The sequence below is a fragment of the Sinohyriopsis cumingii genome, chromosome 1 (genome assembly GCF_028554795.1).
Source record: "Sinohyriopsis cumingii isolate HCF-2022 chromosome 1, ASM2855479v2, whole genome shotgun sequence".
Taxonomy (NCBI): Eukaryota; Metazoa; Mollusca; class Bivalvia; order Unionida; family Unionidae; genus Sinohyriopsis; species Sinohyriopsis cumingii.
The window spans coordinates 29,476,316-29,735,840 of record NC_142961.1 but is presented as its reverse complement, the minus strand read 5'-3'; the positions used below and the strand labels follow the sequence as shown (position 1 = coordinate 29,735,840).

Sequence of the window (259,525 nt, the reverse complement as noted above, 5' to 3'; positions counted from 1 at the left end):
TTTTAAAAATTTTTTTAAAAAAAAGGGGTAGGCAATTCAAAGACTATCTCTTTTCGAGAAATATGGCTGGCCCTGAAAAGGGCCTTTGGGTTTTCTTCTAATTTCTTCTTTTCCTCCACCAAGTTCTTATTTTATCTCCTACACTCTTCTTCTCTTTCTTTTTTTTCTTCTCCTCTTCTTTCTTCTCTTCCTCTTCTTTCTTCTTCTTTTCATTTTCTTCTTCTTTTTCAATTTTTTCGTTCCAATTACGTATTCTTATTCTTTCCTCTTCATCCTCCTTCTCCTCCTTAATCTCTTTCATGACACCACTAATTTTGTCCTTTGCTTTCCTTAAGTTATTAATTTCCATCTTCACACGATGGGGACTATAGGAATAATGGTCTTCAACCAGTCTTAATAGCATCTGCTCCATTATTCCTAAGTTGTCTAAAACGTCTTGCAAGGTTTGTAATTTGTCCATTTGGTTTGACGCCATCTTTTTTGTATTCTTTGCAGAATGGTTTGAACAACGAATACTGTGGGTTCTTATACGAAAAGCGCGAACGTGAAGGAAAACATCCCCCTAAAACATAAAATGGATCTTACCTAGATCATGACTAACATCGCGCGGACGTGAAGGAAAACATCCCCACTTTTCTCATTTCATATAATATAACCCAAACTATACTCTCCACATACGCTAAGAAACAATAAAGAAACCCATAATCTACTATTCACACAAACTTACTTTATTAGTTACTAACACAAACACAAACACATACACTTCCACTATTAATAAAGAGTTAGTGTTTATATTCACACTACTCTACCTACACACATTGGCAAATCGATCGTTATTTCTTTTCTAGAGTATTGGGTAGCCCTGAAAAGGGCTGTTTTGTTTGGAACTTCATGGACACCTGGTTAATGGTGGCACCTTCCAGGCCTGGCGCCACATACACATCTTATCCCCCAGTTACTTTTTACCTTTTGGGGGGAGAGAGCAGAGGCAGGATATGTCGCTTCAGAATCCCAATTTTCGCTCTCTGGGATTTTGAAATTTCTTCTCTCCTTTTCCTCCTCCTCTTCTTTGTTTCTTCTTTCCTCTTTATATCTTCTTTCTTCTTCTTCTTTATATCTTCTCTCCTCCTCTTCTTTGTTTCTTCTTTCCTCCTCTCTTATTCTTCCCTCCTCGACAATGGCTTCCGCGGCCAGTTCATTTAATATGCGCCTGGCATATTCCAGATGCACATGAAGCTCCAACAGTTTCTCAAGTCTCGTGTTCATTTTTTGGTGTTGATCAATCAACAAGGGTAGCTGGACTGCCGAACGAGTTTCAATTTATACTGAAAGCGCGGACGTGAAGGAAAACATCCCCCTAATAACATAAAATTCATCTTACCTAGATCATGACCAAAAAAAAACAACAACAACGCGCGGACCTAAAAGAAACACTCGCTCACTTTTTTATGCTACCCATCACTTCAATAGACTATCCACATACTCAAAGCAATCCAATCTAACCCCAAATATACACCTCAAGCAGCCCAAAAAAAACAAACAAACATCATTTTAATCTACTATCCACACCAACCTACTTTATCACTTACAAACACAAACACACCAACACATACCCTCAAAATTTTTAAGAAAGAGTTAGTGTTTATTTTCACACTACTCTACCTACACACATTGGCAAATGGATCATTACTTCTTTTCTAGAGTATTGGGGTAGCCCTGAAAAGGGCTGTTTTTTTTGTTTGCTATGGCATTCTTTTTTAGTTTCTAAGAATGCGATGTCCTCTGAGGATAGACTTTCTGGCGATAGGTCTGCTTCTTCGGAAAGAGAAGAAGAACTCTTTGGTGTCGATACGACAATCGACAAAGCCTCTGTCAGCTTCAGGTTGCTGCTGTTGCTGCTGCTGTTCTTGTTGCTGCTGTTGCTGCTGTCTCTGAAGTCTGTACTTCTCCGTCCATTCTTCTTTTTCCCTGTTCACTTCTTCTCTGAAGAGCTCTTCTATCAGGTCTTCAGTGATTTTTAACATTCTCACATTCTCTATTTCTTCTGGCTTCGGTATCAGACTGTGTCTGACCCTATGCAAATTCACGTAGGCTTCGTTGAGCTTAGCTAGTTTGGAGCACATCTTCTTAGGAGGATGAGTCGACAATGGATGGCTAGACTGGAAACAACCCCGGTTATTATAGTGAAAGCGCGGACGTGAAGGAAAACATCCCCGCACGATTTTCGATTCGCAACGTTCAGTGATTGTCATGAGAGGGATAGTAAGAAATGAAAGAGCATCAATTCAACATTCTTATAGCTAAACAAAAGACAAAGGCATTTTTTCAAAACACAACATTTTTTATTCAAAAATCACTTAACACTCAACAACAACTCTAACATTTTTAACAATAATCCAACACTATAACATCAAATAATTTTTTCAAATCCCATACTTTTTTCTCAATGTACAATCTACTTTAAACAGGGCTGACAACGTTGTGAATGAAATTGTGATTTCCACTGTTGGAAATCATTAGGCCATTGATGGACACTACGTTTCCTAGCTTGAGACAAAAGATAAGCATAATGGTCACAAAACCATCGATCTACTTTCACATCGTTTCTAGCAGAAGAACGAGGATCAAAATGAGTCACTAAATGTTCTAAGGAATAGCCCAGGCTGCGATGATGCAGAAAATACACACAGTACTGTCCACACACCAAGGAATCTGTGCCTTGTAATTTCACGTTATTGAATCGGGTGGTTTGAGCATTTCTTCTCATAAAGTCGATGATATCGTCTTCCAAAGGGGGCAATCCGTACGAATCGAAATATTCCACACATCCTTCTTGAGGAAAGTAGACGGCTACCCAGTGGGTTCCTGGGAGATGACTGTCGTCCGTGTTGATCACGTAAGCTTGATGGTCTTTAGGTTTGCGATGAGGGAGTTCATCTTTAGCACAGACGACAGGATTCCAAGAAGACGTATACGAACTGTGGTTCAAAAGGTAATAAAGTTCCCAGGTATCCATTGTTTTGTGTTTGTTTTCTTCTTCACAGGTAATAATACGTCGTCAATTCGATCCTGACTTTTTGCTTGAAAATGTCTGACGAATAAACGGTTATTCGTTCTGTTTCCTCACTCTGATTCAGGAGAGCTTCGATACGATGGATCTCTTGAGTGGTTAATGGTGGACAAGAATGTTCACGCAAGTCTTTATACCACTGGTGCAACACGTCTTCGTTCGAGATGAGACTCCAAGCTTCGTCCAGATACTCGTCCAATTTTTCTTCTTCACTCAACATCAGGCATTTATCGTGTTGAATTTGACTGGGATGATCGTTTTGACATCCATAGCAATTTTTCTTGATCAATTCCGTCATTTTGTCGACCAAGTGTTTGGCAAAACAGGAGACTAAATGGGCTTCTTGTTCTGGCCATCTCGACTTCATCATGACAACTTCTTCGTCTTGAGATTCTTCTCCTTCCACGGTCTCCTCACATTCCATCTCCAAAGTTTCTCCACTTTGTAAAGAGGGATAACAGTCTTCCATGGCTTTCTAATAATCTAGAATGACTTCTCTCAAACTGTTGATTTCTATGGTATTGTCGAATTCTGCATACAGGATGACGTTCACTGTCTGTTTCAGCGGTTCTGCAAACTGAAGTTCCACACGAATCTGGCCTGATTTTATAGGGTGGAAATGTCCCTCGTCGCTGCCTTGGTCTGGAGTGAAATCGAAAGCCCACAAAGCATAGCCTCCTGCATAATCGTCATACTCAATGCCGTGACTGGTGTTGGTTCCTAACTGACCGGTGGCTTCGTACAGGGACAAGTACGATCTCAAGTAATTCTTGCTTTTGGGATCAAAGTCAGGTTCGAAAGGTCGGGTACACAAGGTCTTGCCATCACGACTGACTTCGACTTTCTTCACAAAAAAGTGTTGAAAGTTGAAAGGATTTTGATTGAAGGTTCCGTTGAAGGCTGAATTCCAGACCATACCAAGGATTAAACGTTTGGGTAACTGTCCTTGGAACAGATGATCTTCGGTTATGGATTGCAGTCCAGCTGAAATGGTGAACGTTTTCACTTCCACACGTCGGATGGGATACTTGGCAGTCGTTCTGCTCAACGTTTGACTGATGTCGTTTGCCACTTTAGGTAACACTTCTACGCGTCGTACGTAGAGTTTGGCCTCCTGGATTATGCTTTTAGGAGCCTTAGCAGAATCAGCAGCCATCAAATGGAAAGCGGCACTGCTGCGATTCAGTCTCAAGCGGACATTCACCCCGTTCAGCAAATATTTCTCTTGCAACCACATGTCCAAATGCAAACGATCCATCAGTTCTAAACTTTTCTTGTTTATGATTTTGTCTGCTCTTGCCTCAAAGCTGGAATTGGATGTATCTGTTTTTTCTAACTTGCCCGCTTCGTCAGCTACCCACAGCACGCAGGCATTGAGATGACTATCCTTGGCATCTATTCCGTACGTCAAGAGATTTTCCAAGTAGGCACGGTAAGGGTAAGTATCCATGCTGCTGCTGACTAGTTTGTTATTCAAGTACAAATCCACTGAACTGAACAAGGAATGCATGAAATTGTTGACGGGACCTATTTCGTCATCGTCTTTTACTTCATTACCATCCTTATCTAGAACTTGGATTTTCAAGTACAAGTAACTGCTATTCAGATCGATGTAATCTTCGGGCTGTCCTTTGATTTCAAACTCGATGGGAGCGGAATCGGTCAGTGAGGAGACGGGATGAAATTCCACCCATTGGGATTCTTGCATGGTCATCATGGTGGGGGGCATGGCAAACAGATCCAGTTCCGTCTTGGAACAAGCGCAAGACTCTCGGTGCATCATTTTGTTCTGTGTTTCAATAATCGAAAACGTCTAAGTCTCGAACGGTTCTTCTTTTCTTGGCCTTTCTCGCTTGAAGTCTGGTGAAAGGGTGTTTTCTTCTTCGTCGTCTCTTTCTGCCTTGTCCTTGCTGAATGCTTGACTCGGTAGCGTGCAGGGCATTTATAGGTGTGTCTCGTCGGCCCAAAATGTCTTTGCCCGTTTGCAGCAAGACATTTTTGCCAGCCCTCATGAAGGCTTCTTTAGGGTTTTGTTTGTCAATGATGACATTTTGGAGAAATTCTTTGCCTTGTGTCAGTGCCGCATCTTTCAAGGCGTGCAATCCGCGTGTCACCATCGGTTTCAACACCGGGGCCACCGAACGAAAGGCCGATTTTAACATGTCTCCTAAACCGTGTCCTCGCTGTCGAGCCACCCCTTGGTACACTGGATACATGACTTACTTACGAATCGTGAGAGAACCGTTTTCGAAAATGGAGTTTCACCGTGACTTTTCCTTTGGTGAATGGAATATTTTGTCCCAAATCTCCTTTTATAGTAATGTTGACCGTGTCCAAATACGACTTGCTGACCGGCAAATAGTGAGGATGGACAAATTCGCGGTGGACGTGGTAAGTGTTTCCACCTTCCTCGTCAGCGTTCGTGGCAGAATCCACTTTGAAAGGAATGACACGCAGTAACGGTACGGAGGTGTGTCCCACCACGTTGTATTCCACTACATCGGAGTACACAAAGATCAAATTCAGTCCTTGGTTCAGTTCTACCGGGGTACGAAAATACTGGCCAAAAGTCACGTTGTCGTAAATGATTGGTAATTCGTTTTTTTCTTCTTTTAATTTCTTCCTCATCTCCATGTCACCGCCCAACATGTCAAACAATTCGGGACAAAATTCAATGGAGACGATTTTACTTCGCTCAAATTTCATCAAGAAGCGACGAGCTACTTTGTGGTACTCCATGGTGACACTTTTGTTCTTGAAATTGTCCTTCTTAAAAACTTCCCCAAACACGCCATTAAACTTGGAGGCTATGGCGCTGACCAAATGATGACCACTGAAATAATAGCCTGGGAGAATCACAAAGTTGTAGGTCCACGTTTTAGTTTTCTCATTATAGGTGTTATTGCTATATGTGTCAATCTTATCCAACTCCTCTTGCAATGGTTTGTCATGAACTTCTACCTTAAAAGTATTTTGATTGTTAATGACATTGAGGACTTGGGTCGGGTGAATCATTTCCACTAAAGCCACTTCCCAATGGGCTTCGTGATCTAACGCGATGGCTTGAGGTAATTTGGCTGTGTAACAGCACAACGTGTTGTTGGGAAACACCTCCATGGAACTGTCACTGGGTAAGGTTAAGTAAAATTGGTTTTGGTGACTCATAATTCCAGAGTTCTGTGGCTGTCCGAGGGGTTAGTGGATGTCAGAGGCGTGTCTCCGCCCAAAATGGGGTTTTGGTTGTGGTTGGAGTGGTGACTGGCACTGACACTGGCACTGGACACAACGTTCCCGTTCGAGGAGAATTTCAGGGAGGGATTGGGAAGTAGGTAACCGATGCAACTGCTCAATAAAATGGTCCACAATTGTTTGTCTCCTTGTTGCAAACTCAAATTGGCGATGGCTGCCCCGATGACACAATACACCACGAAGATTTGGCAGAAAAAGACGATTTGCGTTTTAGGCACACGTTCTCCACACCACACCCACAAGGGTTGTTTTTGTAAATCTTGCACAGAAGAACTAGGGGAAGAAGGACTGGTCGACGTAGCTGCGTCTGCTGCTGTGTGAAAGGGCATGATGGTCACTTCTTCTTTTTATAGTCAATGACTTGCGAAGCGTCGATCCAAGAATCGAAACTGGGTGGATATCCTTTCCAACGTACTTTGACTTCTTTGACACGTCGTTTGCCCACTTTACGGGTTCTGCGTTCGAGAATGCTTTCGATGTCGTACACGTCGTCTTCTTTTTTGGTGACACGTTGTAACTCGGGCAAATAAAACGTTCCTTTGAGTACTTCTCCGTTCATGTCTTCCAATTTATAGACGGCAGGATGACGGCCATGCACTCGTCCAGTGACGCGAAACAGTTCGGTCGTCCAGTTAGGTAAGTAACCTTTGTCGAAAGTGCGTTTGGTTTTGCCAATGCGCACCCAATCTCCTACGGTCAACTCTCCACTTTTCTTGGGGACAGCCCTCGTCGGGGACGTACCAAACAGGCGCTCGAACACCAGCACTTCGTTGTCGGGAGTCACGTCTTGCGGGGCACGTCCGATGCTTCGATGGTAAGATTGGTTGTACGCTTGCACCAGGTGCGGTAAGATGTCGATGTACTTCAGAGTGTGGTGATGCGTAAAATATTTCCACATGCGTTCTTTCAAAGTGCGTTGAAAACGTTCCACGATGCTGGCTTTGGTTTCGGGATTCTCGGTGGTAAAAAAATGAATGTCACGTTTCTTTAATTCTTTTTGGAAAGCTTGGTTCAGAAATTCGGTGCCTTTGTCCGTTTGCCATCGAAGAGGGCGACGACCACTTTGTTTCAACACCCGTTGCAGGGCTCGCACTAACTCGCTGCTGGATTTGGAAGTCAAGGGTACGACCCAGGCAAATTTGGAAAAGACGTCGATGACACAAAACAAATATTTGTAACCACGATTGTAGCTGGCCAAATGAGAGACATCGGCTAAATCGGCTTGCCATTGATGATCGATGCCTTCCACTTGGGTGCGACTTCTGGCAAACTTGCGTCGAATGGGTTTGTGCAAAGTGTAGGTAGCTTGTTCTTGTAACCATCGTTGCACTTGAGGTAAACGGAGACTTTTCAGTCGCGTTTTGGCAGCACGATACAATTTTTGAACTCCTGCGTAACCTGCAGGATGCGAGGGATCGTAGTAAATGCTGGCTAAGACTTTTTCCATTTTTTTGTGTTAATAAGGCACCCACTCTTGGAAGAGGCTACTCTTTTTCTCTTGGGGTATTTTCTTGGATTGCAAGGCTTTGCGTGTGCGACCGGCAATAGGTGTCGAAGAGGAGGATGTTTGAGCAGGGGATATCGGTTCTTGTTTCACTTCTGTCTTCACTTTCTTTTTCTCTTGTGATGAAGAAGGGGTGGCCATCATCTTTTTAATCCATCCAATTCTGGAGGTAGGTGGTGTTGTTAACTTGCGTACTTTTTCTGGTGGAGTTTGAAACCCTTCTTCTTCTTCTTCTTCTTTTCCTTTTTCTTTCTTGACCACTGGTACCGGTACTGGTACTGGTACTGGTGATGGTGCTGGACTTTTCATCAAGGTCTTAAAATCTTTCAAAGTGGGTAGAGCTGTTTCGTCTAAAGCTTTCTGGTGAAAGAGTTGCAGTCGTTGCAAGAGTTGACCGTACTTTTGCGATTTGTCTGTTTCGGACAAATCTTGGCGATCCATCAAGGACTGCAATTCGTGTTGTAACTGGGACATCTCGCTCAAATTGGGATTGGGAGGTAAATGCGGAGTGTGTTGTTCTTGCCAACGATGGTATTCCATCCATCCTTTGTAAGGCACTAAAGCTAGTTTTCGTCCTTCCATGGGGTTGTCAGGGGTCGATTCTGAGATCTTGGGACTTTCGAAGGCCTTTTTATCTTGCTCCCATCAGTCCTCCCAACATGGTTCCCAAGACTCCTTTCAGTATGGGGCCTAACAAGAGAGGCAAAATGCCTCCACGTTGAACCAACATCTTCTTTTTTTGACGAATGGGAATTTTCTTTTGAACCATTTGGCGAAGAACGTGACGATGTTTGCCTAAGCATTGTTTCTGGTGTTTGGACAAAGGGATCGTGCCTTTCAAAACGTTCAAACAACATTCGCAGACGGTATCGATGACCTCTTTGGAGGCCGTTTGAATGAGTTTTTTTCGTAGGGGCGAAGAAGCTTTGGACAGGACAGATAACAGGTCCCCATGTTTAGCTAAACGTGGTGGCAGTCCTTTCCTTTTCTTTCCTTGGGGTTTTCTGGAGGGTGACATTTTTGCTTGTGGGTTCCGGGACATTCACCGAACAGACACTAACGTCGATGACTTAACGCACACCCTTTTATCTTTTTTTTTGGGACTATCGCTTTGTCATAAAGGTGACAATGTTTTTCCCAAAATCGCCAAGGAATCCTCCCTTTTGTTGACGCCTCTTTTTCTTGGAACGACTGTGTCTTTTCTTAGGGTAATGTCGATGCTTGGCTAAGCGCTTTGTCGGATGACGCGTCTGCCTTTGTCTCTTTCTTTTGTGGCTTCTTGGAGGTGACATCTTTTACAAGTTCACTGATACCCCGACTTGGTCACAGGCTCTTTTTATACTGGAACGCGTCGCCACTGATTGTCTTTACGTTTTATCAGTTTGAGGACAGGCATGACACGTCGTGCAGGGGTACGCAACGGACTAAATCGAGCCAGTTCTTGCTTGGACAAATCCAGTAAACTTTGTAACATGCCCGATCTTTCTTGGACTTTGATTTTGGGAGAAGGTACTTTGTGAGCAGCAGCCACTGCCACTAAATTGGAGGGTCCTGCCACTGGGGAAGTTCTTTTGGGGGTCATCAACGGAGATGTTCTTGGTGTGATCAACGTCTCCAAGTACTCTTCAGTTCTGGGTGTCATCAACGGAGAAGTGGATGAACGTGAGGATGCCGGAGACGCAGTCACTGCTGTGGCAGGTCGTGGTTTGCGAGTGTAAGGTTGCGTCCTGGCCGAAGTGCCTCTCTTGCGACTAGTTTTCTTCTGTGGACTTTTCTTTTTCTGGGGACTTTTTCTCTGTTTCTTTTTCTGGGGGCTTCTTTTCTTTTTCCGGGGTGGTGGTGTCTGGTAAGAGGAGGGTCCTGCCACTGGAGAAGTTATTCTTCTTGGGGACCTGGTCTTTTTCTTTTTCTTCTTGGGGCTTCGTTGGACTTTTGTCTTGGGGATAACTTTGGGGGCATTAGGATCCCATCTTAAGAGTGAGCGAATGATGACCCCTCCTAGAGTACCGCTCCCTCCAGGTTTCAAAATGATTTGTTTTTTGGTTTGAGTGTCGATGCGGGGATCGGCCAGTTGGACCAAAGCGACTTTGTTTCGATCGAAAAAGCGTTGGGTTTGATGAGGAATCTGAATGATTCCTTGGAGTAATTGACGTGCCGTCACCGTGAACCATCGTAAGACTTCTTTGAGACTAGCTTCTAAGACACGGGCTCGTGTTTGTGGATCTTTTTCTCGACTGATGCCATACAAGGCACGAATCAATTTGACGGGAAGATGCGACTGAAGGGACGTCATGTTCACAATGTGTGAGACAGACGAAAAAGGGTCTGAGGTTTTTATAGATTTTTTGATGGGGAGTGAAATGAAGTCGAGGACGGAGACGTGTACAGGACAGGCCCTCCGTCTTGGCACCAGTGGTGAAACAAGTGGGTACGAAATCGCAAATCCTCGGGGGTCGTAGGTTTCAAATCGACGAGTAAATAGGCGTGTGGCGTTTGAGTGGCATCGTCGTACGCCTGAGTCAGCCAAGGCGTTCCTAACTGTTTGGCTAAGACTTGCACTTGCGATTTATCTCGAGGGCTTTTAAACAAGACCACGTAATGCGCATTGAGACTGATGGTGCGATGGGCTTTACTTTGTTGAAACAAATTTTGGGTGATGTAAATGACACTGGCATTACGGTGATGCCCTTTGCGCGTGAACCACAATTTAATTTCTTCTTCGTCTTCTCCTAACATGTCGTCAAAAATGACCAAATGGGTTAGACGGGAGTCAGAGACGATGCCGTCGTCTTCTTTAGGAATGCCTTCCACAAACACGATGGAATCGCCTTGACTTTCTCGCAAAAGGCTGTACGCCGATTGCCACTCTTTGTAACACCACACGATCCGTTGAGGGGGCCGATCGATCAAATGATGTTTATGTTCGATCAAACGTTTGACGAATTCGGTTTTGCCTGAACCGCTAGGTCCAGCAATGAGCATGTTAAAGGGATGGCGAAGATACAAAGCCTCCCAACTGGCACGATCTAAGTGTTCGTCGATGACTTTGACAGTAGAGGAAGAGGGAGCAGAGACAGCAGAGGTAGCCATGGTATGAGAAATGTCACTTGTGACACGAAAACAAACAAGACAAGAGTTTATATACTTTTTCAGAACACGTTTATTGAATGTTTCAAATATGAACACGAAAGACAAAAATACATACAACCCAAATAGTGATGTACAGGAATATAAAACACAGCAAAGCGATCAAAGTGGAATATAAACAAGTGTCTGTACAACATGTTTTGGGTAACCAAGATGTCCTAGGGACAGTGTGTAATGTTCTTATTGTCTCTACATGAGGTATTGTCACACAAGTGTCCTCTCGGAATGACCTTTCAGGAATGTCCATGACAGTCCTGTCCTGAAGCGAGTGGTTGTTCTCGGTGACGGGTTCTTCTGGCACCGTCACTAACACAGGTTGAAAAGTAACTTTTTTCCTTGAACAACTCTTGTGCATACTGGGCCACTTCTTGGGTCCAAGCCTCAAAACCCCCCTTTTTCCAATCACGAACATCTGTCCAATGAGGGTGTAAGTCACAAGCTACACACACATCGTCATACACGTCTTGGGTCGCTAAAAGTTGACGAATCTTTTTTTCCTGTTGAGGTCGAGAAGTATCCAGATGAAAACGCAAGGCTTTGAACAAAAGGAGTTTTTCGTGACCATTTAAGGCCATGGAGGTGGTAAGTACTGATCGTAAAGAGTCCACAAAGAATCGGCTGGTAAACGAAATCCCAGAAAACAAGTCACTAAGACACACACCACTTGTCGTCCAAAATTGAAAGGATACAGTTCTTGTAATAATTGATGGTAATGATCCACGGTTTGAATATGGTCATTGAGTTCCTTCCACGGAATCTGTTGGATGACATGTGACATAAACCGTGGCATGACAGCCTGTTTTTATAGTCTCTTTTTTTCGGATGCAATAGACGTACTTTCTAGCCAGAGATCTTCGTTCTCCAGTAGGGAATCTAAATCTTGCATACTGTAACCGAAACGTCAGAGTTCGTTTAGGTGTTTCCTCTTCCTCTAAGTAGATTCCACGTAAAATATGTTGGTAATCCTTTAACTTGTCTTCCTCAATGTATTGCTGTAGGTGAATCTCGAAGTAACCATAATCATGAACATGTCGATCATTAGCGGCCTCAAAGTTTTGAACAAGGTCTGACCATTGAAAGAATTTCTGACGAATCAGTTCTCTTATACCATTCAGGTACCAGTGGTTAAAGATCTGGTGACGTATCGGATGCAATTGTTCTTTACGTTTCACTTGTATTTTCACCAGCTCTCGGTAAATGCGTTCTCTCAACTCCACAGGCAAAGCACGAATGTTCTCTTGTAAAGTATCCATGAATAGGTCATACTAAATCCTCTTTGGTCTGACACAAGAAATGTACTCTTTGCACAAACATGGTTTCACTTCAGTGTCGAATTTAAATCGTTGAGTCACTAATCTACACATTACAATTCGTTCAGAAGTTTCCTCTTTCACCAAGTTGACATTGTGTTCAAGATGTTGGTAATTCGTTAACTCTTCCTCTGGAATTCGATGCAGTACGTTTACAATGTAGTAGATAAAATCGTCCATACCAAACCATTCCTTTTTATAACCAGGAGGTCGTTGATCAATGTCTGTCCAATGGAACACTTTCAATTGAATCAGTCCTTGTATAGCCTTCAGGTACCAGTGGTTCAAACACCGGTGACGTATCGGATGCAATTGTTCTTTACGTTTCACTTGTATTTTGACCAGTTCTCGATAAATGCGTTCTCTCAACTCCACAGGCAAAGCACGAATGTTCTCTTGTAAAGTATCCATGAACAGATTATTATGGTAAAAAAGTTACTTCAATGTCTCGGTCCCACTAAAGGTAAGTAATGACAATTCGGTGACCATCGAGCATGTTCTACGTAGGCCGAATCTTGCGGTTCCCAGTGGTGAAGTGACACACTGCAACTGAAGCACTTGACTTTATCTCCTTCGCCCAAGTAGAAAAATCCGGCTCTGGCTAATTCTTCGGGGGTCGGTCCTCCCAGATACTTAGGCCATTTTCCTTTGAACGATTGAAGACGATTTTCAAAGTCGCAGTATTCCGACAAACGCACAGGAAACGAATATTCGTTTTTCACAGGTTCGTTTCGATGAGGGTTGAGTGAAATGGGCAGGAGTTTGCTCAGGGCTGGATGACATCCGTAGGGAGGTAAACGTGAAGGTCGACATTCCCCTTTAAAACGAAACCCAGTAAAATGTCCAAGAGGACGAGCAGCATCGCTTTCGCATCCCTCAGGTTTGACACGCACAGCATCACTTTCCATGACAGGGGTAGTGAGAACAAAGTTCCCATGATGCTTTACGGCATCGCTCAGGTCACAACGTACAGCATCGGTCCCATCGCAAGGCTCACAATCGCACTCGTCTGCAAACTCCGTTACGCAATTACAATGGTAACCACATGGACAATCGCAGTTTCCTTCCGGACATTTTCCGTCGCAATGCATGGGTCTTATCCATCCAGTATTAGTCACACTAGAGGAAGATACAGCTTTTTTACAATCCCCAAACTGGAACGATGTCTTTTTCAAAGTATTCATCTTGTTCGCTCGGTCTTGGTAGTCCCAATGAACTATCGATCTTGCCTAGGGTTCCTTTTTTATATACAGACCAATACCGATGTGACCGTACGGTAAGGTGAAATGATTGGGAAGTCGAACTCGCTTCTGGTACACAATTTGATAGACTTTTTCCAGGGGTCGACTGACGATGTGGTGAGTGGGTAAACGTACAATCTTGTTCGGTTGGTAAGTGGTCACTTTAAAGTTTCCATCCTCTCCCGATTGCAAGGCTCCTTTCAATACCCCAAAATTGACCACTCGACTGGTACGATAATTCAGAGTCAGTCCTTTCACTTTGCACGTCGTGTGCACTTCTCCTTGTTTGTCCCGGTATTCGTAGCCGTAATTTTTGGGACCGCCACTGACAAAACTTAGAATCTTGTCGTCGGGATGCTCGTCTGTCCAGGCTCCTAAACGGTCTCCTTCGATGTTAGGGTGATGTTGAATCGGGTGATGGATGTAAATGCAACTGTCCGTGTCAAAGTACAGGACGCGTTCTTCTAACAGTTCTAAAGCTTCGTACAATTTTAAGCGAGCATGGGCTGTCACGTAAGCCGCAATGATGACATTTCCAAAAGGGTCGTCTTGCACAAAGTCCAGATCTTCTTCGTAATTGACCAAGATCAAATTCTCTCGAACGACGTCCACGTGTTTCATGTATTTGGTTTTGTCGTGAATCATCTGGAAGTAGCGGGAAGGTTCTGTCAAATATTCCGTCTTGGGTAAACACGGTCGTTGTGCCATTTTACCCCACAAGCAATTTAACATCACTTTGGCAAACGATCGCCTGCCTTCGTTTTTCTCGATGTGGTCTAAATTGATGCCTTCTTGTTCGTAGTATTTCTCTTTGAATTGTATTTGGTCTTCGGGAGTGTGACACCAGGAAGGATAGCCGCTGGCTTCTTGCTTCAGTTTCAAAAAGGCATCCACGTAGTCTGCGAAAATGCCTTTCTGACTGGGATCACCCTTGCAATACTGTTGTGTCTTGGGAAAGTGGCAAATTTCGTACACTTCTAACAGTTGGTATCCCATGTCCAAAGCTTTGAACAATTCTACGCTGACCCAGGTTCCCGTCAAGGCCCGTTCTTCCTGACTGTGCTGACAAGGTTGATCTTGGTTGCACGTTTCGGCACAAGTACGGCACAAGGGAAACATCAATTTGCCTTGACAATGGTGAGGTAAGACGGGATGGTATAGGTTCGTGGGAGGCAAAACTTTACACTTGATCAAGCCTTCGTATTGTCGAATGTTTTTCAGGTCGATGTGTTCCGTTAACAATTGCGGGTGCCCTACAGGAAAGCGACAATATTTGCACACGTAGGGATACAGCGAACACACGTCCAAGTATTTGATTTCTTCTCCTATCTCTTCGTCGGCTTGGTACAGCAAACAGGTGGCATTGGTCCTTCCTCCGTACAAACTATCCCTCGGGTTCAGCGGGTCCATGAACTGGTAACTTTCCACGAGGCGTTTAAACTCGGGATCGGTTTTCATACGGTGATCGTACTCGTGTTCCCACATTTCCACCACTTGGTATCCTTGCTGTTCTAACTTTAGGCATCGCTGACAAGTGTCCTGGTACAAGTCTTCCATGGTTAGTTGCAAAAACTGATTTTTAGTGTCACGGTCAGGGTAGCAGACGGGACATCCGTGAAATAAGCAACCGTTAAACTCGTACACGATCTTGGGGTTTTCTAAGTCCCAACCATCGACCGAATACGTTCCGATGGTCTTTTCGCCCCCTCCGTTGCGGGCATGCTGAATCCACTTGTCTTCCTTGTCGCACAAGTAATGTAACCAACGTAGGGCTTTGACCGAGTATTGACGTTTGACAAAGTGGGTCGTTTGAGGGCTGATGACAGCCACGGTGTTTTCAGGCATGAATCGTTGTCGATACACTAAGGAACACGCTTTGGCAATGGTGCAAGCTTCTTTCAAAGGATCGACCCCTCCGTGTTCCATGAACAGTTCTCGAAATTTTCCACAGCAACGCCGTAAAATGTCCACGTCGGAACGACAATACTTTAGCATTTCTTCCTGACAGTCGAAAGGGTCCGAGGCGTGAATCTGGTACCAAGCGTAGAAAGCTTCTCGTTGTTCGGTACGCATGTTGTCGGGGTCGTAATAGTGAGCCTCAGGTAAATGGGGTAGAACGGCGTGTTGATTGGCTTCCGTATTGAAAAAGTGTGGAAAGTACCCTTTAGCCATTTCTGTCATTCCAAACGTTTTAGGCATTCGACTCAAAGGCATGGCCAAATAGCTCATCGAATCTTTAAACTGCACTTGTCCCACTTGCATGAAAATGATTTTGGCTCCGTTCAAAGTCACTTTAGGACGCTCGGTGCCTTGTTCCGTATAGTATCTGAGAAGAAACTGTCCATCGTATCCGGAAAAATTGTGAGCCATCACCGTGGCATGACGATGACAATCTCCGTAACGTTCGATGTCCTCTTGGCTCCACGTCTTGTCGACGGGGTCTAAGACCCATTGGGCAAAATCGGCTAACGTGTTCGGTCGTCGAAAGATTTTTTCACGTCCTCCAGGAATCTTGCTGCAGTGAGGGCAATGACTGAAGATAGGTTCTTGAATGCACTTCTCGCACGCTCGATGAGCCACGCAGAAATTAGGGATGTGAATGCCAGTCTCTTGCATGCATTCGAAATCGAAAAAGATGAAATTGCCTTTCTTCTTGTGACCGTCCTCTTTCTCTGGTGGGGGTTGGTATTTTTGCACGTAACATTGGTGTTCCAAGTCCACGATGTGGTGACAAATGTGACATTTTTTCTTTCCTCGACATACGTGTGCCTTGGCATTGTTGGTAAGTATGCCTTGTCCACACGTAGAGCACAATCTCAGGAGTTGACAAGCACATTTCTTCTGTGAACCTTGTGTTTTCAAATGTTGTTGGTAACAGGTAGGGCTGACAAACGTGCGCAGACAAGTGGAACAAGGCACTGGTTCTTCGCTCAGACAGGGTGGAGAGGCCAAACATCGTGAGCATTTCCATCCACAATGTTTGTGTTGCTCTCGATTATTATAACCATAGTCACATTTCTCACAGTAATAACCGTATCCCAGGAATCCGGTGATACTGGTAATGGTATCGAAATGGTCATCGTGATGATAAACATGAATGTATTTTCCGTCCTTAAAATCTTGGCCTCGAAACAATAGAGGCCCGCGCATTTCTTGAGGGTGCACTTTCAAGGTGTAGCGTGGAGCTAGGGCATCTTGCAATTTTTGCATCTCAGGAATGCCACAGGGTGTGTCTTTGGGCAGTCCGGCTTGTTGTAACAGGAGTTCTGCTTCGTTTCGTTGTTTGGCTCGGTCGGAACGTTGAATAGTGTCCCAGGTTCTTTTCCATTCTACCGTGTCGTTCTTGTTGGCATAGGTTCGTCCCACCACGATGGCACGGGCTAAACACATCTGGTCTTGAGGGTTGTTAATTCGGACGAGACTCTTTTTGGTGTTGCGAAGGTCGTCCACCAATAACATCTTCTTGCGTCCTGTCCCTTGAGGAGGAGAGACGTGGGTCATGTCCAGTGTGGCTTTACCATCGGTGATGTCAAACTGATCATTAGATTGTTGTACGTGTTGAATCTTGTCCATGACTTTGGAAGCAGTCAATTCTGCAGGGGTGCTAAATTCGATCCAAACAGGGGATTTCAAACCGTCGTGTTGTATGGAAAGTCTCAAGCGATCGTCTTCTTTGGGTTGACATTGTCGCTTGAGTGCAGTGAGCAAAGAATCCCACACCTCGGTGATGAACACTTCTGCTTTCTCTAACGGCACTTCAGCCTTGAAATCTTTAAACTTCACCGTGTATTTGTAAGCCGTAGTTCTAAATTTTCTAGAGGAGCGCTTTTCCGTCTCTCGAATGGAATAATACTTTTCAGGGTTGACTAAGGGTGATGAACTTGGTTTAGAGGGTTCGGATTCTGGTTCACTCATGTCCTCTTCAAAATCACTGGCATGAATTTGTGCCAAGATTTCAGCCCTGGTACGAGGCGATAGATCACGTTTCTGCCTCTTACTTTCTTCTTCTTCTTTCTTCTCGAATGAATGGGATCGTTTCATCTTGAAAGCAAAAAGTCAAATGACTCAAGTTCAAACACCATAAACTACTTTATAGTCATAGCAGACCAGCGTATATAAAAGGGTGTGTGTCTTGTCCTTTCACTATTCATTTCACTCTCAAGCCGAGCACAACGATGGAAGAGACTAACCAGATGGAACGTTTCGTCAGAGCTTTGCGAGGGGTCATTAGAAAATTCTCTTCAGACCAGCCTACGGACTACTCTCCTTCCTTTAGAGATAAAAGTCAAGATACTTGCTATATCTGTCAGAAGAAAGGGCATTGGTCTTCAGAGTGTCCAGACCGTCAAAAAAGAAAAAAAACAGGGGATAAAAAAGACAAAAGTCAAGATACCTGTTATTATTGTAAAGAAAAAGGACATTGGTCTCCAGATTGCCCCAAAAAGAAACAAGAGGAGTCAGAAGAAAAGAGGAATTCTTCAGAAGAAGAGAGGGATTCTTCAGAGGAAGAAGAGGAAGAAAAAAGACAATTCTATTTAAATGAGGCAAAGAAACACGAGAAGAAAAGAAGAAGGGAAGAAAGCGAGGAGAAAGAAGAAGAGGAAAAGAGTGTGACAGTGAAGAAATTCAAAAAACAGAGAGACTAAAGAAGGAGAAATCAATGAACTTTTTATTAAAGTGTTGTGTTGTGAATTGTGAATTGGATTGTAAAAAAATGGAGAAAAGAATAAATGAATGATATAAGGTAAGAGTCTTTGAGTTCTGATTTTAAAATAAGAAGCTACACTCACGCACTCATACACAGACACGTACTATAAGGGTAACATGGGTGAGTTTTTTTTTTTTGAGTTATTGGCAAATTGAAATTGTATTTCTTTTCGAGAAATGTGGGTGGCCCTGAAAAGGGCCTTTTTTCTTTATGGTGCAGGGGTGAGTTTAAGCAATCAATTTTAACTGCCTTAAGCCTTTGCCACGGCCAAGGCCTACTTCTGGACTGCGTAATGATGATAATGATTGAGTTGAAATCACTAAGGGTGGTACGGTAGGCTTAGTCACAGGGTTGACATGTTTGGCTCGGGAAGGTCGTATTCTCTTCGGTCGTGATAAAGAAGTCTGATACATTTGTTTCAGACTTCTTAACTCCGCTAAAATGTCCAACAGTACCGTGACCGTTTGATTTTCACCCTCTTGTTTCTTTGCTGCTACTTCTTCTTGCTGTTGTTTTTTTCTTACCTCTTCTTCTTGCTGTTGCTGTTGCTGTAGGAGAAAAGCCTGTTCCGCTTCCTTTTGTCGTTGTATAAATTTCTCCAATTCTTCTTTCTGTCTCTGTCTAAAATTCTCCACTTGCGGTAATGAAGAAGGTAACGAAGGTTCCGGAACAAATTCTTGCGAGGAGAGAAAATCCACAAAATCCCAATTCACCTCTTCTGAAAGTAAGTCAGGGTTCCCTTGGGCGGTCTCCCCTGCTGGTGCACCCCACTGGATCGTTTTCTGAGTTTCCGTCATGTTGAATCACTATCGCATAGATTGACTGCACACAAGCGCTAGCGAATCTATATTGACTACGTGACGTCACAGACTGCTCTCTTCGGATTGGATGCGGGCTGACTGAATTCTGTAACGCGTGTTCGGATTGGTGAATGAACTCAATCCGTTTCAATCCTTTCTGTCCCTATAAATAAGCGCCGTTCACTGCATTGATTCACCTATTCTCGGAGCCTCAACATGTGGACCGACGTTGAATCTTCAACCCTTGTGTCAACGATGATGTTCAGGACGGACATGCTCATGTATGTCCGATCCAAGTGGACCGTTGTCCACAGGACCAACAGCAGCCTGTGGATAAGAAGAGTCTATATAGAGAGACAAGGTTGCCTCAAGAGGACTCTGATGTATGGCCCTGCTGTAAGACGAAGTTTGAGGACAAGAAGATGTCGCAAATGCCCTTTATGTTAAGGGCATATTAACATAAACCAAAGGCCCTTTTCAGGGCCAGCCATATTTCTCGAAAAGAGATAGTCTTTGAATTGCCTACCCCTTTTTTTAAAAAAAATTTAAAAAAAAAATCCCATGTTAAATTCCCCTTGTCCGTAGAGTGTCCCACGATTTATTCCCATGTTAAATTCCCCTTGTCCGTAAAGTGTCCCACGATTTATTCCCATGTTAATTCCCCTTGTCCGTATATGTTCCCACGATTTTTCGCCATGTTAAATTTCCATTGTCCGTAAAGTGTCCCAGGGGTGTTTTGACTGGAATTTCCATTGTCCGTAAAGTATCCCACCTTACTACTGGTGTCCAATATGGTTATTATGGCAGCCATCTTGGAAACTTTTTTGTTGCTATTGCTCCTGGATGGAAAATCATATTGACACGAGGTCTTCACCAAAAGTCATGGGATATCTAGTTGGTCCTAAGTCAGGATGGTGATTGTGTTATATTTACTTAATCAATGGTCAGATCAAATTTAGGTCTTTGCTAAAAGGCTTCTTAAGATGTCTAGTTGATCCTAAAATGGTGTTGATGTGACATCCAATATGGCAAAAACAGCAGCCATCTTGAAAATCTTAATATTGCCAAACCACCTGAATCGATCACTTTATCAACATGGAGTTTTCACTAAAGACTTGTTCTGTCTAGTTGGTCCAAAATAAAATGCTGATCTGATGTCCAAGGAGGAATCATAATGATATGAAGTCATAGACCAGAAGAGCTTATGGGATGGTCTGTTGTCTGTCATCCTTCTGTCCATTAGATTGTTTCAGAGGTAGATTTTGGTGTGTTGGGGTTGGTTTTACAGATAATGTTTTTGGCACAATGGTAGGTGAGGTGTTTTTCGTTCATTAAGTCCACTATTTGTTTCTCTTTTATTGCCAATCTGCATTCTGCCGATATAGGATAATGGTTTTCTTTACAGTTAGCACATTTTTGTTTAGTTGTATGGCATTCTCCTTTGTGTGGACCTCCGCAGTACTTACATCTTGGTTTGAATCTACATCTGAGGGCATAGTGTCCCCAGTGCAGGCATTTGGTGCAAAATCTTGGCCTATTTATGTAGTTTTCCAGCTTATGGTACACTCCTGACTGTCCTAGTTTTATTACTGAGGGTATTGGCTCGGTAGCCTTTATAACTGCTTTGTTTGTTTCTTGTCCCTTGTGATTTTATAAGACGATAGACTTTGGTGGTCTGTGTTCCATTTGCTGTGAGTTTATGAAGTAGGAGTTCATTGCTTATGTCCTTGTTGTATCCTTTTAGTGCTATTACTTTTTTTAAAGATAGTGGTTTTAGTGGGTTCAGCCAGATTAGTTGTGGTTTCACTGTGTTTGGAGTTCGAAGTGACTCGTGTTTTCCTTTGAGTGCTATGGTGTCTCTCTACTTTGATCTTTATTGGGCCTATAGTTTCAATTTGGATGAATTTTTCCACCTGTTAAATTGTGCTGCATTGGACAATCAGGTAGTTTCGCCTTGGTTTTATCAGTTTGAATTGTCCAGTGTGAATTTTGGCCAGTGCTGTCATAATACTATTGGTACTTAGACTAGTAATTCTGTTGCACCTGCTGCTTATGTATATGGTGTGTTCGATAGAATGATAATTGTGAATTTTGTTTTGGGGGTTCTGTTGTTGTTTTATTCCTGTTTTGAGTTAACCTTACTTGTGTGTGGGGGGGGGTTGGGGTTGGTTGGTTGTTTTTGGGGTTTAGCGGGCCCTTGCCTTTACCTAGGCATGTGTTTTGGGTTGTTTGGGATCTTTGGGTTGCCTTATTAGTGATGCTGCTGGGTAGTTTTGTAGTGTGTAATTTATTGGATTTGTTCCCATAGGTTGGTGGTTCCCTTGGTGTTATTATTCCAGATGGTCCAGGAGTTTGGCTTGAGAGTATAGTTTCTTTCCGAATGTTTTGATTTTTTTTTTTTATTTTGTTTTGGATTTCCTGTTTTTTGGTTTGTTTGCATGTTTCTAGGATTGGTTATTTCATTTTTGGTGAATTTTGGGGTGCTGGTTATGGTTATTTGGTCTAATTGCGGGGAGTTTAAGGTAAGTAGGTTACTGTCAAATTCATTTGTTAGGTTTGGAATAGTAGTGTCTGTATCTTCGTTTGTGTGTGGTTTTTTCGTTTCCTTGAAGAGGATTGGCGATAGTATTGGCATCGTATTTATATTGTTCCCTGGAGTGTAGTTTTGTATTTCTAGTAGTCTCTGTTGGTGGGGTGGGGGTGTTAGTTATGTCTGCTGGTTTGTGGTTTGTTTGGTCTGTGTTTGTGACCAGAATTTGGGGTCCCAGTGTGATGTTGGTTGAATTGGAGTTTGCTGTGGTTGGTACGACTTGCGTTAATCTTGCTTGTTTTACATGCTTTATTGGTGCTGTTTGGAGTTGTGATACATCCATTAATTTTACTGATTTATTGATAGGGTTGCTTGGTGGCTTGTGTGCGGGTTTGGATTGAATACAGCCATTTGTTTGGACCTAGTTTGCATTCTTCTACTTAAATTTCGTCTATCATTGAATGATGACTTATCTTTTGTTTTTGTCCTAACGCCCAGTCTGCTCCTCCGCTCCAAGTCTCTCATTTGTTCCTTTGTTTTCTGTTACGTGTTCCTATCGTTCCTTTGTTCTGTGCACTTCCTTTGTTCACGGCTTGGCGGGTTGCTAATCGTTTCCTCTTCTTAGTATTGTTTCTTTGCTCTTGTTTTCCTGTTCCTTTCTTCTATGTTAATTGGTGATGGTGGTGGCCGCACTCAGTAGAACTTTTAAAATTATACACCAAGCTGGATTTACACAGTAAACAAATCAAGCAAATTGAGAGATGACAATTTATCAAGTTTACAGTATTTTCTATGTGTTCGTGCTGTGTTAAATGGCTGCAAAAACAATATTTAAACATCTTTTTACTATGAGCTAGACATTTGTGCTGCATATACAAAATACAGGTATACCCTAAACGTCGGGGATGCATGCATCAAAAAGTTCGACGTATAGTAACAATACGTATAGTGAAGCAATTATTCTCTTAGTAATTAATCTATTAATGGGGACGCTAGCACGTGCAAAACAAATATCAACAACGTTTAACAAAAACATAACGTTTTATATGTTTAATTGCAGTTGAAAACATATAGTAATAAGCAAAAAGTGCCCGGTTCATAACATTTTAAGTCACATGAATGGTATGACAATATTTTTAAGACCTTTTATAGATGTAGCACATACAGTACTATACAAAACGACACCTAAATTACTGAAAAGTGTCACTATAAATACAAATACCATTAAGATATCGAGTGAAACTGAAACATAATTATGATTTCGAAGCATTTAAGTACTTTGCCTCAGCTCTGATAAAAAAACAAAACGATGTTATCTTCCTTTTCCAACTGTTCTACAGTGACAACAGTTAGCAAATTAGACAAAAGTTATATATAATGGACACACGTTAAGTGATGTTGAACTCTGGTGCTTGTTAAGGGCAGAAAGTCCACTCGAATTCTCAAGGCGTGAATCTGCAGCTATTTGGCCTAGTGACAAGTATTTGGCAAAGTTTTACTCATCCCAGTCAACTTTCACCCAGTAGACCAAGTAGTTTTCGAAGCCTTGAGTATATAGTAACATAAGAGTGCCAAGCAAAGAACACAGACTTTGATGTGTCATTGCACAATGTTCTGACATATCATGGTCTATGTTGTTCCAGTACAAGAATATCCCCCCTGGCAGTAAGTGACACGGGAACTCACACTTCCAATTAATTGATAAATTTATACACCTTTGCTAAGGCCACTGTTTAGCACAAATATTTGACGATTGATTAAAGTATAAACAATTTTCAATTTGCAATTTACATTCAAGAACCGAATCATATTGTGGAAATCATCACCCGTACTATAATGCGATGATGTCCCATTTTCACATTAAATTGTTGAAAATTCATTCAGTCGGAAAACTAGTATAATTATCTTTTAACTTCCAGCATAGAGTATATGGATTCTCTTAAAATTCTTTCTGCTGTCCATTTCATTGCTTTTGCCTGTTTCATTCAAACACAAGCTAGCATCATACTTACAAACCATATTTGTTAATGCTTATATGTGAATCAAATGACATTCAATGTACATGTATGGCTTGGCTAAAACAAAGTTTTACACCAAGCATGTATGTATAAATGAATATATATAAATACATATCTAAATGCAAGACAGTTAAATCTTACCTATACTGTGCCCATTAGAGGGCCTAAAAAATTTAATAGGTAAAAACTGCAAAATACTATGGTCAAATCAACTTTTCCAAATAAATGTAATTATGTAGCCTTACATGAGAAAAGAGAGAATGTTTTAAAAGGAATAAAAAATAAACAATATAGTAAAACTATTTACACAATCCTTAGAAAAAGGTCCAAATTTTTACAGAAATCACATTGCTTTGTTTTTTAAAAACAGTCAAAAGATTTTACTTGGTTCTACAGCATTATAAGGTTTCCTAACAGAGTTTACATAAAAAACTGTCATGGAGTGAAAGTCAATACACTTGTAAAGAATGTGTCCTACAGTCAGTGGATATGGAAAATGTGTGCAGTTTGGTTCACCATTCTCTTATACATGAATAGATCCAATATATATAAAGAATGGTAATCTCAAATGATGGTTTTGATGTTCCAATGCTTGCTTATATAATTCTCATTCCATTTGTTGTTGTTGTGGGGTTAACGCCATTTTTCAGCACACGATAGGCTATGCATGGCGGCCAGTATTAATGGTGGAAGAAGAACCCAGGAAAACCCAGAGAAGAACCACCCACCCACGAAAAGCTACTGGCAGTCTTTCTCACGTACCCACATTGGCAGAATCCTAGACTCGAACCCACCCAGACAGAGGTGAGATGGCAGTGATCCGTAATAGAGAGCGCTTTAGACCACTCGGCGCCCCCTCATTCCATTTACTGTGTATATAGAACAATGTTTGACGTCATTATAGGGACAGATTTATGCAATGTTTGATGTCATAGGGGCAGATTTATGCAATGCTTGATGTCTTTATAGGGACAGATCTATACAATGTTTGATATCATTATAGGGACAGATTTATGCAATGTTTGATGTCATTAAATCAAACCCGTCTCTCATTAAAAAACATAAAATATCTTATGTCATCTTTCTTTCACAAACAAGTGATTGCAGTGAAGGTTTTGCTGCTTTATCTGCCTTTTTATTGCTTTTATACCACTCTGATTAGTCAGCAACTGGCAACAGTATTGAAGAAACTTTCGGATTTTACAAACAAATATTGTTCCTGTACTAATTGGGATATCATAAATGGGTTGTCAAAGCTTTTATAAAGATCACTTATGTATTTTGAGGTTTGAATAGGGTTCAGTGATGCGAGTATGGCAGTAATTTTGTCGTATAAATGGGGGCTTTATCCAGTTACCAGCTCAAGATGATGCCGTGGGTTTTGCAACAACAGACACAATCCTGCATGCATCTTTTGAACTGTCTATACAGGGGCATCTGGCGAAAATAGAAAGCTTGGTTTTCAATAAATTTACTATGAAAAACAAGCTGACTGGTTGAGGACTTTTTGAACAAAGATCAAATATTACAGTTATGCACTGTACTAACCAGTATCATTTGGAGACACAAGTTTTCAAACCTTTGCAAGACTGACTTTTACTGGAGATAAGCACAAATTTTAATGCCAAATGACGAATGAAATCTAATTTAGGCAGATAATTTTTTAAGGTTTGGAATCTGGGTCCAATGATGGCATTATATGAGAGAGATGATATGGATCACAGTATAGCAGATATGCAAGACAGTAACCATTAACGTTTTGTGACAATAACCACTGTTATCACGCCTGCTATTACTAAAATAACAAGCACAATACAGCCAATCAGGAATAGTTTTTTCCTGAACCGTTTCCTTTTATACTCAATGGCATTGTTAATCTGACGATTACCATCCTCCACATTATAGGCAGCCTCTTTTACATGTTTTTCTGTTGTATTAATTGTTTCTCCTTGGAGAAGAATCATAGCATTGACTGCCTTAAATAAATTATTAACTTCAACCACACCAGTCTCAAGTTTTTTTATTTCCTCATTTCGAGCCTCGATTTCTTGTAGATCTAGAAGTGACTGCTGTTGTTCCAGAAGCAAATTCCCTGTGAACATGGTCTGAATGTCTTGTAAATCGGTTGTTCCTCCTGATTCATCCTCCTTATTCATAATTTCCATTTGTTTTTTATGCATCTTTTTGGTTCGATCAATATGTTCTACCTATACCTCCCCAAAGTAATTCATAAGTCTTGTAATATCCGATGAAAGTCTGTCTAGATGAGTCAACATTAAGCGTCCATTTGTGGATGATGAATCTATGTCTACCTCTGTTCTGAGATCTTTAATGTCTCGGTTTTTTATTTGCACTGCAGCTGTTAAGACCTGGTCTGACAATGCATCTAGATTCTTCACCTGCTTGCTGTCTATCGATGGGGGAAGCATACAAGTCCCGCTGAATTTTCCTCATTTCATCAACACTGTCTTTTAAACCAGATATCTTACCTTCAATCTGACTGACTTTATTCAGAAAAACTGGCAAAGTGTGATCCATTTTGGTAACTTTTCCTTTTTTAATCATTGTCTCGTCTTGACTTGCTGCCTCGGATTTGGCCTGAAATTCAGCTGATCTATCTCTCACCATGTCTTCCTGGAGAAGAATGAAACTTATGATCACAGAATGGAGAGCAACAAGACTGTTACACACTGTTGACAATAGATGATCCCGTCTTCTTCCCGTTTCTCACCCGAGATTATAAATGTCTTTGGTTTCAATAGACACACACAAGAAAATGCTGAACAAGCCGTAGGAAAACCTGTTTTAGTTGGGCATCAGGTAACACTATGAAAATCTCGATTTGCTTAGGATAGCTGAACTATAATCCACATATCGAACACTACAGTCATACCTGCTGGTTTGTCTGCGTTTAGCCAGTCATGCCAGGTGACTCATAGTACTAATATTAGTACCCTTACTCCTACCCCTCGTGGACAGGGTACTAACATGAGCATATACGTGTCAATGGAGCAAGCCGGGTGTGATTCACACCCGACGCTCATTTAGCCCAATAATAACAATTTGAACATATTCCTTGAATATAATCCAATAAATTAGTAGTCCTCTTATTTAAAACCGGAAATATGGAAAATCATTGTAGAAATAGTTGTAAAATCTCGTTAACCTTTCTTATCCGATATTTTCGTTTAAATCGTCCGCCATATTAGTTCAAATAATGATTACTTCCGTTCTCAGCCTCTTTTGTTTGTGTGCCATATAAGGACATTGAGGCCTTAATTGGAAACGTAAACAAATCATAGTAAAAATTTGGCGCGGTTTGAGTAAGAAATTCTGCACATTAAAAGTAAATACGGTTTGTCGGCAACTTTGAAATTCCACCAAGAAGCGATTATTCGCCACTTGATTGATAATAACATAGCGTAGAATATCCAAATATGGTCTGGCAAGCCTCACGTAGAAAAAGGGTCACATTGAGAGTCTCGCGTTATCTGTCATGGCGAACACGGTGAGGTTAGTGTAACCATGCCGATTTATTTTGTCGCGTAAGGGCTTAATAAATTCAAAATAAGCCAAACTTCTTTCCCAGCATGATTATACTTATGTAGTAGATTTCTACACTGTTTGTTTTTCTGACTTTAGTGATGATTTTTTTTTGGTTCCATTACATGATATGGGATCATTTCGTAGCCTCAACCACAACAAATCAAGTTGAGGCTATGACATCGTAGCTAGGTGACTCATTGTTTAAAGATGGATGATGAGTGACTTAGGGCAGTTAATTTTAGCTGTCGTAATTTATCGAATCAAGAAAATCTTTGTCAAACAAAGAGATTTTTTTTACTGATTCTAAAAGGGCCTTTACTTCAGACAAATTAATAGTTTTACCTCAGGAAAAATGGCTATGTACTGCTACAACACTCTACAGGGTAGTTCAGTCCGGTCACTAGATTAACCAGAATAAAAGTGGTCACCGGAACAAATACCGGAATAGCTATTTGCTGGCATAAAAACGTGAATAAAAGTAACAACCGGAATAATCGTGTAATACAAAAATGAAACGAGGATTTAACAGTTAAATTTTTTGCATCTAAAAGCGAAATTGTGGGTTGTGCTTGCAACTGAAACATTTGCAGTAAATGGTGACAAGATATTACAATTAAAGTGCATACTGATTACAGTATGTACAGTCCCCAAATATCCCCAAGTACCCCCTCCCACCGACATTTTAGCAAATTGGACGGGAAACATGAATTCTGCGGCAAAGTTACATCCTACAATTAGAAGATATGAAAATTAAAACTAAACCAGAATTGTTCACAAAAGCGTGGTCATATAATATTTATGTGTATTTTTGAGTTTAATTTCATTGGCTTCCAATTGTGTTTACACCTTCGCGTTTAGTAGTGCCGATCGATGTCACCTACAGAAGCGACGTCTTTCACTGAGTACCATTTTGGTAAGTAAAGACGCAGAAACTCTTTAAGCTCTAGGTTGTTTTTCTTCTTTCTTCACAGCTCAAATTCATCTGATACAGACGACAGTAGAAAAATTTACTATATTTTACCACAAAAGTTACGCTATAAAAGGAAAACAGCTGATTATATTTATTGTGAATCAAGTTAAATCACAATTATGCAATAAACATATATGTATAATATAAAAAGAAAATAAAGGCAAGTATTATTGACTTTATAGGAAGGGAATGGACAAATAAAAATACATACAATATATAGAAAAATATTGTTATGTATATCAATATTTTTCAAAAACTTTTGTACATGATTGCATAGGATCTATAAATAGGAATGTATGACCATTAACGATATTTATAATAAACCTGTTTACAGTTTACGGTTTTTTCCATTGGATGGGTAGGTCATGTGGGTTGTTTTTGAACGTCGGATATTGTGAAACATCACGCAGCGAGTAGGAGAAGACCGCGATTTGGGCCCTATGCATGTACAAAATACCAGGTCGTCGAGTTGTGCAGGCGTACTTTGTGTGCGCTCTGAGGCAAACTTGGAATACCAACTGATGATAACTCTCATACAGAAAGGTATTACACTTTTTATCTAGAGCAATTGCACTAGATCCAGCATTCCTTTTCATTTGTTTTTGTTTCTTTTTGTCCCAATTGGGAACCTTAATTTGTTCCAATTTTTAAAATTTCAATGCATGTTCATTAATGTTTACCTAGTCCCGTTGGATTGTGAACTTATTTTTGTATTTGAGGTGTGTGCAGATCCAATTGCACAAAATCTAGAATAGTGCTCACCGCATTTGTGAGTAATTAGTTAGTGAATTAGTAGCTACTATTTGATAGGAGAAATTATCTCATGCAAATGGAGTTAGAAACAGAAATCTTGCCTAACCTTGTGCAGTCGGGGAACCAAGCTAAGTACCTACTTTAAGACTAAAGTACAGGATAGAGTGCTCATGGCATTCCACCCTCCGGGGTGTCAAACGATAGATTTTGGAAATGTAGCCAGCGCGCCTTGGCAAGCTGAAGTTCTGACTGCCCTTAAGGTAATGGGGATTGATATAGACAAAGTAGATGGCCTGCAGAATGCAGGCTATAACAAGTACGTCATTTATCCTAAGGACTTCGACACCCCCTTGATAGAGGCGGCCGAAATTGAAATACAGGGAAATAAGGCAAATATATACAAAACTGAACCTCTAACCAGAGAGACAGAGGCCAAGACAATAGATGTCTCCATATCAGGCCTCCCTCTGGAAGTCGAGACCATATAAGTTATAAACAAAGCTGAGTGGAAACTAAAAACCAAAGTTAAGAAAGCAAAAATGGCCACAGTATGAGGATTTGGGAATGTTAAGACAGGTGTACGAATCCTCGCTGTGGCAGAAGATACCCCCAGAATTCCGACATTCTTTTATGTAATGGGATTTAGACTGAAAAGTTGGTTCCGGGGGTGCGAGAACTATAGGAAGTGCCCTAAATATCAGCAGACAGGGCATAATCACAAGGAGTGCACAAACCAGCAGGCACAAACAACAACAGCTTACGCTAGCAAAGTGGCTAGCAATCAACCAATACCCAACAGTGACTTTAACACACAACTAAATAGATTAATACAGGAAAGAAACGGGGGGGGGGGGGGAGAGACAAAACTGATATATCAGTAAACAACGAATTCGTGAACTTACCAGAAATAGACGTAACAGAAATAGAATGGGAGAAAAGTCCCAATAAAACAGGGAAACTAAAAACTCCCTACAAGGCAAACCCAATTACACTAATAGGTTTTCTCACCTACAAGAGGAGGAAAACTCCCTGGGAGTCGAAAAGGGAAAAACGAAAGGTGAGGAGTCAGAAGTGAACATGAATCACCTGACCTCTACTCCGTTATCAAAACTGAGACTGAAAAAAAGGAAAGCCCTCTCTAGGTCGGGTTCATCGCAAGAGAGAGGCAATAGTGACACAGAACGAGAAAGTCCGCAGTCAGTTTATGAAATCAAGGACGATAAGATCTGGGGGAAGAAAAAATTGAGACAGGAACAAGAAAGTGACAGTGAAGACCAGAGCGAAATAGACAGTGACAGAGATAAAGAATAAACTGACTCAAAACTGACGGAACACGAAATGAAACGGAAATGTACACAGAAAATACCACAGATCAAACGAGTATAGACAGGACAGAAGAGAATACAACGGAGGAAGTTACTCCAGCATAGATTAATACTGGGGGGGGGGGGGTCCAGTGCCCCCTCAAACAAAATCAGATAAATTATCAAATTAATTAACATACATACTATACATTCTTAACTATATTTTAAATAATAATCACTATAACCGAAATGCGGCAACCTGGAAGAAAAATGAAAAATGGAAGGAAAAAACTTCCGTGTTTCATCTATAAATGTAAATGGGATTAATAGGGATAAATTAAATTATGTAATGAAACCAATAACGACATTCTGTTTATACAAGAAACACATAATGGATTCATTAAAGAGTTACTGGCGTTATGTGAGGAAAAAATGAATGGTATACTGATTTTAAATGATTTTAAGGGGAAAGACGTAAGAGGAGGGGTAGCAACATTTATTAAAAATAAAAGGGGAGTAAACTGGAAAAGGGAAAATGAAGGGGATTTTTTTAAAGGGAGAATGATTCACATTATAATAGATGTCCACCTTTTAAATGTATACATGCCGGCTAATAAATACCACAAACAACAATTTTTAGAAAACTTATCAAAATACAAGGAAAAATATACCATGGAAAATTTAGTTTTAGGGGGAGATTTTAACTGGGTGGGAGAAAATATAGAGTAGGGGAATTAACTACAAATGACGTAAGCTTTAAACCAGAGATGGAATTTTTCCTAAACAAACACAAAATGGTAGACGTATATAGGAAATTAAATTTACTTCGGAGGGATTACACATACGAGTCAAAAATATACTAAGGGAGTAGATTAGATAAATTCTATTGTACCTACTATGAAAAAAGATATATAAAGAAGCAGGCATTACGGATTTTAAAGTCTCGGATCACAAGTTAGTATATTTAGAAATAGAATTGAAAATAAACTTAAATGGGGTAAAGGGAACTGGAAAATGAATAACAAGATTTTGGATGAGAAAGATTTTATCGTAGAAATTAAAGTAGAAAAAATAAATTATATATAAGGGAAACGTAGATATTTTAAATGAATGGGATAAATTAATAACTTTATTTTTAAAAAACGCTATTATTCAAAAATAAGGAAGGAAAAAGAAAAAATGAAAAAAGACGCGATTATAAGACAGCTAGAAAAAATGAATACAAATGAGAGAGAAAGCATACTTAAAGGGAAATTAAATCAGATATTAGATGAAGAAAACAAAGGGAGAGAGATAAGGGCTGGAAAATTTACCACAATATATAAAAAAGCGGAGGGCCTATATAAAAGAGAGGAGTTAAAGGTGGGTCGGTGGGGTGAAAAATATATTGAAACTTTAAAAATTAATGAAGGAAATGATTCCAACAGAAAGAAAATTTTAAAACATATTGAAGAATTTTAAAGTAAGTTGTATACATCACAACATATTAATAATAAAACAATAGAGGAATACCTACAAGGAATAGATTGCGAAATGATATCATCAGAACACAAAACCCCAGGTAGAGATGGACTCACCGCGGATTTTTAGATGGAATTCCGTGACGAGTTATATTGTATAACCATTTTAGAATGGTTATACAACAATATTCATTTGAGAAATGATACTATGGCAGAAAGCATGAGGGAAGGGATTATAACACTAATATACAAAGGGAAGGGGGATAGGGAAGATCTAAAAAGTTGGAGGCCCATCTCCCTCCTAAATACGGAATACAAATTATTAAGTACAATTTTAGCAGAAAGAATTAAAAAGGGAATGAATAAAATCATAAACATAAATCAAACATGTGGGGCCAAGGGGAGGGACATTCATAATAACATTGTAAGTATTAAAACAATTATAGATTATATACAGGAATGTGGGCTAAAAGGTGCTATGGTACTTTTTGACCAGGAAAAAGCATTTGACAGATTAGAACACAACTATATGCAAAATGTCTTAGAAAAATTTGGATTTGGAAATAACTTTCAAAAGTGGACTAAAATCCTGTACAACAAAATAACCTCAAGAGTACAGGCCAATGGAGCGAACACGGGAAAATTCGACATACAAAGATCAGTGAGGCAAGGATGCCCACTATCTATGCTATTATATGTAATAGCAATTGTTACTCCTAAGTATAAGAATAAGACTGAACAGTAAAATTGAAGGTATTAAAGTTCCAAATATAAAGGATGAAATTAAGATGCTACAACATGCAGATGATTGTACTAACTTTATAAAAGACCCAAATCCCTTCAAACACCTTGAAAATGAATTTGAAAAATTTGGTAAGGCTTCAGGGTCTAAAATCAACCATGAAATAACATAAATATTAAAGATAGGGAACTGGTGGGGCAATCACCCCGGACTCCCACCCCGTCTAATCAAGGACCGAGTTAAGGCATTGGGAGTCTACTTTGGGAGAAGAGATGAACAGGAAAACTGTAAAAACATAAAAAAAGAAAATAAAAGAAAATGTGAATATCTGGGCACTAACGCCACTTTGTATAATGGAACGGGCCCAGGTGGCCTCAACATATATGTACTCTAACATAAACTATATTTTAAAATCTACAGAAATAGAAAATGCCACTTTAAAAAATAGATAATTATATTATTAATTATATATGGGACTATAAAACCCACTACATAAATAAAGAAACGTTATATAGAGCGAGAGAAACGGGGTGGGGTTGGGTTAGCATTACCTAATCCCATTTTAATTAAATATGCCAACATTTTAAATAGATTTAAAAGATTAAAATCTGAACCCAACCTACCGTGGGAAAGGATATATATATATATATATATATATATATATATATATATATATATATATATATATATATATATACTGGTACGGTTTTACGATGAGGAATAGGAGGGAAATGTATCAAAATAATAAATTAATAAAAAAAATTGAAATACCTAGAAAGTTCAGGCATATTAAAGAATTACTAATTAAATATCGTGGTAAAACAGACTTATGGGAAAAGGATGAAAAAGATACATATCAATGGATAAGAGAAGATACAACAAAAAAAGTAGGAGTAAAGTAGAACAAGAAAATTTAGGTGTAAATTGGGAAAGAGCCTGGGGGCACTGGAACAAATTAGGATCACTTAAAATTCAAAGCCTCTGCTTCAAATACATGCACAACGCATGGTTGACAGGAGAGATGGCAGTGAGACGGCACATGATCAGAGTATCGCCAAAATGTCCACTGTGTAAAAACGCCCCTTTCAGTAAATACCATACCATGACGCAATGTGAATAAAGAAAAGAAGAAAGACTAAAGATAATAGGGGAATATGCAAAAAGGACAATTACAAAAGAGAAAACATTTTATTTATAGATGGGAAATTTGACAAAAATACATTTTATAAAATTACAGATTACATTGTTGGAACAATGAGGGCCTGTGGGAAAATAAGTGATAGGTAGATAACTATGAAATAACTTGTTAAGGAATTGGTATTTGGGGAGAGGAAGGAACATAAAGGGGAGGGGAATGGGAGGGAGAGCTTTGGTTGGCTACCCATTAGGGGTGTGATACTGTCAGTGCGCAGGCCAGAGCCTCCAACTCTTTCCCCGGCCCAGACATGAACCCCACCAAACAACAGGACCCAATTTCAAGTCTTAAAAATTCAATTTTTTTGTTTTGTTTTGTACTAAAACTCGTATACATAATTTGAAAATCTACTAAATCTAAAAATACGAAACTACAGGGAATCCACAGGGAATCTATATGGGGAAAGTACAAGGGGATGACATCATGGGGCTACGTCACATGGCGCTACGCGAAGTGGACAGGCCTATGAAAGTGACTTGGAAAAACACCCCATATAGAACATAAACAGACAAAACAAAAACACAAATACAAATAGACAAATACAAACAGAGAATACTACATAGTAAATACCCCACTGACCCGTTCTTTATCTCAAACCATGCAGCTCCCGTACTGTATGGTTGACAAATCTACAATCTTGTAGTTATACAAACAATTTCGAATTTTTTTAAAGAAATAATTTAATAAAATAGTAAAGAGAAGCCTAACTCGATCCAGGAGAAATACAATGAGAATAAAGAAGTGTGGATCTTGAATCGAGCACAGCCTATCTGTTTCTAATTCTAGCTCTTTTTGCAAGGAACGACACAGATTAACACTCGAATAAAACAATAGAATTTTTTTCATAACCTAATATATTGCACCGTTCCAATCGCCAATATTCTAAATTGAAATTAAATTAACGGAAAATAACATAAAATATATTAAAATGGATTATAAATCCAAAGAATTAAAATAAGACAACTGGGAAAATGCTTGATTTATACTTGCTGTCTCAAACACACAGAAAATATACCATACACACAATATAGCACTAAAACACATAGCAAGCACTGAGACTTAGGCGACCTCTAGCAAAGGTCACAACATTTTCAACGGAAGGGACTTCGAGCAAGGTGAATAAAACCAGGCTCGGACGAACGACCCTATAGATAACACTAGGGAAAAATAAATAACCCATAAAAAATTTAAATTTAAACTTTTGATACAAAATTCTGTTTAAATAGAACATACAACATATCTGAGGGGGAAACACACAAACATAAAATACTTTTTAAATACTTTTTTGGAAATGGGGGGGGGGGGATCTGTTTGGCCCCCTACCTCCAAAGTATGCATGTACATCAGGAGAGAACTGAGGAATTAATTCGTCATATCTTGGATGCTTTTTTCATACGTTCCTATGTTAATATCAGTCAACATATGACTAAAATATTATTCTGCGACTACTATGAATTTATTCAAACGAATTTTGGACAATGCCCTTGTGATATATAAAGACTGTTGGCAGACCAGGATATCTGAGGATATGAAATTCATCTAGAACATTCGAATCTTTTGGACCTGTGTAGAACTTTCAAAGATTATTTTGGATTTAATTCATGATACTGCATGTGCTTCTTAAATTTTCATTTCAAAACGTACCACGCACCGCTAGCGTCAGTGAAATCGCTTCAGCATTTGTTTGGCTTTTTTTTTTGTTTTTGCTGCACGGTGTAGAAAACGTTTTCCGAACGACCATTAGGAGCTTTGTCAAGTGAGGTTTTGAAAGAATGAAGCATACGAAGAGCGACGATTTTTTATTTTTTTATTTTTACAAAATCTCCGTTTAAGTAACCGATCGCTGTATTGTTGGCTGTATTGGTGTGATAATTTGATTCATCGGGAGAGTCTACTTAAGTTTTAGCGGGCAGTCCATTTTAAAGACATGTTTGCCAGCATCTTCGAAGGACTGGGAAGTTGCTGTGCTGTTCAGGGAGCATTAGGGTGAAACACCAGGTTCGACATCATCGTCGTCGTCATAAGACGTCTGCGTCCACGCGATTGTTATACTTTGCGCTATTTCCTTTTTACTTTCCTACCCACCACATTCCTGCTGAAAGCGTCCAGATGACATTTCTGCATAAAACTGGTGGATAGTGAGACCTAAGTGGCTGGTTAAAACAAGCATAAAGCGCGCAAAAATGAATCATCTCTGCATGCAGACACATGACGAGTGTGTCACCTACTTGTTCATTACATTTAGTCACCATAAAGCCAATGTCCTTAATCAGATCAATATTTCCTTTCATGTCTAAATCGACATATCGTCAATTTCATATTATGTATATGGCTGTATGCAGCCTAAGTTGACTATGCTTGTTCTCCTGACAGTACATTTCTCGAGGCCAGGCACTGTATAAACAGTTACTAATATTAGATATGTATTATGTCGTTTACAAAATACATGTCACTGGTCAGGTACACCAAGAGTTTGATTTTGGACTAAGATAAAGTACAAATGAAAAATTTACATATATAATCATGAAGAATAAGACAACAAACAAAACAAATTATATATATAACAATATTCTGAAAGAAAGTTCTTGCAAAATTTACCAATATCGTAGCCACAATAATTCCATTAAAGTTTGAGGTGAGAATTGTTTAAATATTTTAAAGATCCAATCCAAGAAAGCATCAGTTAACGGTGTGAAAGGATAAAACACATAGTGCGCAATCCCGCTCATCAGTTTTGATGTTTTCTCAGCTATCACCAACTTTGTGTACAAACAACAGTAAACTGATACATTTGTATCGGATTACCAGCACCCTTGCATAACTCGTCAATTCCTGAAGTAAATAACTTTTGATTGCGATGAGCTAAAAGTATATCTAATCCTGGTATTTTCTTAGTTTTCTAAAAACTATAGATTCATTCTTGGTGAGATTATTTAAATACATATAGCAGAGAATAGCTCGCACTTAGATATAGGAACACTTTGAATCTAGTATCGAATTGTTTAAATTATTTCCATGAAGAAAGTGCTTATAGGGCATTAAATAATATAGCATTAAACACTGCACACAGCTAATGTAATTAACAGCCTTTTTTATGACGTTCCGAATGCACCTTTTTATAAATTAAAGCATACTCAGAAATAAAAATTATACTAAAAAATCCAAAATCTATAATAAAAAGGCAAAAGTCTGTTATGTACATTAAAAAGGTCAGAATTAACCATGCATCTAAACAATGAATTATTCCATAAATTCAAACCTTGGATAAGTGTCTCATCAAAGGCACGGCGCAAATGCATCCCAAAGAAAGCTCTTCCTTTATAATGCTCTATCAGGCATCAAAACTTCTCCATCAAACGCACAACATTTGCATTAGAACCGTAAACCATTTGTAGAACATTCCGTCATTAAATGTACTGTAAGACTTGTACATTTGCAGCGAACATTTCTTATACCATTGTGACAATACATTGCATTGTTAATGCACTGTTTAGCACAGACGGAGCAAGGAAAATCACTCATTTTGAACATGATAGAGAGAAAACAATCCCCGTATGGCACAACTGCATTCAAATACATAAATAAATACATAAATACCTATCCCACAATGGGGCGTTCGACAGTAGTGACAGGTCCCACAAAAGCTCATTGTACATGGAGAAACAACCGCTGGTTCACGAATATAGTTGAGTCTCAACTGAATGTTTGAATCCTTTATTTGTTCAAATTTATATAAGGTATATGTAAAATAATTCAAATGTGGATAGATCACAGCCCTATATCTGTCTTAATGCAATTTAAGTTAAATATTGATGTACCCTTTACTGCAAATGTTTGAACTGCAAACAAAACACCAATTTCGCTTACAAATGTATACAATTTAAATCGTCTGTACGTTTTTATTATTGTAACGGAATTGTGTGTACTCACTGTCAATGATTGATATACTAGAGAAAATGTACTCGTGTTCCGCTGCTGAATAGATCATTACCCTATGGGGTTTATTTACGTCTTTAGCTATCTCGAAATACGGAGATAGTTTACCGGATGCTGCAAGAGCAAAGTGCTTGCAATAAGAAAACCAACCAGGTTCTGATTGTGTGTTGAAAAATACATACGAAGTACCAACAACCTTTACTGACCGCTTCCTGAACAACAAAAGCCTGTAAGGCAAAATATCTTACAGCGCGCTCTGCCGAACCAAAGAGGCATTGGTTTTGTGTTGGAAAAGACATACACCATTAACCTTTATGGAAGCAATCTTCAGATGTGGAAGTATTGCAGTCTTTGTTCGCTATCATTATTAAGTTATATAACTGTTTTATATATTGGACATTCAAGTATTTATTTTAAATTTTACAGATAGTCAGACCTTTGTCGTATAACGCCATATTATTAGATAAGTTATGGTGTGTTTCAGTTAGTCGGTTTATAACTGAACAAATGAAATGAATTCTTTTATACGTTGCATGTATAAAAGGATGACAATATGTTAGGGTTCTTATAATTCGATGAGATTATTCTTCGCGGATAAGGATTCATGCACAATCCTGATCAGTGCAATAATAATCTCGTACAGCAGCAGTTCGGATAAAATGATTTAATATGTAATTAAGCTAATTCATGTGCGCGTATGCTTAACATATATCACTGCATTCACACTTAACAATGTCTAGTGTACTACACGGTTCTAGTCATTACATTTTTAGCTCACTTTGTATCGGGTGTTATGGAACTCTCAGGGGTTTTGCATAACTCGTACACTGCTGTCGATTGCGACGTGTGATTAGAGAACGGTACTGACTTTCTAGTGGTAAAGGACAAAAACTCCGGGACCGATGGGTCTGCAGGGAATACAGAGGCTCTTGAGGGATCCTTCGGCAGACTTGGTGGGGCGTGCCATGTGTACTGGCTCCTTGACCATTCAACTAGTGATGTGGAACAGGAAATACTTCGTGGTTGTCAACTGGACGCAACGAGCTACACAAAGGAATAAATAAGAAGGCACTCAGCAGATACCGTTTATGTCGCCATGGTGGCAGATGTGATGCATTTGTACTGGCGAAATGATCCTGGAAAACATGGAATGACTGGCATAAGGTGGCGTAGTTAAAATAGTTCCATGCTTTAGGGGATAGTTGTATAGTTTATACGACGTGAACTGCTGACGGTACGGAAACCTCACGAAGATAAACCATGCATATGTGTGGTTGATATATATTTGGCAGGTTGTGAGATCTGTGCTCTTGCATTTATGTATAGAACAGATTTGTCGGGCTTTTACAACTGCAGTTGTATGGAAGTCTTTGGAAATTTGGGATAAACTTATGTCTTCTAGCGTGAATCGCGCCAGGGTTTGACACCGCTTGGTCAAGTAAAGACCATGGGCTTGTAACAATACAGATATCCAACTTGTGGATGAAAGATTTTTTCATATCTGTACAAATTCAATACTTTGATCACTCTTGGTGATAAAACCATACCAAATTCATAATTGTTTAAATCGTATAGTTTCACAACTATGGTGATAGAAAAAACATTGCTCATATTTGTGTTTCAATTCTAAATACTGACTATCCATGGTATCAGACCCGTATATCAATCATGGATGTTTATAAAACCCATACGTTGATTCTTGTTTAATTTCTAATTCAAGTTAGATCTTCTGATTAGTTCCAGTTAGGAACAATACCATTTCCTTATATAAGTTGTTTAACCAGGTGCGCATCATTCTGTTCAATCCACTGTGTAACTTCATGAGCATGAATTTGGTGTCGGGTTCATTCATTGTTCAATCACACTGTAAATAAGTGTCTCATTTACGAAAAATTGCGTATTGGACAAAATCTAATCCCAACGCGGTTTCATCCCGTTACAACTGATGAAGTGTGACTACTGCCGGATGGTATCCATATGGACCGCTTTGTCTGGCAAAACAAATGGCCCGAAAGAAAATGTACCTTTAATCGGTGAGACAACGAGAGAAGGAAGAAGGAAGAGAAGGTCGCGTGAGATCGCCAAAATGCGGCTTTAATCACATATTCCAGAGACGAATGAGCTAAATACATTAATGGCCTTAAATCCACACGAATCAACACCAGTCACGAGCGATTAATTAGCTCTCTTGATAGTTATGAAAATCCACCATGAAATGGTAGAAGCCGAGACCTTAAAGGGGACGACAGTCCACTTCTTAACCTTTTTTTTCCATCAGAAGCTGCCATAAAAAAGAAAAACCCTGTTATACATATCTGTATTGTGTGTTCTACTTTTTGTCCGGGATTGTAGATTGGTTTTTTATTTTATTAAAGAGCTATAAATAGGTGTTTACTACATGTAAACAAGGCATTGATAATGAACATGTTTTGCTGAATTTTCTGATTCGATGGTTGAGTATTGCGGCATGGATCAGGTGGGTTGTATTTCGACATCAGTCAGGTATTCTAAAATAAGTCACATATATCAATTGCGACACTGAGTCACGGAGATTATTAATTATTCTTGTTCCTACTTTCTATTATTGTTGTGTTAATATCATTCTGCAGATGTGTTGTTGTCTTAAGATTTAATTTGATAGAATTCATTTATTTAAATCATTTAATTGAGTTACAAAGTGCTCATATGACGATATGGGCTAAAGCAATATTTTTGAAGTATTGTGAATTCATTTAAAGACGTTCTGGACAATGCCATTGCCATCCACCAAGAGTACTGGAAGATGAGCATATTCTAGACATGGAATTCATTGGAAACACCTTTCTTTTGTACTTGTGACGGAATGTTTTTTAATATTTTGGATTTAGTTCACAATACTGCAAGATCTTCTTAACGTATTTAAGTTTTACAACACTTGCTGGGTTCTTGGTTCTATTGCTTAGTTTAACATCACAGAATCATAACAGATATCGGGAAGCTGTTCCGAGATACGAATTTCTGAAAAACAATTTTTGAGACAAATAAAAATTCCTTTTGAAATTTAAAACACTGTGTTCCATAATTGTCTCAGTCCCTGGAAGTTGAGTTTCGCATATTTGAGAAATCTTGAGTGAAACCAACAAGCTTTCTTAATGTCATCTCAAGCGGAGTACTGTTTCTAATCCGACATTAAGGAAAGTGATATTCATAAAGTGTACAAAAATATCCGAAATTTAGACTCTAAATGCAGATAAAAATGTGATTTCTAAATGGCAACGTGAAGACCCACTCCATGGCCTTCTTGAACCTGTAACCCAGAAAATTTGATTTACTATGCATCTTTTAGAATTATACAAATAAATATAGTATATAAAAGATGGAAATGTGTACCTCAAAACAAAACTATTTTGATCCAAGTTTCCAATTTTGCAAGAAGTTGTCCCACACGTAAAAATTCGTCTGCTACCCAACATGTCTACTTGGCGCTAGAACATAAATTCTCAACAAATTCCACGATGTATAGTCTGTTTCTAAATTCTGTAGTAATTTTTCCCCATCAACAAGACGTTGTAAACACATCACATCTTATTCATTGTTGTTTCTCTTCCACGTTATAGCTTATTTTTCATAAAATGTTGAACTATACTAATTTTTTTACAAGATCGGTTTATTTTGCTTAATATATCTTGCCATTAATAGGCATTTTTATGTTGAATTTGGTAAAACTAGCTATAAACCTGATCTAATTACTCGACTGATGTGCAGACAGAAACAGTCCAAAGTAATATATTTAATTTCTATAGCCCGATGGATAAACATTACATCTTTTCAAAGCAATGCGCAGAATAGGCCGACATATCGCGAGTCAGGAAAACATCGGGGTGGTATCCCCTGTGTCCAAAATTAATATTATTTTGAACAGAATATTCTGGTGACAAATACATCTTTTCAGATGGTAAGCATTGCCGTATTTAATTTTGTCAATCGCTCGAATTCGGTATGCGTTTTGCTTCAATATTGGAAACGAAAACCTTAGGTGTGCAGAAATGCCCGACAGCATTGTATATATGCCTAAATGAAACACACATAATTGTGTGGTTCGCTGTGTATTTTGTTTCTTTGAGCATGTTTCTATGTTTCTAGTAACCACTACTGGTAGGTTGAATTTTAATTAATTGGGTATTTTACTCCCAAGTTTGGAGCAAATTTAGGCTTTCAGAATTTATATTTTGTGAACACTGCATAGCATAAACTTGAGATATAAGACAGTAAGACCTAGTCATTGAGTGTAATATGTCTACCATGACAATGATGTTCTTTTGATTAACCCAATTCAACCCAGACAACATAAATATTAGGGTAGATGTCTTACATAGTACGATTAAGTGAGACAGGGTGTTTCAGTTACCCAACATTGCCCAGACAAATTGGAGAAAATAAAATTTGATGAATTCATGAAGGCCAGAAGAGAAGATGATTTCGCCAACAATATGATCATTAACAGGGATGAAATTTTAGTGTACTTTGATCTCATTCAAAGATGGACTGTCAATAAGATGGGAGTTTAGAAGTGTGAGAATTAGAATGAGTGGTGCAGATTTAAGAAAAACAACCCCAAACATTTGTCTTTAGTCCTTGCATTTTCTGCTTCAGGAGATTCGTTTCCTCCAATGATAATTTTTCATGGCAAATATTCATGCATCAAAAGGATGGATCATACACGTGCAGGAGAAGTGTTGGGTTGATGAGATGACGCTGCAGTGGATTTAAGAATTTTATCTCAAGTATACAAGTTTTTCTTTTTATAGAAAATAAAATTGAAGTTGCAGTGCATTTTCCAACATGTAATTTTCGAATGATTTAAAAGATGTCCCACAGCATACGACTTGAAAGGAGCAATGTGTCTCAGAACATACAGTGCACAAAAAATTACTTTAAAAATTAATTGATGGCATCCCAACAAATATGTTGTCTCAACATATAAGGTAAATACGGTAGGCAGTGTTGTACAGTATGACTCCTGTACTGAAACTAGAAAAGTAGTAAATGGGGATAGATTAGCGTCAATGGGAATTAGCATTACAGAGACCCCTGGGACAGATTAGCGTCAAGGGAAATTTAACATGGAGAAAAATCGTGGGTCAGATTAGCGTCAAGGGAAATTAACATGGAGAAAAATCGTGGGTCAGATTAGCGTCAAGGGAAATTAACATGGAGAAAAATCGTGGGACGGTTTAGCGTCAAAGGAATTTAAACAGGGTGGGACTTTATAGCGTCAAGGGAAATTGAACATGGGATTTTTTTTTTTTTAAATTTTTTTAAAAAAGGGGTAGGCAATGGAAAGGCTATCTCTTTTCGAGAAATATGGCTGGCCCTGAAAAGGGCCTTTGGGTTTTTTTCTTCTTCTTCTTCTTTTAACTTCTTAACTTTTTCCACCATCCTCTTATTTTGTCCATCATTCCTTTCTTCTTCTTTTCTGTTTCCGGCAGCCAGTCCGGGTGGCCCATGGTCCGGAACTTCTCTTGGATTTTCATCCAGTTTGTGTTCAGTTTTTCTAGTTCATCCTTTTTTTTCTATTTTCTTCTTCTTTTCTTTCCTTTGACCACTTTTCTTTGATCTTCTTGACCTCTTCGGTCAGCACATTCCTCATTACTTCTTCCGTTTTTGTCAGCTGGTCCAACCCCCATTTTACATATCGCCACTCCGTCCAATTCAATATCTTTTCTAAGAAGCACCTGACTTCGATGACATTTTCAAGTGCTTCCTTTAAACTTCCAACTCTTACATAAGGCGGGTCAATCAATCCTCTCAGTCTCTTTTCCTCTTCTTCCATCATTCCTGTTATTATCTCCTTTGCTTCCTTCAAATTATTAAAATAGTCGAGACACTTTTCTAATTTGAATTCTTTCTCTATCTTCTCCATGACAAACGTAACATCTACTATCCAATAATAAATGCCTATCACATGATTCAGTAACGCTGTTGCTACCACCATTTTCTTTGTCTTTATTCCTTGGAATGGGTTCTAATGGCTAAACTGTTAGCTTTATAGTTAAAGCGCGGACGTGATGGAAAACATCCCCTAAAAACATAAAATTGATCTTACCTAGATCATGACCGAACAACCCGCGGACGTGAAGGAAAACATCCCCCACTTTTCTCATTTCATATAATCAAACCCAAACTATACTCTCCACATACGCTAAGAAACAATAAATTAACCCATAATCTACTATTCACACAAACATACCAGAGCTCTTACAAACACAAACACACAAACACATACCCTCACACAATTTAAAAAAAGAGTTAGTGTTTATATTCACACTACTCTACATACACACATTGGCAAATCGATAGTTATTTCTTTTCTAGAGTATTGGGTAGCCCTGAAAAGGGCTGTTTTTTTGGAACTTCATGGACACCTGGTTAATGGTGGCACCTTCCAGGCCTGGCGCCGCATACACATCTTGTCCCCCAGTTACTTTTTACCTTTTTGGGGGAGAGAGCAGAGGCAGGATATGTGGCTTCAGAATCCCAATTTTCGGTTTCTGGGATTCTGAAATTTTTTCTTCTCTCCTTTTCCTCCTCCTCCTCTTCTTTGTTTCTTCTCTCCTCCATTTTGTATCTTCTTTCTTCTTCTTCTTCTTTATATCTTCTCTCCTCCTCTTCTTTGTTTCTTCTTTCCTCCTCCTCTCTTATCCTTCCCTCCTCCACAATGGCTTCCGCGGCCAGTTCATTTAATATGCGCCTGGCATATTCCAGATGCACATGAAGTTCCAACAGTTTCGTCAGTCTCGTGTTCATTTTTGGTGTTGATCAATCAACAAGGGTAGTTGGACTGCCGAACGAGTTTCAATTTATAGTGAAAGCGCGGACGTGAAGGAAAACATCCCCCTAAAAACATAAAATTGATCTTACCTACATCATGACCAAAAACAACAACGCGCGGACCTAAAAGAAACACTCACTCACCTTTTTATGCTACCCATCACTATTTTAAAATTTTTTATAAATCACTTCAATAGACTATTTACATACGCAAAGCAATCCAATCTAACTCCTAATTTACACCTCAAACACCAAAAAAAAGACATCATTTTAATCTACTATCCATACCAACTTACTTAACCACTTACAAACACAAACACACAAACACATACCCTCACATTTTTTTAAAAAAGAGTTAGTGTTTATTTTCACACTACTCTACCTACACACATTGGCAAATCGATCGTTATTTCTTTTCTAGAGTGTTGGGGTAGCCCTGAAAAGGGCTGTTTTTTTTGTTTGCTATGGCATTTTTTTAGTTTCTAAGAATGCGATGTCCTCTGAGGTTAGACTTTCTGGCGATAAGTCTGCTTCTTCGGAAAGAGAAGAAGAACTCTTTGGTGTCGATACGACAATCGACAAAGCCTCTGTCAGCTTCAGGTTGCTGCTGCTGCTGTTGTTGTTGTTGTTGCTGCTGTTGCTGCTGTCTCTGAAGTCTGTACTTCTCTGTCCATTCTTCTTTTTCCCTGTTCATTTCTTCTCTGAAGAGCTCTTCTATCAGGTCTTCAGTGATTTTTAACATTCTCACATTCTCTATTTCTTCTGGCTTCGGTATCAGACTGTGTCTGACCCTATGCAAATTCACGTAGGCTTCGTTGAGCTTAGCTAGTTTGGAGCACATCTTCGTAGGAGGATGAGTCGACAATGGATGGTTAGACTGGAAACAACCCGGTTCTTAAAGTCAAAGCGCGGACGTGAAGGAAAACATCCCCCACACGGTTTTTGAGTCGCAACGTTTAGTGAGTGTCATGAGAGGGATAGTAAGAAATGAAAGAGCATCAATCCAACATTCTTATAGCTAAACAAAAGACAAAGGCATTTTTTTCAAAACACAACATTTTTTATTCAAAAATCACTTAACACTAAACAACAGCTCTAACATTTTTAACAATAATCCAACAATATAACATTAAAGAATTTTTTCAAAACACAACATTTTTTATTCAAAAATCACTTAACACTAAACAACAACAACTCTAACATTTTTTAACAATAATCCAACACTAAAAGTTTCTCCACTAGGTAAAGAGGGATAACAGTCTTCCATGGTTTCTAGTAATCTAGGATGACTTCTCTCAAACTGTTGATTTCTATGGTATTATCGAATTCTGCATACAGGATGACGTTCACCGTTTCATCAGGGTCTCGGTCTTTAAACTGAATTTCCACACGAATCTGGCCGGATTTTATAGGGTGGAAATGTCCCTCGTCGCTGCCTTGGTCTGGAGTGAAATCGAAAGCCCACAAAGCGTAGCCTCCTGCATAATCCTCGTACGTAATACCGTGACTGGTATTGGTTCCTAACTGTCCGGTGGCTTCGTACAAGGACAAGTACGATCTCAAGTAATTCTTCTTGGCAAAGTCAGGTTCGAAAGGTCGGGTACACAAGGTTTTGCCATCGCGACTGACTTCGATTTTGGACACGCCAAAGTGTTGAAAGTAGAAAGGATTTTTTTCGGCAGCTCTGTTGAAGGCTGTATTCTCGACGATACCAACGATCAAACGTTTGGGTAACTGTCCTTGGAACAGATGATCTTCGATCATGGATCGCTGTCCCTTGGGAATGGTGAAGGTTTTCACTTCCACGCGTCGTATGGGATACTTGGCGGTCGTTCTGCTCAACGTCTGACTGATGTCGTTTCCCACTTTAGGTAACACTTCCACACGGCGTACGTAGAGTCTGGCTTCTTGGATTTTGGTTTTGTAACCGTCACTATCAGCCATCAAATGGAAAGCGGCACTGCTACGATTCAGTCTCAGGCGGACATCCACCCCGTTCAGCAAATACTTTTCTTGCAACCACATGTCCAAATGCAAACGATCCATCAGTTCTAAACTTGTGTCGGCTCCCGTGATTCTCTTTCTTCGTTCTACAAATCCATCATTGTTGTCTTTCTTTTCATCAGTTTCCAATATTTCAAACTTGGTAGGTTCGTCAGCTTCCCATACCACACAGGCATTGAGATGAGTGTTCTTGGCATCTATTCCGTACGTCAAGAGATTTTCCAGGTAGGCACGATAAGGGTAAGTATCCATGCTGCTACTGACCAGTTTGTTATTCAAGTACAAGTCCACTCCACTGAACAAGGAATGCATGAAATTGTTGACGGGAGCTACTGCTTTATCGTCTATAGCACCTCCAGTCTTATCTAGAATTTTGACTTTCAGGTACAAGTAACTGCTATTCAGATCGATGTAATCTTCGGGCTGTCCTTTGATTTCAAACTCGATGGGAGCGGAATCGGTCAGTGAGGAGACGGGGTGAAATTCCACCCATTGGGATTCTTGCATCGTCATCATGGTCGGGGGCATGGCAAACAGATCCAGTTCCGTCTTGGAACAAGCGCAAGATTCTCGGTGCATCATTTTTTTTGTCTCTTTTCTCAGTAATCGAAAACGTCTAAGTCTCGAACGGTTCTTCTTTTCTTGGCCTTTCTCGCTTGAAGTCTGGTGAAAGGGTGTTTTCTTCGTCGTCTCTTTCTGCCTTGTCCTTGCTGAATGCCTGACTCGGTAGCGTGCAGGGCATTTATAGGTGTTTCTCGTTGGCTTAAAATGTCTTTGCCCGTTTGCAGCAAGACATTTTTGCCTGCCCTCATGAAGGCTTCTTTAGGGTTTTGTTTGTCGATGATGACATTTTGGAGAAATTCTTTGCCTTGCGTCAGTGCCGCATCTTTCAAGGCGTGCAATCCGCGTGTCACCATCGGTTTCAACACTGGGGCCACCGAACGAAAGGCCGATTTTAACATGTCTCCTAAGCCGTGTCCTCGCTGTCGAGCAACCCCTCGGTACACTGGATACATAACTTACTTACGAGTCGTGAGAGAACCGTTTTCGAAAATGGAGTTTCACCGTGACTTTTCCTTTGGTGAATGGAATATTTTGTCCCAGATCTCCTTTTATAGCAATGTTGACCGTGTCCAAATACGACTTGCTGACAGGCAAATAGTGAGGATGGACAAATTCGCGGTGGACGTGGTAAGTGTTTCCACCTTCCTCGTCAGCGTTCGTGACAGAATCTACTTTGAAAGGAATGACACGCAGTAACGGTACGGAGGTGTGTCCCACCACGTTGTACTCCACCACATCGGAACACACGAACATCAAATTCAGTCCTTGGTTCAGTTCTACCGGGGCACGAAATAACTTGCTCAAAGACTCGTTGTCGTAAACGATGGGTAATTCGTTTTTCTTGAGCATGGCCTTTCTCATGTCCATGTCTCCGCCCAACATGTCAAACAATTCAGGACAAAATAAAATGGACACGATTTTACTCCGTTCAAATTTCATCAAGAAGCGACGAGCTGTTTTGTGGTACTCCATGGTGACACTTTTGTTAACATGCTCCAAAGCTTTCAGAAACACGACATTAAACCTGGAGGCTATGGTGCTGACCAAATGTTGACCACTAAAATAATAGCCTGGGGGAATGAACAAGTGATAGGTGGTGTACTTTTGTGTACGGGTTTTCTTGTCATATTTGGCATTGCTATCCATCCACTGTTGCAATTGTTCGTCATGAACTTCCACATCAAAAAAATTTTGATTGGGAAAGACATTGAGGACTTGGGTCGGGTGAATCATTTCTACTAAAGCCACTTCCCAATGGGCTTCGTGATCTAAGGGGATGGCTTGAGGTAATTTGGCCGTGTAACAGCACAACGTGTTCTTGGGAAACACCTCCATGGAACTGTCACTGGGTAAAGTTAAGTAAAATTGGTTTTGGTGACTCATAATTCCAGAGTTCTGTGGCTGTCCGAGGGGATATTACTGGACGTCAGAGGCGTGTCTCCGTCTAAAATGGGGTTCTGATTGTGGTTGAAGTGGTGACTGGCACTGGCACTGGACACAAGGTTCCCGGGGTTCCCGTTCGAGGAGAATTTCAGGGAGGGATTAGGAAGCAGGTAAGCGATGCAACTGCTCAATAAAATGGTCCACAATTGTTTGTCTCCTTGTTGCAAACTCAAATTGGCAATGGCTGCCCCGATGACACAATACACCACGAAGATTTGGCAGAAAAAGACGATTTGCGTTTTAGGCACACGTTCTCCACACCACACCCACAAGGGTTGTTTTTGTAAATCTTGCACAGAAGAACTAGGTGAAGAAGGAGTGGTCGACGTAGCTGCGTCTGCTGTGTGAAAGGGCATGATGGTCACTTCTTTTTATAGTCGATGACTTGCGAAGCGTCGATCCAAGAATCAAAACTGGGTGGATATCCTTTCCAACGTACTTTGACTTCTTTGACATGTCGTTTGCCCACTTTACGGGTTCTGCGTTCGAGAATGCTTTCGATGTCGTACACGTCGTCTTCTTTTTTGGTCACACGTTGTAACTCGGGCGAATAAAGCGTTCCTTTGAGCACTTCTCCGTTCATGTCTTCCAATTTATAGACGGCAGGATGACGGCCATGCACTCGTCCAGTGACGCGAAACAATTCGGTCGTCCAGTTAGGTAAGTAACCTTTGTCGAAAGTACGTTTGGTTTTGCCAATGCGCACCCAATCTCCTACGGCCAACATTCCACTTTTCTCGGGGACAGCCCTCGTCGGGGACGTACCAAACAGACGCTCAAACACCAACACTTCGTTGTCGGGAGTCACGTCTTGCGGGGCACGTCCGATGCTTCGATGGTAAGATTGGTTGTACGCTTGCACCAGGTGCGGTAAGATGTCGATGTACTTCAGAGTGTGGTGATGCGTAAAATATTTCCACATGCGTTCTTTCAAAGTGCGTTGAAAACGTTCCACGATGCTGGCTTTGGTTTCGGGATTCTCGGTGGTAAAAAAATGAATGTCACGTTTCTTTAATTCTTTTTGGAAAGCTTGGTTCAGAAATTCGGTGCCTTTGTCCGTTTGCCATCGAAGAGGGTGACGGCCACTTTGTTTCAACACCCGTTGCAGGGCTCGCACTAACTCGCTGCTCGATTTGGAAGTCAAGGGCACGACCCAGGCAAATTTGGAAAAGACGTCGATGACACAAAGCAAATATTTGTAGCCACGATTGTAGCTGGCCAAATGAGAGACATCGGCTAAATCGGCTTGCCATTGATGATCGATGCCTTCCACTCGGGTGCGACTTCTGGCAAACTTGCGTCGAATGGGTTTGTGTAAAGTGTAGGTAGCTTGTTCTTGTAACCATCGTTGCACTTGAGGTAAACGGAGACTTTTCAGTCGCGTTTTGGCAGCACGATACAATTTTTGAACTCCTGCGTAACCTGCAGGATGGGAGGGATCGTAGTAAATGCTGGCTAAGACTTTTTCCATTTTTTTGTGTTGGTTGGTGTGTTAATAAGACACCCACTCTTGGAGGATGCTACTCTTTTTCTCTTGGGGTATTTTCTTGGATTGCAATGCTTTGCGTGTGCGGCCAGCAATAGGTGTCGAAGAGGAGAAGGATGTCTGAGCGGGGGATATCGGTTCTTGTTTCACTTCTGTCTTCACTTCTGTCTTCACTTTCTTTTTCTCTTGTGAGGAAGAAGGGGTGGCCATCATCTTTTTAATCCATCCAATTCTGGAGGTAGGTGGTGTTGTTAACTTGCGTACTTTTTCTGGTGGAGTTTGAAACCCTTCCTCTTCTTCTCCTTTTTCTGTCTTGGTCACGGGTACTGGTGGTACTGGTACTGGTACTGGTGATGGTGCTGGACTTTTCATCAAGGTCTTAAAATCTTTCAGAGTGGGTAGAGCTGTTTCGTCTAAAGCTTTCTGGTGAATGAGTTGCAGACGTTGCAAGAGTTGACCGTACTTTTGCGATTTTTCTGTTTCGGACAAATCTTGGCGATCCATCAAGGACTGCAATTCGTGTTGTAACTGGGACATCTCGCTCAAATTGGGATTGGGAGGTAAATGCGGAGTGTGTTGTTCTTGCCACCGATGGTATTCCATCCATCGTTTGTAAGGCACTAAAGCTAGTTTTCGTCCTTCCATGGGGTTGTCAGGGGTCGATTCTGAGATCTTGGAACTTCCGAGGCTATTTTATCTTGCACCCACCAGTCCTCCCAACATGGTTCCCAAGACTCCTTTCAGTATGGGGCCTAACAAGAGAGGTAAATTACCTCCACGTTGCACTAACATCTTTTTTTGACGAATGGGAATTTTCTTTTGAACCATTTGGCGAAGAACGTGACGATGTTTGCCTAAGCATTGTTTCTGGTGTTTGGACAAAGGGATCGTGCCTTTCAAAACGTTCAAACAACATTCGCACACGGTATCGATGACCTCTTTGGAGGCTGTTTGAATGAGTTTTTTTCGTAGGGGTGGAGAAGCTTTGGACAGGACAGATAACATGTCCCCATGTTTGGCTAAACGTGGTGGCAGTCCTTTCCTTTTCTTTCCTTGGGGTTTTCTGGAGGGTGACATCTTTGAGTCTTCAGGAGCACCAAAAAAACACTGATACCCGACTTGGTCACAGGCCTTTTTTATACTGGAACGCGTCGCCACTGATTGTCTTTACGTCGTATTAGTTTGAGGACAGGCATGACACGTCGTGCAGGGGTACGTAACGGACTAAATCGAGCCAGTTCTTGCTTGGACAAATCCAGCAAACTTTGTAACATGCCCGATCTTTCTTGAACTTTGATTTTGGGAGAAGGTACTTTGTGAGCAGCAGCCACTGCCACTAAATTGGAAGGTCCTGCCACTGGGGAAGTTCTTTTGGGGGTCATCAACGGAGAAGTTCTTGGTGTGATCAACGTCTCCAGGTACTCTTCAGTTCTGGGTGTCATTAACGGAGAAGTGGACAAACGTGAAGCTGCCGGAGACGCAGTCACCGCCGTGGCAGGTCGTGGTTTGCGAGTGTAAGGTTGCGTCCTGGCCGAAGTGCCTCTCTTGCGACTAGTTTTCTGTGGACTTTTCTTTTTTGGGGGGCTTCTTTTCTTTTTGCGGGGTGGTGGTGGTGTCTGGTCAGAGGAGGGTCCTGCCACTGGAGAAGTTCTCCTTGGGGACCTGGTCTTTTTCTTCGTGGGGCTTCGTTGGACTTTTGTCTTGGGGATAACTTTGGGGGGCATTAGGATCCCATCTTAAGAGTGAGCGAATGATGACCCCTCCTAGAGTACCGCTCCCTCCAGGTTTCAAAATGATTTGTTTTTTGGTTTGAGTGTCGATGCGGGGATCGGCCAGTTGGACCAAAGCGACTTTGTTTCGATCGAAAAGCGTTTGGTTTGATGAGGAATCTGAATGATTCCTTGGAGTAATTGACGTGCTGTCACCGTGAACCATCGTAAGACTTCTTTTTTGAGACTAGCTTCTAAGACACGAGCTCGTGTTTGTGGATCTTTTTCTCGACTGATGCCATACAAGGCACGAATCAATTTGACGGGAAGATGCGACTGAAGGGACGTCATGTTCGCACTGAGAGTGAGACAGACGAAAAAGGGTCTGAGGTTTTTATAGATTTTTTTATGGGGAGTGAAATGAAGTCGAGGACGGAGACGTGTACAGGACAGGCCCTCCGTCTTGGCACCAGTGGTGAAACAAGTGGGTACGAAATCGCAAATCCTCGGGAGTCGTAGGTTTCAAATCGACGAGTAAATAGGCGTGTGGAGTTTGAGTGGCATCGTCGTACGCCTGAGTCAACCAAGGCGTTCCTAACTGTTTGGCTAAGACTTGCACTTGCGATTTATCTCGAGGGCTTTTAAACAAGACCACGTAATGCGCATTGAGACTGATGGTGCGATGGGCTTTACTTTGTTGAAACAAATTTTGGGTGATGTAAACGACACTGGCATTACGGTGATGCCCTTTGCGCGTGAACCACAGTTTAATTTCTTCTTCGTCTTCTCCTAACATGTCGTCGAAAATGACCAAATGGGTTAGACGGGAGTCAGAGACGATGCCATCGTCTTCTTTAGGAATGCCTTCCACAAATACGATGGAATCGCCTTGACTTTCTCGCAAGAGGCTGTACGCCGATTGCCACTCTTTGTAACACCACACGATTCGTTGAGGGGGTCGATCGATCAAATGATGTTTATGTTCGATCAAACGTTTGACGAATTCGGTTTTGCCTGAACCGCTAGGTCCAGCAATGAGCATGTTAAAGGGATGGCGAAGATACAAAGCCTCCCAACTGGCACGATCTAAGTGTTCGTCGATGACTTTGACAGTAGAGGAAGAGGGAGCAGAGACAGCAGAGGTAGCCATGGTGTGAGAAATGTCACTTGTGACACGAAAAACAAACAAGACAAGAGTTTATATACTTTTTCAGAACACGTTTATTGAAAGTTTTTTTCAAACATGAATACGAAAGACAAAATATACATAAAAGCCGAAGGCTTAAGTACAAGAATAAAAGGCACATGATAACCATGAACGTGGAATAAACACAAGTGTCTGTACAACATGTTTTGGGTAAAGTTCTAACCAGTTCTATAGTAGGGGTAAGGTCACACAAGTGTCCTCCCGAAAGGGTCTTTCAGGGATGTCCACGACAGTCCTGTCCTTGGTGACGGGTTCTTCTGGCACCGTCACTAACACAGGTTGAAAAGTAACTTTTTTCCTTGAATAACTCTCGTGCATACTAGGCCACCTCTTGTGTCCAAGCCTCAAAACCCTGGTCTCGGTGATGTCCAACATTTGACTCCTAACCAATCTGGTTTCTTCATTGTCAACGACATGGTAAGTTACTTCAATGAACAATGAACTATCGATCTTGCCTAGGGTTCCTTTTCATATATAGACCAATACCGACGTGACCGTACGGTAAGGTGAAGTGATTGGGAAGTCGCACTCGCTTCTGGTATACAATTTGATAGACTTTTTCCAAGGGTCGACTGACGATGTGGTGAGTGGGTAAACGTACAATCTTGTTCGGTTGATAGGTGGTCACTTTAAAGTTTCCATCCTCTCCCGATTGCAAGGCTTCTTTCAATACCCCAAAGTCGACCACTCGACTGGTACGATGATTCAGAGTCAGTCCTTTCACTTTGCACGTCGTGTGCACTTCTCCTTGTTTGTCCCGGTATTCGTAGCCGTAATTTTTGGGACCACCACTGACGAAACTTAGAATCTTGTCGTCGGGGTGCTCGTCTGTCCAGGCTCCTAAACGGTCTCCTTCGATGTCAGGGTGCTGTTGACTCGGGTGATGGATGTAAATGCAACTGTCCGTGTCAAAGTACAGGACGCGTTCTTCTAACAGTTCTAAAGCTTCGTACAATTTTAAGCGAGCATGAGCTGTCACGTAAGCCGCAATGATGACATTTACAAAAGGGTCGTCTTATACAAAGTCCAGATCTTCTTCGTAATTGACCAAGATCAAATCCTCTCGAACGACGTCCACGTGTTTTATGTATTTGGTTTTGTCGTGAATCATCTGGAAGTAGCGGAAAGGTTCTGTCAAATATTCCGTCTTGGGTAAACACGGTCGTTGTGCCATTTTACCCCACAAGCAATTTAACATCACTTTGGCAAACGATCGCCTGCCTTCGTTTTTTTCGATGTGGTCTAAAGAGATGCCTTCTTGTTCGTAGTATTTCTCTTTGAATTGTATTTGGTCTTCGGGAGTGTGACACCAGGAAGGATAGCCGCTGACTTCTTGTTTCAGTTTCAAAAAGGCATCCACGTAGTCGGCGGAAATGCCTTTCTGAGTAGGGTCACCCTTGTGGTACTGTTGTGTCTTGGGAAAGTGGCAAATTTCGTACACTTCTAACAGTTGGTATCCCATGTCCAGAGCTTTGAACAATTCCACGCTGACCCAGGTTCCCGTCAAGGCACGTTCTTCCTGGCTGTGATGGCAAGGTTGGTCCTGGTTGCACGTTTCGGCACAAGTACGGCACAATGGAAACATCAGTTTGCCTTGACAATGGTGAGGTAAGACGGGATGGTATAGGTTCGTGGGAGGCAAAACTTTACACTTGATCAAGCCTTCGTATTGTCGAATGTTTTTCAGGTCGATGTGTTCCGTCAACAATTGCGGGTGCCCTACAGGAAAGCGACAATATTTGCACACGTAGGGATACAGCGAACACACGTCCAAGTATTTGATTTCTTCTCCTTTCTCTTCGTCGGCTTGGTACAGCAAACAGGTGGCATTGGTCCTTCCTCCGTACAAACTATCCCTCGGGTTCAACGGGTCCATGAACTGGCAACTTTCCACGAGGCGTTTAAACTCGGGATCGGTTTTCATACGGTGATCGTACTCGTGTTCCCACATTTCCACCACTTGGTATCCTTGCTGTTCTAACTTTAGGCGTCGCTGACAAGTGTCCTGGTACAAGTCTTCCATGGTTCGTTGCAAAAACTGATTTTTAGTGTCACGGTCAGTGTAACAGACGGGACATCCGTGAAATAAGCAACCGTTAAACTCGTACACGATCTTTGGGTTTTCTAAGTCCCAGCCATCGACCGAATACGTTCCGATGGTCTTTTCGCCTCCTCCGTTGCGGGCATGCTGAATCCATTTGTCTTCCTTGTCGCGCAAGTAATGTAACCAACGTAGGGCTTTGACCGAGTATTGACGCTTGACATAGTGGGTCGTTTGAGGACTGATGACAGCCACGGTGTTTTCAGGCATGAATCGTTGGCGGTACACTAAGGAACACGCTTTGGCAATGGTGCAAGCTTCTTTCAAAGGATCGACCCCTCCGTATTCCATGAACAGTTCTCGAAATTTTCCACAGCAACGTCGTAAAATGTCCACGTCGGAACGACAATACTTTAACATTTCTTCCTGAAAGTCGAAGGGTTCAGAGGCATGAGCCTGGTACCAAGCGTAGAAAGCTTCTCGTTGTTCGGTACGCATGTTGTCGGGGTCGTAATAGTGAGCCTCAGGTAAATGGGGTAGAACGGCATGTTGATTGGCTTCCGTATTGAAAAAGTGTGGAAAGTACCATTTAGCCATTTCTGTCATTCCAAACGTTTTAGGCATTCGACTCAAAGGCATGGCCAAGTAATTCATCGAATCTTTAAACTGCACTTGTCCCACTTGCATGAAAATGATTTTGGCTCCGTTCAAAGTGACTTTAGGACGCTCGGTGCCTTGTTCCGTATAGTATCTGAGAAGAAACTGTCCATCGTATCCGGAGAGATTGTGAGCCATCACTGTGGCATGACGATGACAATCTCCGTAACGTTCGATGTCCTCTTGGCTCCACGTCTTGTCGATGGGGTCTAAGACCCACTGGGAAAAATCGGCTAACGTGTTTGGTCCCCGAAAGATTTTTTCACGCCCTCCGGGAATCTTGCTGCAGTGAGGGCAATGACTGAAGATAGGTTCTTGAATGCACTTCTCGCACGCTCGATGAGCCACGCAGAAATTAGGAATGTGAATGCCGGTCTCTTGCATGCATTCGAAATCGAAAAAGATGAAATTGCCTTTCTTCTTGTGACCGTCCTCTTTCTCTGGTGGGGGTTGGTATTTTTGCACGTAGCATTGGTGTTCCAAGTCCACGATGCGGTGACAAATGTGACATTTTTTTTTCCTGAACATACGTGTGCCTTGGTACTATTGGTACGTATGCCTTGTCTACACGTAGGGCACAATCTCAAGAGTTGACAAGCACATTTCTGCTGTGAACCTTGCGTCTTCAGATGTTGTTGGTAACAGGTAGGACTGACAAACGTGCGCAAACAAGTCGAACAAGGCACTGGTTCTTCGCTCAGACAGGGTGGAGAGGCCAAACATCCTGGGCATTTCATTCCACAATGCTTGTGTTGCTCTCGATTGTTATAACCATAGTCACATTTCTCACAATAATAACCGTATCCAAGGAATCCAGTGATACTGGTAATGGTATCGAAATGGTCATCGTGATGATAGACATGAATGTATTTTCCGTCCTTAAAATCTTGGCCTCGAAACAACAGAGTTCCACGCATTTCTTGAGGGTGCACTTTCAAGGTGTAGCGTGGAGCTAGGGCATCTTGCAATTTTTGCATCTCAGGAATGCCACAGGGTGTGTCTTTGGACAGGCCAGCTTGTTGTAACAGGAGTTCTGCTTCATTTCGTTGTTTGGCTCGGTCGGATTGTTGAATAGTTTTCCAGGTTCTTTTCCATTCTACCGTGTCGTTCTTGTTGGCATAGGTTCGTCCCACCACGATGGTACGGGCTAAACACATCTGGTCTTGAGGGTTGTTAATTCGGACGAGACTCTTTTTGGTGTTGCGAAGGTCGTCCACCAATAACATCTTTTTGCATCCAGTTCCTTGAGGAGGAGAGACGTGGGCCATTTTCAGTGTGGCTTTACCATCGGTGATGTCAAACTGGTCATTAGATTGTTGCACCTGTTGTATCTTGTCCATGACTTTGGAAGGGGTCAGTTCTGCGGGTCTGCTAAACTCGATCCAAACAGGGGATTTCAAACCGTCGTGATCTATGGATAGTGTCAAGCGATCGTCTTCTTTGGCTTGACATTGTCGCTTGAGTGCGGTGAGCAAAGAATCCCACATCTCGGTGATAAACCCTTCTGCTTTCTCCAAGGGTACGTCGGCCTTGAAATCTTTAAACTTCACTGTGTAGGTGTAAGCCGTGGTTCTAAATTTTCTAGAGGAGCGCTTTTCCGTCTCTCGAATGGAATAGTACTTTTCAGGGTTGACTAAGGGTGGTGAACTTGGTTTAGAGGGTTCGGATTCTGGTTCACTCATGTCCTCTTCAAAGTCACTGGCATGAATTTGTGCCAAGATTTCAGCCCTGGTACGAGGCGATAGATCACGTTTCTGCCTCTTACTTTCTTCTTCTTCTTCTTTCTTCTCGAATGAATGGGATCGTTTCATCTTGAGTGCAAAACGTCAAATGACTCAAGTTTAAACACTATAGACTAATTTATAGTCATGGCAAACCAGCGTATATAAAAATGGTGTGTGTCTTGTCCTTTCACTATTCATTTCACTCTCAAGCCGAGCACAACGATGGAAGAGACTACCCAGATGGAACGTTTCGTCAGAGCTTTGCGAGGGGTCATTAGAAAATTCTCTTCAGACCAGCCGACGGACTACTCTCCTTCCTTTCGAGATAAAAGTCAAGATACTTGCTATATCTGTCAGAAGAAAGGGCATTGGTCTTCAGAGTGTCCAGACCGTCAAAAAAGAAAAGAACAGGGGGTAAAAAAGACAAAAGTCAAGATACCTGTTATTATTGTAAAGAAAAAGGACATTGGTCTCCAGATTGCCCAAAAAAGAAACAAGAGGAGTCAGAAGAAAAGAATGATTCTTCAGAAGAAGAGAGGGATTCTTCGGAAGAAGAGAGGGATTCTTCGAAAGAAGAGAGGGATTCTTCAGAGGAAGAAGAGGAAGAAAGAAGACAATTCTATTTAAAAGAGGCAAAGAAACAGGAGAAGAAAAGAAGAAGGGAAGAAAATGAGGAAAAAACGGTGAAGAAATTAAAAAAACAGAGAGACTAAATAATGAGAAAGAAGAAGTGTACGAACTTTTTAAAGTGTTCTGTGGTGAATTGTGAATTGGATTGTAAAAAATGGATAAAAGAATACATGAATGATATAAGGTAAGTGTCTTTGAGTTTTGATTTTAAAATAAGAAGCTACACTCACGCACTCATACACAGACACGTACTATAAGGGTAAAATGGGTGGGGTTTATTTTTGAGTTATTGGCAAATTGAAATTGTATTTCTTTTCGAGAAATGTGGGTGGCCCTGAAAAGGGCCTTTTTTCTTTATGGTGTAGGAGTGAGTTTAACCAATCAACTTTAACTGCCTTAAGCCTTTGCCACGGCCAAGGCCTACTTCTGATGATTGGGTTGAAATCAATAAGGGTGGTACGACAGGCTTAGTCACAGGGTTGGCGTGTTTAGCTCGGGAAGGTCGTATTCTCTTCGGTCGTGATAAAGAAGTCTGATACATTTGTTTCAGACTTCTTAACTCCGCTAAAATGTCCAACAGTACCGTAGCCGTTTGATTTTCACCCTCTTGTTTCTTTGCTGCTACTTCTTCTTGCTGTTGTTGCTGTTGTTTTTTTCTTACCTCTTCTTGTTGCTGTTGCTGTTGCTGTAGGAGAAAAGCTTGTTCCGCTTCCTTTTGTCGTTGCATAAATTTCTCCAATTCTTCTTTCTGTCTCTGTCTAAAATTCTCCACTTGCGGTAATGAAGAAGGTAACGAAGGTTCCGGAACAAATTTTTGCGAGGTAAGAAAATCCACAAAATCGCAATGTACCTCTTCTGAAAGTAAGTCCGGGTTCCCTTGGGCAGTCTCCCCTGCTGGTGCACCCCAATGGATCGTTTTCTGAGTTTCCGTCATGTTGAATCACTGTCGCATAGATTGACTGCACACAAGCGCTAACGAATCTATATAGACCACGTGACGTCACAGACTGCTCTCTTCGGATTGGATGCGAGCTGACTGAATTTTGTAACGCGTGTTCGGATTGGTGAATGAATTCAATCCGTTTCAATCCTTCCTGTACCAATAAATAAGCGCAGTTCACTGCATTGATTCACCTATTCTCGTCGCTTCAAGATGTGGACCACAGTTGAGTCATCCACCCTTGTGTCTTCCATGATGTTTAGGACGGACATGCTCATGTATGTCAGGTCCAAGTGGACTGTTGTTGATAGGACAGATACTAGTCAATGGATGAGGAGAGTTTACATAGAAAGACAAGGATGTCTCAAGAGGGTACTTGTGTATGGACCGGCAGTTAGAAGGTGTTTAAGAAGAAGAAGAAGAAGATGTGACAGATGCCATCTATGTTAATATTAATATTAACATAAACCCAAAGGCCCTTTTCAGGGCCAGCCATATTTCTCGAAAAGAGATAGCCTTTCCATTGCCTACCCCTTTTTTAAAAAAATTTTATAAAAAAAAATCCCATGTTCAATTTCCCTTGACGCTATAAAGTCCCACCCTGTTTAAATTCCTTTGACGCTAAACCGTCCCACGATTTTTCTCCATTTTAATTTCCCTTGACGCTAATCTGACCCACGATTTTTCTCCATGTTAAATTTCCCTTGACGCTAATCTGTCCCAGGGGTCTCTGTAATGCTAATTCCCATTGACGCTAATCTATCCCCATTTACTACTTAGAAAGTACTTTTAAAGTACTTCTCGTGTGTTTTTCTCTATTTTTGCCTTAGGTGGCACATAAGGCTTTGTTGAGATTTAGCCAGTGCTGACATCCTGCAGCCCAGCATGTCAGGCAGCATTCCTTCGTTTCATTCACTATAGTCCGTCTCCAAGATTCTTTGGGGTAACCCCTTTTTTTGTCTCCTGCTCCGGGTCTAGCAAAGTCTGTAATGGGCGGTGCATCCAGTGAAATTCAGCATACATGCCTCATCTGTCACCATCATCTTTTCTTCACAATGAGGACAAAAGATGATGATTCTCTCCTTTGATGCAGGTCTTAATTTTTTTTCCTGTTTGCCGAGAACATGCAAAATCTTCATCAGACCCTTGTTTTGGAAGATGTACAGCTTTTGAACTATACTTGATGTTAGCTTCCAGCATTCAAAGCTGTGCTGTAGAACTCCGATGACATTGCTTTGTTAAATCCTCAGCTTAGTATATAATCCAAGTGGTATGAAGTGTTGTATCTGTTTCAGCATAGTGAAGGTTTGATTTGCTTGGCGAATTTTGGGTGCTGCTTCTCTCCCGGTTTCTGTCAGTGGACACTTTGCTTCCAATGTATCTGAACTTCTCTACCTTCATTGGCACATGATTCACAGTGATAAGGTCATTTGTTTTATTGTTTTTACTCACTGATTTGGTTTTCTTGGTGTTTATTTTCTGTCCTGTCTTTATGTCCATCTCACTGAGTTTATCTTCATTTTGTTGCATATCTAAATGCTGACTTGAAAACAGTCCAATGTCATCAGCATAGTCCAGGTTTTTGAGGGATGAAGTGAGGTGTGTATGCTGAACTTGTTTGTTTTAGTGTAAAGTTGAACTATTGCCAGGCATTTTGATATTAAAGTTTGGCATTGGTGAAATGTTATTTTATTTTTTATTTTCACCCAATTTGGTCTTTCTCAGTTTAAGGTGTTATGTATATTTAATTTGTATTGCTTGGTGGCTTTCTTCAAGATTTTATGTTATGTACATCAGTATTTTGTACTTAGCCTTGTCCAAAATCAAGCTATTGGTGTACCTGACAGTGACATTTATTTTATAAACAGCATAATACATAGCTAATATTTCTCAGAGAATAGATTAAATATTCAGAACATTATTAAAGGTAGGCATTTTTGTCTTGAATCAGAGTATAGGACATTTAAGTTTTTTACTTTGAAATTCCTAAACTTGCTGAGAACTTTGAATGTTTTATTAAGGAGACCGGCCTATATTCTGTCTCAGTTATTGTGTTTTAGCTCTTTATATGATGTTGTTTTCTTGACAGATTATTCATTTTTGACTTAACATCTGAAGCAGAGTCAGTCTTATTGCTGTGTTCAGTTTTTACTTTGGTTTGGATCTATTTATTGAAAATATTCACTGGAATTAACTTGCTCAATAATATTCTTAGAAATATTAATTTGGAATTTTAGCAAATTCTGACAAGAACATTTTGGATTATGTTATTGTGATGCATCAAAAGACTTAGCATATCAATACACTTCAGGCCATTGGCACATTAGCACATTCGAGACTATGCACTTGAACACATTCAATATTGGAATCTATTTGCAATACGACTGGGATTCAATTGGAACTTCATACATTTGGACTTGTGATAGAACTTTTAGTACTGTTTGTGATTTAGTTCACAATACTGTAAGTTCTATCTATAATTTTCACTTTGTACTATAGAGAAATTGAAATATTTGCTGAATTTTACAAAACTTGTTGATTTTTCTCAGTTCTGTTTCTTAAATTAAGACCATTGAGAAGTAACAAAGGGTCATCTTGGCTATCAGCAGACTGTGATCACTGCCTATCAGAATGTCTCGACTTGTACATCTTGCAGGGATTGTTTTCACTTTCTGTTGATCAGCACATTGTCTGTCTGGCTTTCTCTCTTGCCATTTGCAGACTTGTATATGATCTTGTGACTTTGCTTATACTGGAGAAGTCCTTCCTTTAACAAGTTGGCTGTCTTCAAAGAGATAACAAAGTCTTTCACCACATATAATTTATTGACCTTATTCTATGTTTACCTGTGAACTGTTTTTTGTTTTCTGAGTTGTCTGAGCCTGCACATTAAAATTGCCAACAGTGAGTAGAAAGTCATTGCCATGGTGTTGCTTCAACGGCTGAGTGCAAGCTATCATACAAAAGGACTTTCTCCACATAGCATCTTCTGTAGGGGCATAGCATGTGATGAATTGGTGAATTTTCAGTTGAATCTGGCATACATCATTCATTCATAGGTGGGTTTTCATTGTAGAAGTGTGTTGTTGTTTCTTTATGACCATGGCTATGCCTTCTGCTGTGGCCAGTGTTGTTTTTCCTGCTCCTATCAATCTGGTTAATGTGATGCATAGAAGACTTAACTTGTACTGGTGCATTTCCTGGAGAACCTGTTCTAGTTTCCTAGTCTACTAAAAATTCCTCACATTCTAGCACCCAATGTGGATAGTAGTTTTGGATGTCAGATCTACAAGTGGGATAGAGGCTTCCTTGCAGGCTTGGACTCTCCACCATAGTGTAAGTTTCCTGGTCGTCTTTACTCCTTTCTCCTGTTGCAGTGTTTTCTTTTGTTTTAGTTCCATAGCTATGCTGCTTTTTCACTTGTTTTGGGAACTAACCTAAAGCTCACAAAAAATGTATACATGCTTGATGGAAATATTTCTGAAGATTATTTGAATTTTTATCATGGGTAAATATGCACCTGGAATTGTAGTTGTTAATTTTTATAAAAGAACTTTTGCACATAATACTAGCTTCTAAACTTAAGTAGACCATATTTGTTCTGGCCAGCCACACCTGATAATTTGTCAGTGAGAAATGTTTGTAAGGGTTTTGCCTTAAAATCCATCTTTTTCTCTTGAAGAAAATTGCTTTTCATAACAAAGGATAATTTCTTTTGAAGAACCTACATTTTTGTGGAGGATGTCAAGAATGTTTTGAAAATCATGCAGTAGTTTGAGAAAAATCATTTTAGTTTTTAGCTCTAGTGGTCATGGACCAGAACATCTTATGGAATGGTCTGTTATCCATCAGTCTGTCCATCTATTTGTTAGCACAAGTTTGTTATACCCACCTGCTAATATGCATGGAGGATTGCCATGAAACTTCATACACACATTCATTGTATGATATGCTTGGTCCTAAATGAAATGGTGCTGCTTGGACATTCAATATGGAGGCTATATCAAATATCTTGTTAATGCCACTCCAGAATGGATGGTCATATGAGCTTGAGTTCTTGTGATGTCTGGTTGGTTCTAAGTGAAAATGGTGCTGACCTTGCATCTAATATGTCCACCATAGCAGCCATCCTGAAAATATTATTACTCCACCTGAACAAAAAGTCATATTGACATGGGACATTTCACTAGAAGACTCCTTATGATGTCCAGTTGATCTTAACACATTAACCCCTTGAGCTTTTTGCCATTTTTGCCTGAAAGCTATTTCTGAACAGACTCGAAAACACCAAATCCCTGGTCATCTTTCAATAACATACTGCCTAGGTGTGTTAGAAACATCATTTTTCGTTGGCTAGTTGACTCGCGCATGAGCAGAAGGGTAAAAGTTGGACTTCTTTTTCTTCTTTTTTTTTTTGTGCTAAACGGAGCCATTATTTTTGTATGGAGACCACTCTTTATTTCAAATGCCCATCTTATCCTACTTTTTGCAAAGGCTCATCTGTCTGTTTGCAGTTCATACCGGTTTGCCTTAGATCTGAGACCAAAAAGACTAAAATCCAGACACAAAATGTGATTCCGACCACGGAGAATTTTGCATTAAAAAAAGTTGGGTCCAAAAAATGAGGTTTTTCTATCTGTATTTTGTAGTGCAAACTAGATATTCCAGATTATTTGGTATCATTGTAGAGCTACATCCGTCTACCTTTCTATAATACCACCCACTTTAATGTATCATGCATGACCATGACGCTACAGAGCTCGGCAGTAGGCAACTACCTCCTGCCCCGTAAAGTTGTCGTTAGGGGTTAAATGTGTTAAATGAAAATTGTGCTGATCTGCTGTGTAACAGAGGCCAGCTTGACAATTTTTGTCATCACAAATTCGGCATGAAAGCTCATATCAGCATGGGGTGTTCACTAAAAGACCTGATAATGTATTGTTGATCCTAACTTAAAATGGTTCTGATCTGACATGCAATATATGGCCATCTTGAAAATCTTGGTTTTGGTAATGGAAAGTCATTTTGACATGACATTTTCATTAGAAGAGTTGTTATGGTGTCTGGTAGGTCCTAAATAAAAATGACTAACCCTCAATTTGGCCTTCATGGTGGCAATCTTGAAAATATTATCTCCACTCCACCTAAATCGATGGCTATATAATCATTTTTTTTTTACCAATAGACTTATTATAGAGCAAACACCATTTTTCTAATCTCCCTGACTAGATGATTAATAAAGAAGTTAATTTAAAAATATTATTATTCTTAAAGAATATTAAGAGATGGTATCAGCACTTCGCAGTTAAAGAAAGAAATGGACTTATCTTGAATTCCTGTAGTAAGTCAGCCCCTTTGATGGTATTTTTTTATTATTTTGTTTTATTTTAAAAGATAATTATATAAACCATTGTACTCTCTGTGAATATTATTTTTCCAATGCATGTCACTTAACAGATAAATTGTTTTTATTGATTATAATGACTTAGAATGTAGTATGTTAAAATTTTCTTGGCATGTTTTACTGAAATGATGATGAAAGCAGTATTCATGGCATCTTTCCTTGATGACATACAGTTCATTATCTTAATCGTGTGATTTTCTTTTCTTTATGAGAAGACATATAGTTAATTATATTAACGGTCAGTTATTGTTTTTTCTTTTTATGAATGACTTGAGAGGATAATCGTTTACCTTGGTTCATTTAAAGTAAACAACTGAAATTTAATTATACTTAATTTTTAGCTATAATGGTCATAGATCAGAAGAGCTGAATTGATGGTCTTTTGGTATTTTAGATTGTTGTCCCTCTCCTAAACTGCTTGAAAGATTTCCCAAAAACTTGACAGATATTCATCCCATGGTCTAGTTTGTCCTATATTGAAATGGTGCTGCTCTGATGTAAAATATGGCCTCCACAGTGGCCATCTTAAAACGTGTGTTATTGCTCCTCCACCAGAAAGTATGGTTGTATCAGCACGGGGTATTCACCAAAAGACTTCATAGTCCTATAATGAAAATGGAGCCTAGATGATGCCCAATATGGCTGGTCATTATGAAATGGGGGTTTCACGAAAAGACTTCTGATGATGTCTGTTTTGTCCAAAATGACAATGATGCTGAACTGTCATCCAGTATATGCATCACAGCAACTAATTTGAAAATCATCTTATCATTGAAGAATAGCGGAGATGGTTTCAACATTGAGCAGTTGAAAAGAACAAATGGTCTGGTCTTGATTTTTATGGAAATTTTTGTTTTCAGCCAGTAGAGCATCAGTCCCTTTTAGATCTCTTGTTTAAAGTGACAAAATAAATCTATCATTTTGAACATATAGTTTCAAGTTATAAACATCATTTTCTCTTAAACTCCTTACATAGTTGTACTCTTATTTGTTATTAAGCTGATTTATTAGAAGAAAACTTTATTTCTTTCATATGAAACATTTATTCTTTCATTTGTTCATTCATTTTGCTCATTTACTGAGTGGGATTCACTGAAACAGAAACATGGCTCCTTCAAATGCCATTACAACATTTTCAAGCCTTCTGTGAAAAGTAGGGTCAGGGAGTTAGCAGTGGGAAAGTCCTATTATATTCAGAAAACACGATCATAAAACTTCCTGATAGTTGGTCATTTTGACATTCATCATTATTTGAAAAGTTATGCACACCTATCCTTTTTAATTTGTTAACAGTCTTACTGTTTTATACCTTTCACAGCATATTTTTCAACAATTACATGTACTATTTTCTTTGAACTTGTACATAGTGGAAAAGTAGATAAAATTATATAAACCTTTTGATCAGCACAATAGTTAGTGCCAGTCTAAATGTGTTTAATATTCCTTCTTTCTATAGCACTTTGAAATTGTAATGAATTAAAAATAATTTGGACCTACTTAATCATTCGAAATAGAAATTGCTTCTGTCAGAAAGTCTGGAGGACACAAGATGAAGTTTCTAGATAAGTATGGATCATGTTTTCTTATAAAAGGGATGTGTTTCTTTTGGAAATGTGTAGTTTTATCCAGGGGAAAATTAGAAGAAGGCTTAACCCCATCCCCAAAATGGGGATCAAAAGTTACTTTTCTTCAGTACTGGTAGCATTTTGTCAGTTATTATATTTTCAGTCAGAAAATATCACAATATTTTCGGTGACCACTGGCATGATTTATATTTTTTAAAATAAAAATTTACAAAATGTCACTGGCAAGGAACATCAAATTTTTATTTTTTATTTTTAGTTGACAATATCAGAATTGTAAGTTGCAAAGTGCTAGCTTGATTTAGAGTCCTGCTTTCACAACCATTATGGTTTAGGGTTGAAAGTCAATTGGATGAAATTATGCTTGGTCCACTCCTGTAGTACTGAGTCCCAGTATTTCAGAGATCACACCAAACGTGTAATACAATGGATATTATTCTGTGCACTACTTTGTTATAATGGTAAATATATTTTCCTGATAGATCAGTTTCATGACTCATTTCAGTCTCTATTTTTATGCACATGGTTCATCTTTCCTGTTATGATTCATTTGTCATCCAGATCGGGGGGGTGGGGGTGGGGGTAAAAAATAGCTAGTCCAAAAGCAAAAATATGGTTTTTGGACTTTTGGTTGATGGGATTTTCAGCCTCTCCTTGTTAATTAATTAAATTAATAAAGATGGTAAAAACACATTTTTCCAAGAATTTTATAAACAAGCATTCTTGTAAATCATAAATGACATTTTAATTACGAGTTTTATATATGATGGACCTCGTGAATAAATTTAATATTGACATTAATATTATTTATGTATATGATTTAATCAGTACAATACCTAGACAGTAGAAAGACATTATAAGAAACTCCATAAAACTGAGATATTATAAGAAACTCCATAAAACTGAACAAAGCCTGTAATATAAATGACATGTTACAGTAATTGCCATGAAAAGTGAGGCAATCAGTTGCATCAAACCTTGTCTGTTGAAGGCGCAGTTGTAAGTAGTAATAAATAATATTTACTCAATTGTAAATTTTCCATATTAATGACTGTATGTATTATTTGTGATAGGTTACCTATATTAGGTTAACTGTGCATGTGATGGTACATATGAATTGGATGAGGGGACTGCATGTTTTTATGTGAGGTCTTGACAGTAGTGGCTATTCAAGGTAATTACTAAAACATGAACAATGCTGCTAATACTGGCTGCCACTGGGACATTACTTAAAACCTGTGAATTTCATCTCACAAAAATCCGACTTTAGTGGGTGAACAGTATTACAACTTCTGAGCAGATTTTTAAGAACATAATAAGGGACGGCTCAGGCGTGGTTAAATGTTAATTCCTCACTGTAGTATTTTTTGTTTCTTTAGGTATTGATATCAAGATAAAGACGGTTGAGCTTGGAGAGAAGAAGATTAAGCTCCAGATATGGTGTGTATTTTCATTGTTTTGTTTTCATTACATTTCTTTTTTTAAGCCTTTTGCATTGAAAGCAGAATAATCTGTATCCTGTCTGAGTTATAGATTCATTAATTACAGAATGAACTAAATAACCATGTTATGTATATTTAATTTGCATTGTTTATTTTTTTTTTAATTTATTGCATGCTATGGATAATTGTATTCTGGACTTGACCTTGTCCAAAATCAAGTTCATTTGCTACCTGACCTGAATCACTGATTTTGGCTTTGTAAACATGTTTAACTCAATTTGAGTCCAGAACATTGGAGATTCCTCATGAAATGCCAGGTATTGTTTACCACATTTTATATTCTGATTGTAGTAACAGACCTTCTAATCATAACTAAGATTTTATCTTGTAAAATATTTGGAACCTTCCAGAATCAAATTTTCCATTAAGTAATAGTTTATTTTAGAAAATGCTAATTGTAAGCAAAGGTCAACTAGAGGACTATATTATTTTTTTTTTATCTAGAAATTATTCATTCTTGCTGTCAGATCGGAGCAGAATCAGTTGAGTTGTTGTTTCCAGTTTTTCGTTTGGGCTGGAATTTATTTATTCAGATTAATTAATTGAAGTTATTATTTTCTGGAAATGCAAAGTGCTAAAAAAACGTTCTTGGAAATCGAGACTTGGTTTTATAGTGAAATTCAAATAAGGATATATTATTGGATTGTATTATTGTGATTCAAAAAAAGACTGTTGGCACATTGCTGTGATACAGGCCATCACAGACACATCAGCACTTCCAGCATTGAATTTATTTTGGAATATCACTGAAGCTTATTCAGAACGTTAATTATTAGGACCTGCATTAGAAATTCTAGGATAATTTGAATTTAATTCACAATACAGGGATTTAATTTGCGATAGGGTAAGTTCAGTTTACATTTTTCACTTTGTATTCTGGAAAAATAAATTATTTTACTTAGTTTAATTCATTAGCCCCTGGCACCTTCTTTACGCATCAGGAGGTATTAGCCAACTTCTGAGCTCTGTAGTGTCAAGGTCATTTAAGATACACTAAAATGGGTGGTATTATAGAAAGGTAGACAGAGGTAGCTCTACAATTATACCAAATAATCTGGAGTTTCTAGTTGCACTACAAAATATAAAGGGAAAAATTCGCCCGTGGTCGGAATCCGATTTTGTGTCCTGATTTTAGACTTTTTGGCCTCAGATCTTAGGCAGACCTGTCTGAACTGCATACAGACTGACAAACCTGCGCAAAAGGTAGGATAAGATGGGCATTTGGAATAAAAAGTGGTCTGGAAACGAAAATAATGGGTCTATTAAGGAAAAACAAAACCCCAAAACACCAAAAAGAACTCGAACTTTTACTCTTTTCCTCAGGCGTGAGCGAAATAGCCACTGGAAACTGTTTCTAATACAGCTAGGCATGAAGTTAACCGGAAAACTCTTGGAAGTCTCTGTATTAGTTTGTATTCAGAAATAGCCCCCAAATATGTTTCCTACTCGCATTTCAGGCAAAAACGACTAAAACCTCCAGGGGTTAATGAGTTAAGATCATTGAGTCATAATATATGTGAATATTCTTTCGAAAGTGTATTTTTTTAAGAGAACATGTCTTTCTCCAGGGTGTGTGCATTTCTTTCCAAGAAAGGTTATAATGAATTCGATACTGAGAGAAGCAAAACTATTTTATCAAAAGACTAGTTTCATTTGTTTTCATTTGATTGCTACTTGTTCAAAAGTAGGAAAAACAATACTGTACAAGGTGTAAGTACATTAGCTGTATTTCCTGTAATATTTTTTACTGATTTTGTAGGAAAGCCACATTTACATAATAAATTTTGAGTTTCAGTTGTCAGTACATATTTCCCTTTTACTTTATACTCTGTATGGCAACCATCCTTTTGGAATCAGTCATATATGTTGGACATGTCTGACAGAACTGACCCTTTTACCAACTGTTAAATTCCCAAATTTGACATTGTATACTTCTGCTAAGACACTTGTGTTAGACCTGAGAAATAATTGCATTATGAAACTTGTAGGTGAGGCAAAAGTAAATTCACCCCATACATGCTGCTGCATTATAAAAAATGAACTAGCCTGATTAATTATATGGGGAAAGACCACAGTTATTATGCAAATAAAACTTTAGAAAATTGCTTCCCCAAATATTGTTTCATAGCAGTGGACTGTTAACTTTTGGGGGCAAGTAAATGACATTTACAGTAAATGTGTACAGATATAGTTTATATAGTACCGCATGCTGGGTGATACAAGTAAATATGTACAGATATAGTTTATATAGTACCACATGATGGGTGATACAAGCAAATATGTACAGATATAGTTTATATAGTACCACATGATGGGTGATACAAGTAAATATGTACAGATATAGTTTATATAGTACCACATGATGGGTGATACAAGTAAATATGTACAGCTATAGTTTATATAGTACCACATGATGGGTGATACAAGTTAATATATACAGATATAGTTTATATAGTACCTAATGCTAGGTGATACAAGTAAATATGTACAGATGTAGTTTATATAGTACCACATGATGGGTGATACAAGCAAATATGTACAGATATAGTGTGGTACAAGTTAATATATACAGATATAGTTTATATAGTACCACATGATGGGTGATACAAGTAAATGGCATTTACAGTAAATGTGTAGAGATATAGTTTATATAGTACCACATGATGGGTGATACAAGTGCCCCAATTAAGGAATGACATGTGATGAAAAGTCTGATAGAGCCCTTTAAAACCATGGTGGGTACCGTATTTACTGCATATGTTGGGACGCGAATGTTTTTTCGTGTCCCAGAACAAATGGTGATTTGTTAAAAACATACATCATGTGTCCCAAGACTTAGGAAATGAAATAAATTGTATTCAGTTTGCACCCCTCATCCCCACTGCAACCGGCCATGTCGCATGTTACAGTAAAATAGATAAATAAAATGCTTATTTGATAATAAAAGGAAAGAAACTAACCTTCTACTGTTATCATTTATTCACTTTTTTGGTCGACATTAGCATTTTATTAAAGGAAAAATATATCCACAAACTGTGTATAAGTAGCGCATGCATCCATTGTGTTATCGCTTTTCGTCAGACAACACAATATATTGGTCGTTGATGTGAATATTGAGAAACGAATCATGTTTGGTTCACAGGTGCTCGACGCGAGCTTGATGTTAAGAAAGAAAAAACCCACAATAATCTCAAGAAAAAAATCATACAGAGTGACAAAAATACCTTAGATTACCCCGATGACCCGTTCTGACATAGGACCCTCTGTATCATAATATATAAGAGAGAAGGTACGGAACTTCCAAATACTTTGCTCCACCCATGACCCTCGATTTCCTTCTGCTATTTCCGTCTTTAAATGTACGCGACCATACTATATGGCTTGTTTTACTTCTGAGATATTTTTCTATCTATCAAGCCATCATTGACTTTTCTGTGTTGTACCAAACTTATATATTATGATAGAGAGGGTTCTATGTCAGAACGGGTAATGGGGGTAATCTAAGGTATTTTTGTCACTCTGTATGATTTTTTTCCTTGAGATTATTGTTTTTTTCCTTCTTAACATCAAGCTCGCGTCGAGCACATGTGGTTTGGTTGTCCTCAAAGGTTTGAATGTCATGAGAATGAAAACTAGATCTTGCAAAATCACATATGAGAGAGAGAGAGAGAGAATTATCAACCCTATTGCTCGAAAGCACTTGCTATTCATGCGTGACACGGTGTAAAGTACAAAATAACCAAGAGTGTATTATATCCAGGATAACAATATGGTAATATCTCGCAAACTAAAATCATTAGAAATACATTCACTGAGTACAAATGACAATCTTTTTGATTCCATGGGTTACAAAAAGTATTATTAAAGCAAGTTTATGCTGTGTATACTATTTACAATGAAGAACTTGAAACCCGTTTGTGTCAATTATGACTACAGATGGCATATAAATGAAAGCCCAGGTGTTGAATAAACACACCTTGTATCAGCCATAAGCTCATTGTTTGAACTTACCAGTAGGATATCAAATACAAAGGTTAATTTATTACAAAGCAAGCCGACCCCGGAAGCAGATTTTGGATTCCTTTTAGCGTGGGGATTTGTTTTTAACTATACCTATGTATACAAGTCGGCCGACATGGGGAAGCCAACTTGGATTTCTTTCTACCGGTTTTCACTGGGATTTTGAAAATAAAAAGAAACAATGGAACAATTTGAAACAATAACTTCTCACACAAAAGATGTTCGGTTTCGGAATTAGTATGTTTATCAATCACTCTGTACCGTCACCATCTACCGGTATCTCTCTTTCTCTTTCTGAATATATTTTTACGTAATTACAGTGAATTGTTTATACTGTGCTCATCAATAGTCATTTTTGCATAATAAGTTGTGTAACAAGCACGAACTGCAAATAAACATTGATATTTAATTTTAAAAAAACTTAGAACAGAAAATGTTGAACTATTTCTCGTATACACAGACGATTCATTCTTACCTGAGCTCCTGTTGTTAGCAAATTTGCATCTAGGAAGAAAAGGTGTAAACAAACAACACTCACAGCGTTTTTTTTTAAAAAAATGTTTCTTTAATAATATTTACCTTTAAGTGCATTTTTTGACATGTAGTTTTCAAATGAGTTAAAAGCTGTCCCACAACTTACGACTAAAAAACAACCCAATGTCTCCCAGAACATACAGTGCACAAAAAAATTACTTTTAAAATAAATGTATGGTGTCCTAACAAATACAGTGTCCCAACATATACGGAAAATACGGTATGTATGTTTGATGACAGTGCCCAAATAATGGTAGATTACTACAGACTTGATATACGAAAATGTACAAAGATGTTTATATACAAAAAAATAAACTAGTAGTGGGACCCATGGGTCATAATTTATGTATTACCAAAATTTGCAGTTTATATACTACATAGTAAGACAATGTTACTGTTCAAATGGCAGCTTATTTAATATGTAGGAACCTTTATTCAGATATTTCTTTTTAAGTGTAAAAATAAAAACACGAGTAAACAAACTTATAAATCTCACACATTCAAAATTCAACTGTAATATGTAATATATTTACTTACGTCTTCTGATTCGTTTTGTAGATACCAGAAGAGGCAATAGAGCAACCCTTGTTTGTGATGCTGGGACCCAAATTACCTAATATGGCAGTGATGTGGTTGCTAATAAAACTATAAAGGAAACAATGATTCCAAAACGGTGGAAACTTCCTTAAAAAAAGGCAAAAGTTGCATCACCAGTAGATTTTATTTTGATATTCTATCTAAAAGTAAAATGATTCACGAATATTTCAGGATCGCATGTTATTTACTAAATTATAAACATTTCTACATTATCATCAGTTTTAAAACTTCTTTTGTGTACAAGTGTTATCACTAAAAGAATATACAACTTTATTATTACAAAATGATACATGTAGATTAACTCTTAAAAATGTTCTAACAACATGATTTAAAACTGTCTTCAATATAGACTAATTCAAAACAGAGAATCATGTCAATTACTTCGTTATATTATTAGCCGCTGTCGTTGTTTGTCCTACATTTTCACTTTTGTGTATCACGTGATACGCATAACACATTTACATGACGCGTCGCCGATCTCTGCTATAATGTTTCGAGTAAACATCATCAACTATACGTTTCATTTTATCTAGATGTCTTGCACTATGCGAAAGGCTTCGAAACTTCAAACCAAAGAAACAATATTTGTTCTAGCGGCAGTTGATTTAATATGTTTATCGACTGTACTGTAGTAGTTACCATAATGTCGCGCGATGCATCAGTTAGAACTAATTTATAGTGTTCTGCGCTCATTCAAAGTAATATTACCCAATTACTCGTGTATTGACCCCAACGAAACGTAGACAATACGAGCTTTCTCGTCAAAATCCTGGTCATCGATCCACTTACACATTGAAATATACGACAAAACACACACGGTTCCTATTCTGTGACGAAGGGGAAGGATTAATCCTTCTAAAGGTCTTAGCAGACGATACACACGTATACCGACATTTTATGTAGAGTGGTTGCCAGCATTTTTGGCCTTATATTCAGTCAAGGTCAAAATGTGTGTATGAAGGAGATAAAGACCGAGATCATTTCGCTAAAGACAAACAGTCGGGAATGCGTATTGTTGCTACTCATCATTCACGTGGATATCCAGGCAAGAACGGAGTCATGTGAAGACCTGGAGTATTTAAACGACATATTCATGTGATATTGAGGGTCATAATGTATTGACAGTTCATTACTGAAGAAAGGAGTTTATTTATTTTTCATTTCCTACAAATGTTTGTTCTAAGAGACGTTAAATTTGCTGAAGGGAGAAGAGGCGCTCCAGCGGAAAGTTTGGATTTAGATTTGTACATTCCACGAAAAGTCAGAAACTCCGATAGTGCAGTAAAGGACACGAAAGAAGTAAATGAAATTGATTGGCATGAGAAATACGGTGAAAATTCTGGCGAAAAATTAGAGAAATCTGGTACATTTTATGACGTTACATCGGATATGGTCTCCACCAGTTATTCAGCTCGAGAACACGAGTTGGCCGGTACAAATTTACGGGCTGCGAGGAAGGTACCATGTGTATTGTTCATTCACGGCGGCGGATGGCGACGTGGGGGAAAGGAAGCTTGGCGTCACTATGTCTACTGGGACGTCAACCTCTTCGTAGCCACGTTTCTCCGCTTCTTCAACGTATTCAACAACGTGGGCGAGTCGTTCGCTAGTAACGGCATCGCGTGTGCAGTTATCAATTACCCTCTAACAGAGTTAGGATTTCCACTAATTTTAGTAGAAATACTGATGTCGTACCTGTGCTCATGTTTACTGGTATTTATGCTTCTCATAACTGGAGTGAGTTTTATTGTTGTGTATTGCAGCATATTATACCCTTACAATGTGATGTTGGTATCTGAATATCCCAGTCTAATAAACGTAATTTTGACGATCTTCCAAGCTTCCGGTTTGGTTACTAATATCTGTATACTGCTGCTTTTTACCGTCAAGCGAAAGAATTACGATTTTAGTACATTATATGCTTTAACATTATGGGGAATTGTACTTATTTTCACTTTTATCCCAGTGATAAATGGCGTACATTCCTTGTTATTGATGACTGTAGTAACATCTATCGTGACACAAGGTTCCATATTAAGGAGGCGACTCCATCGTCGTGACGTTAGTTACGTCGATCAGGCCGGTGTTGTGGCAGAGGCAGTGAGATGGGTGAGAAGTTTTGGAGTAACAACAGGTCAGTTGGACCCTGACCAGCTGTTTTTGGCAGGTCACTCTGCTGGCGGTCATCTGGCTGCACTGGTCACTCTTGACCCCGGCTACCTTAGAAAGGTTGGCCTCGGTACTGGACATTTGAGAGTAAGTAATGCATTTGGTCAATTATTTACTTTGTAGTAGCAGTAGTTTGCTACTTGATAGGTAGCTGGTTTGCATTGTCCATCCAAATATCATGTGTTTGAAACAATAACAAACATTTTCTTTTCTCGCCCATGCTTCTGAGAAATCGAGCTGTTTTGCTAACCTTACTTTTCATATCTCTGTCTAGTCATCTCAGAACAGTCACACATCATGATCAATTTTATCCTATATGCAGGCCTAGCTCAGTACAATTTCAGGTCTGTAGCTTAAGCTATGTAACTAGTTTTAAGTACTTTGTGTGAAACAAATTATATATTGTTAGTTTTATTTAATGATGCTGACCTGAATAATGACTGGTACATATAGGATAAAATTCTCAGTGTGTGAAATGAACTATGACAGAAAACACAGATCCATACACATAGACCATATAGACCTATACACTTCATAGCCTCCCTAGGAGGTCTCTAAACAACTACAGAAAACTTAGTAACAGCCAGAAATGTGTTATGTCAAACATGCTTTCTTCTAATTTTGTTAAGCATCTCCATTGTGCCCCAGTTGAATCAAAACTATACCTATAATATTTAATGACAAATCATGCACTTACCAGCCAGAAGGAATCATTATCCGTCAACACATTAATCCATAAGCAAATTTCATGGTAGTACTTGCCATATTTCCAAAACAAAAATAGATTTTAAAAGAAGCTGTGAACTTTAATGTTTAACACGCGGTTATCCACTTGGGTCCATATTTGAAGGGTTTTTTTATACACAAGTTATTTTACAATCAATATTAAGGACAACACAAGTATATCACAAACAGTTTGACATCCTCCAAAGAAAAGGAGAGTTATATACAATAGTGACACAGATTACTAATTACCCATGAATAACCCCAAGCATGGACACTCATGCTACATGTAACTTTTCATTATAAAAATAGCCTATACACTACAACAGAGGTGTGGACCCAGTATCCTTTTATTATTTACAGTATAATTTTCAAAATTGGAACTGATGAAAATGAAACATTTTCTTGTAATTATATTGACTATTTATTGTTAATTTCATACAACATCGATATATTAAATATGATAATACCTCAAAACTATGCAACATTTTATGTTCTTATTTTTTTAGGCTTACGCATAAAAACTGTGTACTTCTGATGACATGGTCACGTCACAGTCCTCATTAACATATTTGTATTAATGCACCACATGTAAACATTGGTGCATGAACTATATTGCACAACTGAGTTCTTTTTATACTTTAAAGGCAATTATTGCATGAGAAAAAGAATCTACATTGGGGTTTGGACCAAGACAAGGAAATCCCAGTCAGGGTTACATTATATGTCTCCCCTTTTGGCAAGCCTTGATTGGGATTTCCTTGTCTCGGTCCAAACCCCAACATAGATTCTATGTGTGTAACATGAATGTGTTAAGTTCTTAAACTAAGAAATACAGATACATAAAACTTATTAAAAATAAGAATTTATATAAATTACAAGCCAGTGATTAAAGTCACTTTTCTATTTGTTTTTTTAAAGCATATGGTTCATGATCATCACGAAATACTGCATTTTCACTTATCTTGTGTACAAAATTGCTCTCTCTTAGAATATCAGTATGGTTTAATTCAGGACTGAAATTAAAATCTTTAGATCAATACTTATAATCTGTAAAGAGCACTGTTGAGTATAATTACCTTGAAGAGATACTTTCTTTAAATAGTAATGAATCATTTTATTTTTCTTAAGTTGTATGAAGCATTTTATTAATTGATAACAAATTAATTTTTTTTGTCCTTTCTCAAGGGTGTGATCTCTATATCTGGGGTGTATGACCTTCACTGCCTAAATATCCCCATCCTGCGTCCACTTTACCTCCACCCCACATTTGGCAAGGATAAAGATTCTTGGGATGATGCCTCACCCCAGCATCATTTGCAGCAATTTCACCGATCACATCACTATGACCTACTGGCATCACATCAGTACAGTATAGTTGACCATGTAGACATGCATCTCTTTTGCCATGAACAAACCCAGTCACCAATTGAAGATATTCATCAAATCACCAGCTTTAGGATGCATGGAGTAAATTCAAACTGTGAATCATGTGAAGGGATACAAGTCAAGCAAAGCTTTCCAAAATTTCTCATACTCTCTGCTCAGACTGATATTCACCTGAAGAATCAGGCAGACAGGTTTGTCAGCACACTGTTTGACAAGGGGATTTTATGCTCCAATCATACAGTTATCAAGGGAACCAATCATTTCTCCATTGTAGCGTACTTTGACAGGATTTTTGGGAATGAGTCAGTACTTGGACATTGTATTAAATTTATTGTTGATGATAGCTGACAGGACATTAATTCAATATTTTTAAGTTGGATTATTTTTACTCTCTGCAAAAATACTTTTGCATTACAAGACCTCTCTCCCACAGTGCTATTTTTACCATCTACTCATATTAAGTTATCATTTGTATAAAAACATTCTTTTATGCAAGACTTTGGTATAAATAAATTTCAATGATAAGACAACAGCCGAAAGCTTAAGGTAGGAAAAAGGTTAACAAACAATTTCACATTGCCAAAGTCTTGGTATGTAGTTTTTTTTCTTTCTCTTTAAAAAAGAAAATAATGTATCTTTATCTCTACTTCTGAACTAATCATAACTTTTTCCATTTATTGATTTGCCAATTGATTCACAGTATAGTGGATGATAAACAGATTACAAGTTAAAAACATAAAATAAAATTAAAATTGACAAAGATCCTTTTCAAATATATCTTGTTCTCATAGTTCTTCTATGGCAGGAATACATCATAGGTCAAAATATCAACAGCACTAAGTACTGGTTCATTGATTTTAATGTGTTTTTCTGGATAATAAATGATATCAAACAGTTGTATATTTTTTTATTTATATCACAAAATGGTATAAGAAAAACTTTTTTCAAAGAATGCATATGTTTTTAAATCATATACTACAGCCAGTTTGAATGTCTAAATTCATTGGTACAATGTTGTTGTTGTTGTATGGTTTAACGCCATTTTTCAGCACATGATAGGCTATAAATGGCGGCCAGTATTAATGGTGGAGGAAGAACCTGAGAAAACCCCGGAAAGAACCACCGACCCATGAGAAGCTACTGGCAAGCTTTCTCACATACCCACATCAGCCGAATCCGAGACTCAAACCCAAGCAGAGGTGAGATGGCAGTGATCCGTAATGGAGAGTGCTTTAGACCACTCGAGGCCCCGGTACATAGTCAGCAGCATGTTCAGGATATTGACTGAGCCTGTACTGATTTGAAGCAGTTGTACAAGTGACTAGGTGACCTATATAAATTAGCACTATAATCAGGTCAACTTTAAATAGATCTGATGTGTCTTGGGTTGATAACAAGAGTTGTGATGTGGTGCTGGAACTATCTGTACCTTCTTATTTCTTATCTGAATTTCAAAAAGTTTTTTATTTATTACTTTATATCAGAGCAATAATATTTTTTCCAAGCTATCTGTGACCTCCCAGGTAAAAATTAAATAGTCAGACCCTAATATGAGTTTTGCATCTAAAATAACATGCTTTTTTCAGATTCACACAAATTAAACAGCATATGACATGCAATGCAAAATTTAAAAAGCATCAGAATTAATGAGCCCAACATTTTTTTAATGTTTGCTATTTCAACATTTATACAATTCAAGACAGAAAATACCAGTCTGTCAGTTTTGTCTTGTATTCATATGTTCCTTTCAACTTGAAATTCATGCTGTTAATTCATTTCCGAAATTCAGTTTCTAATAATGCAAGGTGCGTTTGTTATTGGATGAATACAGGTTGTTGTGAAAAAAATGTGAGAAACATACACCAAACATTTTTTTAAACATAAATACAACTAATTTTGGAATACAGTGTTTCAAATATGGTTCCAAATGTAAACTGGTTGTGAAAACTCTGGTTTAAAAAAAACAACAACCCAATATAATGTCCTAATATTGTGCTTGTTACTTTATTTCAGTTGTCATATATTTAAGGAAGAATAATTTCAAGATTATTCTCTTGTAGTAGGCCTCATTTTATAACAGATTTGCACCATTTGTCTATGCTAGGATGTTTTTTCAAATTGTTTAATTATATTAGTTGGAAAATAAAGGACTTAAAAGGTTTCTCTAGTTTTAGTAATGGCCACCATACCTGATAGCAGACTAAGACAATTGGTACACATCTTAAGGCCATATGCTTTCTGTCACATTTTGTTAAATTCTTTTGAGTGGTTTTTGAGAAGCTGTCTACATCTTTTTATATTTTTCGCAATGGTGGCCATAACTGATGATGGATCTGCATTATTTGTACCAACATGAAAGCACTTCATTCAAGTATGTATTATTTTATATATTCCATTTTCTTGTGAGCGGTTTTTGAGAGGTCATTTAAAGGTTTTTATATTTTCAGTAATGGCAGCCATATTTGATGGTGGGTTGGCATTGTTTATATAAATCTTAAAACCCTTTATGCCTGATGTTCTCTGTCAAGTGCTTTTGAAAAGTCATTTTATGATTTTTCTGTTAATAGTAGTGGTGGCCATATTTGGTAGAGACTGGCATTATTTGTACAAATTTGAAAGTCCTTTTATGTTTGGATGCATTTCTGGGGAGCTACTTCCTCTCCCACCACAGAGATGTAATAGTTTATCAAGCCTAAGAGAAGCCATAGATGAGAAGGGATTCCCCCCCCCCCCATATCTAAACATTTTGTTTAAAAAAGTTTTATTATTATTATTTTTAGCAAAGGCCTCCAAACTGCATGATGGACCACTATGAATTGTATAATCTGAATGATTGATGCGAGAATGTTCGCTGTAAAACTGCACACTATTTGGTCATGTGATGTGTGAAAAGTTATCAACAGCAACTGTGAATGGTGTTGCATGAAAAAGCATACCATAATGTCACATGGCCTTACAGTTAGGTGACCTAAAACTTTCATTCTGTTTTAAACATGTTCTATGCTATTGTTTGATCAAGAAAAAGAGTCAGCTTGAAAGAATATAATTTTTCAAAGTTAAAAAAATTATCCAGGTTAAGAGACTGATAGTAAACAAGTGACAAGGACATGTTTGCACATATCTGTATCACCAAAAATAGGATTTTAATGTTTTACATCTGTAACTGAATAAATGAACAGAACAGACCATTTTATTTTTCTTAAGATAATCCCCCAGAAGTGTAAAATTGAAATTCTTTTTGCAGGAAATACCATATTTCTTGGCATCATCCAAAGATAAAATATCAAGAAAATCCCATAATGCATGAAATTAAAAGCTTATAAGAGCATGTCTTATATTTTGTGCAAATAGTACAGGATAGTAACAAAGTAAGATAGTTTCTTTTCAAGGGAGTCAAATTATTTTCAGCAAGTATAAATAATTTTATTCAAGTAATGTAACTAAAAATCTCATTATAAAGTGAGGTCAGAGATGAATAATACAAACCAATAACATACAAAGTTTCTTTAAAAGATATATCATTTGTACACTGTACTTTGTAATAAAAACTGGTAAATTATTAACTTAAATCATTTTAAGTGTTTCTTGTAAAAAAAAAAAAAAAACATGTAGGAGATGACAACCTTTTTCTTGGAAAAAACAAACTAGATATACAGTGGGCAAGTAAATACACGCACATGTCTCCTGCATCCCATGCCAACTCCATGATAGAGACGAATCTACATTAAAAAAAGGCTGAACTCTTTTGATAATAGTGCAAGTACAATGATTGGTCAACATGCATATCTGATGATGATGACCAGAATATATACAAAGTTTCATTGCATTCCACTGGGCCCCGATTGGCAGAGTGGTCTAAAGCACTCTCCATTACAGATCACTGCCATCTCACTTCTGTCTGTGTGGGTTAGAGTCTCTGATTCGGCCAATGTGCGTATGTGAGAAAGCTTGCCAGTAGCTTCTCATGGGTCAGTGGTTCTTTCTGGGATTTTCCCGGGTTCTTCCTCCACCATTAATACTGGCCGCCATGTATAGCCTATTGTGTGCTGAAAAATGGCGTTAAACCCTAAAACAACAACAACAACTGCATTCCATTAAAACCTGCAAGAGTAGTTGCTCTCACAAAATTCTATCATGCATTCCATTTGTAAGTTAGAAAGGACAACTCTTATAAAATCAAACCAGCACACAAAATTTGTTAATATTTGGATCTTTAGATGATAAAGTTGCATAGCAATCAATAAAAAATTCACATGCTGGTTATGTTCATAAGATTTTGTATTAACTGTAATATGACCAGAAAGAGCAGTGATTGGTCAATATGTGCATCATCATCAGATGGTCTTAGCTATCACAAAATTTCATCATGACCCACCAAAATTGGAGATAAGTTATATTCACAATATTCTGCTGTACCATCCAGGTCCAAGTCAAAAACAGCAATAACCTTAGCAAAATCTAATGGTAAAGATAATGCGTACCAAGTTTTACAGAGATTCATGAAAAACTAGGGGACTAGCTGCATTCACATGATTCTGATGCACAGTGCATTTAGGTGCATGACACGCACATTTAAAATGATCAAAGCATGTATGAAGTTTCATAGCAATCCACTGAAAACTGATACCAGTTATGGTATCATAGTACGAATTGTTTTTCCATATACCTCAATGCTAATGTTTTGCGAAATAAATTTACTTTTTATCCTACCTCAGCATGCATGTCATATACTGTCATAGAGAACAATGCTAAATTGTCAATTTGACAAGGACAAAACCAGGTACTCCATTGCATTTAAGAGAGATAACTCTGCTGGAACTAGACGGGTAAGAGTTATCTACTCACAACAGACACAGTTTCAGCCATGTGTACCACATTTTTAAAAAATCACAAAAAAATTACAAAATATGGTCCAGATTGGAATTAAAATAATCTCACATGTTGCCAAGAGGCTTAACTTTTTTTAAGCCTAACAGAAAGTACAACTCTTACATAATGCACTAATCACAGCTAGTGTTGTTCTTTATTTCTGAATGCAGTCTTCCCTACACCTTAAGCTCCGCCCACCTGGACTTGCGCAGTTGGTACCGTTATACCTTATGTTTACAAGATTCTAATTACAAAAGGGCTTCAAGAAGAAAAACGGCAATAACTCTAATAAAACCTGCAGTAGTTCAGTGACTTATTCATGTATCTAAAGATAAACATTTCCTAAGTTACATGGTCATCCAATGAAACCTGTAAGACTATCTGCATTCACATGATTCAGCTAAGTCAAAACTTGCAATAATGTTACAAAAATTGCGTGAGCAAAGTGACTTGTCAACAGATCATGACCAAAACATTTAAAAACTTTCTAAGCAATTAATAATAAACAGATAAGAAATGACATGCATTGCATATTGAATCTGCTGTAAAGTTGCCCACATATAACGGTCACACGTTTTGACCAGAAAAGATTGTCGCACATTTCATCCTCAGATTCAGACAAATCTGAAATGTCAGTTGTCAAAACAGGACTTGTACTAATGTCAGATCCTTTGTCTTTAATCAGATCATTAAAGGCAATGTCGTTTGCAATGTCATCAATTTCAAATTCTTCAAAACTTTCATTGGAGTTGTCATCAGATTACATGACTGTAGTCATTTTGTTTCACTTTGACAACTGACCTCATTTTCAAAAGAAATTCCTGCTTTATAAGCTGTAAAACTACTAATAGAACACTTTCTTCATTTTATGTAAGGACTATTATCATTGGCTAAATATTGTTAACTAGACTGGATGTTTGTGATTTCATCCAATGTAAAGCTTTAATACAAAATGTTTATATGCATCTCTGGGGTTTCCCAACCCTTGGCCAGAAATATATGTATGAGCCAACTGGGACAGAGAGAGTATTATTAGCAGCTTGAATATGCATCTCTGGGGTTACAAGGCTATTTTTATTGTTGCATATACGCATTAGCAGAAGGTAAAGAGTTAATTTTAAATATCGATACATGGCATACTGCCATCAGTCACAACTGTCATGTAGGGCATACTGTCATCAATCATGCAGTGCATACTGCCATCAGTCACAACTGTCATGCATGGCAAACTGCCATCAATCAAAATCTTATGCATGGCATACTGCCATCAGTCAAAACTGTCATGCGGTGCATACTGCCATCAGTCACAACTGTCATGTAGGGCATACTGCCATCAGTCAAAACTGTCATGCAGGGCATACTGCCATCAGTTAGAACTGTCATGTAGTGCATGCTGCCTTCATTTTAAAAATCCATGCATGGTACACTGCCATCTGTCAAAATGAAATGTGCATGCTGTCATCAAATGAAAGCCAATTGATAATGGCAAATATTTACCCACTGTATTTGCAAGTGCAAATTCTTTTTACGATATCCTGATTTTGCTTAGAAAACAAACTTTATCTGAAAACATCGCTAATACAATACAGCATTTTCTTGCAACAGCAAAAAGTCTTGGGTTTACAAGAATATTTTGTTACAGTGAGGTGTTCCTCATGACTAGGTACTAAGCATCTACATTTTATACATGCTGTACAAATTTTTTTATTTTGTGCTTGTTACCAGCCAGAACCCATTACCTGATAGAGTGTATGGCTTTGTAGCCAATTGATAAACATGTACCAAAGTCACACAGTGGTTGTGTAATACAAATAGAATACCTATTACCTATTGGACTCCATGTGCATAGACCTGCCTGTTAACTGTTACAGTAGTGTAATATGTTACATGACAGTGGTTGTGTAATACAAATAGAATACCTATTACTTACTGGACTCCATGTGCATAGACCTGCCTGTTAACTGTTACGGTAGTGTAATATGTTACATGCAACAGTAATTTTAACCCTTTTACATTTTTAGTACACATTATGTAAAGAAAGATTTACAAGTAAAATCTGTTCATTATAGTTGTATAATTATCTTTAACAGAAGATATTTTTTTTAATGTGCTTTAAAATCTTGAGAGAACTCGTTCATTGTCAAGCCAGTGAAGCCATGTGACCAACCATTGCTGCCATTTCTCATACTTGAAATTTACCATTTCTTTGTCTACATCACTAAATCATCTTACTTTGATAAATTATCAAAACTCAATGTTGCCAACATCAATATATGAGTCTTTACCTAAGTTACTGAAGCTTTCGTAGTAATGATTCTGATTGTTCAAACCCCAGAAAGTACTGAACGAAATCCGTGGCCTCCATTTTGGAGTCAAGAGAATCCGACCAAAGTAACTTAAAATAGCAGATTACAACTAGCTGTTAAACAGTAACAATGTGATCTGACAAAATGGTCATTTAATCAATGAATGTAGAATCTAATAGAGGGTTTTCCCGGAAGGTGACACTATCAAAAAAATCTCTGATTGGCAGATATCTAAAAGCACTTCTGTGAGAATGGTGTAGTGTCCAAACTTGCTTTCATGTGAATCGGGTAGATGCGTCCAAAGGTACTTCTATGAGAATGGGGTAGAGGCATCCAAAGGCACCTATATGAGGTAATGGGTTAAACTTCCGATTCAATAGTTACCTGTGAAAAATAACTAGAAATGTGTCTTGGAATATAAAATGCTCAATCACAGTGTATGAGAAACTAATTTAAACACAAAACTCTCAATCAGGATCTCAGAAACTGACCAAAACACAAAACTGTCATTGTCTGATAACTGACCTAAACAACATGATCAATCACTGTGTCTGAGATACTGACCTAAACACAAACTGCTCAACCACCATGTCTGAGATACTGACCTAAACACAAACTGCTCAACCAGCATGTTTGAGATACTGACTTAAACACAAACTACTCAACCAGCATGTTTGAGATACTGACCTAAACACAAACTACTCAGCCAGCATGTTTGAGATACTGACCTAAACACAAACTGCTCAAGGTATCACAGTACCAATTGTTTTTCCATATACCTCAATGCTAATGTTTTGTGAAATAAATATACTTTCTGTCCTACTTGGGCATGCATGTCACACACTGTCATATAGAACAATGCTAGATTGTCAATTTGACAATGACATAACCAGGTACTCCATTGCATTTAAGAGAGATAACTCTACTGGAACTAGACAGGGGTAAAAGTTATCTAGTCACAACAAGCACATTTTCAACCATGTGTACCATATTTTAAAAAAATCATAAAAAATACAAAATATGATCTAGATAGAAATTAACACAAACTCACATGTTGCCAAGAGGCTCAATATTTTTTTAAGCCAAACAGAAAGTACAACTCTTACATAATGCACCAATCACAGCTAGTGTTGTTCTTTAATTCTGAATACAATGTTCCATACACCTTAAGCTCCGCCCACCTGGACTTGCGCAATTGGTACCGTTATACCTATAGCAAACCTTAATTTTTCCAATAATCTGTGAAATAGTTCGGGACTGTATAAGTAACAAATATACTTAGTCTCACTTGTGAAAAACAATTTGATGAGGTACTAGCCTATGTCTTATATGAATATGTATAAAAATGTCATTGAGCTGTTTGAACTATTGTTTTCACACTTTTGCTTCACCATCAAAATCATCTTTTGAAATAAAATTAATTCTTTCAACTATGAGTTGTATCTTATTCATATCAGCACTTACTGATCTTCACATAGGTGATATGGGATATATCACATTATGTCATATTATGTAATAACTAGGTCAAAGGTCAATGTACCAAATAGTATGTACCTGTCCTACTTCAAAATGTACAATTCACCTAAAAGAAAGGAATTTATATTTGTTTGGTAGGTGCAGAACTTAACATCAGAGACCGGTGGACATGACCCAATCTTATTATAAAGTATAAGCTTTGACCACTTTACACTATCTGCAGATACAAGAGGTCACTAACCACCAGTCCTCACACAAAGGTCCACCTACCCATCCTCTTTGTAACACAAATAATAAGCTTTCCTCCTTTGTAATGTGAATAAAATTGTTTCAATAAGCCAATCACTCACCAAATATAGTAAATCACAGCTTATAAGTGGTTATGTTGGATTGGGGGGTGAAATTAGGGGAATAAAATACAGAAAAATGCCAAATATAAACACTAAGTATAGCACATCAAATGGAGTTAAAAACAGGAGGAAAGTGTTTATCTAAAAGGGAGAGGTAGCTTATGATAAAGGAATTAAAGGAGGCAAAATCAGCAATGCGAGAAATGAGAAGTGAAAGTTTGATGACCTTACCTTGGACAAATATATGGGGCAGGGCCCAACAGGTCCAAGGACAGCCCAAAGGCAACTGTGCTATAACATCCCTTACAGATACCCAAATTTCAAGTGAAGTTGTGTTCATTTCCATCTAATATAAAAGGGTGAATAATTTAGATAATATAGATACATATAAAGTATATTTCTTCTACATGAGAATTTAATAATAATTGGCATAAGATAGAGAGAAACTTATCTCAGATCCAAGCAGAGCATACCTTATCAGTTTTTAAACTTGTAAACTTTACTGTGAGAAATTATTAAATTGCTTCTACTTACATTTGCATCAAGATTGAGAGCTAATATAATACTTCACAAATCTTCTCTTTATTTTCATAACCAGTCACTGAAAATGTCAGATTTTATTTCCTTGAAATGTTATGACTGGTGTAAGGGAGATAACTGAATGATATACATAAGGTCTGGTAACCTCTAATACAGTATCCATGTAATATAGATGAGTTCATCAACAACCTGTATTAACTTCATTGCAATTAAATTATCTCAAAATACATTACTGATAAAGTGAGAACCTAACATTTAGACTCCTATATTTAGTGGAGACCTCAACAGTCATGTAATTTTAATTTCTAAGATGACGCAGCTCTTTCATATCACATAGTTCATATTTTCTACAATGCCGGCATGTAGAGTGCAGCCTTCCATAACCATGCAGATATCATCTCATGCCAATTTGGATTCTTGCGATGGGATGCAAAGTTTCAAGAACAGTGTGGATTTGAATGGAATGAATACGCACTGTGTGACTAAAATGGTTATCATTCTGTAATGTTGGACCAAACATGGAAATTCCACAAGAGCAGCTTGACAGAAAGAAATAGGATTAATTGAAAGTCAATAGTAGATTATAATTGGGCTTATACAAGTGCCAATGGGAAATACTGACTTAAGGAAACTGTTCTTGTTTGTTGGTATTCACTGCTACTTCAACAAAAGGGAATGCAAGAGAACTGAACTAACTACATGAACAATTTCAAAGCTGGAAAGTGTAAAAAAAAAAAAGGACAATTAGAGCAGGACAATTCAAATCAAAGTGGGAAGGAATACCATATCCTTAATAAATTACCTAAAAATTACTCATGCCAGAACATCCCACATGGTACAAGTGATCTCTCTACAAGTGTACTTAGTGTTCTCTATCCTGGTTTATGGCATGCCTTACAAGAACAAGATAGCTGTTTTTGTACATATGATTTTTCATCTTTTGCAGGTAAAATAGCCAATATTTGGCCAAAATCAACTATGTTTCCATAACTTATTTTGTTGCATGCATTCCAATCTAGGAGGTAACAGCACATACATAAAGGCATCAGGTAACACAAGTCTATATCTATCATAGCTATAGTTATCGAAAGTCCCCATCCAAAGCCAACTTGTGCTATTTTCTAAAGATTTCATACATTTTATTCTTAAAGACCTTTCAATATTTGACCAAAACTGTTCAGCACACATTTGTTTTCCTACATCAAACTAGTATAGTTCATAAATGCCGCCCACATGTATGCGTTTCTATGGATACACTGTGAGGCTATTCTTTCCTTTAGGTATCACGGTACCAATTGTTTTTCCATATACCTCAATGCTAATGTTTTGTGAAATAAATATACTTTCTGTCCTACTTGGGCATGCATGTCACACACTGTCATATAGAACAATGCTAGATTGTCAATTTGACAATGACATAACCAGGTACTCCATTGCATTTAAGAGAGATAACTCTACTGGAACTAGACAGGGGTAAAAGTTATCTAGTCACAACAAGCACATTTTCAACCATGTGTACCATATTTTAAAAAAATCATAAAAAATACAAAATATGATCTAGATAGAAATTAACACAAACTCACATGTTGCCAAGAGGCTCAATATTTTTTTAAGCCAAACAGAAAGTACAACTCTTACATAATGCACCAATCACAGCTAGTGTTGTTCTTTAATTCTGAATACAATGTTCCATACACCTTAAGCTCCGCCCACCTGGACTTGCGCAATTGGTACCGTTATACCTATAGCAAACCTTAATTTTTCCAATAATCTGTGAAATAGTTCGGGACTGTATAAGTAACAAATATACTTAGTCTCACTTGTGAAAAACAATTTGATGAGGTACTAGCCTATGTCTTATATGAATATGTATAAAAATGTCATTGAGCTGTTTGAACTATTGTTTTCACACTTTTGCTTCACCATCAAAATCATCTTTTGAAATAAAATTAATTCTTTCAACTATGAGTTGTATCTTATTCATATCAGCACTTACTGATCTTCACATAGGTGATATGGGATATATCACATTATGTCATATTATGTAATAACTAGGTCAAAGGTCAATGTACCAAATAGTATGTACCTGTCCTACTTCAAAATGTACAATTCACCTAAAAGAAAGGAATTTATATTTGTTTGGTAGGTGCAGAACTTAACATCAGAGACCGGTGGACATGACCCAATCTTATTATAAAGTATAAGCTTTGACCACTTTACACTATCTGCAGATACAAGAGGTCACTAACCACCAGTCCTCACACAAAGGTCCACCTACCCATCCTCTTTGTAACACAAATAATAAGCTTTCCTCCTTTGTAATGTGAATAAAATTGTTTCAATAAGCCAATCACTCACCAAATATAGTAAATCACAGCTTATAAGTGGTTATGTTGGATTGGGGGGTGAAATTAGGGGAATAAAATACAGAAAAATGCCAAATATAAACACTAAGTATAGCACATCAAATGGAGTTAAAAACAGGAGGAAAGTGTTTATCTAAAAGGGAGAGGTAGCTTATGATAAAGGAATTAAAGGAGGCAAAATCAGCAATGCGAGAAATGAGAAGTGAAAGTTTGATGACCTTACCTTGGACAAATATATGGGGCAGGGCCCAACAGGTCCAAGGACAGCCCAAAGGCAACTGTGCTATAACATCCCTTACAGATACCCAAATTTCAAGTGAAGTTGTGTTCATTTCCATCTAATATAAAAGGGTGAATAATTTAGATAATATAGATACATATAAAGTATATTTCTTCTACATGAGAATTTAATAATAATTGGCATAAGATAGAGAGAAACTTATCTCAGATCCAAGCAGAGCATACCTTATCAGTTTTTAAACTTGTAAACTTTACTGTGAGAAATTATTAAATTGCTTCTACTTACATTTGCATCAAGATTGAGAGCTAATATAATACTTCACAAATCTTCTCTTTATTTTCATAACCAGTCACTGAAAATGTCAGATTTTATTTCCTTGAAATGTTATGACTGGTGTAAGGGAGATAACTGAATGATATACATAAGGTCTGGTAACCTCTAATACAGTATCCATGTAATATAGATGAGTTCATCAACAACCTGTATTAACTTCATTGCAATTAAATTATCTCAAAATACATTACTGATAAAGTGAGAACCTAACATTTAGACTCCTATATTTAGTGGAGACCTCAACAGTCATGTAATTTTAATTTCTAAGATGACGCAGCTCTTTCATATCACATAGTTCATATTTTCTACAATGCCGGCATGTAGAGTGCAGCCTTCCATAACCATGCAGATATCATCTCATGCCAATTTGGATTCTTGCGATGGGATGCAAAGTTTCAAGAACAGTGTGGATTTGAATGGAATGAATACGCACTGTGTGACTAAAATGGTTATCATTCTGTAATGTTGGACCAAACATGGAAATTCCACAAGAGCAGCTTGACAGAAAGAAATAGGATTAATTGAAAGTCAATAGTAGATTATAATTGGGCTTATACAAGTGCCAATGGGAAATACTGACTTAAGGAAACTGTTCTTGTTTGTTGGTATTCACTGCTACTTCAACAAAAGGGAATGCAAGAGAACTGAACTAACTACATGAACAATTTCAAAGCTGGAAAGTGTAAAAAAAAAAAAGGACAATTAGAGCAGGACAATTCAAATCAAAGTGGGAAGGAATACCATATCCTTAATAAATTACCTAAAAATTACTCATGCCAGAACATCCCACATGGTACAAGTGATCTCTCTACAAGTGTACTTAGTGTTCTCTATCCTGGTTTATGGCATGCCTTACAAGAACAAGATAGCTGTTTTTGTACATATGATTTTTCATCTTTTGCAGGTAAAATAGCCAATATTTGGCCAAAATCAACTATGTTTCCATAACTTATTTTGTTGCATGCATTCCAATCTAGGAGGTAACAGCACATACATAAAGGCATCAGGTAACACAAGTCTATATCTATCATAGCTATAGTTATCGAAAGTCCCCATCCAAAGCCAACTTGTGCTATTTTCTAAAGATTTCATACATTTTATTCTTAAAGACCTTTCAATATTTGACCAAAACTGTTCAGCACACATTTGTTTTCCTACATCAAACTAGTATAGTTCATAAATGCCGCCCACATGTATGCGTTTCTATGGATACACTGTGAGGCTATTCTTTCCTTTAGGTATCACGGTACCAATTGTTTTTCCATATACCTCAATGCTAATGTTTTGTGAAATAAATATACTTTCTGTCCTACTTGGGCATGCATGTCACACACTGTCATATAGAACAATGCTAGATTGTCAATTTGACAATGACATAACCAGGTACTCCATTGCATTTAAGAGAGATAACTCTACTGGAACTAGACAGGGGTAAGAGTTATCTAGTCACAACAAGCACATTTTCAACCATGTGTACCACATTTTAAAAAAATCATAAAAAATACAAAATATGATCTAGATAGAAATTAACACAAACTCACATGTTGCCAAGAGGCTCAACATTTTTTTAAGCCAAACAGAAAGTACAACTCTTACATAATGCACCAATCACAGCTAGTGTTGTTCTTTAATTCTGAATACAATGTTCCATACACCTTAAGTTCCGCCCACCTGGACTTGCGCAATTGGTACCGTTATACCTCAACCAGCATGTTTGAGATGCTGACTTAAACACAAACTACTCAACCACCATGTTTGAGATACTGACCTAAACACAAACTCTCAACCACCACGTTTGAGATACTGACCTAATATACACAAAATACTCTGCCATCATGTTTGAGATACTGACCTAAACATAAACTGCTCAATCTGTGTCTGAGAAAGACAAAATGATGAACCAGTGTCTGAAAAAACTGACCTAATTCAAAATGGCCCAAAGACAAAATGCTCAATCACTGTCTGAGAAACTGACTTGAAGACAAAATGCTCAATCACTGTCTGAGAAACTGACTTGAAGACAAAATGCTCAAACCTGTATCTCAAACATTGACATAAAGACAAAACTGGAAAGACATGTACTAATGCTTGTGCCTTTACCACATTTGTGGTGAAATGTAGAAAAGTGGATGTAATAAATGATACAAAGCTTACTTCTAGTAAGCTTTAGTAATCTCCAGTAGCCACTGTAAATATTAGTTAACATGCAAAAAATTAAATTCAGACTAAAGTGACCTAGACAATAAAAGTTTTGTTGTCATTACAGTTTCAGAGCTTAACTTTTATCGAGCACTATGTATCTAGTACTGTGCTCACATATTCAACCACATGCATGCATACCAACCTACCTGCCTATCTACATACATACATACTGTGACAAGGAATAAAAATTCAATAAAAAGAAATAATTTTTAATATCAAAGTACTGGTACTAGAATGGGTTGTTAAATACTAGAGATTCATTTTGGTTTTCTTTTCAAGAAAAACATAGTTACTTGCAAAATCTGCTTTTGAACCTTTATCATTTCAAAGCATAAAAGCCTGATTTAACTAGCTGAAAAGCAACATGCTTTGAGTAACCCTGCAGTGACAACCAGTATTATAAACATAGTTTATGCATCAGTAATGCCTTGATTAGCCACTACAGGTGAGGTCACATAAAATGCAGTCTACTTGTTTGATTCCTACACTCATTCATATGCATATTATACAGTTGTTACCTGTGCCATTCATTAATAAACAAGCCTAAATCTGACAGGGCAGGTGCTTGATTTGGGAATCAACTGCTGTAATCAAGAACCTACTAAGTGACTTTTTGCAGCTCATCAAAGAGATATTTTTATTTTGTCTAGTTATTCAAAGCATTTTGTCAACAACGCTCATTGAGGCTGTACAATATCAAACCAGCAGTTTTCAGTATTCTGTGGTAAACTCACTCCTGTTACATGCAGTTCTAATGCACACAATGCACTGTCATTGTTATAGCACCTAATGTAGTGCCGTTGTTATAATACATAATACAGTGACATTGCTAAAGTGCATAATTGCTGCTGTGTCAATAATGAAGATAAACAGCTGCAAGTTTCATCTTTATTGATTAAAAGTTATTTATCATACATTTGTTGAAACATACTAAATAAGTGGGTAAATTTATATATACTGTTCATATATTATGTAACTGCCCTACCCACTTCTATTAAAGTTGAAAATGCCCACTTCTGAAAAATGCTAGAGGGGGAATTCCCCATCCGCGTGAACATCCTGGAAAAATCACCTTTTCTAATATAGATGCATACAATAATTTAGTTTTAGCATTCAATCATTGAACAGCTGGGTAAGCTGTCTTGGTGTGTACTTGGGCAAGGCATTTTATTCAAACTGCCTCGGCACTAACAATAACATTCTTGTGTTACTGTGCTGTAAAGCACCAAACCAAACCAAGCATGAACAGTGAAAACACATATTTAATCAAAAGTGAAGCATAAAACATGGGTCACAATGACCTACTTTTGTGATACGGTAACTGAAGTAGAATATTTATACTTTTCTTCAATGTGATGAACTAACATGGATCAATTACCGATCAGAACACACAGACTTGTATTTACTTGAAAAACTGTCTGCAAATGTGCAAAACAATTAACATTATTTTATTCATGTTCAATTTGTACAGTGAAGTTTAAGTCGTCATTATAATGAGTGATCAATATGTAAACCCACAGTATTTTATCATTATACTTGTGGGAGGTTTAATTAAATGTACATGGTGGTAAAAGTCTTCATTATAACAAGTGACTGATCTGTATGTAATCTTCAAAGATAAATCAGAATGTTTGGTGACTGCAGTAATCTCCCTTTTCATCCATCTACATTTACTTGTCCCATTGGTTTCAAGTTTGGTGCAACCTTTAAAGAAAGGTAAATACTAATAATTATTAATGAATATATTGTCAAAAGAACACAATTAAATATGAAAATGTATTGCAAACAAAGACACAGTTTACAGAAGTACTAAGCCATTCATTTTTTAAGAGTACACCATACAAAGTGAGAGGCATACTTCACTAATAGTAATAATAATACTAATTTGGCATGGATTATGAAATAATAACAAATGAATTATAAGCCTAAATATTACCCAAGGAAAGAACAGGTTTTACCAATGTATAAAATGTGGCCAACTGTGGATACCAAAAGAGCCAGATTTGCAGGAGCAATAAGTTACATTGGGTCCAAGTCTAGTCCTGCTACCAGTTTTCTTGTGCTAGCTTTCTGCATTGTTTATTGTAAATGATGTTTACTACTGACTCAAGGTGGCAGGGTTAATGTTAACTTTCAAAATGCTACAGAGACTCTCCAAAATATGGCAGATATTGCCAACAATGGATAAAAATAATAACTTGTCTTTGATGACTTGTTATATAATGACAGACGTTGCACACACTAAATCAAGATAACTTGTCTTTGGTGACTTGTGAAATAATGACAGATGTTTCACATACTGAATCAAAATAAAATAACTTCTCTTTGATAAATTATGGAAAATTAGAACCGACTTAAAGTTATGCACAAGAAATTTACATTTTGACAAAGAAAAACTGTCTGTCTGATAAAGTTGTTTTGTCTCATTCATTTGTCCCACTATTGTAATGATAATGAATTTATTTTCATGGGTATGTTATGTATATTTGATTTAATTTATATCTGATTTAATTGTTTGTAGGTTTTAAAATCTTTCCATTTTTTAATTTCATTATATGTCAAAATAATGTAGTTCTGTTAAATAGGAGCTTGAACTTTTTCCAGAAAATAGTTTGACCTTGACTGTTCATTTCTGTAAACACATAAGGCTGACCTGGTTCCTGACCTTAATTCAAACTGAGTAACAGTCATCTCAACAAGATTTTTTAAAATTTATTTTTATTGTGGGAATAATAAGGTTGAGATCGAGGCTGTTTTGGATACCTGACCCTCGACTTGTAAACAGTTTTTAGTGAAGTAAACAGCTTTTATTCTTGGAGTAACATGATTGGTTCTTATCAAGGACATATAGGGGCTACGTAATCATGTGACCCTTATCTATTTTGCATAAAATTAAAGTTTTAAACCATCATTTTAGAGAAATAATATTATTGGGGCTTCTAAACACTGAGAAGTAAAGGTCTTTCTTTTGTTGTGTCATTTTTGGAATTACATTTTAATGTTTATTCAAATTATTTGGATTCAAAAGGATTAATTCATTTCTCTGGAAATATTTTGAGTGCTCATACAGAATTCTTGGACAAAAATATTTATTTAAATTTTATTCTGAAATTCAAACACCTGAAATATTATTGACTGTTGAATAACAAAGGACTGCACACATCAGCTCTCTACTGACTACACTATACATCATCGCATTCCATTTAGGAATTTTCATCAGGACTCAAACTTGAATTCATTAGAACATTTCATTATTAGGACTTTTAACATTTAATTCATGGATTATTTTTGGATTTTTTTTTTGGATTTGATTCTTAAAACTAAGTTCTTATTTTTCTTCATCTTTACAGTATTTTTCCAGGGAAATAAATAATTTGTTAAATTTGTCAAAGCTTGCTGTTTTCGCTCTTTCTTGTGTTGCTGTTTATTCAAGCCTAAAGACATAACAGGTATCAGTCTTTATTATGTTGCAAATGATGAGGAATGGGGTTATTTCATCTTCATATATCCACTGTAGTAGCTTGGTAGTTAGCATACAAGAAATGTGACCGAAAGGATACTGGTTACACTACCATCAGATAAGCCTGGGTTGCGTGTTGTGGCATGTCTTTGGGCAAGGCACTTTGCTTAAGTTGCCTCTCCACCAAATAACCTATCTGTGTTACTGTGACATAAAACACCAAACACCACCACAACTTCAAAAGTTGATTAATGTTCTTTGGGTTTTTAATTGATGGTTTTTAGCTACTACATAAAACTGTCACCCATGGATAAATGTGGATTCAATGTAAATCAGAATTTTGACTTGACAGATTAGAATTTTCAAAGAATTGTGCTGAATTATTCAGTTTATGAAAGAAACAGGTAAATAAAAAGGTTTGCCTAAACAAAATTAACTTTCCATATCGTCTAGAACAAGTAAGCCAAACAAGATTTGCTTGTTGCATTGTATGTAACCAAGTTTTTATATCCTCTAATTTTCATATACTTTCAATTCATATAAGTTATCATTATTTTTGTCTGGTAATTTTGTGTACAGAGAAGTTACTTCTTATCAAATACTTGTAAATTGTAGGTAATTGTGTGTACAGAGAAATTATTTCTTATCAAATACTTGTAAATTGTAGGTAATTGTGTGTACAGAGAAATTATTTCTTATCAAATACTTGTAAATTGTAGGTAATTGTGTGTACAGAGAAGTTACTTCTTATCAAATACTTGTAAATTGTAGGTAATTTTGTGTACAGAGAAGTTACTTCTTATCAAATACTTGTAAATTGTAGGTAATTTTGTGTACAGAGAAGTTACTTCTTGTCAAATACTTGTAAATTGTAGGTAATTTTGTGTACAGAGAAGTTACTTATTATCAAATACTTGTAAGTTGTAGGGAATTGTGTTTACAGAAGTTATTTCTTATCAAATACTTGTAAACTGTAGGTAGTTTTTTGTACAGAGAAGTTATTTTTTATCAAATACTTGTAAATTGTAGGCAATTAATATTAAAATTTATATGCTGACCAATAATAAACAGTAAAAAAATTGCAAAATACAGTATAATGGAACACTGAAATGTGGTACTGACCACAAATTCACAGCCAGTATTTGCCACGACATCCTCAACAGTTGTACCCTCTGCCAGCTCTGTCAGAGTCAGCCCATTCTCATGGTCAACACTGAACACACACTGAAAAAAGAAATCACTCAAACCTGTTAAAGACTGCAGCTGTATAGAGAGAATCTTAGAGTAATAATCAGTTTATTCATTTTACATTAACAAAAAATTAACTATTAATAAATACATGATATAACCCTCAACACATGCTGCTGATATATAAAAGGGCAGAACTTTATGCTCTGAACCCATGACCTTAACCATGATCCAAGGGCAGGAATGCTATGGAAGGTAATGGAAGTATATACGATATTATTCTTCAATCTAAATGTGTAAACTTAATGAACAAAATACCAAACAATAACCATGAAGGTGATCAGGGCCCTCATGTCATGCCCATGATTGAAACATTGTTGTAGAATGTGACCTTGACCTCAATGTCAAAAGGCTAAGCAAGTATGTTGCAGAATGAATTGTCAGTATCATAATGGATTCATCCTATGTATGAACAAAATCCATCAAAGGGTTTATGAAATAAAAGCAAATGAACAAAACCTTAAGCATTAATGCAAATATTCTGAACGGCCTTGACCACAAAGGTCCATGGGACAAACAAGTTTATTACTGAATGAATTTTCTCAGATTCATAATTAAATTCATCCAATGTATGAACAAGATCCACCATCTGAAGCAAATGAAATGAGAGTACATTGAATGGCACATTATATTGTTATGTACATTTGATTTAATTCATATTTAATTTAATTGTTTGTTAGTTTTAATTTTTTAATTCCATTACATGCAATTGTAATGTAATTTTATTTACTGGATTTGACATTTTCCAGAAATTCAGTTCAATTTTTCGTAAACACTAAAAATAGAAAGTTTGTATCTAATTCTGACCTAGCTCCTGACCTTGATTCAGAAATCAGTAAGAGCTGAAGTAAACAACTTTTAATTTTTTTTCTCAAACATTCTTTCTTAGAGTAAATTCATAAAGTGAAATCAAGGTTATACTTGGAATACGTGACAAAAAACATGTATCAATTAGGTATTTCCGGAAGATTGACATGCATCCGGGCATCTTCCACCATAATCAGATTTAATATTGGTGTTCTGAGAAAGAATAATTATTCTTGCCTTAACATTTGAGAAGTCAAAGTGTTTTATATTGTGACCAGTTTGAGCTAAAGTTTTAATTTTTTTTCAAATTATTTGGATTCTATGAGATTATTTTTCTCTGGAAATACTTGTGCTCTAAATTAATTCTTGGACAAGGACAGTTATCAAATTTTACACAGAATTCAAACACTGGAATATTATTTTCTGTGATTCAACAAAGAACTGTTGACACATCAGAACGATGCTGACCAAAGCATATGTCATTGCCTTCCATTTTGGATTTCATCAGGATTCGAACTCAGTTTCATTAGGACTTTTTATTACTAGGACTTCTATTTTTTAATTCTTGGATGATATTTGGAGTTGATTCATTTTTATCTTGTTTATCAAGGGAAATAAATTATTTGTTAAATTTGATAAAGCTTGTTGTCTTCACTTTTTTCTTGTTGCACTTTGTAAGAGCTTAAACGTAACAATATGTCCACCCCTAGTTTATTGGTCCCCTTTGTATTCACTAGTAAGGCATGGTTTACCCAAAAGATTATTGACCAATTGGTCTCAATGACCTAGACCTTTGGTCAAGGTATGTGGTCTTGAACTAACATAATGTGCATAAACCATTATTTTCTTATCAAACCCCAGAATCTATGGGTTTCTTTACTACCCAAACTGCATGCCATCCATAAAGTTTGATCAAAGAACTATAGAACAAAAGTTACTTTACAAAACCAATTTTTCTTTAAGTCACAATCACCCTGACCTTAGGCTTTTTGACGAAATCAATAAGCTTCTTCTATACCTTAAATGCAAAAACCTCTACAAATTTGGGCAAAATTACGTGGCCAATAGCTAAAGTAATTAAGCAAAAACTATGTTATGGGGTCATGGTGACCTTGATCTTTGACCACAACATCAACTGATTTCTTTCTTATGCAACATGTTAATCAACAACTGAAACCATTTTTATTGTCACAGTGACCTTGACCATTAACCCCAAAACTGATGACTTTCTTCTAATCAAAATTTGTAAGCTATTCGCAAAGTCTGCTCCAGGTCTGTGATCTAGAACTAATTTTATTGTGCAGAAACCATTAGTCTTCATCCAGATACAACAGCCCCGACCAATGACCATTTGACCCCAAAATCAATAGGCTTTTATCCTACCCCAAGTACAAACCATGCACAAAGTTTGATTCAAGTTTGTGATGCAGAACTAATGCATGGTAACCATTTTTTTTCTGCTTTAATCAGCAAACTTGACCTTCAATCTTCTGACCCCAAAATAGGGCTTTATTCTCATCCCAAGTGCAAGCCAATCATACTGTGAACTTTAGCCTTGACCTTTTGAATCCCAAATTGATAAGGTTCTTCCTTATCCTAGAAGAAGGTCATCAAAATGTTTGGTAACTATGAATCATGGAGATTTCAAATTATTGTGCATAAATGATACTAGTAACAGACAAATGGATGGAGAGATGAACATTCATAATAACATTAGATGCTCCACCTTATGGCAGGTATAAAAAAAATTGTACTGAAACCACACCATAACATTTGTATGACTGACCCTAACCCCAAGGTCAAAGGGGCAAGTGAACAGACTTCCTTTCAAGTATGAACATAATCCATCAAGGGATTTAGGAAATATGGGCATATGAAAATTCTTTAATCAAAACCTACACAGACATTTTCAGATTGAATCAGGCATGTCATGGAATGAATTGTCCTAGTTCCGTAATGATTTATCATAAATATGATGAAAATCTATCACGGGATTTAGGGAATATATGCAAATTTAAGAAACACTCTGATGATGATGATGTTGGAAATGTGACTGTTATGTCATGCTTTCCAACAAATGTTTATTAGTAGTATCAATATCATTCTAGCTGGTAAGAAGACTACGATAGGAAACGTTTATTTTGAGTGTGTGTGTGTGATCTCGATTTTTAACATAGCTTTAACAATTTTTCAGTCATATCACTACGATGTCTGCAGTGTGGCAGTTTATGGTAATGTTTTGCACTGTCCTGCTGACATTTAACACGATGTCTCACCCAGTCAAATTATCCTGACACCAGGTTGACCAGTCCTAACACTAATCTCTTAATGCTGAGTGCCAAAGAAGGTAGCTATTGGTACCATTTTCATAAGTCTTTGGTATGACTTAGCTGGGGTTCGAACCTGTGACCTCCCACATCCAAGGTGGACAATCTAACCACTAGGGCACCAGAGTGGTGGAAATGTTTATTAGTAGTATCAATATCATTGTAGCTTGTATGAAGACAATCACAGAAAATGTGTTCCTGAAGTTTGGTCAGTAGCATATGATTTTAATATTTATGTTATGATAAACAACTGGCAAATAACCATTTACTCTTTCAAGATACGCTGGTAGGTATAATATATGTATGTACATATTTCTTAACATGGACAATAAAAACATCCCCTTTGAGGTTTCATTGAGGGAAAAAGCTGTCTTTATTTAAAACTGAGCACTCAAATTATATAACAACAACATCTCATTAAGTGACATTGCTCCAGCTATATACACCTCTCCCTTGATAACTCATGCACAGCAGGGTCCAAAAACAGACAACACTATAAGCAAAGGTGTGAGTTACAGAGGAACCTCAGAAAATATAAGTGATGTCATCCCTGCATGACAAGCAAACTGCTTGGGGGAGGACATCTGGGCTATTTAATGGCTAAATACTTGTTTTATAATCATGTTAGTAGTAACTGTCAATAAAGTGCTTTAACTAATAAAGTTGTTTGGTTTTCTTTACAAATTACCTTTATTTTAAGATGACCAACATATGAAAGATTGCTAACATTATTTCAGCTAACTTCAATATTAAATCTGAGCTTATAATTGTTGTCAATTCACAACCAAATAAGATTTCTTTTCTCAAAACCTTGGATATTTATTTCAACAAACAACTGTCCACATTGAAACTTGATTTTTAAAAATGTTCTGTTAGTAAAATATTGATGCTGTGCTTTCATTGCAATTAATAGTGAAACTTCCCATCCTTGAGGAAATCTTAAGATAACTAAAATGACTCTGAAATTCATTTCTCCACAATGAACTGTATCCTGTGATTAAACCTAATGCTTTACTTTCAATCTGGATTCATTTTTCCAGCTGCACAAGAGATGGTTGAGGATGAAAAAATTCTAATTTTTTAGTGCTGTGCATCTTAATTGGGTGTCAATATGCAGTAAATGGCCCGGCATAATAAAAAAAAGTACCAATGCACAATACATGATTAATGAAAAGGTGTTCAACATATTTAGCCCATGTATTTGACCCAAGGGTAGGAGTTATAAAATCCAAGAGGTCATTGTGCGATTATGTTATATTAAAAACTGTAATTCTTCACCCCAGGGTCACATCCAGAGGGTAGGATAATGAGAAAGGTTTTTTTGTTATGATATTGCATTCCAAACATGAAGTACCATACAGGGTTACAGAATTGTAAATTGTGACAAATATCTGACCGCAATATTATCAATGTTGACCCCATGGCCCCACCCAGGGGCAAAAGTGGTACTGAACGAAGGAGAGTATGCAATAATATTATATTCCTGAAACAAACTGAATTGGAAAAGGGTTTTTAACCCACAGCCCCCCTCCCCCCAAAAAACCCCATTGTGCTAGGTGCTGTAACCTTAGGGACTTTAAAAAATGCATGAAGGTAAGATTGTATGTATTACATAACAGTGTACTTCAATTATATTAAATAGATCACAGTAATATAAAACAAATTGTCTTAAGATGTGTCTAGAGTAGTGCTTAATCTATTATAGGATTAAATGATCATGGTTGGGTATTTATCTATGTGTAAATTTTAACTAATCACTCACAAAGTAAATTCAGTCCAAAGGACTTTACATTAACTTTGTGAGTGATTAGGTAACAATTCACACTTTGATACATACCCAACCATAATAACTTAATCTTTATAATTCCAATTTTCTTCCTTTATGTAATCATATCAACAGATGTCATCAACAAAGCATTTACTTTCAGGTAGCTAAAATGTTTCATTCATTAGTGTCTTCTCTGTACCAGAATACACAGCGCCATCTTTGCTAGCCAAAAGTCAACTCTTCATATAGTATTATAAAGTAGAGTGTACAAGTGGCCATGCCAGTTCAATGGAAGTTGGTATGGTCATTTTTAAACTTGTTTCTGGTTGTTGTTGTTTAGATAAGGCTATTTCTTTTTTTCAATACTACACTTATATATGGCATGTATTGTTTTCGATATGTTCTTCTTACTTTCTATGCATTAAAATTTTTCAAATGCAAATTTGTGTCCATCCCTTCCTCATCATATGACTCCGACCTTTAATATGAGCTTGTGGAAAATATTGTTTTTGCGAAAAGCAATAGTTTCTGAAGATTGGCTTGTAAAGCCTGATATGCTTTCATTTGGCAAAAGGGGTGGGTGTTGGAGTGCAGTAAGGTCTGTGCAGTACATTGTTTTAACTTAAAATGGGCAATTTTAATCTTGGGATTGTGAATTTTCATTGAAAATCATTGAGGTGAGTGGATGGGGGCTTGTTAATACTATAGTGCAAAGCATTGGTATAAAGGTTCACATAAAGTGACTTAGAAACAGGGAACCAAAAGTAGTCCAAAGAATTTACGCATGTGTACAAAATTCCAGATCAGTATCATGTGACCATTTATATCCAAAATGTCTCTGAGTTGTACCTAATCCTACTATGACATAACTCAGTCATAGAATTCTCCTGCCATTTCAAAACAATATGAATTTCTGATAATTGTAACATGTCCGATTCTCCTGCCATTTGAAAACAATATGAATTTCTGATATGTTTAACTTGTCTGATTCTCCTGCCATTTCAAAACAATAATAATTTCTGATATGTTTAACATGTCTGATTCTCATTCCATTTCAAAACAATATGAATTTCTGATATGTATAACATGTCTGATTCTCCTGCCATTTCAAAACAATATGAATTTCTGATATGTATAACATGTCCGATTTTCATGCCATTTCAAAACAATATGAATTTCTGATATGTATAACATGTCTGATTCTCATACTATTTCAAATCTTTGTCAAAAAGAGGGCAATAAATCATTGATAATGTAAATAATACAAACTTTAGAGCTACTGTGCTAAATGGACAATCTGATACCAAGCACGGAACAATCAGGTTTCTTGTCTTTGAATCAATTTTCATTCTTGTTATTGCGAACTTGACCTTTTATTTCTCTGACCCATAGCTATTACCAGGCAAACTAGTTAACACCTGTATTAAGACCTGCTATACTGTCAATTTCTAAAATAAAAGTCAGCATGTTCCATGCTCAGCAAAATAACAGAATCTTCTCTGGGTGTAAAAAGTGAGGATTACCTTTTCTGTGATAATCATGTCCACACATTTTGGACCTGTCAAAGGCAATGTACAGCTGTCCATAATCTTGGGCTTGCCTCCCTGTGAATGAGATTTTAATATACAATTAGAAAACACAAGTTTTAATGACATGTAACATCTGATTATGGAGTTAAATGCAGTACACATATTCTTTGAAATCCTGATCATTTATTGCTCTTTAAAATAGGCATGAAAATATGTTGGTACTTTTTAATCTATTTCCAAAATACCTGCAAATATCTGTTCATCACTTCCAGATATAAAATTTTCTTTGATGGTTTTTATTTGTTGACTGGTTGCCCATCTACATTATTTAATATGGCATCAATTGGCACATGGCCTGAATATAGAAATAGTTGGGGTTAGGTAATGAATGACTCTGACCTATACTATTTTCTATCGTCTTTCAGTTTAACACTGTCTAGATAAAAAAAAGCCCATGAATCAATGTGTAACATTTCTTATCTCACTTGTATTCACTGTACTTCAAACACATTGTCAACGTAACTCAAAAGTGTCATAATGTCATATTCAAAAGTGAATTGACTTTTTTATGAGACAGCATGTCAAACCAACACATTAGCTGGATGGTGGGAAATGTAATCATATACTCACATTAGAAATGAAAGTTACCTTTCGTTACTGTGTGAAAGGTATCTGAAATCTTTAATTTTTATTTATCTGTTGAAAAAAGTTAATCTAAGAAGAGAGATAGAAATTCATCCCACTTCATTAGGCTTGGGTGTTATTAACATAGCAACTTGTCTTTCGAAACTTAAAACATCAATATGTAAATACCAATATGTATTTAATGAGCATACTTGGTGAAAGCATTCTTTAAAATATTTTTTGTGAAACTTTTCACTGCTGTGCTTCTTTTATATTTTTCGTATTAAAAGCCTGAAGCCACAAGTGAATTGGTTAACCGGCAGATAGGTAATAACTGCAGACGTCATCATATCTAAGCAGAACCTCTTCATTAGATTTGCCATATTCATAAATTTCTTGGGCATATACATCAAGGATGACAATGAATTTAAAAGAAACATAATATAAACCTTCTGTTATTGAAAATTTAGCTATTTAAAAAAATGACGGTCCTAAATATATTGGAAAATGTGAAGTTGGAGAATCCAATGTGCTATATAAGGTCAAGGCTGTTTTCTTATATCACTTAGTTTGTGATAATGTGTGTGTGATTTGGATTTTTAATGTAGTTTTAACAATTTTTCAGTCATATCGCTACAATGTCTGCAGTGTGGCAGTTTATAGTGATGTCTAGCGCTGAGGCATCATGCCGCAGACATGTAGCATGATGTCCCACCCAGTCACATTATCCTGACACCAGGCCAACCAGCCCTAACACTAACTTCTTAATGCTGAGCCCCAAGCGAGGCAGCTATTAGTACCATTTTTTATAAGTCTTTGGTATGACTCAGCCGGGGATTGAACCCAAAACCTCCTGCGTCTGAGGCGAACACTCTAACAACTAGGCCACCGGAGCGGTCTTAGTATGTGATAAAGCAAATCATATCTAATCATATAAGCAGCACTATTACAAGTACAAACTAATTATTAAAACCTATAATTTGCAATCATTTTTTGCAACGAAATTAAAAATCTGTTTCTAAAAATAGATGCACCCACATGGCATGCATGGTGCCATTTCACTCTTGGTCGTAGTGTGATTCATTAGAAATGGGGATTTATTTCATTCAAGGATGGAGAAAAGAGATGAACAGAAACCAAATTTGGCTGTCAATGTTTTAGGGTTATTTGGAGCCTGAAAATATTCGTACCTTAGGTGTTACTAATTATAGATTTTTCATGTGCAATTAAATCGCTTTGACAAAAACATATTTTCTCAAGTTGTTCATTCACTTGGCCTGTTTTCCATACTTGGGCATATTAAAGGTTATTAAAAACATTTATAAAGTGTTCTTGTTATTTGTCATTAATTATGTGGTTACAGATAGGTCAATCTATCTAGTCATATATATGTATGTAAGAAGAAAAATGCCTAATGATGTTTCATTTCATAGAAGAGCTGATCTGGAATATAAATATCAACTATTTAGGAAATCTCTTGTGTTAAGACTTTCGTGTTGAGGAAAAATACCCAAACATGACAATAACAAAAACTTTCTACGATTCTATTGGAGCACATCGTAGTTACTCCTCCACAATGAACATGCTTTGATGAAACTGGCTGTGACATTCTAAGCTGCAGGGATGAAAGCTGCAAATGACAGCCAAATTTGGTTTCTATTCATCTCTTTTCTCCATGCTTGGTGCAGTATTTGAAAGACTGCCATGCCTAGAACATCTCAGGAAAACTGGTGTCTTTCCAGTTTGGATCACTGGTTTCATGATCCACCTGGTTTCATGTTGTTCAGCTGCAGATTGATTTCAGTTACGATCTTTAAAAAAATTCAAATTGGAAAATATAAATGGAAATGGTATAGTTCCAGAACTGTTTCAAGTAAATTATGTGATGGTCCTGACTGCTGAGTAATGGACTTGTGTCAACATCAGCAAACCAATTTGGCTGATCATCATCAGTGTCACTAAGAGTCTTAAATTGCATCATTATTTATAAAATCTGGTATTCCATTGGAACTGAATCCAGAAAAATTGTTTTCACTTCCAGACAAATCACTGTAATCAACAGACGAGGATGAAAGCGCTATGATTAAATCAGGGAATTCCCTTTGTAAATACAAAATTTCACTTATGGTATCATATTTGATATGATTTGTTTGAAAATTTGCATATTAAAATGAATGGAAGAAATTGACAACACATTCTTATTTTTGTATTTTTATTTTATATGCCCCACAATTATGACTGATTGCATGTTTTAAACACCTTAAAGCTGTTATAAATAACAATGTATGGAAGATGACTTCCCATATTTGCCGCACAATCTAAAAATGTGATTTTTAACATAAAGAACATAATAGCATTATGAACTGATATTATTAATGTGTGTGTGTGTGTGTGTGATTTGGATTTTTAACATAGCTTTAACAATTTTTCAGTCATATCGCTACGATGTCTGCAATGTGGCAGTTTATAGTGATGTCTAGCACTGGGGCATCATGCCGCAGACATGTAGCATGATGTCCCACCCAGTCACATTATCCTGACACCAAGCCGACCAGTCCTAACACTAACCTCTTAACGCTGAGCACCAAGCAAGGCAGCTGTTAGTACCATTTTTGTAAGTCTTTTGTATGACTCGGCCAGGGATTGAACCCATGACCTCCTGCATCTGAGGCGGACACTCTAGCCAGTAGGCCACCAGAGCGGTCGATATTATTAATGTAAACTTCAGCATCATATTTGGAAAACCTTACACTTATAAGTAACTTACATATGTGAAAAAACCATAATAGTTCCATCAATTTAAGGTATTACCATTGGTTAATATTGCCATTTTGAATGTGGCCTTGGAAAACCCCTCCAAGTATAATTTGTTGGTTAAATTTAAATTCATATGGTCTAATAGACATCGTTAAAACCAGATGTTAGTACAGATGATTTATTAGTTTTGACTTGCATTTGGTTACGATGTGGTGAATCAACATTTAACTGGAAGATATTACCTCTTCATAGTATACACTGTGTAAAGTGTAGAAATGCATAGATGGGGGGGAAGGTAAAAGCGTAGTTATGCATAGATGGGAGCAAAGGTAAAGGCATAGAAATGTGTACCTGGGGAGTAAAGGGCTAATACTAATGATTCTGGTATTTGGTGCATTGTATTTGTTCAAAAATCATGTCTGAAAGGTGAACTTGCATATAGAAGTCACTTGTGCACAAAGGCCAGTTTGGCTTTTCCCAAAGGTGGCTGCAGGTGACAGGTTTGACTGCAGTTTATTTATACCTAATCAATGAATGTGTACTGCTTAAGTAAATACAGTACACCCTGTAAATGAAATACCTGCCATCTTATTCCTTTCCTTATACTTACTTGATTAAATGCCATACAATAGTTATAAAATAATGTTACTATACACTTGTTTATTATTTTAAAATAAACAGTGGCATACATCAAGTAATTCATAAACTTTTACTTCCTTTACCTCTCAGTTTGTAGCTAACTTCAATGACAGCTTTGGAAGCTAGGCATGTTCTGAAAGATTATTTTTCATTAGGGTTGGAATTACTAACTGGGTATGTTCTGAACGATTATTTTTTATGAAGGTAGGATTCAGTAACTGGGTAAGTTCTGATAGATAATTTTTATGAGGGTAGGTTTCAGTAGCTGGGTATGTTCCGAAAGATTATTTTTCATGAGGGTATGTTTCAGTAACTGGGTATGTCCTGAAAGATTATTTCGTATTAGAGGGGGTTTTAATAGCTGATTATGTTCTGAAAGATTACTTTTTTTATTAGTGTAGGTTTCAGTAACTGGGTATGTCCCAAAAGATTATTTTTTATTAGGGTAGGTTTCAGTAGCTGGGTATGTTCTAAAAGAAACGTTTTCATGAGGGTAGCTTTCAATAGCTGGTTATGGTTTGAAAGATAATAGGGTAGTATTCAGCAGCTGGGTATGGTCTGAAAGATTATAGGGTAGTTTTCAATAGCTGATTATGGTTTGAAAGATAATAGGGTAGTTTTCATGAGGGTAGCTTTCAATAGCTGGTTATGGTTTGAACGATAATAGGGTAGTTTTCAATAGCTGGTAATGGTTTGAAAGATAACAGGATAGTTTTCAATAGCTGGTCATGGTTTGAAAGACAATAGGGTAGTTTTCCTGAAGGTAGCTTTCAATAGCTGGTTATGGTTTGCAAGATAATAGGGTAGTTTTCAATAGCTGGTTATGGTTTGAAAGATAACAGGGTAGTTTTCAATAGCTGGTTATGGTTTGAAAGATAATAGGATAGTTTTTAATAGCTGGTTATGGTCTGAAAGATAATAGGGTAATTTTCATCAACTGGGGTTCCAAATTCTTGTATGTTCTTAAGTAGCATAGAAACATAATTTTTCTCACTTGATGAGTGATGTGCAATAATGGCATTGATATTTTAGCCATGTCTGGGACAATTTTTGCTATATTTTGTTTGAGTAACTGGTTGGGTATTTTGTGTAAATTGTATCTGGAGGGGAGATTTTGTGGGATGGGGTGACATATGTTTTGGCTAGATATATACAATAGATATACTACTGTTTCTAGTGCTATATTGATACCAATGATACAGCAACTTTCTTTATCTAATGCTACATGAATTTCCATGTGAGAAATGAGAGAAAACTAATTTATCATACATGTTGATGTGGTACTGGGAAATCTGACACCGGTGCATATGGATTCTGCCTTTTTTCTACAAGTAATATGCCTATCTTTCTCTACCTATCTCTCAGGCAGGAAGGTATGTACCTGTTATTTGGTGTGCATATGTGAAAGCAATGCCTTTGCCCAATCTGACTAAGATCAGATCTCAACGGTCATACGTACCTTAGCTGTATGTTCCATGGTTATGATAACCTTTGCTTTGTGGCTAGAAACAAGGTCCATAGCGCCACCCATTCCCTTTACCATTTTACCCTGAAAACATTCAGGTTTTAAAGCATTGTTACAACATTTTACATCTTGAATTCACACAGTCAAATAAGGACTTAAAACAGTTGAAATTGTTGATGCAATGATATTGTGAAGTCATAAAATGTATCTAACTCTTTGTGTCTTATTTTCCAGTTACTTTCTTTCAGCTACCTACTAGTATTGTTTCTGTAGTAAAACATATTAGATTTTTAAATGCAAAGTTATGAATGGATCTAATACACACTACATTGTACAAATTAGAAGATCTCATTTTTTGAAATATTTAAAATAAAGTGACATATGCTGGGAATGAATGTCTCAGTTTTCAGACTCATATATTTGTTGACTGCAGCCAATAAAACAGCCCTTGTAAAATAGGCAAAATGCTTTAAAATTTCAATCAAGTATTTATATTCTAATAATAATTGAAAACAACTATTTTCTCATCAGATGGAATAAGCATGCAGTTGATACCAACTCACTGGAATCATGTAGTTTGCCAGATCTCCAAATTTAGACACCTGCATTGCACCAAGGATTGTGATGTCAATATGACCACTGCAAGAAAAAAGCGCTGTCTTATACATGCCTAGACAGATGAAAAGTAATTGCACAAAAGCTGAGAAAAGGTTACAAGAGCATTAATTTTATTCAATTCAATTACAGCTAGCATGGCGTATAACTTTTGCTGAAGGTAAGCATGGTAGCCAATAGTAACAAGAGATTGACTGGCTGGAAAGAATTGACTGAAATCCACAATAAGACTTTTCCTTCACGTAACCGCTGAATGCTGAAATCATCTTTATATTCTTGTGGAATAACAATACAAGATTTTGAAAACAGTCTGCATGGTGGCCATAGTGGATGTAAGATTAGCTCCATTTTCATATATGACCAACTAGGTATTATAAGAAGTCATTTGGTGAAAATCCATGTTGAAATGACAATCCTTTCAGGTAGAGAAGTGATAACAAGATTTTTTAAGCTGCCCATCATGGCTGCCATACTAGATGCAAGATCTCTGCACCACTTTCATTTAGGACCAGCTAGATATAATAAGAAGTCTTTTGGTAGCCACCACCCCCCATGACAATATGACCACCAATACAGGACTAGTTATAAGATTTTTAAGATTGCTTCTACAGTGAAGATACTGGTTCTCAGATTTATGTCATTTTCTTTCAGACAAACTAGCTACTGTAAGAATTCTGGTGAAACCCCATTTTGATATGACCTTCTGTTCAGGAATAGCAATAATAATATGTATAAGATGACTGCCATGGCAGCTATACTGGATGTCATATTGTCACCATTTTCATTTAAGACCAACACAACATCATAATAATTCTTCTGGCAAAGTCATGCAAACATGACACTTCATTCACAAGAAGCAGTGATACCAAGCTGACCATCATGATGGCTACATTGGACTGCAAGACTGGTCCCACTTATTTTTAAAATCAGCTAGACATCATGACATGACCTGGGGAAACCCCATGCTGGAAAATAACAATCAATTCTGGAAAAAAAGTGAGAAGGAAATTTTCAAGCTGGCCATCATGGACAGCCATTCAGGATAAATAGGAATAACAAGATTTTGAAGATTCCTTCTGTAGTGGCCATACTGGATGTCAGAATGACATCATTTTCATTTAGGATCAAATATATACTTTGAGAAGTCTTAGTGTGAAAAATAAATCTTGATATAACTTTCTGTGCAGGAGGAGTTACAATAACAAGATTTTTAAGATGGCTGCATAGTACCCACATAGGATGTCAAATTTATATCATTTTCATTTAGAACCAAGATGACACCATACAAATTTAGGCCCAAACTCCATCTTGATAAGACATAAGACGTTCTGTTTCTTCAGAGTAGTGATAATATTTTCAAGATGACTACCATAGCAGCTTTACTGGATGCCATATAAGCACCATTTTCATTTAGGATCAACTAGCCATCATAATTAGTATTGGGTGAAAACCACATGTTGATATGATCACCCATGCAGAAGAACTTGCAATAATAAGATTCTCAAGATGTCTGCCATGGTGGCCATATTAGAGATCAGACCAGCATCACATTCATTTAGGACAGTGGTTCCCAACTCCAGGTTACGACCCAAATCAGCCTCAAAAGGGCATTCTGGAGGGTCATCAGGTTATTTTTTAGGGTGGCAAAACTTATCACAATTTGGAAATGGGGGTTGTGAAGATAAGAAAAAATATTTTTTTGAGCCAAAAAAAGGTTGGGACCATGACTGTAAGTCAAACAAGACATTATAAAACATCTTTTGATCAAAATCCAATGTCAATATGTTTCTCTACTCAGGAGTAGCAATAACAAGATTTTCAAAATATACTGGATGTCAGATTGGTAATATTTCCATTTAGGACCAACTCCACACTACGAGAGGTATTTTAGTTTTAAAACAAAGCCAATATGCCATTCACTTGTATGAAATAGCGAGAACAAGATTTCCAAGAATACCATTGTACTCAATATCCAAGTGGCATCATGTTTTAGGACCAACTAGACCTTCGGATGAATATATGCAGTGCAAATAAAATTACCCAGTTAGTTTAGGAGGGAATACAAATAACAAACTTTTACTAATGGCAGATGACAGACAATGGACAACCAGCCATCCCAAGCAGTTTGTATGCATGAATTGTTATTTTTAAATTTGTCATTACCTATAAAACACAGACTTACAGAATGATACATATTTATGTAGGTCCTGTAAAGGTGACTCCATCTAGATGGAGTAAGAACTACTTTTAAAATATTTTATGTTTATTCATATTCCTTTGAAAAATGTACACAAAGTTTTGAACATGGATAGTTAAAATAGTATAGCATATTGTCAGGGATTTGCTTATATGGCACAGATGTGAAATAAAAGGATTTGAACTTTAATGTTTGGTACTTTGGAAAGATGGAATAACAAGAAAACAAATGGTTTCTTCAAGAATCTCAGACACTCCACTAAAACGTATATCCAGATGCATAATGACAAATGTCTGTGGGCACATGTTTAAAAAAAATATAGAAATCTATGTTCCAAACTATTCTGGAAAATGTCAAGGCTACTAGAATCTAGTTTCCTTTGAGAAAAATGTGTTGCACCATCATAGAATATATATTTTATTACCTTTCAGACTATATATTAATTATACTTTGAAGTGAAAGAGAAAAGTTGAGATATTTACAGAACAAAAATGATTTTAACCTCAAGTCAACCATCCATTTTATTCTAAGTTTTACAAATCTTAAGTACTATGAAAGTATTATTTCCAATGAATTGTGTCAACTTTGAATACTTTGTCTGTAGACTTTAACACTTTAAAAAATATTCTGAATTAAGTGTAGCATTTCGGAATGCAGTGATTGTGTTTGACAATGTGAAATTAACAACTCCAGGTAACCACTGCCAAACAATAGTCAGAGAAAGCAGGATTCTTAAATAACACAAATAAACTAATCACAGCAAGTGATGCATATGCATACAGACTCACTGCTGTAACTAAAATGAGCAGATCCCATCATGTAATGCATACGCATATTCACTTCTGTGACTGAAATGAGCAGATCCCATTATGTAATGCATATGCATAGACTCATTGTTGTGACTGAAATGAGCAGATCACATCATGTAAATCAGTAATGCATATGTAGACTCACTGTTGTGAATGAAATGAGCAGATCACTTGTAATGCATATGCATAGACTCACTGCTGTAACTAAAATGAGCAGATCACATCAAGTAATGCATGTGCATCAAGAATCACTGCTGTGACTAAAATGAGCAGATTACATCATGTGATGCATATGCATACAGACTCACTGCTGTGACTGAAATGAGCAGATCACATCATGTAAAGCATTTGCATCAAGAATCACTGCTGTGACTAAAATGAGCAGATAACATCATGTAATGCATATGCATACAGACTCACTGCTGTGACTGAAATGAGCAGATTACATCATGTGATGTATACGCATACAGACTCACTGCTGTGACTAAAATGAGCAGATAACATCATGTAATGCATATGCATACAGACTGCTGTGACTAAAATGAGCAGATTACATCATGTGATGCATATGCATACAGACTCACTGCTATGACTGAAATGAACAGATCACATCATGTAATGCACGTGCATCAAGAATCACTGCTGTGACTAAAATGAGCTGATAACATCATGTAATGCATATGCATAGAGACTCACTGCTGTGACTAAAATGAGCAGATTACATCATGTGATGTATATGCATACAGACTCACTGCTGTGACTAAAATGAGCAGATCAGATCATGTAATGCAAATGCATACAGACTCACTGCTGTGACTGAAATGAGCAGATTACATCATGTGATGCATATGCATACAGACTCACTGCTGTAACTGAAATGAGCAGATCACATGTGATGCATATGCATACAGACTCACTGCTGTGACTGAAATGAGCAGATCACATCATGTGATGCATATGCATACAGACTCACTGCTGTGACTGAAATGAGCAGATCACATCATGTGATGCATATGCAGACAGACTCATTGCTGTGACTGAAATGAGCAGATTACATCATGTGATGCATATGCATAGACTCATTGCTGTGACTGAAATAAGCAGATTACATCATGTGATGCATATGCATACAGACTCATTGCTGTGACTGAAATGAGCAGATCACATCATGTGATGCATATGCATACAGACTCATTGCTGTGACTGAAATGAGCAGATTACATCATGTGATGCATATGCATAGACTCATTGCTGTGACTGAAATAAGCAGATTACATCATGTGATGCATATGCATACAGACTCATTGCTGTGACTGAAATGAGCAGATCACATTATGTGATGCATATACATACACTCACTGCTGTGACTGAAATGAGCAGATTACATCATGTGATGCATATGCATACAGACTCACTGCTGTAACTAAAATGAGCAGATCACATCATGTGATGCATATGCATACAGACTCACTGCTGTGACTGAAATGAGCAGATCAAATCTTGTGATGCATATGCATACAGACTCACTGCTGTGACTAAAATGAGCAGATTACATCATGTGATGTATATACATACAGACTCACTGCTGTGACTAAAATGAGCAGATCAGACCATGTAATGCAAATGCATACAGACTCATTGCTGTGACTGAAATGAGCAGATTACATCATGTGATGCATATGCATACAGACTCACTGCTGTAACTGAAATGAACAGATCACATCATATGATGCATATGCATACAGACTCACTGCTGTGACTGAAATGAGCAGATCACATCATGTGATGCATATGCATACAGACTCACTGCTGTGACTGAAATGAGCAGATCACATCATGTGATGCATATGCATACAGACTCACTGCTGTAACTGAAATGAGCAGATCACATCATGTGATGCATATGCATACAGACTCACTGCTGTGACTGAAATGAGCAGATCACAGCATGTGATGCATATGCAGACAGACTCATTGCTGTGACTGAAATGAGCAGATCACAGCATGTGATGCATATGCATACAGACTCATTGCTGTGATTGAAATGAGCAGATTACATCATGTGATGCATATGCATAGACTCATTGCTGTGACTGAAATAAGCAGATTACATCATCTGATGCATATGCATACAGACTCATTGCTGTGACTGAAATGAGCTGATCACATTATGTGATGCATATACATACACTCATTGCTGTGACTGAAATGAGCAGATTACATCATGTGATGCATATGCATACAGACTCACTGCTGTAACTAAAATGAGCAGATCACATCATGTGATGCATATGCATACAGACTCACTGCTGTGACTGAAATGAGCAGATCACATCATGTGATGCATATGCATACAGACTCACTGCTGTGACTGAAATGAGCAGATCACATCATGTGATGCATATGCATACAGACTCACTGCTGTGACTGAAATGAGCAGGAATGGTACAATGAGTGTCTCTGCAGCAAGAGGCAAATCTTAATATAGTTTGCTCTTTTCTAGCAAATTTTGGAAATAAAGTTTATCATATGAGTGAACTGTTACTGCTGTACTGTTATTAGTCAGCAAAGACAAACTTAATGATTAGTACACCTCTGCCATGATAACTTGAGCATAACAGGGTCCAGAAAATACTGTGACATAAATAAGAGTGTGAGTTGCCAAGTGACCTCTATAAAATTATTAATGGGACTGACATTGCTGGGTGGTAGGAGTGGGCAGGTTAAGTGGTGGAATACATTTATAATAAAAGTGTTGGAATTACATGTGTAGAAATAGCTTATTCTAATGAAGTTCTCCACTTTTCTGCATAAATTACCCTTACAATCTCTGAAAGATCGTTTAAATTATTACTCAAAGTGGTTTCAACACAAATCATTATGTACCCATGATAACATTAGCATTTGCATGTGAATGTGGATACATCCAGTGTTAATGTAGAAACAAGATTCTTTATTTTAAAAATAATGACATTTATTTAGAGAAATAATAATGTCTACATTTATTATTGTTATGTTAGTAAAATACCAATTGTGTGATATCTTTGCAAATTATAAAAAAATCAGCTTATCCTTGAGCAAAACCCCAAATGCCAAGTTTGGAAGTTTAAGTTCATATTCAAACTTTGGAACTTGTTTCTCCAAAATGAATCCCATCTGTGAAACTAAACTTCTCATGCACCTGGTTATGTCTTTCACTTGGTTCCTTCGCTATTGTTAATCACCTCTGCAAATGATTTTGATGAATTAGTGTTTAATGTTCGATTCTTTAATTATGTTATAGTGTTCTCACTGTTCACTTAGTCAAATGAAATGAACTGACTAACACATCACCATTACTGCTAGTTCCTGCAGGTATGATTTGCATGCCTTTTAACTTTCTTAATTTTACTATTCTATCCCTCTTTACTTTGAACTGATACAAAAGTCTAATTAATATAATACAATGCAGGTCAACTTTTAACTGATTGCAACAATGCAACCACCTCTTCTGCAAGTTGGAGATCAAAGCACGGGACCTAATCAGCTTGTCATAGAAATCTTCTCAGTTATCACTGTGACAGTTGATGTACACATTTCGTGTTTGAATACAATTATTTAAACTGAAATTAAATTAAAAGATTAAGCTGAAACAAGAATTTTACTTGACAAACCACTATTTCTTAAGGTGTTGCAGGAAATTCCTAACATTTTAACTGATAAAAATTTCATTTTATATTAAAATTTATAGTCTATTGACAACTTTTTCAACAAAATATATAATTTCTTACTTTAAATTGTGAATTTCATGATGCTGATTCAAAATTCTGGGCAAAACAGCCTTTATCGACCATAAAACAAATGATATATCACAATTTCACTTTTTAATTTTTGATGTGATTTATGCACAATCAACAATTTAGGGCCTACAATTTTGCATTTTCTATCAGAAACAATGGGATCTACATATGCTTCAATGGTGTAAGCGGATTTGTGAGTTATCCAGGTGTGTTGTGGTGAGGGAGTAGTGAACATGGAATCTGTTCCACCATAAATCGCCTAGGCTACATGGTAGCATGAAGCTTTAATTAAGCAGTACTAAATGTTAATGTTATTGTTCCATTTTTCAGTAAGTACATAATCACATTTTCATTATTTTGAAGCAAGAATTCTTTGTGCCAAACATAAATGAGATTTGTACTATTTTCCCCCCATGAAGAAAATACATGGCTTTTCATGCAAACAGTCATGATGTACTGTGAGTCACCCTGTAATTTAAAATGGACAGTTTAGCCTGCGCTCAACTAAACTGACCTTGTGGCCTTGACCTTTGACATTTTATTCATGTATCAATTGGATCTTTCTTTTTTTTATTTCCCAATGAACCCATATACCAACTCTGGTAAAAATCCACAGATTTGAAAATTTCAACAGAAAAAAGAACAAAATGGTTATTTACTTCTTTATGCAAATTTGTCTACAGTCTAGCTGCAAGAATTCCATTCCATGGTCCTGAATTCAAAAAGTCAAAAGAACAAGAAAATAGGCCATTGTGACCTTCTTTAAGTCTGAATACTAGTACTCAAAATGTATGCACTTATTACGTCTGGTGACAGTGCAATATTATGCATCATCAGAAAAATGGAATTAAAGTTAAACATTTATAATGATCACTGTGACCTATTTTTCCTAGCTGAGTGGTTCCCTTAAAGATGAATGCAATAAGTAATCTTTATGATTATATATACAACAGTGTAAGACAAATTAAGTTAAATGAAAAAGCTTGACAATGATGAGAAACAACATCACCAACTCCATGGAAAAGTGATACCTATGTTACACCAAAATTTATATTTGACACTAACAGGAAAAACACCACCACCAATGCCACTGGATAAGTGAGACTTAAGTTATTCCAAAGCTCAGCAGGTTAGACAAATATTAAACATTATCACACATCTTTCCAAGACAATCCCATACCTAATTTACTTACCCTCTAATCATGGCAAAGGATTCATCACTTGCAAAGAATGCTCCCCCACGCTTCAGGGTCACTGTTTCCTTGCCAGCATTAATAAGATCTGGGTCTTCCTCTCCTTTATGTGGGTATGGTCCCTACACATGTAACCAGCATGATAACTCATTTATGTGGGTATGGTCCCTACACATGTAACCAGCATGATAATTGACATTAATTACGGCCTATCCGCTTTCATACCATAACAAATACGATATGATGTTAACTTGCAAAAAATCAGCATAAAGAGTATTGTAAGCCTCCAGTACATTTTATCAAGGGACTATAAGAGAAATACTCTTAGATAACATGAAAACTGCATCTCTTTAAAAAAAACACAACAGCAAATATTCAAAAATATATTCACCACATTAGCAAATAAAGGTTCTGCATTAAAAATAAATTTATCCAGTCTCAAGACCCTTAACCAAAGTTAACTTAAAAACCACCAAAAGCTATTGTTCAAGAACAACTTTTTCCACTTTACTGAATAGCAAGACACCAGCGTGGGACAGATATCAATCACATGTCTCATGTTACTGCAATGGACAGCACAATAAAGCACCCTTTTTGTGTCCTCAGCAAATATCCCTAACATAACTCAGCTTATAACCATATATCTAACTAATATAAACCATAAATTATAAATTTAACTAATATATACCAATCTTCTACTTTTGATCAAAATAGAAAAAGGCTTGGCATGCATGCAACAGGATGGTACTGAGCTTCTGTCAAAAGCAGTAAAAAGACAACTGAAAATTACATCACTTGCAGAATTCTACTCTGTTCAATCCTTATTGATTTAAACTCTTTAAAAAACCATTTTCATAAAACCCCTCTAATGATAATACATTATTCACAGTGAAAACAAACTCAGTCACTGATGTGCCAGATCAATTCAGTGATATGTGCCAATATCACTCATCACTAAATAAAGAGGTCCTTTGTTACAAAGTCCCTCAGAATAACGAATTAACCTCTTGAACACCGGTATGGACCCTGTTAAATTCAAAAACATTTATTTTAACCCTTTACCTCATGCAAGCGCCCTTGAACGCCTTTACTCCAGTCACATGGAAGTGCCTTTTGACGCCTGCTGTAAACATTAGCCATTTTAAGCCGGTTTTCGTAGTGCCACCTTCGGGGAAAACCCCCTATTAGATACTACATTCATTTCTGCGAATGATAATTACATCAGATCACGTGGTCACTTTTTATGCTCTGGTTGATATCTGCCATTTAAAGTATCTTGGTCATAATCTCCACTCTCCAAAATGGAGGTAGCGGATTTCATTCAGTACTTATGAAGTTTTCACACTTAGAATCACAACTATGAAAGATTCAATAACTTAGGTAAAGGCTCTGATATTTATGTAGGCAGCAATTAGTTTTATAAATTATCAAATTCAGATGACTTAGTGATGCAGATGCAGACAAAAAACTTGTAAATTTTGAGTATGAGAAATGGTAGCTACAGTTGGTCATGCGGCCTCACTGACTAGATGGTGAATGACTTCTCTCAAGATTTTAAAGCACATAAAAAATTCTTCTGTGAAAAATAATTACACAGCTATAACAATCGGACTTTACTCTTAAATAATTTTTCCACACATAATAGATGTGTACCAAAAATGTAAAATGGTTAAAATTGCTGTTAAACTCTATGCATATGGAGTTGAATAGGTAACAGGTATTCTATTTATAGTGTGCTGCACGTTGTAACTATGCTCTATGAGGTAAAGGGTTAATCACTGATACTTAATTTCACTTCCTCAAAAGAAGCAGTAATGTTGTAATTTCACATATTAAAACAAAGCATATTTGGTTAAATCAAGTGAATAATGGATATATTTCATTATTTGCATGAAAAGTTCAGTAATTATCAACATTAGTTCTCTTGGAAATTCCATTAATTCATGAACTAACCTAAAATATAACAGAGGACATTTGTTTGTATGCACTTAGTTTGATAGGTAGCAAAATGTATCATGCATGCACTTAGTTTGTAAGCACTTAGCTTGATATGCACTTATGGACAGTAAAATGTATCATGTATGCACTTAGTTTGTATGCACTTAGTTTGATATGCACTTATGGGCAGTAAAATGTATCATGTATGCACTTGGTTTGTATGCACTTAATTTGATATGCACTTATGGACAGTAAAATGTATCACGTATGCACTTAGTCTGTAAGTACTTAATTTGATATGTACTTATGGGCAGTAAAATGTATCATATATGCATTTAGTCTGTAAGTACTTAGTTTGATATGCACTTATGGACAGTAAAATGTATCATGCATGCACTTAGTTTGTATGCACTTAATTTGATATACACTTATGGACAGTAAAATGTATCATGTATGCACTTAGTTGTATGCACTTAATTTGATATGCACTTATGGACAGTAAAATGTATTATGTATGCACTTAATTTGATATGCACTTTTGGACAGTAAAATTTATCATGATACAGCTGTTGGTAAAAATGGATACTCATGCTCACTAAACAGTTTTAACATTGCATGCAAATGATTAATAATGGACAGTATGAAGGTAAGGACTGACTCATATGGTCCCACTGATCACTAGTCTTAGGCATGAAGTCCCACTAATCACTCTGGAAAGCTGATAAGGTCAATAGATATACAGTACCACTAATCACTAGTTTTAGGTATATAGTCCCACTAATCACTATCTGATTCAAAACTTGTCAGAAATCTTGATGATATAAGCTTACATTTAACTTATCAAATCTTTTAACAATACAGCCTATGAGGCAGTAATAAATTTAGCCAATCAGACATTAAATCACATACTTGATCTGCTAAAATGGCACTCATAATCAATTTTGTTTTCTCCCACTCTAAGATGATACAAGGTTAGAAACCAAGTTAAATCAAAATCCTCAATGATGATATTAAGCAATCTTTGACAGACACAACAGACATGAAGAATACCTAACAAGGGACAAAGAACAATATCAAATACACAATTGACCAAAAGCTAGGTGAGCTACAAAAACTGTTGATTGTTGTTTTTGAGAATGATTAGCAGAAGAAGAAAAAATGTATTACAATCTTCTTATAAATTTTCTCACCCACAAGACAACTTGGAAATAGACTAGTATACAAAAATCTGACTACCTGAACCTTACAATGGAACAGTCACCAGTGCTAAGTTATTATGCCAATAATTGGGTTTTAGCTGTTAACATTACCAATCCCAAGATGCCATTCTCGCTCTGTAGATGAACTGTGATACCTTTAGGCAGGAAATTGGCTGCAAGCATTGGCATCCCTATGCCCAGGTTAGCTTTAGCTAGTCAAGGAATTATGCATTGCTTCTACTAGTATCTCTACAATGTTTATATCAGTTTTACATATCTGCATAAACAAAACAACCTGCATCAAGAAATGAAAGTCAGTTTACATATTTCCACTGGCTTCTTCTAGACTTTCTAAGAGCTTACATGTTCATTTGATTTTAAGGTTATGACAGAAATCTGAATCTAAATGCTGTAAGTAACTTATAGAGAGGAGTATATTGTATCATATACCACATGTAGCTTGAAAAGAGGGTGCTGATGCTACAGAGAGGAGCAAAGTGTACCATATACCACATATAACTTATAGAGAAGAGTATACTGTATCATTTATCACATGTAGCTTGAAAAGAGGGTGCTGATGCTACAGAGAGGAGCAAAGTGTACCATATACCACATACAACTTATAGAGAGGAGTATACTGTATCATATACCACATGTAGCTTGAAAAGAGGGTGCTGATGCTATGATGCTACAGAGAGGAGCAAAGTGTACCATATACCACGTACAACTTATAGAGAGGAGTATACTGTATCATATATCACATGTAGCTTGAAAAGAGGGTGTTGATGCTACAGAGAGGAGCAAAGTGTACCATATACCACATACAACTTATAGAGAGGAGTATACTGTATGATATGTGACAAGGAACTTGTAGAGTTGGATATTGGATCATATGCCACAAGTTGTTGTTGTTGCTGGGTTTAGCACCATTTTTCAGCACAAGATAGGCTATACATGGCAGCCAGCATAAATGGTGGTAACGGTGAGTGCTTTCAACCACTCAGCCACATGGGGCCCGATATGCCACAAGTAGCTTCTTGAGTTCCACACTGTATCAATGCCACAAGTAGTTTGTGCAGAGTGGCATACTGTATCTATCCCAAAAGTAGCCTGCAGAGAGGCATATTACAGAGAAGCATACTGTATCATTCAACAAGTTCCATGTAGTGAGTAGAACACTGTATCATTCAACAAGTTCCATGTAGTGAGTAGAACACTGTATCATTCAACAAGTTCCATGTAGTGAGTAGAACACTATATCATTCAACAAGTTCCATGTAGTGAGTAGAACACTGTATCATTCAACAAGTTCCATGTAGTGAGCAGAACACTGTATCATTCAATAAGCTCCATGTAGATATTAGAACACTGTATCATTCAACAAGTTCCATGTAGTGAGTAGAACACTATCATTCAACAAGTTCCATGTAATGAGTAGAACACTGTATCATTCAACAAGTTCCATGTAGTGAGTAGAACACTGTATCATTCAACAAGTTCCATGTAGTGAGTAGAACACTATCATTCAACAAGTTCCATGTAATGAGTAGAACACTGTATCATTCAACAAGTTCCATGTAGTGAGTAGAACACTGTATCATTCAACAAGTTCCATGTAGTGAGTAGAACACTATCATTCAACAAGTTCCATGTAGTGAGTAGAACACTATCATTCAACAAGTTCCATGTAATGAGTAGAACACTGTATCATTCAACAAGTTCCATGTAGTGAGTAGAACACTGTATCATTCAACAAGTTCCATGTCATGAGTAGAACACTGTATCATTCAACAAGTTCCATGTAGTGAGTAGAACACTGTATCATTCAACAAGTTCCATGTAGTGAGTAGAACACTATCATTCAACAAGTTCCATGTAGTGAGTAGAACACTATCATTCAACAAGTTCCATGTAATGAGTAGAACACTGTATCATTCAACAAGTTCCATGTAGTGAGTAGAACACTGTATCATTCAACAAGTTCCATGTCATGAGTAGAACACTGTATCATTCAACAAGTTCCATGTAGTGAGTAGAACACTGTATCATTCAACAAGTTCCATGTCATGAGTAGAACACTGTATCATTCAACAAGTTCCATGTAGTGAGTAGAACACTGTATCATTCAACAAGTTCCATGTAGTGAGTAGAACACTGTATCATTCAACAAGTTCCATGTAGTGAGTAGAACACTGTATCATTCAACAAGTTCCATGTAGTGAGTAGAACACTGTATCATTCAACAAGTTCCATGTAATGAGTAGAACACTGTATCATTCAACAAGTTCCATGTAGTGAGTAGAACACTGTATCATTCAACAAGTTCCATGTAGTGAGTAGAACACTGTATCATTCAACAAGTTCCATGTAGTGAGTAGAACACTATCATTCAACAAGTTCCATGTAGTGAGTAGAACACTATCATTCAACAAGTTCCATGTAATGAGTAGAACACTGTATCATTCAACAAGTTCCATGTAGTGAGTAGAACACTGTATCATTCAACAAGTTCCATGTCATGAGTAGAACACTGTATCATTCAACAAGTTCCATGTAGTGAGTAGAACACTGTATCATTCAACAAGTTCCATGTAGTGAGTAGAACACTATCATTCAACAAGTTCCATGTCATGAGTAGAACACTGTATCATTCAACAAGTTCCATGTAGTGAGTAGAACACTGTATCATTCAACAAGTTCCATGTCATGAGTAGAACACTGTATCATTCAACAAGTTCCATGTAGTGAGTAGAACACTGTATCATTCAACAAGTTCCATGTCATGAGTAGAACACTGTATCATTCAACAAGTTCCATGTAGTGAGTAGAACACTGTATCATTCAACAAGTTCCATGTAGTGAGCAGAACACTGTATCATTCAATAAGCTCCATGTAGATATTAGAACACTGTATCATTCAACAAGTTCCATGTAGTGAGTAGAACACTATCATTCAACAAGTTCCATGTAATGAGTAGAACACTGTATCATTCAACAAGTTCCATGTAGTGAGTAGAACACTGTATCATTCAACAAGTTCCATGTCATGAGTAGAACACTGTATCATTCAACAAGTTCCATGTAGTGAGTAGAACACTGTATCATTCAACAAGTTCCATGTCATGAGTAGAACACTGTATCATTCAACAAGTTCCATGTAGTGAGTAGAACACTGTATCATTCAACAAGTTCCATGTAGTGAGTAGAACACTATCATTCAACAAGTTCCATGTAGTGAGTAGAACACTGTATCATTCAACAAGTTCCATGTAGTGAGTAGAACACTGTATCATTCAACAAGTTCCATGTCATGAGTAGAACACTGTATCATTCAACAAGTTCCATGTAGTGAGTAGAACACTGTATCATTCAACAAGTTCCATGTAGTAAGGAGAACACTGTATCATTCAACAAGTTCCATGTAGTGATTAGAACACTGTATCATTCAACAAGTTCCATGTAGTGAGTAGAACACTGTGTCATTCAACAAGTTCCATGTAGTGAGTAGAACACTGTATCATTCAACAAGTTCCATGTAGTGAGTAGAACACTGTATCATCCCAGAAGTAGCTTGCTGAGAACTGCATACAGTACCATTCAAAAAGTTGCTTGTTCAGAGAAACCATACTGTATCATTCCACATATAGCTTGTACATAGTGGCATATTGAAATCATCGCATAATTTTCACAGTGGACACAAATTCCTATTTATGTACAAAAATACAATAATTATACTCACAACAACAATCTGTTTGAAAATGGATGCAGATCATTGTGACTTTTTGTTATTTATCTTTGCCATATCTTTACTATAATGAAATGAACAGTACAAACTGCCCACATGCAGCTGAAACAAATTCCCATTGGCTGAATCTGCTATAGCTGTTTATTGTTACTAAACAAAGACCAGTCATTCCTACTGTTACAGGCTGACAAGAATGCCATATCAATTGAACCTTTCCCTGGAATTAAAGTTAGTATGTAAGCTGCAATCTGATTCACTGATTGGCAAGACTGAAAACTAAAGTCTCTTATGAGTTCTAAAGATCAAATTATAACATTAAGCTCAATCTGATAAAAAATCATATAGACCAATACTGAGAGAAGATTATGAATGGAACATGTAATCAAAACATGTGTTTACATAGTACTGGAATCTGCGCACCTCGATTCTTTTCCCTCTGGCAGATCTAGACCAAAAAAATGGCAAAAAGTTGCAAAAAATAATAAATCAGATCCACAATGTAACCAAATTATGGTACCCATATTACTGTCAGGCAGACAGATCATACAAAATATATACACAGGTACAAAGGTTTTAATATTAATAATTTTGTGTACTTATGTTGTTTGTCAATTATTTTTTTATGTCAACTTTATTATTATTGGTATTTTTATTATTATTATTACTATTACAAAAAGCAATGAATCTGCCAAAATTAGTCCCACTCCAAATATTGTTGAGCTATGGAAATGACTCAGCCAATAAACTGATGAATAAATGAGTAAGTTTTGTTTCTCAAGCAAATAAGAAAATATGAAGTAAATAAACACTGCTTCACAATGCACCTGTAAAGTAAAGAAGAAATGTAATTGCTGGGAAATCTTTATTTCATTTTAAAAAGGCTCCTCTTCTCTCACAAGAAAATCATTAAAACCTGGAAGACCTAATATTAAAAATGTTTTCAAGGATACCATACATGCCATCCTTGAACTCCAATGCAGCCCTCTTAATAATCCTCTCCCTCATTATGGCTGCCTCATCTTTTTTGGAGTTAGCTTTACTATCCTCCTTGAACTTTGGCCTCTGAGAAAATAGCAGAAAAGGGGAAAAAAATAAAAGTCGGGTTGATAAATGATAAGTGTGGTTACTACCAAATATGAAATAAAGCAGCCAATTCTAACACTTGCTCACGATAAACTTAATACCCTTTTCTCCATATCCAATGTACAATAATTATTTTCATATGCATTTATTTCATGTTTCCATGCTTTACATGTACAAATAAAGCAAATTTACCTTTCTGATAGTAAAGATCTGACATACCATAGTCACTATAATACCAGAACTGAAATGAATATTTGTTTATTTGTTTACCAAGCAAGTTTGGCAGCATTTTTTTACAAGAAACAAAACTAAATCTAAACTATGCATTACTGAATTAACTGACAAGAGAACATTTTAAAACCACTAAATCAACTGAAATTCAAACTTCGATTTGTATGGTAATGACAGTTTAAAAATTCTGAAGATTCGCATCACTTGCCATTTCTATTCATGATACTCTTGAAAAGGCAACATGTAATACAGCATGTTGATGAAGAACATGGTATATAGAATTGGGGTCATATCAAAGTCAACATGGTACAGAATTGGGGTCATATCAAAGTCAACATGGTATAGAATTGTAGTCATATCAAAGTCAACATCGTATAAAACGGGGGTCATATCAAGGTCAACACAGTACAGACTTGGGCTTGTATCAAAGTCAACATGGCATAGAAATGGGGTCATATAAAAGTCAACATGGTATAGAAAAGGCATCATATAAAAATCAACATGTTATAGACTTGGGGTTGTATCAAAGTCAACATGGAATAGAATTGGGGTCATATCAAAGTCAATATGGTACAGAATTGTAGTCATATCAAAGTCAACATGGTATAGAATTGGGGTCATATCAAGGTCAACACAGTATAGAATTGGGGTTGTATCAAAGTCAACATGGCATAGAAATGGGGTCATATAAAAGTCAACATGGTATAGAAAAAGCATCATATAAAAGTCAACATGGTATAGACTTTGGGTTGTATCAAAGTCAATATGGAATAGAATTGGGGTCATATCAAAGTTGACATGGTATAGAGTTTGGGTTGTATAAAAGTCAACATGTTATAGAAATGGCATCATATAAAACTCAACATGGTATAGAAAAGGGGTCATATAAAAGTCAACATGGAATAAAACTGGGGTCAGATCAAAGTCAACATGGAATAGAATAGGGGTCATATCAAAGTCGATATGGAAAGGAATGGGGGTTATATCAAAGTCAACAAGGTACAAAACAGGGGTCATATCAAAAGTCAGCATGGGATAGAACAGAGGTCATTTCAAAGTCAAAATGGTATACAATAGGGGTCATATCAAGTCAAAAATACCTTTACATATCAATCAGCTTTGAAACATTGTTTGAACTGTTTTCAGGCATTCATTTTGTCAGAAGCAGTCTCATCAACCATTGTCATTCCACCAACGATCATCTGAACTTGGAAAGTTCACTCCAATTATCTTCAAGATTTGGTCTTTTATTCAAATTTTAAGAAATTGCACAGTTATGAAGTTACAATTATGCTTAAAATCTGGCACTATCTTTTCTTTACTTCTTACAGTGAATAATACAGATGTCAGCTTGATCTCACTAAAATGAACAAGGAACAGTTGACATGATTTTGGACCTAAACCATTTATGCTGAAGTGGTTGAGAATTTGCAGTCACAGTAAAGCTTGCTAATCTCAGTTTTAGATGTACATTTGTACAAAGGCAGAGTTATCTACAAATATTTTAATTTGTGCAGGAATTATTACACTTTTTCTTTCCTATGCCTTTTTGAGAATGACTTAACTGTTTGCTGGGAATCACTCTTAACTTGTGAAATGGAATGGTCTACTCCTAAACTTAGATGAGGCAAGGAATTAGTTCCCTGGTAGTTAGCCCTGATTGAGGTTATACTACACTATTGACAGCAGCTGCAAGGTATTTCAAACCCATAGCAACCGACAGCTTACATATAAAATGAGGCAAATACCTGTATATGGGTTTCAGTGAAAACAAGTCAAGTCTGAATATGAATAGTTTTGCAGAAACTCCCAACATCTAATTTGGGCATTTTATATTTGACCAAAATGTCAGTTCTCTCCATTTAAATTAATTTGGCCACCTGTCTATGAAATCATGATTGTGAACAAATCACTTCTCAGGTGAATGTTAGAGACTGTCCATGCATTTAACTGAACAGGTAAATAAATTCCTGCTGTTCTTTATGGTCAATCTTCAACAGTAAAGGAATATTTATGGTTGTACTCAGTTTGAAAGGGATGTATTTTATGGATTTATTAACAGCAATGAATATTCAAAATCCTACCTCTCCATGGATATTTAAATATTAAAATTTGGTATTTATTTCAGTTCTAGATGATTCATGTTACAGTTTTTATTTGATTTAGTACAGTAAATATTTTCATCAAAGCTCTGTATGATATTTTGTAATACAGCTTTCCAATCAATATATTCTAATACAGTGAAAGCAGACTTGGTTGAAACAAAGAAGCTGACTGATTGAAAAGTTTCAGCAAGGTTACACCAACAAAATAATTATATGGTCTTCATGATATACCGAAATCTGATCAAAATCTAAGACCTAGAGAAATGAATAATCCATTAACTCCTATTTTATACATACCAGTAGATCTTCAACCATCAGCTGATTTCCCTTACACCTAGTGGGGAACAATTTCTTGTAAAATAACACAACTAGAACATTTAAACTGCATGAGCTGTTCAGTTTTTTTTTTATATATATGTATAATTCACATTTTTCACAAAGATTACATTTTTTCACAAATGAGGTTTAACAGCACATCAGCACAATCCTGACTATATAGTGCCAAGTAAGGATAGGTATCTGCAAAAAAGTATACAATACAAATATAAAGGACAAAAAAGTGAAACCAATACAATAAGTCAAATTTTTGTCTGAAAATGCTTTTTGTAGGTATTTAGTATTTAATTTTAATACTTAACAAATTTGATAACCACCAGATACTATTACTGTGTTTGCTGAAACACACTGAAAAAATAATTTGAAACCTCACACAAACTTTTTCCTCATGGAGATGGCAAACTTTGTACAATCCCTGAACAGCCTTCAGGTCAGTGTAACCCACCTAATATGAGGTCTGCGTAATCCACATATAACAAATCTGCTTGCACAACACTCACAAAGAGTTTAGACAAAAACTACTTCAGAATATTACCTCAATTCTCTTCTGATACTTTGGACCCTTAATAAACCTCTTAACATAGATGTGGGGAACATGGATGTCATCTGGAGGAATCTCTCCAATTTCCACAATTTCCTCCACCTCTGCTATTGTGATTTGGGCAGCCTTGCACATGGGCAAATTGAAGTTCCTCGCCGTTTTCCTGGAATAAATTTTTTAATTCAAAATGACATTAGAGTCTTAATCTCTAATAATGTGAAAATGCTGTCTCTGGACAATGGACAGATGTGCAAATTTGAAATAGCAGTCTCTGGCCAACAGACAGATGTACAAATTTGTCTCTGGACAATGGACAGATGTACAAATTTGAAATAGCAGTATCTGGCCAATAGACAGATGTGCAAATTTGTCTCTGGACAATGGACAGATGTGCATATTTGAAAATGCTGTCTCTGGACAATGGACAGATTTGCATATTTGAAAATGCTGTCTCTGGAAAATGGACAGATGTGCAAATTTGAAATAGCAGTCTCTGGCCAACAGACAGATGTTCAAATCTGAATAAGCAGTCTCTGGCCAACAGACAGATATGCAAATTTTAAAATGCCATCTCTGGCCAATGGACAGATGTGTATATTTTAAAATGCCTTCTCTGACTAATGAACAGATGTGCAAATTTGAAAATGCCATCTCTGTCCAATAGACAGATGTGCATATTTACAATAAACATGATGATTTACCTATATGCTTCCTTTGATGATCATTTGAAATTTGAAAAGACGTTCCATGAACTTTAGTCTCACATGCAAGTTCAACCAATCAGATTGCTGTAATCTCATTCAATATCTATTGTTCAACCAATCCGATTGCTGTAATCTCATTCAATATCTACTGTTCAACCAATCAGATTGCCGTAATCTCATTCAGTATCTACTGTTCAACAAGTTAGAGTCATGTAATATCATTCAACATCTATTGTTCAACCAGTTAGAGTCCTGTAATATCATTCAACATCTATTGTTGAGTTTCTTCAAAACTCAATGTCTCACCAATACGATAAAATGTGTACACAAACTGATAAATTGCTGTAATGGCCTGAAAATCTAAACATACAAATAAGTTAGTCAGATTTCATTCCTTCAAGTTCAATGTTTTTTGGCACAATCTTGCTAATAAGCATCTTGGGATGGATGGAGAGACATGCATATGGATGGATGAAAATAAGCTTCTTGGTTTGGATGGAGAGACATGCATATGGATGGGTGAACAATAAGCTTCTTGGGTTGGATGGAGAGACATGCATATGGACGGATGAACAATAAGCTTCTTGAGGTGTACAGAGAGAACAATAAGCTTCTTGGGTTGGATGGAGAGACATGCATATGGATGGATGAACAATAAGCTTCTTGGGGTGGATGGAGTGACATGCAGATGGATGGATGAACTATAAGCTTCTTGGGGTGTACAGAGAGAATAATATGCTTCTTGGGTTGAATGGCGAGACATGCATATGGATGGGTGAACAATAAGCTTCTTTGGGTGTACAGAGAGAACAATAAGCTTCTTGGGTTGGATGGAGAGACATGCATATGGATGGGTGAACAATAAGCTTCTTTGGGTGTACAGAGAGAACAATAAGCTTCTTGGGTTGGATGGAGAGACATTCATATGGATAGGTGAACAATAAGCTTCTTGGGGTAGATGGAGTGACATGCAGATGGATGGATGAACTATAAGCTTCCTGGGGTGTATGGAGAGAAAACGATAAGCTTCTTGGGTTGGATGGAGACACATGCATATGGATGGGTGAACAATAAGCTTCTTGGGTTGGATGGAGACACATGCATTAGGATGGATAAACTATAAGCTTCTTGGGTTGGATGGAGAGACATGCAGATGGATGGGTGAACAATAAGCTTCTTGGGGTGGATGGAGAGACATGCAAATGGATGGATGAACAATAAGCTTCTTGGGTTGGATGGAGAGACATGCATATGGATGGGTGAACAATAAGCTTCTTGGGGTGGATGGAGAGACATGCATATGGATGGATGAACAATAAGCTTCTTGGGGTGGATGGAGTGACATGCAGATGGATGGATGAACTATAAGCTTCTTGGGTTGGATGGAGAGACATGCATATGGATGGATGAACAATAAGCTTCTTGGGTTGGATGGAGAGACATGCATATGGATGGATGAACAATAAGCTTCTTGGGGTGGATGGAGAGACATGCATATGGATGGGTGAACAATAAGCTTCTTGGGTTGGATGGAGAGACAGGCATATGGATGGATGAACAATAAGCTTCTTGGGTTGGATGGAGAGACATGCATATGGATGGGTGAACAATAAGCTTCTTGGGGTGTACAGAGAGAACAACAAGCTTCTTGGGGTGGATGGAGAGACATGCATATGGATGGGTGAACAATAAGCTTCTTGGGGTAGATGGAGTGACATGCAGATGGATGGATGAACTATAAGCTTCCTGGGGTGTATGGAGAGAAAACAATAAGCTTCTTGGGTTGGATGGAGAGACATGCATATGGATGGGTGAACAATAAGTTTCTTGGGTTGGATGGAGAGACATGCATATGGATGGGTGAACAATAAACTTCTTGGGGTAGATGGAGTGACATGCAGATGGATGGATGAACAATAAGCTTCTTGGGGTGTATAGAGAGAACAATAAGCTTCTTGGGTTGGATGGAGACACATGCACATGGATGGGTGAACAATAAGCTTCTTGGGGTAGATGGAGTGACATGCAGATGGATGGATGAACAATAAGCTTCTTGGGGTGTACAGAGAGAACAATAAGCTTCTTGGGTTGGATGGAGAGACATGCATATCGATGGGTGAAAAATAAGCTTCTTGGGGTGTACAGAGAGAACAATAAGCTTCTTGGGTTGGATGGAGACATGCATATGGATAAATGAACAATAAGCTTCTTGGGGTAGATGGAGTGACATGCAGATGGATGGGTGAACAATAAGCTTCCTGGCATGGAAGGAGAGAGCAATAAGCTTCTTGGGTTGAATGGAGAGACATGCATATGGATGGATGAACAATAAGCTTCTTGGGGTGGATGGAAAGATACAGAGATAGATGGATGGCCTACAAGCTTTGTGGGGTGGAAATAGGAACAATAAGCTTCTTATGGTGGATGGAGAGACAAACAGATGGATGAATGAAGAGAAATGAAGCAAGATGCCTTTAGTGAAAGTAGTGGCAGCATGAAAAGCATATCACTATGAACCAGCAAAATTACTGACACAACTGTTTATTTTGGGGTTGGGGTTGGAGGAGGTGTAATGCCATGTTTCAAAACGTGATAGGCTAAATAAGGCAGCTAATTAAAAAGGCTGAGGAAAAATCTGGGAAAACCCTGAACCACCAACACACAAAGCTACTGACAAGCTTTCTCACATACCCACATTGGTGAGACTTTAACCCACGAGAACTGATATGAGAGGCAGTGATTGGTAAAGGCTAGTGCTTTAGAGCACTCAGCCCCCCCAGATATAACTATAAGATCTGGTCAATGAAAAGTAACAGCAACAATTACAACTCTATTCTGAAGTGGTTACATCAGACAGAAGTCCTAATTAAAATATTAAGATGTGGTGATCCAACATATCAGATAGAAGTCCTTATTAAATTAGTCCTGATTAAAATATTAAGATGTGATGATCCAACATATTAGATAGAAATCCTTATTAAAGAAGTTCTAATTAAAATATTAAGCTGTGGTGATCCAACATATCAGAGAGAAAGAAGTCCTAATTAAAATATGAAGATGTGGTGATCCAACATATCAGATAGAAGTCCTTATTAAATTAGTCCTAATTAAAATATGAAGACGTGGTGATTCAATATATCAGATAGAAGTCCTTACTAAAGAAGTCCTAATTAAAATATTAAGATGTGGTGATCCAACATATCAGAGATAAAGAAGTTCTAATTAAAATATGAAGATGTGGTGATCCAACATCTTAGACAGAAGTCCATATTAAAATATGAAAATCAAGTCAGACAGAAGTCCTAATTAAAATATGAAGATGTGGTGATACAACATATCAAACAGAAGTCCTTATTAAAACATGAATATGCTTCACTTCTTGTTGAAGCAAAATATCTTGGCAGACAAGTTTAATTGTAGATAAATGGAAAAATAGACTGAAATGAAACACACTACAATTTTAATACCACAGACATCTGTGCATTTCTGCAAAAGGTTTTACAAATCAACTGTCATCACCATCAAAATGACAGATATCAATATTGTGGTCCAAGTGTTTAAAATGAATCTTGCAGAGTACTGTCTGGCCCACTTTCCCAAAACCTGATAATAGTCAAACAAGTTGCAACAACATATAAAGCAGGTCTCTGTGACCTAATTTTGATTTTCTTTTTAGTGGTATTATTTTAAAAAAATACATACACAAGGTTTTAAGCCTGAACATTCAGCACTACTTTCCAAAATATTCAGAAAATTTACAAAACTTTAATATCGTATTTGATGTAGTATCCACACACAAAAACTGTTAATACCATATTTGATGTAGTATCCACACACACACACACACACAAACTGTAATACTGTATTTGATGTAGTATCCACATAAAAACTAATACCATATTTAATGTAGTATCCACTCAAAAAACTGTAATACCATATTTGATGTAGTATCCACACACATTTTAATCCTCCTTTCAGTCAAAACTCACCATAACAAATTGCAATTCAAACTGTAACTACGAGCAGGCCTCATGGAACAGAAGCAACTTCTAAGACCCATAAAAAACATAAATTCTGTCTTGGTATCTACCACTATGTATGCCTGGTGTGTCATTACTAATTAAATTCAAGCACCATCCATGCCTGGTGTTTCATTACTAATTAAATTCTACCACTATGCATGCCTGGTGTGTCATTACTAATTAAATTCTAGCACCATGCATGCCTAGTGTGTCATTACTAATTAAATTCTAGCACCATGCATGCCTAGTGTGTCATTACTAATTAAATTCTAGCACCATGCATGTCTAGTGTGTCATTACTAATTAAATTCTAGCACCATGCATGCCTAGTGTGTCATTACTAATTAAATTCTAGCACCATGCATGCCTAGTGTGTCATTACTAATTAAATTCTAGCACCATGCATGTCTAATGTATCATTACTAATTAAATTCTAGTACTATCCATGCATGGTGTGTCACTACTAATTATATTCTAGCACCATGCATGTCTAGTGCATCATTACCAATTTAATTCTATCACCATGCATGTCTAATGTATCATTACTAATTAAATTCTAGTACTATCCATGCATGGTGTGTCATTACTAATTAAATTCTAGCATTATCCATGCCTGGTGTGTCATTACTAATAATATTCAAACACCATCCATGCCTGGTGTGTTATTACTAATAATATTCAAACACCATCCATGCCTGGTGTGTCATTACTAAATAAATTAAAGCACCATCCATGCCTGGTGTGTCATTACTAATAATATTCAAACACCATCCATGGCTGGTGTGTAATTACTAAATAAATTAAAGCACCATCCATGCCTGGTGTGTCATTACTAATTAAATTCAAGTACCATCCATGCCTGGTGTGTTATTACTAAATAAATTAAAGCACCATCCATGCCTGGTGTGTCATTACTAATAATATTCAAACACCATCCATGCCTGGTGTGTCATTACTAAATAAATTAAAGCACCATCCATGCCTGGTGTGTTATTACTAATTAAATTCAAGCACCATGCATGTCTAATGTATCATTACCAATTAAATTCTATCACCATGCATCCTGGTGTATCATTACTAATTAAATTCAAGCACCATCCATGCCTGATTATCATTACCAATTAAATTCAAGCACCATGCATGCCTGGTGTATCATTACCAAATAAATTCAATCACCATGCATGCCTAATTATCATTACAAATTAATTCAAGTACCATCCATGCCTGGTGTATCATTACCAATTAAATTCTAGCACCATGCATGCCTGGTATATCATTAAAAATTAAATCTACAACCATACATACCTGGTGTATTACCAATTAGAATCTAGCACCATGCATGCCTAGTGTATTGTTACCAATTGAATTCTAGCACCATGCATGTTTGGTGGATCATTCCCAATTAAATTCTGGCACCATGCATGCCTGGTGTATCATTACTAATTAAATTTTGGCACCATGCATGCCTGGTGTAACAGTACCAATTAAATTTTGGCACCATGCATGCCTGATGTATCATTACCAATTAAATTCTAGGACCATGCATGCCTAGTGTATCATTCCCAGTTAAATTCTAGCACCATGCATGCCTGATGTATCATTACCAATTAGAATCTAGCACCATCCATGCCTAGTGTATCATTACCAATTAAATTCTAGCACCATGCATGCTTGGTCGATCATTCCCAGTTAAATTCTGGTACCATGCATGCCTGTTATATCATTACATATTAAATGATACCACCATGCATGCCTGGTGTATCATTACCAATTAAATGTTGGCACCATGCATGCCTGGCGTATTATAACCAATTACATTCTACCACCATGCATGCTTGGTGTATTGTAACCAATTAAATTCTACCACCATGCATGTCTGATACATCATTCCCAGTTAAATTCTAGCACCATGCATGCCTGGTGTATTATGACCAACTCTTTCTCTTTACCCATAGAACTGAGTATTATACTCCCAAACTTGGATGAAGTATGAAACCATAATTCTCATTAGAAGTTACTTGGTACATTTTACAAAAGGCAAGCTTTACGTAAGTTTCAATGGAAGTGATACTCGACTTGCTCAGTAATGACAATTATTTTTCTAAATATGAATTTCTTAGCAGAAACTTCAGACGTCTGACTTGGGTATTTTACAGTCAGTCAAAAAACAGATCAGTCATGTCTGGCATATACGAGTGATACTGAAGACCAAGAATACGATGGAACACTATGCCAGCCTTGGTGCATGCTGATTATGATAATTTGTATCCTAATGAAACTTAACCAAATTCTTCAAGCACACATATCAAGTATTACATTAAATATAGTGCAAGTATTATATTAAACACACACAGTTCAAGTATGATATTAAACACAGAGCAAGTATTATAATGAACAAAGTGCAAGTCTAACATCAAACACAGTGCAAGTATTACATTAAACAGTGCACATATTCCATTAATCAGTGCATGTATTACATTAATCACAGGACAAGTATTACATCACAATGCAAGTATTACATTAAACAGTACAAGTATTACATTAAACAGCACACTTATTACATTAATCACAATGCAATTACAACATTTAACAGTACAAGTATTATATTAAACAGTGCAAGATTAATCACAGTGCTAGTATTACATTAAACAGTGTACATATTACATTAATCAGTGCATGTATTACATTAATCACAGGACAAGTATTACATCACAATGCAAGTATTACATTAAACAGTGCAAGTATTACATTAAACAGCACACTTATTACATTAATCACAATGCAATTATAACATTTAACAGTACAAGTATTATATTAAACAGTGCAAGATTAATCACAGTGCTAGTATTACATTAAACAGTGCAAGTATTGCAATAAATACAGCAAGTATTAATCTGCTATTATTATTTTAAAAAAGACCTGTATTACATTAATCACAGTGCAAATATTACATTAAACAGTGCAATCATTACATTAAACACAGTGCTAGTATTAAACATGACACAAGTGTTAAATTAAACATGGCATAAGTGTTCCATTAAATACACTGGAATTATTGTGTTAAACAAAGTGTAAGTATTACATTAAAGACTGTTCAAGTATTATGTTAAAAAAACTATTTTAGATGCTGCAGCTGCTGCCAGACAAGTAATGTATGCAATTCACCTGAAAGTGAGATTTCCCATCTTGTCTGCCTTCCAGGCCTTGACCAGGGCAAAGTCTCCCGTGATGGCCTCCTCCATAATGTAATTAATGCCATTGATCTGACGTGACTACAAGGACATAAATATGGTGTGATAATATTAACAATATATTTTCTTTATGTTCTGGTGACTGCATTTTATTATGCAACCAGCTACTTGTCAATATATATTCAGTATAATAACATAACATAAAAATTAAAAATATTGACAGATGATATTACTGTTGACAGCATTCATGACAAACTCAGTATGTCAAAATGTATATGTATGGGTAAGCATCAAAGAGGCATTACAGATTTATGACCCAAACTGTCACAGAGGCAGAGGAAAAAGGCGGAATTTACTGACACTCTACATGAGAAATGTGCAACTTCTTCCTGGGTACAGGCTGTATAAGCAATTTTAAAGCCACGTCCTATGAAGCATATAAAAGAACCAGGACACTAACTAGACCCGGCATACAAACCATAGGTTGCACATGCCTGCTATACATAATGTAAATTCACTAATTTTCATGATATGTACAAACCATTAATTTAATGACTAAACACAGATCCTTCCATGGAAAGATAAGGAATTGTGTCAAACTCTACGACTGTAAAAACTGACAAAAATGCCATTTAAAAAAAAATTTATAGACATGCAAATGAAATCATAATAAATCTGTTTTGATACCTGAACTTTTTTAGTTAATACCAATAACTTATTTTCATCATAAAAATATATTCTATCACCTCTTTAGTTAGCGACAGAATAATACTGAATGGTAGCATGCACTTGTATTGTGACAAGTTCTGTGAAAATATGAAGCAAAAAGGTGTCTAAATCTTTAAATTTATCTGAGAATTTGATTTTTTTGACAACATGAGAATCTAATCAGGTCATCTATATATGTAGATTAATATGCATAGAAAATTTAATGTCTATCTTTTGTGGGGTTTTCTTAATTGTAATAACAATATTTTCATCTAAAAGGTTCAAGTTCAGATAGTTAAAAAATATGTAAAAAAATTCTGTAGTGGCCTGAAAATCCAATCAGGTCACCTACTTACGACCATAATGAAGTATGTGCAATTTCTTGGTTTTTAGTAGTTACTGCACAATCGAACTAAAACGGATTTGGGATTGATATAGAAACAAATGAACACATAGACATCCTGCTGCTAAAACAATGTGCCCCATGACATTGCAGTGGGAACATAAAATACATACAAACATGATAAAAGTAATAACGAAATTTATAATGACCGTCATGAACTTTCTACCGTTTGCTTGGTGTGCTACCATATGTACATGAGTGATATAACCCAACAGTTTTCATACACCCATAAACAATTAGCAAAATGGAAAAGGGTATTATTACAGAAACCTAACGATGCCATACATGTTGTTTTGTGATAACAAGATCTAAGAATTGATCTATTGATCTATGTGCCCATAGATTACAATGAACATAACAAGACTCCTTTTCCCTACTAAGCAGAAATGAGGAAAATGTGTTGTCCTAAATCGTTCCAATTAAAAGAAAACATTCAAAATTAAATGCTCCTGGTTCTGGACTCATTGAAAACAAATATGTCACTTTGAAGATATAAATAACATTTCTCTATTTAATATTCATATAGATTTTTACAAATAATAAAAATTATCTACTCATGGTAAATAGTTGGCTGAAAATAGATAATCTCTTTCAAGATACCACTTTAACCAAGTACATTTGGAAATATAATCCAGTTTCCAAGGCTGCATCCAGCAATGTTATTAATGTTAGAAAAAATGCAAATATATGTGTCTGTTTGAATGCCAATAAGTTTATTCCTTGCTAGATAATTGGATGACTGCAAAGCACAGAAATTGGCAAAATGTAATAGATTGATTTAAATCTGCTGAAACAGCTCCCCACCCATATCTGAATCCATCTGCCTGAATGATGAAGTCAGATGGTCCAAGTAAAAGCTTTTTAACATTATATTTTATTTGTCAGATTACCATTTTATCTCTTATTTTTTCCTGACATGTTCATATCACTAGGAAGACATTTGGAGGTAGGTGCCTTCTAAAGTTTAGATAAATCCACTGCATAGAATGTGATGTGTTGACATTTTTGTGCTGTTTTTATGATCATATATGAATCAAGTTGGAGTGCAAGTTGCTCATTTTTCACTCCAGGGCACATAACATGGCAAACTGTTGAATCACATAAAGATGGAAAAGCAATGGATACTAAGCTTGTGGTAATATACTACAGCAAAAGATGGAAAAGCAATGGATACTAAACTTGTGGTAATATACTACAGCAAAAGATGGAAAAGCAATGGATACTAAGCTTGTGGTAATATACTACAGCAAAAGATGGAAAAGCAATGGATACTAAGCTTGTGGTAATATACTACAGCAAAAGATGGAAAAGCAATGGATACTAAGCTTGTGGTAATATACTACAGCCTCCAAGGTTGCTGGAAGGACGTGACAGGGGTCAAGAAGCTGCCAGTCTCTCAAGATCTTGCCAGGGTATGGCTTGAGAAGATCTGTGACAGATTTAACTACAGAAATCACAAAATCACTAGGCTCCAGTTTGAAGATTCAACTACTAATGATGTAACTCTTGTTTCTGCTGCATGACAAGATTGGGTAACACATGTATAAATATACACTGACAATGGTTAATGTCACCAGCTTGTACAAGGAAGCTGAGCCTTTGGTTACAAAGAAGGCTCAAAAAGTTGTAGATGCTCTGGCACACATACTTATAAATGTGGGTTGCTAAAGTGGCTAAACCTGCTGCAGGCTAACTGTGGGTGCCATGTCACAAATTAAAAAACAAATTCCAGATCTTTTCCACACTGTTCCCAGACCAAAAAATATACATTTCCAGACCCCCTGATGAACTCAGAATCCATAAACTATAACTTCTCCCAAATGAAAAAGAGCACTCATGTTACTGGTTTCCGATGTTTCAGACATTTTCAAGACCCAGAAAAGCAGTTTTCAAATTTGAAACCTTTTCCAGAATTCCAGACCCATGCTGGAACCCTGTCTATGCCAAGCACTGCATATATGTGATGTGGGGTGAGGTCTTTGTGCAGGACACTGTGGGCAGTTCAACTTTACTTTAGATGAGTGACACTTTGGGCACAGATGTTGCTTTTCATTGTCCAGAGAACTTCTCTGGGCCTTTGCAATGCACCCTTTAAAGGCCACCTGCCAAGAAGGAACTCTGAAATGGAATTGTAGCTTTGACAGGTCTTCATGGTTTTAAAGAATTAGTTAATGGGCCCTGAGTGTGGTCAGGATGATTAAGCTTCTGGCTGGTTTCAAAGAGCCAGAAATGGATGCATGGGACCGGTGTTGATGGTGTCTCAAATCCTTAGTAGCCACAGATGGGATGAGCCATCTGAAGAGAGTCTCAGTCTCCAGGGCTGAAGCATTCAGAAGATTCTTACTGTGCTCTAACAAGATCTTGGAAGTGTCCAATGCTATCTCCCTGTGGAAGTGGAAAAACTCTTGTTAACAAGGCCATGGACAAGGACAACACATGCCAAGGTTTTGCCACTGCTTCCAACAAACAATGGAGAGCCACTGGTGACAGACTCCTCTTAAGCAGGTTGAATGAAGTGGCAGAAAAGAGATCAGCATGCGAGACTATGGTCACTAATATCCTAGATTTTTGTTCTAATGATTCCTGTTTTTTCCGAAGGTCCAGGTAGAAATACCCACTTGAGCTGCTTCAGTGTCCCATGTGATTTTTTAGTGGGTGAGAAAGGAGTATGAATTTTATAGCAAGATGCAGACAAAGATAGTTGGTCCTTGCTAAATCTTGTAATCGAGTTGGGAAGGAGTAAGAGACCCAGAAAGTTTCTACAAACTGGAAAGAACTTTGAAATCACCTAAACCTGATGATATAGGAAACAGGTTATTAGGCATGAGGTGGAACTTAATTCACAGCTTTACCAAACAACAAGGATTCCTCCTCTTATATCCTTAATCAAAGGTTGAGGAAATGTATGGGACCCATATCTGCCTGCACTGTGTCAAACCCATTGTCTTCAACAAGGATAGAAAGATCATCTTGATCCTGCACTCTCTCCTGGGAGGCAGGACTACATGACCTTGTGTCTCTCTATTTAGGAGGAGACTTGCGGGGAGGAGAAACCTGGTTAGGTAACTCCTCCAGCAGAGTTAATAGAGTGCTTCAAACTGTGGCCTCTGCTGGTTGCTTTGGGTGATTACTTAATCTCCTAGATTGTTTGAGGAAGAAGGCACACCCTTCTCACTCCTGTTAGACCCATCCTCATAACATGAAGAAGCCCTGCATGCACAACCTCACTACTATGTGGCCCAGGTCCAGAAGTCTATTCATGTAGGGAAAGGGCCAACTGTTTCCTTGTGAGGAAGGCCACACATCCCATGGGGATTTGAGAAATCATAGTGCCATGGGGATGCCAATCTGATCACCTGCCCTAATATGGTATCTGTTCCCTGTCCTTCCATCGGATGAAATGGCAGTCTGGAGAAAGGGGGGACTCTACCTGATCTTTGCACTATAATGGCTCCCAAAACACATGCCTGGTGCCAGACACCAGGTACCTAGTCACCGGGTGAAGACTCTACAGGCAATGCAGATCTGTAGGAAAATCTATCACCTGATCTGACAAGTCCTAGATCTGAGAACTCTATTTCTTAGGGATCTAGATATCACCACCAACAATAGGTCCCTGGGATCAAATGAGTGAATGGTGATGCTACCGCCCTTAAGGGGGGGGGGGCTTACAATCAGCCCTTACTGAGCAGTGGGTTGGCTGTGGGTGCTGCTCCTTGTCAGACCAAAGGCTGCAAAACTGACAGCTGTCTGTCCTCTTACTGTGAATATACAATTGTGGAATGTCCCATATCTTGTCAGACCAAAGGCTATAAAATAGACAGCTGTCTGTCACCTTACAGTGCATATACAAGTGGGTGTGTCCATAACTCGTCAGAAGAAAAGCTGTAAAATAGACAGCTGTCTGTCCTCTTACAGTGTATAAACAAGGGGGGGTAGTCCCATATCTCGCCAGACCAAAGGCTATAAAATAACTATCTGTCCTCTTACAGTGCATAAACAAGTGGGGGGTGTCCCATATCTCGCCAAACCAAAGGCTACAAAATAGACAGCTTTCTGTCCTCTTAAAGTGCAGTGTTGTTCCATAGCTTGTCAGACCAAGAGCTACAAAATAGACAGAAATCTGTTCTCTTACAATGCATATACAAGTGGGGGGTGTCCCATATCTCGTTAGAGCAAAGACTATAAAATAGACAGCTATCTGTCCTCTTACGGTGCATAAACAAGTGGGGGGTGTCCCAGGGAGATTTTTATGGCCATCCTTACCCAGACCTTGCTTAGACATTGTTACTGCATAAAAGATGCTGAATGCATATTGATGTACAAAAAAAACTTCCAACTACGTAAACTGTGGACTAAGTCTATGCAAATATAATAATATTTGGCAAAAAATACCTACTTGCCTCACTAAGATTAACTGTTAAAAAGAAAGCAATACTAGACTTAGGGCAAAAAAAGGCAATTATTAAATTAAAGAGGCTTGAAAACAGCATGGGACTATTATAAACTAGCACAAAAATCCCCAGTAGGTTACCATCAATAATTATAAGGGAAAAAGTTAAGGAACACCATCCCAAATAAAACTGGTAAAAGAATCTATTAAATGTGTTGCTGTGCTATGAAGCACTAAACAAAAGAAAAACAAAAAACAAATTAATATGGCCTCAGTGGATTACAGTCTTGACTAATTAAGTCATATCCATAAAGGTTTTATTACTACTACCACTACTATTACTGCTACTATTATTATTACTATTATTACTGATACTAATCTCACAATTCATGATGAGTGTTCGGTCATCAATCAAAACATGTCAGGCCTTTGTCATCACAACAATACTGAAATGGCATTTAATATGAAAAAATACTTATAAGGAACAGAGAAGAATTTATCACAGGAAAGGAAGACTCATATATGATATAAATTCTTTTATCATTTAACCAAGTATTTACAACTCCACTTGCCCAACTTGATCGCTTGACAAGCTCAAATTTCATTTGGGCAAGCTCACGAGCAAGTCCACAAAATTGAGAGAGGTATAAGAGACAAGAAATTTTATTGAATGTGAATGGTGTGGATAAAATAAAATAGGTCAGTGCAAGCTAATTTACCAACATCGGGTTGTGTTCAATTCCTAATGCTTTATGTTCTGAAAGTTTGATGCCATGCTATCTTGACATAATACACATATCAACACCTTTATATTGCATTTTCATGTAGCACAATCTTTTGCATTCCTGGCTACTGTTTCTTTCATCTTGTGTCATTTCCATCCTGCACTGACTGTCAAGGTACGTATCAATTTCTCGCATGATAATGTGAATGTTTACTACTTAAAGCACATTCTGACCAATGAGGAATAAATATTTATATTTTAACTTCTCAGCTATATTGTTGTTGTTGTTGTTCTAGGGTTTAACGCCATTTTTCAGCACAAGATAGGCTATACATGGCGGCCTGGATAACTGGTGGAGGAAGAACCCTGGAAAACCCAGGGAAGAACCACCGACCCATGAGAAGCTACTGGCAGGCTTTCCCACGTATCCATGCAGCCGAGCCTTGGACTCGAACCCACGCAGACAGAGGTGAGATGGCAGTGATCTGGAACGGTGAGCGCTTTAGACCACTCGGTCACTCGGGGCCCCTCAGTTATATTGTAATAATAATAATAATAATAACTTAAAGAAGGTTACACAATCTGCATCCTGTCTCTGTAACCTACATATATATCTAAATGTGTTATATATATATATATATATATATATATATATATATATATATATATATATATACTGTTAGATAACTTCAGTTATTAGCATATGGTTGTCAGGTGCCAACAGGGCTTCAGAGGAAATACAATTTTTTACAAATATAACATGATTTACTAACAGTATATCATGTTTTATCTTTTTGTTTTACTCATTAGAAATAGGATGTTTATTTTAAAGAAATATGGATTCTATACGTATCTCAAGCAATTAGAAATAGGTTGTTTATTTTGAGAAAATGTGGATTCTACAATGATCGCAAGCCATTAGAAATAGGGTGTTTATTTTAAGGAAATGTGGATGCTAAAATGCTATGAAACCATTAGAAACTGGTGTCTGTACTAAGGAAATGTGGATGCTAGAATGTATGAAACCATTAGAAATTGATGTCTGTACATGTACTAAGGAAATGTGGATGCTAGAATGTTAGGCCATTATAATTGGGCATCTAAGGAAATAATTGAGTTTTTACGACCAAAACTAAAATACATGTACAGTCACTCCCCTGAAGCCTGACTGTCCACAACTGTACAATTGCTGTCCACAATTGTACAATTAAAGCATATGCGTTTCAAACAAAAATATGAAAACAAGTATTAATAAATTACTGGGTTGTTTATTGAAAGTCCAGTAAGCCTTCTATGATGGGTTGTATTGTGAAAGTCCATTAGGGCATACATGATGGGTTGTATTTTGAAAGGGGTTGTATTTTTAAAGTCCATTGGGGCATAGATGATGGGTTGTATTTAAAGTCCATTAGTGCATACATGATGGGCAACGTTCCCTCTAAGGCATGTACACTAGTGAGTGCCGAGCAAAGGTCACTGAGCAGACTGCAAAACCCACTGAGCAAATTTTTTTACGGAAAATGTATCCTCTGGCAGGGTGCGTCAAAGTGGCCGGGGGGTCACGAGTCACTTTCACACTGTGTAAGCTAGGAACAGCATGCATAGTTCTCACTGGAGTTTCACGAGAAATCAAAAGAATTATCTCTGCGTGCAGAATACATTTAGCTGCGCTAAGACATCAAACAAGCTGCGCACACGCAGCTTAGCAGAACATTGATGATGGGTTGTATTTTGAGAGTCCATTAGGGCACACATGATGGGGTTGTATTTTGAAAGTCCATTAGTGCATACATGCTGGGTTGTATTTTGAAAGTCCATTAGGGCATACATGATGGGTTGTATTCTTAAAGTCCATTAGGGCATACATGATGGGTTGTATTTTGAAAGTCCATTAGGGTATACATGATGGATTGTATTTTGAAAGTCCATTAGGGCATACATGATGGGTCGTATTTTGAAAGTCCATTAGGGCATACATGATGGGTTGTATTTTGAAAGTCCATTAGGGCATACATGCTGGGTTGTATTTTGAAAGTCCATTAGGGCATACATGATGGGTTGTATTTTGAAAGTCCATTTGGGCATACATGATGGGTTGTATTCTTAAAGTCCACTAGGGCATACATGATGGGTCGTATTTTGAAAGTCCATTAGCGCATACATGATGGATTGTATTTTGAAAGTCCATTAGGGTATACATAATGGGTTGTATTCTTTAAGTCCATTAGGGCATACATGATGGGTTGTATTTTGAAAGTCCATTAGGGCATACATGATGGGTTGTATTTTGAAAGTCCATTAGGGCATACATGATGGGTTGTATTTTGAAAGTCCATTAGAGCATACATGATGGATTGTATTTTTAAAGTCCATTAGGGCATACATGGTGGATTGTATTTTAAGTCCATTAGGGCATACATGATGGGTTGTATTTTGAAAGTCCATTAGGGCATACATGATGGGTTGTATTTTGAAAGTCCATTAGGGCATACATGCTGGGTTGTATTTTGAAAGTCCATTAGGGCATACATGATGGGTTGTATTTTGAAAGTCCATTTGGGCATACATGATGGTTTGTATTCTTAAAGTCCACTAGGGCATACATGATGGGTCGTATTTTGAAAGTCCATTAGCGCATACATGATGGATTGTATTTTGAAAGTCCATTAGGGTATACATAATGGGTTGTATTCTTTAAGTCCATTAGGGCATACATGATGGGTCGTATTTTGAAAGTCCATTAGAGCATACATGATGGATTGTATTTTGAAAGTCCATTAGGGTATACATAATGGGTTGTATTCTTTAAGTCCATTAGGGCATACATGATGGGTTGTATTTTGAAAGTCCATTAGGGCATACATGATGGGTTGTATTTTGAAAGTCCATTAGGGCATACATGATGGGTTGTATTTTGAAAGTCCATTAGAGCATACATGATGGATTGCATTTTGAAAGTCCATTAGGGCATACATGGTGGATTGTATTTTAAGTCCATTAGGGCATACATGATGGGTTGTATTTTGAAAGTCCATTAGGGCATACATGATGGGTTGTATTTTGAAAGTCCATTAGGGCATACATGATGGGTTGTATTTTGAAAGTCCATTAGGGCATACATGATGGGTTGTATTTTTAAAGTCTATTAGGGCATACATGGTGGATTGTATTTTAAGTCCATTAGGGCATACATGATGGGTTGTATTTTGAAAGTCCATTAGGGCATACATGATGGGTTGTATTTTGAAAGTCCATTTGGGCATACATGATGGGTTGTATTCTTAAAGTCCACTAGGGCATACATGATGGGTCGTATTTTGAAAGTCCATTAGCGCATACATGATGGATTGTATTTTGAAAGTCCATTAGGGTATACATAATGGGTTGTATTCTTTAAGTCCATTAGGGCATACATGATGGGTTGTATTTTGAAAGTCCATTAGGGCATACATGATGGGTTGTATTTTGAAAGTCCATTAGGGCATACATGATGGGTTGTATTTTGAAAGTCCATTAGAGCATACATGATGGATTGTATTTTTAAAGTCCATTAGGGCATACATGGTGGATTGTATTTTAAGTCCATTAGGGCATACATGATGGGTTGTATTTTGAAAGTCCATTAGGGCATACATGATGGGTTGTATTTTGAAAGTCCATTAGGGCATACATGCTGGGTTGTATTTTGAAAGTCCATTAGGGCATACATGATGGGTTGTATTTTGAAAGTCCATTAGGGCATACATGATGGGTTGTATTCTTAAAGTCCATTAGGGCATACATGATGGGTCGTATTTTGAAAGTCCATTAGCGCATACATGATGGATTGTATTTTGAAAGTCCATTAGGGTATACATAATGGGTTGTATTCTTTAAGTCCATTAGGGCATACATGATGGGTCGTATTTTGAAAGTCCATTAGAGCATACATGATGGATTGTATTTTGAAAGTCCATTAGGGTATACATAATGGGTTGTATTCTTTAAGTCCATTAGGGCATACATGATGGGTTGTATTTTGAAAGTCCATTAGGGCATACATGATGGGTTGTATTTTGAAAGTCCATTAGGGCATACATGATGGGTTGTATTTTGAAAGTCCATTAGAGCATACATGATGGATTGTATTTTGAAAGTCCATTAGGGCATACATGGTGGATTGTATTTTAAGTCCATTAGGGCATACATGATGGGTTGTATTTTGAAAGTCCATTAGGGCATACATGATGGGTTGTATTTTGAAAGTCCATTAGGGCATACATGATGGGTTGTATTTTGAAAGTCCATTAGGGCATACATGATGGGTTGTATTTTTAAAGTCTATTAGGGCATACATGGTGGATTGTATTTTAAGTCCATTAGGGCATACATGATGGGTTGTATTTTGAAAGTCCATTAGGGCATACATGATGGGTTGTATTTTGAAAGTCCATTTGGGCATACATGATGGGTTGTATTCTTAAAGTCCACTAGGGCATACATGATGGGTCGTATTTTGAAAGTCCATTAGCGCATACATGATGGATTGTATTTTGAAAGTCCATTAGGGTATACATAATGGGTTGTATTCTTTAAGTCCATTAGGGCATACATGATGGGTCGTATTTTGAAAGTCCATTAGAGCATACATGATGGATTGTATTTTGAAAGTCCATTAGGGTATACATAATGGGTTGTATTCTTTAAGTCCATTAGGGCATACATGATGGGTTGTATTTTGAAAGTCCATTAGGGCATACATGATGGGTTGTATTTTGAAAGTCCATTAGAGCATACATGATGGATTGTATTTTGAAAGTCCATTAGGGCATACATGGTGGATTGTATTTTAAGTCCATTAGGGCATACATGATGGGTTGTATTTTGAAAGTCCATTAGGGCATACATGATGGGTTGTATTTTGAAAGTCCATTAGGGCATACATGATGGGTTGTATTTTTAAAGTCTATTAGGGCATACATGGTGGATTGTATTTTAAGTCCATTAGGGCATACATGATGGGTTGTATTTTTAAAGTCTATTAGGGCATACATGGTGGATTGTATTTTAAGTCCATTAGGGCATACATGATGGGTTGTATTTTGAAAGTCCATTAGGGCATACATGATGGGTTGTATTTTGAAAGTCCATTAGGGCATACATGATGGGTTGTATTTTTAAAGTCTATTAGGGCATACATGGTGGATTGTATTTTAAGTCCATTAGGGCATACATGATGGGTTGTATTTTGAAAGTCCATTAGGGCATATATGATGGGTTGTATTTTGAAAGTCCATTAGGGCATACATGATGGGTTGTATTTTGAAAGTCCATTAGGGCATACATGATGGGTTGTATTTTGAAAGTCCATTAGGGCATACATGATGGGTTGTATTTTGAAAGTCCATTAGGGCATACATGATGGGTTGTATTTTGAAAGTCCACTAGGGCATACATGATGGGTTGTATTTTGAAAGTCCATTAGCGCATACATGATGGATTGTATTTTGAAAGTCCATTAGGGTATACATAATGGGTTGTATTCTTTAAGTCCATTAGGGCATACATGATGGGTTGTATTTTGAAAGTCCATTAGGGCATACATGATGGGTTGTATTTTGAAAGTCCATTAGGGCATACATGATGGGTTGTATTTTGAAAGTCCATTTGGGCATACATGATGGGTTGTATTCTTAAAGTCCACTAGGGCATACATGATGGGTCGTATTTTGAAAGTCCATTAGCGCATACATGATGGATTGTATTTTGAAAGTCCATTAGGGTATACATAATGGGTTGTATTCTTTAAGTCCATTAGGGCATACATGATGGGTTGTATTTTGAAAGTCCATTAGGGCATACATGATGGATTGTATTTTGAAAGTCCATTAGAGCATACATGATGGATTGTATTTTGAATGTCCATTAGGGCATACATGGTGGATTGTATTTTAAGTCCATTAGGGCATACATGATGGGTTGTATTTTGAAAGTCCATTAGGGCATACATGATGGGTTGTATTTTGAAAGTCCATTAGGGCATACATGATGGGTTGTATTTTGAAAGTCCATTAGGGCATACATGATGGGTTGTATTTTGAAAGTCCATTAGAGCATACATGATGGATTGTATTTTGAAAGTCCATTAGGGCATACATGATGGGTTGTATTTTTAAAGTCTATTAGGGCATACATGGTGGATTGTATTTTAAGTCCATTAGGGCATACATGATGGGTTGTATTTTGAAAGTCCATTAGGGCATACATGATGGGTTGTATTTTGAAAGTCCATTAGGGCATACATGATGGGTTGTATTTTGAAAGTCCATTAGGGCATACATGATGGGTTGTATTTTGAAAATCCATTAGGGCATACATGATGGGTTGTATTTTGAAAGTCCATTAGGGCATACATGATGGGTTGTATTTTGAAAGTCCATTAGGGCATACATAATGGGTTGTATTTTGAAAGTCCATTAGGGCATACATGATGGGTTGTATTTTGAAAGTCCATTAGGGCATACATGATGGGTTGTATTTTAAGTCCATTAGGGCATACATGATGGGTTGTATTTTGAAAGTCCATTAGGGCATACATGATGGGTTGTATTTTGAAAGTCCATTAGGGCATACATGATGGGTTGTATTTTGAAAGTCCATTAGGGCATACATGATGGGTTGTATTTTTAAAGTCTATTAGGGCATACATGGTGGATTGTGTTTTGAAAATCCATTAGGGCATACATGATGGGTTGTATTTTGAAAGTCCATTAGGGCATACATGATGGGTTGTATTTTGAAAGTCCATTAGGGCATACATGATGGGTTGTATTTTGAAAGTCCATTAGGGCATACATGATGGGTTGTATTTTGAAAGTCCATTAGGGCATACATGATGGGTTGTATTTTTAAAGTCCATTAGGGCATAAGTGATGGATTGTATTTTAAGTCCATTAGGGCATACATGATGGATTGTATTTTAAGTCCATTAGGGCATACATGATGGGTTGTCTTTTGAAAGTCCATTAGGGCATACATGATGGGTTGTATTCTGAAAGTCCATTAGGGCATACATGATGGGTTGTATTCTGAAAGTCCATTAGGGCATACATAATGGGTAACTAAGCTTGTGACCTAATGTGCTAATGCAGTACTTTATGTCTTGAATAGATTATTCTCAGAGGTTTAAAATTCTCTCTGAATATGAGTCTAACTGTGTGCTCTACAGCTTTGTGTTTGACCTTAATTAGAACTGGGGACACCTATCAAATTATGACAAAATTCTGAAAATTTTAAATAAGCCTTAGTTAACATAAGCCACATTATAGATATGGCTAAAAGTTATAATGGGAGTTCTGGTTAAAAAATTAAATCTGGTTGCTTTGTGTGGGTCTGCACAAATCCCCCAAACAAATGATAATTATGTTGAGAATAATCAAACAATTGTAAGATCTCATAAATCCATTTCAAATCAAACAAAAAATCTACTTGATTACTTGGTCAAAATCGAAATAAAATAAACAGAGTTACTGTTGGGAAAAAAACTTTTTGAGTTGGAAATGGACCTAAGGAATGAAAAAAACGGAACAGCCTATTTTAATATCCCCTTTCTTCAAACACATTTATATAAAAGACCACTAATGATCACACAATATATTTTAGACCACTATTTATCACACAATATATTTTAGACCACTATTTATCACACAATATATTTGAGAGCACTACTTATCAAACAATATATTTTTTAATAAGACTGAACAAAAGCATGAAGCAAAAATCTTTATTGTTAGATGCTGAAGATAACATCAAAAGATCTATTACACAAACATCATTTTATAACATTTTTATCACACAAACATCATCACATTAGATATCCATCATGACACAAACATCATCTTATAATACAATCATCATTACACAAATATTTTACAACACATTCATCACCTTATGATATATTCATCACTACACAAACATCATCTGATCAAACATTATTCACTACACAACATATTGTGACACATTCATCAATAAACAAAGATCTTATGAGCCATTCTTTAAAATGAAATATGCAGCATTTTAGCCAGATTGAAATAGTCCCACAATATCACAATACAAAGTATAGTTTTCATAGAACTGAGCTTCAAAACAAGCATGTCAGTTGCCTCAACCAACAGCTGCTGTCTTCACAGTTAATATTCTATTGATTTTATATATCTGTTAAAGCACAAATTTTAATGTAATGAAAGTAAGATATATTTGCTGACAGTAAAATAATACTGTTTCAGGGTACAGTAAAATCTTTTTACAAACACTGGTCCATGGGATGAGCTGCAGTAGTTACTCATCCTTGTCCTCTTTATGCTGGACTCCATTACAATGCTTAGGATTTTAGCAAAACACCTGATACCAGCTGACTGTTTAATACTAAAACTGGTAAAAACTGAAAATATTCTGTCCTAATTACATGGCCTGTTATATACACATACGAGACAAGGTTTGTAACTCTAGAAATTGCAATTGCATACACAGCCCTTGATATGTTGTTGTTAGTGGTATTCGCATTTAAAATGAAACATTTCATCGATACACAATTTAACATCAAGAAGCTTTCCCTTTTACAGACTACCACATAACTTTAATATTTTAGATATAAAAGAAGCTACATGTAAGAAACAAAACATTACACTGTATGACTGTGTCCAGCCAGACACTTATGCTAATCCCAAATCACCTGTATTTTCATGTCTATTCAGAATTTCACATCAAAGCAAGACACCTGCCATTATTTATTTCTGAAGAAAAATGTTGGTAACCTATATGAAAGAAGAATTCAAAGTGTCTTAATTTCCACCAACCTGACCGCAATGAAATTTTGACAGTCTGCATTTTTTTTTTACATTATGTGCTTTATTGATATATTACAATAGTATTAATGTTGGTAGGAATCATATGAGACACTTAAAATACTTATTTGGAATGACACAGCACAATATTTTTTTAAGAAAATTTATTACATATAAAAATATCTACCAGCATCTTACTTTTGCCATGACAATATACCCAAATTTCAGTCTTGAAAAGACTGGTGACCTGGGCTAATGTAACACTGCCCGACCTGATGAAAAATCACAAAAGCTGTGACATTTTCTGTCTTTTACTTTCCCAGAATTTCGACAATGATGTGTAATAGTTTGAAAGGGATAACTTTGTAAAAAAACAAAACAAACAAAATGACACCTAAATTACTGAAAAGTGTCACTGTAAATACAAATACCATTAAGATATCGAGTGAAACTGAAACATATTTATGATTTTGAAGCACTAAAGTACTTTGCCTCAGTTAGCTCTGATAAAAAAGAAAGATGTTATCTTCCTTTTCCAACTGTTCTACAGTGACAACAGTTAGCAAATAGGCAAAAGTTATATATAATGGACACATGTTAAGCGATGTTGAACTCTGGTGCTTGTTAAGGGCAGAAAGTGCACTCGAATTCTCAAGGCGTGAATCTGCACCATTTGGCCTAGTGACAAGTATTTGGCAAAGTTTTACTCATCCCAGTCAACTTTCACCCAGTAGGCCAAGTAGTTTTTCAAGCCTTGAGTATATAGTAACACAAGAGTGCCGAGCAAAGAACACAAACTTTGATGTGTCATTGCACAATGTTCTGACAGATCAGGGTCTATGTTGTTCCAGTACAAGGAATATCCCCCTGGCAGTAAGTGACACGGGAACTCACACTTCCAATTAATTCATAGATTTATACACCTTTGCTAATGCCACTGTTTAGCACAAATATTCTGTTGATGCTTGATTAAATATAAACAATTTTCAATTTGCAATGTACCACCACTAGGCAAAAGGTGAAGTTGAAGAGGATTAGTTATATCACACATTACACAGCATTGCTATTGATTTACAGATCTTTACACAGCATTGCTATTGATTTACAGATCTTGATAACAACAAATTCTTTGAAACTATACATTATTTATCGTTGTCAAGGAAGCATAAAATAGACAAACATATGCAATTTCTCAGTTTTATCTTTATAATTGTCCTAAATCTCGGCTGGTATATGTGGTATAGTGTTTCAAGCCTAATAATTCACAACTTTAGTTTCTAACACCCACACTGAAGCAAATGTTACCCTGGTTAATTTAAAAATACAAATTACAAGTATCATCAGTGTCCAGAGCTAATGTTAAATTTGACCACTTTTTGCCATATCACCAATGTAGCAGCTATTATAAACTGACACTACATGAAAAGCCAGTTTCCATAACTAGTACAGGATGTTGAGAAATGTGTATCAACAGCAATGTACATGTAGATGACATTACAAGGATGTGACATACCATATATACTTGTTTATAAGACGAGTCCAACTGTAAACCGCACAGACCCAGATCTGATGGAGCATTTTATGATGGCAGATCCGGGTCTGTGCAGTTTGTTAAGAATAAATGGTAGAACAAACAGCGAAGACCCTGACATCCAGGTGCATTATGCTACATCAGATCAGGATCTTTGTTGTTTGCAGTTTTATTTGACTTATAATGAGTACATATATTTTTATTTATACTGTATACAATACTTCACATTCAACAACCAAATCGTATTGTAGAAGGCATCACTGGTACTATAATGCGATGATGTTCCATTTTAACGTTAAATTGTTGAAAATTAATTCAGTCAGAAAACTAGTATAACTATCTTTCAACTTCCTGCATAGAGTATATGGATTCTCTTAAAATTCTTTCTGCTCCCATATTCATTGCTTCTGCCTATTTCATTCAAACACAAGCTAGCATCATACTTACAAACCATTTTTGTTAATGCATATATGTGAATCAAATGACATTCAATGTACATGTATGGCTTAGCTAAAACAAAGTTTTACACCAAGCATGTATGTATAAATGAATATATATAAATAAATATCTAAATGCAAGACAGTTAAATATTACCTATACTGTGCCCATTAGAATGCCTAAAAAATTTAATAGGTCAAAACTGCAAAATAATATGGTCAAATCAACTCTTCCAAATAAATGCAATTATGTAGCCCTACATGAGAAAAGAGAGAATGCTTTCAAAAGAAATATAAAATAAACAACAAAGTAAAACTATTTACACAATCCTTAAAAAAAGGTCCAAATTTTTATAGAAATCACATTGCCTTAAAAACAGTCAAAAGATTTTACTTGGTGCTACAGCATCATAAGGTTTCCTAACAGAGTTTACATAAAAAAAAACTGTCCTGGAGTGAAAGTGAATACACTTGTAAAGAATGTGTCCTACAGTCAGTGGATATGGAAAATGTGTGCAGTTTGGTTCGCCATTCTCCTATACACGAATAGATCCAATATATATAAAGAATGGTAATCTCAAATGATGGTTTTGATGTTCCAAAGCTTGCTTATATAATTCTCATTCCATTTGTTGTTGTTGTTGTTGTTGTTGCAGGGTTAAATGCCATTTTTCAGCACATGATAAGATATGCAAGGCAGCCAGTATTAATGATGGAGGAAGAACCACCGACCCACAAAAAGCTACTGGCAAGCTTTCTCACCTACCCACATTGGCTGAATCTTAGACTCGAACCCATGCAGACAGAGGTGAGATGGCAGTGATCCGAAACGGAGCGCTTTAGACCACTCGGCACCCCCTCATTCCATTTACTCTGTATATAGAACATGCAGATTTTTACAATGTTTTACGTCATTATAGGGAGAGATTTATGCAATGTTTGATGTCATTAAATCAAACCCGTCTCTCATTAAAAAACATAAAATATCTGATGTCATTTTTCTTTCACAAACAAGTGATTGCAGTAAAGGTCTTGCTGCTTTATCTGCCTTTTTATTGCTTTTACACCACTATGATTAGTCAGCAACTGGCAACAGTATTGAAGAAACTTTTGGACTTTACAAACAAATATTGTACCTGTACTATTTGGGATATCATCAATGGGTTGTCAAAGCTTTTATAAAGATCACTTATATATTTTGAGGTTTGAATAGGGTTCAAAGATATGAGTATGGCAGTAATTTTGTGGTACAAATGGGGGCTTTATCCAGTTACCAGCTCAAGATGATGCTGTGGTTTTTGCAACAACAGGCACAATCAATAAATATACTATGAAAAACAAGCTGACTGGTTGAGGACTTTTTGAACAAAGATCAAATATTACAGTTATGCACTGTACTAAGAAGTATCATTTGAAGACAAGTTTTCAAACCTTTGCTGGACTGATTTTTACTGTAGATAAGCACAAATTTGAATGATGAATGAAATTTAGTTTAGGTACATAATTTGTTAAGGTTTGGAATCTGGGTCCAATGATGACATTATATGAGAGAGATGATATGAATCACAGTATAGCAGATATGCAAGAGAGTAACCATTAACGTTTTGTGACAATAACCGCTGTTATCACGCCAGCTATTACTAAAACAACAAGCACAATACAGCCAATCAGGAATAGTTTTTTCCTGAACCATTTCTTTTTATTCTTCTTGGCTTGTACTAGCTGAACATTACCATCCTCCACATTACAGGTAGCCTCTGTTACATGTTTTTCTATTGTATCAATTGTTTCTCCTTGCAGAAGAATCATAGCATTGATTGCCTTAAATAAATTATTAACTTCAACCACACCAGTCTCAAGTTTTTTTATTTCCTCATTTCGAGCCTCGATTTCTTGTAGATCTAGAAGTGACTGCTGTTGTTCCTGAAGGAAATTCCCCGTGAACATGGTCTGAATGTCTTGTAAATCGGTTGTTCCTCCTGATTCATCCTCCTTATTCATAATTTCCATTTGTTTTTTATGTATCTTTTTGGTTCGATCAATATGTTCTACCTGTACCTCCCCAAAGTAATTCATAAGTCTTGTAATATCCGATGAAAGTCTGTCCAGATGAGTCAACATTAAACGTCCATTTGTGGACGATGAATCTATGTCTACCTCTGTTCTGAGATCTTTAATCTCTCGGTTTATTTGTACTGCAGCTGTTAAGACCTGGTCTGACAATGCATCTAGATTCTTCACCTGCTTGCTGTCTATCGATGGGGAAGCAAACAAGTCCCGCTGAATTTTCCTCATTTTATCAACACTGTCTTTTAAACCAGATATCTTACCTTCAATCTGACTGACTTTATTCAGAAAAACTGGCAAAGTGTGATCCATTTTGGTAACTTTTCCTTTTTTAATCATTGCCTCGTCTTGACTTGCTGCCTCGGATTTGGCCTGAAATTCAGCTGATCTATCTCTCACCATGTCTTTCTGGGGGAAAAACTTATGATCACAGAATGGATAGCAACAAGACTGTTACACTGTTCACAATAGCTGATCCCGTCTTCTTCCCGTTTCTCACACGAGTTTATAAATGTCTTTGGTTTTAATAGACACACACAAGGAAATGCTGAACAAGCCGTGGGGAAACCTGGTTCAGTTGGGCATCAGGTAACACTATGAAAATCTCGATTTGTTTAGGATAGCTCAACTATAATCCACATATCGAACACTACAGTCATACCTGCTGGCTTTCCTGCCTTGATTGATCGCCCTATGTGCTGACTGCGTATGTAGTAAACCTGGTGACTCACTTTTTACACAAGGACGAGTGAGTACCTATTGTAGGTCACCCTACGTGCTCATAGCGTTTAAATAGAAGCCAGTCATGCTAGGTGACTCATTGTTTAAAGATGGATGAGTGACTTAGGGCAGTTATTTTTAGCTGTCGTCATTTATCGAATCAAGAAAATCTTTGTCAAATAAAGAGATTATTTACTGATTCTCAAAGGGCTTTTACCTGAGACAAATTAATAGTTTTAACTCATGAAAAATCGATGTGTACTGCTACAACACTCTACACGGTAGTTTAGTCCGGTCACTAGATTAACCAGAATAAAAGTGTTCACGGGAACAAATACCGGAATAGAGCTATTTACTGGCATAAAAACGGGAAATAAAAGTAACAACCGGAACAATCGTGTTATACAAAAATGAAACGAAGTTTTAATAGTTAATTTTTTTGCATCTGAAAGCGAAATTGTGGCATGTGCTTGAAAGCGAATTGTGGGTTGTGCCTGCAGTTGAAATATTTGCAGTAAATGGTGACACATATTAAAATTAAAGTGCATACTGATGTAGGTACAGTCTCCCAAATACCCCCCTCCCCCGACATTTTAGCGAATTGGACGGGAAACATGAATTCTGCGGGAAAATTACATCATGCAATTAGAAGATATGAAAATTAAAACTAAACCAGAATTATTCATAAAAGCGTGGTCATATAATATTTATGTGTATTTTGTGTTTAATTTCATTTGCTTCCAATTGTGTTTGCACCTTCGTGTTTAGTAGTGCCGATCAATAAGGTCGCCTACAGAAGTGACGTCCTTCACTGAGTACCATTTTGGTAAGTAAAGATGCAGAAACTCTTTAAGCTCCTGGGTGTTTTTTTTTTTTTTTTCACAGCTCGAATTCATCTTATACAGACGACATAGAAAAATTTACTATATTTTACCACAAAAATTATGCCAAAAAAAGGAAAAACAGCTTTTTATATTTATTAGGATTCAAGTTAAATCACAATTATGCAATAAACATATATGTATAATATAAAAAGAAAATAAAAGCATGTATTATTGATTTTATAGAAAGATAATGGACAAATAAAAATACACATAATATCTACAAAAATTATTATTATGTATATCAATATTTTTTAAAAACGTTTGTACATAATTGTATTTATTGTGTGTCTCATTTTTGGCATGTAATTTGCATAGGACCTATAAATAGGAATGTATGACCATTAATGATATTTATAATAAACCTATTTACAGTTTACAATTATTTCCAGTGGATGGGTAGGTCAAGTGGGTTGTTTCTGAACGTTGGATATTGCAAAATATCACGCAGCGAGTATGAGAAGATCGCGATTTGGGCCGTATGCATATACATCAGCAGAGAACTGAGGAATTGATTCATTACTATCTTGGATGCTTATTTCATACGTTCCTATGTTAATATCAGTCTGCATATGTTTTTAACGTTGTGTTGAGATATAATTTGAGGAGACATTTGTTTGGATTATTCATTGGAATTACAAAGTGCTCATATGACTAAAATATAATTCTGGGACTACTGTGAATTTATTCAAATGAATTTTGGACGATGACCTTGTGATACATTAGGACTGTTGGCAGACCAGGGCATCTGAGGATCTGAAATTCATTTGGAACATTCAATTTTTTTGGACCTGTGTAGAACTTTCAAAGGTTATTTTGGATTTAATTCATAATACTGTATGTGCTTCTTAAATTTTCATTTCAAAACTGTCCACGCACCGCTAGCATCAGTGAAATCGCTTCAGCATTTTTTAAAATTTTTTTTTTACTGCACGGTGTAGAAAACGTTTTCCGAACGACCATTAGGAGCTTTGTCAAGTGAGGTTTTGAAAGAATGAAGCATACGAAGAGCGACGATCGCTTTTACAAAATCGCTGTTTAAGTAACCGATCGCTGTATTATCAGCTGTATTGGAGTGATAATTTGATTCATCGAAAGAGTCTACTTAAGTTTTGTCGGGCATTCCATTTTAAAGTCAATTTTGCCGACATCGTCGAAGGACTGGGAAGTTGCTGTGCTGTTCGGGGAGCATTAGGCTTAAACACAATGTTCAAGGTCGTTGTCATCATAAAATGTCTGCATCCACACGACTGTTATACTTTCCGCTACTTTCTTTTTACTTTCCTACCCACCACTTTCCGGCTGAAAGTGTCCAGATGAAATTTCTGCATAAAACTGTGTTGGATAGTAAGACCTAAGTGGCTGGTTGAAACAAGCATAAAGCGCGCAAAAATGAATCATCTCTGCATGCATACACAAGACGAGTGTGTCACCTCCTTGTTCATTACATTTAGTCACCATAAAGCCGATGTCCTTAATCAGACCAATATTTCCTTTCATGTCTAAATCGACATATCGTCGATTTCATATTATTTATATGGCTGTATGCAACCTAAGTTGAGGGGCCCCAAGTGGCTGAGTGGTCTAAAGCGCTCTTCATTACGGATCACTGCCATCTCACCTCTGTCTGCGGCGGTTCGAGTCTAAGATTCAGCCAATGTGGGCATGTGAGAAAGCCTGCCAGTAGCTTCTCGTGGGTCGGTGGTTCTTTCCGGGGTTTTCCGGGTTCTTCCTCCACCATTAATACTGGCCGCCATGTATAGCCTATCGTGCTGAAAAATGGCGTTAAACCCCACAACAACAACAACAACAACAGCAACCTAAGTTGACTATGCTTGTTCTCCTGACAGTACATTTCTCGAGGCCAGGAACTGTATAAACAGTTACCAATATTAGATATGCATTATGTTGTTTACAAAATAAATGTCACTGGTCAGGTACACCAAGAGCTTGATTTTGGACTAATACAAAGTACAAATTAAAAATTTACATAACATATCATCATGAAGAAAAAGCCAACAAACAATACTGTATATATATATATATATATATATATATATATATATATATATATATATATATATATATATATATATACACACACCAATATTGTTAAAGAAAGTTCTTGCAAAATTAATCAATATCGTAGCCACAATAATTACCTGACCCTCACATTGAGGATTTAAATGATGACTGTAGTAACTTTGCTTTATGTTATTTGGATTTTTAAGGTAGCTTTAAAAATTTGAGTCATATCGTTATGATGTCTGCAGTGTGACAGTTTAAAGTAATGTCAAGCAATGTGGCATCAATCCGTAGACATATGGCATCATATCCCATCAAGTCACTTTATCCTGACAACAGGCTGACCAGTCCTAACACTAACCTCTTAACGCTGACCGCCTAACGAGGCAGCTGTTAGTACCATTTTTATAAATCTCTGGTACAATTTAACCAATCTTCCGAATTCGGAAATATTACACAATCTGGATCAGAAAATTTCTCATCTACAGCCACAAGAAAAAAGTTAACTAAACGGCTGTAATGTGAATATGAGCACTCGTGATCAGAAGTTCCAACAGTAATAAATAAAATCTACCATGTTGAAATTATTGATTCTGCACCTGTGAAATAGCATAACAGGATGAATCTTTTTGAGCAAGAAAGTTTGAAAAAAGAAATTCAATATTTGGGGAAGAAGGACTGTAGTGAACCAAGTAAGAGTAACTGGAGTTCGCCGCTTATTCTTGTGCCCAAAGCAGATAATACTTTCCGTATGTGTACTACTCTAGAAAAGTCAACAGTGTCACCAAAAGATTCATTTCAAATGCCAAGAACAGATTGGAAATGGAAGATATGTCACCAAATTCGATCTTTTGAAAGGATTTTGGCGAATTCCACTAACAGACAGAACAAAATAAAATTTATCATTTGCAACTCCAGATGGACTTTATCAATAAAATGTGATGCAGTTTGGGATGAGAAATTCTCCTTCAACATTCCAGCGTTTGTGTTACATTTTTAGGACATATTGTGGGACACGGTCAAGTTGAAACTGTAGAAGTTAAGATTAAGACTATCTCTAAATTACCACTGTCTATCAGTAAAAAGCAATGGATGGGATTTTTGGGTAGGTTGGATATTATCGGAAATTATATCTGAATGTTTCCAGTTGCTGAACCTCTGACCAATTTGTTGAGAAAACCGAGTTTAAATCGCCTTACAAATGTCAGGAGGACTTTGACAAGTTAAAAGCCGTACTTAAAGCACACCTGTTCTTTCAGCTTTGAGATTTCAACCAATCATTTAAAATGATTTGGTGGTGTAAGTGATGTAGGCCGTATTAATATAAGAAGCTGGTGTGGATCACCCATTGTACTATTTTTCTAAATAATTAAACCAACACAAGAGAAACTGTTCCACAATCTAAAATGAATGTTTGTATTTAATATTGGCTTTGCAACACTTAAAAAAGTATATTAATTAAGCTCCTTCTCTGATTTATTTTATTTAGTGATTACAAACAACTTTTTTTTTCCAGTAGTAAGATGAAAAACAATAATCAGAGATTACTGAGGTGGAGTTTGATTTCACAAGGGGAAAGATAATCTAACTGCTGATGCACTTTCATGTGTATAGAAGTACTATATTGCTTTATTTTAGCTCATCCAGGAAATTTTTTGTGTTATTGGGAAGACATCTTCCCACGTACTTTTATTACTTTATCATTTTATTTTATTGTTCAACTCATATATAAAAGAAAGCTTTATCCAATAAATCATTTTTGTTTCTTTATGGGGGAGGGGAAGTTGTGTATATCTGTAGTGTTTGACTCTTAGCCCATGACCATATTCTATTTTTAGATAGAGCTATAATTAGGTGTTTACTAGTTGTAACCTATACCTTGATAATGAACCTATTTCCAAGTTTTGCATAATTTTTATAATTGGATGGTTGAGTATTGCGACTTAGGTCAGGTGGGTTGTATTTCAACAAGTCAGGTTTGTAAAATAAGTCATAAAGATGAATTGCGACAGAGTCGTAATAGAGTTGTGGAGACTTATGTATACTTAATTGTTTGTCTGTTAGTTTTTAAAAAAATTATATTTCATTACATGTTATTGTAGCGTAACACTGTTTGCTGGACTTGACCTTGTCCAAAACTGAGTTCATTTCTGCTTGATCTGATTGACATTTTTTAAACTTTTCTATTTATGTAAACAACTAATGATAGCTTCCTAATATTCTCTATGTGTATGAGCTTATTAACTGAATTATTATTCACATAAACAAGAAGTGGTAAATATGTTGATTAGGGTCAGAGTTTTGGAGATTCCTAAGTGAATTTTGTATGTTATTGTCTTGTAAATAAACAAGGCTCATTAGATCATTCTAAAAGTGATGGTTGTTTATAGAAAATGCTAATGTGAATTGAGGTCAAGCAGATACTTATATTATCTTGTGACTGTGAGGATTTTACCAGTTGTGCTTTAACATTTAGCATTTAAAGTTGTATTATGCTGTGACCAGTTTGGCCTGAATTTAATTTTCTTCAAATTATTGAATTCAAGTGATTTTTTTTCTCTGGAATCACAAAAGTGTTCTGACAAAATTCTTGGATAAAGACATTCATCCAAATTTATAATGAATTCAAACCTGGAATAATATTTCTGTGAATCAACAAGAGACTGATGATACATTAGTACTTCAGAGACCAAAACAGACACATCATCGCCTTCAATTCTGGATCTCTTTGGGACTTGAACTGAGTTTTATTCAGGACTTTTTATTAGTAGGACTTGTGTCTTTAATTCTTTCATTATGTTTGGATTTAATTCACAATACCGTAAGTTCTTTTTTCTAAGGAAATACATTATTTGTTAAATTTTACAAAGCTTGTTGTCTTCACTCTTTTCAGTTACTTATTTTAATACCATAGACTCATAACAGAGATGTATATAAAAAGAGATCCAAACAATTATTCTCATTTCTATTTCTATGTATTTGTTGTCTAAATATCAGTCTGCAGATGTACTTATTCTTGTGTTTAGATTTAAATTGACAGGAATCATTTATTTATACTATTTAATGGAGTTACAAAGTGCCCATATGACAGTCTTGGCTAAAGCAACATTTTGGAAGCATTGTGAATTCTATCAAAGATGTTGTTGATAATGCCTCTGTGATACATCAAAACTTGGTATATAAGCACATTCAAGACATGGAAATCATTAGGAACACTATTCTTTTGGACTTGTGACAGAACTTTTATTAAGGAATGTTCCATTTCATTTTATAACTTAAATTATTAAGGTATTAAAGTTTTACAAATTTTGCTGAGTTTGCTTGTTTCTGTTACTTAGTTTAAGACCATATAGTCGTAACAACCCTAACAGGGCATAGCAGTCTATACTGATCATTTTAAGCTGAGAAGCAACTGAAACGTATATCAGTTGGAAGTGAAATAGCCAATCAGAGCTGGCTTTTCCTAAGAAACTTGGTTGGCAACAGAGAGAAACTGACTCATAATTTCCACTGAACCACATAAACCCTTGCTCAATGGATGAGGCATGAAGTTCACTCCTTCAATTCATGGACACTAGGGAAAGCAAGGAAACTGTCTCAAGGGTAAGGGCTCCAAACCTCCATGCATAGAGAAGGGGCATGTATGCCTTCTTTATGCTCATTGTAAACTATCACCGATGTGTTATCTGAGGAGACCATCCTGCAGCGACTTACTCTGTCGATGCACTCTTAAAAGGCTAGGAAATAGCCTCATTTTAAAATTATTAATGTGGATGGCAGATTCTTCCCGGATCAAACCTGCTGAAGAAATGGCCTTTCGGCTCCAGATGAACAACCCCCACCCAGAATCTGCCCAAATATACTGAAAAAACTAAGCTGACTTTTACCTTGCTTCAAGTTAATGTCACCCCTGCCACTCCTTTCTAGCATTTGAATGCTTTCATATTTTGAGTACACTATGAACTCATCTTATTTTATGTATAATTATCAATGTAAAACAATTTCAATAGAAAATATTTCAGCCTAAAGGGATATGCCATATCATGATTCATTTTAGAATCTCTCTGCTTGTTTATTGTTCTACAGTGGAACCCCGCTATAACGCGATGATCGGGGTCCATAAAATCGGATCGCGCTAAAAGCGGGGTCGCGTTAATGCGGGGTTTTACAATATTTAACCTTTTTTCCGAGAACATATACGTGTATACATGTACAGTGATCAAAAGTCGGCTTATCATCAGATGAATATTAACTGGAATGCATTAATTAAGATATATTCAAAATAATTGATGGCTAATATATTTATAGGTTATTACTGTGCATTAAAAACATTTACTAATTTTTGTTTGTTTGAACGATAATACAGATTGACCGATAATACCAGACTATCGCTATATCATGAAAAGTGTATCAACACCGTATGCTACCGTGCCGTCGTGGCATGCAGTTCATCCATAATGGATGTAAGTTCATTGAAAATCGTACAGATTTAAAATATTCAATAATTTTGTAATAGTCTGAATTCGTCATGTAAAATATAGGATGAACAAAATATTGAAACCATTTACTTGCCGTCTGATATCGTACGGTCATTGCATGCAGCTATTCCCGGGTCTACATACGGTGTCTGTATTGGATATTATTTACTTTTAACTGTTTGTTGTTTGATCACACCGCCAAGCACAGCATACATGTTGGCGGCTTTCGTCCTTTGATGTTTATTAAATTGTGCGACTCTTGTATCAACCACAGCTTTGTCTGCTGCTTGGCTGTGATTGCAGTTAAATAAGAAGCCCATGTCGGCTATTGTTTGAGCAACGACTGTATACAGAATTCATGGAAGACAATCACAAAGACGATTTACTGGCTTTACTCATGGATCCGTAATAAGTAACACTTCCGATAATGTTTACTTCGGCTTAACAATTCAAAAACCTAATGAAACCAGTTTTCTCTTCTAGAGTAGAATGCGGAGCTTCACCACAACCTGTTCAAATTGATAAATTTCAGAAGCCAAGCGTTGTACACACTATTTCTCGTATGTTATATATATCGTATTATTTTAGAATTCATACACGATCACTTCTCCAAAATCACTTAAAGAACCTGGATAAATTGTTAAGTTCCGATCGTTTATTATTAAAAGTCATACGCGAATTCTTCCACCAAATTATAATAAACGTTTTACACACTATTTCTCGTACGTTAAACAAATATTTTCACGGTCCGATAAAAATACACGTAAATGAATTTCAAATTTCAGGAACCATGCCACGATCATATTATTTTAAAAGTCACAACTAATCTCATGCCCAAAATGAAGTTAATTTCTTGTTTTGTTTTTTTTTACTTTTCTCCAAATTTTTTTTCTCCATGTGTGAATGAATATATGAAATTTCGGGAGCCATGCTACGACCGCGTTATATCCGAATTCGCGTTATGGCAGGGCGCGTTATAGCGGGGTTCCACTGTATTTTAATTACATAAATTATTGGCAGATCAATTATCTACTTTCTGTCATGCACATTTGCATCTGACTTGTGCTTGGTAGGAAAGAAAGGATTGCTAAAGGTAAAGCACACGTTTGAAAATGAAAGCATACATACACAAGAAACCAAAAAAACATCTGACTTGATGACATCAGCATTCTTATTGCTCCAACAAACAAAATAAATCAACTGCATTATAGGGAAGAATATCAAGACGTTCCAAATATCTCAGCACTGTTTTTCTACATATCATATGGTATACAGTAAAAAATAATTATTCTAAACATTACAGAAGGCTTTAAAATACAGTGCTGAATGGTGCTCATCGAAGCGAAGTTTCAAAGCACATTTGTGTGATCAGTCTATTGATGATAATAAATAAGTGTTATAATCTACATATCTGCTAAGGTCTGGCCTAGACAACTTCATCTACCCAATTTACAATCACGTGGACTCTCTTTGAAAGTATGGATGCTTCATGACTGTATTTGTGTGTGATTTGAAATTTTAACACAACTTTAAAAATTTTTCAATCATATCACTATGATGTCTGCAGTGTGACAGTTTATAGTGATGACTAGCACTGGGCTTCATCCCACAGACATGTAGCATGATGTCCCACTCAGTCACATTATCCTGACACCAGGCCAACCAGTCTTAACACTAACCTCTTAATGCTGAGTGCCTACTAGCAAGGCAGCCGTTAGTACCATTTTTATAGTCTCTGGTATGACTCGGCTGGGGTTCAAATGCACGACCTCCTGCATCTGAGGCAGACGCTCTAACCCTCGGCCATTGGAGTGGTCATACTGTATTTAAAAAACATAATTTAGCCAGTGAAAAAGACCAAAATATGCATACAGACAACTTGGGTACTATGTAGTATTTGCATTACAAAGATTAATATTCAGCCTGAAAGTCGTTAAAATGTACATCCTAACATTCAAATGAATACGTGTACTTTAGCTCAACAGCTTCTGACATAACATGCAGAACAATAAATTAAGGGATAAAAAGACACAAACAACTACGGGCGAACACACATTTTGCTAACTTCTACAGTAACAGAATGATCAACGGCAACCAGAATTAATAAATCTGATTCAAGATTTAACATTCAAAACTTTAAATTGTTGATCTAGGCCACTGGCCCACAATAGAAAATATGTACAAAGATAAAATCTACCACCTCAAGTACACATATATGTATACGTATAGTGCTTATATTAAATATTGTTTGATTTTTTTGTTGATGCAGCAAATGGTACATAAAAAATGCAACTGTGAATAACAAAAGGATTCTGCGTTGACGTAAAGTCATAGTTGTATTTTGAGATGGTTTATTATACCAAGGTTTGTCTAAACACTTTTCTATTATATTTTGATATTGTTTACAAATGAAAATTGCATGGTATTGATCTTCTACGAATGACAAACTACTATGATAACAAAAATTACACAAATGATATGAAGTAGTACAGTAAAACCTGTCTTGGGAGACCAGTGCTATGAAAGACCACCTTTCTTGAGAGACCAGGTTCTCCTTGCACAGATGTATTGGTTATACAGCATTATTACCTGTCATGAGAGACCCCATCTTGAGAGACAATTATTTTTTGGCAGAAAGGATGGTCTTTCAAGACAGGTTATACTAGATTATCATCTTGTCTACCAGTCTCTATCAAAAGTGTATGACTATAGCATCTGAATCATGAAAGAGCTTAACGGGCATAAATAGGTAAACCTATGGAAACATACTTATTAACATTTAACAATGTTGTGTAATTTTGATAATACATGTACTTACATTTTGACGACTCCTTCATTTTTATCAAGCCAGTTTTGACTAGTACAATCATTCACTCTTTGAAGGATTAATGTTGCAAATACACAAACTTTTCCATCTTGCAATATCAATACAAAGTCAAAACCATAGATAAATAAATAAATATCTCATATGTAATAATAATAATAATGATAAAGACTTTATTTAGAAAAGGTAACTCAATTAGTTACAGAACTAATCTACCTTGAGGCCTTCTATCTGTTATGTACAATATATACAGTATATACAACATGATGTGAAGAGTCTGGTTTGATACTAAACAATTAAGTAATTTTAAAATTCAAAGTATCAAGCCTGGAACATATTCACAGGCATCAGTGAAAACATAAACATATATAAAACATAAAATATAATCCTGCATTGAAATATTCAGCTATGAAAATGATGTAAAATTACAGAAAAGCAGGCGGTATTTTTTGTACTAGAACTGTTCAATTTTCTAAAGCTTTCATCCATTTAAGACATTGATTGTGAAAAGATGAAATGCTAGGAGCCTGCCTTATGTCACTGGGAATGTTGTTCCATACCAGTGACCAGTATATTGAAAACTTTTTTAAACAATTCCTTCTTTGGCCTTGGTATAATGTAATATTTTCTTCTTATGGACCTTAAATTTGGAGTGCCATCAGCATCTCTTTGGTGAAAGATATTGCTTAGATAGACAGGAATGTCTTTTCTGGATACTTTATACATCAATTTGGCCTTTCTAAGAAATATTCTTTCATGTATTGCTAAAATCTTTATATTATTCACTGCATCCTGAAAATTGTCTATACTTTGATCTAGAATTAAATGGCAAGCCCTCTTTTGGAGTCTTAAAAGTGTTGTTATGTTTGAATTAGAAGTATTACCCCAAATTACATTACAGTAGTCCAGATATGGCTGAATATAACTTTTATAAAAGATGACCCTATAATGAAGAGGAATGTATGTTTTGATTTTCCTCAGTAGCCAAAGATAAGAGTTAACCTTTTTTGAAATATGTTTAATGTGAATAGACCAAGTAAGATTGTTATCCACGAATACACCAAGAATTCTGTCTTGAGAGGTCATATTGAGGCTCACATTGTCAAAAAGAACCTGGAGTTTCTTGCTATCTAGCCTTGCTCGTTTTTGTTGTGTTGTAACTAGTAGGGCTTTCGTTTTTTCTGTATTTATGATCATACTGTTTTCCTTGTACCATACTTGAAGTCTGTTGATAGCATCTTGTAAGTTATTTTCAAGTACTGTTTTGGTTTTACCAATCTCAGACAGTGTAGTATCATCTGCATAAAGGTCAGTGGAAGAAACTGAAGTTCCATCGTTGATAAATAGTATGAATAAGAGAGGCCCAAGGATAGAGCCTTGTGGTACTCCACAATTAATATTTTTACTTTCAGAAAGTTGACCATTTAAAGATACTTTTTGCTCTCTATCAGTTAAGTAAGAAGTAAACCAGTTTAGGGAGTTTTCACTGCATTGATAGATTTTTAGTTTTTCAAGCAAAATTTCATGGTCTACAAGATCAAAAGCTTTACGAAAATCAACCATAATAGTGCCTACCATTTCTCCATGATCTAATGCTTTCAGCCATTTATCAATCAAAGATACAAGTGCAGTTTCACTGGAGTGATTCTGGTGAAAGCCAGACTGATTATCATGAATAAGATCATAAGTGTTTAAATAGTTGAGAAAAGAATCATGTACATGTTTTTCAGGTAATTTGGAGAGACAAAGAAGGATAGAGATGGGTCTGTAGTTATTTACATCATCTTTTGTTCCTGCTTTATGCAATGGTATAACCTTGGCAGTTTTCCATGTTTGTGGAAATTTATTAGACCTAATACTTTCATTGCAAATGAAAGCTATACTCTCTACAATTGCAGGTGCAGCTACCTTTAGTAGCCTTGGTCCAATCATATCAAGTCCTGTAGCTTTACAATCATCCATTTTTTAAATATATTTCAACACAAATTCAGGACTCATTTCAGGAATTTCAAACTTTATATTGTTTGGTAGTTTTTTTTAGCACAAAAATGTTTGAATTTCAGATGATCAGATGAAGTTCTGGGTTCTTTAACTTTTTCAGCAATTTGAACAAAAAAGTTGTTGAAAATATTTGAGATGTCAGCTGGATTATCAGTGTAAATGCCCTCATGATTGAGGGATAAAATTTCAGCTTTACTCTTACATTTGCCTGCACCAAACCCTGTAAACACTTTCCAGATAGCTTTGGGATTATTTTGGTTTTCATCAAGCACTTTTTTTATAGTGCGCTTGTTTGGCTTGATGTATCATTTTATTAACTTTATTCCTCCAAACTCTATATTAAGTTTAATTTCCTACTGATTTTAGTTGGTCTCTTTGCTTTATTGCTTCTAAAATTTCTGGGGAGATCCAGCCTGGCTGGTGGTCTTTCTTTATCCTGTGTGTTTTTAAAGGGGCATGCTTGTTCACTATACTGATGAACAGACCTGTCCAAGTATCTAAAACATCATCAATATCTTTAAAGATGTGGACTGTATTCCATGGAACCTGTTTCAGATCTTCTAGGAATTTAACAGGATCAAAGTTTTGAAAGGATCTATAAGTAATGGATTTATGGATATTATTTTTTGTTGATTTGTCATTGACTTTACGTGCTAGAAAAAGTGCAAAGTGGTCACTTATACCAATCTTTGGAACCATTACTTCCAAAACATTTTCTTTTGTATTGGTATAAATATGATCTATAAGTGTTTTAGAGGTAGATGTTACTCTGGTGGGTTCATTTACTAGTAGATCCATACCTAATGAAGCAATAAAATTCATCCAATTCACTTTTATTTGATCATTGAGAAGGTCTCTATTTATATCGCCTAGAATGTAAAATTGTTTATCTTCTTTTGAAATTTTATCTACTTGAAGTTCAAAATATTCACACCAATCAGTATGTGATGATGGGGGTCTGTACACAAAACCTACTAAATAGGGCTTAGCTTTTTCTGGAGTGATCTGTAGCCAAATGGATTCTATTTCCTGTGTTTCTAGGTCTTCCCGTCTTTTACAAATAGTATCGGTTCTAACATACACAAGGAGCCCACCGCCACCTGTTTTCCTATCCTTTGTACATAGTTTTAATACTTTTAATGTCTCCTTGAGTGCCTCTAATAGCATTAATATTAATCTCATGAATTTAGGAGTTTCTAGCAAAGGTTTACACATAGGTCATTTAAATATTCAGGGTTTTCGTGGAAAGATTGATCAAGTGAAGTTACTGCTAACCTCACCAAATAATAATATCCATTTATTTGGGCTCAAGGAAACAATGTTAACAGAAAATCAGGGTGAAAATTTCTTGTATATCAATGGCTACGACAAACCTTATCGAAAGGATAGGAAAACAGGTGGCAGTGGGCAATTATTAATCTGTCTATTACTGCTCTCATTAATCAAATTTCATAATAATGACCAATTAATTATTATTCAAAATGTCCTGGCACTTGAGTTCATGATTTTGTGCTTGAATAGAACTAATAGGTTTTCTGAGAAAACACCATCAGCTAGTAACATGTCACTTGAGTACATGACTTTGTGCTTGAATACAACTAATAGGTTTTCTGAGAAAACACCATCAGCTAGTAACATGTCACTTGAGTACATGACTTTGTGCTTGAATACAACTAATAGGTTTTCTGAGAAAACACCATCAACTAGTAACATGTCACTTGAGTACATGACTTTGTGCTTGAATACAATTAATAGGTTTTCTGAGAAAACACCATCAGCTAGTAACATGTCACTTGAGTACATGACTTTGTGCTTGAATACAATAGGTTTTCTGAGAAAACACCATCAGCTAGTAACAAATCACTTGCACTATAAGGTGCATGCCTGAGAATCTTTACCAACCATGAAAGTACATATTAGCATGGCTCTTCAACTTTTCAGTAGTAAACAGCAACCAATTTCTTCCATCTGAACCATTAAGAATTACTTTAAAAAATCTAAACATAGGTTTGTGGGCTTTATGATCAACTAAGAGTCTGAGAGTTAACAGAATCGGGTATAAGTTATTCTCTTTCCATATAAGAATTATTTTTTATGCAGAAATCAACTGTCAAGAACTAAATACTGAAAGCAACAGACCTTTTTCTTTCTTTTGGCTTGTTTTGAAAGATATAATGACGATTCTAGGTACTGTAAAAAACAAAACATGGACAAAGAGAAGAATTTACTGGCATGTGGTATTTCACAACTATAAATGTGGCTATTACACCCAATGGGTAGGGCAGGGTCTAGATTTTTAGGTTGACAATTATGCTAACTGCTCCAATGGGTAGGGCAGGGTCTTGATTTAGGTTGACAATTATGCTAACTGCCAAAATGGGTAGGGCATGGTCTAGATTTAGGTTGACAATTATGCTAACTGCCCCAATGGGTAGGGCAGGGCCTTGATTTAGGTTGACAATTATGCTAACTGCCCCAGTGGGCAGGGCAGGGTCTTGACTTAGGTTGACAATTATACTAACTGCCCAAGTGGATAGGGCAGGGTGTAGATTTAGGTTGACAATTATGCTAACTGCCCCAGTGGATAGGGCAAGGTCTAGCTTTAGGTTGACAACTATGCTAACTACCCCAATGTTACAAATTGACAGCAAGACCATTCAAAGCTCACTTTACTTCAAAACACCATGATAAAAAAGCATCATGTAAACATTGATCACCTGTTCATTAACACAATATATTTGACAAAGTATGAATAGTGTCAAGGGATGGGGGTACGGAACCATTTATATTATGAATAATAGGGTTCAAAATGAAGGGAAGTTTTTCACTTCAAACTGTCACAAATCTAAAATAAAATGCAAGATATTATGACTTGTAAAGGACTTTCAGATATAATAACAAAGTGGATGATATCAGAAAAGCTGATTTATTGAGGAACTGAAAGATAAAAAGAAATGGTAGTTCTGACCTCAATGAATATCTAAAACTACCGTTTTATGGTATATTCACCATACAGTGATCACAGTAAGTCACAACTACTAATTCTGAAAAATAACATTCTGGGGTTTTTTTTTTGTGGAGGGGAGTGATTTAGAAAAAGGGACATGATTTTAAAAACTTTATATTGTGAGGACACCAAATATCTCTGTGATCACATTTGATCACAGTCACCATGAAGAACCAACTCACCTCCCTAGTTTCACTGGAGATTTCCACATTACCATCAGGCTTATATTTGATTGGAGCCCCTCCTTGGTGGATCAGTGTTCCGTATCCAGTAGGGGTGAAAAATGCAGGAATACCTGCTCCTCCTGCCCTGATCCTCTCTGCAAGGGTGCCCTAAAATATGAAGATGAAAGGCAATGAATAAGCAACTTAATAATATGAATAAGGCTGGTTTGGACACTTTTTTTCTCAAACACATATCATCCAACCTTGTTAATCTGACCTACTTTTTTCTCTGTACAGCACTTGCCATAAAAGAAACTAATTTTTTTTCTAGTAAAATATGTTTTTTTTAATAATACCTACCTGATCATAATACCTTAGGATAACTAATACCTCACAAATCTAGCCCTCACAGGCTAATACATTAGCTAAAGCTAGCCTGATCTCCCCTTGATACTAGGATTGGCATGAATACTTAATTACTACTGGAGCAGAAGACATACTCTCCATATGGTCGTAAACTGTTGGAAGGCTGGGAGTGTGTACATGTATTATGGCTGGGTAAGTAAAATTGAAGAACTACTAAAAAAGTTTATACTTCAGATATGTTACCTGATCATAATACGATATGATAAGCATGTCCATAGATTTGTTACTGAAGATACCAGCTAAGAAAATCCCAAAGAAGAATGTAAATGTCAGGGGACTTTGTTCCCACTGCCTTCTGAGATAGTTCACCACAATGGAGCTGTTGACAGAATGAGAACACCCTTTCCATGTATCTTCTCTTGCCATGAATACAATGCCTTCATTAAACCTTTCATCTCCAAGTTATTAATATGAAACAGACAATCCTGATTGAAACACTGTCCACTGTCTGCATGGAATGACGGAGAAAGATGTGCATCCTGGCCTGTTGTGCTCATGTCCATATAAACTGACAACTACATGGCTGTACCTGCAAAGGCCCACTTGATGTAAGGCAAGTGATGTTCTCCAATTCCTGAGATGGAGCCCTATATGCATTATTTGTTCCAAGGAACAAAGTTTTGGCTGCCATTGGGATGACAGTATCATTGCAATGACCTCATAAATAGGCAACATAAGACGACGATGTCCACTGTCACATTGATTTAGGTAAAGGTCTCTCTAGCTGAGAGATGGGTTTTTTTGGGTGAGAACTGAAGCTATTGGGTGCAATTGGTCCATAGTAGGAACTGGGCACAAAGGCACTAACTGGCCATATAGTGGCATGGATCTGTCATGGTACTATACCGCCAGTGGATGTCTTTCCTCAGAGCGGGTACGTGTACAGATGTGGGCATGGAATACTTAATATTAGATCATTATAAGCGGTCCTCTCTGGTATATCTGAAAGGTGTATTGGGTTCAGTACTGACCGTGAGCAATCTACATCTGATGGCATGAAGAGAAATTGGGGTGGAATGATACCCTTTTCTGAGCTTTTGTTGAAACTGATTGTCAAGAACCTTAGCTTTTAAGTTTTAATGGATCTTCAGGACAATTTCCCCAGATAAGCACCTGTATCGAGTAGATTAGGTGGCACAATTGACCATGCAGCAAGATGGGTGCACTGTGGCACTCTGTGTTGAATGAACCTTAACAGTACAAGTACACTGATGTCAATACATCGTATGGGATGGTCATCAACATAAGCATGCCAATAATTAATCATGTGGCTGGTTGGTCTTTTGCTGTTTAGCATGTCAACAAATGCTGTAACTTTGGACCAAGCTGTTGATGGAGAAGGAGGAGGGGAGCGAAACTCTGGAGGTAACAAGTGAAAGACTTCTTCGATTGACACTTGGAAGGTTGAGTCTTCTCCTGTGATTGAGATCAAACCAAGACGACGGAGCATGTGAGCACACTTCATCATGTCTACAAGGCAAATCTGACATGTGAGCATACTCCATCATATCTAGGTGAACAAGGCAAATGACATGTGAGCATACTCCATCATGTCTAGGTGAAATCTGACATGTGAGCATACTCCATCATATCTAGGTGAACAAGGCAAATCTGACATGTGAGCATACTCCATCATGTCTAAGTGAAATCTGACAATGTGAGCATACTCCATCATATCTAGGTGAACAAGGCAAATCTGACATGTGAGCATACTCTATCATATCTAGGTGAACAAGGCAAATCTGACAAGTGAGCATACTCCGTCATGTCTAGGTGAAATCTGACATGTGAGCATACTCTGTCATGTCTAGGTGAAATCTGACATGGAACTGGAGAAGATAGTCTAAGAAGTGGCCCATCATGCTCACAATATGTCCTGATTGGGATTTGATCACTAAGTGAATGATCTCTTTGAGTGACAAAGGAATGAGATTATTGTGGATCCATGTCCTGGAACACTAATTTGGGCACTGGATGTACTGTGTGACATGTCCTGATCCACAAAAGTGCCTTGTAGTATGGAATAGGCAAACTCCTCAAAGACCATCTGTCTTTTGTCTTTAAAAAAATGGTAAAATGTTTTGATGGAACAGTACCATTTTCTCTTTCATGGTATTGTGCTATACTTTGTGTTGAGATTGGTTTGGGGATATTTTATCCACAGAAATGGTCCATACAGCTTAAACAAAGATCATCTGATCAAATGTAGTAGTAACTTGTTGCGATCTGAGACTCCAGTTTAGATGGGAAAATGCCATTTAATCTTGCATGACACTGTGCTGTTAATTGTGTCAGTACAGGTTAGGGGATATTTGATCCACAAAACCTCTGGTGGGTGAGATAATATTTGTGTAAGTTTGCTTTCATCTCCAAATAAGTCGATAAAGGCCTACAGTCTTTAGCTTACATTGCATCATCAAATGTGGGGTGAGATAGGTTAACTTCCAAACAGCTGGTAAGTAAGGTCACCTCTGAATGGAAAAGACTTGAGAATAAAGTGAAGCTACATTCCCTGGGTACTGTGGCACTAAGCTAGGCATCATGTATAGTGAGTGCCCTATGGCACTATATGGGTAGAGCTGATCCTGATTCCCTGTATTAAGTGTGTTCAGCAAACTGGACACAGATCATTTGCATGGTTGTTGTTGTTGTTGTGGGGTTTAACGCCATTTTTCAGCACACAATAGGCTATGCATGGCAGCCAGTATTATTGGTGGACAAAGAACCCAGGAAAATCCCAGGAAGAACCACCGACCCACGAGAAGCTACTGGCAAGCTTTCTCACATACATACATTAGCCGAATCCTAGACTTTAACCCATGCAGACAGAGGTGAGATGGCAGTGATCCATAACGGAGAATGCTTAAGACCACTTGGCCACTTGGGGCTCCCATTTGTCTGGTATCTGACATTGGATGACTGGCTGTTGTACTGACCTATTGCAGTCAGAGTCTGTTTGTGGTGGAACACTGGCCACTGTACTTGGCATGACACTGTCTAGATTAACCTAGGACAGAGTATGGGGTATTTGATCCATTTAGCTGGTCTGTACATCAGAATTGCAAAAGTGTACCGTATTTCACATGATTTTTCATACATGAGAAAATAATTATTAATTTCAGTGTACGAAAAATTATATGTAAAATAAATAATTATCATTTTATGGTTCTGACCGTGTACAAAAAATAAAGGGATCATACCCGAACAAGTTCTACAGAACACGCGCTACTCAACAACCTAACGGCACAAATGTACAAAATAAACATATATTTTCTGTCTCATTCTGCTCTCAACTCAAGAATCCAATTACAATAAAAATAAAAGTACTCAAAAAGATTTTTGTTTGTTTCTAGAGAGAGAGAGAAAGAGAGAGAGCATAATGTCTCAGTGTGCAAGGTCATCTGCATTTAGAGCATACTTCTTTGTAGCTGTTATGTTGTGTAATGTTGGCAAAATGATTCAGATGGCCTGAACATGTAGGGGTATTATTTATTTGTAAATTGTACGCAATGATCTGAGTCCAAGTTGTCAAGAAACTAAGTGCAACTTGTATTCTTACATCAACAACCTCATTTTCAAATTACCATAATAAATTGAATGGACTAAAAAACATATTTTAGTTAATGCAAGCTAGTGTGTATGTGAGGGAGAGAAAGATAGAGAGGAGACAAAATTTTGTCAGTGTACAAGACTGTATTTATTCAAAGCAGTTTTTAATTGTAGCTTTTGCAAAAGAGAAAAAAGACTTATTTCCAGTTATCTGAAAAGTGTCATAATCCTCATGTATTAGGACACAGCTATATTCTATTATCAATAAACACCTCATTCTTGTTTTAATGATATACATTGTTACAATAACCACATGGATATGCAGTGTTATTTACATGCGAATTAAATATGCTTAGAGCTTTGGTTATTCCAGATGAAACCAGATAAAGGGCAAGATTCGACAGAAGAGGTCAAATCACCGAGGCCACCAGTAGGGAAATGAGGCTCTCTTTAGGGAAATGAAAATCTGTCAATGTGCTGTTGTCCATACAGCAGAAGATGTTGTAAGGACAAGCGATTATACACATTACTTGTTATTCGAACTCACCAATTAAGATAACATTAGAAGGGTATATTGTAGAACAGATTCATAACAAATGTTAATTATTTCCAAGTTAAAACAGTAGAAGCACTTAATAGACTGTATATGTAGGAATCGATTTAACGACGTCTGTGACTTTCAAATTGATGATAGAAAATGACAAGGTTTTATAACTTATTTTTGTATGACTATAAAGAGTGTGTGTGTGACTTGGATTTTTAATGCAGCTTTATAAACATTTCAGTCATATCGCTACGCTGTCTGCAGTGTGGCAGTTTAAAGTAATGTCTAGCACTGGGGTATCATGCTGCAGACATGTAGCATGATGTCCCACCCAGTTACATTATCCTCACACCTGGACGACCAGTCCTAACACTAACCTCTTAATGCTGAGCACCAAGCGAGGCAACTGTTAGTACCATTTCTGTAAGTCTTTGGTATGACTTGGCTGGGGATCAAACCCATGACCTCATGCATCCGAGGTGGACACTCCAACCACCAGGCCACCAGAGCGGTTGACTATAATGAACAATGTGACTAGTGCATCATTGGTCTGTGGTCTTCACTGTAGCATGTACCCAGATATAATTTGTGTTGGATAAGAAAACATCACTGGGCCTCTTAACTCATTTGTAAAATGCATTTGGAGTTTTATTATGGTGACGGACTTAATAAGAGAACCAATTAATGATAATTAAGGATTATGTTCTGTGAAGGCCTTTGTCCGATAATAACACCAGCAGATGTTGTAATGACAATACGAGAGCTTATGCATCAATCATTGTATTTTCTCAGCAATAATTCATTATTCATTTTTGTAAAAACAAAATGGCTATACGGTATCTTCAATCTTTTTTGCAAATGAAAATATGTTATATCTGATAATTTAAATGATTTTTCAAAACAAAATAAGTGATATGTACAAAAAAATGATACATTTAAATAATTATTAGTCTGATAACTGGACTGTGTATGAAAAATTAAAGGGTATGAAAAAATACATGAAATAGTGTAACTATGTGGTTTACTTTTATCTTGATCATGCTCAATGGCCGGTGATAAAGGCAATTGGGTGTTGAGCCCATGCAGTGAATGACCTACTAGTTCTGCCAAGAAAGGCTAATTATAATGTGATGGTGAGAGAGGAATCAGAGCTGTTGCTGACTGCAATAGCCTGGATCACTTTGTAGTTGATGAACCATTTAGAGTGCGATACTGAGATGTCAGCATGCAAACTGATGACATCATCCCTCAAGGTGCGCTTTTGCAACTTCCCTTCTAGTATCCCCAGTACTACAGCCCATCAATTTTCTGTCCATAATATACAAGTTTAACATGTACATGTAGATTGGCAACCAGCACAAGCTATGCCTGTAGAGTGGTTGTCAGTTCCATGTTTAGAATGTTTACAAAGCTTACACCTGGTCTTGCCCATGATCTAAATCTGTGAGACAAAACATGGCAGACAGTATATACAGTTGTTTTGATACTGTTAAGAGTCTATGCTCTTAAAATAAGTAACAGTTAAGAGTGAAAAGCAACAAGCTTTGTAACATTCAACAGATAATTTATTTTCCTAGAATACAAAGTGAAAATGAAAAAAAAAGAACTTACAGTATTGCAAATTAAATCCCCAAATAATTCTAGAATTACAGAAGAATTATTAGAAATCAAAACTGAGTTCAACTCTGAAGGTGACCTGTATAGTGCTGATGTGACAACAGTGTCTTGTTGGATCACAATAATATAATTCCAGGTTTGAATTCACAATAAATCCCAGTGAATGTTTCCATCCTATAATGTTATCAGAGCAATTTTTGTATTTCCAGAGGTAAATCACTTAGACTGAATAATTAGACGAAAAAAATTCCAGCCCAAATTAACTACTGGTCACAACAATAATACAAATTGAGTTTGCTACATCTTAAGCACGATTTAACGATCTTTCCAGTAAGAAGATTATAGTCTTCTACTTGACCTCAGGTCACAATTAGCATTTTCTGAAAAAAAATATTACCTAACGGAAAATAACCTTCTAGAAAGTCTTAACATTTACAAAATAAAACGTTAGCTATAATTAGCAGTCTGTTACTAAAATCATAATATAAAATGTATATAAAACAACAGGCTGAACTGGCAATTCATAAGGAATTTCCAAAGTTCACAGATTGAAATAAATATATTTACTACAAAACCAAAATCAATAACTCAGGCTATGTAAAAGATGAACTTAATTTTGGACAAGGTCAAGTCAAACATACAATGTTACAGCACAATAGCATATAATGAAATAAAACGATGCAAATTAAATATACATAACAATACTTATAAAATGGACACTATAAAATCAATTGTAAAACAATGTTACCAGAAGGAAAGGCCAAATGATGGCCTACAGAGGTAAAATCAATAAAGTATCATGCATGTATCTATGAAGCAGACTCTAAAACTAGAGTAATATAGAAAACTTACCTGTACATATCCTACTGTAGTGTAACCTATACAACAAATATTATACGAGTTTTCTACCAGACCTGTACATAATTAAATACTGCTAAAGCAATGTGTTGGGACACACCAACAACCCATGCAGGCATATACAAAGGATGACTGTGAGGACAGCAAAGTGATGACACTGAAAAGCCTGAAACTTTGTGAGCGAAGAAAGAGAGATTAAAATGTTGGCAACTTAGAATATACCTCCCTGAGAAGAGAATATTCCTCAAACTTGGTTTAAAGTAGAAAACTTCCAAAATGTTTGCACATGAATTGCAATGCCTCGCTGCTTGTGGACAGCATGCTAATGTGCATGAAAGGAAGCAGTAACTTAAGTATTCACAGGACATGGCACCAACCACTGTATCAAGGGGAGATAATTCTATCAACTGTAACTTAGGTGGTCAGATATATTTTTGAGATGTGTAGCTAAAATGTTATAGCCTAGGATGGCTGGATTTACGAGGTAGCAGTAGTTCTCCTATGGTAGTATGATAGTGTGACATATTTGAAGAAGACAATTTAACTGCAGATTACTCAGTTTATTTTTCAAGCCATTGTCATGTCCCACAATGAATCTGGTACTCCAGGTACAAGTTCGTAGTGATGGTAATCATTTTCAAAATTGGTGACAACTGGTAGTTTCATTCAACAGATAAACAATAGAATATAATATCTGATAATCAGATCACAGCTGATGAAATCTTAAACTGATATTCAAAAGATACATGAATGGTCCAATTGTTGGCTAGATACATTTCATCCATATAAGAATAAATGCTAATAACATGAAAACAGAACCAAAACCATTCTATATTATGCATGGCTGAAACAAACTTACAAGAAGTCACTCTGCACAAACATTTGAGCGTTTCATTAAACACTGATGCTGCTTAGCACACACACACATTAAATACATTTCTGACAAAGCTGAATTGTTTAAAAAGTCTCAAATTCAAACTAGATAGATTATCATTGGGAAAAATGTACAAATCTTATATTGTTCCAACTTTTGACTATGCCAATCCCATTTGGGACAATTGTATAATGCATGAGAAAGAATTTCTAGTAAAATTAAATGTTGAGGCGATGAGAATAATAATGGGTGCAACTAAAAGTGCATCTCCTTTACAACAGTACTGTGAAACCAGCTGAGAAAGTCTAAACTCTTGCTGTTACAAGCATAAATTGCTGCAGTTATTTAAACTTTACCACAGACTGCCTCCCACATATCTTCAAGATTTGATTTAACCTTTATTTACAGAATGCACGACCTACTCCATTCGATCTTCAAATGATCTTCAACCCCCAATGTGTAGAACAACCTTGTTATATAATTCATTTCTACCATCTACAATTCAACTATGGAACTTGTTACCCACTGAAGTAAGAAACAACCCTTCAATATGTAATTTTAAAGCCTATTTGAACCACAATAAAAAAAACCACTCCATGTTGATTGAATGTCTCAGATCATGCATGCTAGGCTAAGAAGAAAGTGAAGTACCTCAGGCTAAGAACAATGTGTAGTAACTTCAATTTATGAACAAATCATGTATCTAATAATAAGTGCTAATCCTGAGGTGAAATTGAGAATGCAAAGCACTTTATTCCAGACTATTCCAAATTTTCAAATTTTAGAGATCAAATCCTATGCATACTCCCTTTCGCTCTTACAAATGAGACATTATTAACTGGCCACCCTATGTTAACTTTAGAAGAAAAGATTTTTTTTTTAACTGTGCAAAATTATATTAGGATGACCAAGAGACTTAAACAACTGACTGAACTCACAACCTTTTGAAATGCAATTAATAGTTCTTATTCATTGTTATGCTTTGTATCTAAGTTGATGCACATTTTCTGTACCGGCACCGAGATCAATGATGTTATATTTTTTACTACGTCTGTGGAGACAGTGCTTTCTACTGAATACCCAAAATCATATGTTTGTATACTGAACTCAGTGCTAGAACTCATTAGGCCCCAGTTTCACTAAAATTCTCAAACTGCATTAGAAATGTTTAACTGTTCTTGAGCAATGCTAAATAACATTCCATGAAATAATTTAATGCTGACTGAGAACCATGATATTGTTTGTGTTGATGAAGTGACACACAACACATAACAGGCACAATCAGAATATGTTGAATGGTTCTTAAGCTATGCTGAATGCAAGCAATGTTTCAAGGTTCCACATGAAGAAAACAATTTCTTTGACATGTGACATAACTCTGTCTAAAATGGAATCGATAATACTAAACCCATAAAAGCACATGAAAGTCTATAAGACATTGCTATTACCAAATTGCATTTGAATAAGTTGAATGGTTCTTGAGCTATGCTGGTTACAAGCAACATATCATGTGAAAATATCCAGTTCCCTGTCATGGACCATAACTCTTTCAAACAATGAGCTGATGAGACAAAATCCATACATGTTAATTGAGGAGACAATACTCATACCATATTGCATCATCAGAATATGCTGGCTACATCATACCATATTGCATCATCAGAATATGCTGGCTACATCATACCATATTGCATCATCAGAATATGCTGGCTACATCATACCATATTGCATCATCAGAATATGCTGGCTACATCATACCATATTGCATCATCAGAATATGCTGGCTACATGAATCTGCTGTAAGGGAGATTTGACCCTGAGGACAATGGGTAATAACTCTATCAAAATTGGACCATAACTTCTTAACAGGTAGTTCATGTACTACATGGTATTTGGTATAAAGCTTGCAGAGCTCTGATGGTTACAAGAAGTATGAACAGACAGGCAGACAGACAGATGGAAAATCATGATTACAGTAGGCTCCCACATCTTGCAATGGATGAAGTCACAGACCTTATTTTGAAGCATTGCAATTGGGCACCATAATAATCAGTCACAGACCTTATTTTGAAGCATTGCAATTGGGCACCATAATAATCAGTCACAGACCTTATTTTGAAGCATTGCAATTGGGCACCATAATAATCAGTCACAGACCTTATTTTGAGGCATTGCAATTGGGCACCATAATAATCAGTCACAGACCTTATTTTGAGGCATTGCAATTGGGCACCATAATAATCAGTCAAAGACCTTATTTTGAAGCATTGCAATTGGGCACCATAATAATCAGTCAAAGACCTTATTTTGAAGCATTGCAATTGGGTGCCATAATAATCAGTCACAGACCTTATTTTGAAGCATTGCAATTGGGCACCATAATAATCAGTCACAGACCTTATTTTGAGGCATTGCAATTGGGCACCATAATAATTAGTCAAAGACCCTATTTTGAGGCATTACAATTGGGCACCATAATAATCAGTCAATGACCTTATCCTGAGGCATTTCAATTGGGCACCATAATAATCAGTCAAAGACCTTATTCTGAAGCATTTCAAGTCAACTAAGAATCAATGTTGTGCACAGGTTACACATGACAAACAATAAACCCTCCAAATGTAAGACATTGACATAAATATTAAGAAAAAGTGAAGACAAAAGAAAAAGCACATGATTTTTGCTAACAAACTATGGCTGACATTCCAGTTGCAGAAGGTTTTAATGTGCAAGCATAATCATTACCTGTGGTGTCAACTCAACTTCTAATTCTCCTGATAGATACTGCCTCTCAAACTCGGCATTCTCTCCTACATATGATGAAATCATACGTTTTATCTGAAATTGTGGAATTATAGTATGAATTATGGGAGCAACAGCTGTATTTTGTAATGAATCTGAAATATATTTGATGAACATTAAATTTAACCTCAAAAAAAATTGTGATAATGCTCTATTTCCTGTTAATTGCTAATGAAAATGTGTGCCATGTTAAAGTTGTGTTATAAAAACACGAAATCTACTCATTCACAGACGGGTACAAAGATTTTATCCAAACAAAAGCTGATAATAAATGCTGTGTGCTGTATTTTTGGGGCAAAAATATGCAAAATAGAGGGAGGTTTAGAAAGCTATGTTCAAATGTGGGCAATGGAGGGAGGTTTAGAAAGAAAGTTATAAATGTGGGCAGTTTTTGTTGTTGTTGTTGTTGTTGTTGTAGGGTTTAACCCCATTTTTCAGCACATGATAGGCTATAGGTGGTGGCCAGTATAATGGTGGAGGAAGAACCCGGGAAAACCACCGGAAAGAACCACCGACCCACGAGAAGCTGCTGGCAAGCTTTCTCACATACCCACATTGTCCTAATCTGGGACTCGAACCGATGCAGACAGAAGTGATGATCCATAATGGAGAGCGCATTAGACCACTTGGTCACTCAGGGCCAAATGTGGGCAGTAGAGAAAGGTCTAGAAAGCCATGTTGAAATATGGTCAATAGAGGGAGGTTCAGAAAGCCAGGATGAAATATGGGCAATAGAAAGAGGTTCAGAAAGCCAGGTTGTAATGTGGGCAATACAGGGAGGTTTAGAAAGCCAGGTTGAAATGTGGGTAATAGAGGGAGGTTTAGAAAGCCAACATGAAATATGGGGAATAGAAGGAGGTTCAGAAAGTCAGGTTGAAATGTGGGCAATATAGGGAGATTTAGAAAGCCAGATTGAAACATGGGCAATAGAGAGAGGTTTAGAAAGTAAGGATGAAATATGGGCAATAGAAGGAGGTTCAGAAAGTCAGGTTGAAATGTGGGCAATACAGGGAGGTTTAGAAAGCCAGGATGAAATATGGGCAATAGAATGAGGTTCAGAAAATCAGGTTGAAGTGTGGGCAATACAGGGAGGTTTAGAAAGCCAGGTTGAAAAGAGGGTGGTTTAGAAAGCCAAGATGAAATACGGGCAATAGAAGGAGGTTCAGAAAGTCGGGTTGAAATGTGGGCAATATAGAGAGGTTTAGAAAGCCAGATTGAAACATGGGCAATAGAAAGAGGTTTAGAAAGCCAGGCTGAAATATGGGCAATAGAAGAAGGTTCAGAAAGTCAGGCCAAAATGTGGGCAATACAGGGAGGTTTAGAATGTCAGGATGAAATATGGGCAACAGAAGGAGGTTCAGAAAGTCAGGTTGAAATGTGGGCAATACAGGGAGATTTAGAAAGGATAAAATATGGGTAATAGAAGGAGGTTCAGAAAGTCATGTTGAAATGTGGGTAATACAGAGAGGTTTAGAAAGCCAGATTGAAACAGGCAATAGAGGGAGATGTAGAAAGCCAGAATGAAATATGGGCAATAGAAGGAGGTTAAGAAAGTCAGGTTGAAATGTGGGCAATACAGGGAGGTTTAGAATACCAGGTTGAAATGTGGGCAATAGAAGGAGGTTTAGAAAGCCATGATGAAATATGGGTAATAGAAGGAGGTTCAGAAAGTCAGGTTGAAATGTGGGCAATAGAGGGATGTTTAGAAAACCAAGATGAAATGTGGGCAATAGAGGGAGGGTTAGAAAGCCAGGTTGAAACATGGGCAATAGAAAGAGGTTTGCCAAGATGAAATGTAGGCAATAGAGAGAGGTTTAGAAAGCAGGATGAAATATGGCCAATAGAAGGAGGTTCAGAAAGCCAGGTTGAAACATGGGCAATATAGAGAGGTTTAGAAAGACAGAGATACAGCATATGTAGCCCTGAAAACAAAAGTATCCAGCAAGGCTTGTGTACCTGTCTACTCAGCTTTATCCAGCTTCCATCAACCAACTATTATGTCTATATCACACTATATAAAAAATGATCACTTTCCTTGCTTTAAATAACTCGAGTCTCTTCTATGGGCTATACAGTGCTAGAAATAAATGCATTATCAATTCATTAATCCAATGCAATTATCTACAGCCTAGTTATTCAAATGTTTGAAGATGGTTAAGTTGTGTTGCTGTGTATTGTAATCTGAAAATGAACATTTGTTTCACATTCATCCAATTAAACTTAATTATCTATCTTTTTAATTAACTTCTATATAAAATGACGGGTGAACAAGAATGCCATGTAAAAGATCCTTGGCAATACTTTCTTTTCTGATAGCTGTGTTTATGTACTATGTTGAATGCAATGACCTTCATCTTTTAACTGAGAACAGGTTGTAATGAATTCCAAGAACTTCTGTCCCCTGGGATCAATACAAAAATAACCAGTCTAAATGGGAAGTTTAACACTAATGCATTATTTTTCGTATGACAAGCCCAAGGAGTCAGCCTTGCACATTCTTTTAAAGTGGTGTTAGGCTCATCTGAGGAAACAGCTTTACTTAAATGAAAAAAAGTAAAATTGTATTAAGTCAGAGATGACTGATCACTAAAGATGGCCTCATCATAGAAGAGTACAACTATCATGTTCAAATTCACCTGTCTCTTTTTAAGCAGCAGTCCAAGACCAAAGTCATCAACCCCAGCATTGTTACTGACTGCGATGAGTCCAGTCACTCCTGTCTGCAGGAGTCCATCTATTAGGTTCTCAGGGATGCCGCATAAACCAAAGCCTGAAATGCATTGAAAGCAAATTTCAAAGTTTCAATTATTCTAAGAGAATCATCTCTTCACGTTTCTTTGTGTGTATGTGTGTGTGTGTGTGCAGATGCAAGCATGCAAGTTAAGAAATCAAGTTGGATGGCTTAATATTTTTAAAGAGGTCTTTTACATAGGTTAGTAAGAAAAACTGAAAATAAAAAACAGTCCATGTAACTGGGTTAGGTACTGAGGGATTGTAACTGAGTACAGAAAGTCCTAATCAGTTAATGTTTAAGATTATCTCAATTATGTGTGCATGTGAGAAACTTTATAATTACAGACATATGTATTTCCATATTTTTTGTAACTCCTAGCACATAATTTTATCTCATTTTTGTCATTTTATTCATGAATGTAAAATTTACACATTATCTTTAGCAAAATTTTGCCTACATGACTAGGGTCTGTATTAGGAATAATAACAGCAGAAAACTATATTGGATCTATAAATATATGCTTACATATGTGTTGACAATTACTAATAATAATCTAAATAATAAGACTGGATGACAACTTTGGGTTAATTTCTCATTGGCTGGTGTGGTTTGGATATTTCTAGAAGTAATTTCCCATTGGTTGGGCTAAGCCACATGAATCGGCAATTTCAAATTAAACTGAATAGTAAGACCTGTCATGTGGAGTGTGTTGTGAAGTATAGTCATAATAGAAGCAGTATATAAAGAGAGAAATGAGCGACCAGATTCAATCCTATTTTTGGAGTAGTTCTCATTTCTTATTTTCCCATTGTAAGTTTGCATTTGTGTTTTATGTTGTACTTAGATATTATTCGAGAGGAAAAACATTTTTTTAAAAACTTTTCAGGGGAAATAGAAAGTGCTCATTATTTGGAGTATTGTTGGAGGAACCATTGTGAATTATTCAAAGGAGTTCTGGACAATGCCATCTTCACAATGCCAAAAATATTGGCAGACCAGTACATTTCCGGTTTTTGAAATATATACAGAACTTTTCATTCTTTTGGACTTTCATAGAACTCCATCAGGATTATTTTGGATTCACTTCATAATAATGTTAAGTTCCTTTCACATTTTCATTTATAATTTTGATAATTAAATTATTTTTTAAGTTTTACAAAAAATTGTTGGTTTTGCGTCTTTCTGGTACTTAGTTTGCGACCAAAGAGTCGTAACAAGACATGCATGCATACAACAAACATCAGGGACAAGTCAACAACTCTTTGGTATTCATCCAACAGACATCAGGGACATGTCAACAAAACTAACATTATGGTATTCATACAACAGACATCAGGGACATGTCAACAAAACTAACACTTTGGTATTCATACAACAGACATCAGGGACATGTCAACAAAACTAACACTTCGGTATTCATACATCAGACGTCAGGGACATGTCAACAAAACTAACACTTTGGTATTCATAAAACAGACATCAGGGACATGTCAACAAAACTAACACTTTGGTATTCATAAAACAGACATCAGGGACATGTCAACAAAACTAACACTTTGGTAATCACACAACAGATGTCAGGGACATGACAACAAAACCCTTTGGTATTCATATAAAAGACATCAGGAACATGTCAACGAAACTAACACTTTGATATTCATACAACAGACATCAGGGACATGTCAACAAAACTAACACTTTGGTATTCATACAACAGACATCAGGGACATGTCAATAACACTAACACTTTGGTATTCATACAACAGACACCACAAACATGTCAACAAACCACTCTGGTATTCATGCATCAGATGTCAGGGACATGTCAACAAACCTAACACTTCAGTATTCATACAACAGACATCAGGGACATGTCAACAAAACTAACACTTTGGTATTCATTCATTGATTTAGATAAAGAAGATTATATATTTCAATAATAAATAGTATTATTATTTAGTATTCCTTCACTGATTTAGATAAGGAAGATTATACATTTCATTAATAAATAATATCATTATTTGGTATTCATACATTGATTTAGATAATGAAGATTATACATTTAAGTAATAAATAGTATCATTATTTGGTATTCATACATTGATTTAGATAATGAAGATTATACATTTCAATAATAAACAGTATTATTATTTGGTATACATTCAATGATTTAGAAAATGAAGATCATACATTTCAATCTTGGATAATAAATAGAATCATTTGGTATACATTCAATATATAAAAGAGAACAGATATGAAATAAAACTTTTATATCTACAACAAAATTTTGCTGGATTTTAGCTTTTTGACCTATATTTTCAATGAATTTTGCTGAATTTTTGCATTTTAGCCAACATTTAAAACAAATTTTGCTGGATTTTAGCCTCATGGTTTGTATTTACAATGAAATTTGCTGGATTTTAGCCTTTTGGCCTATAGTTACAATGAATTTTGCTGGATTTTAGCCTCATGGCCTATATTTACAATAAATTTTGCTGGATTTTAGCCTCATGGCCTATATTTACAATGGATTTTGCTGGATTTTAGCCTCATGGCCTATATTTACAATGGATTTTGCTGGATTTTATCCTCTTGGCTCATATTTAAAATGAATTTTGCTGGATTTTTGCCTCATGGCCTATATTTACAATGAATTTTGCTGGATATTAGCCTTTTGGCCTATATTTACAATGAATTTTGCTGGATTTTAGCCTCATGGCCTATATTTACAATGAATTTTGCTGGATTTTAGCATCATGGCCTATATTTACAATGAATTTTGCTGGATTTTAGCCTCATGACTTATATTTACAATGAATTTTGCTGGATTTTAGCCTTTGGGCCCATATTTAAAATGAATTTTGCTGGATTTAGCCTTTTGGCCTATAGTTACAATGAATTTTGCTGGATTTTAGTCTCATGGCCTATATTTACAATGAATTTTGCTGGATTTTAGCCTCATGGCCTATATTTACAATGAATTTTGCTGGATTTTAGCCTCATGGCCTAAATTTACAATGAATTTTGCTGGATTTTAGCCTTTGGGCCCATATTTACAATGAATTTTGCTGAATTTTAGCCTTTTGGCCTAAATTTACAATGAATTTTGCTGGATTTTAGCCTCATGGCCTAAATTTACAATGAATTTTGCTGGATTTTAGCTTTTGTGCCCATATTTAAAATGAATTTTGCTGGATTTTAGCTTTTTGGCCTAAATTTACAATGAATTTTGCTGGATTTTAGCCTCATGGCCTCTATTTACAATGAAATTTGCTGGATTTTAGCCTTTGGGCCCCTATTTACAAAGAATTTTGCTGGATTTTAGCCTCCTGGCCTATATTTACAATGAATTTTGCTGAATTTTGGCCTTTTGGTCCATATTTGCAATGAATTTTGCTGGATTTTAGCCTCATTGTCTATATTTACAATGAATTTTGCTGGATTTTAGCCTTTTGGCCTAAATTTACAATGAATTTTGCTGGATTTTAGCCTCATGGCCTATATTTACAATGAATTTTGCTGGATTTTGGCCTATTCGTCTATATTTACAATGAATTTTGCTGGATTTTAGCCTCATGGCCTAAATTTAAAATGAATTTTGCTGGATTTTAGCCTCATGGCCTACATTTACAATGAATTCTGCTGGATTTTAGCCTTTTGGTCCATATTTGCAATGAATTTTGCTGGATTTTAGCCTCATGGCCTTTATTTACATATATTTATATATTTTGCTGGATTTTAGCCTTTGGGCCCCAATTTACAATGAATTTTGCTGGATTTTAGCCTCATGGCCTATATTTACAATGAATTTTGCTGGATTTTGGCCTTTTGGTCCATATTTGCAATGAATTTTGCTGGATTTTAGCCTCATGGGAGATGCTATTCATTTTGGAATTCATCCATTTATTTAAGCATTGAAGTCTATGCCTGCATAAAGTCCAGATCCAGCATAACATCTGAAATAAATCTTCGCACGGAGGTAAGATGTGATGATAATAAACTAAGAGAACTAGACAATAAAGTATTAACAGGCTAAGATTGATCAGAAGGAAATATACAAAATACTTATACCTCCAACCAATATTTTTGCACCATTAGGAATATCTTGAACTGCCTCTAAAGCTGTCTTGTAGAATTGTGCATCTTTTCTGGAGCTAGTACTAAACTTGTAACCATTCACCTGTAATTACAACAAAAACATGGCAAGTACACCAAAAAAGGAAGTGTAACCCTTATTATGATGCCAACATATGTATTGTGAACAGGGTCATACTATTATGAGACTTCCACTAATCATAAAGTTCAGATTTAATTTTCTTGATAATTGTTATTCAACCCAAAGTCTTTTTTTCCAGGTATAGCTACGAACCAGTTGAAGGAAAACGCAATATTTTTATATCTGATACTGTGATGATAAACTAGATAGACAAATTAGATGGATGGATGGATGGATGGATGGGATGGGTGGATGGATAGATAGATAGCTAGTCCGAGACATGGATTTTCTTTTAGTTTGAAGAATACAACATTATGAACACCTGCTATATCATGTGATACTCATGAAATGCTACAATACCATACATTGTTCACACTGAAATACTACACTCTACATTCCATGACTGTCCTATTGTATTCCATATAATTATCTTGTCAAAGAAAAAAGATTATGATGACAGAATGTCTACTGCACCTATTTTTGTGTGCTGCTTGAACTATTTCAACAAGTGATATCATTCTTATAAGAAATAAAACTGGTTTACTTAAAAAACTTTTTAAAATGATAAATATTGTAAATATACAGAAGACAAAACAGCATGTATATATGTAATACAGTTGATTTTAGGGAATAAAGCAACTTGACATTTGTGAGGGGTATTGAAAAGTTCCGAATATTTTTATATAACTTTTTTGTTTCCTTGAATCCGTCAATAAATGCAATGCCAAATGATAATCCAACTTTAGTACTGCACAATAATCTGTAGTTGCATATACAATGGTCTGATACCTGCATATATATGGATATGAAATAAAATAGGACAATGACAGTGACCTACAAATATAAAAAGGACAAACAATTCTGCTACTGAGCAAAGAGCATACTGTAAAATCAGGTCACTGTTAGGGTTCTCTGTGACCAATATCAGGGCCAAAAAGGATAAAGAATGTAATTCCCGGCCATATCATACAATTATGAGGTTGTTATTTCAAAGATTGTGACCAATCCATGGAAGATGACCCATTTTCTAAATGACCATTGGTCAGAGGGAATTGGATACTCTGAAGACCATTGATGAAGATACCGGACACACAGTGAAAAGTATATTATGGGCATTAATTTGTCTGCTGTTTTTAATATACTGAAAAACCATCTGAAGCTCAGAAAGCTTTGTGCAAGATAGGTCCCATATCCATGGACAGCTTATCGAAAACAGACTCAAGTCCAAATCACTAAACACTGACCAGAGATATTTTAATGAGATTGTCACAGGTGATGAAACATGGCTTTACTTTTCTGACCATGATTCAAGAGAAAATAATACGGTCAAGAAAGGAGAAAATGAGCACTGACAAAAAACTGCTTGACATAGTCAAGAGTGTGATTTAGATTTTTAATGTAGCTTTAACACTTTTAGTCATATCGCTATGATGTCTGCAGTATGGCAGTTTATAGTGATGTCTAGTAATGGGGCATCATGCTACACCCAGTCACATTGTCCTAACACCAGACTGACCAGCCCTAACGCTAACCTCTTACTACTGAGCACCAAGCAAGGCAGCTGTTAGTACTATTTTTATGAGTCTGTGGTATATCTTGTCCGGGGTTCAAACTCGCACCCTCCCACATCCAAGGTGGATGCTCTAACCAGTTAGGCCACTGGAGCAGTCAACATATTCAACAGAGTTTCAAAAGCATTATTTTTCAATTCAAAAGGCTGATAATCCTGGTACCCATGCCTGACTTTGCAAGTGTTACATTAGATCTTTATGCCTCCAAATTGCTGTCAAAGGTGCAGAACAATACTAAGCCTACTGTCAATGCACGAGTCTGTCAATGCACAAGTACCAGAGGTCTACACTACAGGTACCTGAGGTCTACACTACAAGTACCAGAGTTCTACTCTACAAGTACCTGAGGTCTACACTACAAGTACCTGAGGTCTACACTACAAGTACCAGAGTTCTACTCTACAAGTACCAGAGTTCTACTCTACAAGTACCTGAGGTCTACACTACAAGTACCTGAGGTCTACACTACAAGTACCTGAGGTCTACACTAGAAGTACCCGAGGTCTACACTACAAGTACCCGAGGTCTATACTACAAGTACCTGAGGTCTACACTACAAGTACCTGAGGTCTACACTACAAGTACCTGAGGTCTACACTACAAGTACCTGAGGTCTACACTACAAGTACCCGAGGTCTACACTACAAGTACCTGAGGTCTACTTCACAAGAACCTGAGGTCTCGATTTACTCCATAACAATACACCAGGACATAAACCTGTCAGCTTCACAAACTGCCTTCCAAACCCTGCCACACAATACATACAGCCCTACAAGTTGTATTTGACTGAATCCCTCAATACAGCCTGATTTAGCTCAAAGTTACATTTGACTGAAACCTGTAATCAAAGAGTTGCTGAGGGGAAAATGATTTAAAAATTGCCATTCAGTTGGGAGTGCAGTTTACCAATTTAGAACACCATACCAAAAACTGAGTAAAAAATGGCATTTAATAATTGTATAAGTGTGAAAGTGCATATAGGTACATGGGAACACCATACCAAAATGTGAATACAAAATGGCATTTAATAATTGGATAAGTGTGAAAGTGCATATAGGTACATGGGAACACCATACCAAAATGTGAATAAAAAAATGGCATTTAATAATTGTATAAGTGTGAAAGTGCATATAGGTACATGGGAACACCATACCAAAATGTGAATACAAAATGGCATTTAATAATTGGATAAGTGTGAAAGTGCATATAGGTACATGGGAACACCATACCAAAATGTGAATAAAAAAATGGCATTTAATAATTGTATAAGTGTGAAAGTGCATATAGGTACATGGGAACACCATACCAAAATGTGAATACAAAATGGCATTTAATAATTGCATAAGTGTGAAAGTGCATATAGGTACATGGGAACACCATACCAAAAATGTGAATAAAAAAATGGCATTTAATAATTGTATAAGTGTGAAAGTGCATATAGGTACATGGGAACACCATACCAAAATGTGAATACAAAATGGCATTTAATAACTGTATAAGTGTGAAAGTGCATATAGGTACATGGGAACACCATACCAAAATGTGAATACAAAATGGCATTTAATAATTGGATACGAGTAAAAGTACATATAGGTAGAGCGGGAGTACATTGATGGGAAGCACTATTCAGTAACAAAGAACCCTTTTACATTTCTAAATATTCCTTAAATACTGTAGAAACCAACAACTGTAAGATTAAAATGTACATTCAAACATTGTTGTTGTTGTTGTTGTGGGGTTTAACGCCATTTTTCAGCACACGATAGGCTATACATGGCGGCCAGTATTAATGGTGGAGGAAGAACCCGGAAAACTCCGGAAAGAACCACCGACCCACGAGAAGCTACTGGCAAGCTTTCTCACATGCCCACATTGGCTGAATCTTAGACTCGAACCGCCGCAGACAGAGGTGAGATGGCAGTGATCCGTAATGAAGAGCGCTTTAGACCACTCGGCCACTCGGGGCCCCTTCAAACATTGTGTTTGCTAACCCATTACTGCATTTATTTATTTCCATCTGTTTATTTTTTTCTGCCCTTGCCAGTGAATCATTATATATAGAATAAAGTTCAGTATCTTTTTATAACTCACATTTTCTATGCAACAACAAAAAGTAGGAATACAATCTCTTACTCGACAAAAGAATACATACTTGTTAATTAATAGCAAACATACATTTATATCACATTCTGTAGGAATTCATGTAGGATATTATTAGCAGCTAAGTCTACTTACATACCACATTTATTGCTCTGTAGTGATTTGACATTAATATTGCTTTCACAAAACTTTAATGTATCAACATTTCTTACCTGAGTGTTTATTTCAGAATGTGCAGAGAAAAATTCATTTTAAACAATCAACTCTGTGTAGGAGCCCTGTATCATCTGTAATACTAAAAGATAATTTTCTTTATCTCTCAAATGATATGTTATAGAAAGGTTGTTATACATTTTCATGTTTTCTTACTATGTCATATTTGTTAAGCAAGGCTTCATTTAATTTTTTATAAATTTCTTCCAATCCCGAGGTTTAAAAAATTCACCATTCCCAAACATTATTAATTTTGTTTGAATTCTGCATAGTAAGAATAAAAGAAATTAAACTTTGTATATCATTGTTTATAAAAGACAAGCTGAACCATATATTTCAATGCACTTGTTGTAACTGCTCTGGTGGCCTAGTGGTTAGAGAATCCACCTTGGATGCAGGTCGTCGTGGGTTCGATCCCCGGCCAAGTCATACCAAAAACGTACAAAATGGTACTAACAGCTGCCTCACTTGGCACTCAGAATTAAGAGGTTAGTGTTAGCATTGGTCGGCCTGGTGTCAGGATAATGTGACTGGGTGGGAGATGATGCGGCATGATGCCCTAGTGTTAGACATCAATATAAACTGCCACACTGCAGACATTGTAGTGATATGACTGAAACATTGTTAAAGCTACGTTAAAAATCCAAATCACACACCACACACACACACATGCACTTGCTGTACCATAATGGCATGGATACAATATTTTCCAGGGATGCTGTGTAGTAACCATTCAGTTCAGAACATATAATAGAATATTTGGCCAAAACAATGTAAATTCATGGGATATATCTTTGTAGCCTTGTTTCTTTAGAAAGAGTATTTTACCTTCCCCCCCCCCATGTATTGACAGTAAAAGGTTTACAGGAAGAAAAATTGCGATGGTCGATCAGTTTTCTAATCAATGAGGTTTCGAATGCTTAATAATAGAAAGATTTGATAGGGGGCATTTTTAACCCACCATTAATAATTTACAAGAATCCACTGCTTTCACCACAAAATGAAATTACAAATAATATTCTGAAGCTCTTTAATCAGATTTTTTCCAGGTCCGGATGTTTAGATAATTATGTGTACAAGTAATTTTATCATTTATAAACCTGTCTTTAGCGAGAGAGATTTATAAATGACCAACTTGCTAAAATTGGTTCTTATTGCTTCTAACTTGTCTGTAAATTATCAAAGCAATATGATATAAAACTGAATGTAATTCAAAGAAGTTTAAAAAGTTTGTGTTTTTAGTTAATATTCTTCACTGAAAAACCATCCAAGACTTTTCTTCCGGTTCGTTTTTTCTTGTTAGCTTTGGCAAAGCAACTTCCTTCCAACGAGGGTGTGATCCATTTTATCCTATGGAAATATACTCAACCATCTTGTCAAGGTCACATAAGAGTAGCCTATTAAAAATAACCTGGTGCAAACTTTCCAACTAAGGTTTTAGAAAATCAAACATAACTGAACATCCAGGGGAAAAAAAAAAACATTTACTCCAGGACGAACACCAGTACCACCATAAAGAGACACAAAAAAACACAACTTAGGGCTAGGCAGCAACCAAGAGACCGAGAAATCAGTGTAATGGATCACCCTGCGAAGTAATTCTCATGTAGATAGAAATCTTGGCATGTACTTGTATTATGTGTGAAACAAAGTAAAAACGGCTGCAATTTTAATTTATACCTTATTTATCAAAAAGCTAGACAATACAGAGTTTCGTTGGCAAAAGTTTCTCAACAGAGGTGACGACCATAGTGATGCAGACGCCATATTTTCCGAGGGAGTTAACTCTGTCAGACGATAAGTGGCAGGTGCCCGTTTTATTGCTTGTCGGATGATAAGTAGTAGCTCATGCTCGTGTTATGCACTGTCATTACTCGGTGGTTTGTGCAGCATAGCTTTGGCAACAACAAAAAAGAAACAAATATCCACCCACCAATATGTATCTTTCTATCTATCTATCCAAGGACACGATGTTACAAACTTATTTTAAAAGAAACAGATTATTTTATGTGATTTAATTAAGTCTCATACATGTGAGGCCGATGCTATTAGCACGGATGCCGTGCACCTCTGTTGAAAAAGACTATTCGCACGGCCGCGATTGGAAAGACTATTTACACAGCAGCAGGGCGTGTAATTTACACAAAGAATTTTGTATGACTGCCACGTACATGATCTACGAAATATTCTCATTTTTGCAACAGTACCAATATTTGCAAGACACTGTAATTAATGCTTGTACAGTGCTATTCTCCTTCAAATGCGCTAGAAATATCATTTTTCAAATAATTATTAAGTCAATCTCTTGGGTGAAACATTCAATTATTGTCATTCAATCGGCGAACTTGTTCTATTATTCACTCAGAACACACACCTTTTCTTTCATTTTAAGCCCAGACGAATTGACTAACTAAAGTGTATTAAAATGTATTGGATATGTTTACCGTAGATGTTCTGCGTTGTTTTGTGTACATTCGCACATTAAAATTAAGGAAGATAATTCTTTCTGAATCAAAGGTAACAAAACATACTTAAAATGTACATTAGCCCTGTAAACGTGAGTAACGAACTTCTTTCATAATTCAAGGTATAAAAGCACATAAAAAAAAAAAAAACGCGCTGAGTGGGATTCGTTCAAGGTCTTTTGCGTAACAGGTCTGCATATTTCCACTCGACCAGTGATTACGTTGGATGATAACACTTCTTTACTTGTAGTGTCTCCAGCTATTGATAACAAATTTGGTATTGTTGTGGTAAATTTTAATTGCCCATTTCATTCTCTTTAGGAAGAACTACATACTTTTGCCGGTCTTTACTTATGTTTGCACGCCATACTTATTTTAATCCAAACTGAGATAGAAACAGATCGCAGCGCGAATATTGTTAACGGACAGCAGACAAGCCAAATTTAGTATATGATGGTCATAATAAATATGTACTATAGAACAATTTGCTTTGTTATGGTGTTTTGTAGACCGACAGTTATAATTCGCCAAACCAGTAAGGGTATTGATGTTTAGGTTATGGTTATCCGAGAGTAGTAATAGCGGGCTGTATAGCGATTAAGGAAATCTCTGTCAAAAAGGTCGTGGGCACGTATGACAACAAGGTTTGTATAGACCCCTGGGCACGTATAGTGACATGGTGAATTAAACATGGACAATATTGGGGAAAGTGAGGTTGTTGTATAGGGACAATATGAATCGAACAGGTGAGGTGACGTCACGGTACTGACCATTGGTAACAATGTAGGAAGGTGCTGACCTGAATACGCGCTACTCTAGGGAGAGACAAATACAGGACACACACACGCACACACACACTGTCACGTCGCCCCTCATGGACAGGCGACGCATTCAGAAAGGGTCTGTCTTGTCATCAGCTTTTGGTTCACTTGAGGATATACTCTCGTATTCTATGGGAACAATCTTATTCTAAGGGTGCAATTAATGAACAGAGGCGTCAAATGAAGGTAACATTATTTAATGACGGAAAAGATGAGCCAAGCAACTCAAGTGACTTACATGAAATGTTTGTGAAATTATAGCGTGACTAACATTATGAAATGCAATACATTATGATCTTAGGCGTTAGCGTAAGCTGAATCTGTTAGCAGAGCACACATAAGTCTTCATAAAACGTGTTAACAACATAAGTTATGACTAACAGGAAGCAGGAAGTAATTACATATGCTTTTCTAACTGAAAGCACTTTTAATACAGATGTACAGAGCTGAAGCATGTTAGTGCATGAGAATGCAGTGTGTCAAGCAACTAATTAGCAATAAAGCCTAAAATACTCATGTGTATCTTGTTATTTCTTATATGCAGGGTTAACATGGTTAGTACTGAGTCATGCAAGATACTGGTGTTCAGTATGTTCTAGATTATTCTTTATTCATTCATGGGGGGGGGAGGAGATGGAATAACAGAAATAAAAGAACCTAATCTGGGTTCAAGATTTACTATTGTTGGTGCACTATAGTCTTTGGTGCTCAATGTGTCTAAGGTTTGGGTGCAGATGTACCCAAAACATGGTTCTGGTTCACAGTCTCAGGTTTTGATGCAAGAGTGCACCAAGCATGTCTGGTTCACTGCCTCTATGATTTATTACCCATCTTGGTGCAATGTTTTGCTCACAAGCAGACGACAAAGTTCTATTTATTGAATTTCACACAAAAAGTGTAAATGCTATAAAAGGAATAAAGTATCAATATATTGTTTTGAATTTAGAATAATAAATTATAGGCGCACTGAATATAAATAGAGTTGCAATATGCAGATGTAGGTTATTCACCTTCTACTTAAATGACTAAATAGTTAAAAACACGTAATTTTACTAAGTCACAAAATAACACTCTGCTAGTGTTATTTTAGGCAACGGAATTAGACAACTTTAACAATTTTTTTTTTTTTTTTTACCATAGCCACATCTGATTTTAAGGTTGGTTGAGCCATTTTGTATTTAGCGCCTTCGACAAAATCCAGGAAGTGACAAAGGTCGTGAACGCTGACATCTTTTTGCTCACAAGCAGACGACAACGTTTTGTTTATCGAATTTCACACACAAAAAGTGTAAATTCTATAAAAGGAATAAAGTATCAATATAATGTTTGTGAATTTAGAATAATAAATTATAGGCGCACTGAATATAAATAGAGTTGCTATATGCTGATGTAGGTTATTCACCTTCTACTTAAATGACAAAATAAATAAGTTCAAGACACGTAATTTTACTTAGTCACAAAATAACACTCTGCTAGTGTTATTTTATGCAATGGAATTAGTTAGACAACTTTGATATTATTTTTTTTACTATAGCCACATCTGAGTTTAAGGTTGGTTGAGCCATTTTGTATTTAGCGCCTTCGACAAAGACTAGGAAGTGACAAAGGTCGTCATCATCATTCAAATTATAGACGTTTTCGCCCATACGGGCATGTACGTCTGAAACAAAGGTCTAAGTAAGTAAGTTAAATTCACGTCGATTTCGCCCGTTAAATGTTAAATTACTCCTGGGGGAAGGAACTGGTGCCTCATCGCCCAGGCATTTATGTGTTCACTGATTAATTTGTCCGTCAGATCGTGGGACTAATTAATCCTTAACGTCCCGAATGTAGGGCCGTCATGAATGGGAATGAACCCACTCATGATAAGAAGCAGCAGGGGGGGGGGGGGGGCGAATCGGACATTTTGTCCAATCGTTATTTTGCTTAATTATTACTTCTGCACTCAGCGGATCCGGTGTAATCAGCGCTGGTAAAAAAAAAAACGACGTCGGTCCATCCTACACGATGGTGACGTCATTTGGTTTAATTAACACCTTCTGCGCGTCGATCCCCAGCGTCGTCAGCGTCCGGTAAGCACAGCGACGACCGCGTCGATGTCATCGCCCCCCCTGCTGCTAAGTGGTTATTTACAATGAAAATTATTTACAACTAACCGAATATTTGGTCAAGTCCGATACGATATCGTGTCCGAGGATCATGTAAATTTATCGTTACGAATCCATGTGGGGTCGACTGAGCATGACTAAAAAAGTTTCGAAAAACATTGAAGTCCATGTCACCGCCGCACCATGTCTGCCAAATATTTCGTAGCGTGTGTGTATCAACGCCGTTGAATACAGCAAGAATATTACAGTTATCTCTGATTACTTTTGGAATCTGAGTATACCGTTGAGTGACATATATCACGTCAGTGTTTTTATGCCTGCCTCTGGAAAATATCCTAGCTGGGTTTTTTTGATTGTCTAACATAACATCATCGTACACGACTAGATTGTTAACGTCGCCATCAATATCATCAATACCTGGTGCATCATTGATATCTGTAATAAACTCAATAACATTTTTTTTAGCGATCGCTGATGCATTCTCGTTGAAATCTTTCAACACCTCGTAGCATCGTTGATCATCTACGCTAGGAGCAACCAAATACAACTTATCCCACTTCATCCATCTCATTATTAAACTGAGTAACAATTGCGTCTTGCCGGATCCAGATGGTCCGATGATAATCATCCGGATCGAGTTTGGTAACGCTGCAACATGCTTAACTGGTTCTCTTGTTTTAGTCGCCGAAAAATCAATTATATTCATATCTCTATACATAAATTATGGATCTATATTGTGTGAAGTGTAGAGTACGTACTGGCACAAATGATATGACAACCGCTACAACAAGAAATAACAGATCGGCCCTTACTGGTAAGTGTGCACAATGCGGTACAAAGAAATTTAGATTTATTTCTATTAAACCCGGGGATGTTTTAAAAAAAAGCGAGGAGGTGATATTGCAGCCAGGTTATCAAAACTCCCCGGAACACCGTGGGCAAAGTATCCAGGAGAAAAGCACCTCCCAGGATATAGCTACTGTGGCCCCGGAACACGATTAGATATCAGACTCGATGATCAAAATCAGCCCAAACCCGGTGAGTATCCAATAATCGCTATCGATGAGGCGTGTCATGCTCATGATGTTGCTTACAAAAGTAGCGATCTGCAACAGCGTCATATCGCGGACGTAAAATTAATTCACGCGTTAAATGCTATTCCTGATAAATCCGTCAAAGAAAAATTGGCCTCATGGTTGGTAAAATCGGCTATGAAAGGTAAATTAATGATGGGCGCTGGTAATTAATAACAACATGGAATCCATCTATTATTCTCCGAGAGGATACTGGAAGGGGAAGGCCGCAATTGGTAAGCTTGCAAGCGCTGCAAAGGTAACAAAGGCCACTGCGGCTAATTGGTTATCCAAACAGGCTATATGGCAAATTTATCTACCACCGCCTAAACAAATCAACTTCTCGCGCTTTGATGTCAGCGTACCTAATGAAGTTCATCAGGCTGATATACTATTTTTGCCGCATGACAACGGTTACAAATACGCGCTAACCGTAGTTGATGTTGCGAGTCGATACAAACAAGCGGAGCCGTTAAAAACAAAGTCAGCAACTGAAGTAGCCGCTGCGTTTGAAAGAATTTATCAAAGAGGTTCTCTGCGCTGGCCAAATCTATTACAAGTTGATCCCGGTAGTGAATTTCGCGGCGCTGTTTTATCAACGCTGAAACATCATAGCGTCGCGGTACGACGAGGTCATACTGCGCTACATCGTGATCAGGCAATTGTTGAACGATTCAATCGGACTCTCGCTGAACGGTTATTTGGATATCAATACGCGAAGGAATTCATCCAAGAAAAACGATCTCGTGAATGGGTCAAAAGGTTGCCAGGCGTAATTGCAGCGTTAAATAACGAGATTACCCGAGCAATCAACATGAAGCCCAGCGACGCGATTAAATACGAGTATATACCCGGAAAATCAAAAATAAATAGCGTTTCCAAGCCGATTCTCGGCAATGTCACCGTGAGATATCTATATGAACCAGGAGAGCTTGAAGGCGGTAAAAAAAGGGCTACCGATCCTATTTGGAGTGTTACCACACATAACATATCAACGATAACACGATCAACTGGTAGACCACCGATCTACAGACTGGATTCAACTGCTCCTCAGCGCGGATTTACACGCGAGCAACTACAAGTGATACCTGACGATACTCAATTACCTCCGCGTGGTCTTAACTAGCGCCGTTGCGTCTATTGCACTCAAGACAGGTCAACCTCACATTGTTTTTAACATGACCGAGACTGTTATCGATTCTGTCCACGGTAAATTGGCGAGCGTCTTTATTCAAATAACGCCAGCGCATTACACAATTACAACTTGCGCAGTGATTATTCTGTTGTTGTCGTAACGCAATTATTAATTCGGCATCAATATCAAAACGCCGCTGTTTTTTTTTATCCTGTTGGCGGTAACCCGAGAGTTTTCTATCAATGACGCTTGCATCGATGACTTCGTCACTGGCTTTGTCACTGGCTTCGTCAATAACAATTCTTCGAAGCTGATTTATCCTTCGTACTCTGGACACTGCAAGATAGACTAGATTTGACCATTCGATGCGATTATCAACCATCCAAACAATTGTGTCCGTGATGGTTAGTCCCTGCGAGGAATGTATTGTTGTTGCGTATCCTAGCGTCCACGGGGATTTATCAGCACGTAGCGCGTCCTCGACGACGCTGATATCAACGAGCACAATATCATTCAGCACGAGAATTTGTTTTTCTGTCCGGTCTGGAATCTCAACTTCAATGTTCTGCCGCCGTGTGTCCGCGAGTCTATAACATAACGGCACTGGGCGCGTTGGAAACTTTTCCTTATGCAACGTAAACAACCTCCGCTGAAGTGTGTCTCTGACTATCTTTCTACTCGCTACAATCAAATCGTTTGGTTTCCATGTTTCCCAGAATTCATTTAACGGCGTTTCCGGAATCACCTCGCGGATTATTTCACATTGAATTCTATCCGGCTGTAATCTGATTAATTTCTTAACCTCGCGCAGTTGTTCATCAAGTGCTCGGTAATCAGTATCGGTTTCTTCATAATAGTCCACAAAACCCCTTAACCAATCATGTGGACCCTCGCCGACAAATGGTGGTGGTTGGCCATGGTCGCCACACATGATCACCGCTGTATTCGCGCGCAGCAACCACTCAAGAAACATTTGTAAAACATCTAACGAAACAGTACATATCTCATCCCAGATGATAACCTCAGGAATAAATTTTTCACCCATTCGATCAGGAGTCCACTCACCGCCGCTGTATCGAAAAAAGCTGTGATAAGTAACGGCGTCAACATTTCGTTGTTTTATCTCTCGCGCTAGTCTATGGGTCGGTGTAAGCACGATTATACTTGCCCGCGTTCGAAATAATTCAATTGCCCGAGTCGTCTTTCCTGACCCGCCACAGCCGCTTAAATAAACTGTTTTATGTCTACAAATTGGATCAGAACACGATGGTGCATTAAACCATTCTGACAATTTATCACCGCGTAAGTAGTTGTTCTCAACGGTGACATCTGCTGACGGGGAATAATCGCGTCGTATTTCATTTTTAATTCTCCATGTACCCCAACTCTCGTCCGGACTAGTAAACTCGGCTACGTTTTCCTTGTACTTTACGTCAACATAAAACGAATCAACGGCTACTCTAACCGCGGTGTCGGGAAATTTATTTATCATCGAGAATAAATTGATAGCGGCATAACCCAGCATAGACGCCCTCAAATGTGGATACGCCGGGCTGTCTCCATCGCTGTAGGTAACAACTGTACCCAACCTCGTTCCATTGGACAAGAAAGCTGTTTTGCAGTTCACGTATCTATTTTTTGCCACTGCGTCCTTGATTACGAAATCATATTCTGCGTCATCTATAATCAGCCGTGAGCAATATCGTTTGTAGTCGTGGTTTTTTCCACCTTGTGTGAACTTACCAATTATTCTTCTACCGAGATCTTTTGCCTCGCGGTTTCGTTGGTTAAATATCCTCCTGGACCATTCGATGATATATTCCTCGTCGGCATCAATGTTTTTTCTGGACTCGTCAATTATGCTATCTAGACGCTCCGGTTCTGGTAACCAGACTTCAGTCTGTGCCCGGTATGATATAATCGCGTCACTGACAATCAACGAAACTAGCATGCTACAATCAATCATATACCGTAGCAGCGCTATTGGCAGCCACTTCTTTTCAGCCATGTGTCTACCGATCCAAATATAGCAACAGCGATGGAGTCCTGCCGCGAATTCAAATGATACTATGCGAGCGAATCCGGTTAAATCAAAATCAGGCAGTGGTCCATTAACAGCAACACGAGTCATTTCATGACTGGGGTGTCCAAATCGTCTAAAGTACTCAGCGGCGGATCCATACCCGAGAAAACTCGCTGGATAACAGGCAACCATATCAACCGAGATCATAGCGTCGCGGCTGTATTCAGTGTTCCATAGTCCACCGTGATAGTATTCCAAACAACTGGATTGTACATCCGGCAGAAATTCCTTGCGCGTTGGTCTCCACGCATTTTTCCTTGCTGCAACATGAGCTACAACCGATGGAATCGTAAAACAATTTGTTAGCAGTTGTTCATCATGCTCTTCAAATTCCATGGCGGTTTTTTTCATCCTGTTGTGAAATGCTTCAGTGCGATATAATTCGCCGTTTGGTCTTACAAACTGATCAAAGGTATCCGCATTGTTTTCAGCGCTGCGAAGTAACCACACTGATACAGGGTCGTTTTTACACAAGTAGGCAATAGCATCAAATAGTTTCCTCTCCGCGAGAAAACCATCCCGGGAGAATTCTTCGGGTATATACTTTACTGTTCTATCCCGTGGAAATATTGTGATCGCGGGCGTCCATGCGTGTTCGTTATGATCAATAATTTTGATTGGGGCTCCCTTCGATTTATACTTCGATTCGTATAATACTTCACCGGTTATCGTTGTAACGGTTATTGGAAATCTCAGCGATGTTTCTAATCTCGCTATGTCGCTGATGGTCGCTCCACGCTCTTTTACGGTTAGTTCCCACTGGTTGATTTTGCTACGTCGTTAATCAGTCAATTTGTTTTCTCGACATGCATTTGTAAAATGCTCTATTATTCGTTCTACTACACAATTTATCCCCGTTGACTGTTTCATCGGTTTCAGTTTTCCGATATCAGGTTTCTTATTTAACGGGTATATTCCATAAACAACTGCTGTTTCAGGATACGCTCGTTCATAGTATGGTCTGTCAATTCCGGTTAACAACCCCGGCTTGGAGTCGCAGCTGACAGTGACTGTTTTCTTGTCGCTGAGAACTGGTTCAAATTTATCACGTATGATCCAATCGCCTGATTCCACCCGGACAATGAATTTTACTCTGAAGAAATACCTTTTACCGTCAAGTTGTGATATTATCATTGCTGCGCGGTTGTCGTTCATGGTTGCATCAACAACACCATCAATTCGAAATGTTGACCAACTATGAGATGCACCATCACGCTTGAATTCATTAATACAATCGCGTATTTTATTCAACAGGGTTCTATCGTTTATTAACGCTTTTGGTGTGTCCTTGAGGACTCTATCGAGATTGAATTTAATATTTTTCCAGGGCTTAATTGCTGCTAATCTCTCAAACTCATCCATATAATTAAAACAAGTATTTAAATAAAAGAATATAGTATAATGAATAAATGCAAATGGTTGATGATTGGGTCGATAACCCCGTGCAATAAATCATGTAGAGGTGAATTCTGCGGGTATCATTTACAAAGCGTTCGTAATGGTTCTCTTGGCCCTCTCCCGTGCTTGGTTTGCCACGTTGGTGTAAGAGGAAAATCGCAGTTGTGTATTAATTGTGGCGGAAAGCGATACAGGGAACTAAAACGCTATTATGACAAACGAATTAAAAACGCCGTCATTGACCCCACCGCCGACTCCGTCAAAGACAAAATCATCAAAACTCCTCAAGACTACATTGAAAGGTTTATAATTAAACCAAATAATGAATTAGACAAGTAGTATTATTATACAAATGGACCAAGAGTTCAGACCTCACCCTGTGTTTGTTAATTACGAGGCATCTCGCGACGGCGTTGTTAGAAATTGTAGACTGAAGAAGCCGGTTGGTACCGTAAATAATCACGGATACTTGCGATTTAATGCTGGGAAAAAAATCTGTCTTATTCACAGGATGGTGTATGAAGCGTTTAACGGACTGATCAACGACGGTCTCGTTATTGATCACATTGATGGATGTCCTCAAAATAACAGACTGTGTAATCTAAGAGCTGTTACACCGAGTCAAAATTCCAAATTTGGAAAAACAGGAGGGATGAGAAAGGCAAAACCCGTAAAGTCATTTGATACAATAACGCACGAAGAAAAAATATTTCGCTCTATGAATGCGGCTGGTAAATACTTCGATATTTGTAGTAAATCAGTTCGAGATGTTGCGGAGAATATAACTAAAACAGCGATCTCAAAAAAGACGGGTCACGGAATTCGATTTTCATATATAACATCAAAGGGAGATAACTCGTTTTGTGATAGCGTCGCATGACAAGAGTTACGTCCCTTGAAGTCCAATTAATGTTGCGATTAATTAATCATTTTACGATGAAAACTAATGAAATACACGCTGTTATCTAACAGCTGTATTCTTTTTTTTAATGTTTTATTTGAGTATTTGGTTTCATTTAAATGCCGTGAAACACCATTAATAAGTATTTAAGGATTCAACGATTCAAGGGAATTCAAATTAACACACACCTTGTGACTGACGCCGCTGTATTAGTCACTTTATATATAAGATGACTCGTTATAAGCCTGGGGCTTTCTAAAGCCAATTCAACTAATCAAAACTAACCCACGCTCTTGACCCGGGCGTGTGGTTGTCTTTTGTTCACAATCATGCAACCGGGTTAATTTAATTGGGTTGCTTTTGATTGGTTGAATTGGCCGTAGAGTTCCGCCCCGCCGTTTTATGTTTGTGCTGTCTTGTGCCGTCCCATCATCCATCAATCATTTCATTGTAAATATATTCATCCTTAATTAAGTACATGTAGTGATGTCCCCCCAAGCATATCTTCTGGGCGGTCTACGATGACGTTTGTCACCCTAGGCCTCCCTCCCGGAGATGTATGTTTTGGGGTTCCCTTGGGCTCAGATGGATGCGAAGGCACCCAAGGGGTTCCAAGATGTGAATGTCCTTAATTAAGTATATGTGTATGCCTGCAATCTGCCACAACACTCGAGTGGAGATTTACGGCATTGTACTGTCCATACAAAAACGGGGTCATTTTTGACCCCCAATAATTTTATTAAACTTTAAACTTAAATTTTAATAAAATTTTTGATATTAGAAATAAGATGTTTATAAGAATATGGATTCCCAAGACATCAATAATATATTAACTGAGATTTCAAAATTAAAAAATCAAGGAATTGTATTATCTGATAGGCTCAACAGCGAGGAAATATTATCCGATTATGAGGCTATAAACGAACAATCGAAGCGAGGGCGTTTTACGCTAGCCCGCGAGTATTCTTTTATAAAACGATTACAACATACAATTAATGAGAACCTGTATGGCAATGACGTAAGCGTATTCATTGGGTTATTCACTGCCGTTGAAACAATACGAAAAAAACTCGGGCAGCTTTATGAAAAACGCCGCGAGATCTCTAGTAAGATTAAAAACATTAGGAGGATCATAGACGAAACCCCTGTGGGGAGCCTCAGCTTGAAGTTACCTGTGCCCACGTCGCGTGACGAAGTCGGCATACAAATGTAACATTATATATATGTGATGTATGGAAAGACCCGGCGGAAAATTTTATTTGAAATTGCGGATTAATTTACAATAATGGTAGGTGAATCACTTACTACTCGGCTAGCCAGAGAGCGGCTAGCAGCGCTTATAAAGTTTATACCGTTACGAGATAGAGTGAGAGAGAAACTTCAAACGCGGCAACAAATGCAAACTGATTTTGCTGTTGGAAGTGAACAGTTATTTGCCCCGGTAACTAAAGCGACTAAGGATGTTACGGCGGCAACTGTACCCGTTCTTGGTGCGCTTGAAAAGATAGCGGCAGAGACAAAACAAACAAAAAGGTCTTTAGAAACACTCCCTGCAAAAATAGCGGCTGCTACAACACGGAGGCCACCACCACTCGCTATAACCGAACCACAAGAACCTTATGTTACAATGGCCGACGAAGAAGAACTAGGCGCTACTGCGAAAGAACCAGAAGAAGAAATACCAGAAGAAGAAATACCAGAAGAAGAAATACCGGAAGAAAAAGAGGGGAATATACCCCGTATTGTACTCAAGAAGAGCACAATAGATCAAATTAGAGGCTTCAGCAACAGAAAAGAATTAATTAATTTTGCTGCCAACAATTTTGCTAAGAGCATACGAGATAAGAAGCATATCAATAGCGGTTACGAGAAAAATATAAAGTCGTTAAAGGACTGGGCAAGAATAGTGTATTTAGCAAGTAAACATAAAGATGCATTACCACATCGTAGTAAATCCGATTACGACACATTCCACAAGGAAGTTAAGAGTATAACACCAAAAAAAGGAAAAGGATACCCTGTTGGTAAAGAATCCTACGGCGTTACCTGCCCTAATAGTGTTCTCAGTGATATATCACGGCTGGAAGTACTAATCGGAGGAAAACGAGCCGGAAATAACTCTACGGAAATAATCAATGAGGCCGCTGATATTTGCAAGTGTTTATTTGCAGGCGGTATCATGGACATTAATGCATATCGAACGCTCATAGACGAGCTCGTGGATGATTAATTGGAAAACTGGTGTTTTTAATAAGGATGATCATACACTACACCCATGATAAACCAGTACTCGTCTACGTGGTAAACTCGCGATTGCCTGTTTACCGCGCGTACTATGGAGATGGTCTCGGTAGCACCATTGCGGGGTTATTTACAAGAATGGCTCCAAAAGTAGCGCCGTTAGCCAAACAATTAGGGATGAAGGCTATTGATGTTATTCGTGATAAGGGTATTAGTGCCATTGGAGATGTTGCCGGAAAGACGCTTTCAGCCGCGCGGGACAAACTAATGTCATTGGTGAAATCTAAGAGATTCTCAAAAAGAAAACAGAAACCACCGGTAATGCCATCAACGACAGTGATGCCTGCAAATGTCAGTAAAGTAATAAATAACGCCGTGGAAGAAAAATTAGAGTCGTTGGCGACGACTCAGTCGTTGGCGACGACTCCGTCGTTGGCGACTTCGCCATCCGCCGATGCGGCAACCAACGCGCTCATGAACGCGATAGCGGGAAGTGGTCTACGACGAAAAAATCGCAATTGAAAACATCAACATGATAAATAATAGAATGTTTGCGCGTACCGCTGATCCCGCGTTTGATATGGATGCCCCAGTGCGCAGGGATGATTCTGTCCGTGATTATCAATATTATTCTTATTATGCAGCGCAACCCGACCTACGATCGCGAATTGAACTTCAGGTCCAAGATACCAGTAAATACTTTCTGCCGTGTGAAGCGTTTATCGAAATTGAGGGAGAACTCGTGACAAATGCCGCCGATAATGCACCATACGCAGATGACCATCGTGTTCGAGTTGGCTTCGTCAACAACGGTATCATGGCGTTATTTGAGAGCGCCAGATATCTTATTGACGGGCGAGAAATTGAATCAATAGAACGCGAGGTTGATGTTGCAACGACGATAATTGGGTTGGCGAGATACTCGGATGATTATACAAGATTGGCGGGCCCATCTATAATGTTCGCAAAGGACACCACTAATAACGCTGACCATCTTCAGTACATCAACGTGCTGGTGGAAGGAGATACCGCAACTAACCCACAGGCTGAAGCAAATAACCCAGACCGCAGAGCAAGACCAGGCGCTAATTTCACTGTTATAAAAAGCACCAACAATGATTACAATCTAGGATTCGCAACACGAGTAGGGATGTTGCAAGGACCACGCCGACAGTTTTCATGCGCGATTCCACTCCATCACATATTTGGATTCTGCAGAAATGTCAGGAAGGTTATCTATGGGGCTAAGCATACAATCGCGCTGACGCGAAGGGGCGATGATAACAATGCAATATGGCATGCTGCTGGCGTCGCTGCCGGTAAAGTCATTTTAACTAAAATGGCATTGTGGATGCCGGTGCTGACTCCATCAGTTACCACGGAAGCACGATTGTTAGCATTTATGGAACAGGGAGGGAAATCGTTGTTGAGTTGGCTAGCGGTAACAACTGATGCTAAAGAGGATAACGTCGCCGATACGTTTACATGGCACTTGGCGTCAAAACAGGGTGTTTCAGCCCCGCGTCATATATTCATAGCGCTACAGAATAGGGAACGATTGGGTAGTCAAGAACGCAGCCATATGATATTTGATCAATTAGGAGTCAGGGATGTTTCGCTGAGAATAAACGGACAACAGGAACCATCCGAGGATATACAGCTTAATTACGGCGACAACCATATCGCACGTGTGTACCATCGATTACTGTCGTATATGGGTCGTGATCAAAACGTCGACACTGGTTTGCAAATATCACAACTTGATTTTAAAAACCTGTATCCGATTTATTATTTTTCGCTGGAACATCTTGATTTAACGAGACAATCCGTCGTTGATATACACTTCCGAGCTCGTATAGCCCCGGCTGGTGCCAATTATAGAGCGGTTGCTGTCATTCTCAGCGATAAATCAATGCTGCTAGAAGGCGTTGGTGGACGAATGAGAATCGTTGATGCACCAGTGGAAAACATGTAATTGAAAACACAAACGCGTTTACAATAAAATGTCGTATAGTGTCGTCAGTGTAGAGTTGACTGATGGTCAAGTCAAGAAATTACGATCAAAGTCGGCTAAACAATGCGGGACCACAATAACGCTGAAGCCGTCACAGATGGCGGGTGGTAATCATAAGATATCGTTGACGGCGCGTCAAATAAAACATTTCAATGATGCGATGAAGAATAAAAAGGGTGTTCAAATAGATTTTTCCGCCGCAGCAATTAAAAACATGGAAAAGACCGGTGGGATATTTCCGCTGTTAGCTGCGATTCCAGCGTTGATTGCCGCGGCCGTACCAGCAGTGGCTAAGGCGGCGGCGTTAGGAGCCGTTGGTACCGCGGCGGGAATGGCATTGAAGAAGGCAACCGGGAAAGGCTACAAAAAAAACGACCCGTGGCCGGAAAGGGTCTAAGACTACCGGGAACCCCGTATTCATGGTATTCGGGAAAGGGTCTAAGACTACCGGGAACCGTTTATTAACGCAAGAGTCTATGACTCCAATGTCTAATTTTGATTTAATAGACGCCGCAAACGCGTTAGCGATAAAAAACTTCAGAGGTGTTTTTATGAGGGATCAATTACCGGCGGCACCAAGGAATATTGAAACCGGCATAATTAACCTCGATGGGTCCTCTGGAGCGGGAACTCATTGGGTTGCATACGCGATTGATCCGCGTGCGATCGTCTATTTTGATTCATACGGGTTAGCCCCGCCGAAAGAGTTCATGCGGTATGTCCGGGCGTGTTCAGCCCGGGTTTTTTATTCCACGCTGCCAACACAGCAGTTAAGTGACCCACCGATATGTGGCCGTGAGGTATTGAACGTACTTGTGGCGATTTCATCATCGCGGAAACCACCTCATGTGGTTGTAAACGAATACACTAGTGGGGTCGTAGAAGCACAACGGATTTTAGAGAATAACATTTATAATAATAATGATTGATATCTGGGGGCGACCGGTTTCGGCGCTGAAAGAATCCACGGAAACGGCCGCCGCCGACATAAAAAAACTAATTGAGGATGAAATCGCTGATATGTTGAATCTAACAAGTGTTGACCCGGGCGAAATAGTTGTATTTCAAGACCGCCAGGGTAAATTGAAATCCAGTAATGTGTCGCTGGATGACGTTTTAATACGACAGCGTAATACCGACGAGGGCGCTATCGCGTTGTATACCGCCGACGGACGACTCAAACCGGGTGGGCATATATCAGCGGTGACGGATAGGGTAACATTAGTCCAGGACGGTTTTACAAGGTTAGATAGATCGGTGACCGAACTTGATGCGCAGGTGAAAAAATCTGCCACCGAGGTGAAAAAATCTGTCGCCGAGGTGAAAAAATCTGTCACCGATATACAACTCACTACCGCTAGTTTTTTTGGAACCCCGACGGTAACCGAACCGAATCTTGCAACAATAAAAAATACTATTTTGGAGTTTACGACGCTGTCGGGCCAATTTACCTCGTTACGAAAAAATGTTAACAGGATCGATGACAACTTTGATAAATTCCTTGGTAAAAAAAATGCCAAACCGGATGAAATCACAATAACTATAAATGATATCACTGCGTATGGACAGGAAATAGAAACAATCAAAACTGATGTTGCAACGAACAAAAGGAGTGTAGACGCGCATGAACGGGAAATAGAAATAATCGGCGCTAATGTTGCAACGATCATAAATAATGTAGACTCGCATGGACGGAAAATAGAAACAATCAGAACTGATGTTACAACGATCATAAATAATATGGACGCGCATACACAGGAAATAGGAACAATCAAAACTGATATTGAAGCGAACAAAAAGGGTGTAGACGCGCATACACAGGAAATAGGAACAATCAAAACTGATATTGAAGCGAACAAAAAAAATGTAGACGCGTATTGGCGGGGAATAGGATTAATCAAAACCGATGTTGCAGCGAACAAAAGAGGTATAGACGTGCATACATATGAAATAGGAACAATCAAACTTGATGTTGCAGCGAACAAAAAAAGTATGACCGAGAATACACGGGAAATAGAAACAATCAAAACTAATGTTGCAACGAACAAGAATAATATAGACGCGAATTTGCGGAGAATAGAAATAATCAAAACTGATGTTGAAGCGATTAAAGACGGACTACCGAGAATAACAGAGCAACTCGAAACTAATATTGAAGCGAACAAAAAAAATGTAGACGCGTATGGAGGGGAAATAAAAACAATCAAAATTGATGTTGAAGCGATTAAGGACAGACTACCTAGAATGACAGAGCAACTCGAAAAAATGAAAACACCTCATGGGATCATCGGCAGTGGCGTATACACGGTTCAATACGGATCATTCGATTGGACTCCTACGCGTAATGCAATAGATGTCACCGCAATTGTTAAGGGTATTTATCGATTGACATTGATTTCGGCGATGCAGTTCAGTATATCATCGCCGAGTTCATCCGGGTTTAACAATACAATATCACCAATCATCGACAAGGATACAATCGAACGGTTTATAATTAAAGCCGTTGATAGCAGTCTATTTAGGGCAAACATCACATGGTATGCGGAATTTGTAGTGGATCTAAGTAATTAAAAACACTAGCTCTTTTAAAATAAAAATGACCACCAAGGAAATTGAATCAGAGGTATCACCGACGTCACATCAATATCGATTCGATACCGCAAAAGAATTTTCCGCGAACTTGAAAACGCTTTCCGAACAATACCGTGCAAAAATAAAAAAATACCGTCGTAAAATAACCGCCATCGACGCGGTCGTGTACTCAGTGTCGGGCATAGTAGCTGGCACCGGTGTTATTTTATCCACGGTGACCACGATAGCCCCGATCGCTGTTCCAATCGCTGTCTCCGCGATGACAACAGTTGCTGGAGTCGCCAACGCAATCACTAGAAAGATATCATCGTGTTTTCAGAAAAAACTCAACGAGTATACAGTAAAATATCAAATAGTATCCGACGCATACTCGAAATTATCCGGGTTGATCTCGTTATCGATTGATAATTTGTTCGTATCCGATGTTGAATTCTCCACGATGGTCCAGTTGTATAGCTCCGCGATGTCAAAAATCGAGGATTTTTAACTGGAAGCCGGAACCACCTCAATGGGCTCTGGTTATTAATATTAAACACTAAAGACAACAAATAATAATAATGTCGCTGAACCCCGAAGGGTTTCAATTACTTCAGCGGATCGCGGAGAACACCACTCCGGTACAAACAAATATGATATCAATAACGTCAACGAAACCCGAATTCAGTGTGAACTTCCCGTCGCCGGTTCCAGTGAAGGAAATAGCGCTGGCAAAATTGCGAGTATATCACAGCTGGCCTAATATTCGAGCGGACGCATTTAACGGACAACAACCTAATAACTCGCTGGTTTTTGCACGGACAAATAAACCCGATGGAACCCCAGACTGGAAGGAGGTTACAATACCAACTGGGTCATACCAAATAGAACAAATCAATAAAGAATTTCAACGCAGGATAAAATCGATCACAGGAAAAGAATCAAAAATCGCTATTACAGTTCATGAACCGACGTTATCGTCGACGATTGAAATAAGCACACCGGGGTATATGGTTGATATCTATAACAGTTCAATAAGAACCATACTAGGTTGGCCTAAGAATCCACCTCATGAAAACCCCGCGGACAAGCAATCGTATCATGAGATTAATCCCAGTTATCGAGATGTTTTGTTTATTATGAAAAACGCGTCACCCCCCGACCGGTTTACATTTCAAGACAGGAATACCATGTATTGGTATTTTAGGGACGAGAAAACTCCTAGATCGGTCTCGACGGCCGAAATTAATTTAAATGATATCGATAGGTTTTTTATCGAGATTAAACGTATTTACCAATCACAACTAGAACAGCTACTGGAAACAAAAGCACAAAAACACGTTGAGGTGTTAAATCAACTTATATCAGACATGGAATATATCAATGAACGAATCGTCGGGGTAATATCCGCTAGCAGAACTAATGATAAACAAAAATTCCTAACCGAGTATAATATCGCAGAAGCCGATTTACCTGATTTAAAGTTTCCAGGATACAACGCGCCAGAACTAAGAAAGTCTCTTAATGATTTTATCAGTCCATCAACTTATATCCTCAGGCACGATAACGGGGATGATGGTAGGCATATTGCTCCATACAACGTAAATATCGTATCGGTGATAGCAATTAATCTAGTGTGTGATGCTATCGAAGGGAGTTACCAGGTGGATACCAATCAATCAAATCAAGCTCAACAGGGATATATCCTTTATTCATTTTCACCAACAGCCCCTCCGGGATATTTAATCGTTGAAAATCCGATTAATCCGGTCTATATGCGATGCCATGATCGGTTTTTAACGAGAATTAATTTTAAACTCACCGATCAGTCAAATAACCTAATTGATCTACAGGAGGAGGAGTTAGTGATCACTCTGTTTGTAAGATCATAAAGACCCTCATTGTAAATAACCACTTAGCAGCAGGGGGGGCGATGACATCGACGCGGTCGTCGCTGTGCTTACCGGACGCTGACGACGCTGGGGATCGACGCGCAGAAGGTGTTAATTAAACCAAATGACGTCACCATCGTGTAGGATGGACCGACGTCGTTTTTTTTTACCAGCGCTGATTACACCGGATCCGCTGAGTGCAGAAGTAATAATTAAGCAAAATAACGATTGGACAAAATGTCCGATTCGCCCCCCCCCCCCCCCCCGCTGCTTAAGAAAGTTAGTATTCAGGTTTGATTGAACGAACCAAGTGTCAACCCAAGCAGTATGTAACGTCCGCTACAATTGGTCGGCAGCGATGGCGTCACATTAGGACACCTGTTTTTTTGGTGGTTTTTTTTTTTTGGCATTTTTTTGACGGGTGGCAATGGTTCCACATCTCCGTCAATGTACGATGTCCGAGAGAGGCAAGGAAGGAAAGGAACTCGGCAAGCCGGCCGTGGATGTCGTGTACTCCCCAAAAACGTCAGCCCGTACTTATTTCAAATTAAGTCCAGTTGTTACTAATGGACGATAAAGAATCCCTATAATGTTTAAGCCACCTATGGAATTAGCCAAATCAATTGAGTTCAAATAATTTTCCTATAATTATTAAGAGTTGGAATTTTATGTGCAAAGTGTACTTTTTCCTCTAAATTTAATTAATACCAATAGGTGTAAGTCAAAATGACTCAATACATCTGGTACCACGCAAAGGAAAAAAAATAATAAAAAAATGTACAGTATGTAAAATTTTGATGGCGGTATCGAAATAATCAAATTAGGTTTGAGACAGAGTGGTTATCAAAAGAGGTTTTCTTAAGTCGAAAATGAAAACCTCATGAACTCCACCCACATCCATATATTCTGATGAAGGTGAGTAGTGTCTCCAAGGACGATACTTCGGCGGACCAAGTTCTATTAGATCCATCAGTAACCAGTCTTGCATTAGAAGTGGGAAGCTAATAGAAGGCTCGTCCAGTCCATGATGCATTCTCAATAGGGTTGCGATCATGACAGACAGGTTAACTGGACATTCCTTTAGTATTTCCCCTATCTTTTTGAATTTAGCTACTGCTTTTTAAATTTTGGATTTACTGGGTCTAGTGATGTTCTTCGGAGATTCTTCCCATTTGCTGAGTATGAGGGTTTTAAATTAGTCAGTAAAGGTTTGGGCTTCTGCTATGTTGTGCCACAGGTTAGTCAAGCCATAGTCTTCTGAATATCCCCAGGTGACATTTCTGTTTGCCTGGTACAGGCCATGTTTATATGCACTCGGTCCTGCCGGCTTGGGTGGTGAAGTTAATGCAGGTTCCAGTTGGTATGACGGGAATAAAGTTGGCAGTGGTTACTGAGTTAAAGTCAGCTTTCTTCTAGTCACCGCTTCTAGTTGTTTTGGTGTTGCAGTCCGTTGATCATGCACAGCCGTGGCCCCTTCGTGCAGTTGTATGGGTTGTATCATTTGTTTTGTCTTTGGTGGTGGGGTGGGGGTAGTTTAACGGACATTTCCAACTGCTGTTCGGCTCTTGTGTTTGCTTTGGCGACAGTAGACGGTTTACTCGCAAGTTGTTCATCAAAGGTCGCTAGTTAATTTAGATTTAAGTGGTTTTCGCACAGTCGTGCATGTACCACTATTTTATGCCTACACGGTAGGCTGTTTGATTACTCCTAGGGGAAGGAATTCGAGCCACTTCCCCCAGGCTTTTATGTGCTCACGGAGCACTGTTTGATTGAAGCCGTCAGGCAGTGGCACTAAGATTAGTCCCTAACTGTCTGAATGGAGGGCTTGATGGCGAGTGGGAATAGACCCAACACACACTCGACCTATTCAGTCGCTACTACTTTGCTGCATTTAGGTATGTATGAGTGGGAATGGACCCATCACACACTCATATGTTGGTACTGAATTTTCAGTAGTATTAAGGGCGTGCACTGCACGCTATTTATTTTGTTGTCTGGCCGTGGAAAGGGAGGATTAGGTGGAAAGGCGGCTCCAAGTTCATAGGTCGGTGCTCCTAGACTTCAGGGTATCTGGTCTAAATTGTCATCCTACACAATTTTCAAAAAAACTCTGTGCTGTTTTGAGTTCAGAATTTAGCTTAGGAGAGTTATCTTATGTGACAGTTTTTAGTAGAGTTTGCCACCTTGTGGCTGGTCCTGAAGGTCCTGGACTTTTGAGACCACCTTATATAAATGATTGTTTTTAGGGTCTTGCTTGTGTAATTGTCGTTGTTTCATTTGCAGCCTTGTGTTGCTGGGCTTGATGGTCGTTGATGTTTAGACCACCTTATAGTTGCTAATTTGGGGTTCTTCTTTCTTAAAGTTGTTTATAATTTGGTACTTTGTGTAGCGGGCCTTGATGGTCTTGGGTGTTGGACCACCTTATATATATATGATCTAATTTTAGGGACCTAGAATTTCTCATGGTATAGTTATTACTGTCACCACTTGCTAGACTATTCTCAGAGGTATTCGTGGTGTTATGTGCATGTCAGGTTTGTCAAGTATTGTTAAGAGAAAGTGGAAAAGGAGTGATTAGAGTGAATGGGAGGAATAATAATTATTTTAAAACAATCCCCCTCCTCCTGTTTCCTAGTTGCCTTATTTGTATTTTATTTGTTTAGATTTGTTTGGTGTTATTTTAATTTTCAGGCTAAGTCTGGTTGATTAAGACATATATCTTTGCCGAATTACTCGGGTCGCTAGGACGGGTCAAAGACATCTGATCTTATTTCCCCTCTAAATTTGAGTTTATTAGCCTGAATACTAGTTATGTGATGTTTATTTCCATGCTATATCTATTTGGATAAGACATATATCTTTGCCGAATTACTCGGATCGCTACGACGAGTCAAAGACATCTGATTTTATTTGTTCCCTATGTTTAGGTTTGTTCGCCTGTACTAGTGTGTTATGTTATATTCTGGCTAAAATTATTTGGATAAGATAGATTTATTTGCCAAAGAACTCGGGTCGCTTACGACAGGTCAAATGCATCTGATCTTATTGGTCCTAACGTTTGGTTTATTAGCCAGTCTCCTAGCTGATAACAATTTAATTATGTAATTTTGGTTTTTTAATATTTTGTTTTGTAACCCAGATTCATGTATACAGTTAACTATCGTATATTTGTATATGTGAGATTGAGATTAGGGTTGTTATTCATTAAAAAATCGGGGTATGTATTCCGGGATCCAATCTTACTTAACTCTATGTTTAGCTTCGTTCATTCTTTCTTTAGTTTATGACAGGTGTTGAATATATGTGTTAGGTCTTCTGGAACCCGGCAGTGGTAGCAGTTAGCGTTGTGGGGATGGGGTCCTATGTATTGCCCAAAGCTGCTGGCCAATTGGTTTTTCCTGTGTAAATTCTGTTTATGATCCTTTGATCGTTATCTTTCAATTTTACGTGGTTTTCTAGATCTGGTGACGTTTTTCATGCTGGAGTTTTCTGCCTGTAGTATTTCGGTTTCAGTTTTCTTGCCATATCCTATTGATATAATTTTTGGTGATAATTATTAATTCACTGACACTATAGTGGAGGTTAGTATAAGTTGGGTCATGTAGTTTTTGCTTCGCTACTTGGTCAGCTAATTCATTTCCTTTGATGTCAATGTGGGATGGTATCCACATGAAGTCAACTATTTGATGGTTATTATTAAGCTCTTTAATTGAGAGATAAGATTGTTTAAGGAAAGTTTCTCTTGAGTCGGTGTTATTGTTGAGGATAGATGAGATGACGCTTAGCGAGTCACTTAATATTACTACTTTTTTGATAGTATTTTCATTAATCCATCTTAGGGCTTCCATGATGGCACACAATTCAGCTGTGTATATGGAGCAATGATCCGGTAGTCTATTTCCCATTTTGATGTTCAATTCAGGGATTACTACTGCTGCTGTTGTTCTGGGGGTTCTGCTATTTTGGTTCCATCTGTGTAAATTTTGACTGAATTAGGGTATTTAGCCATTATTTCTATTGTGGAACTTGATTTTATCTTATGCTCCTGTTCGTTTTTGTTGCCAAGTTTCGTTAATTGTACGTTGATTGATGGTTTGATGTTAGTCATTGGCATTGCGTCATAGTTTCTAGTGATTTCAGCCTGGAAGTTGGCTATTGGTAATCGTCCAATTAGTTGATGTACGTGTTTCCCTGCAGGTACGTTGGGTACTAATTTATTGCTGAATGGTTTATTACATTTATTGATGGCTACCCGGTTGGGGTGTGTATTTGGGTGGGTTGATAATCTAGCTGCGTATCTTAAGGTTAACTCCTGCCTTCTTACGTATAGTGGTAATTATCCATTTAGAATTTGGAGTTCAGCGAGAGACACAGACGGCAGAGTGCCGGTGCATACTATTAGTGCTTTTCTTTGAATCGAGTATAATTTCTTAAGCTGTTTATGAGGTGCCGAGTTATATATTTGACACACGTAGTCTAACTTAGATCTTATTAGCCCTCTGTATAGTGTTAATAGAGTTTCCTGGTTGGATCCCCATGTGGTTCCTTTAGGGTTTTTAAGTAAGTTTAGATCCTGATTACAACTGTTAACTATTTGGTCTATATCATGTCCCCAGTTTAGATGTTTGTCATAGTACATACACAGAAATCTAGCAACTTTAACAAATAAAATGATTCTACTTTGTATGGTAAGTTTAGGGTATTTTAATTTGATTTGACGTTTGAGGGAGAATAGGACTGCAATGTTTTTTTTCGTGAGATAGTTTGAACCCCCGCTATTTATCTGCCCATTTCCCTATTTCGTTTAAACTATTTTGGATTTCACTGATAACTGTGTGAACTCGAACCCACGCAGACAGAGGTGAGATGGCAGTTATCCGTAACGGAGAGCGCTTTAGACCACTCGGCCACTCGGGGCCCCAGTATAGAGTTGGTAATATTTTCAGACAGGTGTTTGTATATAATATAACCTATTCGATCTGTCCCTGGCGAGGTTTCCTTTTTAGATCATAAGGCTATTTCCCACTTAATAGGATATTTAACAATTTCGGTTGGATTCCTTCGTCCCTAGGTCTTTAAAGCGGTGTGAGTGGGTTTTTTCTTCTTTCTACTTTATCCCTATGTTGTTGTTGAAAGGCTGGGGTGTGGTTAAGGTTACTACTCATTGCAGTAAAGTCGTTGGCATATTTGTCTGCCTTTTCCTTGTTTGTGGTGGCACCTTCTGTTTGGGGGAGGTGTTTACTGTTTTTCCTTTAATCGATTTTATTTTGTCCCATACTTGCGTTGAGCTAGTTTTATATTAATTTTAGAGCAGAAATTTTGCCAAGATCTTTCCATTTCCTGCTTAGTTATTTGTTATAGTTTTTTTTCTATATCTTTATATGTTGAGAAATCGAATGAGTTTCCTGATCGTTTGAATTTTTTAAGGGCCTTTCGTTTTTCATTATGCGCCTGCTTCCATAGGTTATTTCACCATGGTACAGTTTATTTGGTTTGTGTACCACTGGTTTTAGGGATGTAGGAGGTGTCAGCTGCTTGGATTGTGTTAATTAAATTTTCATAAAATATATTTATGTCCTCATTTTCTAGGTTTTTCGTGTTAATTTTGGTTAATTGTATTCTAAAGGATTCCCAATCAGCTTGGTCATATTTCCATCTAGGGTGTTTGTTGGTGTTTTTTTTTTTTGAACCACCATCTGCAGAGTGATGATGATTGGAAAGTGGTCACTTCCTAGAGAGTCGGTTTGTTCCACTCTCCAGTCTGACATCTGTGCTAGTTTAGGTGAGCATATAGTTAGGTCGATAGCAGACAGAGATCCATCCTCCGGGTTTAAGCGAGTTTTTGTCCCGTCATTAAGGATGGGCAGGTTGGATTCGACAGACCCATGCCTCAACCAACCTGCCTCTCTTGTCCGTTCTATCGCACCCCCCCCCCCCCGCTCAGTGGCGTCACTCGGGTTGGTGTCACCCAGTGCGGTAGCTCATGGTGTCACCCCCATGGTCCTCCTTCCGTAACAGACCATACAGAATCCTTAGTAATGTCATTTTGGTGTCACCCCCTCTGATGGTGTCACTAGGTGCAGTCCGCCCCCCCCCCCGCATTCCCCTAGCGACGCCACTGCTGTGCCTGCTAGTCATGTATTTAAGTATGATCGGTTATCCGCTTATGAAATCCGACTAGACCGAGCAGTGTGTGCTCTGTAAAATGTGCAATTTTTCATTTTGGTGTCACCCCTCTGAGATGGTGTCACCCGGTGCGGTCCGCACCCCACGCACCCCCCTAGCGACGCCACTGCCCCCGCTCGTTGTGAGCATTGAAATCTCCACATATGAAGATGTTATTGTCTACTTTATTGTTAGTTATTTGCCTAAGGGTTGCCAAATTAGATGCGTTGGTGTTTCCGCCCGGGTCGTATGTGTTAAAAATTTGAAGGCTTCCCCTCCCTGTATGGATTATTAGGGATTCTAATTCAAAGTTTTCATTAATACCTGGGGTCGGAGTTATATTAACTGGTGTAATATTAGGTAGGTTTTATAGGATAAAAATTACTAGACCCCCTCATTGTCCAATGTTACAATTTTTAAAGTGGCCTGGGGAGTAGCCAGGGAGTTTGGGTAGTTGCTTAGTTTTTTTCTGAGATCTTACTTTCTTGTATGCAAATAATATCTGGCTTTGGAACTTGGTGTTTTGATTTTTAATTCATTGATATTACTTGATATAACCCTACAGTTCCATTGCCATATTATTAATTTATTCTTGATTGTGTTATTCATAGTGGTGCGTGGTCATTTAATTTGGTTATATTGTTGTTGTTTTTTTTGGGGGGGGGGAGGGGGTTTAGGGCAGTGGGTGGGGAGGGTGTTTATATTTTTCGTGATTGGGTGGTTCTGTTGTTTTTTTTTAAGGTTTTATTGGGCTTGGTTTTTGTTTTGCCTGTGTAGTTGGTTTATTTGGGTTTGAATTTCGACTTATTGTTTTGATTTGAGTAGTGTGTTTCTTGCTTTGTTCTAGGTTGGTGTTAATTGTGTGATTCTTTTTGGCTGCATAGTAGGACATTTGCTTGCTGTTAATGAGATTTATTGTTATAGTTTCTCTATTTGTATAAGGGCATTGAGGGGACTGAGGTTTGTGTTCTCCCCTGCAGTTAGTACATTTAGGTGCCGTCCTTCTACAAGGTCCCTTATGCTGGCCCCCACACTGATTGCATTGGGTGTTGAATTTGCAGTTGGACGCACAGTGCCCCCAATGATGCCAGTTGCTACAAAATCTGGGTTTATTTACGTATGGTTCCAGGCGATGGCGAACTCTATACGGTCCTAATCTTACCATGGTTGTAAGGGGTGTTATGGACTCAGTGACTGCTGTATTGGTTAACTGCCCTTTATAATTATTGAGTCTGTAAGCCCTTTCAACTGGCGTCCCATTTTTTAATTTTTGTGTTAGAGTTTTGTTGTCCATCCATTGATCTGAGCCTTTTAATTCAAGTGCTGCTTTAAATTTGGTGTTTCCTACTGGGGGTGGGGTGTGCTGGTTTGACAGTTATTGGTTGGTTGGTATGGTCAGGTTCTGTTTTGGGGTTTGGGATATTGTGGTGTTTTTCCTAATTTGTGGTGTCTTTACACTTTTATCTTGATGTTGTTAATTGATTCCATTTCAAGGAATTTTGCTAACTGGTTTAGTGTGCTACAGTGCACAACCATGTAGCTGGTGTTGGGCCGAAACACTGTAAATTGGCCCTGGTGTACCCGTTTTAGGGCCCCTGTTAAGCTACTTATGATCAAAGGTCGTGAACGCTGACCTCTTTTCTAATACTATCATTATTGATCTGGGTTCCAAGGATTGTCATCGCCGGGGACGGATGTGGGAGATAAGCACCCACTTCCCATGGAAATCCCCCAATGGCTTGCGTCTGATGGAGCCTCTGACAACCAAATCCAGCTCCAAGCCTTCACGAGTGGCGGAACCTGTTTAAACTGAATGGAGAAGGATTGACAGGCGTGCTTCTGGCGCCCCAAAACCAGATGCTTCGGGCAGATGGGGCTCGTTAACCTTGGGTGGTCGCCCATCTTGGAGAAGGTAAACGCCGATTTCAAACCTTCGCTGCCTTGCGACTATACCCTCTCATGGGAAAAGCTAAGGGAGTAAACCCCAACAGAAAATCCGGAGACGGAGTTCCTAAAGCGACTTGGCATTGCTTTCAGTATGATCTCAGCAACTCCTGCGATGCAGCTGGTGCCATGACGTATCGGCTTGTCCTTTCCCTTTGATCCATCAGCTGCGTGGAGAGGGGGGATCAGCTGCATGGGCAACAGTTGATTCTCCATGTCACCCTGCCCAGGCTTGCGCCGTGGAGAGGACACTCCCGCTTCGCTCTACAGCGTCGACACAACACGGGAAACAGCATTTTATTGGTTATAAGTCACCGCTCGATTGGCATAGAGCCAGACGCCAGGGGTTGCTTCTGACGGTGGGAGAGACCAACAGGTTTCACTGGACAGTTACCGACCGCAGCCCCCAGCCAATAAGGTGCCGTCCTGCCACAGTTCACCTGCCTTGCTGGGTGCGTAAGGCTTAAGGTACGTGAGTACCTGACAAGCGGACTGCAACTACTGCACCAAGAAATAACACTGGCACCAGCTCGACTTGATCATTACAAGACGGTCAGCCATGAAGGATGTGCTTCTTACCCGTACCTTCCACAGTGCTGACTGCGACACAGACCACTCGCTGGTGTGCTGCAAAATGAAGCTTCAGCCGAAAAAGATCCACCGCTCTAGGCAAGAGGGTAAACCACGCACTGATGTGAACAAAACGTCATATCCACACAAGGCTGAGGAATCATCTATGCTCTTTCCAAGACGTTTGATTCAGAACCTCCCAACGGCAGTGCCAAAGAAAGATGGGATCACATCAGAGATGTGTGCAGCACAGCCACACGGATATTTGGTAAGAAGCAATCAAAGAACAATGACTGGTTTGAAGCGAACTCCGCCACACTCATGCCAGCCATAGAAGAGTGTCGCAGTGCTCACCTGCAATACAAGCGATCCCCACTGCCAGAAGACACTACATGCATCCAGATCTACCAAAGCAAAATGAAGAGATTATCACGGCAGTGTGCCAGTGAATACTGGCTTCAGCTCTGTCAGAGCATCCAGTCAGCAACAGATAGTGGAAACATCAGAGGCATGTACGATGGCATAAAAAAGGCAATGGGTCCCACGAAGAAAGTGACAGCACAACTGAAGTCTTCCGCAGGCGATATCATCCACAACAAGGGCAAGCAGATGGAGCGTTGGGTGGAATACTATTCTGAACTGTACTCCAGAGAGAACCACGTGACCAATGATGCCCTCGACACCATAGAAAACATCCCTCTCATGGCCGAACTGGACGAGAAACCTACTGTAGCCGAACTAAAAAATGCCTTAGAGAAACTGTCCTTAGGTAAAGCCGCAAGGAAGGATGGCATCCCAGCAGGCGATTTGTTTTCTTTAGGCTGATGGTCAACCCAAACTCATCGCATGCTTAGCAAAGCGGTCCATCATGCGCTGTAGTTCAGCTTCTGTGTGGGTGGCTAGAGCAGCATCGTCTGCGAAGAGCATGTCCCTGATGGTTGCTTCACTCACTTTGCTCTTTTTCTTCAGTCGTGCCAGGTTAAACAGTCTGCCGTCTGATCTCGTGTGCAGGTAGATCCCTTATGTGGACGTCCCAAAGGCGTGCTTGAGCAGGACTGCGAAGAAGATGCTGAAGAGCGTGGGGGCAAGGACGCAGCCCTGTTTCATTCCACTGCGAATGTCAAAGAAGTCGGATGTTGAGCCATCGTACTGCACTGTGCCTTTCATGTCATCGTGGAAGGAGTGGATCATGCTTAGCAGCTTTGGAGTCCACATAGGGATCTCCCTGCACACGAGATCAGACGGCAGACTGTTTAACCTGGCACGACTGAAGGAAAAGAGCAAAGCCTAAAGAAAACAAACGTGATGTTCAGGACGCGGACCCTCAAGCATCATCATTAACAACTACGAACTTGATGTGGTCAGTCAGTTCATGTATCTCGGCTCTACCATCACCAACAACCTCTCGCTCGATGCTGAGCTCACCATGCGGATCGGAAAGGCATCAACAACTCTCTCCAGGTTGTCGCAGTGAGTGCGGAACAACATCATGCTGACCCTGAACACTAAGATCTCCGTGTACCGTGCCTGGATGCTAAGCACTCTCCTGTACGCCAGTGAAATCTGGACTTTGTACGCCTCACAAGAGAAAAGACTGAGCGCCTTTCACATGCGATGCCTCAGACGCATACTCGGGATCACCTGGAGCGATCGAGTAACAAACAACGAGGTGCTTGAACGTGCCAAGATTCTCAGCATGGTCAGACTCCTCCGCCAACGTCGCATCAGATGGCTGGGCCATGTACGTCGGACAGATGACGGACGGATCCCCAAAGACATTCTTTATTCCAAACTCGCCTCTGGCAAAAGGTCGATCGGACGGATACATCTCCGCTTCAAGGATGTCTGCAAGTGCGACATGAAAGCCCTTGACATTGACGTCAGCACCTAGGAAGAGCTCGTTCTAGACAGGTCAAGCTGGCGACATGCTCTGATCACTGTCTGAAAGCCGGCGAGGACAAGATACGCTTGCTAGCTGATGAAAAACGATCGCAGAGGACGATGAATCAGCTCCAACCAACACCAGACGCAACCTCCAGGTGCAGCAAGGACTGCCGCTCGTGTTGGACTACATAGCCACAGCAGACACTGCACAACCACCAGCCGGGACATCTCTCACGGGCGCACTTCCATCGTCTCTCGAGACTAATGAATGCCAACCAACCAATCAACCTATTATTGACCAACCAGAATTTAGCACTTGCGATCATCGGGCAAAAAAGAATTACTGACCAATCAAAATCACGTATCAAAACATTCTACGCTGAGAGTGACGTATTCGTATAAACATGAAGACCCAATTATACGAGTTACGCTGACAAATTTATTCCACAGATTTCCACACGAATGATTACAAATAAAATGCAATACACAAGCGTCAAAATGCAACTACAAAAGGCGTCATACATGTAAGATGTAAGTAGACAAGCCGTGTGTTCCAAATGTAAAATCAGTTCAAAATACGTTTTTTCCAACATCGTCGACAACACATCGTAGCAGTAATACATATGTGCTCCGCATGAATGAACGTTCAAATCACGTCTGTCGACATAAGTCTACATATCAGTGAATTAAAACTGGGACATTTTAAGCGTAACAATTACGTATAATCTAATAGGGTCATTCATAGTTGCATGAAATAGCTCACTTCATGAATACGATATATGTTAACGATAGTGTAGTGATCGTGAAATACCATGCTGTAAACATGCCAAAGTTGACGCTGTTGACTTAAACCAGATGTACAGGCATAACAATGCCCCCACCTTAGTCAGTGTTTGGTTTGCCAGCAAAGATGGTGAGTATATTATTAAATCTAATGGCTGTTTATATAACTGAGTATTTGCACAACCTCTTTATGAACATAAATAATCAAGTACCCACTTAATGGACTATTGAAATTCATCATTACGGCAAATAATTTTCATCTGCATGTAATACATAACTATTATATTGATAAAATTATGTAATAAATATTCTGCAAAAACACTACAGTTAAAACAAGAAACAACAATTAAGCATATTTGATCTCCTTTTAAAAGGAAGAATCTTACTGACATGTACAAAATATACACTGAATGCACTTAATTGCCAAAAACCTGAGCCCTGTTTTAATAACTTACAATATTTCATGCATATGATGAATCATATAAAAAAATGATATAAATGTTCATGTCATAAGATATTCATCCGTATCATTTATACTTAATGTACCATTACAATGCATATTTGACATTTTTTTTTCAATGAAAGTATCATTTTCATTTACAGACTGATGATACAAAGTACAAGCCTCATCAGAATGAACTCCAAGTCAAGATCATTCATATTAGGCAAGTATTATCTTTTTTAAAAAAATATTATGCTTGAATCCACCTTTCCTAACTCAAGCATTTCCAAAACTAACTTTCCATTTTTCTATGACAATGAATGGGAATTTACAAAGTTAAGTTTGAACAGTAATCATGAATTTGAATACACACATCATGTGCTGTTATTGTTTTACATGTAAAAATAGAATTATGCCAACTAACCAATATGTGATAGTTGAATGTACCCAGGAAGCAGCACTCAGTATTCTTGCTATGTCTAATTATAAACAAAACGAACTATTCGATTTTAATAAACAATACATGTGCATTTGCTATTCCTGAAATATAACAGAACCATTGCATGTTCAATTACTTTAATGTAGTACATTTATTTTTCATCTCATACTTCTGAATATATATGAACTTGAAATATGCAAATTGTTAACCTTGACTGACTTACTTTTCACCTATTCATTATCAAGTGCATATAAAATTAGATGGGGATGGACAAAAATGAGTATGCTAACTAGCCAATCAATAATATTTTTTAAAACAAAATACACACCTTCACATACTTTCGTACATGCATATCAAAACTTGTTTTTCCACCCATCATTCCTAGATGGTACTTACCAAATATATGTAGATCCTTGAGGCATCATATGTCATATTTTTAGTGAGAGAAATGTGAAAATTATTTTGACTAATTAAGTCATAAATTATTCACAATCATTTCCAGTGATTACTCTAATACTAGCACATGCTAGTTTAACACACTTTTACCCTTCAGTTCTAATGCACACAGTTTAATCCAAAATTGAAAGTTCTTAGTCCTCCAAGAATAGTTAAGTCTGGAGAGCACATCAGGTTGCATTATGGTGTGTTATCAGTCAGAGTTTCCAGGGCAGAATGATTTCCATTCACACAAGTTAGAAAATGTCCACGAACACGAATTAGTTGAGTATCCTCTTCCGTCCAATATCCAAGAGATATTCCATGTTCTGAGGGTTCTTCTGCTGAAGACTCTTCATGTAGGGCATACTGGCATCATCCACATGGTATTCCACATACTGGTATATGTATTATTATTGGAACAAAAATGGAATGTACCACAAACAGGTACTGTAAATATATTGATGATACATTTCATACAAGCAAACCACAAACAGGTATGAAATTTGATTATACTGCTGTACACCACTTACAGGTTTGTGAAATTAAACTATACATAACACAAGGTATGAATTAGAGCTTACAGATAGGCATCCTAAGACAAACTCGTTTTTTTTTTTACAGGTCATCATCTCTCCTCTGGGCTATATGTTTTTCATTGATATTGACTAGCCCAGTCATCCAGTAAAAGGCTGCTTCGGCCTTGAGTTCATAGAGGAACCTCAGCTCACGGGGTAGGGTGGGCAATTCACATAATGCTCTGTTACAGAGATAATTTAGGAATTATGCCTAAAATGGGCTGGGTCTCTGTCAAAGAAGAATACAGGAACCACCTTGTTTTCATATGGCTTAAAGGTAGAATTTTGCCAAGTATAGCCTGCCAATATAGAAGTTAGATCTGCCATTAATGTTGATTTTCATGTCAAGAAACAAGTTCCTTCTATATCCAGTATCATCTGCCCATCCTGTGCTTCTTGTAGGCCCTGCAGCTTGGTTTGTACCAAGTCACCTTCCTCCAGGAGTTTGCTAATGACACCCATTAGACAGGCTCCGTCTGGCACCAAGCTACAATCCAGTGCCTTCGGTGATGTATCTTCAGCCTGTCTAACTACAAATTTTGTTAAGCCAAGGGTGCAGACCTTCTCCAAGCATTTCATTGGCACTGTTGTAGCAGGAGCTCCAATAAATAATCTGTCATCCAATGTCTCCAATGGGCCAACATGGAGGGATAGCTCCTCATCACTCTCATCATCACTGTATGCTGCTGTCAGTGCTGTAGCCCCATAAACTGGAGAACTTGATACTGTAAATGTGGTGACTTTACTGTTCACATATATAGGTGGTGGTGGTGGCTGTACTCGTCCAACAGGGGAGGTCAATCTCATGAGTCGCCCTCTTTGGTGTAGGCATCACCATTTCTCCATGGTCCACAGACCTCTTTGCCCCTGCCATCTTTGATAGTACTATTTCTGTTCTTGGAACAAGCTTTGGGACGACTTTCTTGTCCACTCCAGCCTGAAACTCCTTCATCTGGTGTTCGGCCTCTGGTCCGGTAACACCCGTCAACCTATTTACTATGACAACATGGTTCCCATCCAGAAATGCGCAGTTTTGGTGCCAAACACTGCATCGCCCAAAGATCTTCTTGCACCCGTGACATTTCCATCCAAACCCACTGTGTTGTTCAATCAAGTGTCTCCTCACAACATACCTCCTGACGAAACAAAAATCGTGGCATACTCCACACTCCCACTAAGTGACCTGCACAGGTAAATAAAAATAAATATAAACAAAACTGCATTAATCCATAACAGTTACAGATTAGTGGTATCTGTTTATTTATATTTTTAGCATCTGAACCAAGAAGGTGCATTCCTCCCTATGTACGGTTTCATTTTGTCATGATGAACTATCTTTGGTTTAGATCTGGGTGTCTCTTGGACCTGATAAATCACATCATTCAGTTTGTGTGTTACAATATATGGAGCACACCAGTCTCTTTGCAACTTTTTTCAGATCTCTCTTAAATTTTGGATTATGAATCCAAACTGGTGTTCCTGGTTCATACATGTTAAATGCAATCCTATGATCATAGTATTTTTTCATGGTTTGACCTGTCAGTTTAAGTTTTTCCCTAGCATATTCATGCACTTGCACATAATTTGATATTACATCTTCCGGGGCCCTGTTTGGCCGAGTGGTCTAAAGCGCTCTCCATTACGGATCACTGCCATCTCAACTCTGTCTGCATGTATTCGAGTCTCGGATTCTTCCTTCAACATTAATACTGGCTGCCATGTATAGTCTATCATGTGCTTAGGAATGGCGTTAAACCCTACAACAACAACAACAACCATCTTCCTCCACACTTGTCCAAAAAACAAATCAACAGGTAGGACAACTTCTTTTTCTAGCATCATGGCATTGGGTGGCACACCTGTAGCCTCATGGACTGAAGAATGATACGCCATTATCAGCATAGGTAAGTAATGATCCCAGTTTCTTTGGTTTTGGCCAACAAAGGCCAACAACATATCTTTTATAATTTGATTGGCCCTCTCCACCATTCCATCTGACTGTGGTCTGTTAGTTGTTGTCCTGGTTTTCTCAATACCAAACAACTTGCACATCTCTCCAAAAATCAGAGATTCAAAATTGGAACCTTTATCACAGTGTATAAAGCGGGGAACTCCAAATACTGCTATTGCTCTCTCCACCAGCACACTAACAACAATTGTGGCTTCTTGGTTTTGTATGGCAAAAAGCATCCATCCATCTGGCGAAATAATCACCAAGAACTAGAATATACTTGTTCCCTTTTGCAGTACGAGGCAAAGGGCCCACTACATCAACTGCAATCCTTTCTAGTGGTGTTCCTACAGACTATAACCTAAGTGATTCCTTAGGTCATTTAATTGGTCTCTTCTGAGACACAAATATCACAGTTTATGATACTTTGTTCGACATCCCTCCTTAAGCCATACCAGAAAAATCTAGCCCTTACTTTTTCAAGGGTTTTCTTAATACCTAAATATCCTGCAGTGGGGGTGTCATGCAGTTGTGTCAAAACAAAGCCACGTAGGATCTCTGGCGTCACTATGAGCCAGGCTACGTGGTTTACAACTGCGCCATTACACGTATAATACAATATATCGTTTTTCTTTTCTAGAGACTCCCACATGGCCCAATAAAACTTCAACTCAGCACTCTCTCTGGCCACCTCAGACCATGCCAGACGAGAGGTATCTTCTTTTCACTCACACAGTCTTTTAATGATTGTGTCTTTTCTTTTGGCATCTATTAGGGAAGCTGTACTGTAACACCACTCTTCTGAAGGCATTTCCCTTTTTGGGATAAGGGGATTAGAACCATCAGGTGGATGCTCAGTCTCACCTTTCTTTGACTGTGATCTAGTGACCACAGAAATAAATTCCATGTAGGAACCACATCTTGCTGATACATCGTTTGCATCAGACATTAAAAGGGTAGAAGGTTCACCATGCAGTTTTTCACCTCTACTGCGAAGGGAAGAACTATTTCCTAGGTCAGTACCACATTCCTCTCCATCCACAGGAAGTGATCTTAACAATTGAACTGATTTATTTTCATATTTGCTTTGAGCTTGAAGGCAGTAAGTGCAGTTAGTTTCAAGACATGGTTGTTTAGAGAGCGCGTCTGCATTGGATTGGATTCTTCCTGCTCGATTTTCAATTTTAAAATCATATGTAGCAAGAGTCTCAGTCCATTGAGGTATCTGTCCTTCAGGATTTTTAAAATTTAAAAGCTAATGCAGTGCTCCATGATCACTTCTCACTAGAAAATAACTGCCATATAGGTAATGATGAAGGTGCTTGATTGATGACACAACTGCTAAAAGTTTCCTTCAAGTGACACAGTATCTACGTTCTGCTTTTCTTTGGGGGGGGGGCCCAAGTGGCCGAGTGGTCTAAAGCGCTCACCGTTCCGAATCACTGCCATCTCACCTCTGTCTGCGTGGGTTCGAGTCCAAGGCTCAGCTAGCGTGGGTACGTGGGAAAGCCTGCCAGTAGCTTCTCATAGGTCGGTGGTTCTTCCCTGGGTTTTCCAGGGTTCTTCCTCCACCAGTTATAATGGCCGCCATATATAGCCTATCTTGTGCTGAAAAATGGCGTTAAACCCTAGAATAACAACAACAACACCGTTCTGCTTTTGAGAACGCTTTACTATAGAAGCTGACAACATGCTTGACTCTATTCTGTAATTGAGAAAGAACTGCTCCCATTCCCTCATTACTTGCATCTGTATCGAGAATGAACAAATCCCTAGGAGTGGGATATGTAAGAATGGAAGAGCTAATTAAAGCACACTTCAACTCTTCAAAAGCTTTTTGATAAGCTTCAGACCAATCAAATTTTACTTCAACTTCTGTGAGCTTGTGAAGGGGCCTTGCAATATCAGCAAAATTTCTAATAAATCTCCTATAATGGGAGCACAAGCCCAGAAAACGTCTGACTTGCTTTACATTCTTTGGTACAGGTCAACTCATCACAGCCTCTACTTTTGACTGATTGGGTCCAACACCTTCAATGCTCACCACATGACCTAAATATGTGACCTTTTTTCTAAACAGGTGACATTTCTCAGGACTCAGTTTCAAATGGGCCTGTTGAAGGCACTTAAGAACTTGACTTGAATTTTCTATGTGTTCACTGAAGGTCTTTGAAAAGACTATTATATCATCCAGATAAACTAAGCATACTTTCCAGGATAAGCCCCATAGGACCCATTCCATAAGTCTCTCAAATGTGGCTGGTGTGTTGCATGAACCAAAACCCATCACTGTAAACTGCCACAGGCCACTTCCAGGAACTGAAAATGCTGTTTTAGGCTTATCCCTATCTGAAACTTTCACTTGCCAGTATCCACTTTTCAAGTCAAGAGTTGAAAATAGCTTAGCACCAGATAAGGCATCCAAAGTATCATCTGTTCTGGGAAGGGTATGTTAATCTTTGATGGTCACATCATTCAACTTGCGGTAGTCCACGCAAAAGCGTGTAGAACCATCTTTCTTCCTCACCAACACAACTGGTGAAGACCAAGGGCTATTTGATGGTTCAATGATCACTCTACTAGCCATATCTTTGATTTCTTCCTCTGCCTGTTTCATCTTGGCAAGGGGAATCCAACAAGGGGCTAGCGTATGGGTGCAGCATCCCCAGTATTTATTATGTGTTCAACTAAGTTTGTAACCCCCAAATCTTTGGAGTCTTTTAAAAATACATCTTGATATTTAATGAAGACCATTTGCAATTGTTTCTTTTCATCATCATTCATCTTTTAAGTTCTAGCTTCAGAAATGTTGTGCAGATGTGAAGGTAAAACATCAGAACTGGCCACATTCTGAATATTTATGCCCACCTCACATTTTTCTTCTTCAAAAACATACCCCATTGTCTCACTTTAGCTGCAATTGTGTTTTTATATATTTTGCAGGTTTGGTTTGAAGCATTCAAAATGTGGAGAGGAACCATGCCTCTCTGAGACTGTTACCAGAGTATGAGCTAACATCAAACCTGTTTTTTGAACAAAATATGGCATGGCTTCAACAAAACCAGTCAGAATATTAACGACAGGGTCAATAAACCTCCCAGGAACAATGATGTCAGTCTCTGGGGGAATGTCTATATTTTGAGAAACTGCAATCTTATAGATGGTAGGTTTGTCATCTTTTTGTAAAATGATAGTATTGTAAACAAGCAGACAGCTCTCTCTTAACAATACATCACATCCTACATTGGATAAGAAATCAATGCCCATCATTTTGTATATCATCCACTAAGGCATCATGCATAAAAATATATTTGCTTAATTTAATTTTTATATTCATCTTTCCAAGAAATGGTGAAATTTCACCAGTTCCAGTCACTAAATTCAAATTTACTGGTTCAATTTCAACAAGGGGCCCCGAGTGGCCGAGTGGTCTAAAGCGTTCTCCGTCACGGATCACTGCCATCTCACCTCTGTCTGCGTGGGTTCGAGTCTCGGGCTCGGCAAATGTGGATATGTGAGAAAGCTTGCCGGTAGCTTCTCGTGGGTCGGTGGTTCTTTCCGGGGTTTTCCAGGGTTCTTCCTCCACCATTAATACTGGCCGCCATGTATAGCCTATCTTGTGCTGAAAATGGCGTTAAATCCTATAACAACAACAACAACAATTTCCACAAAGCATGAGTGTGGAAATTTATCAACAATATCCTTTTTCAAAACTCGCATTAGCACCAGTATCCACTAACATGGTTACTGATACATCTTGAATCTGAGTTGCAACAAACATTCCCTCATCACCATACTCAGATGATCTAATGGTAATAGCATTGGGGCTTAATTTCCGTCAAACGTTGGCCCCAGTGTTCGACTGGATCAAGTTTAACTGTGTTGATTCAGCTGTAGCTTTTTCTGATTTATTGTAGCCTGTATGAAGCTTATAGGAATTGCCCTTCCACGCATTGTAACTTCTGTTATTCATTCTTTGTGATTTATACTGATTTTGTTTGAATCTATTGTTATTCTGATTCTTCTGCCAAGTCTGATGCTTTTCCTTACATATTTCAGGTTTACATGCAGAGAAGCTGGTCTGGTTGGACTCAATAACACCCTTAAGGTCAGCAGTCATGGACTTAATTTCCTGGCACAGATTATCTACCACGTTTTGCAGAGCTTTACAATTTTCTGCCTACTTGAATTTGACAAACTACAGAGTGGACACGCTGTGTTTTATGGCGTCCTGATAGCCGAAAAGCTACCAGCTGTGTGGCTACGATTTCTGCATCGCTGATATCCCTAGCACGTGATTCACGAATTCTCAGACGCATGTCTGATTCAGGGAGTGCATCTATAAAATGATCCCTTGCTAAAGTGGAAATTAGTGTTGTAGGAGCTCCTGGATAAGCTTGAAGAGTCAACTTTTTAATAGACTGTGCCAATTCCAATATGGACTCATCCTTTTGCTTTGTGCACGTTTAGGGCTGTCAAAAAACCACGGAAAACTTCATCCGGGTACCCGTTGCGCCGTTTAACGGGTAACCGGGTACCCGTTAGAACATGAAAGACATGTACAACCCTACTTACCCCACTGTCAAATTTTCACAAACCTGGATTGTTGTAGGGTGACGAAACGAACGGACTATTTCAATCATTGGGCACATTGTTTACCACACTTTATCCATTATTTTGCATTCTCCTTTTCACACTACTTGTGCTGCCGTTATTATTGACCTCGATGCGGTGTATTCCAACGAGATGGTTTTGCAAAGTACTTGAGTTTCCACCATTTGTAGAAAGCACCAGCTCATACAATTTGCAACGAGCGCTATTCTCATTCAGTCGTTCAGCATGCGCCCACAATTTAGAAACTTTGCCCATTACCCGGGTACTCGTTGACAGCCCTAGCGAGTTTGTAGTTTGGCTTTAAAAATCTCTGCTCTGTTCATAGAACCATATTGCAAGTCAAGTACATTAACAAGACTGTTGTAATTTTGCCTTTGAGTTGATGTCAGTTCATTTAGTAAGGCACGTGCACCCCCAGTGAGACCGCTTGCCAAATACAGGGACTTTAAGTTGTAATCCCAACCATTCAGCTCTGATACAAACACAAACTGAGATAAGTATTCATCTAAGTCTTCTGTTCCATCATACAACTGGTGTTTCATTTTGAAAGATCCATTACTTATATGACTGTGTGACTGTACAGGGTGGGGTAGGGTTAGATCATGAACATTTGCTGCATTACCTCTGAATACCAAACCATTCAATACAGATTGATCATGCTGACCCTGCACCTGTTGCAGCAAAGAGTGCTGATTATACTGATCTGAATTGCCCTGAGGCACATAGCCAATTGTTGAACTGATAGTACCGCTAGGCTCACTCTTATGCCTAGAGATTATATATGATTTTTCTGGATCCAGATCCTCTGTATTTCTCTTGGAAGAAGAATCAGCTCTGATGCAACTGGAATGCATCTGCTGTTGTCTCAAATTAGTCACCAACTCAGACTATGGGTCTTGGTCACCTCCACCTGTCTTGTCACTTTTAAAACCCACACTGTGAATTTGCAACTTCAGATCCGAGATATCATTATCCATGCGAAACAATGCCGTTTCTGTAAACTGTACCAAATTCTCTTGGTTTGCATGTAATATCTGCAGCATCTTTTCCATATCAAAGCAAACTGATTTTCTATCTTGGACTCAGTACTAAGTAGTCTTGCTTGAACTGCATCGGTTAGAGAGGTTTTGGAAGTTACAATCTCCACCTCTTCAACATCTTGCACAACAGACAATTGTTTTACTGAAGTGTTCGACGTGTTTCCTCCTCAAGGGAGGTTTCATCATGATTCACAAATGCAATCTCAGAATCATCCATCCTGGATGACATATGCACCCATATAAAATCCTCAAATTTACCACTGATAACAAGAGTTTCAACTCAATATAATAAAAGTGTATCATATCTACAAGGGGAATAACTATATAAGGGAGACAACTCAAAAGGGGAATACCTCAATCCCACAAAACTGTGTTATTCATTCAGGGTTAGATAACTCTTAAGATCCCAACAAGTGGATCCCACCGCTGCCACCAAATTTTGTCACGTCACCCCTCATGGACATGCGACGCATTCACAAAGGGTCTGTCTTGTCATCAGCTTTTGGTTCACTTGAGGATATACTCTCGTATTCTATGGGAACAATCTTTTTCTAAGGGTGCAATTAATGAACAGAGGCGTCAAATGAAGGTAAAATTATTTAATGACGGAAAAGATGAGCCAAGCAACTCAAGTGACCAACATGAAATGTTTGTGAAATTATAGCGTGACTAACATTATGAAATGCAATACATTATGATCTTAGGCGTTAGCGTAAGCTGAATCTGTTAGTAGAGCACACATAAGTCTTCATAAAACGTGTTAACATAAGTTATGACTAACAGGAAGCAGTAAGTAATTACATATGCTTTTAAAACTGAAATCACTTTTAAATACAGATGTACAGAGCTGAAGCATGCTAGTGAATGAGAATGCAGTGTATCGAGCAACTAATTAGCAATAAAAACTAGAATACTCATGTGTATCTTATATGCAGGGTTAACATGGTTAGTACTGAGTCATGCAAGCTATTGGTGTTCAATATGTTCTAATTTATTCTTTATTCATTCATAAGGGGGGGGGGGTAACAGAAATAAAAGAACCTAATCTGGGTTCAAGGTTTACTATTGTTGGTACAACATAGTCTTTGGTGCCCAACGTGTCTAAGGTTTGGGTGCAGATGCTGATGCACCCAAAACATATGGTACTGGTTCACAGTCTCAGGTTTGAGTGCAAGAGTGCACCAAGCATGTCTGGTTCACTGCCTCTATGATTTATTACCCATCTTGGTGCAATGGCTGGCTCACAAGCAGATGACAAAGTTCTATTTATTGGATTTCACACAAAAAGTGAAATGTTTGTTAAAGGAATAAAGTATCAATATAATGTTTGTGGATTATAGGCGCACTGAATATAAATAGAGTTGCTATATGCAGATGTAGGTTATTCACCTTCTACTTAAATGACTAAACAGTTAAAACACGTAATTTTACTAAGTCACAAAATAACACTCTGCTAGTGTTATTTTAGGCAATGAAATTAGACAACTTTAACATATATTTTTTTACCATAGCCACATCTGATTTTAAGTTTGGTTGAACCATTTTGTATTTAGCGCCTTGGACAAAAAGCAGGAAGTGACAGGTCGTAAACGCTGACATCTTTTTATACTATTATTATTGACCGATCAGAATTTAGCAGTTGCGATCATCGGGCAAGAAAGAATTACTGACCAATCCAAATCACGTATCATACATTCAGTGCTGAAAGTGACGTAATCGTATAAACATGAAGACCCAAGAATACGACACACACTAAAGAATTAATTTCACAGATTTCTACACAAATGATTACAAATAAAATGCTACTACACAAGGCGTCAGGGTGAGGCCTCACCCTGCAGACCGCCCCCATAACAGCAGCCGACAGACCAAAATGGTGCTCCCTTGCTGTCGCCTCAAGCACCAGACGGCGCAGAGAGGATTGATTGATTGATTGACACAAGGCGTCATACATTTAAGATGTAAGTAGACAAGTCGTGTGATCAGAATGTCAGATCAATGAAAAATACGTTTCTTCCAACATCCGTCGACAACACATCGTAGCGGTAATGCGCAACATGTGCTCCGCTAGCTATGATGTCGTAGCCTCAACTTGTTTTGTTGTGGTTGAGGCGACGAACTGATCCCATATCATGTAACAGAGCACAAAAAAAAGACTAAAGTCAGAAAAGCAAACAGTGTAGAAATCTACTACATAAGTATAATCATGTTGTGAAAGAAGTTTGGCTTTTAATTTATTCTGCTCTTACACGATACAATAAATTGGCATGGTTACACTAACCTTACAATGTCAGCCATGACATAATGCGAGACTCTCGCCGTGACCCCTTTTCTACGTATTTGGATATTCTACGCATTGTTATTATCGATCAAGTAGTGAATAATGGCATCTTGGTGAAATTTCAAAGTTGCCGGTAAACCGTATTTACTTTTAATGCGCAGAATTTCTGACTCGAACCGCGCCAAATTTTGGCTACGATTTGTTTACCTTTCTAAATAAGGCCTCAATGTCCGTATATGGCACACAAACAAACGAGGCTGAGAACGGAAGTAATCATTATTTGAACTAATATGGCGGACGATCTAAACGAACATATTGGATAAAAAAGGTAAACGAGATTTTACAACTATTTCTACAATGATTTTCGATACATCCGGTATTAAATAAGAGAAATATGTTCATATTGTTGATATTAGGCTCATGTTAGTACCCTGTCCACGAGGTAGGAGTAAGGGTACTAATATTAGTACTACTGCTCCGCATGAATGAACGTTCGGATCACGTCTGCCGAAATAAGTCTACATATATGTGAATTAAAACTGGGACATTTTAATCGTAACAATTATGTATAATCTAATATGGTCATTCCTAGTTGCATGAAATAGCTCACTTCATGAACAAGATACATGTTACAATGGTGCAGTGAACGAGAAATGCCATGCTGTAAAGATGCTAAAGTTGACTTAAAGCAGATGTACCGACGTAACAATACATACATACATACATACATACATACATACATACATACACACATACATTGATGCAGATCAATCTATCATACGTTAACTATATTTATAAATTGACTAAAAACAATTTAGGCAAGAAAGCAAATCTTTTCGAGGCATGAGTGACCCTGAAAGGGCCTTTGGTTTTTATGTTAACATCATTCCGTTAACATAGTTTGTATCACATGGGTCTTCTCTTCATCAGATTTCTTCTGACTTCTGGCTCATAGATGAGGACTCTCTTCAAAAAGACTTCTCTCCACATAAATTCTTCTTTTCCAAACTATCGTATTGGCTATCGGATGATTGTCTATTATGATTTCACATACTGGGGTAAGTCCGTACGGAACATCATCGACGATAAGAGAGTAGATGATTCAACGTTAATCCACATCTCGTGACGAGAACAGGTGAAAGGAATGAAATGAACTGCGGTTATTTACAGTGGAAGAGCGGATCGAAACGGATTTACTTTTTTGACCAATCCTAACACATGTTGCAAAATTCAGGCACAGTGTGGAGTCTTCCAATCCGAAGAGAGCTGACTGTGACGTCACATTCTTTATATAGATTCGCTAGCGTCTGTGCGCAGTGAATCCATGAGACAAAGCTTTCAAAAATGATGGAAACTAAGAAGATGATGAATTGGGGTGCACCGGCAGTGAAGAAGAAAAGTGATGGTATTTTTACAACAACTGAAAGAAGAGAACAAACTTTCCTTCAGCAGCAATAGCGAGAAGAAGAGGCAAGAAGGAAACTTAAGAGAGAACGAGGACAAGTTAAGGAGTCTGAAAGAAATGTATCAGACTTCTTTATTACTACCCAAGAGAAAAAGACCTTCTCGAGCCAAACAGCCCAATCTTGTTGCTACATCTGAGATACCTACCCTAGTTATTTCTATCAAATCATCATCGACAGGAGAAAGTCCAGAAGAAGGCCGTGGCAAAGGCTTAAGGCAGTTAAAGCTGATTACGTCCCGTTCTTGAGTTGTTATTTTATTTTTTAAAAATAGACACCCAAAAGTCCTTTTCAGGGCCACCCACTTCTCTCGAAAAGAGACAGCATTAATAATGTCAAAATCAATTAAAACTCAAAATCTCATGTGTGAATGCGTGAGTGTAGGTCGATATTTTAAAAATCGAAACCAAGAGACACGTTTTCTGTCTGGTCCATTCTGGTACAAATTTTATAATCCAATTCCCAACACAGCACTTTAAAGAGTTCTTAAAAATCTTGTCTTTTGTTTTCTTTCTCTCTGTTTGTCTAAAAAAATTATTTCTTCACTTTCACAGATTTTTCCTCTTCTTTCCCACTTTCTCCTCTCCTTTTCTTCTCTTTTTTCTCTTTCTGGACGTGTCTGGGTTCTTCTTTTTTGAAGGATACCTCTTTTTTTCCCTGTTCCGAACCCCTCTCTTGCTCTTGTTATTTTTTAGAGAATTCTGAAGTCCAATGTCCGTTTTCTTGACATTGATAACACGTATCTTGACATTTGTCTCTTCTGACACCTCTCTTGTTTTTTTGACGGTCTGGACACTCTGAAGACCAATGCCCTTTCTTCTTACAGATATAGCAAGTATCTTGACTTTTATCTTGAAAATAGGAGATTAGTTCGTCGTCTTGTCTGAATAAAACTCTCGTATGACACCTCTCAAAGCTCTGATCAGAAGAAGTTCGATCTGTGTGGGCTCTTCCATCGTTTTGGTCGGTTCCTGTTCGAAAAAATGAGGCGGATTCCACCTGGAACTTCAGCAGACTCCAGGCGGAATCTGCCTAAAATGTTAAAAATCTGGTTAATACAAAGGCGGTCATGGGGAAAACTGGAGAAGTCAAAGATGAATCCATCTAGAGTCCGTCTAACTCTAAGATGGACTTTTGTCAAATTCCTGCTATATAATATATCTTTGGGCATAATTTTGGACTTGGTTGATTTTCCAGCCACCATCTAGGTGGAATTATGAACTTAGTCACTGGCATCTGTTATATGAAATGAGGAATCTGGACTTATTTTCTAACCAACATCTAGGCGGAATGAATAACTTAGTCATTTACATCAGTTAAATAAGGTAGAATTAGGACTTGGATTTTGTGTGTCTGTAAAGTTAAATGACTGTAAATATAGTGATATTTTGTGATTTTAATATCACTGACGTTTCTGTAAAAATATCAATAAGATATAATACAATTTATTGTTTCTTTTACAATTTGAATGATTTTCAGCAGCATTTATGTTTTATGTTTCTGATAGCTGTAAGTTTATTGTTTATTTTGGGCACAATTTAGAACATCTTTCCACATCTTTCCTTGTTAAATTTCTTTTTCAAATTTGTTGTTGTTGTTGTATTTTAGTTTAACTTCAGTTGGATTTAACTGCCCTCAAACAAGTTTTCATCTTGGTTTCCGTTTTAAAACAGAATTTCGCTTTTCTCCTGACCTGAATTTCTTCGATATGGACCGATTTTTTAATATCGTCTCAAACTTTTTTAAATAATACTTTATCCAGTCCCATTCCGCAACGAGCTTTCTAATGAGTATTTGTTCAGTTTATTGCTTGATGATCATTGTATAAAGCTTTCTAATTGGTTAAAATTTTGTAATTGCCCAATGAATCGTCGCGTAGCAGAAACTAATGGGAATGAGCATGTTTGCTAAACATGGCGATTCGAATTTTCGAGCGGGAGCCGAAATTGAATAATCATTTGAATCATGTGCGGCAATGAGAATAGCTTGAGAATAGCTTGACTGTATAGTCGATGGGAACGTAATTGGTCAGTCTGTAGAAAACTGAACGCCAGAACAAGCATTTTGCTTTTTGTGCCATAAAGAGCTTTACAGTAGCGGCTAACGTGCTAAATAGGAGAAGGAACTGAACCAGGAATCAGGATGATTTCGATGTTATACAACTCCAAACTGATTAACTTAAGAATTTAAGGAAGGACATCGTATAGGTCACTGGTGGGAATTGTTGCCAGATACCTTTGTCTACCAAAGATAGTCATACCTTTGCGGAATTTTCTTGGCTGAAAAGTACAATTTACTTTCGATATCGTGAGGCATTATTGTGTATATTATCAAAATATTCTAGGTGTGTTAGAATTCAGTGTAAAATAATAGTATATTATATCATGATAGACGTTTGTCACGGCTGCTTATGGAACAAGAACTAATTCAAGAGACCATAACAGCATCATAGTTTGTACAATCAAAAATCTAGTCTACAGTACATATGACATAAGGCGGGCTCCTAGGTTTTCTTCTTTTCTTTTCATAATTAATGTCTCAGATGGATGCTTTTCTGTAATTTTGCGTTATTTTCACGGCTGAATTTTTCAATGCAGATTAATATTTTATATTTTATGTATGTTTATGTCTTCACAGATGCCTGTGCATATGTTCCAGGCTTGATGTGCATATGTTCCAGGCTTGATACTTTGATTTTTAAAATCACTTAATTATTTAGTGTCAAGCCAGATTCTTCATATCATGTTGTAAGTACTGTATATATTGTACATCACAGATAGAAGGCCTCAAGGTAGATTAGTTCTGTAACTAATTGAATTACATTCTCTAAAAAATTCCTTATTATTATTATTATTATTATTATTAACTCCCATATCTCTTGCCTTGGATGTTATATAATTACAACATCAGTATAATTGTTTTCATGTACAATATCACCTTGGTTAATCAAGTCCTATTTAATTCATATCCATTATTTCTTTGAAACCTTTCGAAATGTCTGAAATACTACTGAAACTTCATTAAAATACTATATAATCATCAAAATATTTGTGAAATCTTACCAAATTTTTAGTTAAAACTTAAGTGAGACCTCACAATAATTTCAATGAACGTTTTGTTCAAAATATTTGTGAAATCTCACCAAACTTTAAAGTGAAATGAAAAATACTTAAGTGATGCCATCATTTATTAGGTTTAGTATGCAAGAAAGAAAATTAGGACAAGAAAAACCTAAATCTTATTTCATAATTTCTGTCAAAATAAAATTTATGATCCATTTTAAAAATTACTGTGAATATTTGTCATTGATTCCCAATAATGTCTAAAAATCATTAGGCAGTTTAATAGAAATATGAAGTATATTTTGTATGGTCTAGGCAGAAAGCGCTTTAAAAGAAACGTCTGAAATCCGCCTTGACATTTTCATTATTGGATGGGGTTTCTGCAGATATTTCCATCTAATTAGGCAGAAGTTAAGATTCCACCTAGTAACAGTAATTTGCATATTTCGAGCTATATTCCACCATGAATCTGCATAAATGTGATAATAAGGGAAATCTTGGCTAAATAAGCGGATTAAACAGATTCCGCCTAGTAGACGGAATAAATAAATTCCGCCTAATAGGCCGAATACACATTCCTCCTAATAATATACGGAGTAATTTGCATATTTCGGGCCATATTCTACCCTGAATCCGCCCTAAATCCACCTAAAATTTATAATAAGTGGAATCTAGGCTTTGGGTGAAATCCGCTTTAAAATTCCACCTGGAATCTGGTTAAAGTGAGGGCAGAAGTTTTCATACAGGTTTGAGAGTGAAATGATTACTTGGAGGGAAGACACTGATCCTTTATACAGGGAAGACCCTGGTTTGACATGGATATAGGGACCCCTGTCATTTATAATACAGTCATTTGACTTTGCAGTCAAGATGAAACGATCGCATCATTTCGTGAATAAAGCAAAAGAAAGTAATAGGCAGAAACGTAATTTGTCGCCTCGCACAGTAGCTGAAGTCTTGTCTCAAATTCATGCTAACGATTTTGAAGATGACATCAGTGAGCCCGAATCAAGACCTAGAGAGTTTCTACCCAATCAAAGTTCACCAGTAAACCCTGAAAATTATTATCACATTCGAGAGACGGAAAAGCGCTCCTCTGGAAAATTTAGAACTATGACTTAGACGTACATGGTGAAGTTTAAAGATTTCAAGTCCGAAGTACCATTGGAAAAAGCAGAGGGGTTCATTACCGACGTGTGTGGTTCTTTGTTAGGCACACTGAAACGACAACATGAAGCCAAACAAGACAATCGCTTTAAAATTTCCATTCATCGCGACAGTTTGAAAAAACTACTTTTGATCGAGTTTAGCAGCCAAGCAGAATTGACACCTTCCAAAGTCATCGACAAGATTCAACTCGTGCAACAAGTTTCACATCATCGATGAAAAAGCGACACTGTTCATGACCCACGTATCTCGTCCCCAAAGGACAGGACGCTAAAAGGTGTTATTGGTGGACAACCTTCGTAGCATCAAGCGTAACCTTGTTCAAATTAACAACCCTCAAGAACAGATGTGTTTAGTCTGTGATATCGTGGTGGGACGAACGTATGCCAACAAGAACGACAAGGCAGAATGGAAAAGAGCCTGGAAAACTATTCAAAGGTCGAATCGAGCCAACAACGAAGTGAAGCATAACTCTATCCAAAGACACACCCTGTGGCATTCCTGCAATGCAAAACTCGCAAGACGTCTTGGCTCCACGCTACACCTTGAAAGTGGATCCTGAAGAAGTGCATGGACCTCTGTTGTTTCGAGGCAGATATTTCAAGGACGTAAAATACATTCACGTCTATCATCATGATGAAAATTTCGATGCATTTACCAGTATCACCGCATTCCTGGGATACAGCTATTACTGTGAGAAATGTGACTCTGGCTATAACAATCGAGAGCAACACAAGCATTGTGGATCGAAATGTGAGGATGTTTGGCCTCTCAGCTCTGTCTGGACGAAGGATAAGAACGGGTGCATTGCCCTGCTTGTCAGCGTACTTTTGTCAGCCCTGCCTGTTACCAACGGCATCTAAAGACGCAAGGTTCACATATGAAAAGTGCTTGTCAACGGCTGAGATTGTGTCTGACTTGTGGTGAAAGCATATGTACTAATAGTGCCAAGTTACGCATATGTTCAGGAACGAAAAGATGTCACATTTGTCACCAAATCATAGGCTTGGAACACGAATGCTACATTCAAAAATACCATTCCAAATATCAAGAGGAAGACGATGACCAGTAGAAAGGCAATTTCATGATTTTCGATTTCGAAAATATGCAAGCGACCGGCATTCACATTCCTAATTTCTGTGTGGCTCATCAGGTATGCGAGAAGTGCTTCCAAGTGCCTATCTCTAGTCATTACCTTCACTGCAGCAAGATTCATGGAAGACGTGTAAAATTTTTGGGGACCGAACATACTGGCCGATTGTCATCGCCATGCCACGGTGACGGCTCACAATATCTCGGGTCACGATGGACAATTTCTTCACAGATACTATACGGAACAACGTACCGAAAATGAATGGAGCCAAAATCATTTTCATGCAAGTGGGACAAGTGCATTTTAAAGATTCAGTGAGTTACTTGGGCATATCTTTTGAGTCGAATTCCTAAAACATTTGGAATGCCAAAAATGGCCAACGGTTATTTTTCAGCACTTTTTCAATACCGAAGACAACCAACACGCCGTTCTACCCATTTGCCTGAGGCTCACTACTACGATCCCGACAACATGCGTACCGAACAATGAGAAGGTTTCTACGCTTGGTACCAGACTCACAATTCTTACCCTTCGACTTTCAGGAAGAAATGTTAAAGTAATGTCGTTCCGACGTGGACATTTTACGGCGTTGCTATGGAAATGTCGAGAATTATTCATGGAACACGGAGAGATCGAGCCTTTGAAAGAAGCCTACACCATTGCCAAAGTGTGTTCTTTAGTATACCGCTAACGATTCATGCCCGAAACACCATGGCATCAGCCTCCAACGACGAACTTTGTCAAACGTCGATACTCGGTCAAAGCCCTACGCTGGCTACATTACTTGTGCGACAGGGAAGACAAATGGATCCAACATGCCCGAAACGGAGGAGGCAAAAAGACCATATGACCGTATTCAGTGGATAGTTGGAACTTAGAGAACCCTCAGATCGTGTACGAGTCTAACGGATGCTTATTACATGGATGTTCCCTCTGCTAACCTCAACGTGACACCAAAAATCAGTTTTTACAAAGGACTTGGAAGACTTGTACGAGACAACTTGAAGTTAGAATAGCAAAGGTACCAAGTAATGGAAATGTTGGAACACGAGTACGAACACTGTTTGAAAACCGATCCAGAGTTTAAACTCTTGGAACGTTACAAGCTGGTAGATCCTCTGAACCCACTGGACAGCTTGTACGGAGGACCTACAAATGCCACCTGTTTGCTGTACCAAGCCGACGAGAAGAAAGGAGATGAAATTAAATACTTGGACGTGTGTTCGCTGTATCCGTATGTGTGCGAATATTGTCACTTTTCCTCAGGGCACCCGCAATTGCTGACGGAAAACATCGACCTGGACAACATTCGACAATACGAAGCTCTGATCAAGTGCAATGTCTTGCCTCCCAAGGAATTGTACCATCCCGTTTTACCTCACAATTACCAATTCACTTGTGCCGTTCTTGTGCCGAAAAGTGCAATCAAGATCAGCTTTATCAGTACACCCAAAAAGACGCTAACTTTGGTCAGCGTGGAATCGTTTCAAGCTCTGGATCTGGAATACCAACTGTTAGAAGTGTACGAAATTTACCACTTTCCCAGGACAGAACAATACCACAAGGGTAACAAGACTCAGAAAGGCATTTTCGCAGACTACGTGAATGCCCTTTTGAAACTGAAACAAGAAGCCAGCGGCTAGCATTCTTGGTGCCACACTCCCCACGACCAACATAAATTCAAAGAGAAATACCGGGACCAGGAATGCATCACTTTAGAGTACCTCAAGAAAATGCATCACTTTAGACCACCTCGAGAAAAACAAAGGAAGGCGATTGTTTGCCAAAGTGATATTGAATTGTTTGTGGGGCGAAATGGCACAGCTACTGTGTTTACCCAAGACGGTGTATTTGACAGAACCTTCCCGCTACTTCCAGATGATTCACGACGAAACCAAAATACATGAAACACGTGCACGTTCGTGAGGACTTGATCCTGGTCAGTTACGAAGAACTGACTTTGTAGAAGCCGACAAATTTGGAAATGTCATCATTGCGGCTGACGTGACAGCCCATGCTTGCTTAAAATTGTACGAAGCTTTAGAACTGTTACGAGATCGCGTACTGTACTTTGACACGAACAGTTGCATCTACATCGATCACCTGAGTCACTGCTACTCTAAAATCGAAGACGACCGTTATGAGCCTGGACGGACGAGCGCCGCGACGACAAGATTCTAAGTTTTGCTATTGGCAGTCCCAAAATGTATGGTTACGAATACCGGAAAAAACAATGAGAAGTACAGTGAAATGATTTACTCTCAATTATCACACCAGTCGAGTGGTGAACTTTTCCCCACTGAGAAAAGCTTTGCAGTCTGGACAGGATGGAAACTTGAAAGTTACCACCTACGAACCGCACAAGATTGTACGTTAACCCGCACACCAAATCGTCAATCGACCTTTGGAAAAAGTGTATCAAATCGTGTACTAGAAGCGAGTGCGGATTCCCAACTACTTCACTTTGTCGTACGGACACGTCGATATTGGTCAGCATATAGAGGGACAACGTCTAAGACCGATAGTCCATTGTAACTACAAAGACCAAGCAAGAAAGATGAATACTTTCAAACATACATCAATCAAGTTTGGTGATTCTCAAGTGGAGTCCGATATTGTGCCTTGCGATGAGAGCGATGCCGTACGCTGTGACCTCAGCGATTCAGTACATCATGGGAACGTTGTTATGAATACTTCAGCAAGACATCATGGGAACTTTCCTATGACTACTACTACTACGACACCTACCATAGAAAGTGATGATAGAGCTGGATTTATGTACTTGGGCGAAGGGCATAAAGTCAAGTACTTCAGTTGCGGTGTGTCACTTCACGAGTGTGAGCATGAAGTTTCAACTTACCTGGAATATACTCGATGGTCTCCAGATTGTCACTACCTACCTTTAGTGGGACGACCTAAGTAATCTCCTGATGAATACTTTGCAGGAGAACATTCGTGGTTTGCCTGCGGTGTTGAGAGAGCGCATTTTCCGAGAGCTGGTCAAAATACAAGTGAAACGCAAGCTCAGAATCATTTCCCCATTTTTAAACTATGCTCTTTTCCAATGTAAACGAAAACTGATTATGGGAGGTCACCACTTCAGTCACAAATAGAAACGAGGCTATTTGCCAAGACCCAGAGATTCTTGATTCTTGGAGGACACGTAATGGATATTTGACAAGAGAACATTCGTGGTTTGCCTGCGGATTTGAGAGAACGCATTTTCCGAAAGCTGGTCAAAATATAAGTGAAACGCATAGAACAATCGCATCCGTCACGTGACCGATGTTTAAACCACTGGTAACTGAATGCTATAAGAGGACTGATTCAGATGAAAGTGTTCCAGTAGTCAGACATTGTTAAACTGGACGTGGGCGAGAAGGATTGGTTTGTTGTAACTGCTTCTTTTTACTACAAAGTATACTTACTGCAACGAATTACAGAGGAAGAGTTAGATTATTACCAAAATCGTTTGCACAATGTAAACTTAATTCGAGGAAACTTCTAAACGGTGTGTTGTGATGTACAAGTTAGTGACTAAACGATTTAGATTGGCCACTGGTGTACGATCATCTCTGTGCAGAAATTACACTTATTGCCTCCGACAAAAAGAGGTTTAAAAATGACCTACCATGCCACGACCATTATCAGTGGTGATACAACAGATTCAATGGAATGAAATCAATGAGAATATTCAAACGGCGGAGCATTACCAATACTTATTACGAGGACTGCTTCCATTGAATTGTGGTCGACGTGTGGTGTGTGTCTTAGTGACTTGGTTTGTGGGATTTCGCTTACCAACCGATTCGTTTTGGCTCGGTATGATCTGTACTGTACCAAACAAACAAAAAACATCATGGTGTTTCCTTTAAATGAGCACGAGAAACTCGTTCTTTTAAACTTTTTGCTCTTTCATTTACAAACTTGTCGACCTCTGTTTGAAGTTTCTTTATGAAATTTAAGCCACTCCGGATGCTTACGAAGAAGTGTGTATAGCTTGTGACTGATTCTTTCACTGGAAACATGTACGTGACTGGAAAAGTTGGAGTTTTGAGGCTTGGACCAAAGAAGTGGCTCACATTGCCCGAGATCTGTGTTATGCATTCACAGGAAAGATTGAACTTAAAGTGTCCAGTGAAAAAAAAGTAACTTTTAAACCTGTGTTAGAGACAGTAACAGCAGAACCCGTCACCCAGGCAAACCACTTCCTTCAGGACTGACTGTCATGGACATTCCAGAAAGGACATTCCGGGTGGATACCGGTGTGACTGTACCCAATGTAGAGATCGTAAGAACATTACACACAGTCCCTAGGACATCTTTGTCACAAAAACATGTTGTGCAGAGGCTTGTTTATACTTCACTGTGATCGTTTTGATGTGTATTTTATCGTTGTACTTAAACATTTGGCTTTTATGTATTTTTGTCTTTCGTGTTGTTCCATTTTAAAAAAATCAATAAACCAGTCCTGAAAAAAGTAATAAAACTCTTGTATTGTTTGACTTCATGTAAAAAGTGACATTCCCTGCAGTATGGCTACCTCTACTGTTTCTGCTCCCTCTTTATCCACTTTCAAAGTCATAGATGAACACTTATATCGTGCCAGGTGGGTGGCCTTGTATCTTCGCCATTACTTTAACAGGTTAATTGCCGAACCTAGCTGTTCAGGCAAAAGCGAATGTTTCAAACGTTTGATCAAACATAAACATCGTTTGATCGATCGTCCACCTCAACGAATTGTGTGTTGTTACAAAGAGTGGCCATCGGCGTACAGTCTTCTGCGAGAAAGTAAAGGCGATTCCATCGTGTTTGTGGAAGGCATTCGTGACGAAGACGACGGGATAGTGGCTAACCCCAGTGAAACCCATCTGGTCATTTTCGACATGTTAGGAGAAGACGTAAAAAAATTAAACTGTGGATTACGCGCAAAGGGCATCATCGTAATGCCAGTGCCATTTGCATCACCCAAAGTTTGTTTCAACAAAGTAAAGCCCATCGCACCATCCGTCTCATTGCTCATTACGTGGTCTTATTTAAAAGCGATAGAGATAAATCGCAAATGCTAGTCTTAGCCAAACAGGAACGCCTTGGCTGACTCATATGTGCGACGTTGTCACTCAAATCCCACATGCCTATTTATTCATGGATTAAAACCCTCTACCCCCGATTATTTGCGATTTCGTACCCATATGTTTCACCACTTGTGCCAAGACGGAGAGTCTTTCGTGTACACGTCCCCGCCGTCGACTTAACATCAGTAACAACAGCAAAATGTATAATAACTCGAACACTTTGGGTTTGTCTCACACAGCTTCAACATGACGTCCTTTCAGTCCCATCTTTCCTTAAAATTGATTCCTGTCTTGAACGGCATCAGTCGCGAAAAAGTCTACAAATACGTGCTCATTTATTAGAAGCCAGTCTCAAAGAAGTCTTACGATTATTTTATGGTGACAGCACGACAATTACTGCATCGACACTCAAACCAAAAATCAAATCATTTTGAAACCTGGACGTTGCGGTTATCTAGGAGGTGTCATCATTCGATCCCTCTTAAAATGGGATCATAATACCCCCAAAAGTTCTCCCCAAGAAGAAACAGAGCAACGGTATCAAGACCAGATCACAACCCCCAAAAAGATAAAAACCCACAGAAAACAGCTTCTAACCGCAACAGAGACACTTCGGTCTGGACGCAACCTTACAATCGCAAACCACGAACTGCAGCGACGGTGATCGCGTATCCAGTAGTCTCAGACTCTTCCACTTCACCGTTGCTGGTGATGCATGCCAAACCCAATATGACACCCGTCCTTCCTCATTTGTTGAAACTATGGAAACCCGCGTCCCCAAACACTTCTCCTCCAGCGGTGACACGCTTCTTCTCTTTAGCTTCAGTAGCAGCTGCTCACAAGGTACCTGGTCCCAGGATCAAAGTCCAAAGAGATCTGGCATGTTACAGAGTTTACTGGATTTATCAAAATAAGAACTGTCCCGATTGAGTCCGTTGTGAACCCCTTCACGACGCGTGATGCCTGTCATTAAGTTGATACAACGTAAAGACAATCAGTGACGACGCATTTCAATATAAAAAAGACCATCAGCAAAGGATCAGGATCAGGAAGTTTGTGCTCCTGAACGTCCAAGATGCCTCCTCAAAGAAGCGTACATCGTCGTTCTCTTGTCCAAAAGGAAACGGAAAAAGACAAGGACACCCTCGTCATCCTGAAAAAAACCCACTTAGCCAAGCATCAACGTCACCCCCGGAAAAGACACAGTTGTTCAAAGAAAAAAAGACGAGTAACCAAAGGGGAGGATTCTTATGCGATTTTGGAAAACACATCGTTATCTTTCAGACGAAGCGATAGTCAAGAAAAGATAAAAGGTCGTGTGCCAAGTCATCGACATCAGTATATTTTTGGTGTGTGCCCTGGAACTGACAAACACAGATGTCACCCCACCCCAGAAAACACCCTTCTTCACTCCCCAAAGGAAAGAAAAGGAACTGAGTGCCTCCTAGTTTAGTCAAACATGGGGACATGTCTGTCCTATCCAAAGCTTCTCCACCTATGCGAAAAAAACTCGTTCAAACAGACTCCATAGATGTCATCGATACCGTGTGGAAATTTTGTTTCAATGTCTTGAAAGGCACGATACCTTTGTCTAAACAGCAGAAAACATGCTTAGCCAAACATCGTCACATTCTTCGCCAAATGGTTCATAAAAAAATACCCATCAGTCACAAGAAAAAGATCCTGGTGGAACACGGAGGATTTTTATCCTGTTAGGAACTAATGTCAAAGAAATAGCAGGACCCACGTATGAGCTCCGGCGAAGTATTTTACCTATGCTTCCAGGAAGATCAAAAGGGACCTCTGGAGTCAAAAGATCTCAGACTTGACCATTGAAATCAAATGGAAGGATGAAAACTGGCTTTAGTGCCTTTAAAAACGATGGATCAGTTACAACAGGAATCGCAGCCGTTGATGGATCGCAACGATTCGCCCGAAACAGAAAAATTGCAAAAGTACTGTCAACTATTGCAACGACTGCAACTATTTCACCCCACCCCCCAGATAACAAGACAGACGCAGCCCCACGAATGCCTGAGGAATAAGAGGTACGAGAAGTCTTTCAAACAACGTCAGCAGCTCCAGTTCCTGGTAAGATTGCAGTGTCCTTTTTGACCCCTTCCCCTCTTCCCAAACGAGAAGAACTTAAAGCTTGGGTTAAAAAGATGATGTCCACTCCTCCTTCGACAGAAGTCAAAAAGAAAAAAAGGAACCCAAGAAGTGGAAAAAGGGACCAAAGGCATCTCATTACCAACCCAACCACCACCACTACCATCGACTTCTACTGACATGGGACATCGGACACGTAAACCCGTTTCCAAACCACCATTTCGCTCCATCCAAATTAGCATCAGCAAAGAGTGGGCGACCTATTAAAAATGTAGAAGGTATTAGCCAGCATTTACTACGATCCAGCCCATCCTGCAGGTTGCGGAGGAGTTCAGAAATTGTATTGTGTTGCCAAAACCCGTCTGAAAAGTCTCCGTTTACCTCAAGTGTAACCATGGTTAAAAGAACAAGCCACGTACACTTTACACAAACCTATTTGACGAAAATTTTCCAGAAGTCGCATCCGAATGGAGGGCATCGATCATCGATGGCAAGCCGATTTATTTGATGTCTCTCATTTGGCCAGCCACAATCGTGGCTACAAATATTTGTTTTGTGTCATTGGCGTCTTTTTCCAAATTTGCCTGGTTCGTGCCATTGACTTCGAAATCGAGCAGTGAGTTCGTTCGAGCCCTTAAACTGGTGTTAAAACAAAGTGGTCGTCACCCTCTTCGATGGCAAACCGACAAAGGTACCGAATTTCTGAACCAAGCTTTCTTAAAAGAATTGAAGAAACGTGACATTCATTTTTTCACCACCCAGAATCAAGGAGACAAGCAATTGTGGATTATTTTACTGAGCAGTTGCATCAGTTATCTTCTTCCTAATCCTTCCCTGAAATACTCATCGAACGAGAAGAACGAGTCTTGTGCCCAGCTCCAGTCACCACCCCAACAACAACTACCACCATAATAATAATCCTCTTCTAGACACTCCTCTGACTTCGAGCGACCCCCCGGACAGCGGGACTCTAGAATTATGAATAACACCAACCAATTTTACTTCACGTTACCCATTGACAGTTCCATGGAGGTGTTTCCCAACAAGACTTTGTGCCGTGTCACATCCAGATTACCTCAGGCCATCCAATTAGATCACGAAGGCCATTGGGAAGTGGCTTTGGTCGAAATCATTCACTGTAAACAAGTCCTATTTGTCCTTCCAAATCGAAATTATGCTACGGTCGAATTTCATGACGACCAAGGGCGAAAATAATTGAATACCAATTTAAAATATGAGAAAGATAAAAACAGCAACACAGAACCTCCTAACTAAACAGATCACCTGTATAATTATAATTTAATTTTTGTGTACCCCTCCGTGCCGTTACTGCGTCGCATTCCTTTCAAAGTAGATTGTGTCAGGACCAATTACCAGGAAGTTTGAAACACACATCATCGCGAGTTTGTACATCCTCACTATTTACTTGTCAGTAAGTCGTATTTTGACACTGTCAACATTGCTATAAAAGGAGATCTGGGACAAAATAGTCCATTCTCCAAAGGGAAAATCACGGTGAAACTCCATTTCCGAAAACGATTATCTAACAAGTTATAATTCATGTATCCAGTGTACCGAAGCGTCGCTCGACAGCGAGGACATGGTTTCGGAGATATGCTGAAATATTCCTTTCGTTCGGTGGCCCTGGTTTTGAAACCGATGGTGGCACGAGGATTGCACGCTTCGAAAGATAGATGCCGCATTGACGCACAGCTAACAATTTCTCCAAAATGTCATCTTTGACAATCAAATCCCTAAAGACGCTTTCTTGAGAGCAGGCAAAAATGACTTGCTTTAAACGGGCAAAGACATTTTGGGCCGACGAGAAACTCTTATAAATGCCCTGTACGCTGCTGAGTCAGGCATTCCTGCTTCCCTGACAGCAGAGCAATGACAGTGTAGAAAGAGGCCTTCACACTCATAAAGCTAGAAAGACTAAGAAAAGAAGAACCATCTGAGACATAGACGTTTTGATTATTAAAAAAAATCACAGAAAGAAAGAAAGAAAAATGATGCACCGAGAATATTGCGGCTCTTCCAAGTCTGAATTGGATCTGTTTGCCATGCCACCCACCATGATGACAATACAAGTATCCCAATTGATAGAATTTCATCCCGTCTCTTCTTTGACGGATACAACTCCCATGAAATTTGAAATTCAAGGACAGCCCAAAGATTACATCGATCTAAATAGCAGTTACTTGTACCTGAAAGTCAAAATGATCCAAACAGACGACAACGCTTCAGGAGCCGATGATAGAGTAGCTCCCGGCAACAGTTTCATGCATTCCTTGTTCAGTGAAGTGGATTTTACTTAAATAACAAACTCGTCAGCAGTAGCATGGTTACTTACCCTAACCGAGCTTGGGTGGTATGGAAACCTGACAGCGGGTAAGAACACGCTTAACGATACAGTCCTGACAGCATATGACGATCCTCACAATGTTGCTTTTAACGACTATAGAAAGAAAATCCTGCAAGGACGTAGTTTAGAACTGTTGGATCGTTTGCATTCGGATATGTGGTTGCAAGAAAAATATTTGCTGAATGAGGTGGATATCCGCCTGAGACTGAATCATAGCAGTTCCGATTTCCATTTGATGGCCCACGCCAACGAAAACCATCACCTAAGAAGCCAGGCTGTATGTATCAGTGGTATACAAAGTTGCGTGATCATTCCTCTCCTCCACTGATTGCTCTATAGATCAATCGCATCGATGGTCTCTTGACGCAGAGTGCAGAGATTTTCAAGCAAAAACTTAGGATTGAATTGATGACTTATCATTACTTGTGAACAAAAAGAAAGAAAAAAAGAAAGAAAAAAAAACACAAAATGGACACCTGGGAAGTGTATTATCTTTTGAACCACAGTTAGTACACTGCTTCTTGGAATCCTGTCGTGTGTGCTAAAGATGAACTTCCTCATCGCAAACCTCAAGACCATCTAGCTTATGTCATCATCACGGACGAAGTCACCTCCCAGGGACTCACTGGGTAGCCGTCTACTTTCCCCGTGATGGTTGTTTGGAGTATTTTGATTCGGACGGATTGCCACCTTTGGAAGAGGACATCATCGACATTATGAGAAGAAATGCCCAGACGACACGATTCAATAATGTGAAATTACAAGGCACATATTAAATGGTGTGTAGACAATATTGTGTGTATTTTCTTCATCAACGCAGTCTTTGATATTCTTTAGAACATTTAGTGAGTTATTTTGATCGCCACTCTTCCAGAAACGATGAGAAAGTAGATCGATTTTTTTTGTGACCTTCATGTTTATCTTTTAGCTAGGAAACCTAGTGTACATCAATGTCACAATGACTCCCATTAGTTGAAGTCTAGCTTAACTTCACAACGTTGTCAACCTTGTCAGAAATAGTTTGTTATTTGAAAAATGTGTTTGTTTGGAAAAAATGTTTTATAGTAAATTGTTGGTTGTTAGTTAATTTAATAAAAATATTGTGTTTTGAAAAAGATTGTGTTTGTCGTTTGCCTTCAGTTTTTATCATTATAGACGATAAAAGATTGCCATAACTCCCCGTCCACAAAAATCAGCCCTTTCCAGAGCTAACCCAATACTCTAGAAAAGAGATACTAGAGATACTAGTTCAATCGCCAGTTGTATGTTAGTAACAAATAAGACCAAATTGTGGCTATCTATAATCACTTCATTTCTTTGCATTTCTTTGTTGTATGTAAAAATAGAAATGTGTCTATAAGCACTTCGTTTTGGTAGCTTCTTAAAATAGAGTCTGTTTATTTTTTGTAGTTAGTGTTTTTCTTTTAGGTCCGCGCGTTCCATGTTTTTGTGATAATATGGGTCTTATAAATTTTGGTAACACTGGATGTTTTCCTTCACGTCCGCGCTTCACAAATATAAATCTAAAGAGTTTGTCAGTATGGCATATGTCATGCGCCTCCTGCACGAGCTGACCGTGGAGGCAATCCAGGAAAGTGCAAGAATTGAAGAGGTGGAGGAGGAGGAGATGAAAAAGAAGAAAGAGAAGGAAGAAAAAATCCTGCCTCACCTCATGTTAAGGCCTCTGTTTGAGGTCAAGCTAGAGGTGAATATACCTCCACGGCCAGTACCAGCACGACAACCTGTACCAGCATCACATCTTTTACCAGCACCACAACCTCAGCATCCACTTGTGTTGCATAGGAGAAGAAGGGAAGTTTTCACTATTCCACAAAGTGAAAACTGGGATGATAAGGACACTCATCCACCTTCTGCATTTCCAACTACTCAAATCAATTGGATCGACCATTGGAGTCGTCGATGTGTCTGCGGTGTCCGGCTTTGGAGGTGTCACCATTAACTAGGTGCATCTGGAGTTCAGAACAACTGCCCTTTTCAGGGCTACCCCAATACTCCAGAAAAGAGACTATTTCAAGTTGCCAATTTGTGTGAATGTGGAGTAGTGTAACTATAAACAGTCACTCCTTTCATGATGGGATTGTGTGTGTGTGTGTGTGTGTGTGTGTGTGTGTGTGTGTGTGTGTGTGTGATTTAGCATATGTTTGTGTGGATAGTAGATTGTGTGTTTTCCCCTTCCTTCCGTGGGGATAGTGGATTATGTCTTTGTATGAGTTGGCGTACGTTTGTGTGAATAATGCATTTTGTGTTTGTTGTTTCACCCTTCTGTATGGATAGTAGAGTGTGTGTTTGTATGAGTTAGTATACGTTTGTGTGGATAGTATATTTTAGGTTTTTTTCCACTTTCCGTGTGTGGATAGTATATTTGAGTTTTTTTGGATAGTATATAGTTTTTTTCTTCTTCCGTCTGTGGTGTGTGGATAGTAGATTTGGGGTTTGTATGAGTTAGAGTACGTTTGTGTGGATAGTTGAGTGTGTGTTTGTATGCGTGGGCCTACGTTGTGTGGATAGTGTATTTGGGTTTTTTCGATAGTAGATATTGTAGTTTTTACCTTTTCCTTCTGTGTGGATAGTAGATAATATGTGAAGTTATTGTAAGGGATATTTTCCTTCACGTCTGTGCTTTTAGTATATAAAGGGAAGGGTTCATCATTCGCCCAATTCATCATTGAATAAACCAAGAAGGCTTGAAACCGCCTTGTCGAGATGAAGAAATTGCAAGGTGTACTCGACAATTTGGGGATGATAGAGGAAGTATTGGTTAAAGTGGATGTCGATTTTTATTCTTATAGCCCCCATCAAGTGAACTCGTAATTTAGTCTGGAGACCAAATGGGTAACAACTTAAGAGAGTAAAAGGAAATGATAAGAGATCTCCTTAAAGAAAAAGAGGAGGAGAAAGAGGATAAAGAGGACAGAAAACTAATGAGAGAATGGAATGGAAAAAAGAAAAGGAAGAGGAGTGTGAGAAGAGGAGGAAAAGGAGAAACAGAAGGATGAATAAATGAAAAAAGAAGAAGACAGCATCAATAAAAAAACTCAGAAGATGGTGGGAGGAAAAGAAGAAACTAGAACAAGAGGAAGAAGAAGAAACTTAAAGGCCATTTTCATGGCTACTTATATGCCTGGAAAAGTAGTGCTTTCTTGCCTAACATTTTTTAAAGTCAATTTTATAGTTCACTTATGATAGATTGATCTTCAACAATGTATGTATGTATGCATGTATGTATGTATGTATGTATGTATGTATGTATGTATGTATGTATGTATGCATGTATGTATGTAAGTATGTATGTATGTATGTATGTATGTATGTATGTATGTATGTATGTATGTATGTATATATGTATGTATGTATATATGTATGGATGTATGTATGTATGTATGTATGTATGTATGTATGTATGTTATGTCTCTGTCTGTCTGCATGCATGCATGTGTGTATGTATGTATGTATGTATCTATGTATGTATGCATAACAAATGTGAATTGGCATAGCAAAGTACTCAGATCACTTCATTTATCTTTTTGACATCTGTAAAATTGCTGATTAGTCTGATGCCGCAATCCATTTCCGAGGACCTTTTCCGTCCTTCAAGTATTTAGTAATTTGTCTAGCACTTTTCGCTGTTATCAAACCGACTTGAACATCCTTCACACTTAGCGTCATGTGGAAATAAGAACCACAGTACTATAGAGGCAACTCAAACCAAGATTATGAGGTGTAAGAGATAGATTTATAAAGCAAAATTTGATGAAGCAACTATCATACAACACCTTTTATTATATACTCATTTTTTCTTAATCGTTCAGTATTTTACGATATTGCACACCTTCATATTACATTCATGCGCATAAAGGAACTACTTTCTATTGTAAACAAACAATGGACGCAGACGCCAACAAATCTTGTACACTCGCGTAGTAGATGCTTTACGTTTTGGTTGATGAAATTTATTTCTGAATGAACAAAAGCAGATGTTTCGTGGACTGCCACATACCAGCTGCATTGGCACATTCTGCGTTAACTTTTTTGATACAATGTTTCGGATTTAGGCTAGCTATACAGTAGACGTCAGGCAGCGTCCTTACAAATAACATGCAAGTGACAAGGCATAAGCTTGTGCTCTTTAGCTGGTAATACGAATGGCAAAAAATATACTTACTGTTTTGCATCCTGAATTTCATCAAAATGTACTTTCTTAGTTCTGCAAATCCGAATTACATGTATATTGTACAATTTTTTTTTTGATGTGATCTCTATCATACAACACCTTATACAGTATGTTACACTATGTCTTTTGGATGTGATCTCTATCATAAAACACCATATACAGTATATTACACTATGTCTTTTGGATGTGATCTCTGTCATGCAACACATTATACAGTATATAACAATGTCTTTTTTGAAGCGATCTTTATCATACAGTACCTTACACAGTATATTACACTATGTCTTTTGGATGTGATCTCTATCATAAAACACCATATATAGTATATTACACTATGTCTTTTGGATGTGATCTCTATCATAAAACACCATATACAGTATATTACACTATGTCTTTTGGATGTGATCTCTGTCATGCAACACATTATACAGTATATAACAATGTCTTTTTTGAAGCGATCTTTATCATACAGTACCTTACACAGTATATTACACTATGTCTTTTGGATGTGATCTCTATCATAAAACACCATATATAGTATATTACACTATGTCTTTTGGATGTGATCTCTATCATAAAACACCATATACAGTATATTACACTATGTCTTTTGGATGTGATCGCTGTCATGCAACACATTATACAGTATATAACAATGTCTTTTTTGAAGCGATCTTTATCATACAGTACCTTACACAGTATATTACACTATGTCTTTTGGATGTGATCTCTATCATAAAACACCATATATAGTATATTACACTATGTCTTTTGGATGTGATCTCTATCATAAAACACCATATACAGTATATTACACTATGTCTTTTGGATGTGATCTCTGTCATGCAACACATTATACAGTATATAACAATGTCTTTTTTGAAGCGATCTTTATCATACAGTACCTTACACAGTATATTACACTATGTCTTTTGGATGTGATCTCTATCATAAAACACCATATACAGTATATTACACTATGTCTTTTGGATGTGATCTCTGTCATGCAACACATTATACAGTATATAACAATGTCTTTTTTGAAGCGATCTTTATCATACAGTACCTTACACAGTATATTACACTATGTCTTTTGGATGTGATCTCTATCATAAAACACCATATATAGTATATTACACTATGTCTTTTGGATGTGATCTCTGTCATGCAACACATTATACAGTATATAACAATGTCTTTTTTGAAGCGATCTTTATCATACAGTACCTTATACAGTATATTACACTATGTCTTTTTGATGTGATCTCTATCATAAAACACCATATATAGTATATTACACTATGTCTTTTGGATGTGATCTCTATCATGCAACACCTTATGCAGTATATTACACACTGAATTTCTTCATGTGATCTCTATCATACAACACCTTATACAGTATATTACACAATGTCTTTTTTGAAGCGATCTTTATCATACAACATTATATTGTACATTGTCTTTTTGATTTGATCTCTGTCATGCAACACCTTATATAGTATATTGTACCATGTCTTTCTGATTTGATCTGTCATACAACACCTTATACATTATGTTGTTCATTGTCTTTCTGATTTATGTCATACAACACCTTATAGAGTATATTGTAATTTGTCTTTCTGATTTGATCTCTATCATACATCACGTTATACAGTATATTTTACATTGTCTTTTTGATTTAATCTCTGTCATACGACACCTTATACAGTATATTTTACATTTTCTTTTTGATTTAATCTCTGTCATACAGTACCTTTTACAGTATATTGTACACTGTCTTTCTGATTTGATCTCTGTCATACGACACCTTATACAGTATATTGTACCACGTCTTTCTGATTTGATCTGTCATACGACACCTTATACAGTATATTGTACCATGTCTTTTTGATTTGATCTCTGTCATTCAACACCTTACACAGTATATTATACCATGTCTTTCTGATTTGATCTCTGTTATACAACACCTTATACAGTATATTGTACCATGTCTTTCTGAGTTGATCTCTGTCATTCAACACCTTATACAGTATATTATACCATGTCTTTCTGATTTGATCTCTGTCATACAACACCTTATACAGTATATTGTACACTGTCTTTCTGATTTGATCTCTGTCATACTGCAGTTTATTCACATCGTAAACGGTCTATCTGATCAAGTCTCTACAATACTGCAGCTTATACAGTATACGCATTCCATCTGCAGTAATATTTCTTTTCTCTACATGGTGTCTCAGTCGTTACCCCAGACTCACACATAGTGAGTAATAGGTTCCAATGCTAATAAACTGGGATTTAGAAACTAAGAAAAAGATGACCCCAGACAAAACACCATTATTTCAAAAAATGTTCGAAACTCCAGAATAATTATTGCAAGCTCATAAGCATACACCATTCAGTGACTGTAAGCTCATAAGCATATAACATTCAGTGACTGCAAGCTCATAGGCATATAACATTCAGTGACTGTAAGCTCATAAGCATATAACATTCAGTGACTGCAAGCTCATAGGCATATAACATTCAGTGACTGCAAGCTCATAAGCATATAACATTCAGTGACTGTAAGCTCATAAGCATATAACATTCAGTGACTGTAAGCTCATAAGCATATAACATTCAGTGACTGCAAGCTCATAAGCATATAACATTCAGTGACTGTAAGCTCATAAGCATATAACATTCAGTGACTGTAAGCTCATAAGCATATAACATTCAGTGACTGCAAGCTCATAGGCATATAACATTCAGTGACTGTAAGCTCATAGGCATATACCATTCGGTGACTATACGCTCATAAGCATATGCCATTCAGTGACTGCAAACTCTTATACATATATGATTGCATTAAAATCTATGTAACATAAT

General features: G+C 37.7%; 3 protein-coding genes, 1 long non-coding RNA gene and 1 pseudogene across 5 annotated transcripts; 2 read left to right on the top strand and 3 right to left on the bottom strand.

Moving 5' to 3' along the window:
* Positions 1-22,594: 22,594 nt before the first annotated feature.
* On the bottom strand, positions 22,595-27,525 carry LOC149806615 (syntaxin-like; annotated as a pseudogene). Its single transcript, XR_016420655.1, has 2 exons — positions 27,466-27,525; positions 22,595-26,211 (listed from the first exon to the last, which is right to left on the bottom strand). The product of XR_016420655.1 is annotated as a syntaxin-like (transcript).
* Positions 27,526-28,485: 960 nt separating this feature from the next.
* LOC149806614 (uncharacterized) lies at positions 28,486-77,515 on the top strand. The gene is made up of 4 exons (XM_089955606.1): positions 28,486-28,636; positions 67,065-67,125; positions 72,300-74,594; positions 76,419-77,515. Exons 3-4 carry the CDS (start codon positions 73,509-73,511, stop codon positions 76,965-76,967), a joined length of 1,635 nt encoding a protein of 544 aa, XP_089811732.1. The 5' UTR covers positions 28,486-28,636; positions 67,065-67,125; positions 72,300-73,508; the 3' UTR covers positions 76,968-77,515.
* A 14,661-nt stretch (positions 77,516-92,176) lies between these two features.
* LOC149806612 (succinyl-CoA:3-ketoacid coenzyme A transferase 1, mitochondrial-like) lies at positions 92,177-194,129 on the bottom strand. The gene is made up of 15 exons (XM_089955616.1): positions 193,984-194,129; positions 188,275-188,383; positions 184,106-184,239; positions 181,413-181,505; positions 170,818-170,967; positions 135,589-135,695; positions 127,692-127,860; positions 124,352-124,463; positions 119,768-119,862; positions 116,520-116,641; positions 108,490-108,565; positions 107,921-108,010; positions 102,436-102,516; positions 95,885-95,986; positions 92,177-93,006 (listed from the first exon to the last, which is right to left on the bottom strand). Exons 1-15 carry the CDS (start codon positions 194,068-194,070, stop codon positions 92,959-92,961), a joined length of 1,575 nt encoding a protein of 524 aa, XP_089811742.1. The 5' UTR covers positions 194,071-194,129; the 3' UTR covers positions 92,177-92,958.
* On the bottom strand, positions 149,591-155,752 carry LOC149806613 (syntaxin-like). The gene has a single exon (XM_089955589.1). It carries the CDS (start codon positions 155,099-155,101, stop codon positions 154,229-154,231), a length of 873 nt encoding a protein of 290 aa, XP_089811715.1. The 5' UTR covers positions 155,102-155,752; the 3' UTR covers positions 149,591-154,228.
* Positions 194,130-231,165: 37,036 nt separating the features above from the next.
* LOC149806611 (uncharacterized) lies at positions 231,166-234,762 on the top strand. Its single transcript, XR_016424825.1, has 2 exons — positions 231,166-231,356; positions 232,253-234,762. It is a non-coding gene; the product is annotated as an uncharacterized LOC149806611 (long non-coding RNA).
* Positions 234,763-259,525: the final 24,763 nt, after the last annotated feature.

Bases quoted from the DNA above. Each gene is read 5' to 3' on its own strand.
- LOC149806614 (XM_089955606.1), top strand. From the start codon at position 73,509: ATGTTTGTTCTAAGAGACGTTAAATTTGCTGAAGGGAGAAGAGGCGCT. The intron at 74,595-76,418 runs GTAAGTAATGCA...TCCTTTCTCAAG, and splicing joins TCGGTACTGGACATTTGAGA to GGTGTGATCTCTATATCTGG.
- LOC149806613 (XM_089955589.1), bottom strand. From the start codon at position 155,101: ATGGTGAGAGATAGATCAGCTGAATTTCAGGCCAAATCCGAGGCAGCA.
- LOC149806612 (XM_089955616.1), bottom strand. From the start codon at position 194,070: ATGGCGTCTGCATCACTATGGTCGTCACCTCTGTTGAGAAACTTTTGC. The intron at 102,517-107,920 runs GTACGTATGACC...TCTCATTCACAG, and splicing joins CCATGGAACATACAGCTAAG to GGAGGCAAGCCCAAGATTAT. The intron at 95,987-102,435 runs GTAATCCTCACT...TTCTTTTTTCAG, and splicing joins ACATGATTATCACAGAAAAG to TGTGTGTTCAGTGTTGACCA.